The sequence below is a fragment of the Globicephala melas genome, chromosome 4, assembly GCF_963455315.2.
Source record: "Globicephala melas chromosome 4, mGloMel1.2, whole genome shotgun sequence".
NCBI classification, from domain to species: domain Eukaryota; kingdom Metazoa; phylum Chordata; class Mammalia; order Artiodactyla; family Delphinidae; genus Globicephala; species Globicephala melas.
Genome location: NC_083317.1, coordinates 89228707 through 89517064, shown reverse-complemented (window position 1 = coordinate 89517064; position 288358 = coordinate 89228707). Strand labels below are relative to the sequence as shown.

The window sequence follows — 288358 nt, the reverse complement described above, 5'->3', positions numbered from 1 at the left end:
CACATTACCTAGTTATGAAATAGAATTATGACAATGAAAATGATGGCATTGCTCATTAGCCACCAAAATGTTAATGTCTGGACATACGTGAGAAAAAATAACACCGAGGCAGCTTTGAATGTTAATGTCTGGACATACGTGAGAAAAAATAACACCGAGGCAGCTTTGAGGCTTTTACCTTGAAATTGGATTGAGGTGCTCTACTGAAACGTTACACAGTGCCTGGGCTGCTTGCTGCTCTGTGTGATGGTGCCGCTTAGAGAGAGACAAGGGGATGCTTCACACACCTCCCCCCACCCCCCTGCCACAGGCACTTAGTGTCCAGCTCCGTCACCTACAAAACAGCACCACCCCCGGATACTCAACTCAGCATATGTTTGGAGGCCTTATGATAGTTTCTGGGGCCCAGGCATATACTGATCAGGGTCACCCTACAGTCTGACTATGATATACAGGACACAGACACAAACTCCATCACTAGGCAGCATTGTTCAAATGGAAATGACACTCTCGCCGCTCTGCTCTAATCCCCAAACACACTCCCCAGGAAGCCATGGACCAAGACTGCTGAACTCCTTCACCAGCCACTGTTCCCTCCCCTACAGTTGTGAAAAATGCCTTTTGATCAGTGACCTGCATTTAAAAACTGACATCTGGCGGTTAGGGTGGTAATTAGACATCATTTAAAAGTTATTTCTGCCATGTTAACTGGGTTACTCTGTGATCAAATTATGGGATAATTTAGAGGAATTCAGGCACTTTGATTGTATAATCTGTAATGTGTGTAACTAATAACTACCCCCTAAAAGCTCTGTGTGAGAAATTGTAAGGATTCACATTAGACAAAAAGTCAAGCCCTGAACAGTGCTTTCTCCTCCATGTCTTTTATTAACTACACATAAAAGGGAAAGCTTTCCAAGGAGATGAAATCAAGACTCGATGGCAGAATGTACAGACGCTGTTACACAGCTTACATCCCTGATGGCCATAGACTGGTGTCACTTGGGTCTGTCCTTGCCCTGTGTGCCTGAAGTGGCATCTCTCTGGGATTGAACATCTTTGGGGGGCACTCTGGCTGCTGGCTCCTTACAGACAGTTTCACTCATTATTTCTGAGTTATAAATGGGGCTCATCCCCAGCCATGGGGATGGCAACAGTGCAGGCTGGTCTATCTCGCAATGAGCTAATGCCAGCAGGTTAGCATAGGCTGTTTCTACTTATGCCTCAACAACAACAACAACGTTATATTGGTTGTGGTAAAGGGTCAGTTCTCTGTATTCTTGAATCCTATCCTGCAATTTATAGCCACACCAGGTCCCCCCAAAAATATGCACATACACACAGACATTATTATTAACTAAGATTTCTGCTCTGAACTCTCTGTTCTCCTACCTTGTGACCTAGGCTGGACATTCTGTGAGCCAAAAAGACATCTTGAGCTGTACCACAGGCAAGCAAGACAACTGTTCAGTGGCTCCCTTGTCTCGGCCCGCTCTGCGACTGTCGGGCCTTCAAAGAACTTGCTGGTGCCTGAACCAGAGCCCCGAGTAGAAAGACAGCAGAGCTTGTAAAAGAAGAGATGCACTAATTCAAAGAGAAAGGCCTGCCTGGTCCATTTGTACATCAAAGTCAAGGTGACCTTGTTCAGTATTTATACACAGGCTGGTTGGGCACCTGCATCAATTTATCATCCTTTTGCTACACCCACTTATGCACCACTTGATGGGACGGCGACATAATAACAGCTTGTATTTGTTGAGTTCAGCACTCTGCTAAGTGCTTTACATGCACTGTTTTATTTAATCATCAAAACAACTGCGGAAATGCAAATGCCAAACCTCCAATTTACAGGTAAGTACACTTATGAATGAAGATCTTCAGTAATCTACACCAAACCCTACAGCTGGGAAGTAGTGGAGCCCAGCAGGAATTGCCAGGCCTTTCTGCCCCCCAAGAACCCACACTTGCCGTGTGCTTCCCTAAATAGTCCATTTCTCCTTGCCAAAGTCAGTTCCCCCTCAGAGGTAAAATCAGAGAAAGATAAGAGGGAAGCCAAGACATCTTTGAAGCAAAGATGGTTACTATTCAATTGTAAATTGTTTCCTGTGCAGTGCTCTGCTCTGAAATAGCCCCCAGGATTCATTTTTCAAGAGCTGCCGTAACAAGTCGCCACAGACTGGGTGGCTTAAACAGCAGGATTTTCTCACAGTTCTGGAGGCTCAAAGTCTGAGATCGCTGTGTCGACAGGGTTGGTTTCTTCTGAGTACTCTCTCCTTGGCTGACAGACCATCTCTTGGTCTATGGTCATCTTCTCCCTGTGTCTTCATGCATGTGGTCTTTTCTTCTGTATATGCCTGTGTCTAATCTTCTCATAAGGTCAAAAGTCATGTTGGTTTAGGACCACCCCTTTTGACCTCCTTTAAATTTAATTATCTCTTTAAAAACCTTATCTTCAAATACAGTCACCTTCTGAGGTACTGGAGGTTAGGATTTCAACATATGAATTTGGGGGTGCACAATTCAGCCCGTGACACGCATGCACCCCACCCATACGCTCTACCTCTAGATTTTCAGTAAAAGTCTCTTAGACACACTGTCTTAGATAAGAGACATGTGGTGGAAAATTGAAGGCAAAACTGTCTTCCATATATGGAATTGATGAGAAAACAGAAGGGAAAAAACAGACCAGGAGGTCAGATGGAGGGCAGCAAATAATTTAGCATAAGCAGGAAGAAACCACAGGAAGACATGCTAGGAACAGTTTAGTTCCCCAGCCCCCCCTTACAGAGATAATAGGATTCCCAACTATACGTGAGATGGGCCTTGAGTATATTTTGTTTCGTTTGCTTGTGAGTAGCAAAGGAATGATAACTCTTTTTTTTAATAAATTTATTTATTTTTGGCTATGTGGGGTCTTCATTTCTGTGCGAGTGCTTTCTCTAGTTGCAACGAGCAGGAGCCACTCTTCATCGCAGTACGCGGGCCTCTCACTGTTGCAGCCTCTCTTGTTGCGGATCACAGGCTCCAGATGCGCAGGCTCAGTAGTTGTGGCTCATGGGCCCAGTTGCTACGCGGCATGTGGGACCTTCCCAGACCAGGGCTCAAACCCGTGTCCCCTGCACTGGCAGGCAGATTCTCAACCACTGCGCCACCAGGGAAGCCCAGGAATGATAACTCCTGAAGGCTGATATCTTTTTTTTTTTTTTTTTTTGCGGTATGACGGCCTCTCGCTGTTCTGGCCTCTCCCATTGCGGATCACAGGCTCCGGCCACGCAGGCTCAGCGGCCATGGCTCACGGGCCCAGCCGCTCCGCGGCATGCGGGATCCTCCCTGACCGGGGCACGAACCCGCGTCCCCTGCATCGGCAGGCGGACTCTCAACCACTGCACCACCAGGGAAGCCCCCAAAGGCTGATATCTTTGAATGACACAGTGATGAATGGTATGGCATTTTTTCAGTGAATTACCATCATATCCCTGCCTAACTAAATCACAGGTCACTCAAACCCTTGTGGTAGAAACGTAATCCAAATATTTATCTCGATTATATTATCGCTTGGTTATCTCTTGATTCCCAACCCAGTTTACCATCCTTCACTTTAAAACAAACTAGAAGGGATGTCACTTGCTAAAGACAAAAAGAATAGCGGGCACCTTCTTAGATCCAAGGCAGCACAATAATTCAGAATCAAAAGTGCAGCTGGTGAATCCAGGTGACTCACAAAAGCTCTTCGGCACAATCCTGGGTAATGGAATTTCAATACAGGAATAACATTATTAAATCTAATTTGTGACAATACATTCAATAAAATGTCATTGGGGAGGAGCTTCAAGATGGCAGAAGAGTAAGCTGCGGAGATCACCTTCCTCCCCACAAATACATCAGAAATACATCTACACGTGGAACAACTCCTACAGAACACCTACCGAACACTGGCAGAAGACCTCAGACCTCCTAAAAGGCAAGAAAGTCCCCACGTACCTGGGTAGGGCAAAAGAAAAAAGAATAAACAGAGACAAAAGGATAGGGACGGGACCTGCACCAGTGGGAGGGAGCTGTGAAGGAGGAAAGGTTTCTACACACTAGAAGCCCCTTTGCGGGTGGAGACTGCGGATGGCGGAGGGGGGAAGCTTCGGAGCCGCGAAGGAGAGCGCAGCCACAGGGGTGCGGAGGGCAAAGCGGAGAGATTCCCGCACAGAGGATTGGTGCCGACCAGCTCTCACCAGCCCAAGAGGCTTGTCTGCTCACCCGCCAGGATGGGCAGGTGCTGTGAGCTAAGGCTCGGGCTTCGGAGGTCGGATCCCAGGGAGAGGACTGGGGTTGGCTGCATGAACACAGACTGAAGGGGTTAGTGCACCACAGCTAGCTGGGAGGGAGTCTAGGAAAAAGGCTGCAGCTGCCGAAGAGGCAAGAGACTTCTTCTTGCCCCTGTGTTTCCTGGTGCGCGAGGAGTGGAGATTAAGAGCGCTGCTTAAAGGAGCTCCAGAGACGGGCGCAAGACATGGCTATCAGCGTGGACCCCAGAGACGGGCATGAGACGCTAAGGCTGCTGCTGCCGCCACCAAGAAGCCTGTGTGCGAGCACAGGTCACTATCCACACCCCCCTTCCGGGGAGCCTGTGCAGCCCGCCACTGCCAGGGTCCCGGGATCCAGAGACAATTTCCCCGGGAGAACGCACGGCGCACCTCAGGCTGGTGCAATGTCCCACCGGCCTCTGCCGACGCAGGCTCGCCCCGCACGCAGTGCCCCTCCCTCCCCCCAGCCTGAGTGAGCCGGAGTCCCCGAAGCAGCTGCTCCTTTAACCCCGTCCTGTCTGAGTGAAGAACAGACGCCCTCAGGCGACCTACACTCAGAGGCGGGGCCAAATCCAAAGTTGAGCCCCTGGGAGCTGTGAGAACAAAGAAGAGAAAGGGAAATCTCTCCCAGCAGCCTCAGGAGCAGTGGATTAAATCTCCACAACAACTTGATGTACCCTGCATCTGTGGAATACGTGAATAGACAACGAATCATCCTAAATTGAGGAGGTGGACTTTGGGAGCAACGATAAATATATATATATATATTTTTCCCCCCTTTTTCTCTTTTTCTGAGTGTGTATGTGTATGCTTCTGTGTGTGATTTAGTCTGTATATCTTTGCTTTTACCATTTGTGCTAGGGTTCTGTCTGTCCATTTTTTTGTTTTTGTTTTATTACTTTTCAAAAAATTTTTCTTCATAATTATTTTTTCTTTTTAATTTTAATACCATTATTTTATTTTTCCTTATTTTATTTTATCTGCTTCTTTCTTTCTTTCTTTCTTTTCTTCCTTTTATTCTGAGCTGTGTCGATGGCAGGCTTTTGGTGCTCCAGCCAGGCATCAGGGCTGTGCCTCCGAGGTGGGAGAGCCAAGCTCAGGACACTGGTCCACAAGGGACCTCCCAGCTCTACATAATATCAAACTGCAAAAATCTCCCAGAGATCTCTGTCTCAAAGCCAAGACCCAGCTCCACTCAACGACCAGCAAGCTACAGTGCAGGACACCCTATGCCAAACAACTAGCAAGACAGGAATACAACTCCATCCATTAGCAGAGAGGCTGCCTAAAATCATAATAAGGCCACAGACACCCCAAAACACACCATCAGACATGGACCTGCCCACCAGAAAGACAAGATCCAGCCTCATCCACCAGAACACAGGCACTAGTCCCATCCACCAGGAAGCCTACACAACCCTCTGAACCAACCTTAGCCACTGGGAACACACACCAAAAACAACGGAAACTATGAACCTGCAGCCTTCGAAAAGGAGACCCCAAACACAGTAAGATAAGCAAAATGAGAAGACAGAGACACACAGCAGATGAAGGAGCAATGCAAAAATCCACCAGACCTAACAAATGAAGAGGAAATAGGCAGGCTACCTGAAAAAGAATTCAGAATAATGATAGTAAAGATGATCCAAAATCTTGGAAATAGAATAGACAAAATGCAAGAAACATTTAACAAGGACCTAGAAGAACTAAAGAGCAAACAAACAGTGATGAACAACACAATAAAGGAAATTAAAAGTACTCTAGATGGGATCAATAGCAGAATAACTGAGGCAGAAGAATGGATAAGTGACCTGCAAGATAAAATAGTGGAAATAACTACTGCAGAGCAGAATAAAGAAAAAAGAATGAAAAGAATTGAGGACAGTCTCAGAGACCTCTGGGACAACATTAAACGCACCAACATTGGAATTAGAGGGGTCGCAGAAGAAGAGAAAAGGAAAGGGACTGAGAAAATATTAGAAGAGATTATAGTTGAAAACTTCCCTAATATGGGAAAGGAAACAGTTAATCAACTCCAGAAAGCACAGAGAGTCCCATATAGGATAAATCCTGTATGGAGAAACATGCCAAGACACATATTAATCAAACTATCAAAAATTAAATACAGAGAAAAAAATATTAAAAGCAGCAAGGGAAAAATAACAAGTAACACACGAGGGAGTCCCCATAAAGTTAACAGATGATCTTTCAGTAGAAACTCTGCAAGACAGAAGGGAGTGGCAGGACATATTTAAAGTGATGAAGGAGAAAAACCTACAACCAAGATTACTCTACCCAGCAAGGATCTCCTTCGTATTTGACAGAGAAATTAAAACCTTTACAGACAATCAAAAGTTAAGAGAATTCAGCACCACCAAACCAGCTTTACAACAAATGCTAAAGGAACTTCTCTAGGCAGGAAACACAAGAGAAGGAAAAAACCTACAATAACAAACACAAAACAATTAAGAAAATGATAATAGGAACATACATATCAATAATTACCTTAAATGAAACAGATTAAATGCTCCAACCAAAAGACATAGAATAGCTGAATGGATACAAAAACAAGACCTGTATATATGCTGTCTACAGGAGACCCACTTCAGACCTAGAGACACATACAGACTGAAAGTGAGGGAATGGAAAAAGATATTCCATGCAAATGGAAATCAAAAGACAGCAGGAATAGCAATTCTCATATCAGACAAAATAGACTTTAAAACAAAGACCATTACAAGAGACAAAGAAGGACACTACATAATGATCAAGGGGTCAATCCAAGAAGAAGATATAACAATTGCAAATATTTATGCACCCAACAGAGGAGCACCTCAATTCATAAGGCAAATACTATCAGCCATGAAAGGGGAAATCAACAGTAACACATTCATAGTAGGGGACTTTAACACCCCACTTTCACCAATGGACAGATCATCCAAAATGAAAATAAATAAGGAAGCACAAGCTTAACATGATACATTAAACAAGATAGACTTAATTGATATTTATAGGACATTCCATCCAAAAACAACAGAATACACTTTCTTCTCAAGTGCCCATGGAACATTCTCCAGGATAGATCATACCTTGGGTCACAAATCAAGCCTTTGTAAATTTAAGAAAATTGAAATCATATCAACTATCTTTTCTGACCACAATGCTATGAGACTAGATATCAATTACAGGAAACAATCTGTAAAAAGTACAAACACATGGAGGCTAAACAATACAGTACTTAAAAAGCAAGAGATCACTGAAGAAATCAAAGAGGAAATGAAAAAATACCTAGAAACAAATGACGATGAAAACACCACGAGGCAAAACCTATGGGATGCAGCAAAAGCAGTTCTAAGAGGGAATATATAGCAATACAACCCTACCTTAAGAAATAAGAAACATCTCAAATAAACAACCTAACCTTACACCTAAAGCAATTAGAGAACGAAGAACAAAACAACCCCAAAGTTAGCAGAAGGAAAGAAATCATAAAGATCAGATCAGAAATAAAAGAAAAAGAAATAAAGGAAACAATAGCAAGCATAAATAAAACTAAAAGCTGGTTCTTTGAGAAGATAAACAAAATGGATAAACCATTAGCCTGACTCATCAAGAAAAAAAGGGAGAAGACTCAAACCAACAGAATTAGAAGTGAAAAAGGAGAAGTAACAACTGACCCTGCAGAAATACAAAGGATCATGAGAGATTACTACAAGCAACTACATGCCAATAAAACAGACAACCTGGAAGAAATGGACAAATTCTTAGAAATGCACAACCTTCCGAGACTGAAACAGGAAAAAATAGAAAATATGAACAGACCAATTACAAGCACTGAAATTGAAACTATGAGTAAAAATCTTCCAACAGGAGGCTTCCCTGGGGATGCAGTGGTTGGGAGTCCGCCTGCCGATACAGAGGAGGTAGGTTCGTGCCCCGGTTCGGGAGGATCCCACATGCCATGGAGTGGCTAGGCCCGCTGTGCTCTGCAGTGGGAGAGGCCACAGCAGTGAGAGGCCGGCGTTCCGCGCAAAAAAAAAAAAAATCTTCCAACAAACAAAAGCCCAAGACCAGATGGCTTCACAGGCGAATTCTATCAAATATTTAGAGAAGAGCTAACACCTATCCTTCTCAAACTCTTCCAAAATATAGCAGAGGGAGGAAGATTCCCAAACTCATTCTATGAGGCCACCATCACCCTGATACCAAAACCAGACACAGATGTCACAAAGAAAGAAAACTATAGGCCAATATCACTGATAAACATAGATGCAAAAATCCTCAAAAAAATACTAGCAAACAGAATCCAACAGCACATTAAAAGGATCATACACCATGATCAAGTGGGGTTTATCCCCAGAATGCAAGCATTCTTCAATATACACAATTCAGTCAATGTGATACACCATATTAACAAACTGAAGGAGAAAAACCATATGATCATCTCAATAGATGCAGAGGAAACTTTCAACAAAATTCAACACCCGTTTATGATATAATCCCTCCAGAAAGTAGGCATACAGGGAACTTACTTCAACATAATAAACACCATATATGACAAACCCACAGACAACTTCGTCCTCAATGGTAAAAAACTGAAACCATTTCCACTAAGATCAGGAACAAGGCAAGGTTGCCCACTCTCTCCACTATTATTCAACAATAGTTTTGGAAGTTTTAGCCACAGCAATCAGAGAAGAAAAAGAAATAAAAGGAATCCAAATTGGAAAAGAAGAAGTAAAGCTGTCACTGTTTGCAAATGACATGATACTATACATAGAGAATCCTAAAGATGGTACAAGAAAACTACTAGAGCTAATCAATGAATTTGGTAAAGTAGCAGGATACAATATTAATGAACAGAAATCTCTTGCATTCCTATACATTAATGATGAAAAATCTGAAAGCGAAATTAAGAAAACACTCCCATTTACCATTGCAACAAAAAGAATAAAATATCTAGGAATAAACCTACCTAAAGAGACAAAAGACCTGTATGCAGAAAATTATAAGACACTGATGAAAGAAATTAAAGATGATACAAATAGATGGAGAGATATACCATGTTCTTGGATTGGAAGAATCAACATTGTGAAAGTGACTCTACTACCCAAAGCAATCTACAGATTCAATGCAATCCCTATCAAGCTACCAAGGGCATTCTTCACTGAATTAGAACAAAAAATTTCACAATTTGTATGGAAACACAAAAGACCCTGAATAGCCAAAGCAATCTTGAGAACGAAAAACGGAGCTGGAGGAATCAGGCTCCCTGACTTCAGACTATAGTACAAAGCTACAGTAATCAAGACAGTATGGTACTGGCACCAAAACAGAAATATAGATCAATAGAACAGGATAGAAAGCCCAGAGATAAACCCACGCACATATGGTCACCTTATCTTTGATAAAGGAGGCAAGAATATACAGTGGAGAACAGACAGCCTCTTCAATAAGTGGTGCTGGGAAAACTGGACAGCTACATGTAAAAGAATGAAATTAGAACACTCCCTAACACCATACACAAAAATAAACTCAAAACGGATTAAAGACCTAAATGTAAGGCCAGACACCATCAAACTCTTAGAGGAAAAGACAGGCAAAACACTCTATGACATAAAACAAAGCAAGATTCTTTTTGACCCACCTCCTAGAGAAATGGAAATAAAAACAAAAATAAACAAATGGGACCTAATGATACTTCAAAGCTTTTGCACAGCAAAGGAAACAAGACGAAAAGACAACCCTCTGAATGGGAGAAAATATTTGCAAACAAAGCAACTGACAAAGGATTAATCTCCAAAATATATAAGCAGCTCATGCAGCTCAATATCAAAAAACCAAAAACCCAATCCAAAAATGGGCAGAAGAACTAAATAGACATTTCTCCAAAGAAGATATACAGATTGCCAACAAACACATGATAGAATGCTCAACATCATTAATCATTAGAGAAATGCAAATCAAAACTACAATGAAATACCATCTCTCACCGGTCAGAATGGCCATCATCAAAAAATCTACAAACAATGAATTCTGGAGAGGGTGTGGAGAAAAGGGAACCCTCTTGCACTGTTGGTGGGAATGTAAATTGATACAGCCACTGTGGAGAATAGTATGAAGGTTCCTTACAAAAGTAAAAGTAGAAGTACCATACGACCCAGCAATCCCACTACTGGGCATATACCCTGAGAAAACCATAATTCAAAAAGAGTCATGTACCACAATGTTCAGTGCAGCTCTATTTACAATAGCCAGGACATGGAAGCAATCTACGTGTCCATCATTGGATGAATGGATAAAGAAGATGTGGCACATATATACAGTGGAATATTACTCAGCCATAAAAAGAAACGAAATTGAGTTATTTGTAGTGAGGTGGATGGACCTAGAGTCTGTCATACAGAGTGAAGTAAGTCAGAAAGAGAAAAAAAAATCATACGCTAACATATATATATGGAATATAAAAAAAAATGGTCATGCAGAACCTAGGGGCAAGGTGGGAATAAAGATGCAGACCTACTAGAGAATGGACTTGAGGATACAGGGATAGGGAAGGGTAAGCTGGGACGAAGTAAGAGAGTGGCATGGACATATATACACTATCAAGTGTAAAATAGATAGCTAGTGGGAAGCAGCCACATAGCACTGGGAGATCAGCTCGGTGCTTTGTGACCACCCAGAGAGGTGGGATAGGGAGGGTGGGAGGGAGGGAGATGCAAGAGGGAAGAGATATAGGGACATATGTATATGTATAACTGATTCACTTTGTTATAAAGCAGAAACTGACACACCATTGTAAAGCAATTATACTCCAATAAAGATGTTAAAGAAGAAAAAAAAGAAATCATTAGGTTCTCCCACCCCTCATATACTGTTGGTGTGAATGTAAACTGGTGCAGACATTATGGAAAACAGTATGGAAGCACCTCAAAAAGCTAAAAATAGCACAGCCATATGATCCAGCAATTCCAATCCTGGGTATTTACCCAAATAAAACAAAAACACTAATGCAAAAAGATATACATGCACTCCAAAGTTCACTGCAGCATTATTTACTATAGCCAAGATATGGAAGCAACTTGTGCCCATCAATAGATGAACAGATAAAGATGATGTGGTATATATATATACACACACACACACACACACACAGTGGAGTATTACTCAGCCATAAAAAAAATCTTGCCATTTGTGACAACGTGGATGGACATAGAGGGTATTATGCTAGGTGAACTCAGTCAGGCAGAGAAAGACAAATACCATGTAATCTCACTCACATGTGAAACCTAAAAAACAGAACAAAAACAGACTCATAGATATAGAAAACAAACAGATGGTTGCCAGAGGGGAGAGGGGGAGAGGGTTGAGTGAAATAGCTGAAGGGGACTAAGAGGTACAAAAGAAAATAAATAAGCCACGGAGATGCAATACACAGCCTAAGAAATATGGTCAATAATATTGTAGTCGTTTTGTATGGAGACAGATGGTTATTAGACTTATGGTGATCAGTTTATAATGTACGCAAAGGTTAAACCACTATCTGTACACCTAAAACTGACATAATATTGTACATCAATTGTACAGCTATATTTCAATTTTTAAAAACTCATTGGGTTCTCTGAACCTTAAGTAAGGCTATGAAGTAAGTTATACTACTAAATGGATCTCCTTCATGCTTACAAAATTATCGTAAGCCATTGTGAAAGGACATTTCTGCTGACAGTGCAGAGGCAGAAACGGGCCCTCTGGTTCTATTCTGGGTGGAACGGCATGCTTGTGGGCTGACAGGACCCCTGTGCCAGCATGGTGTCATATGCCAGCTGGTCAGTACAGCTGGGGAGCACACACATACTGATTCTGGGAGCAGAAGTCTCAGCTGGTCACTGGCAAGGCAGCCGTGCCAAAGACATATTTGGCCATTTGATTACACTAAAATTTGTGTGTGTGTGTGTGTGTGTGAATCTATGTACGTTTGATGATACAAACCAATATAGTCTATCGGCAATTGTTTTTCAGACTGATAGTAAGCAAGAAAAGGCTCAAATAAATGAAGTTTCTCATCCCTTTGAAATAATGTGGAGCAAATAAGAAAAATTTAAAAAACAGCCAGAAAAAGAAGGTAAATGAGGTATTTTACAGTATGTTAAGGTGTGAGGACTGGTCCTGCAGTTTTACTAAAATACACACACATATACTAGCTGTCTATACTTCTTGTTCACTCTCAAAAGTTATAGTCTGGCCACTATGACAAGAATTATGCAGACACAAAAATAGGAAACTAAAATAATGGAATAGAAGTAGTGCCTGAAAACCCAAAGGAAACAAAATAGTCATATCCTAGGGGAATATGCATGACTCTTTAAGAAAATATTGGAAAATTTTAAAATAGCAGTTTTTAAAAACCCAGATGCATAATAGCAAAATAGGAAGTCATGTGGCTTCCATAAACAAAATTCCAAAGATGGTAATTCTGACACTGATACCATCTATATTAAGTAAGGTTCTTCTAGTAGCAAGAAATAAATACTGACTCTGGCTAGATTCAGAGTCATGGAAGGAGAGAGAGAGAGAAAGAATTTATTAGAAGGACACCAGTAGGATTTTGTGGCACTCCAGGGGCTTCATCGGCAATTTCTTATTTCTTATTATGTAACATTGATCACATAATAGAATCACATGGGTAAATGTGAAAAACAAGCAATGTACTGGCTTTACTAGGACAAATTCCATTAAAATCTCTGGGGGTGGGGCCCTTGAATAAGTATATTTCAAAAGTTCCCCAGCTGATCTTAATGTATAGCCAGGGTTGAGAACCTCTGGAATGTTGAATTAATATCACATTGATGACTCCCAGGTCCACTGCTTTTAGGTCAAATTCTACAATTCCCAGGACAGGGACTTCCATGGTAGTCCAGTGGTTGATACTCCGCACTCCCAATGCAGGGGGCCCATGTTCGATCCCTGGTCAGGGAACTAAATCCCGCAAGCAGCAACGAAGATCCCATGTGCTGCAACTAAGACCCGGTGCAGCCAAATAAATAAATATTAATAAATAAATAAATAAAATAAAATCCCCAGGACAGAGAATTTAAGTGGCTCAGTTTATATTCACTGAAAAAAACATTAGCCATTGCAGAGAAAGCAAGGTCATATTGGACCAGACACGGCAGGTGGCAGCTGGGAGTCCCTGCCTATGGATCAGAGCAGGCTGGAGTTCTGAGAGCTAGGCAGCCACCCAAAAACACGTCCATTACACCACCCGTGAGTGCAATGGGAAGTCTCATGCTTAACTCCTTTCCTCGCTAAGCACACGCGCAGATAAAACAGCACCACAGAATCCAGATTCCAGTGGGGCAGCCCAGGATGACACCAACGTTGAGTGCAGAGATGTGTCATGCACCCTGGCCATGAATGAACCCTCCTGTATTTATTCATTCAAACACCAATGTCACCTGGTAAACATTCTGCATTAGTAAATAAGCATGGTTTGTAGAAACTGGAACAAAGCCGAGTCTCCATTTCCTTCTGCTCTCCTTATAAGTGTATGTGAAATAGTAGCTTAAACAACGAAAGAAAAGCTTCTCTAACTTAGAAAGTATTTCCCAGACAAGACTGTTTACGCCAAACTTAATAGGCTCTCTTTACCTAATAGGTAGTGCAAAGATGACTCTAGTCTGCATTTAGCCCTAACACAAACTTGGAGTTAAAGAAGCTCAAATGAGGGCTTCCCTGGTGGCGCAGTGGTTGAGCGTCCGCCTGCCGATGCAGGGGACGCGGGTTCGTGCCCTGCTCCGGGAAGATCCCACATGCCACGGAGCAGCTGGGCCCGTGAGCCATGGCCACTGAGCCTGCGCGTCCGGAGCCTGTGCTCCGCGACGGGAGAGGCCACAACAGTGAGAGGCCCGTGTACCTCAAAAAAAAAAAAAAAAAAAAAGTTCAAATGAACTTTTAATAAACAACCATCTCAGCTATGACACAGATATTCAAGGGAAAGCACACACAGCACACATGGAATAACTTATAAGTCAAAAACAGTATATACACTTCCAAACTCAAGCATATGAGAAGTATCTACGAAGCACTCATACCAGGGGAAGTTCAAAATCAGGGTGAGACAGCTGCTGCTTTCAAGATAACCACTGCTTTGAATGGGTGACCAAACCTACACTCAAGAAATCATCAAGCATCTCAAGAGAGCATGTGATTGAGAGAGAGAATGAGTGATACACAGTAAGGGCTACATGAGTCAACGTAAGAGCCCACAGTGAGTTGGCATGAGCCCAGCCCTACCCCCAGAGCTTCCAAGGAATGGCTGGTCCATCTAGTTAACATCACTCTTGAATTCAAAACACACGAGAGTCTAGGTGTCATGAAAGGAAAACTATATATTCACAGTATGACTGGGGAGAGGAGATAAAATAGTGGTGAGGTAAAGTGCCAGATAAAGTACATAATGGTTGTCGTCCAAAAACACGGAGCTGGGATTCCCTGGTGGCGCAGTGGTTAAGAATCCGCCTGTCAATACAGGGCATCCGGGTTCGATCCCTGGTCTGGGAAGATCCCACATACCGCGGAGAAACTAAGCCTGTGCGCCACAACTACTGAGCCTGCGCTCTAGAGCCCACGAGCCACAACTACTGAAGCCCACGTGTCTAGAGCCCGTGCTCCGCAACAAGACAAGCCACTGCAATGAGAAGCCAGCGCACCGCAAAGAAGAGTAGCCCCCGCTCGGCGCAACTAGAGAAGGCCTGCGCACAGCAACGAAGACCCAATGCAGGCAAAAATAAAATAAATTCATTTTTTAAAAAGAATTTTATTTAAAAAAAAACAAAAAAACCGCGGAGCTGTTTTGGTTTGTGTCCCTCCCTAAGCAGAACGTGAGACAAGGAATTCAAGTACAGGTATTTTATTCGGGGACAGGGAAGAGAAGGCAGGCACTAAAGGATGTGTCCTCAAGCAAATTACGCCTACAAGCAGTCGCAGCATCACATCACACAGCAGGAAAACCTGGGAGCCTGTGAGGGACACACCCCTCAGAAGCACACCACCCAGGCGGGGGAGCAAAGGAATTTACCATTGGTTGAGAGAAGCAGAAGGGCATCAACATTGGCAGTTCAGACCTGCCAGGCACATGGGCAGACTTACTCTAGCAGCCAGAAAAGCCCTCAGTGAGGGAGATGTGTGCCGGCGTTGAATGCAGCTGACCTACAATACAATGACATGGTAAGGTCTGAAAGGATAGGGTGGGTACTGGCAGCATCTGTAAGGTAAGGAAGTGGCAGGTGAGGCACAGGGGAAACAGCACTAGATGTGACCCAAGGATGTCTATGTTTGAGGCAAGATCAGTAACACCTATTCCTGGAGATGCTGCGAGAAGCAGATGCAAATAGACACACACTTTACAGAACAAAGCATAATACGCACACCAACCACAGTTATTAACTGACGGCTTTCAGAACTGAAGTACTGTACCTAGTACTGGAAAAGGACAGAGTCTTTCCAGTCTCAGGCTTGGGTTCAAGTCCCAGCTCTGTCACTTACTGACCACAGGGCCTTGGTTCAGTAACTTAACCTCTGCTTCCCTATCAAATGGGACTAATGAATAATAACCGACCCACAGTGCTGGTGTGGAGATTAAAAGCACTCATGCACATAAACCATCTAAGACAATGTCTAGCAAATGGCCAGAATCCAAACTACTACCATCATTATCATCATTATTACATAGAAATCTGTTAGCTTGGGCTGCCATAACTATCATAAATGGGGTGGCCTCACAACAGAAATCCATATTCTCACAGTTCTGGAGCCTGGAAAGTCCAAGACCAAGGTGCCAGCCAATTCAATTTCTGGGGAGAGCTGTCTTCCTTTCTTGCCGATGGCTGCCTTCTCACTGGATCCTCACATGGCAGGGAAAAGGAGAAAGAAAGATTTCTCTTCCTCTTGTTACAAGGCCACAAATCCTATCCTGAGTCCTCACCATCATGACCTATTTTAACCCTAATGACCTCCTAAAGGCCCCACCTCCAAATACGATCACACTGGCGATTAGGACCTCAACATACGAATTTCGAAGGACCCAAACATTCAGTTTGTAACAAAATGTTTGAATGGCATAAATAAAATGAGCAGTAATACAGCAAATTCTATAACCATTCATGTCCACTGACCCATGTTAAAAGACAGTGCACATAACAATAAATGGATAGACAAATGGAGGACTGTAAGGCTATGACTGGAGATTGTAGAGTGGTTAAACTTTTTTTTTTTTATGTTATTCTGTTTCTAGGTCACCCAAACGCAAATGTTCAACATTTTCTACTTGTCCATGGCATTGTCTGGATTCCTTGCTGGCGGGACTCTAAATTACTCTAGTGAACAAACGCAACCAGGAGAGTACAGTGTCTGAAACTAAAACCAATTCTTATTATGGAAATCCTTTTTTTTAATGTCTGCTTCCCTGCCTTAGTAAATAGAACATAGAGAACGTAATTGAATATTTGATGATTGAAAATCTTGCAGTGTCTGTGGGTTCTCACACTGAACATCAGTTCTCATCATAGCAAACAGATTAGACAGAATCTTTAATGGCCTTGAGATACGCCCATAAGGATTTTTTGTCTATGCCCTTTAAAAAATAATAAATATTTGATATCAGTTTGGTATGATTTTTGTTTGTGAATTTTCTCCATCTGATTGAGTCTAAGGGAACTTCGTTTACTGTTCTCTGAGTGAGATAAATGCGCCCTCTCTTTCCACACAGAAGGGAGAGGCTCCTTCATCCCCTCCCTGACCACTTGAGAACTAGATACATTCCTCTATATGATCTAGACCTAGGGAGAAGGTTAGTGTGCCCAGCCTATAGGCACTCGTCAAGGGAACTCTTCTCCTACCCGTGTTCTGAGTCCTTCAGCAGAGTTTTTCTTAAGGAGCCGAGCCAGCCCATACTGGCTCACCCCACTGTGGTCTGCTCTGGCCTCTCTTCCTATTCCTGGTTCTGCCTTTTCACGGGCCTTTCTAAAGTGATGGGATCTCCAATGATGCAGCTCCTCATGGCCCATCCTCTAAGATTTCCTACCAGCTATGTTGAATCCTGGAAGTCATATTCCTCAAATCGACCTCATAATGAAAGTCAGAGGGGAAGAGTCATGGAGAGGCAAAGATTTGGGGAACACGGAACAGATGTTGCTGGTTCAGAAGATGATTCATACGCAAATGAAAGCCAGTTCCCGGATTCATTGACTGTGGAGGACTCAGAGTCCCAGAGTTAAGGGAGGTCATTGGCCTTCATCCAAGTCTTCTCCTCTCTCCACTGTTTTGGCTCAGTGGATGGATATGTGAAGCCATACAATGTTTTCCAAAATCGAAACCCAAGCATGTTGCAGTAAAAGTACGGTCTATCTGGACTCAACTATTTTTGTTTTTTCCTCAGTTTATGGCTTTGGTGCCAATTTTATTTGTCGTTATTTGTGGGTATTTTAAGAGGCAATTTGAAGGAGCCTTATCAGGCATTGCTTATCAGCTACCATAGCAACACAGAAATAACAGAATAAGCATACTGACATCCCAGTTCCAGTGAAAGTTGTACAAAGAGGTCACCTAACCATCAACCAAAGATACTGAGAATGCAGTAAAAAAGTACCAGCTTCTGTGAATTAAAACTCATACACTTGGCTCACGAAAAGGCCTGAAAACTACCAATTGTCTAATCCAACAGCCATTTGGGTCTTCCTCCTCAGACAGCCCAATTTTTAGTTGGGTACATTACAACCCAAAATAAAAGATTCATTATTCAGCCTTCCCTGCTGCTAAGAGTGACCATGTGACTAAACTCTGACCACTAAAACCTAGAAATATTGTACGGGATTCCAGGAAGTCTCCTCGAAAAGAAGTACACTCTTCTTCTTCTATGCCTCCCTCCTGCTGCTGGGAATACAGATGTGATGACTGGAACTCCAGCAGCATCTTGAGACATGAGGATGATAGTTCTGTGCTAGAGATAACAGAGCAGAGAGCTGGAAGGAGCCCAGGTCACTAATAACTTTCTTGAGTCCCCCTTCCAGTCTTATATTTCCGAGTAACAAAAACACCAAAAATTTAGTGACATAAAACAGCAGCAATTATTTACTATCATTTTCTCTCATGGTTCTAAGGGTTGACTAGGCTCAGTGAGGCAGTTCTTGCTCAGGGTTGCTCGTGTGGGGCTGAAGTCATCATGTAGACTTCTTCACTCACATATGAAGGTTCATGTTTACTCTTGCCCGGGTTTCCTACCCATGGCTTCCCAACGTGTCCTGGGCTTCCTCACAGCACGGCAGCAGAAGCAAGCAGTCATCGTACAGACCTTTATGACCTGGCCTCAGAAAATACACGGTGTTGCTTCTGCTGCACTCACTCTACTGGCTGAGGCAAACCCGAGTTCTGCCCAGGTTCAAGGAGAGGGGTCTCAGATTCACCTCTGGGGGATGAGGACAGAGAACAGCAAGATCATAATTTAAGAACAGCAGCAGATATCGTTACAGCCATCTTCAAAAAATAAAATCTGGGGCTTCCCTGGTGGCGCAGTGGTTGAGAGTCCGCCTGCCGATGTAGGGGACGTTGGTTCGAGCCCCGGTCCGGGAGGATCCCACATGCCGCGGAGCGGCTGGGCCCGTGAGCCATGGCCGCTGAGCCTGTGCGTCCGGAGCCTGTGCTCCGCAACGGGAGAGGCCACAGCAGTGAGAGGCCCGCGTACCACAAAAAAAAATAAAATAAAATCTGCCATAGTGCCATACTAGCCCTGAATTACCTACTTTCTGATTTATATTATGTGACAAACAAACATATCTTGTTTAAGCCAAAGGTATTATGGATTTTTCTATTATGTGCAGTCCAACCCAATCCTAACTGATCCAGCTCCCTAGGCCATCACTCATAGCTGATCTGCATTTGCTTCCCACATACCTCTAACCAGCTTGTTTCATCGGGACTCTCCTTCCAAAGAAGATTAATGACCACAGCATAGAAAGGGAAAAAATGTGGCTAGAATCAAACCAGGTATACCATGGCAACAGAAATTGAGGTAAGAAACTGAAAAGTCATAAAAAGTCCACCCTATTACTTTCAAGAGGCACAGCTATCTGTGGCCATTCAGTAAAAAGACAAGCAGCATCATATGAACCAAAAACCCTAGAGATTTTTTACCAAATTCAGAACTCAAGAATTAACGAGGTCCCTAAAATATTAATAAAGGATAGAGGCTTACTCATGACAGTCCCATTAAATATAATTTTTTGTACTTATAATTGCTGAAGACAATCTCCGGGAAAAGTTTTTCTTTTAGGTTTTTGAGACACGATTTCATATTCTTATACTTTTTCCTTAAGAGAATCCCAGAGAGATCACTTAATTCCCAATTCTATTTTTGAATTAAAGGAACAACTAAAGAAAACACAAACGTTTTTTTTTTAATAAATGTATTTATTTATTTTTGGCTGCATTGGGTCGTCATTGCTGCATGTGGGTTTTTCTCTAGTTGCGGTGAGTGGGGGCTACTCTTCATTGTGGTGCGCGGGCTTCTCATTGCGGTGGCTTCTCTTGTTGCGGAGCACGGGCTCTAGGCGCACAGGCTTCAGTAGTTGTGGCTCGCGGGCTCTAGAGCGCAGGCTCAGTAGTCGCGGCGCACGGGCTTAGTTGCTCCGCGGCATGTCGGATCTTCCCAGACCAGGGCTCGAACCCATATCCCTTGCATTGGCAGGCAGATTCTTAACCACTGCGCCACCAGGGAAGTCCCCGAAAATATTTTTAATTCTCTCAGAAATGTTGAAATTAAGCTCAATACATTCATTAATTTTGTACCTGGAGGAGTTACTGCACAGCTGCCTCACCACGTCCTAAGGAACACACCAACATCCCGTCTCTGTGAAGAGCCCTAAAACTCAGAGAAACCATGTAACAGGAGCTGTCATTACGGACATCAACAGCCTCCGGCATCACCCCTAGCCTTCACCTTCTCATTTACGAACTACAGTTATTGTCGTCTTCCAGAGTTAGTTATTTTGTTTTGTGTCCTAATATTTTTCTTACTTCTCCTAGTCCTAAAATGCCTTGGCATTAACCAACACTAAATTCAAGAACAAAGTATACTTCAGCTAACATCTTCCTCCTTCTCCCGTCAACCAGAAAGGGAAAAAAAAAAAAAAAAAATTTAAGATATAAATCATCTTCCTCCCTAGCAATGTTAAAAAGAAAAAAGAAATAAGACCCAAATCCTTAAGCACCTTTAAGTCCTTCCCTTCTTGATTCTATTTGGCCTCCTGAAATTAAATCCCTATAAACACATCAGTCTCTTATTTCCACTCGCCTTCGGAATTTTCTATGTTTTATTACATTCAGAAACAGAGTGACATTTGCCAAGAAAATGGCTCCTTTTTCATTATTACCCCCCACACATACTAGTTCACACCCAAGCCACAAGGAACTGGTCCTACAGCCCACAGTGCTCTATCCAGCCCTGACTGCTCTGTTCGCATTGCCAGACACACGCATCCTCTGCTTCCAACTGTCTATTTTCTGCCCACTTCACGTGTCTCCTTCTCTATGAAGTCTTTTCTCATCCTCTAAGTTAGAATTAAGCTCTCTCCCCACATTTAACAAATAAAGCATTCACTGGGCACTGTTTTAGGGGCAAGATATACAACAGTGGAAAAAAATACAACATACTTGGAGAGAGAAACATTTCTCAAATCATCAATGGATAAATGTAAAATTGATTGTGTCATATGCCATAAATGAGTGGCACATGATGCTAGGACAGAGGGAATTTGACCAGCCATGTGTTAAGTCAGAAACTGTAAAGGGTCTGAAATGTTATCCAACCCGCAAGTTAACAAGATAGCCTGCCAGTTTTATGTACATATAATGACAGAAGACCCAAGATAAGACTCCTGGGTAAGAAACAGTGATATTAATTGTTGGTTACTCATAACAAAACAGCATCCAGGGCAGTATCTTGTATCATTTCCCCAGTCTCCACAGAGCAACAGGATTTGACCAGGCGTTACCTGCTCCTGTAGTAAGGTACACCACAGGAAAGGAGCCTCGAATTCTAGGACACTGGCTCTTAGAAGGCTGTCTATCCAACCCATCCATGCCTCGGGAGAGAAAGTGAGATTAATGTAAATTAAATCTCCTCCAGAGGAGAAGGGGACAAATCATTACTCTGGAATGTAAGCAAATGTCTCCAGGGAGGGGAAGGAGAGAGCTTATTCCCAGGGTGTCTCCAGGCAGTATGTCTCCAAATCTCTCTCTAGGGAAACACTATCTCCAGCTTCCTAGGCTGTTTGCTATTCCAACATGTCCTTTGCTCAGAAGGCTTGGACAAATGAGGCATGAAAGAAATTCATGTCTCCCCACATTGCAAAGATCTGAGTTCTCCCTGAAGATATGAAGTTTGTACTGAGACCTGAGAAATGGGTAAGCGTTAGTGGATTGGAGCAGGGAGAGAAGCCGCATCCAGGCAGATCAAGTTGCACGTGCAAGGCCCAGCACAGGGAAAAAGTACAGTGTTTTCAAGGAAGTGGCTGCACGGCTGTAGCACACAGAGCTAAGTGAATCTGGACAGGTAGACAGGGACCAGGCCATGCCGGGCCTTGTCAGTCCATATTAAAGATTTGGTCCCTTAGACCAAGAGCAGCAGGAAGCCAAAAATGTGTCTTAAACCAAGAAATGCTATGATGAGATCTTCATTCCAACAAAGCCACTCGCTCTGTGCTAGAGGATGGACCAGAATGGGGTTAAGACCTTGCGTTCCAGCTTCCCACAGAACCTGAGATTAGGGTAAACTCTTGGAGCTTGTCTCTTCCACATCTAACACCTTCTTTTGCATCCCTCACATAACGCAACCCAGGCCCTTGAAATTTGTCATGTGTCATTTATTCCCAATAATGTGCAGAGCACCAATCTGAATCACAAGTGATTTTCACTGTTGAATCAGTAATAAGAGAAGCCCCTGCCCTCCTGTAGCTTCTATTTCAATGTACTATAAATTTGTTCATTTCAGTTAACATCTTTTAAGCCTTTCACTTCTCTGCTTAGGATACCTCCATGTGTCCACCATAGGAAAGATCTAGATAAAGATGGCTTAGATCTGTGAAAAATTCAGTTGCTCTGGAAGATATCACCTAAGTTGAATCAGGGTGGCTTTGAATGAGGGCTGTAAGCTGGCTTCGGTGGCCTTGTATATAAGGAAAAAATTATCTGAGACGCAGTGCTTACACTGGAGCTGGGGTGAAAATAAAGCATCTGAAATCTTGACCGACTTGATGAGAGAAGGCCAAAAATTAAGACAGAGCTGGAAGTATATGATGGGATAAGAAGGGCAGAGGATGTGATGACCGCAAGTAACAACTTCTGAAGAAGTAGCTGATTGGTTTTATATATGAGATACCGTTAGAGTGTTACCTTTTGCATTTTCCCCTTCACCACAAATTTAATAACTTTATTTTCGCTGCGGCTCCATCAATTTTAGTTTGGTTGTGCTATGATTCACTTCCCCAGAGCATTTGCATAATAGGTATCCTGCAGGTTTCATTTCTGTTAAATCACTGCTTTGTGGGGGGAGAAGGGGGGTGGATTCCAGGCGTGCTCCAGACTTTGAGTTAAGTTTTGAGACTAAAAGGAGATTGCATTTCCTGATTGCTAAGTTACCTCTGCTGTTCACTAAGAAATTATTTTCCCTATAACACTTCCATTTGTATACTCGATAAAGTTAGTATCTGTGAAATCAGTTGATTCTCACTGTACTAAATTATACCGAAATAGACAGAAGATTGACTTCCTGGTACTGAGGAGAGAAAATTCTCAATGTCTTTTGACTTATTATCTCTGGCAGTTGGAAAGAATTACAACAAAACACGAAATTACTTTCCAGGGTATGTTTAGAGAGCAAAGAAAATTAATGGAGGGACGGATTCTTAGGGTATTTTTCCTTTTGACAAAGATTTCTATTTCCTGTCAAACATTTCCTCTGAAATGAACTGGAGGAACACGATGTAAATTAATTTATCTATGCCTTAAGAAATACCTGAGGTTTAATTGCCTCTGCAATATTTACGTTTACATAAATAATTCAATGGCAAATTAATCCAGCTTTTATAATTATCTCCCACAGATGCACGTGGCTCAGTCCCAAGGACTTAATTGCAGCTTGATGAAGGTACTTAGGTCACTACAACCAATAAACCATATAGAAAATTCTAAAGACATAAAGGAAAGAAAGCCATAGCTTTCAAGCCTAAGCTCTTAGGAAGAAATATAGTATTTGCAGTTGATCCTAAACACTGTGGGCTTCAGGAAACAGCACTATTAATGATGAACTTTCTAAAAATACACTGTTTCAACCTCATCCAAGAGCTATAGCACACCAGATCCTTCAGTCCACAGTTGAGTGGCACCTTTCCTGTGAACTCTGTATCTCCCATATAACCTGGTGGGAACAGTTGTCTCCCCCTTATTGTTTCATACACCATCTTCAGTCATTCGTTCTACACTGAGCTCCTCTTCTCCTCTCACTTTGCTCACTCCCCTTTCATTCTGTCCAGAGCCAAGGCTGTCATCCCAGACCAGCTTTCAGGTAGAGGAGGGCCAGGTGAGCTCAGTTCCAGCATTTTACTGGACCCTTCTCCAGCCAGAGGATGACGTTCTCTTCTTCCAAGAATTCATATTTGAAAATTCAGAATTCAAAAAATCATACATCCTGTCACTTGCTAGTTGGAATAGTAACTAAAATTTGGCATTGAATTTTATGGCTTATTAAGTAATTCAGTTATCTAATCTGGTTTATTCTACTCCAAACCGAACTGAAGGAATTAGTATAATTCAGCTGTATAGATAAGGAGACTGAGGCTCGAAGAGGTTAAGAAGTTTTCTCCACGTGAACAGGACAATTTGTAGAGTCAGGTTTGAATACAAGTCTCATCCCAGCGCGAGTGCCCTGCGGACTTGGGTTCACTACTCCATACTAGACCCAGAACAGTGCCTGCACATAGTAGGCTCTCACTAAATATTTGTGCAATGAAAGGATTGTAGCGTCATGCTCTTTGCTCTGCATCACATTGCCTTCCTAGGAAATATATGATTCCTCCGTCCTCCATTCTCCTTCCCACATCCAGCCTAGACATCAGATTTAGGTGATTATTACCTGGACGTCAATGCCACACTCACACCTCGCTTTGTTTCAAAGCCTCCCCGCATGAATCTGCCCATATTTCATAATCGCATAATGGAGCATTTGGTCATGCACCATCTTATACTGGCTTCTATTGTATGTTGGTCTTGTCTTCAGTTCCTTTCCCTCTTCCTTATTTCAACCAAGCCAGGTATGTCTGTCAATCTCCAGGTGGGATCCATTTACACTGAAGCTTAAATAACTCAACAGCAAAATTTTGGCAAGGTAGCAAAAGCTGAATCATTTTAACACTTGCTACTACAAGCAGAAAAAGTAGATAGGAAAAGAGGGGAAGGAGACACAAAGCCACAGAGAAGGATTCTTCTAAGTAACAGTCAATCCTTTCCCTGCTAGAAGCTAGAAGCCTGTGAGACCCCCCCTAGCCACAGTAGGAGGGAGAATTCATTTTACTGCATTTTGCACAGTGACTTTGTAGTAAGGAGAGCTGCACCTCCTAGAACTTGTGCAGAAATAAGTCATGCCGCCTGGCTGATGGCTTCCACAATATCCTAGAGAGGAGGAATTCATGAGGAACACCAGCACCAGCCAGCAGCTACACCTGTAAATGAGTTTTAAATCCTGTACGTATGTATACAGACATGGGTGTGATGTTTAAGTAAACACTTTGGTTTTTTTGATCATATATATTCACTCACTTTTGGTTTTTATTTTCACTATAAAATCTTTTTCAAGTACATTTAACAAGGTAGAAGCCCATGCTGGCTGTCGTCACCATAGGGGTGCCCAGGCTGAGGAGGCAGAAGAGTAGGCTGCCTGATAAAGCCAGTTCTTTATAGACTTGAAATCAGTCCGGCCCTGAATGAGAACATGTAAGAACTTCTTGACTCAAGTGCCTTCCTTTTCCTGTTTCTTAGCTGCACACTTTTCCGTATCCTGATCTGGATAGAAGTTTTAGCTGGGCCCCTACCCTTACCTGCCCTCACTATAGGCTCGTTCCTAATACCTTCTGCCGATGATATTTTGGAGTAACTCTGCCTATGTAGACTGACAGTCTCTCTCTACTTCACCATATCTTGTGTCTGCACCTCCGTGTGTTCCCTTGGTCTAGCTGAAACTCGAGTTATGTCCAACATTTCTCCTTTCTCTCCTACAGATAAAAGAGCAAATATTCAATAACATATGTATTGAATTAAAGCTCATGCAAGTCTGAACATTTTAAAAAGCATAAATACTTTCAGATGTTGAAATACAACAGTATGTAGTTTCTGAACCTGTGATCTGTAAATGGATTCCATGGGGCCTCCCTTCAAATTGTATGAAAATTTCCACAGTGGATACAAATGTTCATTTTTCTGGGATGAGCATAATTAACTGTTATCAGTTTCTCAATGGGATCTACTACTAAAAAAAATAGAGTTCTACTACCAAAAACTCTAAAGATTGCCCCCCAAAAGCAAAGAGATCAGATCTTTTAAAATAAAATAGGTCATGTTTCTCCAAAGTCACAGTCCTTTTTGTTATGCAAGGTCCCTGTCTGGGATAAGGGGAGGGCAAACAGGCGTCACCGTAGACCTCAAGCTCTTCTACATCAATATTTACAGGGTTTGTGTTGGAGAACCCACTTTAACAGTCACACTTTGATGGCCATGGGCATAGCAAGATACAACTACAGTGAAGAAATGGAGTCCATCTAGAAAAACTATCTAGCAAAATTAGTTCCTGTCTAAAAAGCAAGACTGAAGAGTCTCTTTTACAGAAATATTTGAGGGCTTCAATTATCCTGAGGGCCTCTCTGAGCCCTTTGATATCCAAATTATTCCCTTTCAAAGGGCCTCTGAGGCCACTATTGCAGCTGATTTTCCATTCTTCAGTTGTTAACTGGTCTAACTCTGCCAGATACTCATTTCTCAATGTAAGTCCCCCAACATCACTTACTTGAAATCCCCCATCTTCTGTAAAATTTGCAGTTTCACATTTCAGTTTGCTTTGTTTTTGCACTGGAACACTGAGCGTTGATACCCTGGGTGGCTGGATGCAAGGATTAAGCAGGAAATCTCTAACAGCAGACATCTTATAACTGGTCAGTTAAATTAGTGAATATTTTTATGCTGCTATATTCTAACAACTTTGTAACTGCTGTGAGTCAAAAAAAATATATATTCAGATAATCAGAAACCCCTAAACATCAAAATGTTAGCAGCAGTGATCCCTAAGCAGTGGTATTATGGGTAATAAAAATAACTCACACTGAATGCTCACTGTGCATTGCATGCAAAGCACTCTGCAAGCATGACCTCATCTAGTATTCACAGAAACCCCCTGAGAGAGACCATTATTTCTCTCTTTTCAAATGAAGCACCTGAGGTTTAGAAAGGTCAACACACTTACCCAAGGTCACACTGGTAAGTGGCAGGGCTGGGATTTAACTCGGCTAACTGACTTCAGAGCTCAGGCTCTTAACCTTGCACTTTTTTGTATTTGCTTCTTTCATATATATAAAAAAAATTATTACATAAAGGGGGAAAGGGGGTTATTTTTTAAAACCACTGCGTACAACTATCACCTTGTACACCTTTTCAAAGTCATACTCCCTAATCTGTTTATGGTCCATTTGATAAATATCACCTATCAAAGCTTATTTCTCTGGGGTTTTATTAGAACAGGCACTTAAATTTCTTTTAAAAAGTGAACTTTTTTTTTTTTTTTTTTTTTTTACGGTACGTGGGCCTCTCACCGCCGCGGCCTCTCCCGTTGCGGAGCACAGGCTCCGGACGCGCAGGCTCAGCAGCCATGGCTCACGGGCCCAGCCGCTCCGCGGCATGTGGGATCTACCCAGACCGGGGCACGAACCCGTGTCCCCCGCATCGGCAGGCGGACTCTCAACCACTGCGCCACCAGGGAAGCCGAAAAGTGAACGTTTTAGTCACAGGTTTTTAACCACTAGCCAGTATCTCCGGCTAGAAGCCTGTGGCATTTGTTGTTTTCAAAGTCCCTCTTTTGGCAAGAATATGAATTCACCTCTCTCTCCTAAGTGCCTCCACATTGAGGGCCACAAAAAAAGAGCTGAACGAAAGAGGAAGGACCAGAAACTGCATTCTATCCCACAGGGGACAGGAGAGATTTAGAATTTGTATTTACTCATTTGTTCAGTGGATTTTAAGTATTATCTGTATAGGCTTCCATTCACTTTATGTTATTAATATTAATACTTTATTCATAATATTTATGTAGTAATGTGACTGTATTAAAGTTCTCCAGAGAAACAGAACCAGTAGGATATATATAGATATGTATAAGAGGAAACTTATTATAAGAATTGGCTCAGGGCTTCTTCCCTGGTGGCACAGTGGTTGAGTGTCCGCCTGCCAATGTTGGGGACACGGGTTCGTGCCCCGGTCCAGGAAGATCCCACATGCCGTGGAGCGGCTGGGCCCGTGAGCCATGGCCGCTGAGCCTGCGCGTCCAGAGCCTGTGCTCCGCAGCGGGAGAGCGGGAGAGGCCACAACAGTGAGAGGCCCGCGTACCGCAAAAAAAAAAAAAGAATTGGCTCATACAGTCATGGAAGCCAAGAATCCCACAATCTGTACAATCTGTGGTCTACAAGCTGCAGAACTAGAAAGGCTGATGTTGCCATTCAGTCCAAGTCAGTAGGCCTGAGAAGCAAGGGGAGTCAATGGTGTAACTCCCAGTCCAGGGGAGGAGTAGAGGGTAAATAAACCCCAGAGTCTGAAGGCCCAAGAACCAAGAGCACCAATGTCCAAGGGCAGGAGAAGATGGATGACCCAACTCACAATGAAAGAGAATTCACCCTTCACCGTTCAGACCCTCAACAGATTGCCATCACCAGTGTGGGTGGGCATTAACCAATCTTCTTTACTCAGTCTACTGAATCAAACCCATCTCTTCCAGAAGCATCCTCATAGACACACCCAGAAATAATGTTTATTCCAGCTATCTGGGCATCTTTTAGCCAAGCTGACATATAAAATTTAAAATTAAGCACCACAGTGACCTTGGAGAACTCTGAACAGCCCAGAGCTTAGGGAAACCACTTACGTCAGACTGTTCAAAAATGCCAATAAGGAGCCTTGAGTAGCAAAACTATAGGACCAGAAAGATGTTAAGAGTAGGAATGGAGGTGAGGCACACTTCAAACAGACTTTGGGAATGATAAGAAGGTGATGGAAAGAATACAGTCTTAGGAGGCAGCTGGAAGAGGGCAGTACTCCCAGACCTCCCACCCTGTGTTCCCCCCTCCCCATAACAGTGTTGGCAGCAGCTCTGTGGCAGCATAGGTGGTAGCCAGTACAAAGGGAGCTCATCCCAGCTCTGGCGCCATCAACGCTGGAGCAACTTGACATATCAGACACTACATGTTATAAAACTAATAGCAGAACCCCCAGTTCTAATAGCCTCACATAACTCCCCGTAATAGCATCAGGGCTTATTGGAGACTGGTTAGATTTTTCAGTTTTCTTTCAAAGAAGTCAACATATTGTAGACTAATATCTGGACTGAGTAAAAATTATTGTAGACTAATATCTGGGCTGAGTAAAAACATCCATAGTAAAAACGATGGATGAAACTATCTGGACTCCAAAGGATAAAAGAAAGAATTTCTTGATAGTGAGATATGGCCTTATTAGTACCCAAGGCTGGTGAAGCAATAGTATGCTGTATTTACAGAGCTTATATGTACACTTTTATATGATTTTTCCATTTTACCTTAACTGATTTTTATTGAGCACATATTTGAGGGATTTTATATTTATATAATTAAGCCCATCAGCTTGTTTATACTACTTTTATATTGCTCTCACATTAATATAGTTCACAGTCCCAGAGCATGCCCTGTGTGCCAAATACTAAGTTGAAGACTTAAATTAGAAGTCTAATTTGTCTAATGTAGTAGACATTAGACTTAAATTCAACCCAATAGCTCTAAACTTATTGCGCTTTATAACCAGAATAATCCTTTCTCATGTCTTATAATTTTGTATTCTTTCTGTAATTTCATTTTTTTTTTTTTTACAGTGTGTGAAATGAGGCATGGGTCTAAGTATATTTATCTCCATACCAATAATTAGTATGTCTAAGAGCAGGAGTCCACAAACAATGGCTTGTGGGCCAAATCTGGCCTGCTGTCTATTTTTGTAAACAAAGTTTTATTGAAACAGAGTTACACTCATTTGTTTACATATTTTCTACAGCTGCTTTCACACCACAAAGGCAGAGGTGAGAATTTGCAAAGCCGAAAATATTTACTATCTAGCCCTTTACCTAAAAATACTGATCACACAGTCTCCCAAAGCAAAAGAAATCAAAGCAAAAATAAACAAATGGGACCTAATCAAACTTGAAAGCACAGCAGAAGAAACCATCAACAAAAAGACAACTTACAGACTGGAAGAAGATATTTGCAAATGATGTGACTGACAAGCGGTTAATATCCAAAATATACAAACAGCTCATACAACTCAATATCAAGAAAACAAACAACCCAATGAAAAAACGGGCAGAAGACCTAAACAGACGTTTTTCCAAAGAAGACATACAGATGGCCAACAGGCACATGAAAAAAAGCTCAACATTGCTAATTATTAGAGAAATACAAATCAAAGCCACAAGGAGGTATCACCTTACACCTGTCAGAATGGCTATCATCAAAAAGTCTACAAATATTAAATGTTGGAGAGGGTGTGGGGAAAAGGGAATTCTCCTACACTGCTGTTGAAAATATAAATTGGTGCAGCCACTATGGAAAACAGTATGGAGTTTCCCTAAAAAAACAGAATTATCACATGAGCTAGCAATTCTACTCCTGGGTATGTGTCTGGGAAAAAAAATAACTCAAAATGATACATGCGCCCCAATGTTCATAGCAGCACTATTTACAACAGCCAAGATGAGGAAGCAACACAAGTACCCATCAACAGATGACTGGCTTAAGACATGGTACATATATACAATGGAATATTACACAGCCATAAAAAAGAATGAAATATTGCCATTTACAGCAACATGAATGGACCTAGGGAATATTATGCTTAGTGAAGTAAGTCAGACAAAGACAAATATTTTATGATATCCCTTATATGTGGAATCTAAAAAATAATACCAGTGAATCTACATGCAAAACAGAAACAGACTCACAGACACAGAGAACAAACTTATGGTCACCAGAGGGGAGAAGAAGTAGGGGAGGGACAAATTAGGACCATGGGATTAACAGATACAAACTACTATACATACAACAGACAAGCAACAAAGATTTACTGTATAGCATAAGGAATTATAACCAATATCTTTTAATAACCTATAATGGAATATAATCTGGGAAAAAAAAAACTCTCAATCACTATGCTCCATACCTGAAACACCACAGTTCAATTAAAAAAAAAATCTGAAGGGGAAAAAAAGTAGTGATCACATAATTATTTCTCTTTTCATTGTTTATATCTCATCTCATTTGTTATTGCTTTTTAATTCTTTTCTGAGTCACCATATGAAAAGTACCAGACAATGTAAAAAAAAAGTTTTTAATATTTTTAAAATTTAACTCAAACTTTTCCTTTACTGACGTTTACTGTTTTAGATTATATTAATTAAATGTCAAAAGTTGCTCAAGTGAAGAGATATAGATGAACAAACTAATTGTAGTTGTTTACCGTTACTATAGCAATAGTTAACAAGCAACAATACCTCATTGCCATACAATAATAGGCACTTATTTAGATCATGCCTCTGCTGAGGGTCTAAGCTACTGGTCTAAGCCGGGCCAACTCGTACCACTCTTCCACATGGTACTAGCTGATAAGAGAGTACCACTCTCCTATCAAACCTCTTCCTGGGACCAGGAGGCTACCCTAGGTAGGATTTTCTCATGATGGCAGAAACCTACAAGGTTTCTCAAAACCTAGACTCAGGACTGGCACAGTGACACTCTCACCACATCCCATTGGCCAAAACAATTCACAAGGTCAACCCAGATTCAAGGGGCAGGAAACTATACTGCAAAGTCACATAGCAAAAGGCAAGGCTGCAGGGACAGATGAAGAACTGTGGTCCATGAGACAATCTATCACACGTGGGTACACATGTGAACTTTAAAGTACATTTGCATTTCTACATGATATAATTTTTTTTTTAAATATGGAACGCTTCACGGATTTGCATGTCATCCTTGCGCAGGGGCAATGCTAATCTTCTCTGTATTGTTCCAATTTTAGTATATGTGCCGCTGAAGCGAGCACATCTACATGATATAATTTTAATATTTAATCCTGATGAAGGTTCTAGGAATTAGGTATTATCATTGTTGCCGTTTAAGAATGATGAAGCTGAGTCAGGGCTTCCTCCTTGCCCAATGTCATACAGTCTGGAAGTGGCAGAAGAAGGACTGAATCCAAGCCTATTTCCAAAGGCTTTTCCTCTGGGCAGTATTTGCATTATTAAATTTGTCTAGTGAGGCGGCAATGGCTACGGCCTGGTAAAATTCAATCCTTCTTGTCCATAGTATAGGACTGTAGCTACTCAGGTGCTATAGACTGAATATTGGTGTCCCCCCAAAACTCATATGTTGAAACCTAATCCCCAAAGTAATGGTATTTGGAGGTGGAGCCTTTGGGAGGTGATTAGGTGATGGGGACAGAGTTCTCATGAATGGCATTACTGCCCTTATAAAAGAGACCCCAGACAGCTCTCTCACCCCTTCTACCATGTGAGGATACAGTGAGAAAACAGCTATCTTTGAAGCCAGAAGCGAGCCCTCACCAGATATGGGATCTGCTGGCCCCTTAATCTTGAACTTCTCAGACTCCACAATTGTGAGAAACAAATGTTTGTTGTATAAGCCACCCAGTCTCTGGCATTTTTGTTACAGCAGCCCGAATGGAGTAAGACACCAGGCCCCAGTGTGTGGGAGTCCAAACCGACCAAAGTGAGCAGAAGTGATGTGTACCACGTCCAGGTCAAGACTTGCTCACTTGCTTTTCCCCTTTGGCCAGGTGGGTGAAGACAAGGCTGTCCAATGAGCTTTCTGAAATAATGGATGTATTCCACGTCTGCACTATCTCATATGGTATCCCCTAGCCCCAAGTGAACATTTGATGTATGGTTAGTACAACTGAGGACTTGAATCTTTAATTTAACTGGCTCTAATGCCTCTAAGTAAAGTAATTCTAATTAAGTTTGTTATGGAATTCAGTAAATTGAGGATTGAGATTGAAAACAGATGGAAAGGAGTTAGAAAATGTAAATGTTCCCTAACTTGGTAGAACTGTCTGGCAGAGGTCAAATAGTGGCCAATACTTTGGGAAGAAAAATAAGGTATCTAAAAGAAACAAACTCTTGATATAGTTACAGTTTGATATTTCCAGTTTCCTTCTGATTGGGTAACAAATTAAGCTCCCTTTTACTACAAAATTAATTCACCTCTCTCACTGGTAAATAATTTATCATTTTGAGGCAACCTGACATACTATACGCAGGCATAAAGCCACTTTTTCTAAAATCCACTGGTTCCCTGGAGCAGCTGTATCTCTTATTGATATTTATTGTAACCCAATACTCCTAATGGTTGTGAAATTCGGCTTGTCTGAGCACTTTCAAAACAAATGACACCAGCGTAGCTCCCAAACACCACTAGCCATCCATCACTTGCAAGACAGTCACCGTGACCAGCACCCTGCTTTAGGGATGGGTTTATGCTACAGTTCTAGAAAACAAGCTTTTACCTTTCCAGTGATGTGGTGAAAAAACCTGGAGCATACACCCTCAATTGGCTATTAACATTTTTTTTGAATTTTATTTTTTATACAGCAGGTTCTTATCAGCTATCTATTTTATACACATCAGTGTATACATGCCAATCCCAATCGCCCAATTCATCACACACACACCCCCCACCGCTTTCCCCACTTGGTGTCCATACATTTGTTCTCTACATCTGTGTCTCTATTTCTGTCCTGCAAACTGGTTCATCTGTACCATTTCTCTAGGTTCCACATATATGCATTAATATACGATATTTGTTTTTTTCTTTCTGACTTACTTCACTCTGTATCACAGTCTCTAGATCCATCCACATCTCTGCAAATGACCCAATTTCGTTCCTTTTTATGGCTGAGTAATAGGCCATTGTATATATGTACCACATCTTCTTTATCCATTCATCTGTCAATGGGCATTTAGGTTGCTTCCATGAGCTGGCTATTGTAAATAGTGCTGCAATGAACATTGGGGTGCATATGTCCTTTTGAAATATGGTTTTCTCAGGGTATATGCCCAGTAGTGGGATTGCTGGATCATATGGTAATTCTATTTTTAGTTTTCTAAGGAACCTCCATACTGTTCTCCATAATGGCTGTATCAATTTACATTTCCACCAACAGTGCAAGAAGGTTCCCTTTTCTCCACATCCTCTACAGCATTTGTTTGTAGATTTTCTGATGATGCCCATTCTAACTGGTGTGAGGTGATACCTCATTGTAGTTTTTTTTTTCTTCTGTACACAGGCCTCTCACTGTTGTGGCCTCTCCCGTTGCGGAGCACAGGCTCCAGACACGCAGGCTCAGCGACCATGGCTCACGGGCCCAGCCGCTCCGTGGCATGTGGGATCTTCCCGGACGGGGGCACGTACCCGTGTCCCCTGCATCGGCAGGCAGACTCTCAACCACTGCGCCACCAGGGAAGCCCCTCATTGTAGTTTTGATTTGCATTTCTCTAATAATTAGTGATGTTGAACAGCTTTTCATGTGCTTCTTGGCCATCTGTATGCCTTCTTTGGAGAAATGGCTATTTAGGTTTTCTGCCCATTTTTTTGGATTAGGTTGTTTTTTTTTTTAATATTGAGCTGCATGAGCTGTTTATATATTTTGGAGATTAATCCTTTGTCTGTTGATTCATTTGCAAATATTTTCTCCCATTCTGAGGGTTGTCTTTTCATCTTGTTTGTAGTTTCCTTTGCTTTGCAAAAGCTTTTAAGTTCCATTACGTCCTGTTTATTTTTGTTTTTATTTCCATTACTCTAGGAGGTGGATCCAAAAAAATCTTGCTGTGATTTATGTCAAAGAGTGCTCTATATTTTGCTCTAAGATTTTATATAGGGTCCAGTCTTACATTTAAGTCTCTAATCCACTTTGAGTTTATTTTTGTGTATGGTGTTAGGGAGTGTTCTAATTTCACTCTTTTACATGTAGTTGTCCAGTTTTCCCAGCACCACTTATTGAAGAGGCTGTCTTTTCTCCATTGTATACCCTTGCCTCCTTTGTCATAGATTAGTTGACCATAGGTGCGTGCGTTTCTCTCTGGGCTTTCTATCCTGTTCCATTGATCTATATTTCTGTTTTTGTGCCAGTACCATATTGTCTTGATTACTGCAGCTTTGTAGTATAGTCTGAAGTCAGGGAGTCTGATTCTCCCAGCTCCATTTTTTTCTCTCAAGATTGCTTTGGCTATTTGGGGTCTTATGTGTCTCCATACAAATTTTAAGACTTTTTGTTCTAGTTCTGTAAAAAATGCCACTGGTAATTTGATAGGGATTGCACTGAATCTGTAGATTGCTTTGGGTAGTATATTCTCACAATATTGATTCTTCCAATCCAAGAACATGGTATATCTCTCCATCTGTTTGTGTCATCTTTGATTTCTTTCATCAGTGTCTTATAGTTTTCTGAGTACAGGTCTTTTACCTCCTAGGTAGGTTTATTTCTAGGCATTTTATTTTTTTTGTTGCAATGGTGAATGGAATTGTTTTCTTAATTTCTCTTTCTGATCTTTTGTTTTAGTGTATAGGAATGGCTGTTAACATTTTAATCGTGAAAGCTGGTGAGGATTTGAACCCACTGCTCACTTGCATACTTGCACATGTAGAAATCAATTACAATTGAAAAGAATATTTAGACATTAGCACCTGAGAAGTGTGATTGCTTTTTAGCTTCTGCTTATTTTCCATACCACCAGAAAAGGTCACGGTGATGAATGTGAATGGCAGTGAGCCCTCACTACTAGGGGGATGCCAATTTTGGGGTGGTGGGAAGGCTGATAAAAGGCAAGTCCATGGGCTTCCCTGGTGGCGCAGTGGTTGAGAGTCCGCCTGCTGATGCAGGGGACACAGGTTCGTGCCCCGGTCCGGGAAGATCCCACATGCCGCGGAGCGGCTGGGCCCGTGAGCCATGGCCGCTGAGCCTGCGCATCCGGAGCCTGTGCTCCGCAACGGGAGAGGCCACAATGGTGAGAGGCCCACGTACCACAAAAAAAAAAAAAAAAAAAAAAAGGAGGCAAGTCCGTGACTCCGAGGATAATCCATGCTGCTGTATCCACTCTCAGGTTTCTCAGCGCCTCCTTTAGAGGACCTCTTTCCTCCCTGTGGCGCCTGTGACTAGGAGTCAGAGCCAGCTCACACTGTGGCTCCTCCTCTTATTAGCTGAGTGGCCATGAGCAGTCCCCTCTCTGAACCTCATTTTCCTTCTCCATGTGAGGATTAAAGGGACTAGCGCAGATCAAGTGTGTAGCACATAGTAACTGCACATTGTGTAGTATTCCACCCATGGAGCTGTTATTTCTGGAGACTTCTCCATCCTCCCCCTCCCCAACACCACCCCTTATGCATACAGATTTCAGCGCCACATGGCAATTTACTCATTCTTAAAACCTCAAAACTCGTTCAACCAAAAACAGCCTCATAACATAACTGAGAGACATCTTAGGAAGCAGATGAAAAGGAAGCTACACTAACAATGTACACAGGTCACTCTGGTTACGGATCAGAGAGATGGGAGATTCGTATGTTCTCCAAACAGGTCTTAGCCAAATAGCTCTCTGTCACCCTGGGCGGAGATTGCTACTTTCCTTTCTTATGCTAATGCTTTCAGTAATAAACTGCATACCCTTTTATCTTGTAAAACAAAATCATCATGACCTCAGAAGGGATGAGGAATCCTGGGCCCTCCACCTTCTTCCTATTTGTTACCTTGGATGTATGTGATCTGCACTTTTGTCTTATGCTTGAGATATAGATATTGGACATGACTGAGGCCTGCCTTACCTGAAGCTTTCTCCAGGGGGCCCAAATCCAAGGCCTTGATTCTGATCAGAACTTTCAAATATTGAACACCTGGTGCTTATCAAGGATCTACCAAGACATTGGGTGAGATCACAGAGGACAAATGTGCCCTTCCGCAGCCTCACTTCTCAATTTCCCTGCAAGTCACTCTCCTCCTCCTTGCTTACTTCTGGTTCAAAGTTATGAGGAAGATGTCAAACAGTGAGAGGAGTATTTAAGATGTTACCATGCAGGGCTTCCCTGGTGGCGCAGTGGTTGGGAGTCTGCCTGCTGATGCAGGGGACGCGGGTTCGTGCCCCGGTCTAGGAAGATCCCACATGCCGTGGAGCGGCTGGGCCCGTGAGCCATGGCTGCTGGGCCTGCGCGTCCAGAGCCTGTGCTCCACGGCGGGAGAGGCCGCAGCAGTGAGAGGCCCGCGTACCGCAAAAATAAATAAATAAATAAAAAAGATGTTACCATGCAGATGGGCTCACAGTATACAAGCATTTATAAAATACTTCTATGAACTGGGTCTCAACGGATTACGTTTGTCCGTGACAAATTTTTCCAGCAAGTTTTCTAAGATTCTTCAATTGTTCTGTCATCACTGCTTTCAGCCAGGGATCCTAAGGACAAGAGTCTCTGAGAGGATGGAACACAAAAATGCCAACGCATGTGCGGCAAACACAGCTGCCCAGCAGGTATCTGTGCTCCTTTCCCTAAGTGTAGAGCTGCTAATGGAAGCAGCTGCCCAGCCAGGGAACATTTTTCCTCTCCTCCACACACACCCCCACCCCAATCTTTGCATCTAGATGTAGCATGTGACATTTTCCTACGAAGGGGATGTGAACAGAAAGGATGTGTCACTTCCTGGCTAAGATAGTTAAAAGACAGTGTGCCTTCTCCACATTCCTCTGGATGTCGAAGCTCAGGGTGACCTTGGAAGGCACATGTCAAATACGGTGGAGCCACCAAATGGAATAATTCTCAGTCCCTGAATCACTTCTCAGAGGAGAGGAGACTGCCTTCCTGGGTGTTCCCCACACTGAACTATTTAGTGAGTGAGAAATAAACTGAATCTACTGCAGAAGCTGATGTTATCATAACTATATACCATGAGTTTTAAAAAGGAAAATAAACAATACGATCCTATAACTGGCATCTGGCCACTGTTGTAGCGTACATAGGTAAAAGAAACAATTTAATTGCATTAAAAGGTACTTAACTCGCACGTGTTTGGCAAGAATGTAAATTGGTACAATTACTGTGAAACACTGGCAAAATCTACAGAAGCTGAATCTTTAAATATTCTATGACCCCAACTACATATAATCCCATCAGAAATATGTGCATATGCTCATCAGAAACATGTACTAGAATGTGGCCTATACATGCAATGAAATATTGTCTTACAAAAGGAAGGAAATTCTGACACATGCTACAACATGCGTGAACCGTGAGGACATTATGCTAAATGAAATAAGCCCGTCCCAAAAGACTCATAAAAACAGAAAGTAGGAATGGTGGTTGCCAAGGGCATGAGGAATAGGGGGGTGTTGTTTAGTGGAGATAGTTTTGGTTTTGCAAGATGAAGAGTTCTCGAGATTGGTTTCACGACCATGTAAATGTACTTAACGCCACTGAATTGTTACTTCAACATGGTTACAATAGTAATTTTTACGTTATATGTATTTTACCATAATTAAGCATAAAAACAAAAACATGTATCAGAATGTTCAGAGTAGCACAAATTATAATAGCTGGAAACTGGAAACTAACCAAATGTCCTCCAACAGTAAAATGAATAAATTGTGGGCTGTTCACCCACTGCAATATTACACAGCAATGAGAAATGCATGACCTGTGACATGAAACAATATGAATAAGTCTTACAAACATAATGTTAAGCAGAAGAAGCCAGACGAAAAAGATATATACTATATATGAGTCTATTTATATAAAGTACAAAAACAGGCAAAACACTTCAATTATGTTAGAAGTCAGGATAAGAGGGTGGGTAATGACTAAAAAGAAGCCAAGTGGAGCCAGGGGGGCTGTTTTTGTATTATTATTACCTTTTAAAAAATTTTTTAATGATCTTAGTCAATTGCTATAATACGTTTCTAAAATTTTCTATGTCCTCTCAAAAAAAGAAATTACAAACTCAAGGGGAAAAGATGTCCAAGAGTGCATCCTTCTTGCCTGAGGGCAGCAGAACCTCTGAAGCAGCTGAGGCAAATGAATTTAAATTTGTATGTGAATGAGCAACACAAATCAAGACACCTCAGAGTTCCTTATTGTTCCACAAATGGTCCATTGTATACAAATTACCTACTTCATCATCAAATTACCATTCATCTAGGAGCACCAACAAGAAATGTGTTTAACAAGTAAAATTCTATGGTAATTTCACACTCAACAATGCCTTGTGTTCATAATTTCAATATTAGATCTGATTGAATATGATTAAATATGGTCTGTGCGTTCCAAAACGGGTTGCAGGATGGGTCTAAATGAACTCATTAGTAGCTGATGCTGTAGAGAGCTTTCTAAATGCTAACGTTTAGCTGCCTTTGGCTCATTAATTAATTTAAAGATTGCATAATTATCAAAGCTTTCAATTCAAGTACATCTACCACTTTTTATTATTGGATGATGCTTATTTGCCTGTGAGCATAAAAAATTATGTCACCCAAAGATATGGAACACAATACCAAATGATCATACAGGTTATATATTTATTTGCAAAGGAAAAAAGCAAAGTCAGAGGGGGATGTTCACTTGATCCCATGAGGAGTTGGGACCACTACAAATCCTTGTCTCCAAAACAGGAGCGATGAAAACAAAAGCAGGGATGTTGGGAGACCATGAGTAAACCCAGTGCATGGAAAAGAAGGGGAGCCTGGTGTAATTGAAAGAGACAGCCCCATCCTAAAAAAAGCCCAAGGTGACAGGAATTCTCCAAATTCCAATGCTTTTAGAATCTGATCAGTAGAGTCTACTTTTGAAGTTTTTAAGATCACAAAGGGTTGTTATAAAATTAGAACTTAGAAGCACAATGAGACACTTTTAGATAACTTAATGATTTTCTTTCACACGCAGGGCAAGGATTAAGGGCTAGTCACCAACAAAAGGGTGATTGCGTCTAGTATCACCACACATCCAAGGAGAGTCATCCAACGGAGACTAGTTAAGGTCACCCTCTCACACACTTAAGAGCAAAGGCAAGAAAGAGCCAGAGGCACTCTAGGGAAAGAAGTGAACTGGGGAGGCGTTCTGGTAGATCCCACACAGGAAGCCCACCTACTGCCCCATGATTTCCATCATCAGGAAACCTCCTTGCAAAGAAGGGTAGTAGAGTGAGTACAAAATTTTAAATACGTCTTTTTAGACTGTAACCTACTGACTTCTCTGTTAGTGATTCAGTTTACAGATATCATCATACCATGAATTATGCACCTTCCACGGGAAGACGTTTATGAGAGGATTTTAAGCAGAGGGAGCCAGTATAAGCAGGACTTTGAGTGATGTCTTCTCACTAACGTCTGATACATTTTGGAGGGTTTGGGACCTACAGGGGATCTCACACTGCTTTGTTCCATTGTGCTTGCAAATTACTTAGAGGAATCCCTAGGGACTAAATTAAGATCTCTGAAAGGAAAAAGTCAAGGTTGTAAAGCTGCAGAAATGGCAATGCATGAGAACCACGGCAAGGAGAACTACAGAAGGCTTTTCCTCAACATTCTGTTTTGTCCTAACATTCCCCCGAAATGGGCTTTCAGAATCACGTCTGAGAACAATCACCTACTGCTCTGGTCTTCATGTTTGTGTCCCCCCAAAATTCACACCGGAAACCTAACTTCAAGGTGACGCCTCTTGCCTTCATGACTGGGACTAGTGCCCTCATACAAAAGGACAACACAGCTCCCTGGGCCCTTCTGCCATGGGAGGACACAACCAGCCTCTGCAACCTGGAAGAGGTTCGACCTTGTTGGCTGGCACCCTTCATCTCAGATTTGCAGCTTCCAGAACTATGAGGAATAAATTTCTGTTGTTTATAAGCTACTCGTTCTGTTGTATTCTGTTACAGCAGCCTGAACAGACTGACACTTATTTCCTCTCATCTGTGGCAATGGCCACTCCGGTAACACTGTGAGGAAAGTCCCAGGTCTTAAGCAATCTAGACCTCTACGTTTATTATTATTTATTTATTTATTTATTTTTGGCTGTGTTGGGTCTTCGTTGCTGTGCGCGGGCTTTCTCTAGTTGCAGTGAGCGGGGGCCACTCCTCGCTGCAGTGCACAGGCTTCTCACTGCAGTGGCCTCTCCTGTTGTGGAGCACGGACTCTAGGCACGCGAACCTCAGCAGTTGTGACGTGCGGGCTCAGTAGTTGTGGCTCACGAGCTCTAGAGCACAGGCTCAGTAGTTGTGGCGCACGGGCTTAGTTGCTGCACAGCATGTGGAATCTTCCCAGACCAGGGATTGAATCCATGTCCCCTGCATTGGCAGGTAGATTCCCAACCACTGAGCCACCAGGGAAGTCCCTAGACCTCTAACTTTAGAAACCAACCATGTATAATCTAGAATAGTTTTCCTGTGTTCATTCAGTAGACAGTTACACAGGAAGCTGTGGAGGAACATTTGCCACCCCAAAATGTCTCTGTGGCGTGGCGATCAATTTAGGCTGATTTTTTAAAATTATTCTTTCTTTATTGAAATATAGTTGACTTACAAAGCTGTGTTAATTTACGCAGTACAGCAAAATGATTCAATCACACATATGTATTTTATAGTCTACTGTATAGCACAGGGAACTATATTCAATATTCTGTGATAAGCCATGATAGAAAAGAATAGGCTCATTATTTTTCAGAAACTGAAGACTCAGTTTTTCTCGTTACCTCTCCCTTAACTGCCTAAAAGAATTCACATAATGGGCTTGTTCCCACAATACAGCTACCACCTGAGGTATCTGCAGAGAATATGGACCAGGTGTGTCAGGGGAGACTCAACAAGACCTAGAGATCAGAGTCCTCTGTGTCCCATCCTCTCTGCATGGCCCAGCAAACATTTGTTTTACCAAAAATATGCTTTTCCATTTTCATGTGAATTGTTTTCCTCCCCTTTGAAGTCCCAAACCATTACCCCTAACATCCTCTTTTGTTAACTTTAGCTGAAGATATTATTGAAGGTGAGGGTTTTGACCATTTTGGCGAGTTACTCAGTTTTCCTGGGTGTCTCTCACGTATACATGTTATTAAACTTTTGTTCGATTTTCTCTGTTCATCTGTCTCATGTCAATTTAATTCTTAGACCAGCCATAAGAACCTAGATGGGCAGAGGAAAATGTTTTCCTCCCCAACATGCTCATCCATACTGTCACAGCTAGGTTGCCCCAACCTCCATATTACAGCCTATAAGAAGGGGGAGAAAGCCAAAATCCAGAGAAACAGGATTGTCTTTAAGTGGCAAATTATATCCCAACTACACAGACCACTTCAGCTCACTTTCCATTTGCCAAAAACTATTCGCATGTCCGCACCCAGCTGGAAAGAGAACATGGCATGCCCTTTTCCTCCCTCACACAGAACACATTACCCCTACCCTAAAAGAGACAGCTCCCATCCTGCCATGGCACACAGCTTAAAGTCCAAGATACGTGGGCAGCATGCAGTCTCTTCTACCACATCTGGATGTGTCTCCTAGCCAAGAAGTTACGAGCTCATTCCCTCCCCCATGTCCCACCTACCCATCCCTGTACCCACAACAAACTCAGTAAACAACTGTAGGTAAGACAAGACATGCACAATAGACATTTCTTCTCAGAAAAGAGAAGCAGCAAAACACACAGCAGCCACTGGTCCTTAGCAATGATGGCGTCGCGCTGGGCAGTAATTATAAAGGGACCTGCCCTGGCAGTGGAGTATTTTCATGGTTAGATCTTGGTTTTTGTTTCTGGGGGCATTCCCTTGTCCATTGTCCCGAGCCTGTGGCTTTGCCTCGGTGGTTCTTCCTTGCCCACGGTTCCTCATGGCCACACCAGAGTTTGGAGACATTTCTTTCATGAGCCCTGCTTCCAGGATGCTCAGTTCTTTTTACACTGCTTCCTACCAGTGCAGTGAGCCTGAGGATTACATTAGGATTGAACATTCACAAGCCAGTGGTTCATTTGGCAACAAAGTTTGCTTCAATCCGTGGTAGATTTCTGGTCTATTTGATTCTGTTCTGATTTAACACGGCAGTACCCACCCAGAATTTTTACTGGGCATTGTTTCTTAAGCCCGCCTTATTTTCTGGCATCTGAGTTTAGCCATCACTCTTTCCTCCCTTAAAAGGCTACTCCCTTGAGGCCATTTGACATAGTAGACTTAATCTGACCTTTGTTGCTAGGACTACCTTTGTTCAGTTGAGAATCTTTTAATAGGAGAACTTGGAAGAGCACCCTTCCTAACAGTTTTCTGCCTTTGTCGGATTAATAACAGCTGATTTTTCCGACCCCATGGGGTTCTATTATCTTCCCACTCTTCTTGCCAATTAGCCATTTCTTGCCTGGGCTCATTTCTTGCTAATAACCACCTGTGGAAAGCAGCAAAGGGCAGGCAACGTACAAATAACCTGATTACTTCCAACTGCTTTCTCTAGGACTAACGATTATACAGACATGAGGTTTTTCTAAAAACTGAAGACAATCTTACCAAATGTTGCCTTGACAGTACAAAGTTCATCGTCTTCCCAGTATCTGAAATTCCTGTTTTTTCACTGCCCACTGTCTGACATCTAGGGCAACACCACATGTTTAAGGTTTTTATAATGATAAGCACCAATATCTGTATTAATTAGAGTAAGAATGACACTGCAAAAACGAGACTCCAAAAGCAAGTGACTGACTTACATTTCTCTCTCATGAAACAGCCTGGGAGGTCTATGCTAGAGCTCTTCTGCAGGAGCTCCCATTCCTTCCGTCTTGTTGTTCTGCATTACCCCAGGGCACTGCCCTTCATGGCTGAAGCCGAGTGGACACTACATCAATATACCAGCCTACAGAGAGGGGACGAAGTCCAAGGATAGCAGCTTCTTTTTTAGAAAGAGTACTTAGAAGATATAAATATCAATCCTACTTAAGGCCCACTGGCACAAATTTCACCATATGGCCACTAAATGACCATTGTATGAGTGACGGGAGAGGAAGAGAAAATACCAGGAGGTATCATCCGGCTACCGGTACCAGGGGAAAGAGTTTGGAAATCTGACTAAACCTAGTAGGAAACCTGAACAACCCAACCGATTGTATTGGTCCAAAAAGCCACCTTTACTGACTTAGGATAAAAAAATCTGTTCTCGAAGTGTGCCAACTTTAAGACCTCGTATACCAGACAAGCAGAAAGTTTGGTCATTCCCAAGCTCCCTTCTCCCATGTCCAAAAATCCCCACAATTCTTCATGCACATCCCAACTTATTCTGATGAAGCCGAAAATCAAACATACCTTCCTGCGACCAGAAGACTTCCCCAGCATTTTCCCCAGGTCCTGGCTTTGTTAGAAGTACTAACAAACGAGGTTCAGTGGCCGGATCCACAGAGGCCAAACACCAAGACGCCAAGGTTCTCAGCCCTGCGCAGAGCTCTGACTGCCTGGAGCGCAGGGCTCTGGGCGCTTGTGGGATAAAGCCCAGGTGTAGGGAGCATGGGGAAACGTAATTGGAGAGAGGAAAAAGGTGAGGTCATCACCATCCTGTGCAGATGCAATTAAGCTCCAGGCCCCTCCTTGGGACACGTGCTCAGAAAACAGCAGTTAGCACGAACCGAGGGTGGAGTTTGGGCCCTCTGACGTCAAAAGGTCACCCAGCGGCCACTCGCACATGCTCAGTTGGATGGTCGGTGGTCTTAACAAGTCTTAACCAGCTGGAGCTCAAACTGGACACAGCTGACTCCAAGTTCCTAGAAAACAACTTAGGCAAACATCTTATTATTTAGGCTACATAAGGCTTGGAGGACATGCACGTTTTTGTGAAAACAGTGGAAGCCAGCTTGATCAGTGAGGGCAGGTTAAAGGTGAAATGGGGGGGCTTCCCTGGTGGCGCAGTGGTTGAGAGTCCGCCTGCCGATGCAGGGGACACGGGTTCGTGCCCCGGTCTGGGAGGATCCCACATGCCGCGGAGCGGCTGGGGCCGTGAGCCATGGCCGCAGAGCCTGCGCGTCCGGAGCCTGTGCTCCGCGACGGGAGAGGCCACAACAGTGAGAGGCCCGCGTACCGCAAAAAAAAAAAAAAAAAAAAAAAAAAGGTGAAATGGATCTAACTGATGACTAACCTCACTCTCAGAAGCTGACAAGCATCTGCCCTGTCCACAGTGTTAGTGCCGCTGAAAAGCAAAGGCTCTCTCTGGCTGTTGTCCTCCGCTCGCCTCCAGATGGCCAGCAGCAGCTCAGTCCCCTCCTAAAACCATTTAGGCTTCTTCAGGCCTGGGAGGTTGGGTCCAGCTCCCTCCCAGTCCCAGGGAGTAAGAAGTCGTCCCTCACCACTGTCTACCTCTCACTGTCGTAGGATTTACCTCTTCCTACAATAACCAATAGTGACAACATCCATTCAGTTGTCACCACAGGGTGCAGTCTGGACCCCAGAGCCACAACATGATAAAGACAAAACCACAGCCTGACATTTGGTACATTTCTCAAACTCTGAGATATTTTATCGTGTACATGGTCATTTTGTCAAAAGCATTTTCCTAAGTAAGCTCAGCGCCAGCCTGAGGGGAGGGGGAAAGCATTAAGTAAAGGCAAGTTCATTGACTTATGAGGTGGATGCTGCATCCCGTGAGATCAGCTGCTCAACATTTCAGTCAAATGATGCTACTGTACAACATGCTTCTTTAGCTGTCTGTTGAGCCCTCAGTAGATAATGCGAGGCTGTTCAAGTAGTTGCTGGATGTTATTCACCTATTATATGATATCTGTTGAATGTCTATTGTAAGCAGCATAATAGAACACCTTCGACTTCCATTTCTAGGCCAGATGAGAAGACACAGAATCCACACAGGGAAAGATTCCTGCCATTTAGTGAAATGAAAATATGAGATAAAGCTAAGTGCAATCAGATTTCTAATGAGTCCTTCAACACTGTGGTGGGGAAGCTTCAGAAAAGTGACATTTGATCAGGTTCTAGAAGGATAGGGGTTTGGGGAAGCAGAAATGAGAGAAAACAGCCTCAAATGTAGAGAAATTAACTTGTGAAGAATATCAGGAGGAGTAAAACAGAACAAGACACCATGTTGCACCCGGGGATGGACACGATTTTGGTTTGCAGCGGAGAAGTTACATATCGGTGAGCAGTGGGAAATGAGGCTATGAAAGCAGATGGGGCCAGGCTCTGGAATGATCGCACCTCTATCAAGTTTGAACACTACCCCGATGGTGATGGGACAGGAAAGGCAGAGCGAGGCAGAGACCAGTTAGAAAACCAAACATAAGACACTTTAAATAATACGAGTAGATGTACAGTTGTCCTACTCAAACTTAGAGGTACTTCCTTACATTGTAGGGGAGAAAAACTGTTCTTTTTCCTTCTAACCTTTTGAGGAGGGTTCTGGGCTGAGCAGTCTAACCAAAGACAGATTAACAAGAGAAAAGCACATAGATGTGTTTAATGTAAGTTTTAGGTGACACGAGAATCTTCATAAGGAAATGAAGACCTGAAGAAGCAGCTACACCTGTGTTGTTCTGTGGTTTAATGAAGAGTGGAAAGCTGTGGGAAAACGTGTTGGGACAAAAGGCAATGACCTAAGGATGATAAACTGGGGGAAATAGCAAGGCCTGTTCATTCAGGTTCCTCTGGGCATCCCTCATCTTGGAGATAGAATGCTTTTTTCCTGCAGGTACAGTGAGTGTGCCTGTCCAGTGAGAGTCTTCTGACCTGTTTCAGGGGAGACAAGGGAGGTCAGAGAGTCCTTCCAGCACCTCCCATTTCTCAAATTCCTTCAGCTTGAAACTTCAAATGCCAAGGTGCCAAAATTTGGTGAAGCACATTTGGAACCATGTCAATACCATCAGGATTTTTTTTTTTTTTTTTAGTATCTTTATTGGAGTCTAATTGCTTTACAATGGTGTCTTAGTTTCTGCTGTATAACAAAGTGAATCAGTTATACATATACATATGTTCCCATATCTCTTCCCTCTTGCGTCTCCCTCCCTCCCACCCTCCCTATCCCACCCCTCCAGGCGGTCACAAAGCACAGAGCTGATCTCCCTGTGCTATGTGGCTGCTTCCCACTAGCTATCTATTTTACATTTGGTAGTGTATATATGTCCATGCCACTCTCTCACTTCATCCCAGCTTACGCTTCCCCCTTCCCATATCCTCAAGTCCATTCTCTACCTCTGTGTCTTTATTCCTGTCCTGCCTCTAGGTTCTTCAGAACCATTTTTTTTTCTTAGATTCCATATATACGTGTTAGCATATGGTATTTGTTTTTCTCTTTCTGACTTACTTCACTCTGTATGACAGACTCTAGGTCCATCCACCTCACTACAAACAACTCAGTTTCGTTTCTTCTTATGGCTGAGTAATGTTCCATTGTATACATGTGCCACATCTTCTTTATCCATTTATCTGTCAGTGGACACTTAGGTTGCTTCCATGTCCTGGCTATTGTAAATAGACCTGCAATGAACATTGTGGTACATGACTCTTTGAATTATGGTTTTCTCAGGGTATATGCCCAGGAGTGGGATTGTTAGGTCATATGGCAATTCTATTTTTAGTTTTTTAAGGAAACTCCATACTGTTCTCCATAATGGCTGTATCAATTTACATTCCCACCAACAGTGCAAAAGGGTTCCCTTTTCTCCACATGCTTTCCAGCATTTATTGTTTGTAGATATTTTGATGATGGCCACTCTGACTGGTGTGAGGTGATACCTCATTGTAGTTTTGATTTGCATCTCTCTAATAATCAGTGATGTTGAGCAACCTTTTGTGTGTTTGTTAACTCTGTATATCTTCTTTAGAGAAATGTCTGTTTAGACCTTCTGACGATTTTTGGATTGGGTTGTTTGTTTTTTTAATATTGAGCTGCATGAGCTGCTTGTATATGTTGGAGATTAATCCTTTGTCAGTTGTTTCATTTGCAAATATTTTCTCCCATTCTGAGAGTTGTCTTTTCAGCTTGTTTATGGTTTCCATTGCTGTTCAAAAACTTTTAAGTTTTATTAGGCCTCATTTGTTTATTTTTGTTTTTATTTCCATTTCTCTAGGAGGTGGGTCAAAAAGGATCTTGCTATGATTTATGTCATAGAGTGTTCTGCCTATCTTTTCCTCTAAGAGTTTTATAGTGTGTGACTTAACATTTAGTTCTTTAATCCATTTTGAGTTTATTTTTGTGTATGGTGTTAGGGAGTGTTCTAATTTCATTCTTTTACATGTAGCTGTCCAGTATATCCAGCACCACTTATTAAAGAGGTTGTCTTCTCTCCAGTGTATATTCTTGCCTCCTTTATCAAAGATAAGGTGACCATATGTGCGTGAGCTTATCTCTGGGCTTTCTATCCTGTTCCATTGGTCTATATTTCTGTTTTTGTGCCAGTACCATATTGTCTTGATTACTATAGCTTTGTAGTATATTCTAAAGTCAGGGAGCCTGATTCCTCCAGCTCTATTTTTCTTTCTCAAGATTGCTTTGAGTATTCGGGGTCTTTTGTATTTCCATACAAATTGTGCAATTTTTTGTTCTAGTTATGTGAAAAATGTCATTGGTAGTTTGATAGGGATTGCATTGGATCTGTAGATTGCTTTGGGTAGTATAGTCACTTTCACATAGTTGATTCTTCCAATCCAAGAACATGGTATATCTCTCCATCTATTTATATCATCTTTAATTTCTTTCATCAGTGTCTTATAGTGTGCTGCATACAGGTCTTTTGTCTCCTTAGGTAGGTTTATTCCTTGGTATTTTAGTTTTTTGTTACAATGGTAAAAGGGAGTGTTTCCTTAAATTCTTATTCAGATTCTTCATTGTTAGTGTATAGGAATGCAAGAGATTTCTATGCATTAATTTTGTATTCTGCTACTTTACCAAATTCGTTGATTAGCTCTAGTAGTTTTCTGGGAGCATCTTTGGGATTCTCTATGTATGGTATCATGTCATCTGCAAACAGTGACAGTTGTACTCCTTTTCCGATTTGGATTCATTTTATTTCTTTTTCTTCTCTGATTGCTGTGCCTAAAACTTCCAGAACTATGTTGAATAATAGTGGTGAGAGTGGGCAACCTTGTCTTGTTCCTGATCTTAGAGGAAATGGTTTCAGTTTCTCACCATTGAAAATGATGTTGGCTGTGGGTTTGTTATATATGAGCTTCATTATGTTGAAGTAAGTTCCCTCTATGCCTACTTTCTAGAGGGTTTTTATTATAAATTGGTGTTGAATTTTGTCAAAAGCCTTTTCTGTATCGATTGAGATGATCATATGGTTTTTATCCTTCAGTTTTTTAATATGGTTTATCACATTGATTGATTTGCATATATTGAAGAATCCTTGCATTCCTGGAATAAACCGCATTTGATCATGGTGTTTGATCCTTTTAATGTGCTTTGGATTCTGTTTGCTAGTATTTTTGTGAGGATTTTGCATCTATGTTCATCAGGGATATTGGCCTGTAGTTTTCTCTTTTTGTGCCATCTTTATCTGGTTTTGGTATCAGGGTGATGGTGGCCTCATAGAATGAGTTTGGGAGTGTCCTCCCTCTGCTATATTTTGGAAGAGTTTGAGAAGGATAGGTGTTAGTTCTTTTCTAAATGTTTGATAGAATTCGCCTGTGAAGCCATCTAGTTGTGGGCTTTTATTTGTTGGAAGATTTTAAATCACAGTTTCAATTTCAGTGCTTGTGATTGGTGTATTTATATTTTCTCTTTTTTCTGGGTTCAGTCTTGGAAGGTTGTGCTTTTCTAAGACTTTGTCCATTTCTTCCAGGTTGTCCATTTTATTGGCATAGAGTTGCTTGTAGTAATCTCTCATGATCCTTTGTATTTCTGCAGTGTCAGTTGTTACTTCTCCTTTTTCACTTCTAATTCTGTTGGTTTGAGTCTTCTCCCTTTTTCTCTTGTTGAGTCTGGCTAATGGTTTATCAATTTTGTTCACCTTCTCAAAGAACCAGCTTTTAGTTTTATTGATCTTTGCTATAGTTTCCTTCATTTCTTTTTCATTTATTTCTGATCTGATCTTTATGATTTCTTTCCTTCTGCTAACTTTCGGGGTTTTTTTGTTCTTCTTTCTCTAATCGCTTTAGGTGTAAGGTTAGGTTGTTTATTTGAGATGTTTCTTGTTTCTTAAGGTAGGACTGTATTGCTATAAACTTCCCTCTTAGAACTGCTTTTGCGGCATCCCATAGGTTTTATGTTGTCATGTTTTCATTGTCGTTTATTTCTATGTATTTTTAAATTTCTTCTTTGATTTCTTCAATGATCTCTTGGTTATTTAGTAGTGTATTGTTTAGTCTCCATGTGTTTCTATTTTCTACAGATTTTTTCCTGTAATTGATATCTAGTCTCATTGCGTTGTGGTTGGAAAAGATACTTGATATGATTTCAATTTTCTTATATTTACCAAGGCTTGATTTGTGACCCAAGATATGATCTATCCTGGAGAATGTTCCATAAGCACTTGAGAAGAAAGTGTATTCTGCTGTTTTTGGATGGAGTGTCCTATAAATATCAATTAAGTCCATCTAGTTTAATGTATTATTTAAAGGTTGTGTTTCCTTATTTATGTTCATTTTGGATGATCTGTCCATTGGTGAAACTGGGGTGTTAGAGTCCCCTGCTATATTGTGTTACTGTTGATTTCCCCTTTTATGGCTGTTAGCATTTGTCTTATGTATTGAGGTGCTCCTATTTTGGATGCATAAATATTTGCAATTGTTATATCTTCTTCTTGGATTGATCCCTTGATCATTATGTAGTGTCCTTCTTTGTCTCTTGTAATAGTCTTTGTTTTAAAGTCTATTTTCTCTGATATGAGAATTGTTACTCCAGCTTTCTTTTGATTTCCATTTGCATTGAATATCTTTTTCCATTCCCTCACTTTCAGTCTGTATGTGTCCCTAGGTCAGAAGCGGGTCTCTTGTAGACAGCATATATATGGGTCCTGTTTTTGTGTCCATTCAGCCAGTCTATGTCTTTTGGTTGGAGCATTTAAGTCATTTACATTTAAGGTATTATCAGTAGGTAGGTTCCTACTGCCATTTTCTTAATTGTTTTGGGTTTGTTTTTGCAGGTCTTTTCCTTCTCTTGTGTTTCCTGCCTAGAGAAGTTCCTTTAGCATTCATTGTAAAGCTGGTTTGGTGGTTCTGAATTCTCTTAGCTTTTGCTTGTCTGTAAAGCTTTTAATTTCTCCGTCAAATCTGAATGAGATCCTTGCTGGGTAGAGTAATCTTGGTTGTAGGTTTTTCCCTTTCATAAGTTTAAATATGTCCTGTCACTCCCTTCTGGCCTGCAGAGTTTCTGCTGAAAGATCAGCTGTTAACCTTATGGGGGATTCCCTTGTATGTTATTTGTTGCTTTTCCCTTGCTGCTTTTAATATTTTTTCTTTGTATTTAATTTTTGATAGTTTGATTAATGTGTCTTGGTGTGTTTCTCCTTGGATTTATCCTGTATGGGACTCTCTGACCTTCCTGGACTTGATTGACTATTTTCTTTCCCATATTAGGGAAGTTTTCAACTGTAATCTCTTCAAATATTTTCTCAGTCCTTTTTTATCCTTCTTCATCTTCCGGGATCTGTATAATTAGAATGTTGGTGTATTTAATGTTGTCCCAGAGGTCTCTGAGACTGTCTTCAAGTCTTTTCATTCTTTTTTCTTTATTCTGCTCTGTGGTAGTTATTTCCACTATTTTATCTTCCAGGCCACTTATCCGTTCTTCTGCCTCAGTTATTCTGCTATTGATTCCTTCTAGCAAATTTTTAATTTCACTTATTGTGTTGTTCATCATTGTTTGTTTGCTCTTTAGTTCTGCTAGGTCCGTGTTAAACGTTCCTTGTATTTTCTCCATTCTATTCTCAAGATTTTGGATCATCTTTACTATCATTATTCTGAATTCTTTTTCAGGTAAACTACCTATTTTCTCTTCATTTTTTGGACTGGTGGATTTTTGCCTTGCTCCTTCATCTGTTGTGTATTTCTCTGTCTTCTCATTTTTTTTAACTTACTGTGTTTGGGGTCTCCTTTTTGCAGGCTGCAGGTTTGTAGTTCCCATTGTTTTTGGTGTCTGCCCCCAGTGGGTAACGTTGGTTCAGTGGGTTGTGTTGGCTTCCTGGTGGAGGGGACGGGTGCCTGTGTTCTGATGTTTGAGGCTGGATCTTGTCTTTCTGGTGGGAAGGACCACATCCAGTGGTGTGTTTTGAGGTGTCTGTGAACTTACTCTAATTTTGGGCAGCCTCTCTGCTAATGGGTGGGGTTGTGTTCCTGCCCTGCTAGTTGTTTGGCATAGGGTTTCCAGCACTGTAGCTTGCTGGTTGTTGCATGGAGCTGGGTCTTAGCGTTGAGATGGAGATCTCTGGGAGAGTTTTCACCGTTTGGTATTATGTGGAGCCTGGAGGTTTCTGGTGGACCAATGTCCTGAACTCGGCTCTCCCACCTCAGAGGCTCAGGCCTGACACCCAATCGGAGCACCAAGACCCTGTCAGCCACATGGCTTAGAAGAAAAGGGAGAGAAACAAAGAAAGAAAGAAAATTTAAAAAATAAATTAAAGTTAATAAGTAAAATAAAATTATTAAAATTAAAAAATATTATTAAAAACATTTTAAAGTAATAAAACAAAGAAAGAAAGAAGAGGGCAACCAAATCAAAAAACAAATCCACCAAGGATAACAAGCACTAAAATCTATACTAAAAAAAAAACACAAAAAACAAAAAAACGGACAGACAGAACCCTGGAGAAATGGTAAAAGCAAAGCTATACAGACAAAAATCACACAAAGAAGCATACACATACACACTCAGAAAAAGAGAAAAAGGAAAAAATATATATCTATATATGAAAAAAAAAGGAAGAGAGCAACCAAACCAATAAACAAATTTACCAATGATAATAAGCTCTGAATACTAAACTAGGATAAACATAAAGCCAGAAACAAATTAGGTGCAGAAAGCAAACCCCAAGTCTACAGTTGCCCCCAAAGTCCACTGCCTCAATTTTGGGATGATTCATTATCTATTCAGTTGTTCCCTGGATGCAGGGTACATCAAGTTGATTGTGGAGATTTAATCCATTGCTCCTGAGGCTGCTGGGAGAGATTTCCCTTTCTCTTCTTTGTTCGCACAGCTCCCAGGGTTCAGCTTTGGATTTGGACCCGGCTCTGCATGTAGGTTGCCTGAGGGCATCTGTTCCTGCTCAGACAGGATGGGGTTAAAGGAGCAGCTGATTAGGGGGCTCCCGCTCACTCAGGCTGGGGGGGAGGGAGGGGTACGGAGTGCGGGCGAGCCTGCGGCGGCAGAGGGTGGCATGACATTGCACCAGCCTGAGGCATGCCGTGTGTTCTCCTGGGAAAGTTCTCCCTGATCATGGGACCCTGGCAGTGGCGGGCTGCACAGGCTCCCGGGAGGGGAGGTGTGGATACTATCTTGCACACAGGCTTGCACACAGGCTTCTTGGTGGCTGCACCAGCAGCCTTAGCGTTTCATGCCTGTCTCTGGTGTTCACGCTGACAGCCACGGCTCGTGCCCTTCTCTGAAGCTCGTTTAGGCGGTGCTCTGAATCTCCTCTCCTCACGCACCACAAAACAATGGTGTCTTGACTCTTAGGCAGTTCCAGACTTTTTCCTGGACTCCCTCCAGGTTAGCTGTGGCTCACTAGCCCCCTTCAGGCTGTGTTCACGCAGCCAGCCCCAGTCCTCTCCATGGGATCTGACCTCCGAAGCCCGAGCCTCAGATCCCAGCCCCCACCCGCCCCGGCGGGTGAGCAGACAAGCCTCTCGGGCTGGTGAGTGCCGGTCGGCCCTGATCCTCTGTGCGGGAATCTCTCCGCTTTGACCACCACACCCCTGTTGCTGTGCTCTCCTCCGGGGCTCCGAAGCTTTCCCCCTCCACCACCCGCAGTCTCCGTCCACGAAGGGGCTTCTAGTGTGTGGAAACCTTTCCTCCTTCACAGCTCCCTCCCACTGGTGCGGGTCCCGTCCCTATCCTTTTGTCTCTTTTTCTTTTTTCTTTTGCCCTACCCAGGTACGTGGGGAGTTTCTTGCCTTTTGGGAGGTCTGAGGTCTTCTGCCAGCGTTCAGTAGGTGTTCTGTAGGAGTTGTTCCACGTGTAGATGTATTTCTGGTGTATTTGTGGGAAGGTGATCTCCACATCTTACTCCTCTGCCATCTTGAAGGTTGTTCAGGATTTTATAGTATAAAATTATTTCCCAAATGTCAGTTCTTCTGTAAACATAGGCAAATTTCCAACAGTAGGGTTTTTGTTTTTATGCTGCAACTTTCTGGGGAAACTCTGGGATTTGATCCTTTACAATTAATATGAGACACACAGACACCGTCTAGAAAACTAACATGCCCATTTTTAAATATTGGAAGTTAGGAAAAAGACTGTAAAAAAAAAAAGAGTGTTATATATATATATATATATATATTACACTCTTTTTTTTTCCAATAAATATTGGAAGTTTAAGTAATACAATGTCAGCAAATTAAAATTTCTCAGTTAAACATAAGTACCTGTCAGGTGCCAAGCACAATGTTGGGCTCTGGGGCAGTAAAAACAAGACTAATGGGGCCCCTACACTGAGAGAGCTTCCATCCAGCAGGCAAACGACCCTGACAGAAGAAATCATTAGCAGGGCCATTAGTGCCATGACACACCAAGTACTGTGTGCTGCCAAACGTATACAAGGGCATCCAACCCCAACCGACAGGTCAGAGAAGTTGTCTGAAGGAAGCTGGATGTGTTTACATCACCATTAAAACAAATCACCACAAACTGGGTGGCGGAAAACACAAAAATGTATTCTCTCACAGTTCCAGAGGCCAGAAGTCCGAAATCAGTCTCACTGGGCTGAAATCAAGGTGTCAGCATCACTGCATTCCCTCTAGAGCCTCTAAAGGAAAACCCCTTCCCTGCTTCTTCCAGCTTGTGGTGGCTGCCAGCAGTCCTTGGCCTGTGGTCACATCACTCCATCCTCCCCCTCCATAGTCACACTGCCTTCCCCTCTTCTGTATCCAATCTCCTTCTGCCTGCCACTTATAAGGATACATGTACTGGCATTTTGTACTCACCTGGAGGATCCAGGATCGTCTTCCCATCTCAACATCCTTAATCATATCTGCAAAGTTCTGTGTTCTTGTCATATAAGGTAATGTCCACAGGTACCAAGGGTTAGGACATGGATGCCTTTTGGGGAGTCACTTTTTGGCCTACCACATAAGGTGCTTTTCTGGTAGGGCTTCAAATATAATTAAAATTTAGCCTCTCTCTCTCTCTCTCTTTCCCTCTCTCATAGTAGTCCTAGAGGCTTGGTTTGAGTTAAGACACCTATATTTACAGAACACTTAACTGAGGTTAGGTGCATAGTATGTGAAAACTTGTAAATCCACTGCTTTAAACTAAATGTTTGTGTCTCCCCAAAATGCATATGTTGAAACCTAATCCCCAATGAGATGGTATGTGGCGGTGGGACCTTTGGGAGGTGATTAGGTCATGAAGGTAGAATCCTCATGAATGGGATTAGTGCCCTTATAAAGGAGACCCCAGACAATGTACAATTGTCTTGCAGCTTCCACCATGGGTGGACACAGCAAGAAGATGGCCATCTGTGAACCAGGAAGCAGGCCCTCACAAGACACTGGGTCTGCCAGCATCCTGACTTTGGATATCTCAGCCTCCAAAACTGTGAGAAATAAATGTTGTTTAAGTCACCCTGTCTATGGTATTTTTGTTATAGCAGCTGGAACAGACTAAGATAGCCACCTAGCCAGTATAAAAAGGAAACCCTTGGGCTTAAATTATTGGTTCAATCCTCTGCTTAGGCAGGACCACAAAGCAAACACAACAAGGAGTGACAATCACGATCACAGTGGTTCCAGCCCCTTAAGCTGCTCCACCACAGTCACTGGGCTCTCACTCTTTTACCACCCAGGGGACTTGATAATTTAATATTCACCTCCACACAAGCATGCCCTGAAAACTCTAGCTTCTAGCCCAGCTTTCACAATTATGAGGCCTGATGCTACCTCTTCCCATGTCCTCAACATTTTTCTCAGGCTTTGTAAATTTGAATCTTGTCTAATGAGTTTACATACTTCTTTTTACTGCACAATCTGAATTCAGATCCATCTTTCTGGCTTTTGATAGAAAACATGTTTGTCATCAATGTATCTTGTTTCCACTAAATACAAGATTCACTGTGGCAATTATCCAAAGCCATAATCAGCTGAAGTGGCAGCGAAGTGTTTAAGTTAAAATAGGAAAGTTGTAGAGTTTCATTAATATGCACATAAACACGATACAAATGCCTCCCCAGGAAGTACCATGCCTCAGACAGCTGCCAGAGCGAGACCGCATATATGAACAGACAAATGCGCTACGTTAAGTGATAATAACATTTTTTTTAAAAAAAAAAGGAACTTTGTATGCTGTAATATTGAACTTGATAATTAAAAACAACAAAACATATAATTTCAGAAGAAATCAAAACTTTTAAATTCATGTATTTATTGCTGTTTATTTTCTCCTTTCTGGAAAACAGTAAAATAATGATACTAAAAAAAGAATGTGTGGAAAAAAATATCCTTTTCCCCTAATACAAATTGAAATTATTCCATATCTTGATTTGTAACGGGGACATTTTTTATTTTTTTACAGAAAAGGTAAATCAACATATGCATAGTCTTTAGGAAGAGAGTTTTGGCTTGGTTTCCTTCTCTCCATTATTTTTAATACCCCAATTTGGACATATGCTTTGTCCAAATAGATTAGTCTGGTGTGGGGATATTTAAAGGATCTGGGAGAAGGTAACAAGGGACATGAACAGCCCCCAAATAAATGCTGGAGTAAAAGTAGTGAAATAATTCTGATAGTGTGTGATAAATTCTAGGCTTTGGGTAAGTATAGGGTATGTTTTAATTGTACATTGACTTAGCCTATGTCTCTGTGCTCAGCAGTGAACAGCATACAGCTGTGGCTGGGTAATGTTTGGGGATATTAAGGGCTTTTTCTCCCCTCTGTTTTTTTCTCTGCATTCAACCTTCAGATAGGTAGTCAGGTGTGTACTCATTGCCTCAGAGGAGGATCCTTTGTTTTCCAAAAGACTTAAACCTGTCAGAGAATTTCCAGAGTTTGCTAAGGATAAAAAGTAAAACAGAATGTCCAAGCTTAAATCGCTGGTGCTGGAGAAAGAGTGAGGGAGGAGGATAGGACGTCCCTCCAGATCTGCAGGAGCCCATCCTGGGCTGGAAGTGAAGAGATAGAGGGAAGTTCCTTGGTGACGGGAGCAGACACCCTTGCCCTGTTCCTCGGTGATGCAGGCGGAGTCAGCAGTGTGGAATGTCAAGGCGAGGAAGACCACGTCAGCCTTGCAAGGCTCCCATGTCCCTGGGGAGCATGTGAGGAGCAGGGAGAAGCTGGACCCGAAGGGACCAGAGAGGCAGGCACAGTGAGCAACTCAAGAACAGCCTGTGAGTACCAAGTGCCAAGGACTGCATGGCCCTCCTCATGCTTTGGATCCTGGAACTGTAGCTCAACCCTGGGCGGGGGACAGATTCTGGAGGCAAGTTCTGAAAAGATCTGAGGTTAAATTTTTCCTCTAGTTTGGTGGATACGGAGCGTGAAGCCAGACATGAAGTTATTAGAAAATAAAGTCTTAGTGTACTTTAGTTGGGGGACAATATTCATACTTACTACACAATGAGACCTAAACAATGATTAGATTGATCAATTATTTAATTACTACAGTGAAAGCACATGGGAGAGACAACCAGAGAGGAGTGTGGCTTTCCTAGAAATTGATGTCAAGAGGTAGTCTGAAAGCTACTGAAGGCAGAAGTGGGGGTGAAGATGACATCCAAAGGAGAAAGAACAACAAAGGACCGAAGAACAAGCCTTGAGATAAAAAGACGGAACTCCTTTCACTGTGGCTGAAGCATAACCTATATGGGAAAGGGGGTGACCCTGGAGTTGTGAACTCTGGCCAGATCCCCTTAAGGCAATGAAAAGCCATTGGAAAGAATATGGATATTATCCTGAGGCCAGCGATGAGCTCTGCGCCTGTGCTAAACCTCTGCTGGCCCAGATTTCAGGGACATTTCAGAACATGGGCCCCACCTTCACCTTGGCTGGGACGTGAGGGTGACCTATAGCCTGGCTCTGACCTCATGGCCCCCAGCTTGGCCTGAGCTCGCAGCCCCGGGCCCACCCTCCCCTCCCCTCCCCATCCCACCCCACTCCTGCCCCTGCACCCCAGCCCAGCCCCAGCTGAGGGCGCCTTCCACTTGCTCTGGTCTCTAACCTCACTACTCTTGGGAAGACACAGCACCCCGATAAAAGGGAAGCCCAGGAACTCCACACAGGTTACAGCACTCACTGCCCGCAGGCTGGGGAGAGGGACCCTTTCAAATCGCCGTCATACACACCCAGGGGGACCACTTCACTTTAGGAAGGCTTGATCCTGCCCTCCTTTCCCAAAAACAGCCAGTGGGGTTTCAGCCAGTCTGCCATGGAAGACCAAGGAGGCCCAGTAGGAACTTTAACTGCATCTCTGCAGTTTTGAAGAAACAGCTGATTCAGTTTTCCATCCTCTTCTAAAGGAGGCATCTCTTTTATGGAAAGAAGGAAACAAACATTTATCTGCTCCTGTGGGCATTAAGCACTTCATATATACGTCATGCCGTTGAATCCTTACAGCAGCCCTAAAAGGTCACTATTATTATCCCAACATTATATGTGGGAGAAAAGGGAGCATTCAACAAATGAAGGAACTTGCTGAAGTTACACAGCTGGGAAGAGGTTATCTGCGCTGCAAAACCAGAGGTAACGTAAAAGCAAAATGCAGATCCTCGCACTGAAGGACATTGTCTCGGTAGAGCGGAACTCAGAAGAGCCCTGGTCTTAGATTCAGGGCCTCTATGACGGTTCTTCTTCAGAGAAAGGTGCAGCTGCTCCTCTCTGTGGGAGAGGCCATTCCTTCCTGTGTAAGGCTTTCTGGCACGCTATAGGATGTCAGCACTAACACACATAGTGTCACCCAGTCACTGTGACAACACCCTATCTTTTCCCCAGCGTCTCCAGGGGACGGTACAACAGCTCCTCCTCTTGAAACTCACTCCAGTAAAAACGAAAAGGAGACAGAGGAAAAGATTCTGAGTTGATTGCTGCTCAAGTATCAGAATCAGTATGTTTTTAAATAGATCTTCCTTATAATCATTCAACTGGCGCTAACCTCCATCTTTGTGGATACTGAACTGTCACTGTAAATTCATCATTGTTGTGCAGGCTTTTTGGGGTGACCCCAGGAAAAGGAAATGCTAACAGTGTCCCAACAATGGGGAGCTATAGGGTACAGGGGGAAGGACCTCAGACAGCTGTCCCCGTGTCACTACGACTACCACCACCACATTAACTCATCATAAGGCCAAATGTTAAGATGCCTCCTAACATGTGTCAGTCCATTAAGGTCATGGTCACTTGGCCCAACACCTGAGCACCCTTATAAGCAGCTTGTTGTTAATGGAAAAATTTCATTTGGACATGAGTCAGTTCTTTCCTAAGTGGTTCTGTACATAACCAGATAGGTGATGCAGATTATTTCCACTATATAGATTAAAAGAAAAAAAAAGCAACAACACAGAATTTTAAAGACCACACGATTTGCCTGAGGTTATTCAAATCATTACTTTCAGAACCAGATTTCTACTATACCACCACAGTCTCAGGGAATAATTAATTGGAGGAAATATTAACCAGGACCAAATATTACCATGTGGCTCTTTCTCACTGACTCAACTTATGAAGCAACAAAACATTACTACATATACCACAGGTCTAGCCCCTGCTCTCTAGAATTCATGTTCTGTCTTGTATCATTACCTCGATGTTTATTAACAGCTGTTATATATTTACTTTCCCCTGTTAAACTTTGGATAGGCCACTCACCCTCTCCTGGCCTCAGTCTTTCCATCTATTAAAAAAAACAAAAAACAAAAACAAAAAAACCCAGCAGTTACATTTAAAGGTTATCTCTATATTCCTTCCGAATTCTGAAATTCCTGTGTCAAGATAGAGTGTAACCTGTCATCTTAATCTTCTTAACAAAACACTTCTAATTTTTTTCTTTTTTCGGAACGTGGGCCTCTCACTGTTGTGGCCTCTCTCGTTGCAGAGCACAGGCTCCAGACACGCAGGCCCAGCGGCCATGGCTCACGGGCCCAGCCACTCCGCGGCATGTGGGATCCACCCGGACCCGGGCACGAACCCGCGTCCCCTGCATCGGCAGGCGGACTCTCAACCACTGCGCCACCAGGGAAGCCCCAACACTTCTAATTTTTTAACACTAACTCTTCTTAGGTCTTTAAACTCAATCTTGACGTTCCATGTAAGTTCAAATATTTATGCAAAATGTATTTTTAATTTCATCCTTAATGTATTGTAATTATTTTGTAATTTACGGTTCTCAATGTCTTAGTAAATGCACAGAGAAGCTACTACTGGAGACTGGTTTGAAGTCCCAGAAGTGATTAGGTTAACCTGTCTTGATGATAACCATGCTTCATTTTTTTCCCATTATCGAAGTTTTTAAGAAGTTGGCTAAATGACTTTGAATAAGTGAAAGCTAGGGGTAATAAAGGGAGACTGACAATAACAAAGTTTGATAGGAACACAAAATTCTACTGAATTTGCATAACAGTAACCCCTAGAAAGTATAACCTAGTGAATACATCGACTGATCCAAATTAATTAAACATTAGTTTCAGAAACAAAACCACTAGTTACGCGCATACATTTTTTAAAAAAGGTAAGCACTGCTATAATCCCAGAACCTTTGTCTTCCCCTGAGAAATAACAATATTTAACATCTGCAGAGTGTGCCAAAACTTTGTATGATTTTTGGTTAATCCTCAGAGCAACCCTGTTAAATCCGCACTGTGGTTCTCATGTTGCAAATGAGGGAGCGGTTTCTGAGAGGTTAGGTGAAATGCACAAGGCTCCACTCACTCACACCCAGACTCTCCTTCCTCTCTGCTCCATTCAAAGACCACAGCCCTGTAAACTGGTGGAGAGTTGGCCGAGCCGAGGCCCTCAGTTGGTGCAAGTGTGAACAGCTGATTGATCAGACAGGAAATCTCCACCGCGTGAAAATAGCAAACATTAGATCTTACTAATGACTAATCATGAGTTGCCACGTTTATTTCCTTTATTTATTCTTTCCTTCATGCAACTAAAAAGAGTTTTGAGTACCAACCACGTGCCACGTCCTCTCCTGTGAGTGATACAAACTTAGTCCAAATGACTGATTCTTTCAATTATTCGGGCTGTCATTCATTCAAAACATGTGGTAGGTTCTGGAAATATAAAATGAAAAAGAATGGTCCTTGGTAGGGAGGAGCTTGTGGTTTTTATAATGGCTGCTTCCACAGTCGTCAGACTACTGTATGTAATGGGCCAGCATTCAAATGTTTCACTAAGAAGCACCTGTCTCCAGGGAGCACCTTCTTCATGAACTTACTTCCTTAGTACAGAGTGATGATGATGCAAGGATGCTCAAATCATTCCATTCAGATTTACTGAGATGCTTTCTATTTTCCCTCAGTTAAATCTGAGTATTCAAAAAGTAATCTTCATGCTAAAGAACTCTTAATTTCATTTGGGAACACAGTATTGAAAGTGAAGCAACATCGTTTCAGGCTACTTGTCTAAAATGCTGTCATAACCTGTCAAGAAGCAATTGTAAAGAATTTAAGGGAAAGTAAGGAATTTGTAAAAATGTTATCAAATTTCAAGAGACTTTAGAGCAGAAATTTTTAAGCTAGGTGAGATTAAAACCTTCCTGGATCTTTCTGACTACAACTGTTTACCTAAAATGTGTCAAAACCAACTGATTGCCACAGTATAATTTACATTTGGACTTTTATGATATTCTGCAGTTGAAGATTTTTAAGTAAGCTTCGTCTTAGGATTGCTAAGAGAGATACACATTAAAAAAAAAGACAACTCATTTTTACTCTTTATCAACACAGCTGAATGCGGAAACCGTTTACTTTGTGAACACAGGCAGAATAAATGACTTTCAGAAATTAACTACAAAGCACCAGGCAGGAATGCCATTCAACAAAATTATAAGAAAGTAGATTTTTTAAAAACAAAACTTAATTTCTGACTCTGAGCCACCCTCCAGTCTACCCCACTCCACAGGGTCAAAGAAAAAAGTACCCTAGTACTTTATGAAGTTCTCACCACCCTCCTCTGGGTGGTACTACAGTTCCAGGCCCCTCGGATATGCCGAAGCATGGGGAGAGATGTGATTTTCAGATACTCCTTTGTTGGGGCAAAAGATGAGCACTTTTCCTTAAGTTTATAGTCTCTTTAGACCTAGAGATTCTCTGCTCCTTCTAGGCTCTTCTTGGACAGAAGATGGAAATCTGCTTGGCCACACAGAGCCCATATGCCTAGACATAGCTTAGTGCCGTTCCTCTCAGGATAACGTGGACCACACAGTAGTGTTGTCTGGAAGCAGGAAATGGTCCTCTCTGCTCTTGGAACACACAGACCTTTCATTCTTTTCCTCTCTCTCTCCCTCCCCCCCCCCCCCACCCCATACTCTTACTATGACTCCAAATCCACTAAGTTCTCCTAAGAGAACTCAGAAAGACTTGGAGAAAATTTGTTTTCTGCACTGCCGTATACTTTCCCTGAGGCAATGAACACAGAGCTGGCTGCCTGCTGGTATCAAAGAAGGAGGTGGACATAGCTTAGTACATCTAAATATTATCCAAAAATAACAATAGCTGCTTAGCAGTAGTAAGAGTGATTTCTAACCCTCTATTCAACATTTCATCGTTAAAATATTTTTTTTAAAAGAGATACAGTGGGGTGTGGTAGGCAGAGTAATGACACCCAAAACATGTCCACATCCCAATCCCCAGAACCAGTGATGACAGTCTGCCACATGGCAAAGAGGAATTAAGGTTGCAGTCAGAACCAAAGCTGTTTATCAGCTGACTTTAGAATAGGGAGATTACCCTGGATTTTTCAAGTAGACCCGATGTAAATAAAGGGTCCTTTAAAAGTGGTAGATGAAACTTCTGGTTTCCAGTCCCATGTGTAAGGAGTTTGGAAGTTACTGCTCTGTCCTAACAAGTAAAAAGCTGAACAGACTGAAAGAACAGCTCTTCTTGGGCCCATAAGAGAGAAGAGGAGACAGGTAAAATGTTTCCCTCCAAGACGGAGAGACAGATAGGATGAATAAGATCATCACAGCTTACGGAAGCAGACACAAAGGAACAGAAACAGCCAGGGGACCCAGTGCCATGGTAGGAAAACCTGAACTGTAACTGATGAATTGCTGGAGACTCAGTGAGGATAAGTTTGAGGTTTAAAAACTCCAGGGGGACCCAGTCATAGGGGACCCCCCCGCACTTCTGTGTTTCATCTGAAGGAGCTCAACTAGGTTCTCACAGTAAAAATCTGAGAAAAACTCCCTTGTGCTGCTCTGCTGGCAGTGGGAGGGGAAAAGGAACCATTTTGAAATACGCCAGAGCACTCTGTGCAGGCCTGCCCTCAGGAGAAACTAGTTAACCGGAGCAAACCTTCTGCGGGGGGGAAATACCCAACTCAGGTCAGCTTTAGCCAACCTGTCCCACCTAAGTGAGGAGGGAAAAACTGAAAAACGCTTGTGAAGTTCACAGTCCAGAGAGACATGCTCATTAGAAGTCTGAGACCTAATCACAGGGTTATAGAACACTTCCTCTCCTCCCACACTTCACCCACGTTACTAAACGCCTGTTTACAGCAGTTCCTTTCACCCAGCACATCATGTCTGGCTATGAAGAAAAAAATTCAAGGCATACTGAAAGGCAAAAAACACAATCTGAAGAGACAGAGCAAGCATCACATTCAGACATGGAGGGATTTTGGAACTGTCAGACTTGAGAATTTAAAGTAACTATGATTAAAATGGTAAGGAGTCTAATAGATAAAGTAGACAGTATGCAAGAACAGATAGGTAATGTAAGGAGAGATGACAGAGATTCTCAAAAAGAAACAAAAAGACACGCTGGAGATCTAAAACACTGTAACAGAAATAAAGAATGTCTTTGATAGACTTAGTAGACTGGACATGCCCGAGGAAAGAGTCTCCGAGCTTGAAGGTATCTCAGTAAAAGTAAAAACCTACAAAACTGAAAAGCAAAGAGAATAAAGACTGAAAAAAAACAGAATATCCAAGGACTGTAGGACAACCACAGAAAGTGTAACATACATGTAATGGGAGCATCCGAAGAAGAAAGGTAGAAAGAAATAGAAGAAATATTTGAACCAATAATGACTGAGAGCTCCTCAAACTAATATCAGACACCAAACCACAGATTCACGAAATTCAGAAAACATGAAGCATAATAAATACAAATAAAACAAAACAAAACCAAAATCAAAACTGAAAAAATCCTACATCTAGGTATATAATTTTCAAACAAGAGAAAATCAAAGATAAAGAAAAAATCCTGGGAGAAGCCAGAGGAAAATCACACTTACCTACATAGGAAGAAAGGCAAGAATTAAATGCAACTTCTCAGAAACCATGCAAACAAGAAGAAAGTGGAATGAAATAGTTAGTGCTGAGAGAAAAAAAAAGACCCTAGAATTCTGTACCCTGCAAAATAATCTTTCAAAAGTGAAGTAGAAATAAAGACTTTGTCAGACAGACAAAATTTGAGGGATTTTGTTGCCAATAGACTTGACTTGCAAGAAATGTTTAAAAAAGTTATTTGGAGACAAGGAAAATGATATAGGTCAGAAATTCAGATTTACATAAAGAAAGGAAGAGTCTCAGAAAAGTGAAGGTCAAATAAAAACTTTTATTTTTCTTATTTTTAATTGGTGTAACAGATGTTAATTCAAAATAATAGCAAGAGTGCATTCAACTATATACACTTACATATATCATACATGCACATGCGCACACACACACACGTGTGCGCACACATACACACACACACAGAGTTGACCCTTAACATGGTTTTGAACTGCACAGGTCCACTTATACATGGATTTTTTTTTTCACTAAATAGATAATATGGTACTACATGATCTGAAGTTGGTTGAATCTGCAGACGCAGAACCTCAGTAACGGAGGGCCAACTATAAAGTTATACGTGGATTTTTAACTGTACAGAGGTCAGCACCCCTATCCCCTTTGTTGTTCAAGGGTCAACAGTGTGTGTATGTATGTCTAATGTATATATGCTTATATATAAGTAAAATGAATTACAGGAATGATACAAGGGACGGGAGGGAGGAATTAGGATTATTTTGTTCATGCCTGTAAACTGAGTAGTATACTGTTATTTGAGGGTGGACTTGAATTTGTTGTACATGTATATTGCAAACTCCAGGGCAACCACTAAAAAAAAATTTTTTTAAGAAAAACAGTACAGTTATCTCCCAGTATCTGCGAGAGATTTGTTCCAGGACCCGCTGAAGATACCAAAAATCCAAGGATGCTCAAGTTTCTCTTATAAAATGGTATTGTATTTGCATATAACCTATGCATATCCTCCTATATACTTTAAATTATTTCTAAATTACTTATCATACCAAATACCATGGAAATGCTACGTAAATGTTTGCCAGCACACAGCAAATTCAAATTTTGCTTTTTGGAACTTTCTGGAATCTCTTTTTGAATAATTTTGACCCGAAGTTGGTTGAATCCTTGAATGTGAAAACCCTGGATGAGGATGGGTGACTGTATAACTGATATGCTAATTAAAACCACAAAAGGCAAAATAGGAGTGGAAGACAAGAGTAGGAACAAAGACCAAGGGCAACAACCAGAAAACAGTAATGAATATGGTAGATAATCATCCAACTATATCAATAATCACTTTGAATGTTAATGGTCTAAATGCACCAATTAAAAGACAGATTTTATATAAGCAACAAAAGCAAAAATAAACAAGTGGTACTACATCAAACTAAAAAGTTCTGCACAGCAAATGAAACAATCAGCAAAATGAAAGGCAACCTATGGAATGGGAGAACATATTTGTAAACCATAATATCCAGTAAGGGATTAAATCCCAAATATGTAAGGAATTCATACATCAATAGCAAAAAAGCAAAGAAAGTAATTTAAAAATGGGCAAAGGACTTGAATAGACATTTCTCCAAAGATGTACAAATGGCTAATGGGTATATGAAAAGATGCGCAGCATCACTAACCATCAAGGAAGTGCATATCAAAATCATGAGCTATCACTTCACACCTGTTAGGATGGCTATTATCAAAAAGTCAAAAAAATTGAAAATAGAAGTACCATATGATCCAGCAATTCCACTTCTGGATATATATCCAAGGGAAATAAAACCACTACCTCAAAAAGATATTTGCACTCCCATGTTCATTGCTGCATTATTCACAGTAGCCAAGATATGGAAACGAGTGTCTGTTAATAGACAACTGAATCAAGAATATGTGATATATATTATATTTATGTGATCTCACTTATATATGGAATTAAAAAATAATGAAGTCAAACTCATAGTAACAGACAGTAGAATGATATTTACCAGGGGCTGGGGGATGGGGGGAAGGGGAAAAGTTGGTCAAAGGTACAAACTTTCAGTTATAAAATGAATAAGTTCTGGAGATTTAATGTACACGGTGATTATAGTTAATAATAATGTATTATATTTGAAATTTGCTAAGAGTAGATTTAAAGTGTTCTCACTACATATTCGGAAAAAGGTAACTGTCAAGTTATGGATATATTAATTAGCTTGATCGTGGTAAATATTTCACAATGTACACACATATCAAAACATCACATATACCTTAAATATACACAATTTTTATTTGTCAGCAATACTTCCATAAAACTGGGGGAAAATGAGAGATTGTCAGAGTGGATCAAAAAACAAGACCCAACTATATGTTGTCTACAAGAAAACCATTTTAATTATAAAGACATATAGATTAAAAGTAAGTGGATGGAGAAAAATATACCGTGCTCGCACTAATCAAAAGATAGCAGGAGTGGGCTGCCCTGGTGGCGCAGTTGTTGGGAGTCCGCCTGCCGATGCAGGGGACACAGGTTCATGCCCCGGTCCGGGAGGATCCCACATGCCGTTAAGCGGCTGGGCCCGTGAGCCATGGCTGCTGAGCCTGCGCGTCCAGAACCTGTGTTCCACAACGGGAGAGGCCACAGCAGTGAGAGGCCCGCGTACCGCAAAAAAAAAAAAAAAAAAAAAAGATAGCAGAGGTAACTATATTAACTTCAGACAAAGCAGACTTCAAAGCAAGGAAAGTTACCAGGGATAAAGAAGGGCATTACATAATAATAAAGGGGTCAATCCTTCAAGAATACATAACAACCCTTAACATGCATATGTCTAACAAGAGAGAATCAAACTATGTGAAGCAAAAACTGATAGAACTACAAGGAGAAACAGATGAATCTATTACCGTAGTTGGGCAAGTCCACACCTCCTCTTTCAGAAACAGACTCAACAACACCATCAATCAACTGGATGTATAAACAACATCTGTAGAAAACTTCATCCAACAGCAGAATACACATTCTTCTCAAGCTCACATGGTACAGCCACTTTGGAAGACAGTTTGGTGGTGTATTACTAAACTAAATGTACCGTTACCATATGATTCAGTAATCACACTCTTTGGTATTTACCTAAAGGATTTGAAAACATATGTCTATACAAAAATCTGCATATGAGTGTTTATAGCAGCCTTATTAATAATTGCCAAATTTGAAAGCAACCAAGATGGCTTTCAGCAGATGAATGGTTAATCTGTGGTACAGGGGCTTCCCTGGTAGCACAGTGGTTAAGAACCCTCGTGCCAATGCAGGGGACACGGGTTTGAGCCCTGCTCCAGGAAGAGCCCACATGCTGCGGAGCAACTAAGTCCGTGTGTCACAACTACTGAGCCTACGCTCTAGAGCCCACGAGCCACAACTACTGAGTCCACGTGCTGCAACTACTGAAGTCCGCACGCCTAGAGCCCATGCTCCGCACGCCTAGAGCCCATGCTCCGCAACAAGAGAAGCCACCGCAACGAGAAACCTGTGCACTGCAATAAAGAGTAGCCCCTGCTCACCGCAACTAGAGAAAGCCCGCACACCGCAACAAAGACCCAACGCAGCCAAACATAAAAATAAATTAATTAATTTTAAAAAATCTGTGGTATATCAATACAATGCAATTTTAGCACTAAAAAGAAATGAGCTATAAAGCCATGAAAAGATATGGAGGAAACTTAAATACATATTACTAAGTAAAAGAAGACTATGTGAAAAGGCTACTACATACCATATGATTCCAACTATATGACATTCTTAGATACACCACCAAATAATAACTGCTTAAAAAGTGATACAGTAGACACCATCAAAATTAAGAATATGTGCTTTTAGAAAGACACTGTTAAAAGAAAAAATGAGTATCTGATAAAAGACTCATAACCAGGATATAAAAAACTATCAAAGCTCAAAAAAAAAAAAAGGAAACAAGCATCCCAATTAAAAAATGGGCCAGCTTTGAACAGACACTGCCATAGAAGATATATGGCTGGCAAATAAGCACATGAAAAGATAGTCACTAGGTAAATGCAAGTTAAAACCACACTGAGATACCATTGCACAATTATTAGAATGGCTTTTCAAAACAGCTTAATGGTTACAAATGCTGACATGGATGTGGAGCAACAAGAACTCATTCAATTGTGGTGGGAATAAAAAAATGGTACAGCCACTTGGCAAAAACAGTTGACTGTTTCTTCCCACTTCTATGCATTTACCCAAGTGATTTGAAAACTTCTGTGTACACTAAAATCTGTATGTAAGTGTTTATAGCATCTTTAGCCATAATCACCAAAAACTGAAAACCACCAAAATGTCCAATGGGTGAATGAATTAAAAAACTGTGGTACATCCATACAATGGAACATTAGTCAGCAGTTGAAAGGAATAAACTATTGATTGATCTAACAAAATGGATGAATCACATATGCATTTAAAAATTTGAAAGAGGGCAGCCTTAAAAGGCTACGTGTATTACTGCATTTACATCACATTCTGAAAAAGCCCAAAACTACAGGTATGGAAAACAGATCAGTGATTGCTTGAAGGCTGAGGGAGGGGAGGGCAGTTGACTACAAAGTAGCTGTCCAGGGAAGTTTCAGGGTAATGGAACTGTTTCTCTGTGGTACTTTGGTGGTTGGTATATAAATGACTATGCATTTAACAAAACCCATATTTTATACCGTAAAAAGTGAATTTTACTGCATGCAAATTAAGAAATAGTTCAAGTAGGATGTCAGTATGAAATCCAGGCTGAAAAATAAATTCAATTATATTACAAAAGCATAACTTCAATGAAGGGGTGGGAAAAAAAGGAGATTACCTAACTTTGGATAACACTGCTTTGACTAGACACTGTAAATGTAAAGAATTGTACAAAACAACATTGTATTATGGCTCATAAAATTTTTTTTACACAGGGGCACAGTTTAGTAATTCTGAAACTATATGTAGACTAGGGTTAAATCAATATGCAAATAAATTATAGATAATGAGAGGCAGGTTACAAGAGTGAAGTGACACGTAGACAAGGGGGAAAACTAGAAGGAACCCAAGTGGTACTAGAAGAAAGTCAGATGTCAGTATAAACTCACATTTATTTTAATACATGTAAAGCTAGAGAAATAAATCAAGATATATAAGTATACATGGGTTAACATACATCGATGTATTTGTGTACTAGCTCTGAGGGGGACTTAGAAGCAGCGACAGTAACAATGAAAACACCTACAGCCTAAATACCACTCTCCAGTAAAAGAAAACTGAGCTCTTTGAAGAAATGGCTTTTTCTATGGTGGGGGCAGGGAAAATACTAGATGAATCTGGGCAAACTTGAAGTGTCAAAAAGTAATAATGTGCTTATAAAAAAAAAAAAGTGCTGGGGCATGTTGAAAGAGCACAGAAGCCAACCTGAAAGACCTCTCAATGGCCAAATAAGGACTGATGTGATCATCAAAATAGATAGTGACAGCATTGGATTCTAACCTGAAGAATAAAATAAATATCTGCAAGTCAATACCAGTTGAGCAGTAAAGGATTAACCTTGCCTAAAGAGATTTGGCCTTTGCCTCTAGCTCCTGGGAGGTAATTTATAAGCTCTTCAGCGTCCTGCCTGATAAGAGTGTCTTTGTTTACCTGGAGGCATTGGGCCATGCCAGATAATCTATGCTAACAATGTGATTTATGGTTAGGGTGGGGGAGGAGGGGCTTGGGCCAGACAGTTATCAGCTCAGCCTTCAAAGGGGCTGGAAACTAAGGTCAACCACATGGGTGGTCAACTACGTGTTTGTGACCCAGCTCCCAGTAAGATCTGGACCACTGAAATCCAGCAGGACCCTGTGGGACTCCTGGGCATGGAAGCCTTTCTGTTCCCCGTCTTTGGTTTATAGGTAACAGGCTTCAGCCTCCATGACCTTCCCTGAGTTCTAAAAGGCAGGTTCAAAGGGTTGTTAATCGGGGAAGGGAGGGGATGCGGAGGCAAGGAAGGAGCAGTCAAGCCAGGCTTGGGGCAGGATCCTGGTTCTGCCTCAAGGGATACACATGATAATATCTTTGAGCTCTTCTGCAGCAGGAAACCCCCCAACAAATGGAAGATGTCAGCATTCTTCATTGCAGAGAAGCTGATCACCAGGAGACCACCCGAGGCCAGATTAAAGGGGTGCTGGCCCTGCACGCACCCTGATCCTTATCAGCAACCCCGCCCTTGAACCATGGCTATAAAACTCCTCACCAAATCCTCCCGGGTTGGGACACAGTTTTTGAGGGCACAAGCCTGCTGTGTCCCGCTTTGTCCAGCAAAGCAATAAAACTATTCTCTTCTACCTCACCCCAAACTCTTGTCTCCAAGATTCAATTCGGCACCAGTGCACAGAGGCTGAGTTTTCGGCATTAACACCAGGGCTTGGACAAGTTTTCCTGGTTGGCGATACTCCATGCATGTTGCCACACATCTTTGGGAGAAGATAACCTGAGAATGGTTGGGGTCAGGACAGGGATGGCTGAGAGGGATTCCCAAGGGGCAAAAGCAAACTTTGAAGGGGACAGATAGGTCCATTTTTTAAGTGTGATTATGTCACAGGTATATACATAGGTAGAAACACGTAAACCTGTACAATTTAAATATGTACTTTGGGACTTCCCTGGTGGCGCAGTGGATAAGAATCCGCCTGCCAACGCAGGGGACACGGATTCAATCCCTGGTCCGGAAAGGTCCCACATGCCGCGAAGCAGCTAAGCCCATGAGCCACAGCTACTGAAGCCCACGTGCCTAGAGCCCATGTTCCGCAACAAGAGAAGCCACCACAAGGAGAAGCCCATGCACAGCCATGAAGAGTAGCCCCTGCTCGTTGCAACTAAAGAAAGCCCGCACACAGCAACGAAGACCCAACGCAGCCAAAAATAAAATTAAACTTTTAAAAATAAACAAATAAATATGTACTTTATGTCAATTAGCGCTTGATAAAGCTGTTTTGAAAAAGGACATGGAAAGACGTTTTAATATACTAAATGAAATAAAATCAAGCCACAGAAAAACAAGTACAGCATAATCCCCTTTATGTTAAAATAAACCATTGGTTTATGTTTATAAACACGTAGGAAAGTGTCTAGAATATTATGTAGCTAACAGAGGCTACTATAGGAGAGAATGCCCAGGTGGGTCAGAGGTAGGGGTAAAAGAGTGAGTATGCTACAATAACAAACAACTCCAAAATCTCAGTAACCTGAAATAACAAGGAATCTTTCTTACTCATGTTATGCGTCCCATGGAGGTCAGCAGGATGCCCTATTCTTCACTGAAATGGCAGAAAGGCCTATATTTAGCAGTACCTAAGCATCCTGCTTAAAGCTAGATAAAATTTACACTTGTGATTTTTCTCCTTATTTACACATATACCTCAACACTTTTTCTTAAAGATTTTCTAAAATGAGCACACATTACTACCATAAGGAAAAAAACAATTACGTAGGTCAAAAGGTCTATGTCTGAAAAATGAAGGTGACCAAACACACAGAAGTAGAGTGCTATTTTGACCTTGATTCATGTTTCAAAATTGAAGTCTAAGTGAGATAATTGAAATCAAGGCAAAAGAAAGCGAAATGTGAAATGCTACTCCTTTAGAACCTTGGTTCTTAATATTGATGCCATTTCCGATGTTTTTCTATAAATAATAGATCACAAAACGGATGTTTGGCACAGAGTTGCATTTAAAAGTGCATTCTCCAATTTTTGACAATGCCCACCACCCCCGCCCCCGCCAAAAAAAAATTTAGTGGAGACTAAGGGCAAGACAGAAAAAAACACAGGTGAAGTAACACAAGGGAACTGATTACACAGACACACAGCCATCATCATCATCACGCAACTAGGTTGCATACAAAAAACAATTACGTATTTTAAAATGTACCATCATAACAAAATGCAACTGTAAATAACAGCTTGTTCAATAACTACTTCCACATTCATGTCCATAATAGTAGTGCTTTTGTAAATCTAATTACCACTAATTATTTTCAACAAATGATCCTGTCAAACAAATGTTTTCTCTGGCATGTTTATAACGGTAAAAATAGCAACAATAATAATCATGCCATGTATGTAAAAGCCTAATTTATGCCAGCCACTGTGCTAAACAAGTTACAAGACTGCTAATCCTTAAAACTACCTTGAAAGCAAGATATCTTACATAGATATTTCTCAGACATAAGAAATTGATGCTCAGATATAAAGAAACTTGTTCCAGCTCACATCCATAGGAAAAAGGTAATGCTTTTTTTCACTACAGTATGTGACTTTCTCATTTTCACAATTTACTCTCCAAGAGTGCCTTCCATCCCTTATCTCTCGAATTAATCAAACAGCTATTTCCCCCAGGCACTATCCTAGGTTCTGAGAATCCAGAGAGAAATACAATAGATAGGCTTTGCCCTTCGGGAACTCAGTTTAGTAGAGGCAGTCTAGGAAGCCATTCTATCACCAGAGCTGTGGACAGGGCACTGAGAGTGGCAGGGGCACCTACCCCAGAGCAGAAGTAGAGGCAGAAGGAAGGCAGTAGGCAACGGCCAGTCTTCCGAGAAGCACTTGGCTTGACTGAACCTGATAATTAGGAATTAGGCAAAGGAGAAGGCATTCCAGGTACAGAAATTACATGACTATATAGGGGAGAAGAAACCTTACAGGAGGTGCATCTATTTCAGTATGGCTAGATAAGAATGTGACTGAATCCAAGAGACACAGCTGCCTCAGCCGCCTAACTTCACGTTGCTAAACCGACCCTGCTCCCCTGCCCCGCCCCACACTTAGCCTCTATTCCACAGTCCCCTTCCCAGGCATTGCCGCGTATTCTCATTGACAGCTCTGAGCAACCATAATCTTCTAACCCATCTGACAAGCTCCTTCACGGCAGCAGAACTTCCACTATCTCCCAGGAAGCATGAACGCCAGGCATACGTAAGCCAGGTATCACCCTTGCCTTTAACCTGGGTCATGACGGTTCCTTCCAGACACATGGAAACCTTTCCAGTCTCCAGAAACCTGAGGTTTCTCACAAGTGCTACTCACTCTGTCCCAGGCATATCCTGACTACAGGACCCCATGTCCTGGAAGTTCTTGGAGTGCTAACCCTCTGGCAAGGTGTGAACTGTTGAAAGCTCCTTGACCCTGCTAGTCTCAATCACCACCTAAGACATCCTCTTCCCCAGGCCTGTTGAGCACCATGGAGAAAAAGCACACAAGGGCGTGCAGACTGGTGTCACTGGATAGTCATGATTGCTAACTTCAGCTGGGTCTGCCGCAAGGCTCAGCAAAATATCATGAAAAGAAAAAACAGATTCAACATTTTAATAAGGTTTTTGGAAGTGAAGAAAAACGTGACTGTGGGCTTACTGTGTTTACTAGGTTTTGCTGGGTTCCAGAACAGATTCAGAAGGGAACAATACCTAGGCATATCCTGAGAAGTTATAGAATTTCAAGGACAAGGAATCCTCAAGAATCCAGGGGGAAAAAATTACCTGAGACAAAAGCCACGGTGGTCTCGCACTTCAGCACAGCAGCGGTGATTGCCAGAAGACAGGCGAGTAGCACAGTGTGGTTCTCTAGGTTTCCTGTGCATTAGAAACTTCTGGAAACACAGATGGAGGATCCTCACTCTGCATGCAATCTGATTTAGCAGGTCCTGGGTGAAATACCACTTATTCTCACGTTGGGATTTCTTGACTTCCACTTTAATGCTGATCAACTGAGATTTACGAAAATGTGATGCAAGAATAATATACTCTATCAAGTATTCATTTTTGTGTAGGACAGTACAGCAAGAGCCTCAAATGCACAAGGATTCAAGGAAGACAGAACTCACTAGGACTAAACGAAGATGAAATCCAACTAAATCCAACAACTAAAAACTGGGTCCAAATAAACTCAGGAACAAAGAAGCCACGGTCTCAAAGGGAGTACTGAACTTACCGAGATATAAAACTGAATATAAACAGATGTGTATACAGAAGACAATACAAATCACATACATCTCAACATAAAGGTATAGGAGCTTCTGCTCCTTGCATCATCCTAGCACCCTCCATCAGCACCACCACCAGAGGACAATAATGGTTATACTTTTCCTCATGCCTAACTATGAGCTGGGCATGGTGCTCAAAACTACATGCATCATCTCGTTTAATCCTTACAACCCAAGACAGGTGACTGTCATTTTCCAGTTTACAGGTAAGGACATAGGCAGAGAGAGGGTGTTCTTGCCCATGGTCTCCCAGTTGATTGGTCAGAGCCTGAGATGTTGGGATATTATTAAGTTTAGCAGGATTACTGTGTTTATTGAGAACCCTTTAATACAATACCCTAAAATTTTACCACTCCATGTCATATCAGTAAGCTGTGTTTTAGAGTCCCTTTGAGGACCTCTACCCCTATCATGAACAGCAACTGTTACAGTGTCCCAACATACGCTGCTAGTCTCAAGGACTTCAGGATAGGCATGGGGAGGGGGAAAGTGGTACAAGGTCCTCTAGTTTGACTTCGGACCCTACAGTAATTCTCAGACCTTCATGTGCATGCAATTTACTTGGGTGTGTGTGGTGGGGGGAACCCTGTTACACTGCAGCTTCAGATTCATTAGGTCCTGGGGTGGGGCTTGGGACGACTTCTAACAAGTTTCCAGGTGAGGCCTATGGGCTACAGTTTTGAGTAGCAAAACCCTAAACCACAAACCTCAAAGCAGCCTCCCTCTAGAGCTGCATGGGTTGATACAAGTATAGCCTGTAGCTATTAAAAAAGAGGTACTTTGACTCATATACTGTTTGTGTGTAACTGCCTTTGGAAACCTGGTAGGGGTGAGGTTTGAGACACAGATTGGCACACATTTCCAACATTTATGAGTTCCTGACTGTAACAGCAGTAACAGCAAAAATACGCCTATCACCTTTAACGAGTGAAAATCATAAGAGAGCTCTTGAGGTGAGAAGAGATGAAGTGCTTAATTTCTCTGGCTTTCCAGGTAAGGAATCGATGGACACTGTTTTAAGTAATAAATGGAGGTAAATACATACTATTTAAAATTTTACTAGCAGCATTAGAAGACTGACATAAAACAAGTAATTACACGTGCAACGTGGGTCACAGAGAGGCCCGTACTGGGACATACATAGCCGGATGAGCTCACCTAGTCTAAGGGGCCAACAACCCAAACTGTTAGAAACCCCTTGCCATTTAGAAACAGTACCTCAAATTAAGCTGAACCTTTTAAAATTTCCAGTGTTTAGTAGTTTTTGACTTAGAGAAACAGCTTCAACCTAATTCCCTATTACAGCATTCAATTACAATACTTCACAAAGGCAGAGCCTATCTTTTCCTGCTCACCATTGTACTACTACTGTAGTGGGAAAGGCACTTCCTGGGACATACTAGATTTTCAACAAATAAATATGTGCTGAAAAAGTAACAAAAGAAGACCCAAGACTCGAGAAGGTAAAATGTATAACGACAGAACTTAATTTTTAAGTCCTATAATAAAGACATGTCTGCCATTCTAGCACGTGGACTAGGGACTTGGCTCCCAGCATTATCAGTATATGTCACTAAATATTCTGGGAGTTCTGTAACTTTATAACCTATGTATCTTGCTCCGTGGCAGAAATACTCTTCCATGTTTAAACAAAATCTTACTCATATCTTGAACATTTAATGACTAGTAACATAGGCTTAAAACATTAGTGGTTTTCTGCTAACTCCTGTCACATGATTGTCCTTTATTGGTCTAAATTATTTTGTCTCTTGTTCCTGTATGTACATTGAGTAAACATCCAGAGCATTTTCCCCAAGAAATCTCCCTTCCACAGATTCCCAGGTGACTCTTTTCAAAATAACATATTCAGTTAATGCCAGCAAATGGGTGGGTAGCAAGTCGTATAGATTCTTTGAAAATGCCTATTAACCAGGAGTGTACATCAGAATCAACTGTTGAGTTTGCCCAACTGATTCGTTTACTGCATCACTGTTTATAATAGGAAACAGTGAAAAAGTAAATATACATTATAGGGGGCTAATTAAATTACGGTATACAATACAACCATTAAAAATCAAAATAAAGGTAGCATATAGCATGCTTTATACAAGCAGGCATGATTCCCTAAGGGCTTTATATACCTTAACAATTTTAATCCTCATAAGCAATCTATGAGGTAGGTACTATTGCTAGCCCCATTTTACACATGGGAAAGCCAGGACAGTAACTCCTTAGGCCAAACAACTTAAGAGTGGAGCTGGGATTCAACGCAGACAGTCAGGTAGAATTCATGCCCTAAATCTCTATGGTAGACTCCACATCTACAGCAGAGGGGCATATATACACTGATGGCACAAAAGGCCTTGACCGGTTCAGTGAAAAAGCTAGTTTCTCAAATCCGTGAATATTACAACCCTGTTTTGTTCTTTACGCATGTATTAAAAATGTCTGGAAGGACACACAGCAAAGTGGTAACCGTGTAACCACAGAAGAACTGGTTGGATATTTGCAAATGGAAATTTTTCAATTTCTTTATGAGCGGGTACTTATGAATATCATCTATGGCACACAAACATTATGAAAAGGCACACATACCTAGCGCCATCACATTAGCGAGTAGGTTAAGGTAGGGCCAGGCATATTACTTTAAAAAGGGTTTTAAGGGACTCTAAGTCAACACTGTTTTTAAAAAAGTAAAATTTACTTACCTCTAATTTAGTCTCGATTATAGTAAGACTTCATTTATTTCAACACACTTGTCCAACTTCAAACTTGTTTATTTCAACCATTTCACAGGAGACATTTAAAAACATACCACACAGCTATAGTTTTATGTCATATTAAACTCAACTTGAGTTATCTGATGACTCTGGGCCTTCAGTATGATACTACCCACGCCAGATGTGTAGGTCGCCATTCCTTGTCCTGAGGTATTCTGTTCCTCAGGTACCCGAGTTGGAAAAGTAGTGTATATAACTTAAGGTCAAGTAGTGTATATAACTTAAGCCAGTAAAAGTTTATGTGGAGAAGGACCTGACAATATGCAGAGTTTTCAAAATCCCCGAAATTTGAATGTGTGAGATTCTGGAAGCTGATGTTTTCAAATGTCTGATCTCAGACTGAGTTCAGTGTGACTGGATTTTTAATGTAAGAGGAGTTGACTACTTGAGGTATCCATGCAGTGTTTAAATCCCTCCACAGCAGTCCAGGAGCCCTCCGACCTACGATTCTGGTATTTCTGGTAGTGCAGTAACTCTTAAAGCAGCCCATTCTGACACTCGATTGTATAACTTATTAAGATGGCTTGTTTTTTACTAGAATTGTGGTATATTTTTCTGTGCAGATTACACCCCACTGGTCCTAGTTCTTGAAGTGTGAATTGTTTGCACAATTGATCATACAAACCCAACAACCAAGAAACGTTAATAATTGTCTTCTTACTTTACTAAACACTTTGTGTTTAATATATTTTAAATTATAAAGAAATTACAAGGAACTCCTAAAAAAATTTAATACAAAAATATTACAAGTTAGGACAAGTAAGCATTGAGATATATGACATTTGAAGAGAAGAAACATGCAGAAAAAGTAGCATAGGGTTAACATTTCATTGTTGACAGAGCTTTGGTACAGCAGAGAAAAGCACCGTAAAACTACTGTCCATAGTGTCTTTTCCTCCACTGCATTTGCAAGCGTATATACTAGGGAAACAGTAAACTTTAATTTGACCTGCTATGTATTATAATAGGTAAGAAATCTGATCTACTGTAAAGTGTAAGAACTAGGAAATTTCAAATAACCCCTTCTGCACTTGTTTTACCTCAAACTTAGATTATAATCCTTAGCTGTCCAACACTTTCGGAAAAAGTGTAAAATGCAGAACGGTATTAACAATCTATGCCATGCAATAAAAGTTAACCCTTTGAAAATGAAAGGCTGCCAGAAAGTTCTAGTAACTGCAGTAGCTTATCATTTAATAAAACGTGACAAGGCTATATGCCCATAAGTAGTTTATACTTAAGGTAATGGAAGGGAAATGTAGAAGACCTGTAGAATACAAGTTTTTAAAAAAACAAAAAATTAAAAAATATGCTCAATGATTCTTTAAAAAAGTCTCTAGGTAACTCTACAGGAGTTGGGATTAATTAAAACTGGAAGGTGCCTAGTATCTTTCCTCACAGCTTATAAGGTTTGTTAGCAACATAAGCCAGTAGCTAAGGAAAAAAACTATTAAATTATAATAGGTTTCTATGAAGAAAAAAGGGCATTAAGGATGTTGAGCACACCCTGTCCTAAAAATCTTCAACAACATGTACACATTGTTTTGTGCTCAAATGGACTCTAGCAAATGAATCTGTCTCTGTTTATGTGAAACAATGTCTTCTAAGTACAACATTGATTTTTTTAAAATAATTCAAAAGTTAATTGTTATTCCTTAGCTGATTAAATGCTCTATTAGTCTTTAATAAAAATAGTAAGTAATCCCTTCATTTAAAAAATCTTATCTCCTACGAGAAGTAATAAAATAGTAAAATTTGTAATTTTATCTATGGGCTTACCTTAAAGTGTCTATCTTGTAAAACAATACATTTATGAAATACAGTGGTTTGGGTTCTGATGGCAGTTGTTACAACTGGTAATACCAGTATGGGAGAATAGACATGCTATATGTTATGAAGGCTAAGTCAGAGCAAAAAAGTTTATTCTACAAAAGAACACTGGAGGAGTAATTGCAATAAAATGTAAACAAGGAATTGTAAACAAGAAATAGCATCCCTCTCCCTTTACTTGACTAGTAAATAGTCTATACAAACTACATAGATATCAAAGGTTTTATATATGTACACAGCCAACATAATATCAAAATATATTTTATTCTGGACCTCTTTCAGATCTGATTCAAATTACAGTTGTCAAAGCAATACAATGCAAAGGGAAACTGCAACAACAACAACAACAAAAAATGTGCCTAGAAAGGAGAAAAGGGTCATTGGGGACAAATCATTGTGATGTGGAACCAAAATACATCATAAGTGTAATTAACATGGTCCAGGACAGCATAGAACATCTATATCAGTCTTCCTTACACAATAATCATGAAAACTGAACAATAAAGTTCTTTAACATGTACAAAAAACTGTCATGGGCTGGTTTACACTTGTACAACAGTTTTAAAGTTAACTGGATAACTAAAGAAATGATGCAGACATTTTAATCCAGTGCTATAAGTAGGCTCACAGAATTAGACCCAAAGGATTTGTAAAAATCAAAATTAGAACATTATAGCTACAATGTCAAAGTCAGGAAAGAAGAAAATTACTTCTGTATTTAGGGATTACAGAGCTACAGAATGCAGTCTGTCTGTTTTTGTTTTTAATGAGATGGAAAAGTACATTAGACTAGATACAACATGCAGAATGTTTTCTTCAACTTATCCAGAAACTCCAAAGAAAACATCATGAAACAGCTTACTAGAAAAAAAAATATGCCCTAGTTATTCACCCTGCTTCAACACTGTCAACGTAAAGGCGGAAATAAAGAATGCTATTAATACTTCAGAACTACTGATATAAGACATCAAATTTCTAAATCAGTGTATTAAAAAAGTGAACACTTTCTCTTTTTTTTTTTTTTTGCTCTCTCTTCTACATTTAGTTAGAATCACGTTTTTAAAAAAAAAAACTGATATTGAACGTGACACGTCAGAGCTATTACAGGAAGGAGTAATTCATAACTTCCCTAACTCCCCTTCCGTCCCTGCTGATTCAGAAGAAAACAAACAAACAAACAAACAAAAAACCAACCAGGGTCTCTTGTAGATTTGCTGCTATTCCCCAAAATGTTGGCATTTGCTGCCATGCCACAATGTTGGTCCACTGAAATAGGATTTCTGTGGAAACTGTCAACAGTAATTCACCAAATGCAAGTACCGTCCTTAGCATGTGAGAATAAATGCGGGTTCTATAGAAATGTACAATGTGCTTAAGAAAATGAAAACTGTTTGAAAAGAGTAAATAGCACTGCATTTGAGATTTATTTTTTCTACTTATCTAGTAAAACTTAACATTTTTGCTGACATAAGAATGGTCACTTGTGAGTCCTTTAAACAGCAAAAATGCATACTCCTCTTCAGGCCTCTACTCAATAATAGTTTACATTACTCTTAACAAAATCATTCTACATAAACAGATAGCTCCTTAAAAATAGTACTCTCTCATTAAATCTAATTTGACAGAAATAAGTTTAAGGAAAAAAGGAGTGCTTTATAAGTTAAGTGAAAAAGTACAAATCTTTGGCCTTTCTCTTGACATTTTTATATGTCAAAAAGCAAAAAACCTTCATGTAATTCAATCTAATGATTACTTTTTGCACCATAATTTGTTTTTTACACCACAAAAGGAGGCACTTTCAGTATCTGTAAAAGGTGTTTAATCCTAAAACATACTTACCTAGAGAATAACTAATTAAAACAGAATTCAATACACTCTAAGACCTATTAGGAAATTAAAAGTTAACCACTTCTAAAAGTCACTTGAAAGTCAATGATGGTACCTGATCAATGACAGGAAATTGGGAATGGAACAAATATTAAGAACTTAGGGGATTTCCTACATGGAGAAGAAAAAAGATATTCCTTTACGATGTTTAAGAGTGACAGCTGCTCTTTCCTTATTCTATTTTAATCAATGAGTATTCTATTCATTCAAGTTTTCCTTTCTATTTTTCCTTATAAGTTTCTTACAGTAGCCTATACAACAATGATATATAATGAATACCACAGAAAATCTACTGGAATCAGTAGATCTTCAGATAAGTTCTTAGAGAGAAAAAAAAAAAAAGGAAGGAAAAATAAGCAAGAACCTCAAAAATAGAACTTTACAGGCTGTGAAACTTGGTCTCTTATAATCATGTTACTGCTCAAATTAGAGGCAATCTTATTTATGTCTACTGGAGCAGCATCGTGGCACATCAGCAGGCAATGATGATGGTGAGAACAGCAGCAAAAAGAAATAACTGTATGCTCACAAAGAACCCAAGCCTACAAAATGGATACCTTTCTGATAGTTTATACTTAAAAGACCCAAGACTTCAGGATAATAAAGCTCTGTATTTATAATCTTTTATATGTCCTATTGTGGCTATTATGCTTAAGTAAAATAGCTAAAGATAAAAAAACAACAACAAAAAAACCCCCCAAAAAACAGAGAAGATGACAACACCATAAACATGTAGCTGTCTATTTTGGCAGCTATACTGCAGAACTTCATGACTATCTTTTAATCAGCTGGGGAAAAAAAGTCAATAACTGTATGCAAATGAATAAACTGTCCATATCAAAATACAAAAAGTACTATCAATAATCACCTCTGACTTTCAGATTTAAATTCAGTGCAATTGACAAATGCATCGCTAAAGGAAAATGCAGCTTAAACATACTCAAAACATTTGTGTCTATTCCTGGGAGCACATTTAAAAATTATTGCACAGATTTTTAAAATTTTATTTACTTTTTTAAAACAACAACAGAGGTCAACCACAGATGTGGACCTCCAGCAATAAAAGCAGGATTTCAAGTGCCAGATACTCAGCGTATTAGGTTTCCTACGTAAGTCACAGGGTAATAGTTCTAAATATCTATAATGTGATCGAAAACCCTAAAAACAGCTGGCACAAAACCATCATGAATGACTGCCTCTCTGGATGTAAATTTTAAAAAATATTATTACAGTATCATAGTCCCCACTAACAACAACTGGGGTACACATAAAACAATGTATTGTGAAATTAAGTGTATTTATTCTCTTTACCAATAGCAAATGCTATCCTACCTTAGTAAAACCAAGACTTGCTTCAATCAATGCTGTTTTGTAAAAATAGCAAAACAACAAATGCTGAAAATCAAAGCTGCATTACTTGGGTTAAATCAGTTTCTACTTAAACTTAAAACATAGGTTAAAATTTTAGCAGTAAAAGCTTCAAAATAATTAGTGACAGTGTTATAAATTTGCCAAGCTTGATAATAAATGATATTCCTTAATTAAAATCTTTGAGACATAAATTTGACAACTATTCTCTTCAAAATCGACACTTCTGGATTATTACATTAATCATGACAAACCCTGTTAATCACACATATAAACATAGCCCCATGCTATCATTTGTAGATTCTGTATAGTTTAACTTTTAGTTGCATGAGCACAGGAGGTTTTTGATCTGATACCTATACCTTTAAGAAAATACGTGATATTATAAACAGAGTAAAAGACATGATATAGTAGTGATTACTGAAAAAACGAAACATAGCAGCTTAAATCTATCTATTATTTGAAAAAATGTAGTCACAAGTACCACAAATGCAGAATTAGAGCAGCAGGGAAGTTAGTGCAATTATACCTTTTTAAAAAATTTTGAACCACCGCTATGTGAAAACACCTTGAAGCAAGTCTTTTGTTTTAAAGATTGTTTTTAAACTAAGGTAGCAAACATTTTGCCATGTAATGGCAGTGTTATATGTTGTTATCTTGCTTTGTAAAAAGAAAAATAACATGAGAGATTTTTAATACTGGAGTTTGGTTACATTACATATTTAAGCTTCTACACAGAATGATGGACACTTTGAGAAGCTAATCCTTATCCAGAAACATTTTAATCTCTTAAAAAACAAAGCAAAAGAAACAAATAAACAAACAACAAAAAAACCTCAAACCTACTTTGCTCCTTTTCACAATAGTGCACATTTTAACCATAATTTAGTTATGGCTACAAGACATCAGAAGATTTTTTTTTTATGCATCTTCTCTATGGTATTAAAAAATTTTTTGTGCCCTTCTAGTCTTTAATTGGCAGAAATATGTCCCAAAAAAGAAACTATTGCATTTAAGCCACATCACCAAAAAACAAAACAAAAAAAACAAAGAGAAAAAAAAAAAAAACCTCACAACAAAAACACAAAGCAAAAGCAAAAACAAAAAACAGAGCATAATACCCTTTTACTGATGTGTCTTACAGATTGACATGACCAAAGTCATATAGTTCCATTTAATTTCCAATTCCCCCTTCTACAACATGCACCAATCGAATATATGCTCTGGGAGCCATAAATGTACCAAACATCTATCTCTTCAAAAGAATGCATTAAAATATTTTTAAGAATTTTTTGTTTAAAAGGTGAAAAAAATATAAACAAGAAACTGATTCACTCCCTTACTTCATGCATCCATAAACTAAACCAAAAACAAAGTTTAAAAGCAAGAACAAACTACTGCTGCAAGTTTTTGTAAGTCCATTTTCTCTGTACATACAAACTGCTAAACTACTGAAGGGAAAAAAGAATATAATCCATGGTGTCTGCTGATTCAAAGGGGAGAAACAAGGCTGTCATTAGTATCCAAAAACTCGTACATGTATGGGCTGCTTTTATAACGCTTATTTTTTTCTCTCTTCTGTTTTTCATATCCAAAACTTCTAAATGCTATTTTAGGGGCACAGCAGATTAGATTCCAGCACTTGGTGAACAGAATTCACAAGCTGTGACAAAATTCTGTCATCTTCAGGGTGCAATTTTGTTTATATACACTGTATGTATATATTTCTCTTAGATTTGGCTGTAGTGGACTGGCCATGGTTCAAGTGGGACTATAGCAGTACTTGGGTCGGGGACAGTCATTTTGGCTATATACACATTCATAGTCGGTCCATGGCTTCCAACTAGTAGCGCTATTTCCGAAGGTCTAATACACAAACCTGTAAGAAATTAAAATAATCAACCAGTGTGTAAAGAATTTCATTGTACATTTTTATACAGTTTGGAATCTATTTCTTAGTTCCAAGTTTACGAAACTGGTAAAACAAAAGTAATCATAGCAATGGGCACCAACAGAAATCAGATAAATTGGCTGAAAGCAGATGGAGTTAACAACCATGGGTTAATACTACAGAGGAAGAACCATGGCTAACATGCTGAAGATTTACTCTCTTAATTAAAAAGTAGAAAAAATATACTCAAAATAGACCATTTTCTATCTCTTGGATCTTAATGAAAGATACTACAGATTACATTAAGCCATTGCTTCAGTAAACAGCTAATAGCTATCCCCTTTCCATCTTCCCTTGGCTTTCAGAGCTTTAGAAGTCATCACTAGTATTTCTGTGAATACATGGCCAACCTCATCCTGAAAGTCTCTTGGTATCACACATTCCTCAATGCAGACCCAACTGCCTCTACTTCCCCTTCCCTGGGCCACCAACACTCTTCTACAAGGAAGAGAAGGCAAAAATAGGCATTAAAAATTCAAGTCTCTCTCACAGTGCTACACTTAATTTCAGTGATGAAGTTTTACACTAAAAATAACTGTCCATTTCTTGATTATGAAGGCACTCTTCTGGCAAAGATAGCCTAAATTCTGTTTACATTATCTGAATGAAATGAACATAAAAAGTATAGAGCCTTCAGTAAAAAAGGTCAATACCCATATCATAAAATTTATTTTTTAAAAAGAACACTTTTGTAGTCACTACCACAACAAGCCACATTTATTCACTATGCTTTCTCTCTTTCTTACACACACACACACACACACACACACACACACACACACACACACACACACACACACACACACACACACACACACACACACACACACACACACCCTTTGGAAACACGTCATTATATACTTACTGAACCATCTGATGCACTGGCTCCAACCTTGTCTCCTGCTGCATTCCAACAAACTTCAAAAATTCCACCTGTTCCCCTATAGCTGTGAACTAGAGCACCTGTCTAAAATAATGAGAAGTGGAATCTTAAAAATAATATATTATTATATATGTTCAAATACTGAGGTAAAAATATTATATGGCTTTATTTCTAGCAATCCAATGTAGGATTTAGCTTCAACTTCAAAATAAACAAGTTCTGAAATACCAGAAACGTAAAATGATGATCCTTTTACAAACAGACAGCACTAGCCTGCTCTCAACCGATCACACACACACACACACACACACACACGCGCGCGCGCGCGGCTTCTCCAGTATTGATAACCATTCTTAGCTAAGAAGTGCTTTGACCCTAGAAGTGCCCCTAAGCTAGGAGAATTATAAAAGAAGCTAAAAGAGCATATGTACATTATTATTGAAAGATTTTTTAAGTTAAAAGAAAACAAAGTACAACCAGGAACACTACCAATTTCATCATCAATTTAGCCAACTCATAAATATAACTCAATTATTTTATTCCTTCGGCAATGGAAACCAAAATCATTCAGCTGCCATTCAATAACTGAAACTTAGTACAAAAATGTATTCTCCTAGGAAACCAGTTATTAAACAGGGCAAAGGTCAGAGGTTCTGCTGTGAGAAATGAAAAATAATGAAAAATATGCTTCCGGTGTTCTGTCCTGACAAACCAGAAGAGTATCTCACAGCTTCATGGTGAACTAAAAAACTCAAACTGGAAGTAGCAGAACTACCTAAACACAACATGGAACCAAGACATAACCTTCTGAGACAGCCAGCCCTAAGCTAATCACTAAGCTAGAAGATCACAATGGGAAGTCTAACTGTTCTTTTCCTCCTACCTAAAATTTCTCACAATTTAAGAGATTAATGAAAAAGCACGAGTACAGGAGGCCTTAAGTATCTACAGTTAATTAGAAGAGAATGGAGTGGCGCCAACGAGATCTAAGATAGGCTGTTGTATAGAGAGTAAAATCTACAGGATTGTCAATTTTGGGGTTAAAAACCGACACTGTCTTTCAATAGTACTTACCAATTTCTAAGCTTGAATCAGGCTATAATTGAACCGAGACAGCATGGTCAACAAGCCAGAGCTATCACATTAACAAAAGCCAAAGGATCCTCAGCATCTACTCAAACCTGTGTTCTGACCAGACTGTAACAATTTAACTGTCAAATGCTTAGATAACATATCATCCAAGTAATGAAAGAAATAGATGTACATATTGAAAAAAAGACAATTACTTTCTCCTGCACTGAAAGCTCACAAGATGCATTTTGCTATTTTCAAACTTAAAAGAAAAAAAGTAAAATGACATTTTGATACACAATAGTGATACAACAAAACAGTATGGTTACTCAAATGCCCTTAGAAGTCTAGCAGTGTCTTCCCTTAGAACTCTACAGTTCTATACCCAAATTTTATTTTAAATTAATTTACTCAAAATGGAGTGAATGAGTGATGGAAAATGTATACAACCGGCAGATTATCTATAAAGCCTCTGCTATTCAAGCAAAACAGAAAGATTGGGAATTCCCTGATGGCCCAGTGGTTAGGACTCTGTGCTTCCACTGCAGGGGGCATGGGTTCAATCCCTGGTCGGGGAACTAAGATCCTGCAAGCCGGTTAGTAATTAGAAGCAATGAGAGGGCTCAGCAGGTTTGATGGAGTCAACATCAACATGCCAAAATTCATAATGTTCCAAACATGAGCAACCACAAGTAAAAGGAATATTATTTTTTAAAACATGCTAAACACAGTAACAATAAAATCCATAAGGCATCTCAGAATACATTTTGTAAAAAAGATCTTTATGAAGAAATTATAAAACTTTACTGAAGGAAAAAGAAAAAGACTTAATGAGGGGGAATAACAAAGTTACAGTCACTAAAATTAAACTAACAATGCAGGTACATACAAATGTATCAATCAATGGAATACAAGAGAATCTATGAACAAAACATACAAGAACGTAGTATATGAAAGAAGTGACATTCTGAAACAGTGAAGGGACAGTAAATAGTGCCAAGAAAACTGGTGATCCATAAAGAAAGACAGAATTAGAACTATACCTCACACCATATATAAAAACCAATTCTAAGGGAGTATAATATAAATGAAAAAATAAAACAGTGGGAGTATAAAATGAAAGAATCATAATGCTTTTATTTACAAAAAAACCTCAAGAAGAATGAAAGAGAAACTGATAAAAAAAGTTATCTGTAGAGGATCAAGAAAAAAATGGGAGCAAAACTTCTCAGTGTATACCTTTTTATAGTGGGGGGAGGGTGTTGGAGACCATTTGAATGTATAACTTAATCAAAAATAATATGGGAAAATGATGATTTATGCAAAATAGGCTGACCAACTATGGTGATCAGCAACACAAAGAGAAATAACCCACAATAACTTATTGTGCATATAATACAAGCAGTAAAGATCTGATTTTTGAACAAGGGGTGGGGCAGGGAGAGTCACATGACTGATATTAAAGAAAAAGTATTTGGCATGTAAAAACTAAAACACTGAAAAGATTAAAATAATGAAAACAACAAAACTGTTTTCTCCATTTTTAAGAAAGGATCTCTGTAGCATTGTCCCTAAAAAGGTGGTACATAGTTTTAAGTTCGTTTCTGGTAAATTATGTGCTCAATCATAAAACCTTGTCCTTTAACACATTTTTTAAACTGCTCATATATACCTTCTCTGAAGACAATTCTTTTAGAACATAAAGAAATGGTATCATTTATCTAAATAAATGCATCTTAAACTCTCACATTTCATGTCTGCAAAACTGTTGGAAAAAATAAAACAGAGACTCTAAATTTTGGTCCATATTATGAAAATCTCACTTCAGCTGGTTTCGATCTTTACTTAGCTGTAAATTCCCCCAAAAAAGTGCTCATATAAAAACGAACTGAATTAATGACACAAAAGGAATGACAACCAAAACTAAAAAAAAAAAATTCTGTTCAGACAAATGCTTCTTATATTCTTATATAAGAATACTTGACTATTTAAATAACTTGGACATACCTGTGTGTTCCAGATGTGCACACATTTGTCAAAAGAACCACTCGCCAGATACCTGCCATCAGGACTGAAAGCTACACTGTACACAGGCTCTTGGTGTTTTGTCAGAGTATGGATGCAAATTCCTCGGTCTACATCCCATAATCTAACAGTAGAATCAAAGGATGCACTGACAAGGGAGAAAAAAAAAAGATTTTATAAGTAATGAAATACTCTCAGCCCCACCCCCAATCTACAATATTCAGCCATTCCTAATAGCTAGCCATGAATTCCTCATGAGAAGCAGACGGTGCTGTTAGGAAGAAAGTGTTCTGGAAACAAAGCTAATCGGAGACATGACAGCTTCATTAAGGGCATCTCCAAGTCTGTAAACTGGAAAACATAAATGAGCTAATTCACTGTATTCCTTTTCTCTTTAAATAACTCCTTTATATTGACCCACGGTTTTGAAATGCTACATTAAATATGTTTTTAACTTATTTTTTTTAAATGCTGAAAAAACTTTATTGCATTATGCCTCAATTACTTGGGTTTTAATCAATATTTGATATTATCAGTAAATTATTTGCTATCTACAGATACAAATATCCATTATGACCTGAAATAATAATAAAACTCTGTGTCTAAAGGTTCCCATTAAAAAAAAATATTCCTTATAGGATACATTCCCATTTCATGGAATTTTTCCTAATTTTCTGTCATATTTATAAGAGGTTTTCTTTGTAAAAGACTCATAAAGGAAAAGCAAAACAGAAATGTTACCTTGCTAACATGAGGTTGGCATTTGGATTATTTGTCCCTGGCCCTGTTGGACTCCACTTGATAGTATAAATTTCTTTATTATGTGCTTGTAAATCATGGACACAGTTGTCTTGTTTCATACTCCATATCTAAGCAAAAAGGAAAAAGGTATGTAATTATTTTTCCATACAAAGGGTACTTTTATAATGTTATCTTGCCAGTCCAAAATATAGTGGTATACCAGAACAATAATTATAGAGATCAAGAAAATACATACAAATAAATTAAAATGTAGAATATATTTAATATTTATCTTTTAAAAATGACAAATTAGCTTCAAGTCCTTTCTAAATATTCACTATTGTGAGGCTTCAGGATTCAATTAACTGTAGTTCTAAGATTACTTTTGATAGCTTCAGATGGTACAAACTCCAACATTCAGTAAGTTCCTCAGTTAATGATCCTACAATGTTTAAGGCATTAGTTTTTATGCTGTCCTTTAAAATAAAAGATCTACATTACAAATTCCTCTTAGAATTTAGAATCAGGAACTATTTTGCAATCAGGAAGAGAAAATAGATAAGCAACATACAGATAAATATATGATTCATGTTCACACCAAAGCACAGGCAATGAAAGCAAAAAAAAAAAAAAAAAAAAAGGCAGCAAGCAGTACTACATACAATTTAAAAGTTTCTGCACAGCAAAGGAAACAATAAAGTAAAAAGGCAAACCATGGAATGAGAGAAAATACTGCAAACCATATATCCAATAAGGAGTTAATTTCCAAAATATGTAAAGAAACCCTACAACTCAACAGCAAAAACCCCAATAACCCAATTTAGAAATGGACAAAGGACTTAAATAGACATTTCTCCAGAGAAGATACACAAATGGCCAATAGGTGGTGTATGAAGAGATGTCCAATGTCACTGATCATCAGTGAAATGAAAATCAAAACTATGAGATACCACTTCACAACTGTTAGGATGGCTATTAAAATTTTTAAAAATGTTGTCAAGGTTGTGGAGAAATTGGAAACCTTGTAAACTATTGATAAATGATTGCAAAATGGTGTAGCCACTATGAATAATAGTATGGAGGTGCTCCCCCAAATTTTAACAACTACCACTATATATGATCAGCAATTCCACTTCTGGGTATTTATCAAAAAAAAAAAAATCGAAATCAGGATCTTGAGGAGGCATCTGTATGCCCTTGTTCACTGCAGCATTATTCATAAAAGCCAAGATATGGAAACATCCTAAGTGCCCATCAATGGATGAATGGATGAAGAAAATGCATATATATACAATGGAGTATTATTCAGCCTTAACATATGGGGAAATCCTGCAATATGTGACAACATGGATAAATTGTAAGGACGAATGTTGTATGATTCCATTTACATGATGTATCTAAGAGTCCAACTCATAAAAGCAAAGAAAAGAATGGTGGGGATAAACAGCAAGGTCCTATAGTATAGCACAGGAAACTGTATTCAGTATCCTATAGTAAACCATAAAGGACAGAAACTAACATACCATTCATTGTAAAGCAATTATACTCCAATAAAGATGTTACAAAAATAAAAAATAAATTATTGGTGTAAAAAGGAAAAAAAAACATTAATGGAAAAAAAAAAAAAAAGAATGGTGGTTGCCAGAGGTGGTGGGGTCACAGGGAGGGGCTGCTAATAAGCATAAAATCTCAGCTCTAGAGATCTGCCTCACTGCATTGTGCTTAGGACAATAACACTTGTTTTGTGCACTTAAAAATCTGTTAAGAGTAGATCTCATGTCAAGTATTCTTCCCATATAACATTCAGAAATTGTAAATGATTCACATACAAGAAACCGTGAAAAGTAACAAAGCAGTAAAGTTAAAATGGTGAGTAGAGAATACGCCTTTCTAGAGTTGAAAACATGCCTGTGTATACAGGTTAAAAAATAATTCATATTATTTTTGAGCAAAAATTAAGAGAAACCTACACCAACAGTATTTCTAACAAAATCATTCAGTAAAGACATGGGGGGAAACCTTGCCAAATACAAACACACATACACCAAACCCAAGTACCGACAAAGAAACAAAAATTAGCTGTGCTTCACACTTCTGCAATGAAACTAATGAGATAATGAAGCAATAACATCATGTTTTTGTATCCTAGGTATACATAACTCCATGTAAATAAATCCAAAAGGTATGTTTCCAAAACATATTGATACTTCATGTGAGCTTTCGACAGCACTGATAACACTGACCACTCCTATCCATCACCTCCCTTGAAGTACTCTTCTCTTTACACACTGTTTCCAGAGGTCATTCCAATTTCCTGTTGGAGTCTCATTCCTCTTGAGCTGCTAAATGCTAGAGTTTCTTAAGACTTTAAGCTTTCCTCTTCTTTTACTCTGTACATTTCTACCTACACAATTTTGTCCATGCCCATGCCTTTGAATGACCACCCACCTATTGAGAATTCCCAAATTTTTTATGTCAGGCTTAGAATTGTTCTCTGAGCATCAGACCCACCTGGCACCTCCACTTGCATGACTCAAAGGCACTGTCCAAGCTGGAGATAATCTTCTCACTCATCTGCTGTTCCTTGTTCTCAAAATATGGCTTCACTAGACATTATCCATCCTTCTAGCTTCTGCTTTAAAATTCTATGACCTTTTATTATTCTTAGAACTAAAAAAAGCTCTCTAATACTTTCTAATTTAAACTTCTCTCTCTAGCTGCAACTCAGTCCCTGACAGTAGGCTCTCTATAGCCACCGGCCTTCTTTCATTTCCTCGTATGTGCCATACTCTGTTCCAGAAGTTTTTCATTTTATAAGCATAATGCATGTGCACGCAAAGTAATCTCACAAACAAGAGCGTGAAGAAAAGCATTTTTACCAGCAACGTTTACAAAGGAGTCCAGGCTTGAAAAAACTATCTAACTAGAAACACAGCAGGTATTTAAGGAAAAAAACCACCAGGTTACCAAGGTTACATTTAGTCTGTTCATGGGAAGAGGAAAAGCAGTTTTCCTTCATGATTATCCTATCTATAAGAGTCATCACGTCTGCAGTCACTGGCACTGTAAAGTCAAAGATAAATTCTTTTCATACAGTTAACATGGTGAAGCACAGGGTGCAAGCTTCGTTAATTTTGAAGATTAGTATTATGTTGTTCTGCGTCTCAAACTGCCCTTCTTCTTTAATTTTGGTATGTCATATGCGTAGGTGCTAGGTGTTAGTTTTTGCTTTTAGTTATGCAACAAGAAAAACATAAATTCATATTGAGATGTGAATACTGACATGTCAGCTATACTCACTCACCAACTAAGCTATGTATCTACTATATATCAGTTTCCCAGAAAGGGTGATATATACTCACACCACAGCAAAATCCAATTAACACAATTCTCAGAATTTCAGTCAAATCCATGAATCCTACAAAGATCTTTGCTACCTATGAATCAGATCCTTACATGTGCAAATAACCTTTAATTGTACCAATATATGACTCCCTAATAGTGAAGACAATTTATAATAGCACAAACCTCAGTATCATAATTCCCAACTATAAGAGAGACATTCTAAACAATCTTAAAACAGCCAGAGCAGCCACAGTGTGTAACTCCTCAACCCCATTTCTCCCCACTATCTGAATTACCTTTAAAGTCATGTCATCAGAACAGGATGCCAGGAGATTGCCAGTTGGGTCCCATTTGATAGCATTTACTTCATTCTAAAAATAACAGTGAACATTCACATTTTCATTTCATAGACTTGGTTGTTTTTTGGGTATTAAACATGCATACTTCAAAACCACTCTGAAACATTACTTATTCATCATAATCACTTTAAAGGAGGGAAAAAAAAGGTTTCTCACCGTGTGTCCCTGGAATGTTTTAATAGGTCTGTCTTGTCCTAACTTACAGACATGAATGCACATATCTGTACTACAAGAAGCAAAGGTGTTGTTGCTCTGCCAGTCAACATCCAATGCTGGCGCTGAAAAGAAAAACAGGCAAGGTTTGCATTCATTCCACATGTACTGAAACCTAGGAGCTTTAGTTTTAAACCATGGTTAGACATTAAGTATGCTATTAATAGGAACTTAAAATATTTTACTTTATACTTTTTATGGTATTAATAGAATTTTTAAAATTATGGTACTTAAATATTACAAATATTAATACATTTCAGTTTGGTTGTCTCCATGTGAGACACAGCCTAATAGAAAGTATACTGGTCTGGTCACCAGGAGATGAGGGTTCCTGAGAGCTTGCCCTGTAAATTACTAGCACTGGATTCTTGGCTCCTCATTTGCAAAATGATAAAATTAAATGTGATGCTACACTTCCTCTTGTTTCTGAAATTCTGTGAGTGTTCAATGGATAAGAAGCCTTGTTTTGCTACTCCCTAACTAGTGGGCCCTAAGCAAGTCACCTCTCATGCTATCTTTCTCTTCTGAAAAAAATGGGGGGACTTCCCTGGTGGCACAGTGGTTAAGAATCTGCCTGCCAATGCAGGGGACACTGGTTCGATCCCGTCCGGGGAGATCCCACATGCCACGGAGCAACTAAGCCCGTGTGCCACAAGTACTGAGCCTGAGCTCTAGAGCCTGTGAGCCACAACTACTGAGCCCGTGCGCCTAGAGCCTGTGCTCCGCAAGAGAAGCCACCGCAATGAGAAGCCCGCGCACCACATCAAAGAGTAGCCACCGCTCGCCACAACTAGAAAAAAAAAAGCCCGTGGGCAGCAACGAAGACCCAACACAGCCATAAATAATAAATAAATAAATTTATAAAAATTAAAAAAATAAAAAATAATTTAAAAATGGGGATAAAACCTTTAAGCTTAGTACCCAAGAATATTGTGAAAATCAAGTTAGATTTTGTGTATGGAAAATACTATGTAAATTACAAGTTAGACAAACGTTACACTGAATAAGTATCATTTCCACTGTCTACTCAACTGATAAATGGAACATTGCATGATTTGCAAATACATTTTTCTTCTAAGTGATTCTTGTCAAATACCTCTTAAAATCTACATCATTGAATTTAAAACCTCAGAGGCCCAAAAGCTGGCTGGCATTTAATACTTATTTTAGATCTGATATGATTAAAGATTCTTTCCTTTCATTTTCCCCTGGTGCAAAGTGCAAAGCCTCTCTATAATTAGCAACGCAGATTAAGGTAATGTAGCAAGTAACTGGGTTAAGCAATAGAAGCATATCAAAAACACTGGATTTAGAGTAGGCAGTAGGTAGCTGGGGGGGAAGGTGAGATTCAAAAACCAAGCACCCTTGGCTCAAGATGAGGAAAACCCTGAGGTGCAACAAACACTCCAGAGCCCTGCCTGGATCAGGTTGAGCCTGGACCTTCTTCACCAGCAACTGCTCCCTTTCTCGGCTCCTTCCCGTGAGCCATGGCCGCTGAGCCTGCGCGTCCGGAGCCTGTGCTCCGCAACGGGAGAGGCCACAACAGTGAGAGGCCCGCATACCGCAAAAACCAACAACAAAAAATAAGTTTTAAAAAAAAGTATAATAAAATGCTATGAAGAAAGCCAAGTATCTGTCATGTTCCACCAGGGTGTTAATTTGGTAGAGTCATCTGCAAAATGTTAAATAGAAGGCTGAGAAAATTTGAAACAGCATTCAAACAAATATACCAATAGGTTCAGAACAAAACAAAAACAAACTGTATAACCAGGTAAAGATAAGTGGAGGAAGCTGGGGAGTGGTGCCATATGAGTTATGTGATTAATACTTCTGTGATATGCCTGGCTCATAAGATACAATAACAGACTGGTATAATCTAAAAACCCGTACCTCATTACTTTATATTTATTCCTAAAATTTAAAAATGAGGTATCACCTCACACCATTCAGAATGGGCATCATCAAAAAATCTACAAACAACAAATGCTGGAGAGGGTGCGGAGAAGAGAGCCTTCTTGCACTGTTGGTGGGAATGTAAACTGATACTGCCACTATGGAAAACAGTATGGAGGTTCCTTAAAAAACTAAAAATAGAACTACCATATGACCCAGCAATCCCTCTACTGGGCAGATACCCAGAGAAAACTATAATTCAAAAAGACACATGCGGGGGCTTCCCTGGTGGCGCAGTGGTTGAGAGTCCGCCTGCCGATGCAGGGGACACGGGTTCATGCCCCGGCCCAGGAAGATCCCACATGCCGTGGAGAGGCTGGGCCCGTGAGCCATGGCCGCTGAGCCTGCGCGTCCGGAGCCCGTGCTCCGCAACGAGAGAGGCCACAACAGTGAGAGGCCTGCGTACCGCCAAAAATAAATAAATAAATAAATAAATAAATAAATAAATAAATAAAAATGAGTCTAGGTAATACAAGTTCTTTAGGATAAAAACACATCTTTAACATAAAATGTATTTTTATGTAGGTAATATGTGAGAGGTGTGTTTACTATTACTAGTCTCATTTTACACATGATGAAAGAGGCTAAGAAAAGTTAATTTGCCTAGGGTTACAAAATCTTTTAAATTCCTGGAGCTGGAATTCCCTGGCGGTTCAGTGGTTAGGACTCCGTGCTCCCATTGCAAGGGGCACGGTTCGATCCCTGACTGGGGAACAAGGATCCCACAAGCCATGCAGTGCAGTCAAAAAAAAAAAAAAAAAAAAAAAATTCCTGGAGCTAAGATTCAATTTTTGTGTCCTCCAATTCTGATTTATTTTTTGGTTAACCCATGCATCCTTCACAATTTAGAAAGGTAACAAACCTATGAGGGAAGGGAAAAAAGGCATTTAATATTCATTTATTTTTATTTTAAAAAAAGCTTCATTGAGATATAATTCATATACCATAAATTTCATCCATTTAAAGTGTGCAATTCAATGGTTTTTAGTATATTACATTAATAATTTTAAAATATTGTGGTCATACATAACATAAAACTTGTCACTTAATTAACTGTACAATTCAGTTGTATCAATTACATTCACAATGTTGTACAGTCATCACCACTATTTCAAAAGTTCTTTGTCATCGGGCTTCCCTGGTGGCGCAGTGGTTGGGAGTCCGCCTGCCGATGCAGGGGACACGGGTTCATGCCCCGGTCCGGAAGGATCCCACATGCCGCGGAGCGGCTGGGCCCGTCAGCCATGGCCGCTGAGCCTGCGCGTCCGGAGCCTGTGCTCCGCAACGGGAGAGGCCACAACAGTGAGAGGCCCACACACCGCAAAAAAAAAAAAAAAAAGTTCTTCATCACCCCGAACAGAAACTCTGTAACCATTAAGTAGTAACTCTCCATTTCCCCCTCCTCCCAGCCTCTGTAACCTTGAATCTTTACATTTGTCTCTATGAATTTGCCTATTCTAGACATTTCATACTCTTGAAATATCTAGAATCATACTCTAGAATGATTCTAGATTCTACTCATGCAGAATCATACTCTTTGTCCTTTTATGTCTGGTTTATTTCGCTTAGCATAACATGTACAAATTCTCTGGTGTTGTAGCATGTATCAGAACTTCATTCCTTTTTATGGCTGAATAATAATCTATTGTATATAGAGACCCAATCTGTTTTTCCACTCATCCGCTAATGGACAGTGGGTTGTTCCTACCCTTTGGCTACTGTGAAAAATGCTGCTATGAACATTGATGGACATGAATTCGTTCAAGTCCCTGCGTTCAATTCAATTACCTAGGAGTAGAATTGCTGGGTCATATGGTAACTCTATTTAACTTTCTGAGGAACTGTCATACTGTTTTCCACAACGACTGTACTATTTTACATACCTACTAGCAAAGTACAAGGATTCTAATTTCTCCGGATCATCGTGAACACTGTTACGTTTTATAGCCATCCTAATGAATATGAAGTGGTTAACTCATCTATAATCATGATTTATGCTTTATGTAAGAGTGTATATGGACAAAAATACAGTACAGGAATTAAAATATGGTAATTTAAAAAGCATGGTAGACTTTCATTCCTGATCAAGATGGAGTAACAGGGACCAAATTTACCTCCTGCCCAAAACAACCAAAAAAATTACAGAATATATGAAATAATAGTTCAGAACTCTGGGCACCAGGCAATAAAGGACCGTGGTTCCTGAGAGAAGGGAAATCCACCAACAGTGTGCCTCTATAACTGCTCAAACATATGATCTGGAAAAATGTCCAGATCTTGGCACAGGGAAGAGGAATCTCCCTAGGAAGAGATTAATGAAATTCCTGAGCAGAAGAGATAAAGCTCAAAATGTGGAAAACTGAAGGCAGCTAGAATTCCCAAAACTAGAAGGGACAGAACTATGCAGACGGAGAAAGAATTCTGAAGACCTGAAGTGGGCCCTATTCACACAGTTAGCTGAGTACTAATCAGCACAAGTATCTGAAGATACTAGCTGAGACCTGGGAAAGAACCACTCAAAAGAATTAGAAGAAACAATGCCTGATACTCAAGATTGGGAACACTGTCTAAATCCACCAGACTAGAAAACCGTTTGATTCATGGAACACTGGTCAGAGTACACCTAGGTTCTTGCCTCATTACCAGGAAATAAATAGCCGTATGCCGAGCACTGTTTCACTGCCATTTAACAAATCTTACAAGCATGACCCAAAAGGATCAAACCATTTCCAAGTAATTTAACTATGTCCCAGAATAAATTCACAAATACTTGTAAGAATACAGAAATATCCAGCAACTAACGACATAAAATTCAAAATGCCTCACTTCCAATCAAAAGTAACAAGGCATGCAAAGATGCAGGAAAATATGACCAAAATGAAGAGAAAAATCAAATCATAAAAACTGACCTAGACATTAAAGCACTTGCAACTATATATGGTTTGTTCAAATAATTAAGTAGCAACATGGAAGATGTAAAAAAGACCTAAATCAAACTTCTAGAGATTAAAACTGAAACATGTGAGATAAAAAACGTACTGGATGGAATAAATTCTAGATTAGATGCTGCAGAAGAAAAGATGTGTGAGCTTGAAAACAGCAGAGATTATGAAAAAAAAAAAAGACTGGATAAAAAATGAACGGCGCATCAGTGTATTACGGAACATCAAGCAGACTAATAAACATAATCAGAATTTCAAATTAAAAATAAATGTGGGGAGGAGGTAGAATATTTTTTAAAGAATAATGGTCAAAAAAATTTCTAATTTGAAGAAAACTATGAACGAAGAAATCCAAGAAGTTCCAAGGACAAAAAACATAAAGAAAACTAAACCAAGGCACAACATATGCAAATTGCACAAAATCAGTTATAAGGAGAAAAATCTTAAAAGCAGCCAGAGAAAACAAGACAAGAATAATAAGGATAAAAATGGTAGCAAGTTCAAATTGAAACAGTGTAAATAAGAGGACAGAGCAACCTTTTCTTTAAAGTACTGAAAGAAAAAAACCCTGTCAACCCCAGAATTCTATACCCAACAAAAATATCTTTCAGTAATGAAGACTTCTTAATACCTACAAAAGAATTCATCAACATAAGATTTACACTATAAGGAATGTTAAAGCAGTTCAAGCAGGAAATAAATGATACCAGATGAAACTATGTATCTGTGCAAAGGAATGAAGAGTTGGAAATGGTAACTATGGGTAAAAAATTTTATTATTTAACCCCTTTAAAATATCACTTGAAGATAGATGGTGGTAAGTTAAAGATGTGTACTATAAATCCCAAGGCAACCATTATCATAAAAGATTTACAATTAATAACCCACCAAAGGAGGAAAAATGTAATCACACAAATATTCAATTAATCCAAATGGAAGCGGAAAAATAGCAAAAGAAGATGAGATAAATAGAAATATGATTAATTTAAATGCAATCGTTATCAATAATCACATTAAATGTAAACAGCCTAAATATTGCCATTAAAAGGCAGACGCTGATACTGAATGAACAAGCAATATATGATGCCTACATAAAATATACACCAAATATAACAAAATTAATAGATTAAAAGTAAAAGCATGGAGAAATATATACCATGCCAACACTAACCAAAAGAAAACTGGAAGGGTTACATTAATATGAGACAAAGTAGATTTCAGAGCACAAAAAATAAAATGGAAAAAAAAAAGAGGGCTGCTAACAAAACGATAAAAGGGTCAATTCAACATAAGGTTGCAACATTCCTAAACGTTCATCCTCCAAATAACATTGTTTCAAAACACATAAAGCAAAAATTGACAGAGCTTCAAAGAAAACAGAAATTACTGTATTTTCCAATTATTGTTGATGATTTCTATACCCTTCTCTCAGTAACAGATGGTCTAAGTACACAGAATAATCACTAAAGGCCATAAAAGATTTGAACATTATCAAACAACTTGACCTAAATGACATTTATGAGAACAATGGAACTAAATTAGAAAGCAATATTACAAAGATCTTTAAAATTTTTCCAAATACTCAGAAATTAACACACTTCTAAATAACCCATGGGTCAAAGAAGGAATCAAAATTACTCCAGAAAGTATTTTGAACTGAATGAAACACATTTGAAAAATTGTGAGATGTCACTAAGTAGTAGTTAGAAGTAATTTATAGCACTGAATATCCCCATTAGAAAAGCAGAAAGGTCTCAAATCAGTGACCCCAACTTCTACATTAAGCAAAAAGAAAAAGAGCATGTTAGATTGATACTGAAAGCACGATACATAAAAGAACAAATTAATAAATTAAGGACTTCATCAACATTAATAACATCTGATCTTTGAGGCACACTGCCAAAACAATGCAGAGACAATCCACAGACTATGAGACAATATTTGTAAATACTTGATCAGACTTGTATCCAGAATATATAAAGAGTTCACAAGACTCAATAAGAAAACAACAAAGTTAAATTAAAAATCCAAAGATTTGAACAGATACTTCACCAAAGGAGACATACAGATGGTAAATTAAACCATGACAAGATGCTCAACATCATTAGTCATTAGGAAATGAAAATGAAAACCACAGTGAGATACGACTACACGCTCATTAGGGTGGCTACAATGAAAAAGACTGACCACATACCAAGTGCTGGCAAGGAAATGGAGGGACTGGAATACCCTCTGCTGTTGAGAATGTAAACCAGTTTGGAAAACATAAACTTTGGAAAACAGTTGGGCATTAACAAGTTAAACACAGACCTACCATATATCTAGCCATAACTTTCCTAGGTCTTTACACAAAGAAATGAAAACACAAGTTCATAAAAAGATAAGCACAGGAATGTTGATAGCAGTTTTATTTGTAATAGCTAAAACCTGGAAACAACTCAAATTTGCTTCAACAGGTAATTGGATAAACAAACTGGTATATCAACATAACAAAATACTACTCATAAATCAAAAGAAATGCAAAATAATTATGCAGAGTGAAAGAAACCAGACACAAAAAGAATACATACTGTGCGATTCTATTTATATAATGTAGACTAGTTTCTGGTGACAGAAAGACTATCAGTGGCTACCTGGGGAAGGGGAAGGGAATGATTTCAAGGGGGTAGGAGGAAACTTCTGAAACTAACAGATGTACTGTCTTGAGTGTGGTGATGGTTTCAGTGGTGTGTGTGTGTGTGTGTGTGTGTGTGTATACATGTCAAAATATATTACACTGTGCAATGTAAATATGTATAGATGATTTTACACCAATTATACCTCAATAAAGCCGTTTAAAAAACCAAAAAAGCATGACAGGAAAGAATACCATGGGTAAAAAGGTTATTTGTTTGTAAAATGACTTCAACACCATCTACCTCATTGGGCTGTAGCCAAGACTAAACGGGATCGTGTATATAAAGAGCATCATCTCCAACACAAAGGTGGTACACATTATATAGCAGCTAGCAACAGTGCCACACACACACACTGATTTCAATTTTCCATCACTCCTAGGATGTAGGAGAAACTTTAGGCAGAACAGCCAGAGGGCTAAGAGAATTCCGTCTGGGTGAGGACTAGAAGCAAAGGCAAAACGGGATTAAAACAGGTAAACAAAAACTGACATGTAAATGCTTATTAATGTGGTAAGTGTTAATCAAGCTGAAATGTTTAACATAATACTTGCAAAATTATGTTACTCAGATACTACTGAAAAATCATTTTTGTACCTTATTTGGCTTGCTTAATCACACTAAATAGAGAAATACAAAAAAGCAAAACGCCAGAAGCTGTATATTTCAATTTTAATGGTAACACTGTGTCATTGGCTGTTTGTAAAAAGTATGTTACCAAAGATTTGAAAATAACCAGAGTTACTTAAGTCAGGCTCCGATGCAAAACTCTACCCAACCACAACAAAATCTTGCAAAATGCAATTAAATCAGGCAGTACTAAAACTACTGTTCTAATAGTTATTAGGCATCTTGGTCCAGTTCAACATCAGTTCCTGTCCTCAGGAACCTCCCTGAAAGTAGGCACAAAAGTTCTAGGCTGCACAAGAGTGTAGGTACTCAAATCCCGGTGTCTCTACACATCAGGATGTATGCCCTGTTGCATGGCCGTATATCATGGAGAAAGAAGCACACTATTCTGGGGCTCATATTTATCTGGTTTAAGTATCAATTTCTTAAAAGAGAAAAACATCTAAAGCACCAAAGTTCCAACACTACCAGGAAAGCCTAATAATTTTTATTTTAGGTAAGCAGGTGGACTGATTTAGATACATAAATCCAAAATGAAAAAAGACAATATCTAAACTTGTAGGAGTTTATGCAGTATTTTCATATATATGTCTTATGCTCTTAACAAATGGTATTGTTTTTATCCCTCATTTTCAGATAGAGAAAGTAAGGCTCAGAAAGGTTCAATGACTTGCTCAATCTTAAAGCTTGTCAAGTGGGGTGGAATCGACATTCACACCTTGACCTCCTGACTCAAAAATCTATGTTCTTACCATTAAATATTACCAACTCTAATTGCACCAGGCTGCAAATGCTTTTTTTATGGTACATTTCACAGAAAACGTTTGAAGATCCTCTGACAATGAACTATCTGAAAGTCAAAGAACATCAACTCCTCAACGGACTAGTAACAAGACTGATACTGGATATTTCAAGATTTTAGATGAATTATATGCTATTATAAGTTTAATTAGAAAAATAGAAGAAAGTTCTAATTCTCATGTAAATTGTGAAGATTTACCTGAATGAAAAGGAAACTGTTGTTTGGCTTCACCAGTATGTGCATCCCAAATAATTGTAGTCTGAGATAGAAAAGAAAAATATACTGCTAAGAAGCTAGAAAGAGTTTATCATAGATGCATAAATTAGATGCCTAATTATATTAAAGCAACATGAAACGTCACAGTGCATTTAGTTTAATTTTTTAACATTTACCTTTAGCACAACGAGGCTATATTCCACTTCGGGGGAAGGGGAGGAGAGGGATGACTATTAAGCTGTTTAATTTTTCCCTGGTGACTTTTTATCAGTCAACTTACTTCAAATAACAATTACTGTTGTCTAGAAAGTACCAGACATTATATTAGATTGCTTAAGAAACTCCACTGCAATAGTGTATTTAATGTAAGATTTTTATAGCTGCTAAGCTATAAGGAGGCAAATTTTTGGTTAATAAAGTTAATCAGTTAATTCCCAATATTAAGATTTTTAACACTCACATTTACCTATAAAGGCAGCTTGAATTCTGACAATAAGTAAAACAATGTCTTTTACGTTACATCAAAGTATGACATATAAATGTGAATAGATATATTTACAATTCCTTTAATACCCTCCCATCACTAATTTCATAACTTTGGGGTCATAAAATATTGCAGACTGGCAATAACTATTAATAGGGTGCTTCCCTCCCATTCCTGGCCTCCTTCATTTTTCTTCCTTTTTTTTTTCTACTTCCCTTTTTGACAATATACAGTTAACTTTGAGTGTGTACTTTCCTGTATTAGAATAATCTTAAATCTGTATTCATTTTGGGAGGTGTGGTAAAGGCAGTAACTTAAGAAAATGAAGGAGAAAGAAGGCCATGATTTCAACCTATCCATATTTACCAGTCTTGTTAGGTGAAAAGAGCTGGAAAGATCCGGCATTTCTTACATTTTCAATTAAACATTAGGAGTTCAGCTAACAGACTGGCTCTACGATTTCCCATGAAATCTCTCCAGAGCTATACTCACTGATGAGATTAACTAGAAACTGTAGAAGGGAGGCAAAAAGTATAGGATGTATGACATTCATTATGGCTCAAATTCCCAAAAAATGAGGAGTGGTCACACAGATAAAGAATAAAAGGCATCTGAATGAGCAGACTCAGGAATGAGTTGACAGAAAATCTAAGAAAGCATTACTATTCCTATCATGAATTTATATATGAATTTACCAAATATGAATGTTTTCTTGTTTATGTGATTAGTAGAGAAAAACATTACTTTCAATTATACTCTTTAACAAATTAACCTTTACAGAAGTTAAATATTCTTTTTACCTTGTCTACTCCAGCACTTAGGATGAAATTTCCTTTCTTATTCCATTTTAATGCAAATATAGGGCCTTTATGCTGCCCCAAGGTGCTAGCAAGGTTACCTAATATTCAAAAGGAAAAACATTAAAATTACTTTAAGCTTTATAACTTAGATCAACAATAACAACAAATGAAAGATAAAAAAAAAAAGCTTCATTTACCATCTTTAGTCCATATTCTGGCAAACCCATCGTAGGAACCAGTTGCTAGAAGTGTACCTTCACTCTGTCAGAGAAACACATTTCTTTCAATTATATAATCCAGAAAGGGTGTTTAATTTTTATTAAAATATATTATGTTTAAATCCTAAGTACAGCAGATCTGTGACATTCTCTGCTTCAAAATCTTCAGCTTTGTCTATTTGGAAGTGCCATAAAAGGCCTACAAAACACCCTTCATTGCTGTGAAGCCAGTATTTTGGCAGCATTCAGTCAGTGTGCAAGTCTCATACCCAAATCTCAAGAATGGCAGGAACTGCTCTGGAGCAGAATCAACATCACTCTTATGTATGCTAAGGTCTACTGCATTCTCATAAATGCACCATGACTAAAGATGGGGGTGGGGAGGTGGATTGGGAAGGACATCAAAATCATAATCTTATGATGATTTTATAAAAGTAAAAAGCAAAATCTTCCACAATATTTCATTACGATTAGAAGTTTTTATATGATCCTCCCTCTAAATCGTTTACTGTCTAAACTGTGTGTGTGTGTGTGTGTGTGTTCCAAACAATATTGTTGTTTCAGATGGTCAGATTCTTAAGTATCACTAAATGTTTCTTTCCTTTGTTAATTCTTTCCCAATATGAAATCCTTACCAATAAAAATAGCAACACAAGAAAAACAGCCAGAAGAGTGTAGGCTGACTTTACAGTTAATGAAGTGAGTACCAACTGTCAGGAACTACTCTACTATGAGAAGAAATCCATACCATTTTCTCTAACCTTATATTCCTCTACTGTGCCTTGAATAATGGTACAACAGAAGGACTTGATAAGACCTAACTTATTCTATGGAAATGCAAGTTACAGAGTACGTTACACAGACTACTGCTGGGATGATTAAACACTACCGGAGAGACAGAATGAAATCCTGCCTTACTCAGTACTTTTTGATGCTTTTTGGCAGGGCACTGAAAACAAGATCACCTTTTCCAGACCTCTCAAGCCATCTAGCTGTACAAGTAAGTGACAAACAAATGCTGGTTCTAGGGGTTGTAGACTCAGTTTTGCTAGGATTTGGATATCCCCTCTAGTTCTATCTCAGGAAGAGGGAGCAATGTCGAAGCCAACAGCAAAAGCTTATTTCCAGACTCTGCACAATGGAAAGTTTCCTTTAAACTAATGGTCCCCAAATGTTTTACATCACGGACCGCTAAGGTAGGAAAAGAATACTTTGAAGATCAGATACCTCACAGGCTTTTGCTTTAATCATGGAAATGAGCCATTAATCAATAGTAACATTTTCCCCTTTTAGCAGAAGATTTAGGTTCATAGTGAATAATAAATCTTTGAAAAGTTCACACTTTTAAAAACTTTAACTTGCAGTTCAGAACCACCAAGCTCAACAAACCATTTGTTAACCATCCTTTTCAGTGTAAAAGTATAAATTTCATTAAATTAACACGGTCTCTGAGCCAAACAGCTTAAGAAGGCTGTAACGCCTTTGACCTACGATACAGTAAGGTCCCATATTAAGAAGATAATTCTTAGTTCTGACCCTACAATCAAATAATACTGAAATGTGCTAAACCTCTTTTCATTTTTAGAATTCTCAACCTTATAGGAGGGGAAGGATAAATACATTGCTGGAAATTTAGAACTAAGAACACTAAAAAACCTTACCTATGAAATCTGGAAAAACTTCATAGAAACTGAGAACTTTAGCTAGTGTAATCATTTTTAAAGACAGATCTCATTTCCTGGAATGAGATTTGGAAGATTCTTTGGAAAGCCCCACAAAAAGTTGTTAAACAGAGGCCAGAGAAGGGTGTCCACTTGCTAAGGAAAGCACAGCTGACCCCTAAAATTCTTGGTAACACTGATATAGTCTAAGAGTCTTCTTAGAATTGGCGGCGGGGGCGGGGGGGGGGGGTAGGTGGTGCAGTGGGGGGTTGTTAAAAAATGGATGCAAAGTTATAAGGAAGAAAAAAGGCAACATGGAATAAAGGAAAAGGTATAGAAACTTTAAAAATGCTAATTTCCACAAAGTAATCAAGGGAATGGAAACAAACAAAGCTGTTAATCATGTATTTGAAACTGAAAGGGTGTAGCTTTATCAATAATGAAATCAAACTTCCTGGTAAGTCAGAGTAGCCAAAGATGTTGAATCAGAGAATTATAAGATTCCTACAGCTAGGATAAAGCTTGTAATCTAGACAAATGGTTCCTAAAAGGCAGCTGGTGATGAAGTTTTCATCAGTTCACAGCAAAATGAGAAAACAAAAATGTTTTTATTATATAGATTTCTCTTATACCCCCAACAAAGGACTCAGTAGTTAAGAACTCAGTATATGTGCCTGTTATTGGTTTTCACCTATTACTTCATTTACATAGGACCATTACACTTCTACTTTACGTGTGATGAAAATGCAGTACAGAGTGACCGACCACCAGTTATACAAAGGTTCTACAGCTAAATAAACTGAGGAGCTGGAAGATGAACCTTGGTCTGAGTGCTCAAGGCCAGTCTTTGTTTTTAACACATTTGGGGGTGGGGACTTCTAGTCTGTTGTTCTTATTGGTGAAATCCAAAAATATCTGAACAAACTGACATACCCTGTGATTAGTCTGAGGCTCAGAGAGGTTAAGTATATTAGTAACTACATCCATCATGGACAGTACAGTGATACTCACATTCCAATCTAGAGACGTCACATCCTTGTTGCTTGGGACATCTTGCCCTCCTTCTCGTATACAATGTCTAAGTACTAACTGTGTGGAGCCACTAGTGCTATTTTCACTAAGATTCCATATTCTTGCTGTTGAGTCTCCAGACCTATAAAGTATGCAACATATTTTAAATCCTCAACATGTTTTAAATCCTCATGATATTCTCAAGTATTCCAGAATCAAGGCAACAGATTTACATTCTATATTAATAAGGCAAATAAAAACTAGATTATCAGGGATGGATTTCCATTTCCAGTGTTTTTCTCAGTCTCCATTTTGGGGGGTGGGTGGCAAACACTCCTGAGGTAGTAACTTTTAAGATTAAAACTTGTAAGATTACTTTATGAAGAAATAAAGGTTTACAGAGGCAAAATGACCACAAATAAGCAACAAAAAAACCTGAAAATGTACGTAATGTATTTATAAAATATGCAATATTTCAGTCAGATACTTTTAGAAATCCATTTTAGTTTCACTTTGAGAAACGTACCCTGATGCCAACAGATCACTAACGGGGTTCCAGGCACAGATGAAAACTTCAGACTCATGGCCCCGTAACACAACTGCTTTATTAGGAGGGATTTCAACATCCCCATCCACTTCCATCATATCAGTATGATTATCTGCATCATGAGAAATAAATGGAAAATTCCAGTTAGGTAATATTACAACATCCTGGAGAAAAAAAAGAATTCTTAACTAGCAAATACCTCCTTCATAATACAGTGTAACTTTTTTTCTTCCACTATGTCAGGTAATGGTGAAAATGACTACACAGTATTTATCACTTGAAAAACAAATTCCTATCTTTAGTTAAGTATGAACATACTTTTTTCAAAAAGAGATGTGCATCTAAGTTTGTGTTCAGAGATGGGGTTCGCAGGGAGCAGGAATAGAGGAAGACTGTGAAAGGAGGTTAGACCCAAACATAGCTAAAATGAGAAAATGTTTTGAATTAAGTATAATCCATGCCAACACTGCTCTGAGTTTCTGCCAGTAGGGGCTGCTGGTATCATTCATATAACATCACGGTTGCCTTTATATCTCCATGTCAAAGCTTCATTGTTTTTGTTAATGACTAGTGTTACAGATTATATTTAGAAATGAAATGCAGATATGAAATTCACTTAACAATAGTAAAGTTGTTTCTAAATATTTAAAAAAGAAAATAAAATCCATGAAAGTAAATCTAGCTTTATGGAGCTTTAGGCATTTAAAAATCTGAATTGTGTGATACAAGTTAGGGGAACAAGTTGCAAAAATGAAATAGATAATGTTATTTCAGCTAAAATGAGGCACCCCCATAAAGCAAGCATCTTTTCTGCAAAGGAACTTAAAAAAATTCTTCTCTCAGCTCACTTGCTATAGTATGTGCTCCATTCTCCTCCCCATTTGCCGTGTTTTCTCCATTTTTTGCAGATCCTTGTTGGTTTGTTGCAGCTGCGGCAGCTGCAGCAGCTGCTGCTTGTTGCTGTGCAAGTTTATCTCTGTAAGCTTGTTGTCTTGTTTGTACTACATCAGGCATTACGGCATCTATCAGTGACAGAGACTCTATTGGTCGACCATCAAACAAGGTACCATCCTGGATTTGAAAAATTGTGAGAAGAAAAATCAAAGGTAACACATTTAGAGTAATTTGTATTCATAGAAGTCAACAGCAGAAATGGAAATCTTCATTCCAAGAAAAAATACTTTCAGATAATTTTCTGAATGCATGTAAGAAGGAAAGGAATCAGGAGGGAAGAAGGAACCTACAAGATGCACCACAAACAGCTGCTTAAATCCTCCTCACAGAGTTCATATTGTTAAATGCTGCACAGACTAAAGCTGAAATTTTCAAAGGAATAAAAAAAGTAGGTCTGTATGATAAAAAAGGCTTATTAATTGTATTCCAAAGTTCTGTTAGTCAAAAGCAATACGGAATAGTTCATACAATGATGAGAGATTTGGTGCCACATTTTAGTAAATATTCAATACTTCTTTACAACTAAAAACTTTTAAAATAGTTTTGTTGAACTCAAAAGTTTCTTGTGATTTGATTAAAATATTAAAACAGAAATATACATCAGATATTATGTTATACAAGCATCTCATTTTACTAATGTTGAAATATGAGCACCACAAGGTTAAAGACTTGCAGTTCCACAGCTAGTCAATGGCAGCTGGAATCTGTTAACTGGTGCTATTGAAAGCACAATCAAAAGACCAACACTCCCACCATCGCCTGGTAACTTGTTATAAATGTAGATTTAAACCTACAGAATCAAAATCTCTGAAGGGCTCGGGAATCCCTGTTTTAACAAGCTCTCTGGGGGAGTCTTAGGCACACTAACATTTGAGAAGTACCGCCATAACTCACAGGCTAATGCTCTTTAATTTTATCAAGTTGCTATAATTTTCCAAACCTCCTCTCACTGATATTCGGAAGTTCAAAATGAGTTCTTCAGCAAGCACAAGAAGAGACACAGATACAGAGCAAGTCAGAAATAGAAACAGTGCATATTAGATAGGAATATGCACATGTGAAGCCTGGCTCACTTAAGCTAGTGAACATGCACTATTGATAATCTACAGCAGTGTGATGGGGTGCTCCAAGTTACAAAACACAGCACATCTTTCTGAACTGCCAATTGTAATGGAGTACTTGAGGAGTAGGAGAAAGTATTTAAACTTATAAGTAACTTAAAAATATTAAAACCAATACAGCTACATTGTGGAGTACTATATTAAACCTACAAAAAAAATTTTCAGAAAAAATGAGACTTCATCTCTGGCCACTGGTACAAACTGTTTATCATCCTCTGCAGTAAAGGATACCGTTGGGAGAGAAAGTGCTAAAAGACAATGAGGACACTTTTAATTTAGTATTAGTGGATTTTTCAGTTATAGACATGAGGAAACGAAAAAATAATCAATTTAACAGACTATATAATTATAGTAATAAATAGTGACGTAGAAACCATGGATGCTTCAGTTTTTAAAATACCTGCAAAAGGAAAGGGGGATATGTTAATCTCTGAAATGAAAATAAGGCAAAAAAGCTCCATTTGTCATAAATCCTGACCACATGTGAAGATTTTCAGCTACACCAGGGTTTGCAAACTCTTTCTGTATAAGACTAGAGAGTAAATATCCTGGGCTTTGCAGACCATAAGGTCTCTGTCACAGCCGCTCAATGCTGCCACTGTGGCACAAAAGCAGCCAGGTCCTATGAAAATGAAGGAGCATGGCTGCGTCCCAGGCAAACTTTACAGAAACGAGCAAGACAGGATTTGGCTCATGGGTCATAGCTGGCTGACACATGAGTTAAACTGCCTATACCATACAGACCTAGGTAACAGTAGCAAGAGTTGTCTTTAATTATAAACTTCCTTCCAAAATCAGTTATAACCAAATAACCTGAGAATTTCTAAATTCTCAATCAATTATGCTCTCAGTATGCCACAGCACAATTTTCTTATTTTAAAGAAAATGATTTCTTACTGTATACTTATAAAAACCATGTAAAGAGAAGTAAGATAATGGCTCTTACAGTTGGGAGCCAACATGCCTTGGCTGTATGACCTGACCACCACATTAGGAATAATGCCCTTCAATCTTGTTTACCTGGTAAAGCTGAAGTCAGATAATGAATGAGTAAGCAAGATACCAGATACTGAAGGAAACATTTAGGAGTAAGAATCAGTATTTGAGCTAAGTCTTCCTTACCTCATTAATACTAACTTCTGCCTCTACATACTGGAGACCTTTCTGGATGATAGAAATCAATGCAGCAGGCGGGACGAGGGCACCATTTATGTTAGACTGACTGATATGGCTTTCTATACCAAAGGTGAACGCTGAATGAGAAAATCCTGAAAGCAAAAGAAAAGGTATAACAATTTATTCTCCAAGTGGCAACATGTTATGTGACACAAATGAAAGACCTCTACAGTCTTTCAAAATCACATTCCACCCATCTGAAATCCCAGACTGTTAGCTAAGGTTAAATATGTTTTTAAACAAAATAAGTATCAAAATCCAAACAAGTTAACCTTTATGTATTTTCCTTTTCACCTTAATTACATAATGGTGGCACATAATTTTCCTCAACAAATATAGTATCAAACTTTAAAACTGGAAAAAGGCCTTTGTAGACCATGTGACTCAACTGCTTCACTCAAGATAATTCAGCCCAAGGTATACTGACATTTAATATTTCTGTAGTATATTTAAATTTCTACATATAAATCATCACACACCTTATAAATTCAATACTTTGCAGGTTATTTTTAAAAACTACCTAGGAAATTAAAAGCAAACTAATATAAGGAATGAAAACTGAAATTTAATAAAGAATAATTTGTATGCTTAAATTTCATTGTATGTATGATTGTTAAAAAAAGATGTTACTAATTCTTTGCTACTTAGTAATAACCCATCTAAATGAAAGCTTTAGAAAATGAAGAGTTGGCAAGTGAAAATCCAATTTGATTGTCCAACAATTCTTTAATTTTAATTTGAAATACATAAACCAAAACATTCACATAACAAAAATCTCTTTACGCTGGCCTTGATTTTTTTTTTAACTAAAGTCAAGTCCTAATTCAAAAGTAAAATTCTAGTAAACTGATAGGCCCAAGGGTGGTTATTTTCTTTACCAACATTATCATCCTCTGCAGAGCTTATCATTAAATAGTAACTGTCATTAATGTATTTTAAATAATTCAATTCTACATCTGTACAGAATGTTAAGAAAGTTTCATACTAAATAAAGTAAACGAACATGGGCTTATCTGGTCTTGGTTAAACTAATTTAATCCATATAATGTGTTATCTAGCCTGTCTAGCCTAGCTGTTTAGTGCTTAATTAGTCCACGTCTTTTTCCATTTTGTGCTCCCACTCTCAGGCTCCTTGTGGCACTTACGAACAGTCTATAATAAAATACTGTGGGCTCACAAATAGCATGTGGCTAGGAGAAACTTTAAGTGGTTAATAGAGAGCCAAAGTACACCAAGGTTGATTTTCCTTAGGGGTGCTCCTTCCTTACCTCTTTGGGACACCTAACCATTCCTGTAAATACCCATAGTGAGAAGTAAAAAGATGTTACCTTTAAGACTTGAATTTTGACTTCTTGATTTCGCCCACAGACAAGATCATTATTAAACGCATGTACAGTCTGCAACTTAACCTGAGCTCACAAGGAAGGCTAAGAAACATACAAATAAAAAATGCACCATTTTGCATTGTCCCTGTCAGGAAACCCACAACTACTTGAGCGTGAGTAGACTCCAGATCACCAGGATAGGAAGCTGAGAAAAAAGACTGGGAAGGATGGGGAGAAAGGGTGAGAGATACAGCAGTGAAATCCATGAGCAGTGAGGTTGGAGACTCCTGTTCTCAATTTCATATCCCTCCCCAAATAAATTCTGCAGTAGATCATAAATAGAAAAATAAATCTAAACAGCCTAGTGGCTTAGGGATTTAAAAAGACTTCAAGATAGATGATATCACTTACAGAGGGCCTATACCATGCACACACATATACTTTTATTACTTTATTATCTGAATTAGCAGGTGTGAAAACAGTTACATAGACAATAAGGATTCATTCAGGGACCATGGCCGTCACCACGGCGTTCTCCCAGTCCTACTGAACAGTTAGAATATGGTCAAGGATAAAGTTAAGGCAGAGCGAGCTCCTGTTTATTGACAGAAAATAAAAGACTGCATCATTGTTCTTGTTTCATCTCAGGGTATTAGAAAGTGGCATCAGTAGTGCGTGAAACATTAAGACACTTTATTAGCAAGTTATTTTGATCTTCATAAGCCTTCTAAATTGTAGCAGAGTCTATGATTTCTGTACTCCAACTCCTAAGTACAATTTAAATAATCATGAATTACACTTAACGCTGTTTAATTAGATGGTAGAGTCCAAACTTATGTCAAAGAATATCCTAAGAGTTGCAGGTAGAACGATGTCAATTTTTGGCTGGAATGTTGCCTATATCCCCAATTTTTTTTGTGAGGTCAGGTGCTCACTGCCATCTCAAGTTATTACGTATGTGCTTAGAATGTTCTCAAATAGCAAGAAAACAACCCTAAAGCGGCCATTAGCACAGTTTTGGCACTTATTGCTAATGTTTACCCTAAAGAAGGTCCATACTTAAATGCTCTGCTGTAAATACATGCTGAACTCAGCTATAACTTTTTATTTCTAGTTACAGCATTACACGACAGTAGTTCAAAACTACTCTTCCGGGCTTCCCTGGTGGCGCAGTGGTTGAGAGTCCGCCTGCCGATGCAGGGGACATGGGTTCGTACCCTGGTCCGGGAAGATCCCACATGCCGCGGAGCGGCTGGGCCCTTGAGCCATGGCCGCTGAGCCTGCGCTCCGCAGCGGGAGAGGCCACAGCAGTGAGAGGCCCACGTACGGCAAAAAAACAAAACAAAACAAAAAAAAAACAAACTACTCTTCTTCTTCCCCTCCCTAAAACTTCTTTTTCCTTAGAAATGTCTCACCTTACTTTGCTATACCTGAAGGTCATCCTAACTTCCACCTCAGCCCCTGGCATTCCACCATTTTGCCAAATCCTATCAATCCTCCCTCTCTGGTCCCTGTCATCAGCTTTCCTTTTGTGCCAGAATGTGGAATTTAGTCCCCCATGATCCTCTGCCTGGACTACTGCTGTCATAAGTTCCTTTCCTCTGTTCCCCAGTCCAGTACGCTTGCTACACCATAGCCAGACTACTACTTGTAAAACAAAAACTGATCATGCTGGGCTTCCCTGGTGGAGCAGTGGTTAAGAATCCACCTGCCAATGAAGGAGACACGGGTTCGATCCCTGGTCCGGGAAGATCCCACATGCCGCGGAGCAACTAAGCCCGTGCGCCACAACTACTGAGCCTGCGCTCTAGAGCCTGTGAGTCACAACTACTGAAGCCCGCGTGCCTAGAGCCCGTGCTCTGCAACAAGAGAAGCCACCGCAATGAGAAGCCCACGCACCGCAAAGAAGAGTAGCCCCTGCTCGCCGCAACTAGAGAAAGCCCACGTGCAACAACGAAGACCCAACACAGCCAAAAATAAATAAATAAATTTTAAAAAACAAAGTATGTTTAAAAACAAACCAAAAAAACTGATCATACCACTCCTTTCCTGAGTACTTTCAATGATCCTTTTGGCCTTCATAATCAAGGCCAAACTCCTAAGTGTGGCACACAGTTACTTTTGTAATCTTGACCCTACCCATCTCTCCAGGCTCATCTCCCCAATTCCACCCTCCCACTCTTCCCAATGCACATTAAATTCAAGTGACTGCCAACTACAAGGTAACACCTAGAATATATTGTGCTATCTCATGCCTTTGGGCCTTATGCGTTCCTGTGCTCTTTTCACCTATGTGAATAGAGGTGAAGTCCTTCCTTCTGCTGCTCCAGGGCTGATCATTCTCTTCTATGCTAATCCTATAACTTGTATATGTATAGCATCTATACGGGTTGTGTGTATGTATATGACTAACAGACTGGCTGCCTGAGGATGGGGTTTATGTCTAGTAATCTTTCAGTTCTGGGAAACTAGATGTCACCTAATTATACCAGTGCTCAAAAAACATTTGTTAAGTCAGAATGCAATTCTACTGTAATTTATCTTAGCACATCAGGAAATCTATGCATCTAGGAAAAACATACAACTTAAATCTCCCTTGAGAAACTAAAACCTGAACCAGGGTTATGCCAAAATATATTTATTTGCACTTATCTGTAAATATATATGCAGGTAATACTTTTTCAGGGACAACTTTTGATCTACATGGTAAAAGGCAAAAAGGATCAACTTAAATCTGTGAAATGCTGAAGTCTAGCCTGCTTGCCTAATACAGCATCCCTTGTTTCCAGGGGTAGAAGCAAATGATATAAATAATACTCTGTATAAAGATATTGTAATCAAATATTCTACACATTCACTAGCGTGATTAAGATTTGGAAGGTAGAAAAGGAATTCCAGAGAGGAGTAAGGCTGAAAACCACAGAGTTCAGTATACAGTAATTCAGTTACATTCAGTGATAAAGACCAGCAGTGGTAGGGGGTCTATGTGGAGTTACCCTTGAGACCATGCACTGTTCCCATGTAAGAAATGAGGTCACAAGACAACCATTTTCTACATATTGCTTGTTTCAGGAGTGCTTTCCCTTGGCATGACAGGGATTATATTCTCAAAGGGAAGTCAAGTCCTCTAGAGCCTGTCTCCTTCGCAAATTGAGAATACAGGACCATGAAACGGGGCCTTGAACACGGTTATGGTGTAGGGTGTCTGAACAAGGGGGTGTCGGGGGGGGGGGGCGGGGAAATGCAAAGCTTAACTACTATCACAGCACAGTGCCCTGGTCTGGAAGCAAAATCTGATTTATCCAAGGTCCTTTTTAAGCTTCTGGTCAGAAAAGCCCAGAAAGTTATATCCCTGCTTCCATCACCATAACACTCCCTTGCCCCCAAATCTGTTTCCAATTCTGTCCTACAGACCCAGAGCTTTGTTTACTATAAAAAATTCCCTACTTAAATGCTTAAAGGTTTTAGAAAAGGTAAAAAGAAGTAGAGGAAAAAATGCTATAGGGGACCTTGTATGTTGAAGAGTTAGACCTAGCACTTAAAAAAAAGGGAAGAAGAAGAAGAAAAAATTACAATACCAAAACTCAAATACAACTGTTAAAAGTTTTTATTTCCAGGCTTCCCTGGTGGCGCAGTGGTTGGGAGTCCGCCTGCCGATTCAGGGGATGCGGGTTCGTGCCCCGGTCCGGGAAGATCCCACATGCCGCGGAGCGGCTGGGCCCGTGACCCATGGCGGCTAAGCCTGCGCGTCCGGAGCCTGTGCTCCACAATGGGAGAGGCCACAATAGTGAGAGGCCCGCGTACCGCAAAAAAAAAAAAAAAAAAGTTTTATTTCCTTCTTTCCAGCACAATACACTGGCTATACAGTTTTGTGCCCTTAAAGTATATATATAACTATGAACATTTGATATGAATTATATTTTCTGAAATAATTTTATTATCATAATATTCAGCCAATAAATGTACTTAGCTAGTAAATTATTCATCCTATGGCTGGTCATTTGGAGTTTCCCAATATTCACTATTTAAAAAGACTCTTACCTCAAATATCTATGTGTATAGGCTTTTGCTATATATATATATATATATATATATATATATATATTTTTTTTTTTTTCTCCTTAGGATGGAGTCCCTCAAAAGTAGAAGGGGACATCAACATTTTAAAGGAAGTTCATGATTGCCAAATTGCTTTTCCAAAAAATTGTACAAATTTATAATGCCATCAGCAATTTATATGTTTCCTTATACCCTTGCTACGCTGGCTATTCCTAAAAAAAACAAAAAGATTACTATCAAGATTGAACAAGTTCTCTGTTTGGCAACTATTAAAGGACCTTTGTCTTTTAACAAGTATGTCAGTAGGAATGTGTAATAGGAATTTCCTTTATCAGCAAAAAAATAGTCAGCTTACAAAAAAGAGGAGAAAAACTGATTTGGAAGTATAAAAGTAGAGTAATTACCAGCATTTATGACAACTGCTTGCTGTTTGTTGCTAAGGAGTCATGTGTAAAACAACTCCGTGTGTCAAATCAATGTTACTGCATATTTTATTTTATTATAAAGCAAAACTATATACCTACTTACACTCTTGTAACTGACCATCTACTCATAAAAACTGAAAGAAAGACTCACGGTGGATATACCAGATGCTGAGCTCCCCTCACTCCCATGCTTCACGGCTAGAGGCACATTACTGATAGCCAGTTTAACCTAACTCCATCCCGCTGCTGTAAAAATCTGTTTATAAATGGCACCAGCAGGGCATATGTAGGAAGGAATGTTTATCTAGCCCAGTTCTGAGTCAAGAGAAACCACACTGTCATTTTATTGCTGATATTTTACTGCCCGTTGTCCGGGTTAATACAAAGTCACTAAATGAAAAAGACAAATGAATGGGCTCTTTGGTGTTGTAAGTCAGAACCTTAATGTTATATATAAACATTCAGATTAGTTTGTGCCCACTATGATCATGTTTAGATTTCCAAATTAAGTGTGTGTTTGATGTGTGATCTTAAAAGCAAATATAACATTTTAAGTAAGCATCATGTCAGAAGAAGTGGTGTGGTACATGGCCTATTTCCTAGGAGACACAATAGCCCTTTGAAACGATTAGGAAACAGTGGAGAGAAGTGGGGTGCAGTAGAGACAAGACGATCTTTCATGAAGCAAATGCTTTAAGCCTACATACATCATCACCTTCTTATAAATGGAGACTACATGGCAAGATGAATCTTAGTTCTAAAAACATGAGGATTTTTAAAAATAACAGTACTCAGAATCACAATCTAGAAAATTACTCAGTAACAAGCACATGTTGTTTTTGCATTTTCCAGTTAGTTTTCAATCATAAGATGCAACCGTTTCATAGCATTCAACATTCAAGTTCACCATAAATATGTTACTGAGTTCCTAAACATGTAACAGATGACAGTTAAATCTAGAATCCAGAATTCTCCCCTAAACCAAATACATAATTTAAGCAAAATAAAATTTCATCTTAAACAAAGCAACAAGAAAGACGGGTGCCACAAAGTTCACAAATAATTGCCAGGAACAATTTCTTTAGGAAAAAAAAAAAAACTGTGAATAACTACAGGAGAGTCAAGTGATACAAAGGGGGAGCAGATGGGGGGAAGGAAAATTTAACAGATGCAAACCAGCTTAGCTTTTCTAAAATTAACACTGCATCAGGTTCTGTTATATACAACTAACTATAGTATGTACCACTTAGTACTTATTCTGCATATGGTTGCTAGATAGGAGTTGTTAGGGCAATCAAATTATTAATGGCCTTGGGTGAATGCTAATTAAAGGGAGCATACTGAATCAAATCCATCATTACTTACAGTACTACATGTCTAATACACTCAATTTCCAAGTCACCTCAAAAGAAAAAAAGAATAACAAATTTTATTCCCCAGGAAATGTGTTAAATATGAAAAGTCTAGTTCATAATAGTGCAAAATGATGATGACCGAAGTAATATGTTTAGGGTGAACTTTCTAGAGATAAAAATAAGAAAGACAAAAGTTCCAACACAGTAAAACCATCCCACAATAAATAAACTTTCCTCTTAATTAATTTTAATGAATAGAGAAGGATGGTTTATTTCAAACAGAAGTTTATAAAACATTTGAGGCTATCACACTATAGTCCCTTTCCAACAAGTAACAAATTTTATGAATGAGAAAATGGGGAGCTCTGAGAAGTTATGTATCTGGGGGCGGGGGGGTACTTTTAACAGGTAATATTTTCTAGTGCTGATAATATTCGTAATAGAAGATTTAGCACACAGTATAAAGTATTTAAGATCAAAACAATTTAAGTGATTTTATTTCCTCTGGAGATGGATACCACAGTCCAGTCAACATTAAACACTGCAGAGAATATGAGAAGCTCTTACTGAAAACATTATTTCTAAATCACACATTTATCAAAAAAGAACAAGACTTTCATAAGGTGTTTTTAGACTTTCTGAGAACTTTTCAGATAATGAGACAAGCAGGAAGGAAATTTTACTTTCCTTTGTGGCAGGTCTTTACAAACCAGCCCTTTGAATGTCTTGGCACAGATATTTTCTTTGCTGTAAATACTTCTTTTCTTCTTATCTCCTAATCCGATTCAGTACTCTTTTAGAGGGAAGGTAGCAATATTAAGATTCTTTCTTCTGCATTGTTTTAAATCTTTCAAGTGAAATAACTATGGCCTGAAAGTAATTGACATTTTTTCTTAGCTATTTAACAACTAATTCTCCATAAGAGTATGAAATTCTTGTAAGTTACGGTGATAAATAAATACTGAATCCCCAAAACAACCCAGAGAAGGAATTACTGGACTAGGTGATTCCAAAAACTACAATCCACTACAAAAGTGGCCATTTTAATGTATAATTAGAGATCAGAATCACAAGTGGCAAGTGTTAAGATGGGTTAGATTCCGAGCTCTATCTGAAACCTGTCCTGAGTTGACGGATGTTTCTTAAACTCTTTCCTATCTCTTATCTCTGGAATTAATTTCAAATGAATGTCTCACGGTATCCTTTATGTCATAAACATGCCTCATCATTCTTGCTAATCCTTGCCTACAAATAAAAATACACCACTTTAGGGGCAGCTCCCTCTTTAGGAGATATTCTCACAGTCCAAACCTCAGTATGTACATTTCAGGCTTTCTACTTTAGCTCAAATACTTACTAAATATAATTTTTCTTTCAAGATATTGTGGACATGCAACACTTTCTTGTCAAGTTCTAACTGTCCTACAACTAACACAGACCAGTGGCTTTCAAACTTATTAGTGCCTAAGAACCACCTGGAACATGTCAACCCACCAGCAGAGCAAAGTCAAAATGTCATCAGTGTTACCAGGTCCCCTTCCCTCTCCCTGGAACACACCCTCTATCTCGGACCTTCTTACTGCGTCCATCCTTTCTGTGGCGGGGCCAGAAAAGGAAACTGGAAGTACCACTATGCTGACTTCTCATTCCGTTCCCCAGCAGTCTTCAAAACACAAGCTCGTCTGAAAAGTACCTCCTTCCTTTTCAAATGAACACCAGATTCACCACATTACGCAATATAAGATAATGTGTAATTTAATAAGGCAAAATGGGAAATTTACTCAATTATTCCTATCAGAACCTATAGGAAGGCTGCGTACTGCCCACGTTTACAGCAATTATGTTTTTAAAAATCATAAATCGGACATTATTTGGCATGAAAGAATACACTTATGAGCTATTCACACCTAAAATTAGTCTGCAATAGCTGAGTTAAGGAATTTGGGACCTATCAATTTGAGTGGGCTTTTTTCCTCAGTAGTTTATCATTTTGGTTGTTGCAGTTTCAGTCTTTCTGAAGCAGAGATATGAGGGGGTAGAGGGGTGTCATTTCTCCCTCTGTGTGGAGAAAACAAAAAAATTAAAGATTTTAAAGAAACAACTGCCAGAGCAAATCTGATGGAAACCACTGCCTAACACAGAGTTCTGAGTGTTGAGAATAACAAACATGTGCTTTTCCAATGTGTGTACTATACATTCAAGCTTATAAAGCAAAGTTATGTTGTGACCTTTCCTGAACAAATTACATTTGAATGAGAAAACTCTGTATTAATAGTTCATGCAGGAGAAAACAGTTTCAACATAATCAAAGATTTCAAGATCTAGAATTAGATTTAGGGAAAAATGGCACAATCTTCGATTTTGAGTTTTTAAAGTGAGTCTGTAAATAATTAGCAACCATGTACTATTATCAAGTTGTTTTATATTTTAATTTTCTGGAAGACAATTTTATTTTACAATGTAAACCCATAATAAAGTCACTTCTGTATTTAAAAAAAAATGTCATCAGTGTAGCCTGATTTTTCCCCTATAAAACATAATGTAAACAGGAAGTTACCAATTTTATAAAGGGACTGGTGTTCACATTTTTAGAGATGTGGCTTCACATCATACTTCATCACCAGTACGACTGTAAAGTATAAAGTTTTCTAAAGAATACACAAAGCACAACTAGGAACACAGTTAACATTTACACAGACTTAATACGATAAATATCAGTCTACCATACAAAGTTTTTTGTGAAAAAATATTATTCTTGCTTTATGTTTACTGCAATATAAAATACCTTAAAACATGAAATTTAAAAGCATTTCCTCTGAGAACATAAGCAACTTTAAGACTTTTCATAATATTTAATCACTGGACACTCTTTCAGAAATTAATCCAGAGTATTATTTTACTGTCCCTTTCACTTGCTGTATTTTCTTATAGCGACATAAAACATCAACCTGTGGGTTTCTGTTTGGAAATAAGATTTGAGCGTTCATTCATCTCTCTAACTTCACGTTCCCCTACTTCACCTCAGCGTAGGCTGAACCACAGGATGCTGCTGAGCATTACAACTGCTTCTCATCTCCAGAAACAGTAGTTTCATATGGTTGAACCTAAATAGCTGCCTTTGCAACATATCTACAAGCCATTACAATATACTTCCCATGTACTAATGTTTCACACTGTTTTTTGCTTTAGTGTCTAAGGTCTCAAAGCTCTAGCTTAACTGGTGGTCAGATTCAAAGGCAGAAAAACCAGAGTTCATTTTGACTCAACAAATTCTTTCCAAATGGTCCAAAGTACTATATAACAATATCCAAACATGAGCATACATGTTACATATGTAACAGTCATTAAATCACTACCTTTTCCACTTTAATAATCATTATATCTTATGCAAAATATTCTATGGATGTCCTCCTTGGATATGCCTTCAATACCAGTATACCAATTGAAAACAAAACAAAGCAAAACAAGATCTATTAATTTCAAAGCTTCATAACAAGTTATTCTGCATTCTTGGTTACTTTACTTTCTTCTCCCTTTTTCCCTCCCTACCATTGTTTGACATAATTTTCTCAGCTGTTCCAAGCCAGAGAGGAGAAGTGATGGTGCTTGGGAATAGAAAATCCCATGCCCAAGAGAAAAGCTCAGAACTGGAGTGCAGCTGGGAATATCTCAACAAGCAGAATCTAAGATCTAAGGCCTTGTTTACATTCTCTGCCTAAGAAAGAACAACTAACTAAGCCCTATAAGAAAAATAACTAGAGTTTCAAACCAAAATTGAAGGCTCAACATGCTACTCTATTCCTTCCATCCCCTCTCAAAAGTGACTACCAAAATTATCTTTTTATACCAAACCGTACCTTACTAAACATCTCAATAACTTTAAACTATAATTTCTAAAATTCAACCTCTCCAGCATTTTTTCAACCACCAAATGATTCAATCTCATGTTAACAACCTAACTTACCACTGCAGTCCATCTTTTCCACCATCCTATGTCCCATCCAACCCAAGTTTTTCCCTCTTCTACTTTTACATTTTTTTCCCCTAATCCATCCCACATCTTCCCTCATAGTTTTCCTTCTGTTTTATGACAACACCTCTTTATCTAGAAAACTGGGAGATCACTGACTTAATACTGATTACAAATGACTTTCAATGATTTATATTTACTAATCACCCCCCAATGAAATACATTAGTAAAATTCAGGTCAAAGACACATTTAATCAATTGGGATGACACTTATGAAAGCATTACGAAAAAATATGGCTAATTTACCTTTTGAAATGCTAACTGCAATCAGGACCAGTAACATTAAGCTGAGGATTCTGAATATACATTATCAAATTGATGGTATCTGAGAATTTGTATGTTCCTACCAACCGTGTGCAATAATCTCATTTCATTACAAATTACAAAAATGGTGTTTGAACAGTGAAAGCCAAACCACTTGTTACAAATATTTGCCTGAGATGATTCCAACATATTTGAAAGAGTCAGAGAGTTAAACCATGCAGTAACACATAGCTTTAAAATGGCAGTCCAGACATTAAGGAAACATACAAAGTTCAACAGTTTGGACTGGTACAAATTTCAAATGCATAAAAAGTTATTTTGAGAATATTAAAATAATTTGAGGCCTATTTACTTTATGAAAGTACTCACCTGACTCTTGCAAGTATCTATATACCAAGAAGTTGACCTCATCACTGCTTATACTCATCTTTATTCCCACTTAAACCATGAGGTCACAACACAGGATATAACCCTAAAAATAAAACAAAGTTAATTAAGTATTTTCTCAATAAAATATTTTAAACAAAATGTAAACAATGTTGTAAAAACCATATGATTTTATTAAATAATGTAAAATGAAGGTTAGATATTGCCTATTAATAAACCCTAACAAATATAGTTACTTCCAATAATTAGTAATAGATTATACAACCAAAACACGGCTGGGTCTCTTTTTCTGCAACATATTGGCAAAAATGATTCAAAATTTACAAAAGGGCCTTTGGCATCATATTTTAATGATTATATCAAATAGCATAAAAAGTCATTCCTTTTTTCTCCTTAACTGTAAAAAAAACAGTATATTTTAAGAATCAGAATATTACTTAGGAAAAGACTGATTTTAGACTACTGGAAGAGGGATGAGCCATCCATGCTGGTTTTGTCTACATAATTCAGTAGAATGTGAAGTCTCTAACTTCTCAACATCTAATCTGCAATGTTCAAGTTCCAAAAAGCTCTAGGAATGCATACGGCAGAGAGGTTAGAGTACAGTTCTGAAAACTCAAATGATATTCTCAGAAGGAGGGAAAGAAGGAAACTGAGACATAACTTAAATATGTCCTAATTATATTTATCCGTTCTCATGTCACAGAAGGGATTTAAAGAAAAGGTCAGCAAACTTTTCCTGTACAGAGCCCAACAGTAAATACGTTAGGCTTTGGCAGTCATATAGTCACTGTTACAACTACTCAATCTGCAGTTGTAGTGCAAAACCAGAAACCATGTTCCAATAAAACTTCATTTAGCAACACTAAAATCTGAATTTCATGTGACACTGTTGTGTCATAAAATATTTTTCTTTTGATTTCTTTTTCAGCACTTATTTAAAAACCTTTTTTAGTTTGTGGTCCTTATAAAAGGTTAGTGGGCCAGATTTGGCCCACAGACTATAGCTTCTTGGTCCCTTGTTTAAAAAAAGGATATATTGACATCTATTCAGTATAAAAGGGTAACTAATCATTGGCCTATGCTGATTGTTCTGCCGCATCATGAATCTCTTACGATGCAGGGTTAAGAGTATATTTAAAAATCACAAATTAATAAGCACTTGAGCAGGCTACTATGTGACAGGAACTGCTACTGCTGTAAATTATGGAAAACGTGGTGACTAAACACTCATCGAGCTTATCTCAGAAAAAAAGAAAGACAAACAAGGAGGTAATAACAATTCCCCCTTGGAAATACACAGAGGAAGCCCTAACCAATCTTAGTAGTCTGGAAATACATCTCCAGTACTAGAGTACAGTTCTGAAAACTCAAATGATATTCTCAGAAGGAGGGAAAGAAGGAAACTGAAACATAACTTAAGTATGTCCTAATTATATTTATCCGTTCTCATGTCACAGAAGGGATTTAAAGAAAAGGTCAGCAAACTTTTCCTGTTCAGAGCCCAACAGCAGACCTGAAAGATAGATGGGAGGAGAATGAGAACATGAATATTTGGGGAGGAAGGCAAGGAACAGAAGCAATCCAGTGAGCAGCAACAGTCGGTGGAAGGGCTGGGGGAAGAAAAGAAAGAAAACATGAAGCAAGGCTTGAGAGGGGCCTTGAAACCATCACTTAAGAGAAAATTAATGCCCTAAAAGGTTTTAAGCAGGGAGGAGGAATGACCACATTTACATTTTAAAAAGATCATCCAGAATTCTAATACGAAGAACAGACTAGAAGGAAAGGTAGCCAAGTTAGGAGGGTGCTGGAGTAACCTAAAAACCTGGACTGTGGCATTAGAGCTGAAGAGAAATACTAGGATTCCAAAGATATTTAGGAGGCAGACTCAAGGGTGATTGACTGGACACAGAGTTCAGGAAAAGGGAAGAATCTTTTAGGACATCTGGATGAGTAGTACTTCATTTACTGAGATGAGAAACCATGGAGGAAAAGTAATGACCACCTTCATGTGAAGAAAAATGCACCTCACCCCCGCCCCGATTTAACTCAAATACTATAGTTAATCACCTGAATGTGATACACATATGCATGACACTTAACAGAGTGATAAAGGTAAATACTCCTATAATTGTGGCTCAAGACTCCTTGTCTAGATGTCCCTGTGGCACAGCAGATGATCTGTGCTCTGGAGGACATCTTGCTCAATTCTATCCTGACCCACAGTAATGTGTAATAATGTGCTCGGCACACGTAGTAGGTACTCAATAGTCAATTTTGAAAGCCTGTTGACTGAATGATTTAAAAAATAAAACCACACCACCCATTTTATCATTGTAAGAAATTAAATCACAACTTGACCAATCATAGGTATCTGTTTGTCAGGGGAACAATGAGTCACTGCTTGATGAAGAGGATTTCCCAAAATGAGATTGGTTAAGTGGAATTCTAGTAAAAGACTGGTAAAGAAAACAGAGTAAGTATTCTTTTTCTCTAATATATCATTCAGTCCAATATTCAAATAACAAATAATGGCACTGAAGTACCTACGTAAAAATTTTCAACAAGGCCTGGTTCCAGTAAGCAAAGGTCACCAAAATGTCCCAACTTAAAGCAGTGATCATGGGTGCTTCTGCATCACCTAATATATTCCAGGGCAAAGAAAAACACAAGTCAAAATGATATAGATTATTATCTATAAAAATTCCCATAATAAATACATATTATTGGTGGTATATTTTTTAAAGTCAACAAGAAACACTAAACAAGAAGAACAGGAAAGTTCTTATCTGTTCAAATTGCTATGAATGGGTTTATTACATTGATCATGGTACCAGATTAGTTTCTGTAACCAAAAGTTACAGAACCAAATTTTTTTTTAAAGGGAAAAGGGTAAATTGTTCAAATTTCAAAAGGGTTATTCTAGCTCTAGTCCTACTTCAGCTAGCTCTTATATTCCTGGAGAGAAAGAACATTATTGTTTTCCCTTATACCAAGTATATCCCTAGGATGGACAAAAGCACTGTGCTAAGAGCTAGGAATAGATAGACGAAATAAAGTGTCCCAAGCCTTGCAGAATTGACAGTTTTTCAGTGAAGAGAAACATACAAACAAATGTGTCCTTGAAAAGAGAAAAAAAAAAAAACCCAGCAAAGTCAATGCAATCCTGCATTAAAAGTTTCAGTCACAGTAGCAATAAAATTACATAGACTCTGTAAAGACCTGAGTTTATCCACTTTCAAAGACACTCATTCTAGAATATGCTTTCCTATGAAACTGGTCTGTTTAAATTCTAACATCAAAAGGTCACCTGAAAAGAACAGGAAATTAGACAACATTTCAGAAACTAACACAACCCTGTAAAGCAGTTATACTCCACTGAACAAACAAACAAACATTAAGACATTCCCTGCTTGAAAACTTCAGTATTCACTTTCAAAACACCTTAAAAAACCTGTATGCCAGAGAGCAAAATTAAAGAAAATGCCACCACTTTCATTAATGGACTCACCATAGCTTTGCAGAACTGGTCCATTTTGATTTGTTTATACATCTATAATATGATGTAGTCTTCATCTGCCCCAGGTGAAGACCAGATACTCATACCAGCTATCACCGATTTTTAGGGTGCACATAAAAACCTTACCACTGTACTTCCTCCATCGTGGTATCTTTCAGAACAACTACCCTTAAACAAGGTCACAAAACAACAGTGAGACACTCATCCAATCTTTACCCTATACCAAAGAGGTCCAGCCCTCAATGTCACGCCTGGTAGAGGTTACTATGTGTAAAATAAGTCCTGCCCTCAAGGAGCTGATGGACTCTTAAACAAGATATCCAAAATAAACCAAAACGTCCTAAAATCACAAAGCATTTTATTTGTATATTCTGCTGGATCATACCTATTCATCCTTAAATAGTAAATGACTGAGTTCTAAAAAAAAAAAAAAAATTAAATACCTTTGTACTTTCCTAAGTCTCAGAAACAGCTTGTAAAATCATAAAAGCTTTTATTCAAAACTTCCATCAGTTACAGGCAATCAATTACTTAATTCAAGACCCACTGCTATATTAAAGTAGCCAGAAGTAAAACCAAAAATTACAATCTTAACCAATATTTAGCCAAGTGTTTATATTTAAAAGCACACTTAATATTTTAAATGTTTAGTATGAAATATTTTACTTCAAGACTTTATAGACAACAATCTAGCAAATATTACAAAAACAGGACTGCTGATGCAATTCAGCTACGATTCCTTCAACTGAATATGTACGGCATTTTCAGCACCACAAAACTGAGTTCAGCATTCACAAACTGGATAATAACTGCTCCAAGTATTAACCATCTCCTCGTTTGTTCTTCTACACATCTAGCACATTTCTGCCTTTGGCCTCAAATAGGACAGATACTATATTCTTTTCTGATACCATTTCTGGAGCATACCAGAGCCCAACTATTATCCTAAATCACATTATTTTAAATTTACAAGATTGAAAAAACAGTAAAACTTATGGACAGAGAGAAAAAAAAAACAATAAAGATATTCTTAAATCTCCTGCTTACAACACACTATTTAGAGGTCTGACAACCTTTGCATTATCCAAAATCAAATGAACGATCAAAATTTCTTTATCTTACAAAAATAATTTAGTCCAAAATGTACAGTGGTGGCATAGTATCCCATAACAGACACATTAGTTTCACTTTTGCTTTGTTCAACATTTAGATGATTCTAAATTTTCACTATTCTAAGACTCCTATAAGACTATTTATGCTTAAAGTTGTTTTTTCTTCCATTTCTTTTTGGTAGGTGTACATTTATGAATAGTCCTCTAGATCAGGAAAAGTCCCTACAAGTAAATTACTGGACAAAGGGAATAGCTAAATAGCTATTGTGATTCTTAATGAATACCAACAAATTAGATCCACTCAAAAGACAACCAATTCAGGACCCCTCAAGCTGAAACATTAGGAAAATGTTCAACTTAACCAATAATAAACAACAACAGCAACAACAAAAACATGTTGGCCATAACATTAGCAAACAGTTAAAAATAATACTCAATATTATCAAGATTGGTGACAAAAGAGAAACTGTATCTTTAAATACAGTATCTACAACTACTGGCCATAGCTGTCTAATAGTTGAAAAAAAGAGCAACAATATTAAAAGCTGCTAAAAGAACTCTGATGTTAAAATAACAGTTGTTTTAATATTGACAAATAATTATCAAACAATGTAACCCTGGACATGTTGGGATACCCTTCCAAATAAACATTAATGACCCACAGGGGCCCAAGGTGATTGATATGTTGGGAGTCCATCTAGCAGAAAGAATGACTCAGGCTTCTCTGGAACTCAGCAGCTGAGACATGGGGTGACCATAATTCGCAAGATGAAGAAAACTGTGGCTTGCCTCTTGTAGCATTCACTGACACTATCTGCGAAAGACAGTACTACTTTACTACTACTGCCTTCCATTTGGAGACCTATTCCATTCTCAGCCCTGTGGTTTAAATGGGATGGACCTCCTGGTCCAAAGGAAGGCATTTATTTGCTTAAGCCAACCAGCAAATCATATCTTTGGTTTAGGGCTGACATTCCTCCTCCACAGACTCACACCATACCCCACGTGTCCCAACTCAATCACTCCCAGTAAGTGAAACATTAGAAGACGTGTGCTGGTTTCTATGAAAGTCAACCTCCTCCTTTCACAGGAGTGGGCAGGCAACAAGGGCACTCTGTGAAGCCCGGGATGAATGTGCATCACTGAGGTTAGAACAGAGCTATCAGAGAGAAAGAGAAGGAGGGCAGAGCAGAGACAAGAGAAACTGTGTCCTTGATGACATTGAATATCTATTGTGCAACTGGATCAAATACTATCTGAAGTTAATTTACCACAGTATTTTGAAGAAGTCAAAAATGAATTTTACTGTATAATCCAGTGAAGATTTGTCAGTTGCAACCTAAAGAGAGCAGACAACCCAAGAAATGTTTTAAAACAAGAAAGTGACTAAAGTCAGTGACAGACTATATTTGGAGAGATAAGGAGTGGAGAGGGGGGGTGGGAATCCAAAAATTCCCAGTTGCTCCCAGACTAGAAAGTGAAAAGACTTACTATAGAAATGGACTGCCTAGAGAGCACAGGCCTCTGGGGAGTCACACTTTATATGTGTTAAACTAGAGGTAAAACAGGACATCCCAGCAGAAATGCTCCAGAGTATAATATTACAATTTACTGCTCATGGAAAGCGGTACCTCTGGTTCTGTTCCCTTCACACAGGAAGGTCAAACTTCCAGTTACTTGTATTACTTTGGGGTGACAAACCAACCCAAACAAATGCTGACTAGACACATTTGTGAGGATGGGGCAATGACAAGTGAAAAGTAAACACTACAATGGTGATGAATTAACAAAGCCTATGGGGGGAAAACGCACTAAAGCACTACTTTTCTGACAGATTTATTTTATTCACTCGTTTAAAACTGGATGAGCACTTCCAATGTGTAAGGCACTATGACAGGTGCTAGAGACATGGCTACCCAATGCCAGGACCAGATCTTGCTGGGAAGATAGAGAACAATTAACTCCAACTTAGATAAGAAAAAATACAGAAAATTATGAAAGCATACACCCTGAGGCTGGGGGTGCAGACAGGTGAAGGATGTAAAATGTGGGTGGCTTACAGGTTTCTGTAATAGGCACAGTGTTGGAAGAACTAATTTTCCTTTTAATTCAAAATGTCTGCAGCACACCAAGTTGCCTTTGCTCCCATCTGTGTGTACACTGCTTCTCATTAATTTGATAAGGAAAATGCAACAGGAGACTATTTGCATTTATTGAGTAGCTGCTACGTGCTATGTATGGGGCTAGGTCACATACACATTATATAATTTCCTCTTCAGTGTTATATTCCTCATTTTAACGCAATAGCACCGACACATGAGAATTACACGTCTATATACAGATCTGGGCATTCAGAAATGTTACTCAAATACTATACTGACTCTCCTCAGAGAAGAAAAAAAAAGTATGGAATGTATAATGTAAAAGAATGTAATAACTATAAAAAGAATCAAAATTCTTAGCACTAGGAGGTCCTAGGAAGTTGCTAATTCCAAGCCATGACATATGTTGCCAAGGATATATGTACGGCACAGGTTATCACTACACAGCTTACATGGACCTTGATATGACTGGCAGTCCTAAATGGTCAGCCACCACTACAGTCACAAACAAACTGCTTATAATACCCTGCTAAATAACAGCTTCTAAACTCACAAAGAATCATGTATCAAAATTTGTTGTATATAAATTCTCAATCTGCCTGTGAAGTAAAGTAACAGTTCATCCACTGCCGTGCTATCTCCATGGGTCATCATAGGAAATTGTCAAATTGTCTTGTTAAAACCATGACACACTGCAAAAATACCAAACTAGGACAACTAACAACAACAACAAAACAAAGTGTATGGAAGGGAAATGAAATAGAGTGAGGAAAGAAATTAAATCAATTTATGCATTAGCTAAGTTACTGGTGGTTATTACCATCTCACGGCTGAACTGTACCCCTCTAGAATTCATACGTTGAAGGCCAACCTCCAGTATCTTAGAATATGACTTTATTTGGAGATGGGGTCTTTTAAGAGGTGATTATGTTAAAATGAAGCCATTAGGGTAAACCTTTAATAATGTGAATATAACTCAACGTGACTGTTGTCCTTTTAAGAGGAGGAAGAGACACGAGGAATGCATGTGCACCGAGGAAAGGCCCTGTGAGGAGGCAAGGAGAAGGCGGCCGCCTGCAAGTCAAGGAGAGGCTTCAGGAGACACCAAACCTGCCGGCACCTTGATCTTGGATGCCCAGCTTCCAGAACTGCGAGGAAATAAAATTCTGTTGTTTTATAAGCCACCCAGTCTGGGGTACTGTGTTATGGTAGCCCTAGTAAACTGATACATACCTATCATCACAAATTCTGTAAAACTCTGATCATTCACTGGAGAACTTTAAAATTACCAATGTTAAGTTCACGATTGCTAGGCTCTGCCTTTCTGAAAATTTGCCTCTGTCTTTAGGAACCTATCCTGTCCTGTAATTGTCAAAGATGACATTAACAGGATGCATTAACACTTCATAATCCTCTTCCCCACAGTACCCGCTTGTCTCCTCCACCCACTCCCCATGCAACACTCTCATGAACAGCACAAAAAAACTGCATTATGCTTAATTCCCCACTACATTAAAAACAGTAATTAAAATCCTACTAATGTTAGGTAATAACACTTTTGTGTACATAAAATATGGTACAACGAAGTAAGGTGTATTCTGAGACTTAGTTCTGAAGTCTTTAGCAATATAGCTTAAAATGTGTATAAGGTACATTCTGAACTTTTGCAATGTTAAATTAAGATTTCACAAAATTGTATTACACTAAATGAAATCATGTTTACAAAACTTACTTTTGTAAATCATAAAATGCAACAAATCAGGATTTAGAAACACATAATCTCAAGAAAAAAACATTAAGCTCTAACTGAAATATGTATTTCAGCGTATTTTAATACTAACCAAATTTAAAACAAAATATAAAACCCAGTACAATAAAACCAAATCATTTGACTGATTTCTTAAAGCATTAATGACAACAGCAGACATACATTTCATAGAGCATTAGCCCTGGACTACAACCATGGTTTATTTGTCAGACATTTTAAGGATGTCTTTTCATGGATGCCTGTAACATTAAGTCCAAAGAGAAGCACAGTAGTGCATTTCCTTAAAACAAACAAAAATTCTACCACTCTTGACATTAGGATAAATGCTGAATTTAAACTATTATTTTTAAAGACCCAATCTTATGAGATAATTTTTACTCATACTATTAAAAAGGAGAAAATATCCTTTTAAAATAATTAGTTCTGTATCTCATTTTTTATGTAAGTTTTTTAAGGGTATCTTTAATAATGAGAATATAATGTCCTAGTGAAAAAGTCTATAGTACCCACCCCCACCCAAGAGAAACAAATACAATTTAAAAAAAAATAGGTGGACAAGATAGTTTGTGAAGGGAAACTAGCAAGCACTAGCACTGACTTTTACCTTCCAATTTGGGCACATGAGCATCTTTCAGATAATTTTACTAAGAGTGTACCTGGCAATATGTATATTTTACATAAATGTTGATTTCTTATTTTTTTTTAACACGGGCATACCTCGTTTTATTGTCCTGAAGTGTTTTGGTTTTTTTTTTTTTTTTTTTTTTACAAACTGAAGGTCTGTGGCAACCCTGCATTGTCAAAATGATGGTATTTATTAGCAATAAAGTATTTTTTAAATTAAGGTATGTATCTGTTAAGACATAATGCTATTATCACACACTTAATGGACTAAGGTATTGTATAAAGGTAAATTTTATATGCACCGGGAAACCAAAAAATTCACGTGACTCGTTTTATTATAGTGGTCTGACCGAACCTGCAGTATCTCTGAAGTATGGCTGTAGTTGTAGGCAATTTTTGTGCTGTTAGAATTTTTTCTTTTGGTTGTTGTTGCTTTGTTTGTTTTGTTATCAGATTAATGGTCAACAAAGTTGGTGAATCTTAAGAATTTAAAGCATAACTGAGAAGGGATAAACTTCTAAATTGCTTTTCCTTTCCTTTTCCATTGGAATCCAGAGCTCTCGTGTAAATTAAAGATAACATGAGAGACAAATAAGATCTCGGGTATCCTGTATGATTTTAGACAAATCTTCTGGGCCTGTTTCCTCATCTAGAAAATGAGGAAAGTGAAGCAGACAGTAGTCTCTTTCACTTTTAAACTTCAATGATTTGAGTCAGTACAAGTACACAGAGTATTACATGTAAATCTTGCCGGCTAAGAGAGTACCAGATCACACAGTGATTTTTAATAAAGCATTTTGTAATAGGCTTACAAGTGCATGAGAGGATTTTTAAAACTGTCAGACCTCAGATGGACATCTCCAGGAATTAGGAAAAGGGAAAATAAATGAGTCCACCTCATTAAGAAATATTTAAGAACTTATTATGCATAATGCTTATTAGGACCAGCTATCCTTTATAAATACTGACTTATATAAAAGCATAGGCAAAAGGTATATCAAACCAATTTTTCATTAGCAACTGAGACTTCTAATGTCAATCATTTGATTCAACTGTGATCTATTTCAGGGGTTTACAAAGTCTGGCCTGTCTGTAAATTCCAACCCATCACCCATTTTTGTTTAGCCCACAATACCTTGTGGTTTTCACAAAACAATGAACTGTTTTTACAGAACATGTGTCGTTGACTTGATGATAGGGAACACTAACTTTGAATCCCAATTAAGCAATTTTAAGAGTCTCAGCAAAGCTCTCTAGACTGAGAAGAGTAAACTAGCATGCATTATGGGATGAGTCAACTTTAAAGTTCAACTGACACTCGCTACAGCTCTCTTTCTTTTTATACCCAAAAAGCCTCTGATGAGCTGCTTCACAGTCCACAAGTGTGGATTTCAACTTCCCAAACATATAAAAAAGTGGTCGTTCACACAGATGTCTTCTAAAATCCCTTTAAAATATAAAACTATATGATTCAAGGATGGATTCAATAAACATGTGTTAAATGATTGAATAAATTATAGTCAAGGTATGCTGACAGCGGAATAAAGAAGGACAAGAAATTAAAACACTAAGGAAACAGAAGATAGGCCATAGTTCTGGTCTTTTTCAACTATTAAGCAGTAATTAGTCATTCCCAGTCAGTTTGGGAAGGAAAAGTCTGGAAATGAAAAGTCAGGTAAGAAAATAAAAATCAAGACCCTAGTCCCCTCCCAGTAGCAAGAAAAGCTCTGAGTTTGTGGGAATGGGAACCAATATAAGAATGGTAACAGGATTTTCTCAGTTTAAAAACTTACTATTCTGGCTTTGGAACAGAAATGTTACAAGGACCTGTAAGACTGGAATGCAGCTAAAACTTTAAGACGACAGTCACCTGAATGAATGGATACTTGGCTTAAAACTGAGATATCGCAGGCAAAATAAACAGAATAAGGTACCAGGTGTAACAAACTCAAAGAGATGTAAACAAATACTACCTATAACAGTATTTATGAAACAATTTATTGAATAAGGAATAGATATTCTTTGGTTCCTCAAAAGAAAAAAAGACTAAGTAGATAAAAACTAAGACTACTAAGCCCTAAGTGAATCAAAACAAGTGTCCACGGACTGGTTATACCGATACGTGGTAAATTCTTTGGGAGAGCAATAGTAAAAATGTGCAGAAGATTGTTCTGGTAGCAGAGATGTATGATTAATATAGATCAGGTGTCCAAGTATGGGAAAAAGATGTAAAGAGATCACATTCATCCCAATGGGCAATACATGCTTGTTCAAATCAAGAGAAGATGATGTAAAACCAAGTTTAAAACTCAGCAGACTGATACACACACACACCCCCCACAACACACACACAACCCAGCTATGAGTAAATCTTGAAGACAAAAGGCAAAAGAAAATGGAGTAGAAATTGCTGATATATATGAATTGAGGTAGGCTTCCAAAGTTTTATTGAAAAAGGTGGAGTGAGAAGGGATTCCACCATGAAAACCTCATAGGTCAATCTCGCAGGGTAAGAGAAAATAGTAGAACTATCCTGTAAGATTTTCTGTTTAAAAAACAGACAGACAAAAAACACAACAGAGAAACAAATCAAGTACATCACTCCATAACCACACGGGGAGAAGGGTCTCCCGTGTCCATCCTTTGTAAGTACTCTACCTAGTCAGGTTATATAGACTTTATAACTGCAAAGACAGACTTTTAATAGTATCTCATTAAAAGATGCTTCTTTCTGTTTCATGGTACATGTACTTCAACGGCTAACACTATTCAAAGTGCTCAAAACTAAAACCCAGATTCATTATCTTTGTCATGCCCATGACAAAGTTTGATTATTTTATTTAGTACAGAAATGAGGTCTGTAGACCCCTGGGGTCCCAAGACTTTTTAAGGGGTCCTAAAGATCAAAATTATTTTTACAGTAATATAAAATATTGTTATAAAATATGCTTTTTTCATTGAATTTATGTTTACACTGATATTACAAATCAATAGTTGGTAAAACTGCTCACACCTTAGTAGGAATCAAGGCACTAACACCTTACAGTATTAGTAGTCATTATACTATTCACCACCAGGCACTTAAAAAAAAAACTCACAAAAATTCTTCACTGAGAGGTTCCTTGATGAAGGAGGAAAAACACTTTATTAAAATCTTAACCCTGAAATTACACCTTTTCAATATCCTCTGTAACAAAAAGTACACATACAGTATTTCTGTTGCACACTAAAATGACGGTTGTCTCAAAGAAAAGCACTGTGAAAATGTGTGAATTGCAAGCTGAACTAGCTACTTTTTTCATGGAACACCATTTTTACTTCAAACAACTCACAAAGTATGGTTTTTCAGATTGAGAATTTGGCAGACATTTTCTTGCAAATAAACAAAGTGAATCTGTCACTTTTAAGAAAACAACTAACAATATTTGTTGGCAAGAATAAAACTTAAGCTTTTAAGAGATAATTAGGATTTGGAAAATTTATCAGCCACCATGAGCTTGAGAGCTTCCTGATACTACTCCAAAATTTCTGTGATGAGATCAGTGGGGATGTTAATGACTCTGGTTTTTTCTATTGTGTAATGAACATTTGGAAGATTTGTATAACTCAGTGAACAAATATTTTCCCAATGACTAGCATAAGGTTATGCATGAGGAAAACAATCTATTCAAAGTTCAAGAGAGACTAATGGATTTTAATATAACAGAATACAAAATGTTCATTGATACACTTTCAGAACTTGCACTGCACCTAACCCTTAAGAAACTATCCACTTGTTGAGATTTGGTGTAGTAGCAAAGAACATCCAAATTTATTTGAAAAATGAATTTTTATTTTGATTTAAAAAAATTACATCTATCTATCCTCGAAAGGCCATTAAATTTCCACTGTAACAATGTATCTCAACATGTGAATGCAGAAGCAGATGTGAGAACCCAGATGTCTTCTATTAAACCAGAGATTAAACAGGGACTTCCAAAAATTTAAAACAACGCCACTCTTCTCATGGAAAATTTTTGTCTTGAAAATCATTTTCCGTAAAACATATTATGTGTGTTAACATGTTATAGATAGGTTTGTTACTGTTATGTTAAAATGCATTAGAACTATAAAACTTCACAGTGTTAATTTCTGATGCAGCATATATTGATAGCTATAACCCATTTAAAGAAAATTTTTCTAGAGTCATTAATAAATTAAGAATGTAATGAGGTACTATGTCTAAAATGTTTTAGACCTGCTAGTATAAAAACTGATTCCCTCTTGGCAATATTGGTGCTAATGTTTTCTGGAAAAATTCAAGAGTTTCCCTGGGGAAATAGACCTCTTATGCCACAGTATTGTTCATACTATAATATGACCTAAATCATGAGTGGTATGATTTCTGTTATGTTCATATTGGAATTACATTAGGTATCCTGTAAATTTATACCTAATAAACAAAAAAGGTACTTAAAAGCCATAAACATCTTCATGTAAAAGTTCTAGTTTTGATAAAACATATGGAATCTATTAACTAAAATACGGAGGAGTGAAAATTATACATTTTCTGAGACTACACCTATAAGTGAACTTCTTTCCAGATACACCCGCTTGTGTGTAAATTTCAATAATTTGACTGAAATTCAGTTTCTCTGTCCTTCATTCAACAAACATTTACTGAGTGCTAATATAAGCCTGGCACTGTTCTAGGCCCTGAATGCTGCAATACAGAAATCCATTAATACAAAGAATGATATTGTACAGAATAGTCTTCACAGCCAAATTCCAGGCTGCATCCCATATTTTTATCAAATTCCTTCACAAAAAGCAGTGAAACGGTGTGGAGGCTGTGGTAAAGGAGCACTACCCCCGTGACAGTTTCTCCTCCAATGGTGTGGATTCCCACTATCCTGCATGTCTGCCCAGCCTCACATCTGTGTTAAGTGGCAGGTTCCAAAGGGCTTCAATCCCTTCCCCAACAACTGAAACATGAAGCTGGTCTCTGTCTTGCAGCCTTTGTTTCCTAAAGAGAATACATTCAACACTGCAAACAATGGCAGCCTTCTTCACCATATACATGGAAACAAATAATGCAGGGCCTTGGCACTACAGAATCAATTAAATCATATACTCCATCTGTTAGCTACATGAGAAATAAAAGGAGACAGCTAGCTGAGCAACAAATCTGCAATTATTTATAGTCAGATTTCCAGGCTATACATGGTACAAATTCCATACCTGCCTCTCTGCACTGTGAGGACACAAAAGAAAGACGCAGAGGAGATGTGGGGAGTGGAGATCCTGGAAACAGAGGCACATCTGTGTTTAATAACGGCAAGTAACTAATCCACACTCATTTTGCTACTCCTAACCATATCAATAACCGCCGCGGATATATTAGAAGAAATTCAAGCCTAAGCTAATCGGGTTTCCCTTCTTTTTGATATTGTATATAAGCTATTACCACCCTTTTGCCAGGTAGAGAAACCTAGGCCCAGGCAGAATTGCTGGGTAAACACAGCTGTCCCCAGGATCTCCCATCATCCTTTCCCCAGACTAGTCTCCTTTCCGAGCACTCTAATACTTAGCACTCCAGTACTTAGCACTACTCTACCAATGAAACTCTCTGCCTTGACAACTCCCTCCAGCTTCCCCCTGAGCCCCACCTCTGACCCCCTACAATCTAAAACCAGCTGAGCCCCTGCCCTCCTCAATCGGTAGTTGTACTCTAGGTTTTCTACACTAGGTCCCCAACCAACACAGCCAACAAATACATTTCATCCCTTAAAGTTAGGTAGATGACAACCTTAACAATCTGATGTAACAAAATGTCAATGAATAATAATGGCTTGATGTCCTGCTTTCCAAGGAACTTATAACAAATGCATAAATTACATTACCTTAACTCAGTGTTTCTCAAATTTGAGTAATACCAAGTACCTTCTATAAGAAAACAAAGTAACACACTAGTCCCAAGAGTTGGTTTGTATATTTTATTGTTACTAACATATAAATATAAATAAAAACACTAGGCATGGTCCTCATCTGAAAGCACTTCCAACTATAAAATGAAAAAAAAAAACTACCTATCAATACCAAGGTACTGGGCTTCGCTGGTGGCGCAGTGGTTAAGAATCCACCTGCCAATACAGGGGACACACATTCAAGCCCTGGGGTTCGGGAAGATCCCACATGTCGCAGAGCAACTAAGCCCGTGCACCACAACTACTGAGCGCCTGCGCTCTAGAGCCCGTGAGCCACAACTACTGAAGCCCGCGCACCTAGAGCCCATGCTCTGCAACTAGAGAAGCCACTGCAATGAGAAGCCTGCGCACTGCAACAAAAGAGTAGTCCCTGCTCGCCACAACTAGAGAAAGCCCGCGCACAGCAACAAAGACCCAACTCAGCCAAAATTAAAAAAGAAAATTAAAAAAAATAAAATACCAAGGTACTTTATGTACAATGTCTACTACAGGATTAAAATAAACACAAATGGTCTTACTTTGTTACAAAGTGGCCACCCAGATGATCTAAAGTGTGTTATGTATATTATTTTATTTTTAGACTACCACATGGACAAAAAAGTTTTTAATTTCTCACGGAGAAATTACTAACCCAGAATATATCTATAGATGTTGGATGTTACTCACTTTGTGATCTAACAACGTGAAAAAAATGATATAAAGTGGGAGACCTGAAGACAAAAAGAAATATTCGAGGAGGTGGATGTTTTCAGGTCCTTCAATTTATCATTCCTAATATAATCCTGTAGGAAATGGTCAATAATGATTTGAATAATTATACTACTTGTATAATTCATGAAATACTAGTCTATTTCAACACAAATTTAAGTTATTTTTTCATTTACTTGCAACTTATGTAACACTAATATAATTCAACCTTCAAAAGCAGATATACATATATGACTTAGAAAAATTTTAAATGTATTTGATGTTTTAATACAAATAGACATCTTAGAACAACTTTATAAATAATTCATCATATATGAAGATGAATATAATCACATGCCTAACCAGCTGGCAAGAACAGAATAGAATACAACATTAAAAAAAAAATCATGACAGGCCAAGGCACAATCAAATTTGGTGGGGGGAGGGGGAAGTGCATTACTTAGAGGCTAATCAAAACTGCATGCGCAGAGGGACCTGGGAGAATATATGACTAAGCTAGAAGGTTTAGCCCCATGGTTCTTCAAAATTTGCTGCACATTAAATCATCTGGGGAACTTTTAAAAAGCCTGCTGTCCATGTAGCATCCCATACTTATTAAACCACAATCTCTGGAGGTGGGAGCCAGATAGCAATATTTTTAAAAGATTTCCAGGTGAATACAGGGCAGAGCAAAGTTTGGGAAGTCCTGTTTACTCAACTGAAAGCACTCTGATATCTTCCCTTGCCTCTTCCAGTTTTGGGTAGTAGCCCCAGCCATTCCTTGACCTGTGGCAACCCAATCCCTGTCTCCATCTTCGCATGGCCATCTTCCCACTGTGTCTGTGTCTTCACATACCACATGCCCTTCTCCTAGGTGCGTGTTCAAGTTTCCCTCTTTTTATAAGAACATCAGTCACAGTGGAAAAAGGACCCACCCTAATGACCTCATCTTAATTACATCTGCAAAAATCTTATTTCCAGATAAGGTCACATTCACAAGTACCAGGGGTTACAACTTCAACATATCTTTGAGGGGACATAATTCAACTCATACACTTAAGTTTCAAAACTCCCCTAACAAATCAACTATAAAATTTAGTGGTATGCAGTTAAACAAAGAACTCCAGCTTAGAGAGAACTAACTCAACTATGTTGCACCTTTTCAGAGCTTGAAAGGACAACAGATTTGAAGGTACTTTAAACAGAGCATCCTTCCTCTTTCATCTCCTCAGCAGCAAACTACTCCATTACTAAACTATAAAGGTTAAAAGAATAAACTACTCTCAAGCTAGTTTCTTCTAGCCTTGACTGCCAAACTTCTATTTTAAGGCACACCTTTAGCAAAGTCCAAAATTCTTTAGCCTGACAATAAAGTCCCTTCTGATATAGTAACCTAAAGGTATAGCTTATATTTCTTCCAATACCCTTACAATCAAGCCAAACTGGACAGCATTGTCAAACTACATCACTGTACTAGTTTCCTAGTGCTGCCATAACAAAGTACCACAGATAAGGTGGCGTACAGCAGAAATTTATTGCCTTACAGTTTTGGAAGTCAGAAGTCCAAACATCAAGGTGTTGGCAGGGCTCCTTCTGAAGGTGCTGAGGAAGGGTCTCTCCTAGCTTCCTTGGCTCCTTGGATGTATTACTCTAGCCACCTTGCCATATCTCCCTGTGGCTCTTCACACTGTTTTTCCTGTGTGTCTGTGTCCAAATTTCCTATTTTTATAAGGACAACAGTCATATTGGATTAGAGCCTACTCTAATAACCTCATTTTAACATAATTATCTCTGTAAAGACCCTATTTCCAAATAAGGTTATAGTCTGAGGTACTGGGGGTTTGCACTTCAACTAATGAATTTCAGAAGACACAATTCAACCTATAACAGTCATTAAGCAGAGAAAGCCCAGGATTAGTAAACAAAGATGCCATCATTTTACCCCTCCAAAAGTGTAGATGGCAGCTGTAAACGAAGGCTAACAAAAAAGCCTTTTCCCCTGACCTTCAGTTATCTCTCTAGCTTGGCTATCAGATAAAATCCCTTTAAAACAAAATTCAGACCAACACTAATTATGTTAACTATGATGGCATCAACATGCATGGAATAATTTAAGTAACTTTATGTCGTCAAATGTATTACTGTTCAGAATTTAATCACTCTTCTCTTTTCCTGCAAGAGTTATTCATCCCCACAGTAACCCTTGGACCCTGGCTATGTGACATAATTTGGCCAACGGAAACTGAGTAGATGAGCTGTCCAATCACAGCTTTAAGAGGTATTAAAAGTATCTGCCAGGGACTTCCCTGGCAGTTCAGTGGTTAAGACTCTGCCTTCCAATGCAGGAGGTGCAGGTTCGATCCCTGGCTGGGGAGCTAAGATCCCACATGCCTCATGGCCAAAACACCAAAACAGAAACAATATTGCAACAAATTCAATAAAGACTTTAAAAGTGGTCCACATCAAAAAAAATCTTAAAAAAAAAAAAAAAGTCTCTGCCAGTGCTCTTACTCTTTTCTTCTGCCACATGAATGAGCATGTTCTACATGGCGCCTGCTCTGAAAGCCTGGATCCCCAAATGAGAAGACACAGAACAGAGGCACAGCCAACCCACATTATCTACATGCAAAATATTTGGAAAATAAATCTTTATTTTTGTAAACCAGTGAAATTATTTATAATCATAAAGAAAACTAACATACTTTAAAGTAGTATTTTGACTGCATATATCCCTAGAGGATATAACCCAGGGACAAAAAAGAATCACAAAGAAAGTTTAAACTTCTTTCTGTAGTCTTATTATAGTAATTCTTTAGCATTACTAATTTGAATATTTTTATAAATATATATAAAACAAATAAGAAATTATGTTAAATCCATTACAAATCAAAATTTTCAGAAAGGAAAAAAATATATACGAATAGAGAAGCAGTAAAAATCTTTTCATTTTCTCTTCATGGTATAGTACTGTCTGTACTCCTCAAGCTGGCTACACCTGAAAGATATATAGCAATATGCTAGGAAGGATGAGAAGGCAGAGGATGAATGTGTCACATTATCTCAAGGAACAATTTTTCTTGATAATAAATAAGTTTGGTCGTTTTACTTTTATAAAAATCATTTATCTGATGGAACTGCATACAAAAAATTAAAATTATTTTCATGTTTATAATACAGATGTATTTTCAATAAAATTCACACAAATCAAGCTTTAAAACCCTATAGTAATCTTAAATTTGAATTGAAATATAAGCAGGAATTTGTGATTTATTTCTCTTACTAAATACGCATTTCCTTGTTCCAAAAAGGCCTAGCAGCAATTAATGACAACCTAGTAGTTAAAAGCACTCCATGCTTTCATTGTAGTCTCTAAATAAACACTTCTCATAAAAATAGGAATGCTTTGGAGGAAAGACCAATTTCAGGGCTGAAGCAGAAAACCTGGAACATCTTGCCATGCAAGAAAGCAAGGAAACAACCGAAGGCCACGTGTGTCACGTCAAAAGGAGACAGGAATCGCAGTGGATTAAAACACCTCAAAAATAGTTCTTAATCCATGAGATTATAAAAATTAAAAATAAACTTCACAGCACTGGTCACCTTGAGAGGGCACCACCAACTCATCAGTCTAAAAACTGACAACTAAAACAACTCAAGCACATACCCTGCTTTTGCTGTGCAAGTTCTAGTTCAGTATCCCAATACTTGACAAGGAAGAGTCCTTCTTCACAGAATTCCAGCTAATCAATGCAAAAACAATGATATAATTAAAACAACAATTTTCTATCCCTAAGAAAATAAAGAATCTAGGCAACAATCATTAATGGACACTAAGACCACCAGGGGAATATCTGATGTGGAACTTTATAATGGATAGATCAGACTAACAACAACTAAATCCACCAATCAACATCAACACCACCGAAAGTGATACAACCAGATGGTGTATGCCCCATGGTGTGAGGCAGAAGGAAGAAAAGACTTCGTGATCAAAGAATTAAAAGTGAATTTAATCATACCTCAACTAGCACTTTACAGAAGTTACAGGAGGACAGTAGAATGTATTAGTAATACCACAATGATGTGATCATCCAAATCCAGAATGTGGGGAATTTGACAGGACAAATTTTTTTCTACCAACAGGTGGAAGAGACTGAAATTTAGCAACCAAAAGCAGTGTGCAGACCTTGTTTGGATTCTGTTTAAAAGTAACCATCTGAAAATGTCATTTGGAAGGCAAAAGAAAAATTTTAATTCTCTTTATCTCTTCCAGTTTCTCGTAAGCCTTTCATCTTTTCTAGACCACTGTAACATATGAAGCCTAGCCTTTTCTCCACAGTAATGAATGGGAAGGATAAGGAAATCTATAAGGATGAGGGTAGTGAGTGCAGAGACAATACAATGACTTATTTCATACTCAACATGTATCCTAGTTTTCTGATCCTGATTTGAATATGAAATCCCGGGCTTGACTCTTTCTCTGGATAGTAAACAACTCCAGATAAGATGACTTGGTATAAATTCATCTAGACATATTCCAAGGGTTTTCACCAGACGATCAAATTGCTGATCAATTTTCTGCTTCCCAAGTACAGGTATTAGAATAGCCTTTTTCCTTCAATATGATGCAAAGGCATGCTAGGTGCTCAAGAGTTAAAAAAAAAACAAAAACTGCACACACACACAAAACAACTGAGCGAGTGAAAGTGCTTTTCTTCTCATTGCTCTCAACCTCATCTCTTTTTTGGAGAAGGAAACACATTTAGGGAAAAGAGAATACTGTCTACACCCAGAGACAACTTCAGAATCAGTTTACTTCAAAAACACCAAGGAATTAGTAGTAAGTTTTCTTACTAGTATAGTAAAACCCCTTGATTACAATCAGATATTTAATCTTTTTTTTTTAGTTTAAATGCATTTTATTTTTAGACAAACTACATGACGTATTTTTTCTCGAAAGCAATGCCTCAGCTCCAAATAAATCACCGTCAAAACTAACGCAGAGCTCAAGATGACATCAGTCCCATTTCTCTAAGTCCTGGTGTCGTGTGGATGAAAAGGAGCAGCCAGCCAGTTATGATGACAGGTGACAGATCCAAAGTAACTGCCAAATTTGTTACCATTTTTCCATTTCTAGATCATCCTTAAAGAAAATCATATGTGGGGTCACACATCCTCACAATAGTCCAGCAGAGCTACCATGCCATCTAGATTCACGTTTTCACCAATAAAGAACTGACAGTTTTTGAAATTAGCAAGGATGTGTTTGATTTGTTCTGCAGCCCCTGTCATAAAAGGTTTTTTACTCTTTCTGGTCCCTGTCCTCCAAGTTTCCCTTTGGCTGACTTCATGTAATCTTTGATGTACTCCTTGTAGGCTTCTTTTTTGAAGCTGGTTTTCTGCAAGTGATGGTTCATGACAATATCGACACCAGTGATTACTGTGTTCAGTACCTTCACCCTTGGGTCCTTCAGCAGAGGCATTTCCACCAATAAGTGAGTCATCAATGTCACCCTCTGTCCTACTGACCATCATCTCCCTCCACCTCCAGACACAGCCTGTCAGCAACCTCCCGGATCTTGTAGATGTCGGAGAACATCTCATCACGGCTCATGAGGTCCCGGTAGATAATCATAATGGGGACTGGGGGAGATGACGGCGGCGCTAGCTTAGTAGGAGCCTGGAGCTCAGAGTGAGCACGGTGTGCTTCAGGGGCAGAGGAAAAGTTAATCTTTGTTTTTAATCTCAATTATGTAACTAAAAACTGCTTTTTGGAGCAGAATTTTCTTATACAATTCTCTGAACAAAAGGAAAAAGAAACATTCTTTCAAAAAAATATGACGTTCTGTTTAGGCCACTGATCTCAAAAACACTCAACCTCAATTAAAATACCTATATAGTTATAAAAAGAGTAATTGTTATGATAAAAATGTTACATATAAAATATGTTATAATGAAAATGAATATATAAGTTAGAAACAATGAGCATTTGAACTGTCATATAAATTTTTAAGAATTGTTCCCACAAATCATACCTATTTTCACTCTCCTGAAAGGTTTCTCAGCATTTTATAAGTACTCTACTGACCTAAAAGCCCAAAACATAAATTATAATAAATATAACACAAATCAGGAAAAAAGTACTATTTTCTTTGGGCCTGCTGGTATAAAATAACTGTTAACTGATACAACCTATAATATATAAAATATTAAGAATCATAGGCTTTAGAGCTGAAGGGAACAAGAGATTTTTTTCTCCTCCTGGTTTAGGTTGCCCCTATTAATTAAAACCTCAAAACATTTACATGTAAATATACACTCATTTTCTCCTTAAAAAACTGGTTTAAAAAAACCTAAAATGGATGGCTACAGTACTAGATATGAGCAGTATGCAAAACTGAACCCATGAAAATAGTGATTGCAAAACAGACATGAGCGCAGAGCATCTGCTATTATCAAAACTTATATAGAGATTTGGGTTTGGAGAGGAAGAGTGAGAAGATGAAACAAAGAAGAATCTCCATCACTTTTCTCAGTTTCTGGTTACTCGATCAGTTATCACAGGGTTATCTAATATAGGAAAGGTTTTCAACCTATTCACAGCCAGTAGGTAAGAGTCTAGAATTATTTTCTTTTCAATTGTTCTGTATTTAAGAAGCATATTGTGCTGAAACTCAAGACTGCCAGAACTGAAAGAATGCTCCTCCTTTCCATTATGTAATGGAAATGGGTTCACCTCTTTTTTCTGTCCCTCCTTATATTAGTGGTAAAGGAAACTTTCAGGGCAATACTTACAACAATAAAAAAGCAGTTAGAGGTAATAGCAGCAAATGAAAACATTCATTACAAAATTAATTTTTTATTTACATAGACCACTACGCTAAAGAAACCATACTGGATCATACAATGTGTGGGATAGGTTAGATACTTCAAACACTGTGGTGACGCAATTAAATACTCTAGGAATGATAGCTTATTTATGTCTATTAAAAAATGCAAGCTAAAAAAAATGCAAGCTATGGGAAAGGACACACTTAATCCTTAATATTCACTAATTATGCCTGAAATATAGCCCGATTCATAAGAGGCACCCAATTATTATTTGTTGAAAATAAATAATGTTTTTTTTTCCCACTAGTCAGTAGTATTTAAAAAGACCAAAGGATAATCTTCAGTGATGACTACAACTCAATGTTCCTTCTCATCCACCCCTATATTGATCTCTATTACCCTCTCAACTTCAATAACTTGTATCTCCATTTTTTTTTTTTTTTTTTTTTTTTTTTTGGAGAAAGGGGTGGAAGAAAGAAAAAGGCCACATTCCAGTTTCTAGCCCACTAGTGACTCTTGCTTAGTGTGGTATATCAAAATCACCTGTGGCAGCTTCTTCAAAGTAATGTCATAAACTTTGTGACAGCTCGGAAAACTCTTAATTCAGGGTCAGCAAGTCAGAAGTACAGCCCAGGCATGTCGATCTTAACAAGTTCCTCGGGTCATACAAACCATGCCGACATCACACTACACACTTCAAAAACTTCTTTATCTTTAAATCCTGTAACTGTAAACAAAACAAAACACACACATCCTCTTTTTCACTGTAAACTCCTTGTATCTTTGATCTACTCAGTTTCTTTTTTTATACTTATTTTTCTGAATTTTTAAAATTCTTATTAGTTATCTATTTTACACATATCAGTGTGTACATGTCAATCGCAATCTCCCAATTCATCCCACCACCACCCCCCTGCCACTTTCCCCCTTGGTGTCCATACGTTTCTTCTCTACATCTGTGTCTCTATTTCTGTCCTGAAAACCAGTTCATTCGTACCATTTTTCCAGGTTCCACATATATGCATTAATATACAATATTTGTTTCTCTCTTTCTGACGTACTTCACTCTGTACGACAGTCTCTAGATCCATCCACATCTCTACAATTTCATTCCTTTTTATGGCTGAGTAATATTCCATTGTATATATGTACCACATCTTTACCCATTCAAATGTCAACGGACATTTAGGTTGCTTCCATGACCTGGCTATTGTAGACAGTGCTGCAATGAACATTGGGGTGCATGTGTCTTTTTGAATTATGGTTTTCTCTGGATATATGCCGAGTAGTGGGATTGCTGGATCATACGGTAATTCTATTTTTACTTTTTTAAGGAACCTCCATACTGTTCTTCATAGTGGCTCTGTATCAATTTGCATTCCCACAAACAGTGCAAGAGGGTTCCCTATTCTCTACACCCTCTCCAGCATTTGTTGTTTGTAGATTTTATGATGATACCCATTCTAACTGGTGTGAGGTGATACCTCATTGTAGTTCTGATTTGCATTTCTGTAATAATTAGTGATGCTGAGCAGCTTTTCATGTGCTTCTTGGCCATCTGTATGCCTTCTTTGGAGAAATGTCTATTAAGGTCTTCTGCCCATTTTTGGATTGGGTTGTTTGTTATTTAATGTTCAGCTGCGTGAGCTATTTATATATTTTGCAGATTAATACTCTGTCCATTAATTCATTTACAAATATTTTCTCCCATTCTGAGGGTTGCCTTTTTGTCTTGTTTGTAGTTTCCTTTGCTTTGCAAAAGTTTTTAAGTTTCATTAGGTCCCAATTGTTTATTTTGTTTTAAGTTCCATTACTCAAGGAGGTGGATCAAAAAAGATCTTACTGTGATTTATGTCAAAGAGTGTTCTTCCTATGTTTCCTCTAAGAGTTTTATAGTGTCCGGTCTTACATTTAGGTCTTTAATCCATTTTGAGTTTATTTTTGTGTATGGTGTTAGGGAGTGTTCTCATTTCATCCTTTTACATGTAGCTGTCCAGTTTTCCCAGCACCACTTACTGAAGAGACTGTCTTTTCTCCATTGTAGAGCCTTGCCTCCTTTGTCATAGATTAGTAGACCACAGGTGCGTGGGTTTATCTCAGGGCTTTCTATCCTGTTCCATTGATCTATATTTCTGTTTTTGTGCCAGTACCATATTGTCTTGATTACGATAGCTTTGTAGTATAGTCTGAAGTCAGGGAGTCTGATTCCTCCAGCTCTGTTTTTTTCCCTCAAGACTGCTTTGGCTATTCCGGGTCTTTTGTGGCTCCATACAAATTTTAAGATTTTTTTGTTCCAGTTCTATAAAAAATGCCACTGGTAATTTGATAGGGATTGCACTGAATCTGTAGATTGCTTTGGGTAGTATAGTCATTTTCACAATATTGATTCTTCCAATCCAAGAACATGGTATACCTCTCCATCTGTTTGTGTCATCTTTGATTTCTTTCATCAGTGTCTTATAGTTTTCTGAGTACAGATCTTTTACCTTCTTAGGTAGGTTTATTTCTAGGTATTTTATTCTTTTTGTTGCAGTGGTGAATGGGATTGTTTCCTTAAATTCTCTTTCTGATCTTTTGCTGTTAGTGTATAGGAATGCAAGAGATTTCTGTGCATTAATTTTGTATCCTGCAACTTTACCAAATTCACTGATTAGCTCTAGTAGTTTTCAGATAACATCTTTAGGATTCTCTATGTATAATATCACGTCATCTGCAAACAGTGACAGTTTTACTTCTTCTTTTCCAATTTGTATTCCTTTTCTTTTTCTTCTCTGATTGCCGTAGCTAGGACTTCCAAAACTATATTGAATAATAGTGGCAAGAGTGGACATCCTTGTCTTGCTCCTGATCTTAGAGGAAATGCTTTCAGTTTTTCACCACTGAGAATGACATTTGTTGTGGGTTTGTTGTATACGACCTTTATTATGTTGAGGTAGGTCCCCTCTATGCCCACTTCTGGAGAGTTTTTATCATAAATGGGTGATGAATTTTGTCAAAAGCTTTTCCTGCATCTATTGAGATGAACATATGGTTTTTATTCTTCTATTTGTTAATATGGTGTATCACATTGATTGATTTGCATACATCGAAGAATCCTTGCATCCCTGGGATAAACCCCACTTAATCATGGTGTATGATCCTTTTTTTTTTTTTTTTTGGTATGATCCTTTTAATGTGTTGTTGGATTCTGTTTGCTAGTATTCTGTTGAGGATTTTTGCATCTATATTCATCAGTGATAGTGGTCTGTAATTTTTTCTTGTAGTATGTGTGTCTCATTTTGGTATCAGGGTGATGGTGGCTTCATAGAATGAGTTTGGGAGTGTTCCTTCCTCTGCAATTTTTTGGAAGAGTTTGAGAAGGATGCATGTTAGCTCTTCTCTAAATGTTTGACAGAATTCACCTGTGAAGCCATCTGGTCCTGGACTTCTGTTTGCTGGAAGATTTTTAATCACCGTTTCAATTTCATTACTTGTAATTGGTCTGTTCATATTTTCTATTTCTTCCTGGTTCAGTCTTGGAAGGTTATACCTTTCTAAGAATTTGTGCATTTCTTCCACGTTGTCCATTTTATTGGCATAGAGTTGCTTGTAGTAATCTCTCAGGATGCTTTGTATTTCTGCTATGTCCTTTGTAACTTCTCCTTTTCCATTTCTAATTTTATTGATTTGAGTCCTCTCCCTCTTTTTCTTGATGAGTCTGGCTAATGGTTCATCAACTTTGTTTATCTTCTCAAAGAACCAGATTTTATTTTCATTGATCTTTGCTATTGTTTTCTTGTTTCTATTCCATTTATTTCTGCTCTGATTTTTAAGATTTCTTTCCTTCTACTAACTTTGGGTTTTGTTTGTTCTTCTTTCTCTAGTTCCTTTAGGTGTAGGGTTAGATTGTTTGAGATTTTTCTTGTTTCTTGAGATGGCTTGTGTTGCTATAAACTTCCCTCTTAGAACTGTTTTTGCTGCATCCCATAGGTTTTGGATCATCGTGTTTTCATTGTCATTTGTCTCTAGGTATTTTTTGATTTCCTCTTTGATTTCTTCAGTGATCTCTTGGTTATTTAGTAACATGTTGTTTAGCCTCCATGTGTTTGTGATGTTTTTTTTCCCCTGTAATTGATTTCTAACCTCATGGCGTTTTGGTCAGAAAAGATGCTTCATTTGCTTTTAATTTTCCTAAATTTACCAAGGCTTGATTTGTGACCCAAGATGTGAACAATCCTGGATAATGTTCCATGTGCATTTGAGAAGAAAGTGTAATCCGCTGTTTTCGTATGGAATATCCTATAAGTATCAATTAAATCTATCTGGTCTGTTGTGTCATTTAAAGCTTGTGTTTCCTTATTAATTTTCTGTCTGGATGATCTGTCCATTGGTGTAAGTGAGGTGTTTAAGTCCCTCACTATTACTGTGTTACTGTTGATTTCCTCTTTTATAGCTGTTAGCAGTTGCCTTATGCATTGAGGTGCTACTAAGTCAGGTGCACATATAATTGTTGTATCTTCTTCTCAGATTGATCCCTTGATCATTATGTAGTGTCCTTCCTTGTCTCTCGTAACATTCTTTATTTCAAAGTCTATCTTACCTGAAACGAGTATTGCTACTCCAGCTTTCTTTTGATTTCCATTTGCATGGAATATCTTTTTTCATCCCCTTTCAGTCTGTATGTGTTCCTAGGTCTGAAATGGGTCTCTTGTAGACAGCATATATCCATTTTGTATCCATTCTATGAGCCTGTGTCTTTTGGTTGGAGCATTTAATCCATTCACGTTTAAGGCAATGATCGATATGTATGTTCCTATTACCATTTTCCTAATTGTTTTGGGTTTATTTTTGTAGATCCTTTTTTTCTCTTGTGTTTCCCACTTAGAGAAGTTCCTTTAGCATTTGTTGTAGAGCTGGTTTGGTGGTGCTGAATTCTCTTATCTTTTGCTTGTCTGTAAAGCTTTTGATTTCTCTGTCGAATCTGAATGAGATCCTTGCTGGGTAGAGTAATCTTGGTGTTAGGTTCTTCCCTTTCATCACTTTAAATACATCCCTTCTGGCTTGTAGAGTTTCTGCTGAGAAATCAGCTGTTAACCTTATGGAAGTCCCCTTGTCCATTATCTGTCATTTTTCCCTTGTTGCTTTCAATAATTTGTCTTTAATTTTTGTCAATTTGATTATTATGTGTTTCTCCTTGGGTTTATCCTGCCTGGGACGCTCTGTGCTTCCTGGACGTGGGTGGCTATTTGCTTTCCCATTTTAGGGAAGTTTTCAACTCTAATTTCTTCAAATATTCTCTCGGGTCCTTTCTCTCTCTCTTCTCCTTCTGGGACCCCTATAATGTGAATGTTGTTGCATTTAATGTTGTCCCAGAGGTCTCTTAGGCTGTCTTCATTTCTTTTCATTCTTTTTTCTTTACTCTGTTCCACGACAGTGAATTCCACCACTGTGTCTTCCAGGTCACTTATCCATTCTTCTGCGTCAGTTATTCTGCTATTGATTCCTTCTAGTGTAGTTTTCATTTCAATTATTGTATTGTTCATCTCTGTTTGTTTGTTCTTTAATTCTTCTAGGTGTTTGTTCCTTAATTCTTCTAGGTCTTTGTTAAACATTTCTTGCATCTTCTCGATCTTTGCCTCCATTCTTTTTCCGAGGTCGTGGATCATCTTCATTATCATTATTCTGAATTCTTTCCTGGAAGGTTGCCTATGTCCACTTCATTTAGTTGTTTTTCTGGGGTTTTGCCTTGTTCTTTCAACTGGTACAAAGTCCTCTGCCTTTTCATTTTTTCTATCTTTCTGTGAATGTGGTTTTCCTTCCACAGGCCGAAGAACTGTAGTTCTTCTTGCTTCTGCTGTCTGTCCTCTCTACTCAGTTTCTAATTGAACAGATTTTCAAGATAACGTCATGTTACTCATGCTTCTCAGTGTCCTCCAATCCCACATCATCCTCCTTAACTGTATCTGCATTCCCTCCATTTTCATGCAAAGCTACTGATCAGACATTTCAAGAACTGTGACATTTAACTCACGTAGTCTTACCAATTCCAACTCAAGCACTGTAACTTATGTAAATCCCGAACCATGTTGTGTCTAAAACCATTCTGCAACCTCTGAGCTATTTGACAATCATTTTATTAGGTTTTTAACTTCCTTATCAGATTTGCCATCATGGATTTTCAAAAATTTTAACTTCTCTTAGGGGCCCTATCTCACTAAAAGCCCCTCAATCTCAGATGGCTTTAATTCTTTGGTAAAAGTTATTAGAACTTCCTTGATTATTTGCTCAATTCAAAAATCTTTATTTTTATTCATCCTATTATCTTGTGCTGCCTCTCTGAGGAAGTAGTAGAAAAAGATACAAAAGAGAAAAAATAGTCTCTAACATTGAATCTGTAATTTGTTGGGTCTCCTACATATACTATTTAACTAGTAAAATCACTAGCCCTTTGTAAAGGAATTTAATACAGTGGCTAACAAAAACAATAGCTTTTTTCTGCTCCAGTAGTAAGCACCTATACAGATGAGAAAATAAATATTCCACTTACAAGAGCAAAAAACTATTAAATATTTACAAAAGAAACTAACAAGAAAGGCACAGATTTATGTGACCAAACATAATAGTCAATTGAAAAATACAAAGATCTGAACAAAGGAAGAGGCTGCATTATTGTGCAGACTTGAGCTGTCACAAGTAATTATCCATCTGAGAGGAAATAAAAGTGGGCCCACGTTTTACTCTAGACAAAACTTAATTCCAAAATATTTAAAGCACAAAAATGTGTATGTTTGTGTATATATGTGTATGTGTGTACATATACACAGATACTTCACATATATCAACACATCTTAAAGAAACATCGAAGCTACATGTCCAATCTAGAGAGCAGGAAAAAAATCTTTTTAACCAAGACTGGAAACTCAAATACTATACAAGAAAAGACAGCTATATCTGAGTACATAAAGATCCACTAGATATCAAGAAAATACATATCAAAGTAACATGGAGTAAAATTATACTCATTAAAATTGGTAAAAATTTAAAAGATCTAGAATGTTTATTTCTGGCAGGAATGTGGGGATAGGTCACATAGTGCAAGAGGAAATGTGAAAAAAAACCCTTTGGAAAACAATCTGGCAACTTTTTAGTAAAAGTAAAAACACTAGACTGGAACATAAGAATTTCCCTTTTTTTGTTTGTTTGTTACAATGGTCACACAGCTGCAATGTCACGTAGTTCAACTAATACATATACTCCACAACACAGAGAAATAAAAGCACAAGTTCTTAAGGATGTTTAAGAACACTTTTTTAGTGGCAAAGGTTGGCGGGGGGAGGAAATACAGTGAATGCCCATTAAAGGAGAGTATCAAAACAAGATCATAGTACATTCATAATATTCATGGATTATAAAGTCATCAAAAAACAATAAACTGATGGAGGAGGGAGCAAAAGAAAAAAGTACACAACAAGAAGTATAAGCATATCCACACATTTAAGTAAAAGAATACATGTACACATATAATGAAGAAAAACATGTTACTGTTAAAATTTTATGGACTCTAAATAACTTCACTAATCAACTCGAAATTCAACAGGTCTTCATACTCTTTCATTACTTCACACTCCTTGCCATTTCCAGCATTTGAGAAGACTGAAATAAAAAATCTTTAAACTTCCAGCATTTGACTTTCTGATTCTGTCCTCTTCTATCTCTTTTACTGATTTTTCTTCCTGCCCTACATGTGTACAGCTGACTTCTTTTTTAGTCCTCTGATCTTCACTCTACTACCCCAACTAAGGATCTCATCCACTCTGAAGAATTACAAAACCACCAACTCTCCCATCGCGTGCCACTCTCTAACACGTCCCCTCATCTTTCCCATTCCAAACATTCCAGTTCCAGCTGACTGATGTGCAAATATCTACATCCTTTCAGATATCATCACTCGGCATTATTAGCGGCAATTTATGCCCTATACTCCCAAACGTGTTTCTCCTCTTGCCTGTAACTATCACTAATTCCATCATTCACCAACACTTTAAATTTTAGTATTATATTGGATTCAATTTCCTACCTCAGCTTTTACCTGCAATCCTTTGGATTCCATCTTCTCTTACCTATACAACGCCACTTTCAACCATGCCTTCCTTTCTGCAGTACCTACCACCTGTATTACTACAATAACTTCAATGTCTCCTAGGTTTTTTCATACTGTCTTCTAAAATCTATGCATAAAACATAACCCTGATTATGTCATATGTATTCATCGGTATCTATTAGCTTCCACATTTACTCTAAATTGTTTCTCGAAGCATTTACGTTCTCCTTCTCCATATGGTCTCAAAGTATCCATCTACCTGTACAGCACCTTCCTTGAATGTACTCTACCTTCAGGTGAATATATTTGTATCATTCTAACATCCCCCCAATTCCCACATTTCTGCTTTTTAAGCTCTTTGTTCCAACTACAAGTGGTGAAATTTTTCTATTCTTCAAATGTCATCTCCTTATGAAGCCTATTCAAACGCCAACCTTGAAAAAGATGCTTCCTCCTTTCCACCTGTACCCCAAAGCATAGTTTTTTGCTTTTTTGTTTCTTTAAAAAAAAAAAAAAAAAAAAAAAACCCTTTTCAAAACTGGTCAGTAGTTAAAAAACAACTGTTAGGTTAGAAATCAGAATGTTGCTATTTTCTTTCAAATGCTACTGTTTTTGACATTAAGACATTTAACCTCCCTGAGCCCCAGTTTCTCATTCTGAAAAATAGAAATAAAATCTAATCTACGAACCTCACAGGTAGGTAGGAGTGCATGGAAAGCCAATTTATAATTTACATGTTAACATTGTTATTATATCACCTTTTATTGTGCATATTTGATTTTTTAGTCACTACCAAATTAAAGCATTTAAAAGGCAGCCTGGGGCTTCCCTGGTGGCGCAGTGGTTGGGAGTCCGCCTGCCGATGCAGGGGACACGGGTTCGAGCCCCAGTCCAGGAAGATCCCACATGCCGCGCAGCGGCTAGGCCCGTGAGCCATGGCCACTGAGCCTGCGCGTCCGGAGCCTGTGCTCTGCAATGGGAGAGGCCACAACAGTGAGAGGCCCGCGTACCGTAAAAAAAAAAAAAAGAAAAAAAAAGGCAGCCTGTACTTTATATTCTAGCACTCAACACATAATAGCTATAAAATATATATATATATATACACACACATCTTCATAAGTCATAAAATATAGCTCTCATGCATAAGAAATATAATCAAAGCACAATTCATGTAAAACATCCTACAATCGTTCTCCCCACAGATATATTTTCAGAAAAACTACTGTCACCTAATATTTCGGGACCTCTGATTTAGTTCACCTGAAACACAAAACACAATTAGTTAACTGGCAGGTGGGTAGGGACCCTTTAAAATGGCTGATAAATAGCTAAACAGTCAAAGAATTGCAGTAACACATATATATAATACATATGTAAGTGATTAAGGTGTGACTATGATGGCAGTATTCTACCAATCCAACAAACTTATCCAGCATTCATAGTTGAGCATTAGTGCTTTAGTTTACCCTAAAATTCTAGAGGTTAACGTTATGGTTATTTCAGTGACATGAAACAAGAGATTTTTAAAAATATATACGAGAAGCATGTTAATTTTGTCTAAGCTGAAAGATTTTGTCTTTTCCTAATTCCATAAAAAGCAAAATTAATGATGGACAGTGTTTATAAAAAACTTTTATAAAAATGGAAGAGTGGAGATGATACTTTGGTCCTAAAGAAACTTATAAATCTTGAACTTAATTACAAGAACTTAGAAGTCCTTGAGTTACCTTTGAAAACCATACAAACCTGTAATACCTTGTCAAACCAAAAAGCAAGACAGCTACCTAAAACTAAGGTCTTATCTAAAGGACATAGGAACCAACCTGAAGAGGCTCTCTCTAGCCAAAAATGGGACAATATGCGCATCAATACAGAAAATAATCCAATAATCTAAAACACAATTGTGTTTAAAGCCATGAGTTCACAGGACAAGGCATTTTACTGCAACCATGCCACACTGTTGGCTAATATTTCTTGGCATTTTGTTATTTCACCAAAAAATTGCTTTCATATTTGGTACCACATCTGCTCTTAGATCTCATATACACACTCTTGTACTTACCTACTTATATTTCACTTCTTAAATCTAAACCTAAGATACCATAAATTGTTCCTGTTATGAATTTTAATCTACTGTTGCTATAGTGCCTGGTAAGGCTACCGTGGTTACTGATAAGAAACCTTGTTACTAAGAGTTTAGCTCTTAAAAATAATGGTCAAGGGCTTCCCTGGTGGCGCAGTGGTTGAGAGTCCACCTGCCGATGCGGGGAACGCGGGTTCGTGCCCCGGTCCGGGAAGATCCCACATGCCGCGGAGCGGCTGGTCCCGTGAGCCATGGCCGCTGAGCCTGCGCATCCGGAGCCTGTGCTCCGCAACAGGAGAGGCCACAACAGTGAGAGGCCCACGTACCGCAAAAAAATTAAAAAAAAAAAAAAAATGGTCAAATGCCAAGAAGTAGCAGCAAAATAAAGTCATGAGTAATTGGGCTATATATTATGGATTAAAATAGGTATGGGTAAAAAAGGAAAATGAAAGTTAAGAATGATGAAGAGCAGCTGATGAGTAGCTATTACTTTGTGTGTTCATTTGGGGGGGAAAAAAAAAAAGCTCACCCTGTACGTGATGTTGCCGAGTTCCATAAACAAACATCAGGCAGCATGATGTAATAGAAAGAGTCCTGGACTGAGTCAGGAGACCTCTGTTCTAGTCCAAGCCCTCAGTTTCCTCATCTGTAAAATGAGGGTGCTGAATTAGATAATCTGAAAGGGCTCCTCTAGCTTTAACACTGAGGGATTCTACAGATGAATTTAGGAAGAAGCAATAAAATGCAGGATTTTTGTTAACAGTAAAGTTAACATTGCAAACAGCAGATGGAACAGGGATGAAAACAATTTTCACAAATATTGAACTGCAAAAAGCAATTACTTCATAACTTTTAACTACCAGAAAGGTTTTTACAATATACCAGCCTTAGTAAGTAACATTATCATCTAAACTAGATTAGCAGTGAGTGACCAAATTATGACCTCAAAAAACCTATTCAGCAGCCAGACTGCCCAAGTAAATCTTGGAAACAGTACAGGAACACCTTTGGGCTAGTAATTACTTTAGGTGATAAAATGCCTCATAACTTTCCACAATTAAGTAACTGAACAAAGAGTAAAATGACACAAAAAATGATTAGAGTAAATTAAACAATTACTTTTAGTTGCAATAAAACAATAATTATGCTATGATATCCTTCTTTGTTAATGAGAGTATTTTCCCTAAGCATAATAATTTCTTCCCTGGTTAGCTCTCAAAATAGAACCTGGCTTCTTCTGACAAGGTAATTTGAAATAACTGACATTTTTTTCCACTTGTGACACAAAGAAATATAAAAAGAGAAGAGTATCTTTTGTTTAAGTTTTCTATACTGAAAGAAATCAAGCTTCTATAAGTAACAAATAATAGAAAGGCTCTGGTGCCTCAAAAACTTGTGGTTTCCTAACTGCAATTTCCTAAATATAGGTAATTAACTGATTGGTCCTAGCTAATCATCCAGGGTCTAATAAATTCAGTTTTAAGTTCATAGATCTGCTGATGTTATACTTTATTTTTTTATTTATGTGAATGCTATGATTTTCACCTGGCAGACTTTTAAAACTCTAGGTATATGAGAACCAATAAACATATCTCTACAAAAACATATCTCTACTATCAAGAATCTATCAAGGGCTTCCCTGGTGGCGCAGTGGTTGAGAGTTCCCCTGCCAATGCAGGGGACACGGGTTCGTGCCCCGGGAAGATCCCACATGCTGCGGAGCGGCTGGGCCCGTGAGCCATGGCCGCTGAGCCTGCACGTCCGGAGCCTGTGCTCTGCAACGGGAGAGGCCACAACAGTGAGAGGCCCGCGTACCGCAAAAAAAAAAAAAAAAAAACTATCAAAAATCTCTTTTAAAGGATGTAATCTATATCTTTTAAAGGATTTAAAGATAAAATGAAACAGTCAATGAAAAAAACTTGTTTTTACAGCTTACTTTATGCAAATTACATAGTGATTATAAAATAAATTGGCATACACACAATTCCATTAATTATTCACTTGAACATTTCACCCTGGCAATATAATACCTAATATGTTATTCAGAATCACTAATAAAATTTCTCTCTGGCTGGCAGAAACAAAGACAAAAATAAAGCTGTCTTGATGGTAATGAAATTTGTTCTTGGCTAGTCTTAAAATAGTTGTGATATCCATGTATCTCTGAGACAAAAAAATCTGGGAAACAAAATTTTCCCTCACATGAAATATATTTTCGACTTTAATCTGGGTATTTTGATTTACAGCCCTAATGAGTTGATTAAAATAACCTTACACTTAGCTGCACACAGTAGAAATCAGTATGATATGTGAAGCATACTTTAGGGTGCTATTTTGAGCCTAAGCTGTTTTCAGCAATTACTCCAACTACCTCACTACCCCCTCCCCCTATGACTTTTTCAGAGACACTTAAATATTATGCTTATTTACTTATAAAAATACAATTACTAATGATTACTATAAGCAGTATTGTTTTTAGCCAAAATCAAACAGATGTAAACCAGCTCCTCAAAAATTCAGGACTGGTTGACTGTACTGGGTAAAGTATTATTCTCCTTTGGAAAGGCGTTGGTACCAAGATTAGCAGTTAAAGGAGAATTTGATGTTTAAATAACTAGTTGGTATGTGGCAAGAAGCCCACTGGATTGTTCCTCACTAAATTTCAATTTGTAGAACATAAGCACATTTGTTATTCTTCCTACCACTTACATAAGTCAGCATACAGTACAATTTTCCCAAAGACCAAAACGCCTCATTTAGAGATCAATAATACAAAATTCTAGAAACAGTTATAAATGGCTAGATGCTGCACACAAAACAGCAGCACAGTTGCTCTTTGTTTGTTTGGGTTTTTTTGCAGCACATTTGCTTTGAGAAAGTTTTAATAGAAATGGTCGTTCTTTTTATTATTGCAATATAATTGGAAAAATAAAAACACAAAAGACCAAAAATAAGTCCAAACCTGACTAATTTCTGCTCACTAGAAATTATCAAGCCATTTAAACATCAATTAATTACATATAACTTTTTATTTTCTAAAATGTATTTAATAACTGCCTAGTTTTGTTCAAAGTTCTCGTATCAGGCTTGGGGAAGAAAAAAACTGCCAATAAAAAGAAATTGAGATAATCAAATTAATGGCTAAAAAAATCTCACATTTCATAATTACAATTTACAGTTTAATATTTCAGTTTTCTCTCATCTTTATCCACTTATAATTTATTCTGATATATACATCTAAAAAATTCAGTCTATCATAATAGATTTCTGAAGAGTAAATTAGGATAAAAAATGAAATAGTATTGGGTTTCCCTGGTGGCGCAGCGGTTGAGAGTCCGCCTGCCGATGCAGGGGACACGGGTTCGTGCCCCGGTCCGGGAAGATCCCACATGCCGTGGAGCGGCTGGGCCCGTGAGCCATGGCCGCTGAGCCTGCGCGTCCGGAGCCTGTGCTCCGCAACGGGAGAGACCACAACAGAGAGAGGCCCGCGTACCGCAAAAAAAACCAAAAACAAAAACAAAACAGTATTTTAGAATGGTTATCCTTAATACTGGATATTATGTCAATTTTTTTTAATAACACTATACTTATCTCTCAAGACTTTATAAAATTACAAAATTCTGGAACAATGATCATTTGCTTTTTAATAGAACAGCTTATTAACATACAATTACCATATTCCTAAAATACAGATTATTTTTTAAAATAAATTCTCATCATTCAATCTAACAATTTTAGCATAAAAATCATGTAGCATTCCTCTTCTGAAGGATGAATACAACACAGTAAAAAATGTCCTAAACCATACTTTATAAACCACAATTGGCCAATTAAAAGAATGGAAAGGGAATCTAATAATTTCCTCTAATAGCATTTTCAAAACTTGTTCAAAATAAGCGACCCCAGGGATTCCATCTCCCACTAATTACATTTAACTCTGATCACACTCTAATTATGTATCCATTCCCTCAGAATTTATGTATTATAAATGATCTTAGTGAGACTTTGCTATATCACTCTGAAGTAATCAAATTATTGTGTGGATGTCTGCGTTCCCACTTTAGTTGTTTATTTCTACTTCTATATCTTTCTACATCCTAAACAGTTCAGAGCTTAGTGCATAGGCAGAAAATTGTCAATGATAAACTCTTTAACCTATTTTTGAAATTCAGAGAAATATCAATTTTTATGAAAGCCACTAAAAACAACGTACTAACAGCAGGAAACTAGTTTAGAGATATACTGCCTAGTAGTATCTTTTATTCAATATAATGTTTCATTTTGCAAATTTCACACATTCAGAAAAACTGAAAGCACTGTACAAAGAATATTCACATAGCTATCACCAAGACTTTAAAATTAACACTTCCTTCTACTTGTTTTACCACAATTATTAATTAATCTTAATTTTTTAAGCATTCCAAAAAAAGTTACAGATATCAGTAAACTTCCCCCATATATAACTTCATTATTGCCTATCATTAACTATAATAAAGTATTTAGTATGGTTTTTCTCTTAAAGTAAAAATTTCATGCAAACAAAATACAATGGATACTTACAAGGTATACCATTCAATGAGTTTTGACAAATGCGTAAACTCAAGTAACTCTAATCCCTAACAGGACATAGGATACTACCATCACCCTAGAAAGTTCCCACATATCTTTTCCTACATAATCCCTGTCCCCAGCACCCATTCATCCATTTCTAAACCCTGCCAATGACTTTTCCCCCCAACATTGACTAGCTTTGCACCCTCCACCCCAATACACAATAGATATTTGCCTGTTTTTAGTACATCTTATAAACGGAACCATACATTATGTCCTGTTTTATGTAAGGCTCCATTCATTCAGCATAATGTTTCAGAGATTAGTCAAAATTGCTTCAGGTACCAACAGTTTGCTCCTTTCTACTGATCAATAGTACTCTGTGATACAAATACAGCACAGCTTGTGTATCTATTCTCTTGTTGATAGATACCTGGACTGTTTCCAGTTTAGGGGTCAGTCCCCGTATTTGACAGTTTATACACAGAATTCAGTACTCGACCTCTGTGGTTCTTTCCTTCCTTAGGCTTCCCCCTCTTCCTCCTGTTGGGCTCCACTGCTCTGCAGCCGCTGTGGTAGTTCTGAACTGTGTGGCTCCTCAAGCCAGTAAGACTGCAAACCAGCCAACGGGAGCCTGCCCGCTGACAAAACACCATCGCAATGGGAAGCTCACCCAAGGCCACTCCCTTCTTTTAAGATACCACTCCAGACCAGTTTCTTCTCGTTTCTGTTTGCTCTACAGTGTCCTCTCACTTTTTTTTTTTTTTCATATGTTGTCCAGAGATTGCAGTCACTATTTGTGGGAGGATTTGTCCTATAGGAGTCACTACCCCATTTTTTGGAATTATAACCCCCTACTATGCTTAAGAACACACTTATTCAAGACTGTAATTGACATACCTCCTTTCTCATGTTTTTTCCCCTCGAGACCCTGATTGAGCCAGTCCCCCTGATTCAAAAGAGACAAACTAAACCAGGAAAAAGAGGCCTCTGGGAGCTGGATCCTGTAATTCTGTATACGCATCAACCCAGGTCCCAAGTTCATCCCAGGATGTGGATACAGAACACACTCAAAAAGGCAAAGGCTTTGAGAACTGAAGATATGAGCCACCGCCAGCATCCCACACTAACACCGAGGGATGCACGTGAGGACAGCGGAGCAAAGGCTTTGAACGCTGAACTCACAGTGGAACCACTGTCCATGACACAAACAGAACTTCCAGTGAACGTGTCTGTTTTCAAACAGACAAAAAAACATCATCATCATCATCATCATCTCCTGAGAGGATACAATAAAAAACTACTCAACATACAAAGAATCAAGAAAATCTAATTCCCAAAGAAAAAGAAAATAACAGATGCCAATATTGAGATGATCTAGATGTGAGAAATATCAAACAAAGATGTTAAGGCAGCTGTTTTATCCATCCTCCACGGGCTAAAGGGAGGCACTTGAAATGATGGTAAAGACAGAACTTCTCAGAAGCAGAAAGTATAAAAAGAACCAAACAGAAACTGTATAACTGAAAAATCTAGGGGAAAAGTGATTTGACAAGAAAATAAGTGTAGACAAAGGAGAGCAAATATTGATCTTCCTGAATAAGAGATTAACACAAACAGATGAGAATAAAAATCTAATTTTAATAAAAGAAAAATTTCCTCACAGTTTGTACCTTTAACTCTTAACTATAGTGGGAAAAAAACCTTAGAGATCTCTAGCCAAGATGCCTTAATCTTTATTATTCTGTCTCCTCTTGAGGTCCTGTGAAAGCACTCATGATTCACCTTTGAAGAATATTCAAATTCTATACAGTTTGTATTAACACAGAATTTAAAAGAAAGCTGGACTACAAATTAGGGGGTCTGGTTCAAGTCCTGGTGCTCTACTGTAACAAAGTACGTGATCTGGCATCACTTCTCTAAGCCTTGGGTTCTCATTTTATAAATAATGACAACCTACTTAGCTTTGTAATGTAGTCCCATGATCTATTTTAGGAACTCTGAGGGTCAGTCCAGTTTCCCCAGATCTTAAGTTCTTTATCGCTCTAATTACTTGTTTCTGGCAGACAAGGAGAATCTTTAGGTCTGGTAGCTATGACCAGCAAGGTATAGAACAACACTGTCAATAGACATACAATGCAAGCCACAATGCAGACCACATATTTAATTTTAAGTTTCTAGTAGCCACATGTAAAACTTAAAAAGAAATAGGTGGCAACTGATTCTAATAATGTATTTTTATTTAATCCAATATATCCAAATATTATAATTTCTTGAAATCCGTATAAGATTGAGATTTCACTTTTTTAAAAAACTGTCTTCAAAATCCAGCATGCATTTTATATTTACAGTACATCTGAGTTATAACCAGTCGTTATTTCAAGTGCTCAACAGCTACACCTAGAGTGGCCACAACACTACCCACTGCAGGTGCAGCTGTGGGGTGGGAGGGGAGGGGAAAGTGAGGCAAAGGCAAACAAGGCCCAAGGTGTCTTGATGACTTATCTGCCTTATATATACACACACAAAAACTGTATGCCACTGATGGTTAGGAGATCTGCCATGGTACAGGCAGGAGGACAAATCAGAGAAAGCCTGGTTTTGAAATAAAGTTCCATCTCTACCATGGGTAGAACTGCAGTAAAAGAAAAAAAAATGGCTTATGTATATTTCAAAATAAATGAATTAACAAGTACTGAATATTTACTTTTATGAAAGACAATGTTTATTCTATCCTATCCACAACTGAGGGCAAAGTATGTAAGAAATACATTAAAAGACTTTATAAAACAAATACATTTCTCAATTAAATGAATTAAAAGACTGGTGAAAGGGGCCCCCCTGGTGGCGCAGTGGTTGAGAGTCCGCCTGCAGATGCAGGGGACGCGGGTTCGTGCCCCGGTCCGGGAAGATCCCACATGCCGCGGAGGGCTGGGCCCGTGAGCCATGGCCGCTGAGCCTGCGCGTCCAGAGCCTGTGCTCCGCAACAGGAGAGGCCACAACAGTGAGAGGCCCACGTACCACAAAGAAAAAAAAGACTGGTGAAGGATACACAAAATGTTTTAAAAGTACACAATATTCAATTCAGATGCTTTGCTGTGACTTATTTAGCTTCTGAAATTTCAGCCAAAATATTGAATCCCTCCTCTGAATGAAAATAACAAAAAGCTTAAGTAAATCTGCAAATACTGAAACCCCTGTTTTTTTTTATGGATATAATTTTTTTAAAATGGACTCTACAACAGTTTCATTCCTTAATTGTTCCTCAGGTAAAACAAAGGGCAATAACCAATCTCTGTAAGAACCCAGAGTCCCACCCCAGTTCCATCATGTCACAGTTCCTATCATTTCCATATGAGAACAGAAATACATATGCATTCTCAGAAGAGAGGACAGAACTGTGGAAACAGACTTGATTCAGACTTCAGACTCTACAATTTATTATCTAGGTGATTATAAACAAGAATGATGGTCTCCTCATCTATAAAACAGAAATATTAACAGCCTCACAGAGTTACAGAGACATTTAAATAAGATATCTACTCTCTCTCTCAGAACACTCACTCATCTTTCCATTTTTTGTCTGATTTTAATTTACTTTTTCATATATCAAAAAACTTTAAACTAATGAAAATGTCTCTTGGTGTCTCCTACACATTTAATATGTTTCTATGTACTCTGTTCTAAACTCATAAACCCTTATGCTCTAAATCATTTTTTTAAAATATCAGATTACAATGAACTCAAAATGATTCCATTAAACTCTGACTGGAAATGAATGTCAAATCAAGATGGTCCTTTATACATATATATATATATATATATATATATATAAGAACGTTAGCATTTTTAAAAAAAAAAGATCCTCCTTACAGGAGGAAATAGTAATCATAGTGTAGGAGAAAAAAATAGGCATTATGAAGGAACTCTGTTAAAAAGAACCAAGAGAAAAATCAAAAGATATGACGGAAATTAACTGGCTTACAGAAAAGGACAGAACATGAAGAAGCAAACAAACAGTTAAATTTGGAAACTCCTGTCTTTTACACACCAAACTTCAGTATGTTAGTTTTTCTTTGGAGCAAAAACTTAAAACTCAAATTTTTTTAAAAAGCAATACTATCCCCTGGGAAGATGGATGGATTGATGAAAGAAAGCAAGGAGAAGACGACCCCAAATGGCTTCAATACACCTATGAAATATGGCCTGTAGTTTCAAATTTGGCTACACTGCTAATATGAGACAAGGCAGCTCAATCTTAAATGTGTCAGACCCTATTAAGACTGAATTTAACAAAGTGAGGTCAGTGTGAGAAGTTGCAAAAACTTAAAAAAATAAAGCCAGAAAATAATCAATGACAGGACACCTCTTGTTTTAACATTGTTCCATTAAATATTCATCCCTCTATGTAGGTGGAAGTCCTTGCTCACTTTATTTTGGGTTCCCTGAGACAAAAAGAGAGGTACATTTTATTTCTGGTTGCATGGTGCCTATATTAAGAACTTGTAGAACAGACACCAAGTTATCTGAAGCATGAAGATCAATTTTTAAATAGCAACATCAACTCACCATAACAAGTTCTACTATCACATTTAATTTAAGGATTAAATCCATGAAAGAATCCACACCTTCTTTGCCTTCCAAATGAAACCACAGTCACTCAGGTTCCATTTTAGACAGTTGTATCAGCCTCACATCACACAACAAACATCCAATGGTAAAGATGAAGGCATTCAGTTAACTACAACTCCAATGTGCATGTGCTCTGCTCTGCTCTTTTCAGCTTATCATTTGTTTTGTTTTTAATAGAAAATAAACCATACATTTTCAAAGGTATACTTGCTCAGACATAAGCAAAGGCATAGACCCCTCTGAAAGAAATTCAGCCTGTAGCTATTTTCAGCTCCATCCATTAAAAGGAAAAAAAAAAAAAAGAAATCCCCAAAACTAAGAGAGCTTCAATGTAACCCTCTTACTATTGACTTGAAAATTAGTTCTCCAGAGGCATAAATTCTCAACCAAAATAAAATAAAGACTTCACACAGTCTTGTCTATATGGCAGTGCCATTCATGCTTCACATTTAGTAATACCACTTCAAAAGTACAGGACAGTGAAAGGCAGATGATAAATAATGACAATGAACTTCTCTACAGTGAACAAAACAAATTATTTTACAGATGACACGCTTGAGAAGTGGAGAGTAAAAGGGAACAGATCACTAGCTCCTCAATACGCACCACACTGCTTCCTGGGAGTTACCTCTTGGTAGGGTTACAACTCTGGGGGCTTATCCTCAGTCTGGCAAGCCATAATTTACTTTTATCTGTTCTCTTGGGATAATCAAGTTCTAGGAGAACAGATGTTAACAAAATACACTAGAGCAATTTATGAATGAGAAGAATGATTTACTAATTTACACTGAGAAATATAGTTGCCAGTAGACTAGAATATTCATCGATGCAACAGAGGCTGGCAGTGTCCAGCCCATAACCCCTGATCACTCAGTTTTCCTTAGGAACTAGGCAGCTTCTTACTGCAAACACCTGAAGGTCATCTCTGGCCACAGTTAGGTCAGAGGGGAAGTTCTAAGGAGCTGATGCCCTGCCCTTCCCAAAGCATAACTCAACCAATAAGGAATAGAGTTGGTGGACAAAGTACCCCAACTTTCTTGACCCATGAGTGGAAGAGCTGAGAGGCATGTTCTACATACTGGCTCCCAGAGGTCCCCACAAGATGTGAGTCCCAACAGTCTAACATATTAACTTACTCAAAGGCATCTTGTACTGGCCTCCTTATCTTCCTTTTCTCATTTCCCCACAGGAACTTCCTGGGTTCAGCTTTCAAATAAAATGGTTATAATCGAGGGTCTGATTCCACGGAAATCAAACCTCAAACAACTGGTCAGCGAGGTTCTATTCTTAGCAGGAAAATCTTGTTGTTAAACCAAATTAAGTTTTAGAAGCTGTGGGATAACTGTAGAATTAGAACAAGAGAAAAGAGGAGGCCTAAAGGGATTGGTCAACAAAGTTGATAGACATTTCTTGAAAATGAGAATCTACCTTTGGAACAGTTCAAAGAAAAAAAACATACAAATTGTTCTAAAACACATAAGATGCAAATTAGAGCTACATTGAGACACCATTTCTCAACTATCAGATTAAATATGTATATATCCAAAAAGTTCTGACTATACACTGTTTACAAGTGGGAAAACAGACACCCTCATACATTACTGGAAAAAATATAAGATGGCATAAAACCTACAGAAAAGAATTTGGCAAACTGCCTCAAAATTACATGAACATTTATGCTCATACCTAAAACTGCCATTCGTGAAACAGCTAAGCTACATCTATGTAATGGACTACTCCACAGCTATTAAAAAGAATGAGGACTAACTCTATACACTACTATAAGGTGATCTCCAAAATGTTCAGTGTATATATATACACATAGGTTTGCTTATTTTTAAAAGTAGCAACCTAGTTAAACTTGGTTACCTATAAGGGGAAGAAGAAACTAAGTACATACTTCACTTTGAAGTAATATCAATGTTTTCTATAAAATTATAAGATTAAATCAATATTTTAAAATCCTAAAAATTAAAAATACAATGAAACAAATGGACCTGATTCTGTACTAAGTTGGTAGAAAAATCATACAAGTGGATTTACTTTGAGTACTTCAAAATACTGTGAATGTAAACCCCCAGTGGGTCATGGGCCAAAGAAAAAGCAGTTTTCAGTAATCATATTGGTGGTACTGGTTTAAATATATAAAAATATATTTATAAAGATACAAATTATATTATGTACAATAATTTCATATTTATTTTATATATTTACATATTTACATCTTACATATTCTATATTTTATACCTTTAAATAATATATTGTTTTATACATTTATATGTTAAATATATATAACATTATACATAATATAAATATACAAAAGAAACAAGTTTATATAAATACCATTAGAAAAAGATTTTTCAGCATGAGAAAGGACGGAAATATTGAAATCAAAGGATTTAAGTTTGAAAAATTAAAATCCAACATTTTTATCAGATATATCACAGACATACCAGACATCCAGAAACAACGAATACCCTTAGCACTAGACTGCGGCTCTACATACTGCTTTCACTAAAAGGAACTGGACTTTCTGGAGACACAGCTGATTTGGGGACTAAGGAAGAACATGTGCAAGATGAGCTCAGGAACATCTTGTTATGTCAAAAAGCAAGGACGCTAGCAGAGACTACTAGAGTTGTGTCAAAAACATTCAGAAGTCAATTTAAAAAGGCTCCTTTGGCCAAGACAATCTGAGTATCCTAAGAATAAGAATAAAAACTACAATGCAATAACATATCAAATGCAATAACAAACAAATATTATATGCCTCTTCATGGAATTACTTAGTACCACCTAAAAAATATTCTGCCATCCTACCCCCACCCCAAAATAATGCAAAAAAAAAAAAAAAAAAAACCTGAATTAGATTAATCTTTTAAATTAAAAAATTCAAGGGAAAGAGAGGCATTTTACTACAGGGATGCAATTAACAAAATACAGAACGAGGAAACCCTGCAAGACAAATAAAAAGGAAAATATAATAAAGAGGTAAAGCATAAGCTGTACGTAGCAACCAAATGTAATGTATGGACTTTGTTGTCAATCTGTAAAAGCTCAAACTAAAAGGATATATGGTGATATTAAGAAATTACTGTCATCACCTCACACCCATTATTAGAGTGCTCACTACCCCAAAATGAAACAAACCAACCCTCACAACAGCCAAAAACTCTCACAGAAAATAACAGGTACTGGCAAGAATGTAGAGAAATCAGAACCCTGTGCATTAGTGTTGGGAATGTAAAATGGTGCAGCCACTTTGGAAAAGCGTATGGAGCTTCCTCAAAAAATTAAAACTAGAATTATCATATGACCCAGCAATCTCACTTCTAGATATTTATCCAAAAGAATTGAAAGCAGGATCTTAAAGAGATATTTGCACTTTCATGTTCACTGCAGCATTTGTCACCACAGCCAAAGTTGGAAGTAACCCAAATGTTCATTGATAGAGGAATAAAGAAAATGATATATATGTACAAAAATTCCACCTTTTAAAAAGCAGAAAATCCTGTCATAAGATACAACACAGACAAACCTAGAGAACATTACTCTAAGTTAAATAAGCCAGTCACAAAAGACAAATACAGTATAATTCCACTTATATAAGATACTTAAAGACGTCAAACTCATGAAAACAAAATGTAAAGTGATTGTTGACAGCGGCTAAGGAGAGGAAGAAATAGGAGATTTTGTTCAAAGAGTAAAGAGTTTTGCAAGATAAAAAGTTTTTAGAGATGTGTTGTACAACAATGTGAATATAGTTAACACTACACTTAAGTGTACTAACTGTACACTTAAAAATGGTTAACATGGTAAATTTTACATTATGTGTTTTTTACTATAATTTTTTAAAGTATATTTAAATGCCTTTTCAAATAAAAAAATTACTGTCAATTTTTAAAGTGGGATAATGGTACTGTAGTATATACTTTTAAAAAGCCCACATCGGGCTTCCCTGGTGGCGCAGTGGTTGAGAGTCCGCCTGCTGATGCGGGGGACGCGGGTTCGTGCCCCGGTCTGGGAAGGTCCCACATGCCGCGGAGCGGCTGGGCCTATGAGCCATGGCCGCTGAGCCTGTGCGTCCGGAGCCTGTGCGTCCGGAGCCTGTGCTCCGCGACGGGAGAGGCCACAACAGTGAGAGGCCCGCGTACCGCCAAAAAAAAAAAAAAAAAAAAAAAAAAGCCCACATCTTCCATCGATACCTACTGAAATATTTATTAATGTAATCATGTGACATATGTACTGGCTCCAAAATAAATGGGGGTGGGGGTGGGGAAGAAAGAGGCATAACAACATGGGAGCAAAGCGGTTACAGGAAGCAAAGCTGGTGATGCTGCAGCTGGGTGAGAGTTCATCATGCCATTCTCTCTAGTGTACATCTAAAATTTTTCACACTGAATAATAATATATACCTACTGGTCACTGGGTTCTAGTAATGCAATAAGATAATTACAGAAAGTAGCATGAAACATTTATACTGAAAAGTAGCTGTAAATCATGGTGACTTAAGGTGCTATGAGAGTTAAAATAACTTGCACTTAGGCAAATGAAGAGTGAGGCAAAAAAAAGAATATTCATGGTTCTTATATGAAAAACAAAGTTGAAGTGGGTGTGGGGGGGTGGCAGAGGTGACTTTTCACAAAGCATTCCTTTATGGCATTTCCAGAGAAAAACACGTGAGATAGTACACAGCACAGATTTAACCCCGAACACTACTACATTGCTCAGGCTCATGGGAAAACCACCATTTTGAACCCAGTATCTATAAACTTACTAGCACAAATTACAAATGTGTAGAAATGGCTTTGATGTCCACAGCTAGACTATAAGCAAATTTGTGTAATCTTGACCTTCTTCATCTTTCACTCTAACACGTATACAGAATTAACACTAACATAAACATTTGTGATGGCAAATGTGTGTGAGATAATCTGATTTAAAATACAGTCTACAAGCTGCTCCTGAAACAAAACAAAACGACATGCAGGCTATGTGAGTGGCATATTACAAAGTCACCTGAGGACAGGCACTTAGAAGAGAGAGCCAGTGGCATGGCACGTGGCTCTCAGACACCCAACAGGCCTGTGCAACTCACTTCTCAGGGGAAACGTACCACAAATAGCTAAGACTCCAACAACCAAGAAAAATGCACAGGTTTCAAACGTGAACTTCAAAAAAGCCAGATACTCAAAATGCCTAAGATGAGCTGCTTACGTGAGGAAGTGTAGTGCTCCAGAAGAAACAAAAGATTTAATGATGGTTAATGGTCACCCAGGTACCACAAAGAACCCAGCAAGTATTTTCATATATTAATGAAGAACCGTGTCATCCTTCGTGCTAGGTAAAGCCAGAACAAAAATCCTTATTTTCCCCAACATTCCCCATTAACTACTGGGGGGAAGGAGGAAGGGAGAAGAAAAGGAGGCTGGAGAGGGGGAGAGGTCGTTTTCTTTTCAGCAGGAAGAATTCAGAAGATAGTTTAGGCAGAGGAAATCTTATTGAAATACTGACAAGTTCATCTTTAAAATGAATCATTTCCTAGGAATATTTTCACAGATAACTTTCCCATCTCACTCACTCATCCTGGTTCTAGTTAATTTTTACTACTTTTTATTTTAGACTGATGTATCTATAATTTCCCACCAAATTCTATAAACCTTAGCTTCTATAGCTCCCTGATTTAATATTTAAAATAAAAATTTAAGTAAAAATAATTAAAATTTTTGATAATGCACTATAGAAAACACTGTTGTTAAGCAATTAATTCTTTAAAAAAACAAAAAAAATAAAAGCTCATTCTCCTGCTATTTATTGATGCCCCAAATACAGGGCCATACCATTTATATAAGGAATTACTTTTTGTAAGGTAAAAAACCATTCTGAATTCTAATGAACAGTGATGAGATCACTTAGCCTATAGCTAGAATAAACATTAGAAATTTAGTCCAATTCTATCACCAAATTTTACAAAAGTACTTGCCAAAAGTCATCCAAGACATATGCAGCAGAGAGCAACTCCCAATTCCCACAGAGTCCAGTGGTCTTGCTGCTCTATAACATAGTGGACATTTTCATTCCACAGAGAAAGGATTCTAAATGACCTTGTTAAATAAATAAGAATGGTTCTCCTGAAAATTATCCACTAACTAAAGACAGGTAGTATTTTAGCCATTTAACTGCCCATTAACTATAAATATTAGGAGAAATCCAATATGATTATTTTAGTAAGATGATGGACAAAAACACAAGAGCCATTACTGCCACTCTAAGTTAAGTTTAATGAGAAAATTTTATTCACAAAATATAGTCCACATGTTAAAATATAAGATCTTAACTGTACAGTAACACTTTTCATTCTGATAGCCATAGCCAAGATAATAGAAATCTTCAAATTAGAGGTTTTGCCTTTTTAAAAAAAACACCAAATAATCAAACATTATTTTAAGTACCTTAAAAATTACGTTTTTTTAAAACATTTCTTCAGTTTGAGAACACATGTATTTTGTCAAACTGTGAAAAACTTTCAAAATTCTTAACAGATTCTTAAAAATAAGAGAATAATAAAAACAGAAATTAAAACAAGCTCTGACAAAAAGAGTAGTTGGAATTCTTACCATTGGCAGTGCATTGATGTGGGGATGTACAACTGAATGTCTGGTACTGCCAATCACAAATTGCTGTTGCTGATGCTAAGAAAAAGGAAAGTAAAATATTCAGTGTGTCTTAAAACAAATCCAGTTTAAAAGATTTCCCATACCAAATTTTACATGTATGAAATACTATTTATGTCTTTAAGGTCCCAACCAGTGAGTATCTTTCTCCTCCTAAGCAACTGCTGTCATAAACAGCAGCAAGTTTTGAGCGTGTAGTACGTGAGGCACTGAATCTTTACAACATTCCTAAAAGGTTGACACAATGAACAGAATGAGACTCAAAAGAGATGAATTTGCATAAAGGAGGCACTCACCCCCATTCAACTCAACTCATACAAATACTACTGCAATAGGGCCCAGTATAGCAGGTTCATAATCTATCATCAGGAGCTGTAAAGAATGGTATAAACTTATATGCTATATATTGTTTAATACAATAAAGAGAAATACCTAATTGGTTTTGAAACAATTTCAATCAAAACTTATTAAACCTTATCTCTTCAGAATTTATATTCTACGGAGTTTACCCAGTCTTCTCAATTGCTGAGTCACAGCACATTATTTTCCAAGAATCTTTTTTGCAAATATACAAGTGGTTTTTCACAACGCTGTCAGAGTGGCGACTCGGAACACTGACCAGGGCAACTCCCACCGTGTGCAAGCGTAGAGTGCATTTTTCTGCAGGAGTACAAGCTGATGCCAAACAAAGAAATGCAAGAGCTTTTCTTCGTACACCAAAAAGGTGAATTAAGTCAGTAACACTAAAAAGATAACTAAGCAAATACACTGAATAAATACAGAAAGAATTTAATCCCTTGAAATTTGCTCCTCTCTGATTTTATCTTTAATTGACTAGAACCCTCATTTGTGCTCATTACCAACTCCAAGGCCACACTAAATAACTTCAGTGCTGCTATGTAACTTTCAGACAGTTGAGCTGTAGGAATTAAATAATAGGAATTAAAATAATTCCTATTTTAATTCCTAGGAATTAAAATAATACTTATTAAACACACCACACACTTATAACTGGAATTATAGACAGCTATATCAACATACGATATTCCACCAGCCTTTTGGGGTTCAAGACAGGTAAGTGAGCACCAAGGCTTTCTGGCACAAAACATTTATGAGCTAGTTGGTATTTTCTAGCACCTACTGAGGAAATGTCCTATAGACATCATGATTGAGCTCAAATAAAAACTAGATTACTGTCAGGCTCTGTCTAACTCAGGGTCATTTATTATGAACATCCATTATTTTACTATAAACTCTTCATGAATTTTTGAGCTCTAAGCTATGTAGTTTGGCATACATTCATTCTAATTATTTATAAATAATTAACATATGCTACTGAATTTTATACATTTTAAAACACACAAAACCGAAGTAAAAAATAAAGATAAATTATTTGCATATTTACGGTGATACAATCTTGTTTATAACATTCTAGGTCCTAAACTTTTAAATGTCTTCTTAATCATGATGATTTTATATCATCATTAACTACTATCTCAAGCCACAATTTAGTCTCAGAGTAAGTCTCATCAGTACTAATAGTGAACGTATGCCTGTCTGTCAAATATCTTTCTTGAGAATCTCCAATTTTTTCAGCCATCTTCTAAAATAATTATATCATGGCAGATGAAAAGCTTATTCTAATAGTTTAAGTAACAGCTCTACCATTTTCTTGTTTCCTATTCTTATTCATGTTTCTTATATTCAGTTTCTTTGCAGGAATGTTTATATTATTAGTCTGTTTTGTGGGGTTTGGTTAAAACTGGATAATATAATCCACAAATCTGTATCATCAAACACAAGCAAACATACATTAATAAGCTCAAATGCATGGCAAATTCCCAGAAACAGAATGAATGAATGGGAGTGCCACTGTTGCCCTACGGAACCCCCAACTCTTTTGAATACCGTTATGTACCACATGTTATACATGACTCTCTGACATCACAGCCAAATGAGAGTACAAATTAACTGTAATATTAAATACTAATTATATTTAATTTTTAAAATCTCAAATGAACTGCGCACTGTACCTCAATGGATATTTGTTTTCACTACTATTGTTGTGTGTACACACACAACATACACAAACTTACACACATGTACCTTAGGGAAATATTAAATCAGATCATTCCAGTTGCTAGTCTTTCTTTTACCTCCTCTCCCTGGTTCTCTCCTCTTACTTTTTTGTGGTGAGTTCTTCTCTCATCACTCTCACAGAGGTCTCTAATCTCAGTTTTCTCTAAACGTATTTTCTCTTCCCTTCTTTTCCTCATTCATTCATTCACTCATTCAGCGTTTCCTATTAAGACTACAGCTCCTTATGGGAAAAGGCCACAAAGGTGATTTAATAAATATTGAAGGGGTTAAATATCTGATTCTAGGATCTGAAGGGTGAATAAATCTGTGGAAAATGGTGTATCAACAGGTCTGCCCATTTGCACATACAATAAAATCTGAAAAACTGAGAATTTTTTTTCCCCCCAGCCACACCATGTGGCTTGCAGATCTTAGTTCCCCAACCAAGGATAGAAGCCATGCCCCCTGCAGTGGAAACGCGGAGTCCTAACCACTGGACCGCCAGGGAATTCCCAGGAAACTTTAAAAAACGTATGCAGGGCTGTATTTTGGTTTCTGTATTAATGTTTTCCTAGTCGACCCATTTACCTATGCCCTGGCCATTGTGCAGTACATTTCTAAAGCATACATCACAATTCTTCAGCTTTATAAAATGAGTATCTGAATTTTAAAAAATAAAATTATATATTCTACAAAGGAATTATAAAAATCTAAGGTGATTTAAGATAATCCAATAGAATATATATTAAAGCTATTTGTACTAAAGTGATTCAAACTGTCCAAAAACCAAAACCATGTGTATCCTTAACAACTGCCTTTATAATCTCACTTGCTCAACCACCTGTACTCTCACTGCAGCATATCACCCTCTCTGTTCTCTGCACTCTTAGGTTGCCATGACACTGCTCATTCCTCTGCCAGAAATGTCCTTCTACTGTGGCTCTGCCCACAAATCCAGTCCACCTCCTCTTTCAAGGTTCAGCCCAAATCAGCTTCCTCCCTTGATTACTTACCCACCGAGAGAGAAAGACCAGTCTCTCTTAACCACAGCTCTGAAATGCCTTATTCTCTCACCATGCTTCCCCTATCAGACCTCCCCAAGCCAGGGGCTAATCTGCTCATCTTGCTGTCCCACCACAGAAGAACAGTGCCCTGAGCATACACAGTTCTTGAGATAACATTTATTGATAAAATGATACAGTATCTAAATGTGTGGGAATAGGTACACACATATTCGAGAATAAAACACAGTAGATACTGAATTACAACACAAATAAATCACAATGATAAGGAGGAACTCAACAGTGAATCTTGTTTTGTTTTTTTAAAATACTTAGGAGAGCCTGGCTATACAAATAATTTTAATATCACTTCCAGAAAGTGGCCAATAAAGGTTGATCTTTTGCCATTAAAAAAAAAAAACTCTATGATTAGTCACATTATAAAATGTGTACAGCGAACAACTACTTGGTGTACTACATAAACTAAACCTATGTGCTTTACTTCTTGTGATGAAATAAATGTTTGTAGGCTTTGGTTCTGTCTCCAAACAAAACGCTTTGCTTTTAGAATCTCAGAACATTTTATCTAAACTAAATGAAGTATTAATCTTTCAGTAAAGAAACTGACACTGCTATCTCAGCAGACATCATCCTAAATCTACCACCTATACATAATTAGGATTTTTTTAAGATGCAAAAATCCTATAAAACAGCACAACAGTATATTTTGACTGATCTTCAAACATACTACCCTGCAGTCTCCAAAGGCAAATTTACTTGATTTACAGATCTCTTTTAAAAGCTAATGGATTGGACTGGAAGAATCAATATTGTGAAAATGACTATACTATCCAAAGCAATCTACAGATTCAATGCAATCCCTATCAAAGTACCAATGGCATTTTTTTACAGACTTAGAACAAAAAATCTTAAAATTTGTATGGAGACACAAAAGACCCCAAATAGCCAAAACAATCCTAAGGGGAAAAAAGCAGAGCTGGAGGAATCAGATGCCCTGACTTCAGACTACACTACAAAGCTACAGTAATCAAGACAATATGGTACTCACACAAAAACAGAAATATAGATCAATGGAAAAGACAGAAAGCCCAGAGATAATCCCATGCACCTATGGTCAACTAATCTATGACAAAGGAGGCAATGATATACAATGGAGAAAAGACAGTCTCTTCAATAAGTGGTGCTGGGAAAACTGGACAGCTACATGTAAAAGAATGAAATTAGAACACTCCCTCACACGATGCACAAAAATAAACTCAAAATGGATTAAAGATCGAAACGTAAGACCTGACACTATAAAACTCTTAGAGGAAAACACAGGAAGAACACTCTTTGACGTAAATCACAGCAAGATCTTTCTTGACCCACCTCCTAGAGTAATGGAAATAAAAACAAAAATAAACAAATGGGACCTAATGAAACTTCAAAACTTTTGCACAGCAAAGGAAACTATAAACAAGATGAAAAGACAACCCTCAGAATGGGAGAAAATGTTTGCAAACAAATCAATGGACAAAGAATTAATCTCCAAAATATATAAACAGCTCATGCAGCTCAATATTAAAAAAACAAACAACCCAATCAAAAAATGGGCAGAAGGGGGCTTCCCTGGTGGCGCAGTGGTTGAGAGTCTGCCTGCCGATGCAGGAGATGCGGGTTCGTGCCCCGGTCCGGGAGGATCCCACATGCCGCAGAGCGGCTGGGCCCGTGGGCCGTGGCTGCTGGGCCTGCGCGTCCAGAGCCTGTGTTCTGCAACAGGAGAGGCCGCAGTACCGAGAGGCCCGCGTACCGCCAAAAAAAAAAAAAAAAAAAAAGGGCAGAAGACCTAAACAGACGTTTCTCCAAAGAAGACATACAGATAGCCAAGAGGCACATGAAAAGATACTCAACATCACAAATTATTAGAGGAATGCAAATCAAAACTACAATGAGGTAGCACCTCACACCAGTTAGAATGGGTGTCATCAGAAAATCTACAAACAGCAAATGCTGGAGAGGGTGTGGAAGAAAGGGAACTCTCTTGCACTGTTGGTGGGAATGTAAATTGATACAGCCACTATGGAGAACAGTACGGAGGTTCCTTAAAAAATTAAAAATAGCACCCTCGGACCCATCAATCCTACTACTGGGCATATACCCAGAGAAAACCATAATTCAAAAAGACACATGCACCCCAATGTTCAACGCAGCACTATTCACAATAGCCAGGTCATGGAAGCAACCTAAATGTCCATCGACAGACGAATGGATAAAGAAGATGTGATACATATATACAGTGGAATATTACTCAGCCATAAAAAGGAACTAAATTGGGTCATCTGTAGAGACGTGGATGGACCTAGAGACTGTCATACAGAGTGAATTAAGTCACAAAGAGAAAAACAAATATTGTATATTAACACATGTATGTGGAATCTAGAAAAATGGTATAGACAAACCAGTTTGCAAGGCAGAAATAGACACACAGATGTAGAGAACAAACGTATGGACACCAAGGGGGGAAAGCGGGTGGTGGCTGGTGTTGGTGGGATGAATTGGGAGATTGGGATTGACGGGTATACATTAATATGTATAAAATAGATACCTAATAAGAACCTGCTGTATAAAAAAATAAAATAAAATGCCAGAGGAAAAAAAAAGCTAATGGATTATGAGCCCCTTCCCTAGACAAAAGTACAAACAAAAAAATATTTGCTTAAAATTTATAGTAGACATATAATCTAATCTAGAACCTAGTGGTCAGTAACAAAGTCAAGAGTGTGTACCTGGTATCCCTAAGGAACAGAAGTTACAAATGAATTTTTTAAATTTGGAGAATTGGGGGAAATCATCTCAAGAATTAAGAGAAAAACATAACAATGCTATCATAATTAACCTGCTTAGAAAGGTTTTTGTTAAGTGAACTTCTGGGCAAAAGAAAAGTCACTGATAAAGTTCAAATTAAATTGCTTAGCACAAGATTCAAAGCACAATAAATAAATGGTGATTACCTCCAACTGGAACTCTTTTATAAGGAATATATTTGTAAATCAAAGTTTCAAATGAATCTTCTCAATTCCACTGATCCATTTCACACAGAATGACTTTGTTAGTTGCCTTCTACAACATGGCAATCTCAAGTAACATACTACACATTCATCAAAGCTCTAAAGCATTATATCCCGCACTCTCCTCACCCTATTCTCATTTCCCACGGAATCATATACACAGATAATATTCTGGGCAGCCAAAAGATGAGGTGAGTGAAAAGGGGGAAGGAGCTAGGACAGAGGGTTATCTTAAGAAAACTGACCCTGAGATCAGGCTCAGAGGCAGAACAGTCAGGTCAAACACAACTCTGCCATCACTGACTCTGATTTTCACTTCGCTTTGTTATTTAAGTGGTTTAGAGAAAACGAATTTAAAAGTTGTATATTATGATCCCAAATTTTCTAAAACTAAAAAATACACAAGACCACAAACCCACACAAAGAAAAATTTAAACATGCACTGGTGTCTAGTCATCCAATTATTACTTCAGTTGAGTTAGTTTCACTGGTAGTATCACATGTGGTTGAATTTTATATTAACTTTATACCAAAAAAACACTATTGTGCAGAAAAAGACAAAAAAACTATCAAGGACCCCAAAATTTGCCTGTCAGGAAGTAAGCAATGCAATTAAAAACAATAAACTCTCTCATACAAAGCCACAGAGATTTTTAAATTAAAGGTTGGTTTGGGCAGTTTCAAGTGTTATTAAAAGTAAAATTTATTTTTAGGTACTAACATCCACCCATCAAAGGCTTCCAGTTCACTAACTTTCAATGGTAGAGAACTTGCATATGAGAAAAGGCTCAGACTCAAACTTAAGTTGTGATGCTAGAAAGGTGATATAAAAATGTATGAAATGGAATATTACTCAGCCATAAAAAGGAATGAAATTGGATCATTTGTAGAGATGTGAATGGACCCAGAGTCTGTCATACAGAGTGAAGTCAGAAAGAGAAAAACAAATATCGTATATTAACACATACATGTGGAATCTAGAAAAATGGTATAGATGAACCTATTAGCAGGGCAAGAATAGACACGCAGATGTAGAGAACAGACATGTTGACACAGTGGGGGAAGGGGAAGGTGGGACAAATTGGGAGATTAGGATTGACATATATACACTACCATGTGTAAAACAGATAGCTAGTGGGAACGTGCTGTACAGCACAGGGAGCTCAGCTAGGTACTCTGTGATGACCTAGATAGGTGAGGATGGTGGGGCGGGGGGGAGGTTCAAGAGGGAGGGGGTATACGTATACATATAGTTGATTCACTTTGTTGTACAGCAGAAACTAACACAACATTGTAAAGCAACTATACTCCAATTAAAAAAAATTTTTAGATGAATAAATATATTATCATTTACTTTTTTAAAAGGTGAGAACATCAACATTGTGTAACTGTAACTAATTTCTTCCCCCTCCCCCAAAAAAACTGTTACTAAATTAATGGTGCAACTTATAACTTAAGATGCCTTAGAAATATGACAGATCTGACATTGTTTTCTTCTTAAGGCAAAGCTGATAGGAACTAAATCTTTTTTTTTTTTTTTAAGTAGTTTGGGAGGAAGAAACAAGTAAAAGGTAAAAGGAGGCAATAGAAATAGCATAAGGATCTAAGAAATAAGGGGACTGAAAAAAAAACCTAAACTTTCCGTATTCCAAATTTGCCTAAGACCACACAGGTAGGTACCCTGGCACTTAACAAGTTAGAAGAAAAAATTGACATAATTCCAAATCTTATTAGATTATTTACTCTTCCCAAGGGTTGAATAATTGATTCAAGATACCAAAAAATTTGAATAGTTAATTAGGCTAAGACAACACAAAAATTCTGCTGAACAATCTATTCCCAGAAGAAACGAGAACAGCTTTGTCAGGGATGTTGGGTCTTTGATTAATTCTGTCCTACAGAAATACCTTTCCAGATTCTAACCTGTGACATAGTGGGTCCTTCACTTGTATTTAGTTGGTCTAAGGTAGAATCTGCACATCCGTTGAATTTAAAAGCTCCCACAGATGATTCCAGTGGGGTTGAGAACCACTGGACTACGTGGCAGGAAAGGGCAGGATGGGGAGTTTTAATAGTCAGAGTCTAATTATTAATCTATGGGGCTGTGGGTGGGAGGGGGAAAGCACAGAGGGATCACTTCTTTCAATAACACTAGCATTGCAGAGTGAGTCCTCTCATTCTCAGAACTAGAGTGGGAAACATACTACATTGAGTAAAAGTTTTATTAATTTGATTTTAAGATTAACAAAAGAAACAAAAGATAAATGATAAACTCAATCCTTCTCCCCAAAAATGAATTAGGAAAGGAAGGACAATAATAATGAGGACATCTCAAACAGAAAGAGAGCCAGACAGACCACAAAACAGGAATTATCCTTTAACAAGGCACAAAAGGAACATTGCTGATACCTACATTTAGATAAAGAGACACAGAAAGACCAAATGAGACTCAGCTTTGTGTCACAAAATGCTAAGTAGTAGATAGACATTACAGAAAGATATTTTTTCTGCTCACTCTAATGAAAAACTGTTCTACAAATCAATGGAAATTTTTAAGCAAAACCTGAATTATCACTCAGCAAGGAAGTTATTACAGTGCGATATGATACAGGGTTGTATGTGTGCCCTGTCCAATTCCTTCCAACTCATTCAAGTATGCTATCAGGGCCACCAATAACCTCTGCAGCACCTTTGTGCAAATTAGACACCAGCAGGACAAATTAGAAAAAAAGAGAAGGCATATTACAGTACAGAGAGTTTAGAGCCTGAACTGTGGAATCACACAGCTCTGAAATTATAGCTAGATGATCTAAGCCAAGGTACTCAACCTCTCAGTGCCTCAGTTTCCTCATCTGTAAAATAAACTGTTATGAGAATAGAAAAACTTAATATTTATAAAATGCTAAACAGTGCCTGGCACAGAATTCAAATCATTTAAAAATAATACATATAAGTAAAGAGGCCTTTCCTCTGAGAAGACACAGTCCCAATAACAGGGAAATGGCTTGGCTGACAGTGTGGCCTGAATGTCAGCACCCACTTGTCCCCTTGGCTGCGAACTTCCGTGCAGTACACCAATTGCCCATTCATATTCTGCTATGCTGTGTGCTATATGACTGTAGAGTCCAGCTTTGTCTTCTGTGAGCTGATATAAGAGCATTACTATATGCACACACAAAAAAGAGTAATGATAGATAAAAGTCTTAAATTACAACAGATTTGCAGTGTGCATGAACATGACAGTTATCTTAATCAGTGTGACCACACGGAGTGACAAAGAACACACACTGAAGCAGAGCCTCTTCAAAACGAAGTCTTCAACTTTCAGTTTTTAATAGAAAGGAATATGCTTCTTAACTTCTTTAAAAAATTAAGAACATGCCAGCAGATAATTACTGAAATGAAACTGTCATTCTGAAGTACTCTAGACACAAAAAGAAAAAATATATTTACATTAAATTAGATGTTAGGTTCAGAATTTTAAAATATTACGTTTCTATATCTACTCAGATTCAGAAGAGTCACTCTTCTGTGTCTTAAGAGTATTTCCTTACATATAGCTTAAGGTATAATCTAGACAGTACCAACAAATGTTTTGCCTTCAGTAAGTTAAAACAAATTGCTCATTTAACTACCATGTTTCTATCAGAATGGCAGTCAGAAATACACCCCTTTAAGAAATCAGGGCTGTCTTTTAACATAATTCATTCTGAGTATATTATAAAATAAATTACATATTCATAATTCTAAAATATGCCTAATTCCCATCTGATGTTGGTCTGCCAAACTGCTTTCAATTTCACCAAATTTAAAATGAAACAGTTAAACCAGCAAATACACTGTGTTGTCTGCCTGATCCACTCAGGACACACAAACACAGGAATAGGGACACACATATACACTTTTCACACTCACTCTCTCCAAGGGGGTCATGAAAAGACAGAAGACCACCTTTCTTAGGTAATTCAATTTATTTACTTCAATACAAAACACTACTCCTCTCTCTGCCCACCACCCAAATTACAATAAAGCACCAACGGAGACTATATGAATACTACAAAGGTTCCACCTGACTTTCCACTCACTGTCATGCAATGGTACAGAGGTTGACACTATGGCCAGAAAGTAAATATTTTTGGTTTTGCAGACCACACAAGTCTCTCATAACCACTCAACTCTGCTATTATAGTGCAAAGCAGTCACAGGCAATATAGAAATGAATGGGTATTTCTGTTTACACAAAAACTATTCAAAACACACATACAAAAAAAAGGGCTACAGGCAACACTTTTTGCCCCTGAAGTAATGCCCAAGACCATCCAAAATTCTACTGATCGAGGACAGAGCATAACACTTTTACGTTAAACAAAATTAAAAAAAAAAATTTTTTTAATCAAATAAAGTAAACAGACCAAGCAAAAATAAATTACTCAAGCATTCTCCACTAAAACTATGTAACCATTCTATGGGAAGGTCATTTTCCAATGCATTCAAACATATTATCTTATATGGCACTATACATAATAATGAAGTTCAATCAGAAAGGAAGAGTATTAAAACTCTAGTGATTTCTCTGCCATCTTCAGACTTAAAGGGCAGTGGAGGCAGAATGGAAAGAACGAAAGATTTCTACTCTTGCTGCTTAAAAACACAAGTCCTTCACGTCACACCCTTACAACCATGAGCAAGTCCTCAGCGTCCTCATCTGCAGAATGAGGCTATTCTACAAGACTACACTCTGCTGAGACTGTGTGAGCACTAGAGAGCTTCACAGCAAGTATGAACATATAGTTTGGGTTACTGTAAGAAAAAAACAACAACTATGATTTAAAAACAAGAGAGCACCAATCCTATTAAATCTCTGAAGATGTTTTCACACAAATAATACTAATAAATATCAGCTATTTATAACTGCTTGTAGAGTAAAAAAAAAAAAGGGTTAAGAATAGTACTGAAAGATTAAAAATTTAGGTTCTAAATAAAAAAACTTTATGACTTTTATGACTTACCATGAGATAAAAATAGCAATGGGAAATATTTAAAAAAAAACAACAACAACAAAGAAAGAGAACAATGAAGGCACAGAAATATCAAAGTGGTCCTGGAAATGAACTCTCTTGGCCAGAGCAAATGGAAGCAAGAAAAAATGTTGGCCATAAGTTTTGCCAATACTAGCTAATGTTCACCAGTTAGTGAGTAAGAAGAATTATTTTGCATATTTTTAATTAAGAGAAAATGATCTTGTATTTTACTTTTTTGACACGGTTAGTGATAACTGGACACCAAAAATCACTTCTATAATGTGAACTAAACTGTTACTGCAAAAGATGTTTTCACATTTTCTAACACTCCTAAATCATAATATAATTCACAGATAAATCTGGGAAAGAAACAAGTAAACTGTGCATTTATAATTATTTTTTAAAAATAATTAGTTCATAAAATTATCTATAGACAGAACTATATTTAAAACAAAATGTCAATTTTCTTATCTTCTCCCACTTCTCTAATACCAAAGCAACTAAAAATTCCGTCAACAGCAAAGGATCCACATGCTATAAATGAACTCTCTCCATTAGAGATGCATCAGTTACTCAAGAAAAGGCAAACTGAGGAGAAAGCCAGATTCTCCTTCAGAAGACCAGGATGCAATGTAATTTAAAACCCATGGTTATCTCTAAACCAAGTTAAACAGTAGGTTTTGGGTTTTTTTGTTGTTTTTTTTTAAGCTTACTCTAAGATGTATCGTGCAATAGACAACAGGACTGTGGAGAGAATGGAAAAGAGAGGGGGAGGGGAGAAAGAAGGGGAAGAAAAGTTTTATTAACATCTCTACCATATATTGTTGACATTAATATTAACATCTATACTAGATATCCAAAATATTAACAATGGAACAAAATTACTATAATACATCAGTAAATAAAGATCCTTGCCCTCACAAAGTTCAAATTCCAGCAGAATTTAAAATTGTTATGTAAAAGGTGATAAATGCTATGGAAAATGAAAAAGGGAATTCCCTGGTGGTCCAGAGGTTATGAATCTACGCTCCCACTGCAGGGGGCACAGGTTCCATCCCTGGTAGGGGAACTAAGATCCCACATGCCATGGCGCAGCAAAAAACAAATTTAAAAATATATAAAATAAATAATAAACAAAAAGCAAACAACAAAAAAACACAAAACACATTTTTTAAAAAATGAAAAAGTCCAAATAGGGTGGAGAGAATTAGGAGTTTTCTGGGGGAAGGAGGAGCTGGTGCCCACACTGCAGTAGCAGTAGGATGGTCAGAACTGGTTTGTATTTCAATCGAGAGGTGGCGAGATCCTCAGGAAGCTACTGTACGTTCTATGTTTTGTATTCAGGCAACCATGTATGAAGATGTGCCTTATCTTGATGCTGTCAGCTTAGTGCTGGAAACAGAACCTCCATATTCACAAAATAGGTCATTTATATTTCAATTACTCTAATTTTTTCTCTGAAATGTCTGTTCTTACCTACATCTACTATGTATTATGAAGCTATAATTCCTAGGATAGATATTAGGCATTATAAGTGACAGGTTTATTTAAATATTTAGCATTATAATATTACGGAGGCCATCATAAAAGTTATCAAATGCAAAAGATACGCTAAATAAGAGAACCTTCGTAACTGCTGCCCAGAGTCTGTTCAGGCAAATTATCTTTCACACAGGCATTCTTACAAAGTTAACATCAAAGAGCTTCAAACTTATTCAAGGCACAGGATACTGAAAACAGAAAAATGTCACTGAAACGGAATGCCTGGTCACTTAAGTCCTACTACAGTTCAGAAAGAAGACTCAATTTTTTAATATCCACCAAATGCTATACTGTGCCTAGTACTTTATACACTTACCTACCCATCATCACCTTAAAATACTTAACTAGGGAAAAAGAACTAAACACAACTGTGGATGTAAACCAAGGTGTCCTCAAATGCTTAAGGGTCTCTGGTTTTGTTCACCCTCCTCCCACTGTGTTCCATATTCTTTAGTAGAACAACAATAACTTCAACTGTAAAATCCTGGAAAAAATAAGAGTATCTCTATAACTTGTACCCACTACCATACCTAAAATGTAATTCTAGATTCCAGCGACAGGGATGGTAGTGCTGGTGAGATTTGTGGAGTGGCAACAAGATCTTACCTCTTCCTCGTAAGAAGGGAAATAAGCCAGAAATTGTTTATAAAGAATATTTTGAGGAAAATCAAAGAGGATGAAAATCTGTTGTCATTGTTCACGGCCTCTTGATCTCAAGTCAAGGCTAACCAATCAGATGAAAAGAACTACCCTGAGGAGCTGGCCACAGCTGTAACCTGTTCACTCAGCAGGCTGTAGGACAGGAAAGCCTATCAGGGTATCAGACAGCAGAACATGCAATCCAGGAGCTGCTGTCTTTGCACTTCTCCCTCCTACCACCACCACGTGACTGCTCAGGTAAAAGGGTGCACGAATTCATAGAGGGGTGTGGAAGCCACCCTGGCTTGGAAACCTTAAGCTCCACAGAGGAACCAATACCATCTTTTAAGAGTCTCATGGGTATAGCTTCCAGGGGACCCAACCCATCAAGGGACATGCTCAGTTAGAAGAATGTACCACGTCCTCCTACCAGGTATTCACTCCCACTCCAGATGCAACTCACAAGTCAGGGACCATTTTGCCATGCTCCACATTGGCTGGTAATATTGCTGACATTCCACCTTTATGTGTCACATGAAACACAGCTAAAAATTAAACCAAGGTCATTTATCCACAGAAAGACGAAGGTTCGGTGAATCCTTTCCTCACAACACACCTGGGTCCTTATCCCTACTCTGCCTCTAGGATGTCAGTGGTCTTGGGCCTGTAACTTAAAGCTTCTATGGGACTAATTCAGCTCCTATATAAGCAATGACTGGGTTGAACTGTGAAATCCTTTGATGTCTTTTAAAAAGTAAGAACTAGGCTCACAAAAAAAAACAGGCTCTCTGATTTCTCAAAAATAAAGGCAACACAGACATAAAACCAAACTGACTAAAAAATATCTTATAGGGAATTCCCTGGAGAACAAGTAGTTAGGACTCGGTGCTTTCACTACCACAGGCCAGGACAGGAAACTAAGATCCCATAAGCTTCATGGTGCAGCCAAAAAAAAATGAAAATGAAAATGAAAAGTATCTTATAAATAGCATAGAGCATTTATTTTTGATGATATGAAGGTTAAAGAAAGTAAAGCAGTCTAGTTTATTAAGAAATTGAGGCCCAGAGGTTCAATATTTCTTACCAGAAGTAACAAAATGAATACTGAACTCTGCACTGCTTATGCACTCAGTATCATTTAAATCTCATAACCAACTTGTACAGTAGGTATCACTATCTCTGTTTCAGAAACAAGCTAACTGGGGCTCAAAGAAGTTATTAGACCAAGATCGACACTAATAAGCGGAAGAATAAGGGACATCAGATGAGGGGTTAAACTCTTATCACTCTCCTCCTCTAGGTGTCCCGAGTCCACTTTCAAAACCTTTGTTTCCAAAAAGAGTTTTCTTACTCCAACCCGACAAATAATTTGTAATGAAAGTATCACTTTACTTAGGAGGAAAAGATCTATATCCAAATTCTTATTGCTGCAGATAGGATGGAGTCAAGTACAGTATGGACCTCAGGTACCCCCACCATGGGACAGTGTAAGTCCACCCACCAATAAATACAACTTTTTTGCCACCCACATCTACCCAGCTTCCAAATACTTTTGACCTAGAATATTTCATACAACTAACTAGTTCTTGAAATGCTATGTGTATTCAGAAGTTAAAAAACGGGTTGGGGAGGGCAGCCATCAAGGCAAGGGAAGAGGCTAGGGAGGCGTTTGCTTTCCTGAAAATAAACAACAGATGCAGCACTTCCTTCTGCTTTATTATTTAACAGAATGCCTCCTGAAGCAGCAGCCATTTTTCAATGGAGGCAATGAGCCTGATGAAATTCCTTCCACTAAGGACAATGGGATAAAAAAAATAGCAACTTCTTGCCTCTCTATTTTTTTAAAATTTGTTTAAAATAGTACTTTCAGTTACCTGAAGCCAACTGGACATCACTCTCTCCCTAGATGTCCCCAAAGCGTTTCAAACTTACTATATATAAACTTAATTCACCTCCCACCCCAAACTTGTTCCTCTTCTTATATTCTCTCCCTCTGTGTATGGCTCCATCCTCCAGTCACTCAAGCTAGAAATATGGCTCCTCCTCCTCCTTCATCTCCTACAGCTTAACCAATCAGCAAACACCATTACTTTCTATCTCTAGGGTGTTACTTCACAAATATGTTTTCAGTTCCTCAAACCTCCCACACCCTCATGACCCTGGATATGCTGTAACCTCTAGCTAAATTTTAGATCACCTACATCCCACCTAAGCTCTACCACCACTGTGGACACTTATTTTATATGCCTGTCTCCTTTCAATATACAATATGTTATCTTGAAAAATGCTTAGAACAAAGCATGGCAAATATGGTAAAATGTACCCCTCTCACAAAAGGGGGTTGGTGATTAAAATGAAGACCTTATCTGCACAGGTACCATAATCTATGACAATAACATCACTGTATTGTTTTTCACTCCCTCACAAAATCAATTTCAGGAAGAACGAAGACAAATGTTAGTCTAATGAACACCATATGTGAAATTCAGAATCCTGGAAATATAATTTTTGTTCAAAGGCTAAAAAATAAGAACTATGACCAATTATTTAACAACCACACTTAGCTCTAAAATACTGTATTACCCAAACACATGATCATAACTATCACATCTTAGCAAACCATTTTAAAACCATTTCAATGCAGTGCCACTCTGTTACAAATGCAGATGCAAATTTTAAAATATAATGGCTAGTCTTAAAAGGCATTTCCTAGTTTTGTTCTTTTTAGGGTTCACGGTTTGATTTTGAGTCCGTTGATCACTTTAGGCCAGATTAGAGGAACTGGGAAGGCAAAGGACAACTGCATAAAAAGAATTACCAACAGCTTAAAGTGAATGAATCGCTGACAAAGGTCTAAGGTTTGCTATTTTTCCCTTCGTTGTTCTACAGACAAAAACTGCACAGAATAGGCAGGGACTCCTTTCATCATCAGTTTCTAACCCCAAGATCCTGGAAAGAAAGACAAGGAAGGTAGACAAATTTGCTCTACTGGCATTCTAACATTGGAGGAAATAAAATCTGAAAGAATATGGATGTTCTTTACGTGTTTACTATAATGAAGCTGTCTAGGCATTTTCAAAACTTCTAGGTTTATCCGTGGCCACTATGAAATTATATCCCTATCTCATACCTATCATTTTTACTTCTTGCTTTCCCCTCTCAGAGTGATTTGAATATTTTATGTCCTTGCTCTCTTCTAACCACACCAAATACCCTACTCCTTCCCAGATGTATTTAATAACCCCATGCCAAGCCATTTCTTTACAATACACGATTATAAAAAACAAATGTCTAGTTCTTTACTATTATTCAACTACATTAGTGCATTCATTCAATAAATATTCACACTGTCTTCTATTTCCCAGCTTCACCCATTCTTCACCAAATTCTTGGATTTAAGGCAAAAGAAACTACCCACAGAACTAGAATAGAACTACAAAAATACTGTGACTCTACCACTTACTAAGTACGATACATTAGGCTGGTTATTCAACCTCTCTAAATCTGTCTTCTCATCTGTAAAACTACATAGGGGTGTTGTTATGAGAACTAAAAAAGAGAATGCGTATCAGGCATGTAACAGCACCTGAGATATAAAAAGCACTTAATTAATGACAGTACTGTTATTTTACTAGATTTTGTGTGTGATGAAACACACTGAGTTGTCCTTTAATGGAAGATATTTGCTGGAATAAACTATCAGTCAATACACTCAATCTAAATATGCAGAAAACTTCGTGCTTTCATGAATGCTATGCACAGGTTATTTTATAAAAACAAAAATGGAACTCTTTTTTTTTTTTTTTTTAAACAGACTGCTATTGGCATTCTGAAAATGGTGTATCACTTCTGGATTAAATATTGGATATAAAATGAGAGGAAAAAAAAGAGGATTATCAAACAAGGAAGCAGGGCTGGTCAAGATTTTGGCCCCTAAGAAATAATACCCATTTTTAATTAACATCACTATCAATTATCTACAGTGGGTATTGGATTAATCAAATGTCCACATTTTAAAGAAGTATCAGTCTAACATTTTTATTCCTGCTCCCTGGCTTCCAAACAGTAGCTAAGAAGCAATGAGGCTACTACCTAAAACAGCAACACTTAATTCCAGGGAATTGCAACTTTCAGAAAGTGATAGCAAATAATGGGTAAGTTTAATAAGGCTTCCATTAAGCCTTCTCCATAATTAAACAGTATTTTAAAATAGTACCTTTGGGCTTCCCTGGTGGCGCAGTGGTTGGGAGTCCGCCTGCCGATGCAGGGGACACGGGGTCGTGCCCCGGTCCGGGAAGATCCCACATGCCGCGGAGCGTCTGGGCCCGTGAGCCATGGCCGCTGAGCCTGCGCGTCCGGAGCCTGTGCTCCGCAACGGGAGAGGCCGCGACAGTGAGAGGCCCACGTACCGCACACACACAAAAAAATAGTACCTTTATTTTGGTTTTGAATGTCATACAGATTACTGAATATCTGTGTGAAGTCTAAAATTATTTTCTTTCTAGATATAACATCAATAGTAATTTACAAACATGAATAGGAAATAACTTGTAGTTTTCCATTCCAGGAAGTTCCCTACAGGCAGTGTAAGCTCTCAGTTTTTCTGATGTCTGCTACCCTGGCCAATTTAATGCGCTCTATAAATTCCATTAATATGCATCTTCTCTAGTATAGTAATAATGATTTTAACAGTATGATTCACTCTAACTTCGAATGCCACTAGTAAGAGACTAATTTTCTGAATTGAAAGAAGTCAGCAAATCCCACCTGGAGCTTTAATAAATTCTGCTTGATTTCTGTGTCAATGATTGGGAGAAATATAGAGCAAAACTGGCTATTTCGTTCAAAGGACAGAAAGCAGTACTGAAGAGCAGAATGGGTTCGCTAGTATAAGATGAATGTCAACCAAGAACCACTGAACATTATGACCCCATCAATTTGCTTTTTTAGACCATGCAAGGTAGGAAACAAAGTCTACTTTACTATATAGCAGAAATAAACAAAACATTGTAATCAACTATACTTCAATAAAATAAATTTTAAAATAATAAGTCATCTAGGACCAATGGCCTTTTATACATCTCTTAAAGGTATATAAATTTTGACTTTTTTTTTTCATTTCCTCACTTCCTTTATCCATTGTTCTTGGTCAGAAATTCAGGACATGATGAATACTCAGGCCATGAATACCGTTCAGCCACATTCTAAGAAACTTTTTCCATTCCAAGCCAATATAAAACATCTATTCTTTCAAAATCACTTATCTCTTCAAACTCTCAATGTCCTTCAACATTTATTCAGAGCCTATTTAAGCACCATGGACTTTACATTGTAAAGGGTTAAAGAACAGGCTAGTTATAACCATACTACACATGCAAAAGTCAACTTCTAGAACTGCTTCAAACTCCCAAGTCCCCAAGGAATTCTGTGCATAAAGAATGACTTGGCAGACACTGCATCTCCCTGAAGTCCAATTACATCCAGATATGTATTCCTAGACTGACGTTAAGTATACAAGGAGAACACAGAGAAACACCAGACTTTCGTTCAAAGTATATCTAGAATGACCTTACAGCTCATTTGATCCATTTGATACTGTGAAATAATAGAAAAAAAATACATACATATATCTGCTCTCAGTTCCTGGCACAGAACTCCTAAAATCCTTGTAATTTCCTAATGATAAGAGCACTGGGAATATCTTTCGTTCTAATATTTGATGTTAGATCTTGATTTCTGACAGAGGTCCTAAATTCCTGGGAATTTGCTGGGTGATAGGAATGTCTTTTGTTCTAATGAGGAGAAAGTGAGCTCCCAGATAACTTCAGGATGGGGCTGGTCACGAAAAAGGCCAAGCCATGATTAGAAGCTTGGAACTTTCCACTCCACCCTGTCATCCTCCAGCAAGGGGAGAGAGACTGGTGACTGAGTTAAGGACTGACCATGCCTGCATGATGAAGCCTCCATAAAATCCTCAAAAGGATGGGATTCAGAGAGCTACTGGACTGCTGAATGCATGAAGGTACTAGGAAGGTGGTGCACCTGTAGAGGGCATGGAAGCTCTTCACCTCTTCCCCCATACCTTGCCCTATGCATCTCTTCCATCTGGATGTTCATCTGTATCCTCTGTCAAATCCTTTTATAATACACCGGTAAACGTCAATGAGTGGTTTCCTAAGTTCTATGAGCCATTCTAGCAAATTATCAAACCCAGGAAGGGGGTCATGGGAACTCCAATTTATAGCCAGTTCATCAGAAGCAACAACCTAGGACTTGTGTCTGGCGTCTGAAATGGGGGCAGTCTGTGGGACTGACCCCTTAACTTGTGAGATGATGCTAAGTCCAGGTACACAGTGTCAGAACTGAAATGAATTGTAGGACACTCAGCTGGTTTTGCAGAGAACTGGTGTGGAAAAAACTACCACACGTTTGGTCATCAGCAGTGTCAGAAGTATTGTGTGTGTGAGGAAAGAAAACCTCAGTAATGTTTTTCCTCGACAGTTCCCAATATTTCTCCTGCCTGATAAATCTCTTATTATTGTACATTCTCATGTTCTCTTTATGTCAATCTACAACAACTTTCTCTCCCCAAGGCATTATTCAAAGAACACATTTCACTACGACGTTATCAAGGACATTTCATTTAAAAGTTGAAGACAATAAATTGCATATAAAGCTCACAGATCAAGAAAGACAAAAATAAATGTATAGGGGTTTCCCTGGTGGCGCAGTGGTTGAGAGGCCGCCTGCCGACGCAGGGGACGCGGGTTCCTGCCCCGGTCCAGGAAGATTCCACATGCTGCGGAGCGGCTGGTCCCGTGAGCCATGGCCGCTGAGCCTGCGCGTCCGGAGCCTGTGCTCCGCAACGGGAGAGGCCACAACAGCGAGAGGACCGCGTACCGCAAAAAATATGAATGAATGAATAATGGCAACCACCAAAAGAACCAAAACAAAAGTTCTTAACATCGTTGTCTCCTGAGGATAGCGCTAGTAAAGAAGTCCTCTCCCCCTTTTATTTTTTATTTTATTACATGCATTCATTACTTCCACGGTATTTTTTTTTTTAAAAAGCACTGAAATTTCTGATTTTCTAGGTCATCCAAAGACAGGAAATAAAACTTCCTTTATGCAAATAACAAACATTAACTACTCTTGCCTTTTGCACACCCCGATCACTGGTAATTTGGTAATTTAACGAGATTTAATATAATTTTTAGGTAGAAAATCTTTAGTATGGAGTTTTACCAAATATGTTTTAAATTTTAGATGATCATTAGTATAATATAAACTTTTAAATTGCTGGCTTTATTCTATTAAAGGATGTTAAGTGTCCTTTCCAATTAAGACTAAAAACCTGGTCAACATATTTTTATCCAAAGGCATAACGGGATTCCTAGACGAAATTAAAATGTGACCTGTCATATTCCCCTTTCACTGACCAAAGCAAAGCCCATAAACAAAGGGGGAACAAGAAAGGGAGTAAGTAGAAAGACTTTAGGGAAACTTTAAAAGAATCCTTTTGTGAATTCTCATTTTTTGGGCTTAATGCATAATTATTATTAGGATTAATTACACATTATGCGGTGAAATACCATATTTCTTCATTCATTTGATTACTATGTATTGAGTGCCTACTATATGCCAGGCATCATTTCAAATGATAAGTACAGAGCAGTAAAGAAAACTCCCTGCAGTTTATATTCTAGCAGAAGAGAACATACACACAAAATGAGTACACTATAATATACGGGGACTGGGATCCACACGTCCACACTGCTGTATTTAAAACAGATAACCAACAAGGACCTACTGTATAACACAGGGAGCGCTGCTCAATGTTATGTGGCAGCCTGGATGGGAGGGGAGTTTGCGGGAGAATGGATACATGTATACGTATGGACGAAAACTTTTGCTGTGCACCTGAAACTATCACAACATTGTTAATCGGCTATACTTCCAAAACCATTCATTGTTCCTGCAAGATCAACAGAAGCTCCAAAATCAACTGATATGCAGAAACACTCCAAAAACTCCTTAAGCCTATATTTCAGTGTCACGCATTTTCTTCAAGGTCATTTTATTTGCAGTGCTGTCGTTGCCCTTTCCTTCCACTAAATCTTGGTATCTCTAACACCTAATTTCTGGAAGAAGAGAGTTGAGGTATCCTCCTCTCCAACAAAAAGCCCTTAGGCTCCCTCATCAAACTATCCACAAACCATCATTCCAAAATGCTGCATAAAGTGAATCTAGTTATATTGCAATACGTGTCTCACCAAACTTTATTCAAATAACTGAGAGGGCCATTTTCCTACTCCACAACTCTAAATGCTATACCTAATCATAAAGATCCCACTTACAGAGCCTAGAATTGAACCTTAGTTTCTCATTACTGTCCAACATGCATCCCTTCTTAACCTGTGATAGAGTAGGTTTAATTTCAATGGTGCCTTCTTTAATTTAGTATGCTTATTCTAATGGCTTTCCCTTTCCTTCTCATTTTATCCAGAGCCTAACCATTTTTTGAGACTAAGCTCAATTCCTTCCTGCTAAAAATCTTTCTTTAATACTCCAACCTACCAGTGATGTTTCTCCTCTCTGCAGAACTCTGGCAATTTACAAGTCATGTTATAGGGCTGGAAAATACAGTCCAGAGAGCTTAAGCAATTTACCCCAATTCAAACAACTAGCCAATGACGAAGGCTGGAATATAATCCAGATCTTCATACTCAAAATTCAAGGTTTGGACTCACCTGGTGGCGCAGGGGTTAAGAATCTGCCTGCCAATGCAGGGGACACGGGTTCAAGCCCTGGTCCGGGAAGATCCCACATGCCGCGGAGCAACTAAACCCGTGCGCCACGACTACTGAGCCTGCACTGTAGAGACGGCGAGTCACAACTACTGAGCCCACATGCTCCAACTACTGAAACCCATGTGCCTAGAGCCTGTGCTCCGCAAAAAGAGAAGCCACCGCAATGAGAAGCCTGCGCACCACAACAGAGTAGCCCCCGCTCAACGCAACCAGAGAAAACCCACACGTGGCAACGAAGACCCAACGAAGCCAAAAATAAATAAATTTTTTTTAAAAATCAAGGTTTATCTGTTCTTGGAATCTGATCACTCTAATCTTATTTCCCACACTAATCTGACGATATTGCTTTACCCTTAAAAATTTCCAATGGATTCTCCACGATATTTTATCCAAAGTCAACCCATCCTTCAGGTCACAGTTCAAGTGCAATCTTCTCTATTCAAGTTTCTTTTTGACAGCTCTTTTTGACAACTCATATTAATTTCCCTCTTTTCCAAACCTACTACATTTAAATCAGTATCACACAATGTAGCACCTTTTTACTTTGCATGTGTTATCTCATTTACTCCCCAAAACAACTTGAAAAGGCAGAAATATATTTGCCACATTTTACAAATGGCCCTAAGATGTTAAGTAATTTGCTTATGTTCAAACAATTATTCATAATAGTTACTCCACAAACAGCTGCTATTAAGAACTATATGCTCTTCAAATATAGTATACTTCTTTTTTTCTTCCTTCTCACCACACACACAGACACACACACACACACACAACGGATAAGCAATTTTCTTTGTAACTAGAACTCAGGCTCATTCTTGATTCTTGGTCCAGAATTTTTGCAATTATAATCTATAGCTTTTTCTTGTTATAGGATTCCATCCTTTTCTTTAAAACCACAGTTAACATAATCTGATCCTGTTCCTGAGGAAGCAAACTCAAACTGAGGAACATTCTTCAAAACTGTCATGTCAATGTAGTAAGACACAAAGAAAGCCTGCGGCCAGATTAAAGATTAGTCAATGTGTGCTCTTGGATTGGATCCTACATCAGGGCAAAACAATGGTTAGCAAGATCATTGGGACAATTAGCAAAATTTGAATATGAAATACATTAAATAATAGTATTGTATGAATACTGCATCAATATCCCTAAATTAGATCACCGCATTGAGATTACTTATAACAAGAGAATGTCCTTGTTCTTAAGAGATACACACAAGGGTTTCCCTGCTGGCGCAGTGGTTAAGAATCCGACTGCCAATGCAGGGGACACGGGTTTCAGCCCTGGTCCAGGAGGATCCCACATGCCGTGGAGCAACTAGGCCCATGAGCCATAACTAGTGAGCCTGTGTGCCACAACTACTGGGCCCGCGTGCCACAACTACTGAAGCCCGTGTGCCTAGAGCACGTGCTCTACAACAAAAGAAACCACTGCAATGAGAAGGCTGCACACTACAACCAAGAGTAGCTCCCAGTCCCCGCAACTAGAGAAAGCGGGTGCAGCAACGAAGACCCAACGCAGCCATAAATAAATAAATTAATTAATTAATTTGTTTATTTTTTAAAAAAAGAGATACACACAAGTATTGAAAGGTAAAAAATCATGATATTTAGGACTTACTCTCAAATGGCTCAGCTAAAATAAGAATAATGAGATAAATAAAAATGATAAAAGAGATGATGAATAATAATATAAAGCAAATGTGCAAAAATGTCCAAAACTGGTAAATCTATTTGTAAGGTATGCGACAGTTCAAATTTACAGAAATGTTGAAAAAAGATATTATTGAGAGAGGAATGGGTAGGCATATTCAAACATTTTCTGTGAAGGACCAAATAACACATAGTTTAGGCTTTGGAGGCCATAGTCTGTCGCAACTACTCAATGCTGCCATTGTAACACAAAGACAGCCTACAAACAATAATAAAAACAAATGGACTTGGTTATGTTCCAACAAAACTTTATTTACAAAAAGCAGGGCTTCGTTTGCTGATCCCTGATACAGATGCAAAAGATTGGCCATTATTCTCTTGTGTATTTTGACATTTTTCATAATAAAAGTTTAAAAACAAAACCCTTCACTGAGAAATCTTCCCATATGTCAATCTCTTCCTTCCCTTCTACAGCCTACCTCCTCCAGAAAAAAGTCACAGTCTGATGCATTTTCTCTTTAAATTCTAAACTCCTTGATAAAAAGGGTCTTATCTGGTGATTCACATACATTTCATGGCCTAACAGGATGATGTAGCACCTTTCATCACTGGCTCTGAACTCAAGTCTCTCTTTGGCACATGGAAGAGGAAACCACAACCTCACTGAACCTGTTTCTGTGAGGTGTAAGGAAGGCAAGCCTGGTTTTGCTACAGAGGCCTTCATATGGGACTACTTTTAGATTTTGCAAGATTTTTCTTAGCTAAAGAAGTAAAATCAATGGAAGTTGCAACTAATTAAGAAGCACAGATTACTAGAAACCTAGAATAAGATAGGGTTTGAAGTAATTACAAGAACCACCCTCATCCCCTATCCCACAGATGAAGAAATGAGGCTAATTCCAGCATCCTAATTAATCAATGTGAAGTCAAAACCACGAAGCGTGTTGAAAAACTACAGTAGTGTTAATAAGCGAACTTTTATTCTATTAAGAGAAGATATACGTAAATTACAATATATCTATACAATGTTGACATATTCACCAAAATTCTGCTTCTGAGCACTACTGTCAAATTTACTTATTCCGCAATATTGTGTCTATTAAGTAAAGTAGACTCTATTAGGTGTTACAGGGTATACAACAATTCAAAAATTTCCTCCTCTAAAATAAGACATGTGAAGACATAACTGCTATACAAGACATGTGGTGAACACTGTAAGCTTGTGTCAAAGCACCTACAACTGCAGATAAGAGTATCACTCCAAGTTGGGGTAAAAGAAGAGGTGAGAAGAACATCAAAAAGTTCAGCATATCCCTTGAAAACTTCTAAGTACTAATCCAAATCCCTTAATATTATCATGAGATCAGCCTCTAACACTGGTGTCAAATTTGGCTCTATACATTCTAATTTGAACTCTTGTGCACTTGAAGAAGACATGACCTCTGACCTGAAATGTTAGAACCTAAAATACTGCAAGTCCACCAACAGTGAAGCCGCATTGTTGGAAATTCAATTTTGCTGGGCTAGCTTTCATATCGCTATTACAGTCAAGTTTGAGGAAAAGCAGAGCTTTTGGATCAATGGCTCCTGTCTAACAGAGCTAAATAGGCTGTTGCAAAGAGCAACAGGCTCTTTAAATAAGTGCTGGTAGCTTGAATCAAAGCACACATCACATACATGCAGAAAAAACTGGTGGTCAGGTATCAGTCTTTTCAAGCTCTTTTGCAAATACCAAATAATTAGCATACACAATGTCTTCATCTTCCAATTCCAACAGCGTTTCTCAAATTGCAATACAATACTTCTACTTGAATGCAGGGTACTCTTTAATACAATGAATCCCTCTCTAATAAATTTAGCTAATAGAGCTAAGCAAAAGGCAACCACAGGAAAACATCACGTTGTGTAATACTTCCTCCACATTCTACCCTGTATTGCACACATATGTTTTATATCTATTAACTGAGAAAAAGTGAAGGCTTTTACTAACTTCTGGTGGGGTCACAGAGAGAGACCTGTGAACAGTAGGAACCTTTAGGTGGTCCATTCAAAAGCAGGCAAAGGAAATGAAAATCTTGACAGTATACTTTAACAGGTTTTTTTTTTTAATGTGTAAGTAGTTCAGGAGAAAACTCATATACATTAAAAACAGTATTCTTACTTTCTTAAGCATAAAAGAATACACAATTAACAAAAATTTTTAATTTAAGTCTTAAATAGTCATATAAAATCTTTACTTTGCATTGAGGCATGCATGTACCAACATCACAGAAAGAAAGCTTTTATTTTAAGCCAATTGTTACCAACCAAGATCCACACTGTGCTCAAAATGAGATTTTGGCATAGTCTTTCAAATAAGGAAAAGCCTATAAAATGAGCAAACAAGATAAATGTTTAAAACATGGAACAGGCTAAGCTCAAAAGTTTTCCCCTATTTTAAAAACCCTTCCAAAAATCTCACTTCAAAGAAATAAAGACACCTAATTTTTTCAAGTTCCTAATTCTATTTTGAGTAACACAGTTTGAGAGTTTTATCACTAAAAGGTCCTTAAATCATTCTGCCTAAAAGCCAGGTATTTAAATTCATTTGCGTCAATCAGCTTATATAACAATCAGGTTTCTTCCACACCTTAAAACATAGGATTCAAACACACCTATCACAAAAGTACAATAGGTACTAGTACATGTTCTCCTTTTAACTATACTCTCTTCTAATGGATCATTTACAAAATAATAGCATAAATTCGTGAATCAGGAAAGGTAGCTTTTAGACTTTCCCCAAAGGATAACAATGAAATTCCATTTACACTATCACAATCTACAGTTTCCTGAAATCCGTGCAAACTTTCTTCAATCAACAGTTGACAAATCACAACCATTCACAGATGTGATGTTAGACTAATGCTTTAATTTTTAGTTCTCACCAATTTTTCCCTCTTGCTACAGTGCCTCATCCCCACTGTTCACTGCGTTTTCCAACAGGATTAGAGAAGCCAAAAATGAAAAGAATTAGCTCAAGAAGGAGACCAATTTTCAGGATAATGCACAATATCAGCCGATCAAAAACTGGAGTACAGTGCTTCTGTCATTTCATCCTTCAAAACATTAACCTCCTATTTTAACTCACCCTCATTTTGCTATTTGACAGAAGTCTGGAAGAGGATGAACCCTGAAGAGAAAAACCCTTCACAAATATGAAAGCAAAGTAGAATTGAAAAATGGAAACCCTTCAACAACCTTTGTTCAGTGCAGAAATCCATTCTGTCAATTTAATGACAAAATGACTCAACCTCTGCTTGAGCTCCTGGGTGTCCATTTTACTAAGTTATTAGACAGATCTCATTGTTTCAAAGTTCTTTCCTCTCTAGCATTCAAATGTATCTACCTGTAACTTCTATTTAGGGCCTGTAGAGCTACATAAAACAATCTTAACTGTGCTCCAAATGAAAACCTTTAGGTACTGAATGGAAGGACTTTCTCTCAGTCTCATTGCCAAACGTTGTTAATTCCCATTTTAAAAAACTGTGACATAACAATTACAAAAGCTGCTCCCAGTTTGTGTCCTTCTAAAAATATGACTCCTAAGATGGAACGCAGCGCTTTTACTCACAGCATTTTTTCTTTAATACTTAGTAAAATTATTCTTATTTTAGACAACAGGGTGGGAATAGTAAAAATCTCTTCAACTGCTAATAAGATCTAGGAAGTATAGATAAAAATTCACAAAAATCTGCTCAATATTCTGTAATAACCTAAATGGGAAAAGAATTTGAATAAGAATAGATACATGTATATGTATAACTGAATCACTCTGCTGTACACCTGAAACTAACACAACATTGTTAATCAACTATACTCCAATATAAAATAAAAAATTTTTTTTAAATTCATAAAAATCTGTCATTGTAACAAATGGGTGCTGGGACAACTGAACATCTACATGCAAAAGAATGAAGTTGAAACCCTACTTCATACCATATAAAAGATTAGTTAAAAATGGATCAGAACCTAGGTGACTCTGGATTTAAGCAATGGTTTCTTATGGATGACACCTAAAGCACAAGCAACAAAAGGAAAAAAAAAAAAGATTAACTGCTATCAAGAAAATTTAAAACTTTTTTGCTTCAAAGGACACAATTAAGAAAAGTGAAAAGACAGCCCACAGAATGGAAGGTAACTTTTGCAAAGCAAATGATTAGGGACTTGTGTCTAGAATATGTAAAGAAATACTACAACTCAATAATAAAAAGGCAAGCAACCCAATTTAAATTAAAAACAAGCAAAGTATCTGAATAGATATTCCACCAATGAAGGTATACAAATGGCTAATGAAAATATGTTCAACATCATTAGCCATCACAGAAATGCAAATCAAAATCACAATGAGATACCACTTTACACCCACTAGGATGCGTATCAACATCAACAAAAAAACAATAATGGTTATTGAGGATGTGGAGAAACAGTAACCCTCATACACTGCTGGTGGGAATGTAAAATGCAGCCACTTTAGAAAATTCTGGCAGTTCCTCAATTATTACCATTTCATTTGAAATAATTATTAGAAAATTTCAAAAAATTATTTAGTGTAAAATTGACAGGTGTCATTAATAGATTTCATAAAAATGAAAAACTTTTATCAGGACATGTTTCTATATGTTTTACCAATGACTACAATAACTCATTTTTAAATTCTAGATGGGAATAAAGCAGCCAGTATATCTTGATGTGCCGAGATGTGCTAGCAATTTTCTTTATACTTACCACTGACAGACAATTAAAACAGCTAACTTCTTCAATTTCTAGATTTTCAAATTTTTAAGAAAAAAAATTACCCTTCAAAGTGACAGAGATTTTATAATCAAATAGTTAAGTTGGAGAGCAATGACTCTTTTTTTTAATCTATTTATTTAATTTTGGCTGCGTTGGGTCTTCGTTGCTGTGCACAGGCTTTCTCTAGTTGTCGCGAGCGGGGGCTACTCTTCCTTGCGGTGCACGGGCTTCTCATGGCGGTGGCTTCTCTTGTTGCGGAGCACAGGCTCTAAGCGTGCAGTGTGCAGGCTTCAGTAGTTGTGGGACACAGGCTCAGTAGTTATGGCTCGCGGGCTCTAGACCACAGGCTCAGTAGTTGTGGCACACAGGCTTAGTTGCTCCGCAGCATGTGGGATCTTCCCGGACCAGGGCTTGCACCCGTATCCCCTGCACTGGCAGGTGGATTCTTCCACTGAGCCACCAGGGAAGTCCGTGGAGAGCAATGACTTTTAATCAAAGTTACAGAATGGGTGATTAATCATCATTAATAGCTTCTAGAGGAAGATCGTGTACAAAAAAGTAAGTTCTATCAAATAAAGCTGATACAGATACTGCATTTTCTCCAAAGATAATAATGGACTATAAATACCTGGTTCTCTCAAAACAAGAAAATACTGTTAAAGCACAGACTGCTGGTTCCCCCTTCCTCACCCCCAACTTTCTTCTAGGTCTAGGATGGGACAAAGGATTTACATTTCTAACAAGTTATCAAAAGATGTTGATGCTGCCAGGGACCATACTTTGAGACCTACTATACTATATGATCCTGAATCATATTAACAATATTCTACTGAGAACAAAAATTGGTAATATTTATGATCTGATGAACATTTGTCAAACATCATTTACCAAACAATTGGTACATGCTTCTATTAACATGCCCATGAAGTATCTTTCAAGTCTCTGATCAGCTATTCTGCATCCATGAAGTCTTTGATTCCCCTGGCTGTAAATAACTGCTTACTCCTTTGAACCCAAGTCCTCACTTGTACCACCCATAAGATAATGACTGCCAGCCTATATTGTATTATTTGGTTTAGGTATTTGTATTCAAGACTTATGTCATCTATTAAACTAAAATTAATGGTAGCCAACAGCTAGACATTTTCATATCCCTCAGTTCTTAGCACAGGCTCTCCAAAAATACTGAATAAAAATGTGTTCAGAAAATAATCAGAATCAATATCTTTGATTTCGTCTCTGGAAAAAAAGGAAGGCATAGTAGGTCAAGTTTTTACAGAGTAAGGAATTGAAAACCAAACACTTTTCAAATGACTATACATAATGCTAAATTATAATACTTAACAATTTAGGCACAAGAGTAGGAATAAGAACACTGGACCGGAGGCTCAAAACCTAGCTCCAACAGAAACTTACAGTATAACCCTCAAGTTGGTCAATTAACCTACTCGGCTCATAAAATGCATGCACAATCCAAAATCAGGATATTTGCTTTCAAGATTAATATGCCAAAGACAGATTACAATCAGTATGTACCTGCTGTCCAAGTACAAGTATTTCTATATAATTTATATCAAAAATACATCAGTTACGGCATATACTAGATATGCTGCCACCTGACCTATATAAAGAGGCTCAACTTGTATACACAGTTCCCACCAATTTCCTTGCAAACAAGAATCGTTCTTGTGGTATCTCCAACATCAGAGAACAACACAGAAAACAGCAAAGAATTCAGCAACACTTTTATAATGTTCTGTTATCTGAATTTTCAGTATCATGAACTATAATTCTCCCACCTTTCTACATAACTCCATTATATTATCCTCCATCTATTTGCCCAACTTTAGTAGACTATGAGTTCCTTCAAGAAAAAAAGAGAACCGAATTTTATTCATACCCCAATAACTAACACAGAACCTAGTAAATGACAGGTGCTCAAGAAATACACAAAACCACTGTATCTTTCATGATCTCACATACTCTTCTTCATATAAGTACATAAGGCTGTTAGTATCTACATTTGGCAATTTAGGGAAGAAATGCAATCCAGAGCAGCTTCAACAACTCAAGTCCTAAGTGCAAGAAAAACAAACATACCATATTTGGAATCCTATTTAATCTATGATGGACTCCCAGGTCAGAACAGACAATGAAGGGATCACTTTCTGAAAAATATCAGGTCAATTTAAGGAGTTTTAGAGGGAGAGGAAGAAGCATTGTTTAAACACACACAGAAGAGGATTCCCTGGTGGCACAGTGGTTAAGAATCCGCCTGCCGATGCAGGGTACACGGGTTTGAGCCCTGGTCCGGGAAGATCCCACATGCCGCGGAGCAACTAAACCCGTGCGCCACGACTACTGAGCCTGCGCTCTAGAGCCTGTGAGCCACAACTACTGAGCCCATGCGCCACAACTACTGAAGCCCGCCTGCCTAGAGCCCATGCGCCACAACAAGAGAAGCCACTGCAATGAGAAGCCCCGCGCACCGCGATGAAGAGCAGCCCCCGCTCGCCGCAACTAAAGAAAGCCTACGCGCAGCAACGAAAACCTGATGCAGCCAAAAATAAATAAATAATTTTTAAAAAAAGAGAAGCCACCGCAATGAGAAGCCCGCTCACCGCAACGAGAAGTAGCCCCCACTCTCCGCAACTAGAGAACGGCCACGCGCAGCAACGAAGACCCAACGCAGCCAAAAATAAATAAATGCATAATTAATTTTTAAAAAAACCCACACACAGGCAGTCCTCATTTTGTACAGTGGTGTGGGACCATAAAAATGACCATGTTACATGAAACAAAGCCAAGTAAACTTAATGGGGGAAATTGTTCCATGACCTTAAAAACTGTCAAAAGAGTAAAAACTGTCAGTTATAAATGTATAAGAAGATAAAAATATAGTAAAACTAATATTCATTTTGTACACTGTAATTTAAGAAATGAGAACCACTGTGAACTAACTAAAGTGCTTTATTTGCTTATAAATAAGCTTATCCAGTAGTTTGAACAGCACTTGTCTCATCTAATGGTATAACTTACAGTACAGAGGGAGCATCTTTTATAAATCTTGGGTAATTGTCATATTCCTTTCTAAATTGTGACCAGCTTCTAACATTTTATCCCTTGCACTTTCAATGTCAAAAGAGTCCCATCAGTGTGAAGTTTTTGCCAGCATCCCTTCCTCTGGACATCACCCATTTCAGCACAACCACTTTCCTCATTTATACGTAAGTTTGCTTTCATTAAGTTCCTCTGACTGCAAATCTAGAGTCTCCTGAACAGTGCCAACATTCTATTCTTCAGTAACTCCATTTATATCTGATTCAAATATCACTTTCAGAGTTATCACTTTTCATTTCCTTATTGCACTTTCATTTTTATTAATATTAAGGTGTGGTTTAATAAAAGTTCTGTGATGTTCAAATGACAGTGAGTAGGCTTACTGAAGAAAACAAGTAAGGAATATTATGGAGGGAAAAGTTTAATGGCAACAAAAATTAATTCAGTTACATAATTTTTAAAAATCTTCACGTAGAAACCATCATATGCAAAATCAAAAGGCATGACTAACTGAAGGAAACAGTTACAACTCATATCCCAGATAAAGAATTAACTTCCTTTACATATAAAGTCATCCATAAGAAAATGATCCTCCATTCAGGATACAGGAAATAAACAGCTTACAGAAAATAAAAACTTTAAAGCCTGAAACATGAAAAGATGCTCGTAAAAATTTAAAGCTTGAAACATGAAAAGATTCTCTTCTTGTAAGAGAAATGTAATTAAGAGTTCACCAAGAACTTCTGATACAACCTGGTTAAACCTCAGATACAATGCTGAGCAAACCATAAATAAGTACACATACTGTATGATTTAAATGAAGTATGAAAATAATGAGTTAATAATATAAGTCAGGATAATGTTTACCTTTCCAGAGGCTGGGATGGAGCAATGACTGGGGTTAGTGATTACATGAGTGTGCCCAATTTGTGAAATTCAGCAAGCTATATTTTGTGTCCTTTTATTTATTTTATAAGAAGAAGCATATCTTTAAAAAAAATACAAGACAGTGCTATTCAGTTACCAGTTTGGTAAAGATAAAAAGGGCTATAACACTTCTGTAGCTTTACACGTAAACAATGCTGGTAGGAGTGTCCACTACTACAACCTCCATGAAGACAATGTGGCAGTGAAACTTAAAAATGCACATATCCGGGCTTCCCTGGTGGCGCAGTGGTTGAGAGTCCGCCTGCCGATGCAGGGGACACGGGGGTTCGTGCCCCGGTCTGGGAAGATCCCACGTGCCGCGGAGTGGCTGGGCCCGTGAGCCATGGCCACTGAGCCTGCGCATCCGGAGCCTGTGCTCCGCAACGGGAGAGGCCGCAACAGCGAGAGGCCCGCGTACCGGGGGGAAAAAAAAAATGCACATATCCTTTGACACTAAAATCCCACTGTGGAGAATTTATTCAAAATATGCTTGCATATATGCAAAATAACCTATGTACAAAGTTACTCACTGCAGAATTAGCAAAAGAAATGAAACAACCTACTGTCCATCAACAGGGTCTTGGTAATACTGAAATATTATTCAGTCAAAAAAAGAGAATGAAGAAACGCCTCAGGTACTGATAAGGTCCTGATCACCAGGATATACTGTTAGGCAAAAAAGAGGAAGGGGGAAAAAAAGGCAAAACAGTGTGTATAATACACAATATTTCAGGGGAAAGAAAGTTGAGAGAAAGCATATTATTTGTTTGTATATAACATCATCTCTGGAAAGACGTATAAGAAAATAACACTGGCTGCTCCAGGGAGGAGAACCAAGTGGTTGAGGGAAGATCTTTCCATGTATATACTTTTGTAAATTTTAAACTTTGAGCCATGTATAAAATGTTTACATGTTCAGAACGATGAAGCTAAAAAATAATTACCTGAAAGGGAAGCAAAATTAGGAACCCACAAAGAGATTATCAGAGTCTAGATTAAAACAATTATTCATCACTTCTCAGAGAAAGACTATCTAGAAATGTTTTAAAAAGAAAAGGCCACAGTATTTTGGATTTAGATGTACTGGGAAATCAAATTACTGTAGCTTATTGCGAGGTCAGTGATACAATAGCAATGGGAAACTAAGTTTCAGAGAATATGATAAAGAGAACTTAGCAAATCAGGAATGTCCAACCTCAACATATCTGACATGAATCCAAATAAGATAGATGAGACAGTTCTAAATACGTAACTATAAAAGGAAACAGAAACAGATGATAGAGCCCCCCAGAAATTATGTTTAATATGGAATCAGCAAGCTGTAAGGGGCAGAACTTTGAATTTTTTAAAATCTATATTCCCAGCATATGTTGAAAGGTTATGGTAGTAAGCATTCACTATAAGGTTCTTGCTATCTTCTACTTCCTACTACATCATACAATGAGGAGAACTCTGGTTTTCGAGCCCCAATGATCTAGGTCCAAATCTATCTCTGCCAAGTAATTACTAAGAACAGCCTTGAGCATAGTACTTAACTTCTGAGCCTTACAAAATAGGGATATTACTACCCACGTTGTAGTATTCTCATAAAGATTAGAGATAATGAATGTTTTAAAAAAAATCAAACAACAACAAACCTTGGTACAATGTCTGGTGAATAAAAGGCATTCCAAAAAAAAAGGCACCTATTTATTATTGCCTCCCCTGCCCGTAAATATGCTGTAATTCTTTTCATAGGAGACAGTTCAAATTTTTTGTATCTAACTCTCTAAGACACATAGTAACAAACAAAAAAGGGAAACTACCTTATTTGCCTAGACATGAAGACCCTTAAGGGCGTGGTTAGGGAAAGATGAAGGAATAACAGAAGGGGAAGACAATCACACTCACTTCTATACCCATTCCTTCTTATCACTCATTGCTTCCTGACCTCAACCCTGCATAAAGTGCCTGGTCCTTGCCAAAACACTAAGGTCCCAAATTTAAAAGTTTAAGGGAAAAAAAAAAAAACTAAATGGAAAAGATACTTTTGGTCATTCTGAAAATCCACTGTCAAATCTTAAACACTTGAAGGAAATCATTGACATTTTCCAACACAGATTCCTGCTCTACTGGCCTTTATATTCTAGTGGAAGAGAAAGATAAGTAAACATATAAACAAAAAGCATTCTGAGGGTTAATTCCAGCAGGCCTGGAACCGGCCTGAGTATATTCCTCAGATAAGTCTCTTACGTGGCACCCATGCCTGGTCAAAGCATAAAACATACTGATTAATAGTGCTGATTTGAAACTATGGGTCCAATGAGCTTTGGACTGTTTGTACCAGCTGGTCAGCAATGTTTATTGTTAACAGTGAGACTGATGGTTTACACCTGGTTTTGGTGAGACCTCCAGAGAGCTCTGCCATTGGGGTTACAGAGCACAGACACGCCTTTGTTGCCAGCAGGACATAAGAAGTCCCAGCTAAAACTCCACTGTGGGCTCCCTGGTTGCAGGGTATTTCATGCACACCTCAGTGATCCTGAGCTGAGAGAGAAAGCATGTCCGGTATGATCCTACAGAGGCAGGACACCTGCAGTTCACACTCAGCCTCTTCAGGTCCATTACTGTGAGGCAAGCTGTGGTTGTGATGTATAACCTTACTCCAATGCAGTTGCTGTACTACATCCTTTTTCAGCAATAAACCACAGATTAGCACCATCATTTCAGGTCCCTTGAGTCTTCTTTAGCAATCAAACCTTGACTAACTGCCACTATTAGCCGAACAGGTTAAAAAAAAAAAAGAAAGAAAGAAAGTAACAGAATATAATAACTGTGATGAAAAAAATAAAACAGAATAATCTGATAGCGAAATGCCATAAGAGGTGTCGAGATTAGAGACTATAGCCAGGAGAGGAGGAAGGGAATATAAGCTGAAACCAAGCAAGTGCTAACCAAAGGTGGGAGAATTCCAATAAAGTGTGCAGGCTCTGAGGTAAGAACAAGTTTGATTCGAGCAAAAGTATGGCTAGACAGTGGTAAGCAAAGGATAAATGGTGGAAAATTAAATCAGATCACAGAGGGCCTTATAAATGTGCATTTCAACTAACCAGACAGCTTTCTCACTGGTCTTGCTACCTCTATCTGTTTACACAGCCCTTCGCCCTCACGCCAACCTTTACAAGGCCTCCTGAGTAAACTTTCTGAAAGGTAAATATGATCATATAATTTGACAGCTTAAGATAAATGAATCTGCAATCCCAGGGATGACATTATCTTGCTTATTCTCTCTCTCCTCTCAGCTTCAAAATATATGCCCTAAGGCTGAGTCACCTACCTTCCCAAAGTTCTGTTCATTTTTTCAAACCACACAGCATGCCCAGTAAACATACTCTATACAGGATAATGATTAAGAACCGGACACATCTTCTCTCTGGAGGCTGAATAATATATATATATATATATATACACCCCTCCACAAACACACACACACAGTAACACTGTATTGGACATCTGTTGTTTTTGACTGCCAACGTCCAGTCTCCTTCTAGAACAACACTCCAATTTTGCTTTTAAAACACAATACAGCTTCTACTACACGGAGTCTTGGTTGGATTTTCATTCAGCGTGTCTTCTTCTCCCCTGGCCAAAGAATGGAAATCACTCAGGCTAGGTAAATCAGATTCTCTCCTAGATCTCTGAATGTGAAGAGAGAAAAACTACATAGAAAATAACTGCAGATCACTAATTACTGCCAAGCCAGCTCATTGATTCCTATGACCTAGATCTCTTGCTCTTCAGTTTTTCGTTGCTTCATTCAACTACCACATATCTTTCCTCTTTTTTGCTTCAATTACCTAAAATCTATTTCTGTTGCTTACAACCAAAAAAAAAAAAAAAAACAGGAGTCAAGAAACCAAGAGTGTGACAAAGGTCCAAAGTCACACCACAGCAGAAATCATAAAGAACAGTAGAGGAGAAGCTGATCTAGTGGGAGACAAAACTGAGTCATAATGGTAGAATACTGGACTTGGAGGCCCAGGGTTGCTGCTACTGTAGGGAAACATGAGAATTCAGTCCCTAAGACTATTATATTCTAGAAGATGTGCCAATAATCCATGAAGTCAGAAAATGAAAACAATCCATTATGGTCAAAACAGCACTGCAAGTCTCTGAAACGCCTGGCTTTGCAGCTTTAATACAACTGTTTTTCCTTACCTCCCTTATGTATCCTTGAAGTAAAAAACCCCATTTACCTGGAACTAATTTGAGAGACCCTGTTCCTTGGGGGAAAAGTGGGGGTGGTGGGTAGGGAGGAATGCCTGTAATTTCCCAACATTGACTTCCTCCTTTAGTTTACTATACCTCTTTTTTTTAAAAAACTTTTATTTATTTATTTATTCATTTATTTTTGGCTGCATTGGGTCCTCATTGCTGCGTGCAGGCTTTCTCTAGTTGTGGCGAGCGGGGGCTACTCTTTGTTGCAGTGCACAGGCTTCTCACTGCAGTGGCTTCTCTTATGGCAGAGCATGGGCTCTAGGCACGCGGGCTTCAGTAGTTGTGGCACGTGGGTTCAGTAGTTGTGGTTCGCGGGCTCTAGAGCGCAGGCTCAGTAGTTGTGGTGCACGGGCTTAGTTATTCCACGGTACATGGGATCCTCCCAGACCAGGGCTCGAACCCGTGTCCTCTGCATTGGCAGGCGGATTCTTAACCAGTGCGCCACCAGGGAAGCCCTAGTAACATCCTTCTCACTCTGTAGGACGGTTAGGTCTCTATATCAATAAAATGTTACCTAACTCCCTAAGAGCAAGAACGTTTGAATCTCAGTGCCTACTTAATAAGATAGATGGCATGCAATAAAAATAAAGAATAATAAACCTTCCAATTATTAACTATCTACATCATTCCTAGCACTGCTAGGCACTTTGCATTTATTTCTAATTCTCACAATCAACGTAACAAGATACTATTATTCCCCTTTACAGTTTCAAAGACGGATTCAAAGAAGGAAATTACCCAAAACCATTAAGCTAGAACCCCCTAGCTTTACCTGAATCCAAATCCCTCCATTTTCTCACTATTCCTACAGACCAGGATCTAAATCAGGGGTTTATCAAACTGCAGGTCACAACCATTAGTAGATCATGAAATAAAGTTAATGGGTCATACTCTTTTTGTTAATGAAATAGACAATATGAGTACATCACATCAAGGGTAAATAGTGTTTAATGAAACTCTAATTCCAATGTTACACACACATACAAGGCAGCAATGTAAATGTATGTCTTACTGTGGACCACGGACCAAAAAATTCTGAAAGCCATGGACATGAGCATTGTCTTTATTACAGTTGTATGCACTGACACATCTTCTCAATTTTTCATCAAAAGCCTGATGTTTAAAAACATTTGGGCAGTAAAATCCGTCACCCAATATCCTAGACACTACCAAAAAAAGGGGAGGGTGGGGGAGGGTTACACGGTGTTAAGTGAAAAGGTAGTATTTGGGACACAAGTACCATATTTTTCCCCTCCCGCAAAGTGTACGCTAAACTACACTGCACATCCATACAAGATGGCAAAGAACAAAAATGTTTTAGTTATTCTTTTACTCTCTTCCTGTAGACTTTTACTAAATCATTTTCAAAAATGTTTCCCTGCTTTGCTATGCTTCACTAGAGGTAACAACATAATTTTATCAGTTTTCTGACCATTTTCATGAGTAACTGGATATTCTCCAATTTATATTGTTTCTTTAAAAAAGATGATGACTTCACTCACATTTATAACCTTACACACACACACACACACACACACACACACAAACATTCAGAAGGTGATGGCCAGCAATGTCACTGTGGTTATGCATGTTTTCTTCTACAAGAGGCCATATGCCCAAAGAACAGCAATGAACATTATGACTTAGACTGAAAATTAAAATGTCCTTTATTACTGGGGGAAAAAGATGATTTAGTAAATCTTCTAAGGCACAAAGGTCATGCACATTAAGAGAGAGATGTGTTTAAGAACTTATCTACCTTTTAAAAATCAGTCATAAATTAGTCAATTACAGTACAAGGCAGTGGACTGAATAAACGTATCCATCTCTCTTTCCTCCATCCCAAGGTCCCATTGAAATGGCAGGAAAAAGATACAAATTAAAATGAAATGATAGCACTGTTGTAGAACAAGAAAAGACGTCACTCGATAATCACAAATTTTAAAGAATTCTGGGGGGACAGAAAGTAGAAAGAGTGGATTAAAAGAGGAAAAAAGGATGAAACCACATGTAAGACACCAAAGTCTTTCCAAGGACATGCTAGAGAATAGAGAAGTTCAAGTTATAATCAAATTAATCACGACAAAGAGGAGGAAACAATTAGGGTACTTCAGCAGGGTGCTGCATTACCTTACTCTAGACACACAATCCCCCTTCCCCCCCTTCACTTTATGAACAGAGATACAGGTGGTGGCAGCTTCTGCCTTTAAGATAAAGCCAGGGAGCTGATCTCTATAAAGCAGGAATTTCTGCCTAGATTAGGCTTCCTGTGAACGCAGCGAGACCTGAGAGAAAAGGAGAGCAGCAAGATGGTGGGAACATCAAACACAAAGAGAGAAATAAAGAGGGAGGAAGGGAAAAAGCAAGGAAAAGAAGAGGGAGAGAGGGAGCAATCTCAATACCATTTGAGTGACATCTATCCAAGTACTACCCCCTACAGTACTTAAGGACACCACAGTTATCCAGGTGAGAAGGGTGCTGCCTCACCCACTCCTCACCCACCACCCTCCCTAGGAGGTCTTGTCTGCTGGTCCATACCTAAGAATCCATCATACCAAAACTACCATTCAAGACAGAGGCCTGGCAGAGAAAGAACTACACACTGAGGCAGACACAATTCAATTGCCAATATTAACCATGATCCATCAAACACTTGGGGAAACCTAACAGCATAAAAGAGGAACAAGATGAACAGAGAGAACAAAAATGCGGGAGTCAGGGTACACACGGACAGGCATGACTAAACACCAAATTATTTACCTATACTATAAGGTTGAAGTGATTTTCCCTTAAAGGGAAGGGAAATTTACCTTATTTTCAAGGTAAATGAAAACACAGATACAGACACACACAGACAGACAGACAGACACACACACACACAAAGATGCAAACTGTAAGAAAAAAGAAAATGTGAATTAAGATGTAAGGGGCCCGGTGGGACTTCCTGGTGGTGCAGTGGTTAAGAATCTGCCTGCTAATGCAGGGAATATGGGTTCGAGCCCTGGTCCAGGAAGATCCCACGTGCCTCGGAGCAACTAAGCCCATGAGCCACAACTACTGAGCCTGCGCTCTAAAGCCCGCGAGCCACAACTCCTGAGCCCGCATGCCACAACTACTGAAGCCCGTGTGCCTAGAGCCCTCCATGCTCTGCAACAAGAGAAGCCACCACAATGAGAAGCCCGCGCATCACAATGAAGAGTAGCCCTTGCTCACTGCAACTAGAGAAAGCCCACACGCAGCAACAAAGACCCAACGCAGCCAATAAATAAATAAATTTATTTTTAAAAAAAGAGATCTAAGGGGCCCAACATCCACTTACATAAGACATCTAAAAGTGGAGGGAAATTAATCCAAAAAGGGGGACATATTAAACTTTCCAAGAGCTAAAGCAAGATTTGGTCATCAAACTGGAAAGACATACAACGCAACAAAAATAAGTGTAAAAAAAAAAAAAAAAGAAAGAAAAAGAAAAAAAGACCCATATCCAGGATCATGCTGGAAAAATTTCAGAATGCTAAGAAAGCGTCCAGAAACTAGAATCACTCTAACATTCATCTTCTCATCAAAAATACAGGATGCTATAAGATAACAGAGCAGTATCCTCCAAATTCTAAGGGAAAGATATTTTGAAACCAGATTCCTATAGACCTTTACCAACATGTGTGTTACAAATAAATGGGTTACCAGGTAACCTGCACAGCCAGAGGCCTCTGCTGCAAACAATTTCACTCACCATACAAATATTATCATTTTCTACATACATATTATGGTATGAAAAAAGTTGGAGAGCACTGCTCTCACAAGTCAGATTCTCCATCAAGAGTCAAAATAAAGACATTTTCAGACATTCAAGAACTTAAATTTAACTTATGAAAAAAATCAAAAGATACAGCACCAAAGCAAAAAAGGAATCCAATAAAACACAACATGAGATGGAAGAAACAGTGGCAGGTGAGTATGATCTAGAAATAACAAATGAATAAGAAAATAAAAGAGGATGCGCCTATCACTGACAGTGGGAGATTCTCCTTTAACAGCAAACGTTTAATAAGACAGTATTGTATCTTCCTCCTCATAAATATTACATAGTAAGAAACAGTTAAACAATTAGCAACTCTTTCGATTTCTAAAATCATAAGAAAAAAGGAGGCACAGAACTAAGTAGTTCCAAACTGCAATTTTTACTCTAAAAATATTAGGTTATCATGCATTGTCATCCCAAATATATATATTTTATATATATATATATATATATATAAAATAGTCCTTAACTGTGCACAAAAACACATTTGAAAGAATACACACCAAACTCTTCAGCTGTCTCTAGTGAATAGAATGAGGTCAAACTGAGAACTTTCACCTGTCACTTTATAATATACATCTGTTCTGTTTAGTTGGTTCACTCATTTTCATACGTATGCATGACATATCAAAGATAAACTCGTTTTAAAAAGCAGGGTCTTAAAGAGATATATGCACACCCATGTTCATAGCAGCATTATTCACAACAGCCAAAAGATGGAAGCAATCAAAGTGAGTGCTGACGAATGAATGGATAATCAAAATGTGTTCTACATACATACAATGGAATATTATTCAGCCTTAAAAAGGAAGAAAATTCTGACACATACTACAACATGGATGAACCTCGAAGACAGTATGCTAAGTGAAAGAAGCCAGTCACAAAAAGACAAATATCATATAGTGCCACTTAGGAGAGGTATCTAGTGTAATCAAACACATAGAAACAGAAAGTAGAAGGGTGGTTGCCAGAGGCTAGAGAGAAGGGGAAATAGAGAGCTGTTGTTTACTGGGTATAAAAATGAAAAGCGTGCTGGAGATTAGTTAAGTACCTTCAAGTGCAATCAAACTATTACGTTATGTGTATTTTACCACAATTAAAAAATAAATAAGGTTCATGGGCTTCCCTGGTGGCACAGTGGTTGAGAATCTGCCTGACAACGCAGGGGACACGGGTTCGAGCCCTGGTTTGGGAAGATCCCACATGCCATGGAGCAACTAGGCCCGTGAGCCACAACAACTGAGCCTGCGCGTCTGGAGCCTGTACTCTGCAACAAGAGAGGCCGCAACAGTGAGAGGCCCGCGCACCGTGATGAAGAGTGGCCCCCGCTTGCCGCAACTAGAGAAAGCCCTCGCACAGAAAGGAAGACCCAACACAGCAAAAAATAAATAAATTTTAAATAGATAAATAAATAAATCAGGTTCGAAAGCAAATGATAAAAACCCAAAATTAAAACAAATAAAAGATAAATTATAGGGCTTCCCTGGTGGCGCAGTGGTTGGGAGTCCACCTGCCAATGCAGGGGACACGGGTTCGTGCCCCGGTCCGGGAAGATCCCACATGCCGCGGAGCGGCTGGGCCCTTGAGCCATGGCCTGCGCGTCTGGAGCCTGTGCTCCGCAACGCGAGAGGCCGCAGCAGTGAGAGGCCCACATACCAGGAAAAAAAAAAAAAAGATAAATTGTAGCATCTGGGGAGATACAGTCAATCCTCATTATTCACTGATTTCATATTTGTGAGATCTGCCTACTTGCTAAAAGTTATATACAACCCCCAAATTAATACTTGTGACACTTCTGCAAGCTTCAGACATGTACAGAAGAGCAAAAAATTTGAGTTGCCTATAGTGCACGTGCCCAGCACTCTGCCTTATTGTTTCAGCTCTCATTCAGTAAACAAATGTCCTCTGTGTGGTCCATTTAGTGCCACGTTTTTATATTTTGGTGCTTTTTGTTGGTGATTTTGCTATTTAAAATATCCCCAGCATAGTGCTGAAAAGCTGTCTAGTGTTCCTAAGCACAAGGCAGCCTGATGTGCCTTATGGAGAAATCATGTGGTAGACGGGCTTCATTCATGCAGGAGTTAGAGGGCTGCTGCCCATGAGTGAATGCTAATGAATCAACAATATATATTCAATAAGGTGTCTTTTAAACAAACACACAAAACAAAGTTATTATTGATCCACTGACAAAACTGTTGTGACCAGAGGCTCACAGGAACCTAACTCTGTATTTCCCTTAGGAAGCAACAGTTCAATATTTGCTAATTCAGTGTTCACAACAACTTTATAAACTTAACTACTGTGAATAATGAGAACTGACTGTATTTATCTACAAGTTTTTTTTTTTAAGGAGCAATATTATAAGCCAAAAAATTAAGTTATGTCAATCACTTCAACTTAAACTTAACGTGATTTTTAAAAATATTTTAATGGTTAATGAAGTTTCTTATAATACATGAAGTATGGAGGGGGGGTAATTTATTTTGAATTAAAAATAAATATCAGCTCGGGACTTCCCTGGTGGTCCGTAAGACTCTGCGCTCCCAATGCAGGGAACCCGGGTTCAATCCCTGGTCGGGGAACTAGATCCCGCATGCGCATGCATGCCAAAACTAAGAGCTCGCATGCAGCAACGAAGATCCCATGTGCCGCAACTAAGGCCCGGCACAGCAAAAATAAATAAATATTTTAAAAATATATGTATCAGCCAACCTTTATTGAATGCTTACATAGCACACAGTTAATTAAGCACTTTACTACTCATGGATAACCTTGCACATGGTAAAAATTCAATAAAATATTGCCTAATATTATTTATAGCATTAAATTCCTACAATCACTCTGTGAGGTAGGTATATGAGCAAACCTTCAAGGTAATGGGAATCTGAGAATGTTATCTAATCTGGTTGGGTCTGAATGCAGTGCACACACAACTATATAAGACTGTCTCTGATAGTTCATTCAGGCTATGACAAAATTAAATTATCAACTGTGGTCGTCTGTAATGAAGAAGGCTTTGGGGACTAAGTGAAAGCAGTAGTACAAAACTATGAAGGGAATGACGCAGACATACAAGGAAAACAAAGTAGGACTATTGCTTCTAATAGCGTTGGAGAGTTCAAAAAAAAAAAGAAAGTGACATTCACAGTGTAAATTCTTGACTCAAAGCACTGACAAAAAACAAGGCAGTTACTAAGTACAACATAAAAGAATTCTTCTCCAAACTCTAGAGCAGCAATCAGCAAACGTTTTCAGTAAAGGGCCAAAGAGTCATTTTTTTAAGGTCATGGAAGGTCTCTGTCACAACTACCAAACTGCTGTTGTGAAGTGAGAGCAGCCAGAAACTATACATAAATTAATGTGGCTGTGTTCCAATAAATCCTTATATATGAAATTTTGAATTTCATATAATTTTCACTTGTCATGAAATAGTATCACTCTTTTGATTTTTTTCCCAATTACTTTAAAATGTGAAAAACATTTTTAGCTGTGGGTCATACAAAAACAAGTGTAGGCCACATTCGACCTGCAGACCATAGTCTGCCAACCCCTGCTCCTAGATCTTGCAAGACCAAAATGCATAGTCTGATTTTGTTAACTGCCTAATTATAACATCAAGCAACGTTAAAGAAACAGAAACGTAGTGGTTATCAAGCTGATTTATCTGCAAGAATCTTGCAAAGTCCCTAAGATCATGATATTAGGAAATCCCACCATAATCCTATATCATTTGTACCAGAGGTACAGAAACTAAAAGCTACAGTCCAAATTTGACCCACAATGCTTTTGTAAGTAAAGTTTTCTGGGAACATAGACACATCCATTTACTTATGTATTATCTATGGCTACTTTAGCACTACAATAGCTGTGTTAGGTAGTTTTGTCACAGGCTGTCCAGCATACAAAGCCTAAGATACTTAGTACGTGGCCCCCTACAGAAAAGGTTTGCTGATCCCTAATCTATACAAACAACTCTAGATACAGCATACAGCTAGGCTTGACCAAGGGAGCATAAGCCACAGCCACTCCAAGTTCCCAGTCCCAGAGCCTCTCAAATAAGGGTAAGGCAAAGTACCCTTCAAAACAGGCTCTGTGACTGCATCACTAGCACTGTGATTTTTCTCTTGGCTTTCCACAAACGATCAACAGCCACTTATCAGAGTAGCCATACACTTGGGAAAGAGAAATACCCCAACCTTTACGGGACTATAAAATCTAACTCTTAAACTAATCCTGAGTACCCAGATAGCACCATCGTGACATACGTGTCAGAATGAAAGATTACAGTAGCCAAATAATACATGAAGTTTTGGCCCAAGTCCATTTATCAGAGAGTGGATCAATCCTCCCATCTTAGGCTTATTTCTCCAGGTATTGAACATACAGCTGAAAAGGGTGGTCTCAGCTACCAACTTACAAAAGCCCACACTTATGCCAGGACAGGTGGAGTAGTGGGGTAGTATCATATCAGGAAAAATCACAGAGCGACCCCTGGAGCTCTCCCGCCAATCAAAAACTGCATTCCTGGGGGAATTATCCAAGAATCAAAAGCAACAAGGGTTGGAATCCCTAGCAGATATTCACTTAGTACAACTGTTTGTCTAATGCAGAACACACAAATGTCCTTAGAGAAGAACAGTATTTTAAACTTAATGACTACAAGCAAAGTTGGTAATCCAAATTTGATCTCTTTAGTGCAGTACCTGGTATAAAGCTAGAGTTCTAGCAAATGGTGTCTCTGTCTCTACAATTTGCTTTCACTTCGCTTGGACAGCAGTACATATTCACTATATTGCCTCAGGTTAAGTCAAGTTTCTACTTTCATATGACCTTAGTTATCTAATGACACCATTCGGCATCACACTGGTCCACTACACTGATAAACTGAAGCCAAAAGGACCTTGTGAGGAAGAAACAGCAATACTCTACATGCCTTAAAAAGACAGGTATGCCAGAAGGCAGAAAATAAGTCCCAAGAAAATACAGTGTCCGGCCACCACTCTGAAGTTCTAGGAGCCAGTGGAGAGTGGCAACTCTGGATATTCCCTCAAAATAAAAAGCAGGTCATTACCTTGTACCTCCTATAACAAAGAAAGAAGCAGAAAGCTTGCTGGGCCCGCTTTGGATACTGAAAACAACATATACGAATTTGTGTGTGCTGCTCTATTTACTGAATGACCTGAAATCCAGCAGTTTTAAGTTTATCCCAGAGGAAGAGAAAATGTCCTAGCCAATCCAGGTTGCAGTTCAAGTAGCTCTGTCACTTGACCATAATGACCCTCTGACTGCAATGGTGTTCCAAGGGTCAGCGTATCAATGCCATAAGGAACTATTGGCAAATGCCTCTAGGAAAATCACAGTAAAGACCCCCTAAGAGTTCTTAGGGCAAAGTCATACTTTCTTTATCAAACTAAGACGCTCTTTTGAAAATAATTCTTGTACCTTTTGTACTGGTAGAGAATGAACACATGGCCACAGGTAACTATAAAACCTGAGTTGCCCGTCGGGAACTGTCATCATCTGATCTACCAAGTCAAAGCTGATGTGACAGAAACACTCCATCATCAAGCGGTTATGACACATGCAGAACAGGATTCAGGCTGGGTTGTGAAGCACGAGCAGATAGCTCACATTTTCGGTGTGTCCATTCCTGATGCACTGCAACTTCCTCCTCACACAAGGCCTATCACGACATGGAGGATCCTCCAAGACTAGCTAGCTGAGAAAGAAAATATATGACCCTGGATTACATGACTCTGCACGACATGCTGGTATCACCCAGAAATTGATTCTGTCTATCCTACTGCTCCATCTGGAGTAACTGTTAAGGAAAGTTAGAAAGAGAAATCCTCCCACTGGGCAGTACATCTCATGATCCACACTGTCAATAAAGGGAAACAGAGTGAGGTTCATATCCATTCTTAAAAGGGGAGCAACTGGGCTTCCCTGGTGGCGCAGTGGTTGAGAGTCCGCCTGCCAAGGCAGGGGACGGGTTCGTGCCCCGGTCCAGGAAGATCCCACATGCCGCGGAGCGGCTGGGTCCGTGAGCCATGGCTGCTCAGCCTGCACGTCCGGAGCCTGTGTTCCGCAACGGGAGAGGCCACAACAGTGAGAGGCCCGCGTACCGCAAAAAAAAAAAAAAAGGGGGGGGTGCAATCATGTTGCTAGTAGTGAATTGCATTCACTACTATCACTACCAAGCTCAGGCCCTCAAAAGACACAGGTATGGACAATAATTTAAGGAAGATATACATAGATGGACCTGTTAGAATTAACGAAGTGTGAAAATATTTCTGTCCTATGCAAAGGCTCGCCAAAAGTCCTAGCTGTGGCGGAGACTTCCATAAACATGTGGAATCATGAGGCAAGATAATCCATTCCTTGGAAGTCAGTCAACAACTTTCACCAGCAACTTCAATGCCTAATCAATGGCCTCACAAAAAACAGCCACCATCACAAAAGAGGCTCAAGAAATTGTACCAACTTGCACTTCACAAAAAGGTTGACTTAGCTACCCTGCCAATGTACCACCTTTCACTAGGTTATGATATAGTAACAAACAATCCTAAAACCCTTAATAGTTCACAATAGTGGTTCTTAAATATTTGGGGCTGATAACCTCTTTATACTCTTAAAAATTGAGGCTATCTGTCATACAGAGTGAAATAAGTCAGAAAGACTAAAGCAAATATCATATAATAATGCATATATGTGGAATCTAGAAAAATGGTATAGGTAATCTTATATGCAAAGCAGAAATGGAGGCATAGACGTAGAGAATAAATGTATGGATACCAAGGGGGAAAGGGGTAGAGTGGGAGGAACTGGGAGACTGGGATTGACACATATACATTATTGATAACTATGTATAAAATAGACAACTGATGGGAACATACTGTATAGCACAGGGACTGTATGTGTATGCCTGATTCATTTTGTCGTACAGTGGAGACTAACAACATTGTAAAGCAACCATACTCCAATAAAAATTAATTTAAAAAAAAAACAACGAGGCTCTCGAACTTCTGTTTACATGAGCTTTAACAATATTTACTACATTAGAAATTAAACAATATTTAAAATGTGTATTTATTAATTTTAAAATAATAAACCAACTACATGTAAACACAAATAAAATTTTTATTTTAAAATAAGCTACATTTTCAAAAAAAACAAAACAATAAAGTTTTAAGAAGTGTTGTATTTTTAAAAATCTCTTTAAGGTCTGCCTTAACAGAAGACATCAGATTACCATATCTGCCTCTGCATCCAGTCAGCTGCAATATGTTGTTTTGGTTGAAATACATGAAAAAAAAAATACAAATTCACAGATGTGTAGTTGGAAAAGGGAGGAATATTTGATGGCTTGTTTGAATATCTATGAATATTATTCTTTGATTCTATATCAAAACTCAACAAGCAACAGTGTCTTAAAGGTTCACTGAAGAAACTAACACAACATTATAAATCAACGATATGTCAATTAAAAAATATATTTTTAAAAGGTTCACTGAAATACAGAATCTTATCAATTAACTTTTGTACTGTTGCATTAAAATCCATCAGTCTGGCAACATGAATCAATCTTTTGTCCATGTATAATTTTGCAACATCATTCATCAGTCAATCATAAATACTGGTCCACTGAGTTTGGTATAGCTCCCAAATGTTGGCATTTCATTATACAACATCAAATTAAAAAAAAAAATTGCATTCACTACTATCACTACCAAGCTCAGCAGAAAAAGCCTAAGTACTGGGAAGCTGTCAAGCACACACTGCCTGATAATTTTCTAAAATTTTAATTTACACTTGAAACCTCAGATTTTATCACTGGCAACAAATACTGCCAGTTGCTTTCCTTGAAGTAAAGGCTCACTTCAGCTGACAAAATGTCTGTCAAATGCTCATGTCAAAATAACCCTAGTGAATCACTGTTTCAAGTGAAAATTATATTCCATAAAGAGGCTAGTTCAGCTCATAACTCAAATAATCACAAGTGCTCTTCCGTGTGACAACCACCATATTTCAGCATGCAGAAGTGCTTCATCAACACTTCCTGCTTCATGTAAAAAGACCTGTAAAAAGATGCGTACTCAAGATCAAGATTTTTTAAAATTAGTAAGTTTCATTGCTTCATCAAGTACATTCTCAGGTATAATATTTTTTGTTTACTATAAATATATGGTGACAAAGAGCACCGTTTGAAGCAACTGCACTGATTTTTCCTAAGGCACCAGCAGTTTTCCCCACCATAGCTTATGAACCATAGTGCAATTGTCAACACAATGAAAAAGGAACTCAGTATTATTATTAGAATAGTTGTAACCCTTAAAGGGTCTTGGGCTCAACATATAGCACTTTGAGCACTACTGTTTTACTAGAACAAAAATATATTTCTCATTTTTGTTATGTTGACTTTGGGTTGGTTACAGGTATCTTCTTCATTCTGGAATCCTGGCAAAAGAAAAAGCCTTTATCTGGCACCTGTTTTTCTTGTGGCAGAGGAAAATGAGCAAAATAAATTCATGCAATGGCTTCCAGAGCTTCTTCTTAGACATGACCTATATCACGTCTCATCTTCCATTGACTTTGGTCAAGTCCCATGGCCAAGCTTGATGTCAATGGAAAGAAGGAAGTACTCCTCCCATAGGTAGGGACCCCGCAGAGAGAAGCCCAGTAAAGAAGGGAATCAAATTGTTTAGAATAATACAATCTACCATGAGCAGCAACTGAGTCCCTCTCACCTCCACACTAAACAGTACCATATTTCACTGTGGACAAAGAGCCACCTGGTAGCAAGCTGATAACACTCAGGATCTTTCCATCATGAAGGAACTTATCTCTGTGAAATAGACACTTGGCTTTTGTAAACAACCTTATGCTGACTACCCTGGAAACAAGTCCATTATTTATAACCTTCTTATTTTGAAGGGAGAATCCGTTTTAGGTTCTAGAAAACCAATTCACATACCAACTTAGAACACAAACCTTTCATAAATTATAGTTTTTAGGTGAGAGCTTATTATAGTTGTTTGATGTCTAAATACAAAAAGGAGGTATACATACTAATAGGGACAGTTATGTATCTACTAGTGTGGACATCCATCATATTCATCACTACTAAAAATTTCAACACACTTTAATTTGTGGGTATTTCTACAAATTTTATGACCTACTGCCTAATATATCAATGTAATTTCTAATTTGCTCATATAATCTCTAATGTAGAAAATAGAAGTTAAAATTTCCAGCCTCCTTTACAGCTAAGGACATAGCACATTATTCTGTATTACATAAATCTCCAAGAGACTTTGATTTGGAAGTAAGCAACGAGGAGAACTTCCATTTTTGCTCAAGCCCAAGGCAACAGATACATTTGACTTTTGATGGTGGTGGCAGCCATTTTCCAGTGGTTACAATATAGAGTTCCTGTCACTGAAAAAGTACCACAGCCAACAGTAGTACCATCTGCAATCAAGTTAAGTACCTGGCAGTTAGTGGTCAGCAACAGTAGCTTTCTCAAACCTAGTCCTGCACTATGGTTTTGGGAAATGTTCCCAGAGGCTTGGACTAAAGTCCATATCTCTAGCACTCCCCAATATTCTTTAATAATTCCTTATTCTGTGAGCTACCCAATATTCTTTAATAATTCCCTGTTCCGCTTACAATAGCCAGGGTGAGTTGTGTTTATTATAAAGGACTATGATTTACAATACTTGTATTATTCCTATTTTACACATAAGAAAACTGAAAGATTAGATTGTTAGGTAATCTGCTGATATCTGGTTTCTCAGATTTGAAAGCTTAGACTTTGCTCTTTTATATTATACAAATTCTACAATTAATTACTTAAATAGTACAGGACAGTGACTGAAACAAATTTATCATCATTCTTCTAAAGCAGGAGTTGGCAAGCTATGGCTAATGGGCCAAATCCAACCTGCTTTAGTACAATCCACAAGCTAAGAATAGTTTTTACATTTTTAAATGGGGGTGGGGGAAAATATTAAAAATTACATGAACTTCAAATCTCAGTGTCTATCATAAATAAAATTGTACTGGAACACAGGCCATGCCAACTCATTTACATATTGTCTATGGCTGCCTTCCTACTACAACAAGCAGCCTTGAGTAGCTACCTAAAGTATTTACTCCCTGGCTCTTTACAGAAACAGTATGCCGACCTCTGCTCCAAAATTCTTCTAAAATAACTGAGGAAATGCCAATGTAAACTAATGTTAAAGTAGATATATGTGTATTTCTATCATAGTTGATTACCTACTTTGAGAATATAAGACATGGAACACTGCACAATTTAACTCACAGTTAAAGCTGAACCACGAAGTCCAATTTTTTTTCTGTCACTTACCTGCTTCTACAGCAAGGGCAAACACATCAAATTAAAAGATAGTGTCAAAAAATGTTATTTCCAGGACAATACCAAGTCACCAAGAGCCAAATGTACCTGACTATTCATTTTCTGTAGAAACTGAGAAAGCCAGCAGTAAGGGAGATTTTTTTTTAAAAAAAATAACTGGCATTAAGGTTTTTTATGGGGGGGGAGGGGGGAGAATAGGTTTACAAGATTACAGAAAAGGAACAAATAAGTGTAGTGTCCAAAGGGTTGACGCTTTGCAGGGGATTAGAAAGTCCTCAATTCCTTAAAACTAAGCAAAATGAGCCCAAACAGGACTCCATGACTGGAACATGCAGCTGCTAAGAAATACTCAAAACAGGGTGCCTTGTGTGCATGCCAAAATCCAGAGCCCAAAAGTCACCAGATCAGTACCCATCCCTGATTCTCTTCTGCTCTTTCAGTATCTATGAACTGAGTTACCTAGCAAAAAAAAATCATTTGTCCCTTTGAAGTACTCAGATTCAAACACTTTTCCCGTCATGTAGTTTAATAACGTTTTAGAAAAAAAAAATATTTCCCATCTGTTGGTAGTATTTCTAGCTCTATCTGACTATCTCCAGGCCCCAAAATTATGTTACTGTGTGGAATAAGTCATGTATAAGCCTTTATTCATATGCCATTCGGAAGGCAACTAACAGAAATCAGTTATCTAAGGATTCTGTGACATAATCCAAATAGGCTCAGAATAAAGTAGAGGGAATTACTTCTAAATAAGGAGAAACAGTCACAAAGTTTTATACTTTACCTTCATTTAAAAATTAGGACACAAATTGGAACAACTTTTGAGAATCTATGAGATTTGACCTCACCATATAAAACAAAATACAAATCTACCACTGATAAAAGGTTTGGAACGTAAGCTGGTTGTTCAGAACTATTCTCTCCAGTGAATGAGGTTATATATAATGTATTATACTTGATTCTAAGATAGCTCAGGAAAACTAATAACCAATCCCCCCCAAAAAAGGATCACAGAATCAGATATAATGCTGACTAAAGATGTTGTTCAACTCCTTTATTTTATAGATATCGCAGCTCTGGTGAAGAGAAAGTTGGGTCACTTGCCCAGTGTCACCGTGGTACAAATAAAATCAAAACTGGTAAGAGAGCCAGATCTATGACTCAGTAAAGCCATATGTTTTCAGATTTCATCATCTCTACATATCAAGTATTTTTTTAATGTATATACATCCCAATATGGCATAACTTTATCAGTATGTATCAGAAGCAATATTTTAAAAACATTTGCATTAGATTGTATTAGTTGGTGTTGTTTCACATAGTAAAGTAGTAAATAGGCTGAGTGAGAAACCAGCTGCACTCCAGAACACCTGTGGTATACTCCCTGCCTCACCTATGGTGAAATCTCAGATTAATTTTTCACCACCCAAGAGTAAAGGGAGTTTTCCCACTATATGTAGTCCTAGATACTCTTTCGTCCTAAATACCACTAAGTACAATTTGTTCCAAGTTGATTCAAATGGATAACTGTGAGGGAATTTCAGAAATAAATTAAATACAATTATAGCAAATTAAAAATTTTGTTAGATTACTCAAATTGGCCTGGCTGCATTGCAAAACTTCTTCCAAAAATACTCCCAGCAGTCAGACTTTTAAATTGCTATACTCACTCTGGATTAGGCATCTTACTCTGGATTAGGCATCTTACTTTTCACTCCCAGACCACTATCCTTCTCTTTCAGGTTTCTCCAGAGCCAAAGGATTGACTAATTTGAGCCCCACTCTACTCCATATTTATTTCCCTCACCTACTCAGGCAAAGCTGGCCCCAAGTTCTATATATTTCTACTTTTTTTCTACGTAGATCTCTCTAGTCCTCATTCACAGAACCTCCACAGAGTGTGATATCCCACTTACTTTGCTCCCTAAAATGAACTGATACTGCTTCCATTTCCCCCTGCTCTTTTTCCGTTTTCCACACAGCTCTCCTCAAAGTCTATTTAGCTCTTGCTCTTCACAATTCCTGCTCTCACATTCCTATTCAGCTGATGCTACCCCGCTTGAAGACTGGTTTACAACCAACACATGTAACACTACTACCTGCTATGGACCCAGAGAAGGTAAACTGATCTGCCCAGTATCTCATATCTGAATAATGGCAAGGTCAAGATTTAATACAACAGAGAAATTCTTCACCAACCAAGCATACACCTTACCCAGAATTTTATCAAACATTGTTTCAAAAATAATTCAGGGGACTTCCCTGGCAGTGCAGTGGTTAAGACTTGCGCTTCCAATGCAGGAGACATGGGTTCTATCCCTGGTCGGAGAACTAAGATCCTACATGACGTGTGGTGTGGCCACAAAAAAAAAAAGAGGGCCACAGAAGAATGAAGAGAACAATGTAAAAAAATTTTTTTTTAATTTAACACTAATGCATAACACAAATAAGAACAGAAAAATAAATGGAAGTAGTAATGAAGCTATAGTACAAAAACACTTGTTAAATTCTTAAGCTTTCCCAAAGACGATATACAAATGACCAATAAGCACATGAAAAGATGCTCAACATCATTAGGTATTAGGCAATTCCAAATCAAAACCACGGTAAGATACCACCACATGCCCATTAGGGATAGCTATTACCAAATAAACAGAAAACAAATCTGTGCATCAAAGCACACAATCAACAGTTAAAAGGTAACCTAGAGAAAAAAAAATAATAAAATAGAGAAATTGTTCCTCAAAAAAAAAAAATGCAACCTAGGGAACGGAAGAAAACATCTGCAAGTTATATATCTATTAAGAGATTAATATCTATACTATATAAAAACTCCTACAGTTCAACAGTAAAAAAAAAAAAAACAAAAAACTGATTTTAAAATAAGCAAAGGATTTGAATAGACATTACTCCAAACAAGATGTACAAAAGACCAAAGCATATGAAAAGATGTTCAACATCACTGATCACTAGGGAACTGCAAATCAAAACAATGATATCATCTCATATCCATTAGTATGGATATTATTAAAAAGCCCACACCCACAGAAAATATGTGCTGGCAAGGAGATGGAAAAATTGGAACCTTTGTGCACTGTTGGAGAGTATGTAAAATGGTGCAGCTTCTATGGAAAACAGTATGGCAGTTCCTCAAAAAATTAAAATTGAATTACTATATGACCCTGCAATTCCACTTCTGGGTATATACCCAAAAAACCTGAAAGCAGGGTCTGGAAGAGACAGCTGCACATCCAGGTTCCTAACAGCATAATTCACCACAGCCAAAAGGTAGAAGCAACCCAAGTGTCCATCGATGGATGAATGGATAAACCAACTGTGGTCTATACATACAATGGAGTAAAAGTCAACCTTAGAAAGGAAGGAAATTCTGATACATACTATTAAACACATTAACCTTGAGGAACATTAAGAAAGAAGCCAGTCTCAAAAAGACAAATACCATATGATGCCATTTATAAGGTATCTAGAGTAGTCAAGTTCATAAAAACAACAAGTGGATGTGAGGGACTGGAGGAGGGGGGGGGGATTAGTGAGTTGTTCAATGAGTACAGACTTTAAGTTTCACAGGATGAAAAGAGTTCTGGAGACTGACTGCACAACCACATGAATGTACTTACCATGACCTAAAAGTATACATAAGATGGTTAAGACAGTAAATTTTTTGTTGTGCCTTGCCACAATTAAAAATACTGTTAAAAGTTTAAAAAGACAGAAACTAACAAGTGTTGGAAAGGATTTGGATGAATTAGAACACTTGTACATTGAGAATGTAAAATGGTACAGCCACTGAGGAAACAATACAGAGTTCCTCAAAATATTAAACATAGAATTACCACTTGATCCAGCAATTCTGGGTAACTACTCAAAAGGAATTGAAATCAGTGACTCAAGATATTTGTATACCAATGTTCACAGAATTGTATACAATATTCACAATAACCAACAAAAGAAAGCAACCCAAGTATTCATCAACAAATGAGTGGATAAACAAATTACGGTATATACATAAACAACAGAATATTATTCAGCCATAAAAAGAAATAAAATTCTTTTTTACTGATAGTCAAAGGTACAAGCTTCCAGTCATAAGATAAATTAAGTTCTGGGGATATAACATAGAACATGATGACTACAGTCAACAACACTATATTCCATATTTAAAAGCTGCTAAGAGGGTAAATCTTAAAAAGTTCTCATCACGAGAAAAAGTAACATTGTATGAGGAGACAAATGTTAACTAAACTTATCGTAGTAATCATTTCACAATAGATACATATACCAAATCATTATGTTAGATACCTTAAATTTATAAAATGTTCTCTGTCAATTATATTTTAATAAAACTGCGGGAGAATTTTTTTTTAAAGAAGTGAAATTCTGATATATGCTGTAACGCTTAACATTATACTAAGTGAAATAAGCCAGACACAAAAGAAGAAATATTTTGTGATTGAATTTACATGAGATACCTAGAATAGGCAAATTCTTAGAGACAGACAGTAGAATAAAGGTTACCAGGTGCTGGGAGAAGAGGGGAATGAGGAGGTATTGTTTAATGGGTACAGAGTTTCTGTCTGGGATAATGAAAAAGCTCTAGAAATGGATAATGGTGATGATTCACGACACTGTGAATGTACTTCATGCCACTGAATTCTACACTTAAGATTGGTTAAAATGGTAAATTTTATATTCAGTGCATTGTACCACGGAAAATCCAGGTTTCTACAAGCAAATGAAAAAGAAAAAAAAGAAGCTAAAACTGCTAAAAAATTCACAACTGTAATTTAAATTTTAAAAAAAAGACTGTGTATCAGTCCCTGTTACTGACACCACAACGATATTTCTGACACCACAAAGATATTTCTATCATAAGTCCTCATGAAAAGGACATTGGTATATAAGGAAGAGCATCTTCAATAATAAAACATTCTAGAGTAACAGGCCCTTAATATACATGAGTAGTGTATCTCAAGACCTTCAGAGAACTTGTGAATATAGCCACAGGCCTACAGTTCCCAAACAGGCCACTGAGGCACCCTGGAGTGCCAGAATGAATTCACAGGGGCAATATAAAAGTTTTTAAATTTGAGGAGAAAACAGTAACACCCAGCATCTATCGGAAGCCACAACTATCCTGTAAGATTTAAATTGAGTTTTTAAAAGAATTTAAGGGGGTTTTTTTCATTAAAAAAAAGAAAAGCCATAGTAATCTGTGTGACAATAGCAAGCAGTCAAACAAAGGTATAACTGAAGTTGCAGAAGTAAGGTGGGAAAGAAAAAAATCTTAAGTTTTTCTGAATTCTATTAAAGTATAAATCTAGAAATCTAAGAAGCTTAGCAGAATCCAAGCAAAATTTTAAAACTACACAATAATAAACAGAAAATTGAACATATTATAATCAAACTGCTAAAAAATCAGTGCTAAAAAGAAAAATCATAAAAGCAGCCAGAAAAAAATAACAAATTAAATACATAGGAACAAAGAACTGTAGATTGTCCATCAGAAATCAGAAATAATGCAAGAAAGAAGATAATGGATGGATTTTTTTTTTTAGGTACTCAGCTACAACAGTGATGACACATAATTCTATATCCAGTGAAAATGCTCTTCAAAAATGAAGGATAGGGGCTTCCCTGGTGGCACAGTGGTTGGGAGTCCACCTGCCAATGCAGGGGACACGGGTTCATGCCCCGGTCCGGGAGGATCCCACATGCCGCGGAGCGGCTGGACCCGTGAGCCGTGGCCGCTGAGCCTGCGCGTCTGGAGCCTGTGCTCCACAACGGGAGAGGCCGCAACAGTGAGAGGCCCGCGTAGCGCAAAAGAAAAAAAAAAAAGGATACTTTATTAGACAAACGAAAGTTAACAGAATTCCTCACCAGCAGTCCTGACTGATAAAAACATTAGAGAAAGTTCTTAAGCAGAAAGAAAACAACACAGATAAAAACTGTGATCCACTCAAAAGAATGAAGAGTGACAGAATTGGTAAACATGCATGCTAATATAAAAAAGTTTCATTTTTTAAATTCCTCTAAAAGGTAATTAACTGTTTAAAGCAAAAATAATAATATATCCTCAAGTTTATAACACCTACGGCAAGAAAATATAGAGCAAAAATAGTACAAAAACGGAGAGAAACAGACTATTGTAAGTAACATTATATGTAAAGTGATACAATTTTACTTGAACATAGTCTGTGAAAAAAAAAAGTAAACGAAGATGTAGCTAAAAGCCAACATGGAAATAAAATGGAATGCTAAAAATGACTAAATCAACAAGGCAGCAAATTTTTAAAAAGAAGCAACGTATACCAAGGTAGTATACTTAAATTCAACCACATTAATAATTACACTAAATGTAAATGATCTAAATCCAATTCAAAAACAAATTGTCAGCCCAAATATTTTTTTAAAAGACACAACTATATGCTGTTTAAAAAAACCCCACTTTATAAAAATATAGACAGACAGATCAAAAGTAAAAGAATGGAAAACACACCATGCAAAAATTAACCACAAAGAAACTGTAGTGGTTACATTAAAATCAAACATGGTACTTTCATGACAAGGACTAAGACAAACATTTCATAATGAGAAAATGGTTAACCCATCAAAAAAGACATAAAAAACTTAAATGTGTGCACCTGGCAACATAACTTGTAAATATATATATTTGTATATACATATATATGCAAACTGATAGAACGTAAAGGAGAACAGATCACATTTAGAGCTGGAGGTTAACACTCCTCTCTGCAAATGTTTTATTTTTAAACATAAAAATCATAAGAATATAGAATATCTGAACACTTCACCAACCTAACTCAAACTGATATTTATAGGAAACACCCCCTGACAAAAATAGAACACATTAAGCACAAATACAACATCACCAAGGTAGTCCACATGCAGAGTTATAAAACAGATATAAATCTAAAATATTTAAATCACACAGTTTTTCTGATCACAAAAGAGAGGCATGTACAAAGTTCTCAAATATTTGAAAACAGAACACACACCTTACAAAGGGTCAAAAAAAATCACAAGGAAAATTAGAAGTTATTTTGAATTAAATGAAAATGAAAGGAGTTTATCATAATTTGTGGGATGCAACTAAAACAGGACTTAAAGGGACATTTGTAGCTCTGAATCGCTCTGTATTACTGGATACAAAAGAACTGAGCTTAGATGTCACTTACATAAGCTTAAGAAGCTAGAAAAAGAGCAAGTTAAATTTAGTAAATGGGGAAAAAAAGAAAGTCAAAATCAATGCAATAGGAAATAGACACACAAGAGAGAAAACGCAGTGAAAACAAAAGTCTATTTTTGAATAAATCAATGAAACTTATAGCCATCTCTAACCTCATCAAGAAGGACATATTGCTAATTATGAGAAATAAAAAGGGTAATATAACCACAGATTCCACACTCATTAAGATAATAAAAATATTAAGGTAATAAATTCTACAATTAGAAGAAAAAATTATTTTGAAAAACACTAATTACCAAAACTGGAGAAGAGACAGAAAATTTACACTGCCCCATGTCTATAAAAGAAATTTGATGTGTTATTTTAAACCCTTCCCACAAAGAAAACAAGGCCCAGATGACTTTTCTGGTGAACTGTATCAAACATTTAGAGAAAATACCAAACCTACACAAACTCTTCGAAAAAAAAGAGAAGGCAAACATTTCTCAACTTATTTTCTGGAATTAGCTTTACACCAATACCAGAACCAGACAAAGAGAGTAGCAAAGAAACAAAAACTGTAGGTCAATGTCCCTTGTGAACACAGATGAAAACATCCTTAACAAAATATCAAGAAATCAAATCAACAATATAAAAAAGGGATAGTACATCATGACTCTGGATTCAAGCAAGGATATCTTAACATTTGTAAGTATTAAATAATAAAGGAGAAAACACATATGAGCATCTCAGTAGATGCAGCAAAAACCTCTGATAAAATTCAACACCCATTCACAATAAATATTCTCCGCAAACTATGAATAGAAGAAAACATCCTCAAAATGATAAAGAGTATCTATGAAAGCCTGTAGCTAACATCATACCCAACGATGAAAGACAGAATGGTTTGACATTAAAATTAGGAACAAGGCAAGAATGTCACGTATCACCAACTGTAATACTGTATGTACTGGAGACCCTAACCAGTTGAAATAAAGTAAGAAATGAAAGGCATACAAATCAGAAAGAATGAATTATCTTTATTCACAGACAGTATGATCAGGTACATAGAAAATCACAAGAAATCAACCCTCCCAAAAGGTGGTTTTTGACAAAGGATAGTCTTTTTCAACAAATGGTACTGAAAAAACTGGGTATTCACATGGTGGGGGGGAAAAAAATGAGCTTACCTCATAACATAAACAAAAATTAAATCAAAGTGATTTAATGTTTGATCACAGATCTACATGTAAAAGCTAAAAACTCTAAAACTTCTAAAAGACGTAAGATAAATTTTTTTAGGACACAAAAAGCACAAATCATAAAACAAAAAATTTATAATCTAAACAACCAAAATTTAAAACTTTTGACTCTTAAAAAAAAGAACATGAAAGGAATGAAAAAGCAAGCCATATACTGGAAAAAGTATTCTATGTAATTCTGACAAAGGACTTATATCCAGAACACATAAAAAAAACTTTAACAATTATGTTAAGACATACAGCCCAAATAAATAATGAGCAAAATATTTAAACAGTTCATAAAAGATATATGAATGTCATCAATGAAATGAAAACTAAAACACAAGGAGATACTACAAAACATCCACTAGAATGGCTAAGATTAAAAAAAAAAAAGGCTAAAACTTCCAAGGTGGAGAAACTACTGGCAGGAATATGAACTGGAACGACTACTTTAGAAAACAATTTGGCAGTTCTTTGTAAAATTAAACTACCACTTGACCTAGCAATCCCACTCCTAGGTGGAAAGAAGTGAAAACATTATGTCCAAAGACCTGTCCACAAATATTCATTCACAGTAGCTTTACTTTTAATAGTTCAAAACTGGAAACAATATAAACGTTAATCAACAGGTGAATGGATAAAAAATTGTGGTTCATCCATAGAATGGAATGGTACTAAGAAATAAAAAGGAACTAATTACTGATAGAGACAATTAGCACTATGAATCTTTGTTTTCTTTCCTGGCCACGCCACGCGGCATGCGGGATCTTAGTTCCCTGATCAGGGATCAAACCCGTGTCCCCTGCAGTGGAAGCAGATTCCTAACCACTGGACCGCCAGGGAAGTCCCAACATGATGAATCTTAAAACAGGAGAAGAAAGAAAAAACAAAAAAAGCAGGCACGAAAGAAAAGTGTATGTACCACTTTCTATTGCTGCTGTAACAAATTACCCCAAATTTAATAGCTTAAAAGAGCACAAAAGTATTACCTTATAGTTCTGTAGGTTAGAAATCTGACACAGGTCTCACTGGGCTCAAATTAAGATGTAAGAGTAGGGCCACATTCCTCCATGGAGGCTTATAGGGGGAGATTGATTTCTTTGACCTTTCCAGCTTCTAGAGGCAGCCCACATTCCTTGGTTCAAGGGCCCCCTTTCTCAATCTTCAAAGCCTACTTTGCTAAATTGTATCTCTGTGACCATTCTTCAGTAGTCATCTCTCAGACTAGTTTTTAAGGACTCAAGTAATTAGATTATACTCACCTATATAATCCAGGATAATCCCCGCTTCTCAAGGCCCTTAATTACATCTGCAAAATCCCTTTTGATATGTAAGGTAAAAAAATACATAGGTTCTGTGGATTAAAGTATGGACATCTTTTATTATGCCTACCAGGAAACAGAATGGAATTCCATTTATATAAAATTTTAAAAGAAGCAAAAGTAATCTGTAGTGTTAGAAAGCAGATCAGGGTGCAGAGTGGGACTGACTGCAGTTGGGAACAGGGAACTTTCTCTGTAATGAACATGAGCCTTGGCCTGAATTGTGGTGGTTACAGGTATACTTATTTGTCAAAATTCAGTGAACTATATAAATACTTCAAATGGATACCTTTTATTATATCTAAAGTATGCCTCAAGAATTTATTGTAAAAGTCATAAATACTATCTTTACTCGGTATTCTGTTCTAGTTGGTTCATAACCTCAATACTCCAGCCTATCTTTCTCATATACTTTAAGTTCCCACTATGGCAGTTTTCAGTAAAACGATTTATATGGCTAGGGAGTAAATAATATTTACCATTGGAGAACTATAAATACTTTTTATAACATTATTTCTAAAGAAAAACCTGTTGCAAATTCCAGTTCAAGTATAGGAATTTAGAATAAGTTACAACTGTGGCAGTGGTACATTCCTAAATTCCATATTGTATATTAAGAAATGAAAATCCTGCATGTTGCTGTGGTGTTGCTTCTAGGAGATAGTTCAGAAGCAGTAACTAAGAGGAGCTAAGAACCCAACAGACCTGGGTGTGGCTGTGACTGGGAAATCATCTGTGGCACCACTGGGCAACCACTAACAACATTAAGGTTATATAAACCCAGAAAATTAACCTCACTTCCCTGCAGTAATACTAAACAAATATTCTTCACACATACAATAAGTCAAGAAACAGGAATGTCCATCCTATAGGCCACATTTAAACTACTGAGGCCACTAAGAGGACATCTCTCCTCACCTGCAAAACTAAAGGTATAAAAAATTTTTTTAAATCATTAGCTTTCAAAAAGCCTCAGTGTATAGAGGGGTGGGATAGGGCAGGCGGGAGGGAGATACTAGAGAGGGGATATGGGTATATATATGTATACGTATAGCTAATTCACTTTGTTATAAAGCAGAAACTAACACACCATTGTAAAGCAATTATACTCCAATAAAGATGTTAAGAATAAATAAATTAGATATTCATTAAAAAAAAAGAACAAGTGTACAAGGGAAAAAGGAAAGAACACTTTGAAGTGAATCCACTTAGGGGAAGGCAAAATTTCATGCAAAAAGTAAAAAGGTGTTATTGGCACTGTATGGTGACAAATGAAACAAAATATTGTGGAAAAAACCATTTATCCAATATTTACTAAAATTTAGGTTATAACTGCAAGGATGTAATTCTTTCAGAACAAATATAAATCTTGTGTACTTTTCCATATGTACGTTGTAGTTAAATGAAAAGTTTGCTTAAAAACATTAAATCTAATGTTGACTTTTTGGAAAGTATGTTTCCGATAAAACTGTCTGATAGCCAAAAAAAAAAAAAAAGCCTCAATGTAGAGATATCCTGTTAGAATTTTAGACTTGCAGTTCTAAAATGTAAAAAGAACAGGAAGAATTCTTTTTAAATTCCTGTAGTGACAAGGGTATTTTTTACTTATGTGGCACCAGATGAATTTTCTCAATGGGAAAAAAGAAGAAATCCATTTCCATCATGGATTTAAAACATTGGGCCTGATTCCTGCTGCTGAGGAACTGCATGAACAAGCTTTCTGAAATTATATCAATTCTCTAATGTTAAAAAGATTCCTTCAAAAATGGTAAGTAAATTACCACTTACAGCCCAACTTAAAGCATCACTTTTGAAAACAAAAACCCTATACTTGAAAATAGAGCACATTTGACACTGTTATGAGAATTGCATGTGTTATTAAAAAGAAAAACTACGTAAAAGTCAATGTATATAATTTACCCAAACATAAACGACAAGTCTAATCAAAATTACTTGAAAACACGAAGACAAAAAATCCTCATCACATTTTTAATAGCATGAGTTTATATCCAGTCTCTCTTCTTTCTTAATATAAGCATTTATAATACCCCTTCCAAGCACTAAAGGTGTGTCAGCCCTTAACATTCTAGTGGGAAACAGATGGAAGGGAAAAAGTCACCCAAATAAATGTATAATTACAATCAGCAGTAAATACTAAGAGAAGTATTTCTATGACACCAAGAAAGCCCTCTCTAAGCAAATAACATTACTGCAGCCACCTGGTACATGGGGCTTGGTAAAGACTGATGATGACCATTCATGTTTTTAAGACAAGCTATGCTAGCCCCAAACCCAGGTGGCTATGCTGCTGAGTTTCAAAGACACTAGTTATATACATCTTCACAAGGACTCAACATTTTATTTCAGTAAAATTTCACATGTTTTAATTTTAACATGCTAAATTTACCATGTTTAAAGTTTTCAACTGAGTCACTTTGCTGTACAGCAGAAATTAACACAATATTGTAAATCAACTATACTTCAATTTAAATTATTTTTTTCAGAAGTGTAATCAATGGGTCCCGGTCACTGATACCACCATGTTCATGTATCTAACCTCAGAATTTTTATCTAATTTAACTTAATAACATCAAGTAGTGGTAAAGAGCATGGCTAGAGTCAGATTTCCATGTGATCCAAGAACATTACTTAATCTAAGAAAGAAAAAAGGATTGGGAAGGAACAAAAGTAGGAGTGCTTTTCTCTAGCTTAGCCAAATAATATAAATTAAAGAGCTACTAGAAGCTTTGTTTTGCTGATTTGTGGACCAGATAAGTAGAAGTATCTAGTTTGCAGAGAGAAAGAATCACATTATGTCCAGAATAGTTTCCACTGAGTCCTTCTCACTCTGTTCCCAATTCCACAACATATTCCCCCACCAAATTTCATGAGATACTTTCCAATAAATTCTCCTTTCTCATCAAGCTCTCAATTATTGGGTTTTGTAATTTTAAACTCAGTCCTAAATCATAAAACAAACCTAGTCTATAATACTCTAGAAGCTTAAAAAATTATAAATGTATAATTAAGTACTAAACAATCAAACCCAGTTAAACAACAATCATATACATAAATGTGCACAAACACATTGGGTTTTAAAATTCAATAAATGTTTAACACCATAATTTTCCATTTCTGTTACTAAGTTATGCTTTGCTACTTTTCTGATAGTTCTGCCACCTACTATCTCAGATACCCAAGCCAGTTCTTGGTCTTTCTCACTTTTCATGTGGTTATTTTAGCTGGTCTATGTACCCTTTAAGTTTTCTTTTTCCCAAAACCCTTATTAAAGAAAGATTTCTATAAGCAGTAGGTAAACAGATGATTTCCTGCATCTACCTCACATTTTTATGTACCTTATGAACCACTTCGGTTAATTCCATTTTCAATTAGTAAAATGCAAGTCAGAGACTCTGACCTCAGCACTAAACATGTATAATCCTACATAAAAGGTAATCATTGTAAAATGACCATCAGAGCACCAGACTGATTCCCCCAAGCAGCACTGGCCAAGGCTGTGAATATTCAGAAGGCAGTAAATGGTTCAGCAGCATATATAGTAGGGTGTTTGGTGGGTTTCTTGGCCTTCCATGAACTAAATTTTATATATTCACGTATATACATAAAAAATTAGTTACTGAACTAATTTTGATTGGTTCAGTAACATTCTGATTTCTTTAACTTAGGGAAATAATAATTCAAACTGATCAATCTAGAAAAAATGTATTTCTTTGATTTCATGCTGTACTCATTAAATGTAAGACATGGAGTCTAAAATAAGGATTTTCTTACAACTAGTGCTGGCCAGCTAGCATCACGTCATATCTGTCCTTGCTTGTAATTACGCAACCAGCATCAACATTTGCAGAATGAAGGTCAGCAACTTGGGAAGCTGAAACAATAGTTGACAACTCTTTTAAGCCCTACACATCAGAGTTAAGGTGAAGAGGTGCAGGAGCTGGAGAATAAGAAATGTTTACAACAGTTCCTAAAGCTAAAATAAAAAAATAAACTAGGTCTACCTAATTGCAAAGTCAGCTTAAGAGCAAAGCACCAATGGTTTTTAGTTCTTTTCTGGATTCTTTTAAGAAGTACTCCTACCACTCCCCCCCCCCAACACTCTTCGTGGCACTGAAGACAATGGAGAAACATTAGTAAGTCAAAAAGTGACTTGGAAGTCCTACTGTAAAAGTGAAAAATTAGGGGAAATACTCTAACCAATTTATTTCATGTATATTTTCCTCTCATTTAACTGGAAGAGTAGTATATAACACAAAAAAAACACTGTAAGATACAGATTCTGAGGTAAAGAAAAAAATTTTAGTTTAACAGCATTTTTCCTATTTTATGGGGATACACAAAATAACAAAATATCATACAGCCGATGACACATTAAAATCATTAAAATAGGGGCTTCCTTCGTGGCACAGTGGTCGTGAGTCCGCCTGCCGATGCAGGGGATACGGGTTTGTGCCCCAGTCCGGGAAGATCTCACATGCCACGGAGCGGCTGGGCCCGTGAGCCATGGCCGCTGAGCCTGTGCGTCCAGAGCCTGTGCTCCTCAACGGGAGAGGCCACAACAGTGAGAGGCCCACGTCCCAGAAAAAAAAAAAAAAATCATAAAAATATGGTAACTTCATAATGAAGAAAGCTTTTCAAAAGTATACCACAAAACTGAGAGGCAATTTTGAAACAATGAAAATTTTGATCAAAATAAAGTCTGCCCCCTGTGATTTCTGCCAAGCAAGCAAAAGTAAAAGACACATTACAAACCAACAAAAAAAAGTATTTGCAAACTCAACACAATGGGCTTATCACACTATATACAAAACTCCTCGGCTTCCCTGGTGGCACAGTGGTTAAGAATCCACCTGCCAATGCAGGGGACACAGGTTCGAGCCCTGGTCCAGGAAGATCCCACATGCTGCAGAGCAGCTAAGTGGGTGTGCCACAACTACTCAGCCTGCGCTCTAGAGCCCGCGAACCATAACTACTGAGCCTGAGCACCTAGAGCCCGTGCTCTGCAACAAGAGAAGCCCGCGCACTGCAACAAAGGGTAGCCCCTGCTCGCCACAACTAGAGAAAGCCTGCGCGCAGCAAAGAAGACCCAACGCAGCCAAAAATAAATAAAATAAGTAAATTAAAAAAAAAACTCCTACAAGTCACTCCAAGACCCATCACCCAGTTAAAAAACATGTGTCAACAATAAGCACATGAAAAGACACTCAACATCATTTGTCACCATGGAAATTCAGATTATAATCACAATAAGATACCACTGGAATGACTGAAACTAAAAGGACAAATATTAAGTTTTAGCAAAGATACAGGCAACCAGAACTCTCAGACATTGTTACTGGAAATGTAAATGTACAACCACTTTGAGGAGCTGTTTGACAGTATCTACTAAAGTTAAATAGACATATATCTATAACTAACTTATAGCCCACCTATTACATTTCTAATATACCAAGAAAACGTTAAGTACTTAGATCTGCCAAAATACATATATGTGAATATTCACCGCAGTTTTATTCAAAGAGCCCAAAGTTGAAAAAACCAAATATCTGTCCATCCAAAATAAAATTAATAATAGTGTTATATTCCCATACATAGCAATGAGGAAAAACCAAAAACACTGACACAACATAGTGGTGACTCATGGATTTACTAAATGAATCTATAATGGACACAGGTCAGTGTAGTACTTCCCTTTGGTGGGAGAGATAACTGACTACAGGGGGAGTACAAGGGAACCTGCTGGATGGCAGGAAATGTTCTCTATCTTGATCTTAGTAGTTACATGGGTTTATAACATGTTAAAAATTAATGGACACAACTAATTTGATGGTAAGAGAAATTAGAAAGTGACTGCCTGAGGTAGGGAGAAAGGAAAACTGAATGGAAAGGAAGCCTGAAGGAACTTTTTCCTGGGTGATGGAAATGCCCTAAATCTAGGATGAGTTGGTTATATGGTCATATAAAGCTGTCAGAACCCATCAAAACTGTACACTTAAGATCTGTTCATTTTACAGGAAATTATACCTCAACTGAAACAAAGTTTACTGAGTTTAAAATGTGTGTACTCTACCTTATGCAGTTTATACCACAATAAAAAAAATGGTGGAGGAGTCCAAAATACAACAGTTCACCAAAAAAATTACCCAGATATATAAAAAGATGCTCAACTTCACTCAAAGTAAAAAACAAATTAGAAGGATATTAAATACGATCTTTACTATCATATTAGAAAAAGCAAAACTGTTTTATTTGGTTAACACTATGTTGACAAGAGTGTGGGCAAAGAGACTCACATTGGGAGCACCAGAGTGAACTGGGGCAGCCTCTGGAGTAAGTCTGGCAGTAGCTACAGCACTTGCAGACACGCATATCCTTTGACCCAGCAGTTCCAGTTCAAGTAACGCATTACACAGATATCTTCACATACGTAAGACAGATAAAGCAAGGTTATTTACGGCAACATTGTTTGTAATAGCAGCATACTGAAGCAACCTAAATATCCATTAACTGTGGGAACAAGTTAAATAAATTAAAGTATATTAATACAATAAAACACCTTACCACCATTAAAAAAGAGGAGGGGAGGCCAGTGTCTTTGTCCTCACGGTGAGACAGAGCCAACTCCCGCCTCTGCAGGAGACCCTCCAACACTAGCAGTCGGGGTCGGAGGAAGATGGTGGAAGACTAAAACACGGAGATCACCTTCCTCCCCACAGATACACCAGAAATACATCTACACGTGGAACAACTCCTACAGAACACCTACTGAACGCTGGCAGAAGACCTCAGACCTCCCAAAAGGCAAGAAACTCCCCACGTACCTGGGTAGGGCAAAAGAAAAAAGAATAAACAGAGACAAAAGGATAGGGACGGGACCCGCACCAGTGGGAGGGAGTTGTGAAGGAGGAAACGTTTCCACACACTAGGAGCCCATTCGCGGGCGGAGACTGCAGGTGGCAGTGGGGGGAAAGCTTTGGAGCCACGGAGGAGAGCACAGCAACAGGGGTGCGGAGGGCAAAGAGGAGATATTCCCGCACAGAGGATCGGTGCTGACCGGCACTCACCAGTCCGAGAGGCTTGTCTGCTCACCCGCCGGGGCGGGCGGGGCTGGGAGCCGAGGCTCAGGCTTCGGTCCTATCGCAGGGAGAGGACTGGCGGGGTGAACACAGCCTGAAGGGGGCTAGTGCACCACGGCTAGCTGGGAGGGAGTCCAGGAAAAGTCTGTACCTGCCGAAAAGGCAAGAGACTTTTTCTTCCCTCTTTGTTTCCTGGTGCGCGAGGAGAGGGGATTAAGAGCGCTGCTTAAAGGAGCTCCAGAGACGGGTGCGAGCCACGGCTAACAGCTCGGACCCCAGAGACGGGCATGAGACACTAAGGCTGCTGCTGCCGCCACCAAGAAGCCTGTGTGCGAGCACAGGGCACTATCCACACCTCCCTTCCGGGGAGCCTGTGCAGCCCACCACTGCCAGGGTCCCGGGATCCAGGGACAACTTCTCCGGGAGAACGCACGGCGTGCCTCAGGGCTGGTGCAATATACCGCGGGCCTCTGCCGCCGCACGCTCGCCCCGCATCCGAACCCCTCCCTCCCCCCGGCCTGAGTGAGCCAGAGCCCCCGAGTCCACTGCTCCTTTAACCCCGTCTTGTCTGAGCGAAGAACAGACACCCTACAGCGACCTACATGCAGAGGCAGGGCCAAATCCAAAGCTGAGCCCCGGGAGCTGTGCGAACAAAGAAGAGAAAGGGAAATCTCTCCCAGCAGCCTCAGGAACAGCAGATTAAAGCTCCACAAACAACTTGATGTCCCCTGCACCTGTGGAATACATGAACAGACAGCTAATCATCCCAAACTGAGGAGGTGGACTTTGAGAGCAAGATTTATTATTTTTTCCACTTTTCCTCTTGCGAGTCTGTATGTGTATGCTTCTGTGTGAGATTTTGTCTGTATAGCTTTATTTTCACCATTTGTCCTAGGGTTCTATCCATCCGTTTTTTGTTTTGTTTTTTTTTTTACTTTTTAAAAAAACTTTTTTTCTTAATAATTATTTTTTATTTTAATAACTTTATTTTAGCTTACTTTATTTTTCTTTCTCCCTTCCTTCCTTCCTTTCTCTCTCTCTTTCCCTCTCTATTTCCTTCTTTCTTCTTTTTCTCCCTTTTGTTCTGAGCCATGTGGATGAAAGGCTCTTGGTGCTGCAGCCAGGAGTCAGTGCTGTGCCTCTGAGGTGGGAGAGCCAAATTCAGGACACTGGTCCACAAGAGACCTCCCAGCTCCACATAATATCAAACGGCAAAAATCTCCCAGAGATATCCATCTCAACACCAGCACCCAGCTTCACTCAATGACCAGCAAGCTACAGTGCTGGACACCCTATGCCAAACAACTAGCGAGACAGGAACACAACACAACCCATTAGCAGAGAGGCTGCCTAAAATCATAAGGCCACAGACACCCCAAAACACACCACCAGACGTGGACCTGCCCACCAGAAAGACAAGATCCAGCCTCATCCACCAGAACACAGGCACTAGTCCTGTGCACCAGGAAGCCTACACAACCCACTGAACCAACTTTAGCCACTGGCGACAGACACCAAAAACAACGGGAACTACGAACCTGCAGCCTGCAAAAAGGAGACCCGAAACACAGTAACATAAGCAAAATGAGAAGACAGAAAAACACACAGCAGATGGAGCAAAATAAAAACGCACCAGACCTAACAAATAAAGAGGAACTAGGAAGTCTACCTGAAAAAGAATTCACAACAATGATAGTAAAGATGATCCAAAATCTTGGGAATACAATAGAGAAAATGCAAGAAACATTTAACAAGGACCTAGAAGAACTAAAGATGAAACAAGCAACGATGAACAACACAATAAATGAAATTAAAAATACTCTAGATGGGATCAATAGCAGAATAACGGAGGCAGAAGAACGGATAAGTGACCTGGAAGATAAAATAGTGGAAATAACTACTGCAGAGCAGAATAAAGAGAAAAGAATGAAAAGAACTGAGGACACTCTCAGAGACCCCTGGGACAACATTAAACACACCAACATTTGAATTATAGGGGTTCCAGAAGAAGAGAAAAAGACACGGACTGAGAAAATATCTGAAGAGATTATAGTTGAAAACTTCCCTAATATGGGAAAGGAAATAGTTAATCAAGTCTAGGAAGCACAGAGAGTCCCATACAGGATAAATCCAAGGAGAAACACGCCAAGACACATATTAATCAAACTGTCAAAAATTAAATACAAAGAAAACATACTAAAAGCAGCAAGGGAAAAGCAACAAATAACACACAAGGGAATCCCCATAAGGTTAACAGCTGATCTTTCAGCAGAAACTCTGCAAGCCAGAAGGGACTGGCAGGACATATTTAAAGTGATGAAGGAGAAAAACCTACAACCAAGATTACTCTACCCAGCAAGGATCTCATTCAGATTTGATGGAGAAATTAAAACCTTTACAAACAAGCAAAAGCTGAAAGAGTTCAGTACCACCAAACCAGCTTTACAACAAATGCTAAAGGAATTTCTCTAAGCAAGAAACACAAGAGAAGGAAAAGACCTAGAATAACAAACCCAAAACAATTAAGAAAATGGGAATAGGAACATATATATCGATAATTACCTTAAACGTAAATGGATTAAATGCTCCCATCAAAAGACACCGACTGGCTGAATGGATACAAAAACAAGACCCATATACATATGCTGTCTACAAGAGACCCACTTCAGACCTAGAGACACATACAGACTGAAAGTAAGGGGATGGAAAAGATATTTCATGCAAATGGAAACCAAAAGAAAGCTGGAGTAGCAATTCTCATATCAGACAAAATAGACTTTAAAATAAAGAATATTAGAAGACACACAGAAGGACACTACATAATGAACAAAAGATCAATTCAAGAAGAAGATATAACAACTGTAAATATTTATGAACCCAACACAGGAGCACCTCAATACATAAGGCAAGTACTAACAGCCATAAAAGGGAAAATCGACAGTTAACACGTTCATAGTACGGGACTTTAACACCCCACTTTCACCAATGGACAGATCATCCAAAATGAAAATAAGGAAACACAAGCTTTAAATGATACATTAAACAAGATGGACTTAATTGATATTTATAGGACATTCCATCCAAAAACAACAGGATACACATTTTTCTCAAGTGCTCATGGAACATTCTCCAGAATAGGTCATATCTTGGGTCACAAATCAAGCCTTGGTAAATTTAAGAAAATTGAAACTGTATCAAGTATCTTTTCCGACCACAACGCTATGAGACTAGATATCAATTACAGGAAAAGATCTGTAAAAAATACAAACACATGGAGGATAAACAATACACTACTTAATAACGAAGTGATCACTCAAGAAATCAAAGAGGAAATCAAACAATACCTAGAAACAAATGACAATGGAGACACGACGACCCAAAACATATGGGATGCAGCAAAAGCAGTTCTAAGAGGGAAGTTTATAGCAATACAATCACACCTTAAGAAACAGGAAACATCTCGAATAAACAACCTAATCTTGCACGTAAAGCAATTAGAGAAAGAAGAACAAAAAATCCCCAAAGTTAGCAGAAGGAAAGAAATCATAAAGATCAGATCAGAAATAAATGAAAAACAAATGAAGGAAACGATAGCAAAGATCAGTAAAACTAAAAGCTGTTTCTTTGAGAAGATAAACAAAATTGATAAACTATTAGCCATACTCATCAAGAAAAAAAGGGAGAAGACTCAAATCAACAGAATTAGAAATGAAAAAGGAGAAGTAACAACTGACACTGCAGAAATACAGAAGATCATGAGAGATTACTACAAGCAACTCTATGCCAATAAAATAGACAACCTGGAAGAAATGCACAAATTCTTAGAAATTCACAACCTGCCAAGACTGAATCAGGAAGAAATAGAAAATATGAACAGACCAATCACAAGCACTGAAATTGAAACTGTGATTAAAAATCTTCCAACAAACAAAAGCCCAGGACCAGATGGCTTCAGAGGCGAATTCTATCAAACATTTAGAGAAGAGCTAACACCCATCCTTCTCAAACTCTTCCAAAATATAGCAGAGGGAGGAACACTCCCAAACTCATTCTACGAGGCCATCATCACCCTGATACCAAAACCAGACAAGGATGTCACAAAGAAAGAAAACTACAGGCCAATATCACTGATGAACATAGATGCAAAAATCCTCAACAAAATACTAGCAAACAGAAACCAACAGCACATTAAAAGGATCATACACCATGATCAAGTGGGGTTTATTCCAGGAATGCAAGGATTCTTCAATATATGCAAATCAATCAACGTTGATACACCATATTAACAAATTGAAGGAGAAAAACCATATGATCATCTCAATAGATGCAGAGAAGGCTTTGACAAAATTCAACACCCATTTATGGTAAAAACCCTGCAGAAAGTAGGCATACAGGGAACTTTCCTCAACATAATAAAGGCCATATATGACAAACCCACAGCCAACATCATCCTCAATGGTGAAAAACTGAAACCATTTCCACTAAGATCAGGAAAAAGACAAGGTTGCCCACTCTCACCCCTCTTAATCAACACAGTTTTGGAAGTTTTAGCCACAGCAATCAGAGAAGAAAAGGGAATAAAAGGAATCCAAATCGGAAAAGAAATAAAGCTGTCACTGTTTGCAGATGACATGATACTATACATAGAGAATCCTAAAGATGCTACCAGAAAACTACTAGAGCTAATCAATGAATTTGAGAAAGCAGGATACAAAATTAATGCACAGAAATCTCTGGCATTTCTATACACTAAGGATGAAAAATCTGAAAGTGAAATCAAGAAAACACTCCCATTTACCACTGCAACAAAAAGAATAAAATATCTAGGAATAAACCTACCTAAGGAGACAAAAGACCTGTATGCAGAACACTATAAGACACTGATGAAAGAAATTAAAGACAATACAAATAGATGGAGAGATATACCCTGTTCTTGGAATGGAAGAATCAACACTGTGAAAATGACTCTACTACCCAAAGCAATCTACAGATTCAATGCAATCCCTATGAAAGCACCAAGGGCATTTTTCACAGAACTAGAACAAAAAATTTCACAATTTGTATGGAAACACAAAAGACCCCAAATAGCCAAAGCAATCTTGAGAACGAAAAATGGAGCTGGAGGAATCAGGCTCCCTGACTTCAGGCTACAGTACAAAGCTACAGTAATCAAGACACTATGGTACTGGCACAAAAACAGAAATATAGATCAATGGAACAGGATAGAAAGCCCAGAGGTAAACCCACGCACATATGGTCACCTTATCTTTGATAAAGGAGGCAGGAATGTACAGTGGAGAAAGGACAGCCTCTTCAATAAGTGGTGCTGGGAAAACTGGACAGGTACATGTAAAAGTATGAGATTAGATCACTCCTTAACACCATACACAAAAATAAACTCAAAATGGATTACAGACCTAAATGTAAGGCCAGAAACTATCAAACTCTTAGAGAAAACATAGGCAGAACTCTATGACATAAATCACAGCAAGATCCTTTCTGACCCACCTCCTAGAGAAATGGAAATAAAAACAAAAATAAACAAATGGGACCTAATAAACAAATGGGACCTAATGAAACTTCAAAGCTTTTGCACAGAAAAGGAAACCATAAACAAGAGCAAAAGACAACCCTCAGAATGGGAGAAAATATTTGCAAATGAAGCAACTGACAAAGGATTAATTTACAAGCAGCTCATGCAGCTCAGTAACAAAAAAACAAACAACACAACCCAAAAATGGGCAGAAGACCTAAACAGACATTTCTCCAAAGGAGATATACAGATTGCCAACAAACACATGAAAGAATGCTCAACATCATTAATCATTAGAGAAATGCAAATCAAAACTACAATGAGATATCATCTCACACCAGTCAGAACGGCCATCATCAAAAAATCTAGAAATAATAAATGCTGGAGAGGGTGTGGAGAAAAGGGAACACTCTTGCACTGCTGATGGGAATGTGAATTGGTACAGCCACTATGGAGAACAGTATGGAGGTTCCTTAAAAAACTACAAATAGAACTACCATAGGACCCAGCAATCCCACTACTGGGCATATACCCTGAGAAAACCATAATTCAAAAAGAGTCATGTACCAAAATGTTCATTGCAGCTCTATTTACAATAGCCCGGAGATGGAAACAACCTAAGTGTCCATCATCGGACGAATGGATAAAGAAGATGTGGCACATATATACAATGGAATATTACTCAGCCATAAAAAGAAACGAAATTGAGTTATTTGTAGTGAGGTGGATGCACCCAGAGTCTGTCATACAGAGTGAAGTAAGTCAGAAAGAGAAAGACAAATACCGTATGCTAACACATATATATGGAATCTAAGGAAAAAAAAAATGTCATGGGGCTTCCCTGGTGGCGCAGTGGTTGAGTCCGCCTGCTGATGCAGGGGACATGGGTTCGTGCCCAGGTCCGGGAGGATCCCACATGCCGCGGAGTGGCTGGGCCCGTGAGCCTTGGCCGCTGGGCCTGCGCGTCCGGAGCCTGTGCTCCGCGGCGGGAGAGGCCACAGCAGCGAGAGGCCCGCGTGCCGCAAAAAAAAAAAAAAAAAAAAAAAAAAAAAAGTCATGAAGAACCTAGGGGGGGTAAGACGGGAATAAAGACACAGACCTACTAGAGAATGGATTTGAGGATATGGGGGGGGAAGGGTAAGCTGTGACAAAGTGAGAGCGTGGCATTGACATATATACACTACCAAACGTAAAATAGCTAGCTAGCGGGAAGCAGCCTCATAGCACAGGGAGATCAGCTCGGTGCTTTGTGACCACCTAGAGGGGTGGGATAGGGAGGGTCGGAGGGAGGGCGATGCAAGAGGGAGGAGATATGGGAACATATGTGTATGTATAACTGATTCACTTTGTTATAAAGCAGAAACTAGCACACCATTGTAAAGCAATTATACTCCAATCAAGATGTAAAAAAAAAAAAGGAGGGGAGCTCTTCAGGTGTTGATGAGAGATCTAAAATACATTAGTGAAAAAAGTAAAATACAGCAAAGTGACTAGTATCCTACCATTTGTGTTTAAAACAATACCAAAGAGAGTGTAAATTATGCGCTTATTGGCTTTTACATATATGGTATTTCTCTGGAAGGATACAGAGGAAACTGATAACACTGCTTGGTTCCAGGAGAGTAACTGGTGGCTTGGAGGACTGGAGAAGCACAAGAAAAAGAACACTTTTGAATTTTTTTTTTTCCACTTTTGAATTTTGAACAATGTGAATAAATTACCTAGTCAAATCACTTTCAAAGCAGTTATCAGCTTCACTTCCTATACACACAGAGATATACTTGTATAAACACATAAAATAAATAATGGTCACAGATTCCCCCTAAATAAGTCTGGTTTAAAGTTTTGTTTTATTTTTAATCCTTAAGAAGTATCAAGAGTCTGAACTGAACTTATTACAATTGAACAGAAAATAATCAGTACTACTTTGTCCAAGGAAATGCGAATTCTCAGCCCCATCCCAGACCTACTGAATCAGAAACTGCGGGTGGGGCTGAGAGATATTAAAACATGTTTTAACAAGTTCTCCAGGTGACCCACACTGAAGTCTTAGAACTACCAACACAGTTCCTAGTTAAGACTTTCACCTCACACCTCTACCATGGCAAGACCCTCAAGAAAGCCAACATACCCTCCAAGGTGCCAGCAGGATGATCTGATTACATTACCCTCCAACTCAAACTCCTTGAAAAGGTCCCTCAACTTTCCAAAGCTTGGCTTACCCACAAGACCTTCATGACCAGGATCCTGCCACCACTTGCTCCCATCTTCTCCAACACCACCATCCCACACAGGGATCTCTGGCCCTACCTCACGTACCATCATCCCCAGTGGTCTTGGCACTGCTCTTCCTCCTCTTGGAATAGCTTCCCTTGTCCTACTTCTCCACTCAATTCCACATTTGGCTAATATCTAGTCATTTTTCAAGACTTGTTCCACATTCCACCTGGCCCAACACTGTGTTAAGAATCCCTCCCATGTGTTCCTAAAAGAAACCTACACTATCCTGCTCCAGTTCTTAGTATTTCCTGTTCACTTGTAGCACAGTACCTGGCACATAAGAGGCACTCAATAAAATGTGTTAGGAGAAAAAAAAAAGATCTGCTTTCTCGTATCTAGACTCCTTGGGATCAACGTCCATGTCTTATTTGACCCTGGATCCCCAGTAAGAATGCTGGCACATAAACACTTTTTAAACGTTTGCCGAATGAATAAACGTGGTTCAGAAACCATAAGAAAAATCTGTTGTAGAATCACAAGCCAATACTGACACTCTGTAAGATCCGTATAAAGACATTACTTCCAGAATTAGAATAAAATTTTGTTGTGATTCCAATAAAAGGTAGCCAGGGTTTCTTGGAGAAATGGCTGATCCCAGGGCTAGGAAAGGGAAAATACAAGATGAACCTGGAGCACCTTGTATGTCAGGAAGCAAGTGATTAAAAAAACAAAGGATGGGTCATGTTGAAAGGGTGCAGGAGGCAGCCTGGACGAGTTCCCAGTGGCCAAAGCTGGAACAAGCTGAGCAACAAATTAAAGAGAAATGATATTAATTTATAACCCAAATAACAAAATAAATATCTACGGATCCAGAGGCACATACTCGATTGAAAAAATAAATGAGGGAAAAGGAACACATTTGTACAGAAAAATCCAATTAATACATGTAGAAGGTATGAGAGAATTAGAAAGTCACCATTAGAACACCACAGTAATCACTGCTGCAAACAATGTCCCGCTGATGAATGCTAAAATTATTGGGCAAAACTTTAAGGAAAAAAAAGGCTACACATCCTCGGAGTACCTCCCCAAAATATTTCTTAATAACTGTAGTAACTTCAACACATGTCCACAAATTCTTTGATACCGTCCCCTCTAGCAGGTGGAACTTAATGTCCTTCACACTTCAAATGAGGACTGAACTCAGTGACTTACTTCTAATGAATGGAGTATGGAAAGCAGAACAACAGTAATTTCATAATGAATAAACCTGCTGAAATGATAATAATGTAGTTATATTAGGTTTAATAAAACATTTGTTAAAAATTAATTTCACTTGTTTATCACTTTTTTCAACGTGGTTACTAAAAACTTTAAATTATGTGTGGTACACAGTATATGTAATTGGATAGTGCCAGTCTAAACAATTCTAGATAAAAGGTTAACGGTCTTGACCAAGGTTAACATCACCAGTAATAATGACCTTAACCAAGTGATCAAGGTTAACATCACCAGTAACAATTGATAGTATTATTGTATGTAAACACTGACATGTACCCCTGATACAAGACAGGTACATCACCTCTGTGGTATTCTTCCCTAAGTATCCATAACCTCAGCCCCATACTCTTCTGTGCACCTAAAACTATTTCAAAATAATAAGTTTTTTAAAAAACAACATTTATGTAATGTTAAACAGTATTTAATTCAGATTAACTTTCTAGTTATCAAGTTGAGAGTCTAATGACTTTTATACTAATATAAACTTTTTAAAAGCTTTGAAAATATATGAAAATGTCACTAACCTAGAATTCAATAAAAATTACACCCACTAGACTCTTCATGAACTAGTAGTACTATACCAACCTATTTTTTTGTGATTATTCTCAAATAAGTACCTAATTTAGTTATCCCTCAGTTATGATATGATGACAAGGGCAATTTCCTCCTCCTTGCATTGTCCCTATTTTGTCCATTAACTGTTTGGATATCAAATTAATCCCCCATCCCCACAAGCCCCTAGTCTTCATACCCCTGCTCCTCACAAAAAGAAGAGCAGTAACAAGCCAGAGAGAAGAAAACCTGGATGCTCCATTCTCTCCTGAATTTCCAATTGCCTTTTTTTTTCCCCAGAATTCAGAAATGTGGACCAGTTTGCAAGACTCTCAGAAATATGTGGTGTCACTCTCACCAATGACACTACCAGCTCAACTTTCTCCCTTCAGTCCACAGCTAGACCCCTTTCCCACCGAAACCATCATGTTATCCTCGTGCACTATATCCAGGGATAAAATATAATCCTGCAGTTCTGCTTAAAGTCCTTCACTAGCTTCCTGTCACAGAAGAATGTCCAAAATTCTTATCACAGCAAAGACGTCATTTCATGATATGATCCCTACTTACCTACCCTGTGCATTCTCATCACTCTCCAGCTTTCAAATCATGTGCTACACATAAACAAAACTGTTTGCCAGAAAAGATCAACATGTTTGGCATCTTTATGCCCTAACATATGTCCTCCCCTTTTGTTATACCACTCACATATCTATTTTCATTGTAAATTATTTTAATATACATAGATTCTCAGTTAGTAGTTAACATGGGCAACACTTGAAACTTATTTTAGTATTTAAAAAATTATGAACGTGAGCAGCATTTTCTCATAGTACTTAAGACATATACTTTTGGTACAACTTCTAAAATGTGTAGTACACAGAGCAAAGTAAAACCTGAACTGCTGAAAAATTATTGGCTTTGACAGTCAGCAATCACACAATTAAGGGCATTAAAGAAAAATCATTCTCAAAAATGTGTTTGGTGCTATTTCTTTTAATTTACTCTACAGTGAAATCGGATGTAACAAATGCACCTGAACTCAAAGACTACTGGATTAAACAACAGAAGTTTCTTCTTCAGACATCTAAAAAATATTTTCTTTATAGCTAACTTTTCCAAAATTGAGAGGGTGTCAGAGAAATGCAAGTATTTTCTTTAGCAAAAGCTGTTCAGGTAATGATTGACCTGAAGAGATCATTTTCCATTTAAGTTGGCTGAACACAGACCTAATTTTTAAATTATATGTGCAATCACAGGGTCAAAGAGCATTAACTCCAGAAGAGACCTCAGAGACCCGGTTCAATGTTTTAAAGATGAAGCAACTGAAGTCCAGAAAGACGACTATCTTTGGGGTCACAAAAGGCTTTTCCTACATGGCTAACCATTTTCTTATTTTAGTGAACTGCTGAAATATTGCTCAAAATAATTGTTGGGAACATGTAATTTGTTAATGTTGTTACACGCTAAAATTATTTAACTACCTGATTAGGATAAAGGTGGTTATCTTCCTCAGAGATTAAAATATCCCCTAAATACGTATAATTAACCTGTTGATAATTTTCTAACAGCTGCCCTCAAATACTGGCTTCTATTAGCTGTTAAATTAGCAGAAGTAATGTTAAAAACAAAGCCAACATAAACTGCATCAAGTTGTTTACTATGTAACTCATTTTGAGAAAACAAATTCATTTGAATACCGATATTAGCCAGAGACAGAGTTCATAAAATTACAATTGCTACCACAGGAGGGACCTCAATTTTTCGTTAAAAAAAATGGATCTGTATTTGAAAAGGCTGGAAACCACAGAGCAAAAAAACCAAAAAAGTGCCAGTTCTGGTTAAAGGAAAATTTCATCTGACAATCCATGGTGGATTAAAGACACAACCTCCCCAACTATAAATGGACACACATTTTGTGAGGGGTGAAACAGGCGGGGGAGGCAGGAGGGGAAGAGGCTGTCTGCCCAGAACTCCCGTCTTCACTCAATTCTCATTCCCCCCACTCCCACCGAGTACTTGGGACAGCCATAGTTTTTATATGGCCTATGGCCATGGTGGGCCCCTTCCCAAATCAAACTTGCCAGTGCTTCAAGAATTTTCCAAATGAAAAAGAGAAAGAGGTAGTCCTTACTCTCCAGCAGGAGAAAACAGGATAAAAACTGGCAATGCCAAGTTATATTTTCCTCCTGGTAAAGAAAGCAAATCTACTGTAAGAAAATGAAACGAATCTACAAACAAACCAAAAAAAGCAAGGTTGTTAGCAAAGATTTCTGGTAGCTTTCAAATGGGTCTGGTTCTAGCTGTCCCCTAAAGCCCAGCTGGCTAAATGTTTTTCCTTATAATTGAGTTATTCAATCCATTTTGGATTCCATATACTAATAAATCTCCCGTTTTTGGCTTAAGCTAGTCTGAACTGGGTATCTATCGTACAACTAAAAGAACTCTGAATCATCTACCAACCTTGGGAAGCTGACCATGATTACTCAAGACAGAAAATCACAGGTAAATGTAACTAAAGGTAAATTACAAAATCTCCTGAACCTGCACAAATCTTAAACGGTGGTATCTAGCCCTCATCATTTTTCTTGAATGAAATATGTATGTTAAAGTGAAGTACTAACCTACTAAAATCTAACATTTATTATTAACACATGCACATACTCAAATTGGTTCATCAATTATCCATCTATATTTTTTTTTCCTGATTCAAACACCACCTGTAAGTATGTTCCTCCAAGAAAAGTGGACAGCACTCACATATGTCCCTGGGCTTCCAAACGTAGATACCAAGGTATCAATAGTAAAGCCTCTTCCAACACTCCTCTAAATGCTGACCTTTTAATGAATTATTTCCAGTATTCTACTAAGGACAAACTAATTTAAGCCTATCAGCTGGTCATGAAAACATCCCCGAGAAAACAATTCACTCAAATATTTACTGAACACCTACCAGGTCCTGTTTTAGGTCCCGAGTGACAAGACAGAGCCCATCCCTGTTCTCAGGGAGGGTAAATTACAGAGATGACTTTAAAAAAAAATAAATCAACAATTAAGGCTATCAGAGAGAGAGATAAGTGCTATGTGACAGAAAATGGCTAGAGACTGGGCAGCTACTTCACTGTGACCCCTCTATGTGACCTCTCTGAGGTGGTGGCATTGGAACTGAAATCTGAATGACATAAAAGAATTAGCCATATGACAATCTCAGGGCAAAGCCTGAGGCAAAGAGCAAAGCAATTAAGGCGCTGAGACAGGAACAAGCTTGTTCTGTGGGTGTGGAGCTTGTATGGCTGGGCACAGTGAACAAGGGGAAGGGTGCCATGAAATAGGATACGATTTGTGAGGTGGCCAAAGGGCAGAGTGGTGGTGGGACCCTCACAGGCTAAGGAAAAACATTTGTATTTTATACTGAGTGTGATAGAAAACCCACAGAGAAAAGGGAAGGAAACTAACACTTATTACATATGCCTACAAAATAGTATGTACAAATGTTTCTGCCATGCATTCTGTAATACCATATATGCATTCCTGTAAATTATACCATGTGTATTTATCACAATATTTATCAAAGATCATTAGTATGCTGTTATGCACAATCTCAAAAAACAAAAACTCTTCCTGTTACTACCAGTTCTCACTTATAGGAAGTCACTTCTACATTTATTTGTCAGACCAAATGAACCAACCAACCAATGTTATCTACTAGCAAAACATACATGAAGAAAATGCAAGAAAGGCAAATGAGACTAGATAAAAGGCAGCCAGCTATTCACAAGAGTATATGATCCCAAAAAAGGAACAAACCAAGTAGAGAAGAAATTAGAAAACATACCTAATACAACAAGCAAAGAGTGTAGGGATATGAAAGATTAGTTATCTACTTAAACAAAAGTACTCTCAGGCAGACAAGTAAGCAAAGGGTAAAAAAACGCAAAAGCTTATTCTAAGATAAATTCTCTGTTCATTTCATTTAATAGTACCTTGCCAGTTTCAACAACGTTCAGAGGAAAGTGAAAATGTTAATCTTTTAAATGTACTATCCTTAGTAATTTTTTAAATCTGCTGATGAATTTTAAACTTTTATGTATTGACTACAAATAGTTCTTGAAACACCACTGTAGTTCAAAGTTTAAAACTGAAAATCTCGGGCTTCCCTGGTGGCGCAGTGGTTGGGAGTCCGCCTACCGATGCAGGGGACACAGGTTCGTGCCCCGGTCCAGGAGGATCCCACATGCCAGGGAGCGCCTGGGCCCGTGAGCCATGGCCACTGAGCCTGCATGTCCGGAGCCTGTGCTCCACCAACGGGAGAGGCCACAACAGTGAGAGGCCCGCGTACCAAAAAAAAAAAAAAAAAAACTGAAAATCTTATCTTCCCTGATTTCCAGAAAGCAACTCAACTATCTCCTTCTGACAAAAGGATCATCTTTTATACCTCAATAAAGCTGGGGGTGGAGGAGGAAGGGGGTGCCACTTTGGAAGGCTCCAAATGATAACAGAATCACAGCTACTAAGACCACTTATCTCCAACCTCCACTCCAAACACCCAATATCTCAGATTATCCTGGATATTTTCAACAGTAGCTAGAAGTAGAGGATGTTGCCTCAGCTCTGACCCTCCTCTATCTTCCACCTCTGTCTCATCATGATTTAATATCATTAAATGAAAATGTAACGCCACTGCCAGCCTACACTCAATAGCAGAAACCCAGAAAGTATAGGATATCCCTATGCTAACATGTGGGTAGCTACAGATCAGGAGAAGAGGAGGTCAGAATTAAGACCCAATCTGGGCCACAGAATCACTTGTACAGCAACGGTTGGTTTAAAGAGACAAAGGGCAAGGAGTGCGCATCTCCTCTAAGCCCTAAGGGAAGGCCACGGTCAAAGGAGAGAGCACCAGTAGATGCACAGACTGAACACACATGCTAAGATCAAGAACCAGGAGCCAACCAAGAAAGGCAATATCAGTATCAGGTAATTAGGGAAAAAAAAAAGACCAAGGGGGAATACACTAGAAGAAGTGCATGAGTATCAGGAACACACGGACAAGTCCACACAACACCCCAAAATCAAGTTTAATTGCTAACGTCAGGACAAGGTCTTTGTTTCTTTTAACCCAGGTTTTGAACATATTCATTGTCTCTACAGACACCAAAAACAGGATGCTAGGTTATCAAGCAGACCCTCACAAGTCTTACAGTAAGATGATGAATCCAAGGGTCAATGAATTTGTGAAAATGGAGGGATCCCTTTTCTACTTTTGTATATTTGAATCACCTCAAAGAAGTAAGGGTCTATACTAGGAAACCTGTACCTCATTCAGAGAGCCTCAAGGATTCAACTTAATATGAATGCAAAGTCTACAGCGTGCCAGGAATTGGACCAGATGCTGAGGATAAAGATGGGTGAAATGCAACTGTCCTCAAGGAAGGCCCTGCCTATTGAGACAGAGTCAACAAATAACAATCAAGTAGAGGTCTGTGCTGGAAACAGATGACTAGTGGACATAGGCCAGGATGTTAATTTAAAGATGTCATAGAAAGATGCTTAATATTCAATCAAATCGTGTAACTTCAGGCAGCCAATATGTTATGTATGTTAGTTCTTAAGTAGTACAAAACAACTATCCAAATTTCTTTCCTAATGAGATATAAGAAACTTAGTATGATGGTTATTCCTTTGTTAATAATTACTGCTCTTTATGAGAGACAACCAAGGTTCTTAATCCAGAGCTGTTTGCAGATTACCCCTCCAAAAAAGTCATTTATATTCAAATTTATTAGCAACCAAATTCCTTATCCTTTGTACATATACTTTACAAAATTTGGGGCATAAGAACTTCAGAATCCTAACAGAGCCTCAGAATACTACCTAAAGACATTAGCACCAATAAATGTAACTTACCTATGCGCTATCATTCAGAATAATACTTTGTTTTTAATTTTGAGTACTAATTCTAAATCCATAAAGACCACACTCCTCTGAACCAGTCTTTTCTAAATCCAGTGAATAATGAAATCATTATTACCTCTAAAATAACAGAATCAGTTTACAAGTTTATAGAAGCATGTTTATAAATAAGAGTATAGAAAATGAGTGTGTGCTACATATTAAAATAAGCATAATTTCCTGAAAACTTACTTCAGTATTTTTACACATATACATACCCTATGTTATGTCATATGTATTTCTTAGTGAAAGTCCAATTCAAAATTTTCAGAATGTGTATTTGAAATGATCATCCAAGCAGTGTCCACTGAGAGCCAGAACAGTGCTGGATCTCCCAGAAACTGCAGAAAAGGAAGAACGATTCCATTCCAAAAAGCAAAAAGACTTTTTTTTTTTAAAGGTAATAACTTTTTTTTTCTTGAAACATCTTATCAAGATGTGACCAAATTCAACACAAAACATCACTGTAAAACAACATATGTATCAGAGACACAGCAAAGCTCCACAGCACACATCCTCATTTTAGAGTGAGCAACAAAAGCTCAGTCGTCAAATGCAGTTGCAGCCCTCTGAATTGGGAATGTTAACCATCCCATTCTCTGCAGTTGCCACAGAAAGCCATGATAGTTTGCAGGAGCAGTGTCACTTTTCTGCCTCTCTCCTCAGCTGTTGCTGCTGCAGCTAACAAAAGCACCAAGTACTAGCATTTATTGAGTACTTCCTATGTGCTGGCCCTATGACAACTGCCTTACATGCATTCACATTTCAATCCTCACAACTGCTCTACAGAGAAAAATTCCCATTTGTCAGAGTGGAAACCAACTGGAGTGGTTACACAATTTCCCAAAGCCATACAACTGATAAGGTGACAGGATTCACATTAGGTATGCCTGGCTCCAGAGGCTGAGCTCTTTGCCACAGTAACACCCTACAGGAAGACTTTACTGCCAAAGGTCAGACACAGACCCTACTTAGCCCTCTAATCACTGGAGAGGCACTGCCCTCAGGAAAGGCTAGCGTCAGATCTGTGCAGCAGAATTAGATGCACAGAAACAGGCGCTCTCTCTCCCGGAGGTTGTTCTAGCTTAAGCTGAAAACTTAAGTTACAAGTGCACAATTACAAGTGACACCAATTGCAACCCAAAATGGAATCAAAATCTAATATATCTGTCTCCTTGAAGTCAGTAACACATACATCCAAATTCACAAGTCATGTTAGGATGCATGCAATATCAGAATCTACATTTCCACGAATCCCATTACACCAAAGACTACCATAATTATTAAAATTAACTACTAAACTACGAGAACCCCCATTTTCACCCAATTTCCAAACCCTTGGCAAAACAACACTTTTGAAATCAGGCAACACCTATTTACTTCTGAACAACCAACATCACTTTTTAAAGTTTGCATTGAGTTCATTTCTAATTATCAACCTTGGATAGAACTCGAAAATCATCAGTTCACTATCACTAAATAATTCCACTGGTCTGATGACCCACTCATGACACAGAAACAACACGTTTTAATCATATTCAGTGGCTCTAATTCTGCCAACGAATCTGAGAAATAAAAATAAGTGTTTGCAAAAATATACACAGTGCCAGCTCTTTAAGAACTGGCTGGAAAGCATGGGAGAAATTTACATAGTTTTCTCTCTTCTTTTGACTATCCAAAGCGAAAGAACTAGAAAGATTAAGAATTCTTAATGATTGTTCTTTCACAATCATTACTTTTTTTGAAATGGTAATACTAACATAGTAAGATTCAAACAGTTCAAAAGATTATATGTGAAAATAAATTTTTCCCACATCTGGCCACAGGATCTCCCCACCTCAACCCCACCCCCCAAACCACTGTTACTAGTCTCCTGTGTATCTTCCTGGAGTCACCTTGAGCATATAAACATACATACACAAACACACACACACTCCATCCCGTGTGTCCTCCTTTCCATTCCTCCCCCTCTTTTTGCGCTAAAATGGCAGAAGACTATATAAGATCTTCTGCCTCCATTTTTTTCATTTAAATGTACCTTTGAGAAGATCCTATAAATGCTAACAAGAAAGTCATAAACATCAAATCTAAACAAAACCTGTAAAGAAACAATTCACACAAAACATCTTTCACCAGATGTTAAAACTGGTGACCTCTGCTGGCAGGACATATGGAAGTCCAAGGGCTAAGAAGTAATCCCCTTGAGGGTCTATGAGATTTTGCACAAGAATAAAAAACTATTTCCCTGATACAGAAACAGACTTCACTCCTAACCCCAGTCTAGGATCTCACAAATGTATATTGCTTACTAAGGAAAACACAGAAAGGTGATTTAGGGAAAATCCATCACTTTAGTGGGTGAAAAAATTTTAAGTACATAGGGTATTACATTTTAAAATAAAAAGATGCCCCCAAAAAATCGCTATAACTACAAACAGCATCTAAAAATTCACACATGTATGATAAATTTTATCCCATAAAAGAACAATTATATGGAAAAAGAAAAAAATATTAAGGAAATTCATTCATTATCTATTCCCATTACCTTACTTCAGAAACCCAAAGCAGATGACCCAATTGCCTTACACTGTCAGTTAATGACATCTGATAGCCACAAAATAGAAATAGAACAAAATTAGTATGCAGTCTACCCAATTAGCCCTTTTAAATTAAGGGGAAAGCATAAAACACTTCTTCCTAACCCATAAGCTGTGTTCTATTAACAGTTGAAGGTAACCACCAAAATATGCTATTAACTAAAACTTTTCTGACGAGGTGTTTGCTTACGCTAATGTCAAGTAGTTCCTGACTATTATTCTATAAGGTGTCGATTTTCAGGCCTTAAATACGCTAAGAAAATTTAGAACTCTCTCTCTCAAAAAAAAAAAAACAAAAAAAACAAATCACAAAATTAAATGACAAAAATCTCAGAATTTTAATACAGGAACTGACTGTATAAGTACTGGTAGAATGAAAGAGCAAACTTTAGGTAGCATTTCATCTGATCCTCTTACACATTTCTAGAAGCTAAATGACTTACCCATGTAACTATGGCTTTGCAAATCATGGCAAAAATTCATTTTCTTAATACTGAATTCACATTAAAATGCTAGCCACCATTCAAGTAGATAAGCAGTAAGAACAAACATCCACTTAACAACCAAGTCGTTGCCCACTCACCTATGGTCAACTAATCTATGACAAAAGAAGCAAGGATATACAATGGAGAAAAGACAGTCTCTTCAATAAGTGGTGCTGGGAGAACTGGACAGCTACATGCAAAAGGATGAAATGAGAACACTCCCTAACACCATACACAAAAATAAACTCAAAATGGATTACAGACCTAAATATAAGACCGGACTCTTTAAAACTCTTAGAGAAAAACACAGGAAGAACACTCTTGGACGTAAATCACAGCAAGATCTCTTTTGATCCACCTCCTAGAGTAATGGAAATAAAAATAAACACATGGGACCTAATGAAACTTAAAAGTTTCTGCACAGCAAAGGAAACTACAAACAAGACAAAAAGACAATCCTCAGAATGGGAGAAAATATTTGCAAACGAATCAACGGACAAAGGATTAATCTCCAAAATATATAAACAGCTCATGCAGCTCAATATTAAAAAACCAAACAACCCAGTCCAAAACTGGGCAGAAGACCTAAATAGACATTTCTCCAAAAAAGACACACAGATGGCCAAGAGGGCATGAAACGCTGCTCAACCTCACTAATTACAAACTACAATGAGGTATCACCTCACACCAGTTAGAATGGGCATCATCAGAAAATCTACAAACACCAAATGCTGGAGAGGGTATGGAGAAAAGGGAATCCTCTTGCACTGTTGGTGGGAATGTAAACTGATACTGCCACTATGGAAAACAGTACAGAGGTTCCTTAAAAAACTAAAAATAGAACTACCATATGACCCAGCAATCCCACTACTGAGCATATATCCAGAGAAAACCACAATTCAAAAAGACACATGCACCCCAATGTTCATTGCAGCACTATTTACAATAGCCAGGTCACGGAAGCAACCTAAATGCCCATCGACAAACAAATGGATAAAGATGTGGTACATATGTACAATGGATTATTACTCAGCCATAAAAAGGAACGAAATTGGGTCATTTGTAGAGACGTGGATGCATCTAGAGACTGTCATACAGAGTGAAGTAAGTCAGAAAAACAAATATCGTATATTAATGCATATATGTAGAGCCTAGAAAAATGGTACAGATGAACCGGTTTGCAGGGCAGAAATTGAGACACAGATGCAGAGAACAAATGTATGGACACCAAGGGGGGAAAGTGGCGGGGGGTGGTGGTGGTGGTGTGATGAATTGGGAGATTGGGATTGACGTGTACACACTGATGTATATAAAATGGATAACTAATAAGAACCCGCTATATAAAAAAATAAAATTTAAAAAAAAAACAATCAAGTCGCTGATCACCTAGTTATGATGCCTATCATTCAGTATGATAAAAAAGACACAATGCGGGAGGGAGGGAGGGAGGGAAGAGAGGAAAGCACTGGTACCATCTTTGATCTCAGACAAATAAAGATACCAAGATGTAGGTTGATATCTAGTTCTTAGAAAGTAAAAATTCTTCACTCTGTTTAAGTAGTTAAAAATTTAAAACATCTCCTTTGTTTAAAAAAAATGTTTGAGAGTCCAGAGTACAATTTCACATAAAGAAGAATATAAAAAAGACACTTAATGACCATCTCTGATCCTTGGCCCCCATGTTTTCTTCTGTATTTTAAATTCTACCTCCTGAAAGAAACTTCCGATAAAAGGAAAACAGGTGGCAAACTTCCAGGTTTAAACATTTAATACTTATATTCTTCCTCATTCATTCCTCAAACTGTTCATTTCGCATAAATATCTTAATCTGGACACTCTGCATACTGAAATTTAATTTTTGATCTTTCAGCATGACCCTTATAGTTTGATTGTATTATTTCTGAGTTATGAATCTAAGCTCTCAAAAAGCAGGGTAACATCCAACTCATTGTTTGACACTGAAACCCTCATATTTTAAAACTCTAAATATTAAAAATTTCAAAAGGACATAATACCGAAATAGCTGCCTTTAGAATAAATTACCCAGGTTGTTTGGCACATCTTTACCACAGAAAACTATTAAAGAGGGACTTCCCTGGTGGTCCAGTGGTTAAGACTCCCCACTTCCACTGCAGGTGGCACAGGTTCGATCCCTGCTCAGGGAACTAAGATCCCCCGTGCCACGTGCCCCCCCTCAAAAAAACAAACTATTGAAGAGAGATGGTTACAACATTCTTCTGGTAGACTAAACCCACTGACACTACATGATAGATACATGTTAATACATTCATAGTAACGGCTCAAATGGGACTCCAATGTGGTCAGAATGCTGTCACACATACTGAGAGCTAAAAACATTATCTTATTTAGACATACTACTAAGAAAATAACAAGCAAAAAAAGCCTGAGGATTAAAAAAATAAAACCCGAAATCTTAAGTTTCATAACAACTAACACAAATATACCCAGATAAAGCCAATTTAGTGAGACATGATTCCCAACTAGACTAGGTTTTTCACCAGGACTGTGGCTACTATTCCAGGATTAAGAGGATAAAACTATCCATTTCCATTTCACTCTAAATGTTGACTAGATTTTTTTTTCCCCTTCCTTGTCAACACTGCCAACATGAAAATTCAAATTAATGTGACTACAGTACAACTGAACTTTGAAGGTCTAACTCAAAAAGGAGCTTTTGCCACATCAACAAGAATGAAACAGGACTGTCACTGTTCTTATTTTAACACGGGCCCTTGTAGAAGCAATCCATTTTATTACGAAGATAGTATAATACAAAACTCAAGAGTTTTGCTACATACTATAAGGAAAGTGGCCCTTTCCTTCAAGAAATGTAACATTTGGTTGAGGCAATGTGACACATACTCACAAAACAATAAATAATTATGGAGTTTGTGATACTCATTAAATGTGATGAAATCTCAAAGAAATATCCTGAATCAGGATGGCCCGAAAAAACTTCATGAAAGTGGGACTGAAACTAGGCTATTAAAAGGATAAAGGGAAGGAACAGCATGCACAAAGGCAGAGGAGTAATGAGTATGCCAAAACTGCAGTATTTGATAGACAGGCAAGAATCCCAGTTGGAGAAGAGTAGGAAATACGGCTGAATAGGTTAGAATGGAGCCTTAAAAGCCAGACTTGAAGCATATGAACTACATCCAGTTGGCAAAAGGAAGCCATTATGGGTTCTTCTGCAGGCGAACTGACATCATGAAACCAATATTTAAATAAATTACACTGTTGGTGATTAGAGAAGATAGAATGGAGAAGAAGATATCGAGCAAGCTACTTGAAAAGTAATGCAATAACCCAGAAACCTAAAACCATTCATTCATTCTCTCCTTCACTCACTGAGAAAACAGACTGCTAGTTAAGAACACTGGCCTAGGGACTTCCCTGGCGGTCCAGTGGTTAACAACCCGCCTTCCAATGCAGGGGACGTGGGTTCGATCCCTGATCGGGGAACTAAGATCCCACACGCTAAGGGACAACTAAGCCCTCACGCGTGCGTGCGCGCGCTCTAGAGCCTGCGCGTGCCACAACTAGAGAGAAGCCTGTGCGCCGCAACAGAAGAGCCCGCATGCCGCAACTAAGACCCAATGCAGTCAAATAAAAAAAAATTTAAATAAATAAGAACACTGGCCTAGAAGTCAGACACACTGGACCTAAACCCCTCTGTGCACACCTTACTACCTGAGCCTTGGTCTCCACGCTGTTAGTAATAAGGATACCAGTCGCTTAGATTGTCACAAGTACCTATCAAAGCATCTTCGTGATCCTGACACATAGAACTCTAGTAGTCGTTAACATTACTGGTGAATTAAGAACGATAAAAAATGGGAAGGGAAAATAAGACAAGATTCAAAGATATTTCAGAGGAACACACCTCCAAGCAGAACTGTCTTGACAGCAGCTGAAAATGTAGAACAAGAACACAGAACACTTCCCTGGTGGCACAGTGGTTGAGAGTCCGCCTGCCGATGCAGGGGACACGGGTTCATGCCCCGGTCCAGGAAGATCCCACATGCCGCGGAGCGGCTGGGCCCGTGAGCCATGGCCGCTGAGCCTGCGCGTCCAGAGCCTGTGCTCCACAACGGGAGAGGCCACAACAGCGAGAGGCCCGCGTACCGCAAAAAAAAAAAAAAAAAAAAGAACACAGATGAAAGGTTGAGGCTGGAGAAAACAATAACCTACTTAAAAAATAACCACTCCAATTTTAAAAAGCAGATCCTAGGTACTGCCAGATCCAGCCTCGAACAATAAAATCACTTTTTATTTAAAAAGAGTTAGAAAGGGCTTCCCTGGTGGCGCAGTGGTTGAGAGTCAGCCTGCCGATGCAGGGGACACGGGTCCGTGCCCCGGTCCAGGAAGATCCCACATGCTGCGGAGTGACTAGGCACGTGAGCCATGGCCGCTGAGCCTGCGCGTCTGGAGCCTGTGCTCCGCAGCGGGAGAGGCCACAACAGTGAGAGGCCCGCGTACCACCAAAAAAAAAAAAAAAAAGAGTTAAAAAATGTTTTCAAATGCTGCGAGCAGATTTAAAAATTTCAAGCCCAAGTGACAGAAGAACGGCAACAAAGACACACAAAAGACCCACCACTACCTACACCAACTATGGAACTTGGTATTGTTTCCCTTAGCGTTAAAATCCAACCTAGGGCTTTCCTGGTGGCGCAGTGGTTAAGAATCTGCCTGCCAATGCTGGGGACACGGGTTCGAGCCCTGGTCCGGGAAGATCCCACATGCCACAGAGCAACTAAGCCCGTGAGCCACAACTACTGAGCCAGCGTGCCACAACTACTGAAGCCCGCGTGCCTAGAGCCCATGCTCCGCAATAAGACAAGCCACTACGACGAGAAGCCCACGCAGCGCAACGAAGAGTTAGCCCCCCTCTCCACAACTAGAGAAAGCCCACGCGCAACAACGAAGACCCAATGCAGCCAAAAATAAATAAATTAAATTTTTAAAATAAAATGAAATAAAACCCAACCTAATTCTTCAAGTAAGCCTTAAATCACAACTTCAGGAGTAAATAAATTATGCCAAGCTTATTTCGACTATTTTGCCCAAAAATTCAGGAAATAAAACTGCCAAATACTTTCTATGACATTATGCCCCTACTTAAAAAACAAGCAAATAAAATGTAATACAAAGAAACAAACTTCAAATCCAAACCCATTATCATCCTCAACAACTTACATTTTCATGATGCTTGTTTGTCAGCTACTGTTCTCAGCAACTTACACATACGACTTTTTTCATTATAGTTTGATTTACAACCTTGTGCTAATAATTTCTGCTGTACAGCAAGTGACTTAGTTATACACATATATACATTCTTTTTTAATATATGTATCTTTTTCCATTATGGTTTACCCCCAGGGGATTATCTATAGTTCCCTGTGCTATACATTAGGACCTTGCTGTTTACCCATTCTAAATGTAATAGTTTGCATCTACCAACTCCAAAGTCCCAGTCCATCCCTCTCCCTCTCCCACACCACCTTGGCAACCACAAGTCTATTCTCTATGCCTGTCAGTCTCTTTCTGTTTTGTAGATAGGTTCACTTGTACTGCATTTCAGATTCCACACATAAGTGATATCATATGGTACTTGTCTTTTTCTTTCTGACTTACTTCACTTAGTATGATAATCTCCAGCTGCATCACACATACAACTCTCTTAATCCTCTCAACTCTTTGAAGTTGACCGTCCCATTACACAGAGGAGAAAACTGAGACATAGCGGAGTTACTCCCCCAAGGTGACATAATTAGTAAGGGATGGTGCCTGAATTTGAAGCTGGGCAGTTCATCTTGAGAACCCCTGATAGAATCAGTATGCTGCACAAACAGACTTTTATGATTTTTCTTACACAAGTTTTCAGAAATACGTGAGATACTCTTATTTGCTTTTCCTTCTTAATTAATTGTAGGTATGGAACCACATTTCCTATTTCTGCTGGCAGTGTGTGGAGAGGCTACGTCACCGCTGTGAATCTAAAGGTAGGAAATACAGCAGTTGACAAGAAGATGGCATCTTATTAAACAGTTCTAGAGAGTTAAGCCAATGGTATTTGAGCCCTATGAATTTCATTTATCCATGCAATCACTTGACCCAGTTAGTAGAGATCCCAGTTCGCAAGTACAGAATTATAAACTTGATTGGGAACACTAGTTTTTGCAAGGGTATCTAAAGACTGATGAAACAGCTGAAACTCTGGCACAGCTACAGTCATCTAGAAAGAACATGGACTACAGCTCAGACAGACCGAGGTTTAAATCCTAGTGCATCATTTGATCCTTTTGTGGCCTTGAACAAGTGAATTAACTTATCTTGACCTTGCTGTTTTATCATCCACAAAAAGAGCGCAACACTACCCACCTCAGTATTAGCCTGGGATATAAATGACATAGAAAGCACCTCACACCTTTCCTGTAGTATAGCCCAAGCTGAGTCCCTTTCCTTGGACTCTTGCAAACAGGGCAGTTAACTGTACTCTTAGGGAGTCCAATCCCAGAGGAGATGAACAGCAAACCTCTCCAGCATAAGCTCTCTCACACAGGCTTTTTTTTTAATTCAAGTATCTACTGGTGATAGAGCAGGAGATCCCACCATGGGGTCTCCAAACCAAACTATACTCTTACCAATTCTTTACTACTCAGCCCTGGGGTCCTAGCCCTTCTGTACTATGGGGATGTATAATGTCTCAATGTTAGCTGCTTTCTCTTTTTGCACGTCAATGACTTATACTATAAACACCATTTGAAATGAGTCAAATTCCATGTACTAGAAAAATACAAAGTCCCGAACAGTGCCAATATTTCTGCCACTCTCTCTCCCCGACTTACTACTATTCACATTCTTCTCAATTCTTTTTATACAAATAACACAGAAAATGAACAAACCCAACAAATTATTTCTTCATCAAAATGTGTCAAATCAGAAATTCTTTGTAGTAATAACTGCTGTAGTATATTGGAGAAGAACTCCTTTATTAGCTACTCATTTGACAAGGTCGTACTTATATTTCATTGTTATATATGAACAGATGTATTCGTTCAACAGGTTGTCATTTAAAAGGTCCATTAGTCACATCTCTTTTTATCAGTAACCCCTATGTTTATAGTAAGCTCCTGCCCTTTCTGCATATTAGCTTGAAACTCTCCCAGTACAAAGGAAGCAGTTACTTCTCGTTCTCTTGATAGGCATGTATCATGGTAATCATGATAAATCTTATGGTGTGAACACAGGTAACAAAGATTCCTAAACACGCCTAAAAACGTATTAAAATACTTGCCTCTTTGAAGCAACCAGTGAAAAACTACAACCTTCACAAAGGGCCATTCCATTTACCATGGGTATGTCCCATATTAATAACCAAAGCTGGTACACGTTGAAATAAAAACATCTTATAAACTGATGGTGAGCTCTGCAACAATTTTTATGCCATTAACAAGTACCTTAATTAAGTTCCTTAACAGTAAGAAAAACTTTCTCCACGTACATATTGTTTTCATCCCCCATACAGTTTAGTATTTTGCCCTCTAGGTCTGATTCTAACAACTCAAGTGACAAAAAGTAGTAGTTACTTATGGACTTAATGGTTGTGATTACATATATCACATGGTGCATAACAGGACTGGGAGAAAAAATTCATATTCCAAAGAAGCAGGAAAACCTCGATTTAAGAGCAAAAAGTATAAACACGAATCACTCGCCTAACCACTTTCAGGCATATTTTCTTTCTGCTGTTCCTCCTCCACAGGTAAACGCTAACTATTTCTAGAACGCGCTCAAGGATAATTTCCGAGGCTTGCTTGCCATGAATTCCCATGATACAACTCAGCACACACACTGTTTTCATGGAGACAAAGGTGCCCTATTTCCCTAGACTACAAACTTATTAAAATGGTGAGAACATACAGTTCCAGGAAGTCAAGATTACTAAAATACACCAATGCAGCATGGGTCTTATTTAACAAAAAATGAAAATAAACCACACTGGTAAAACCAAAAAGTCACTCACTCTATCTTCAACGTGTAACCAGGATATTTATTACAATTTTTTTTAAGGTAAGTAGATGAAAACACCACCAGGGCCTTCTATTATCCAACCTGATAAAGGAGTCTTTAGGGAAAAAAAGGGGGGGAAAGAGAAACGATTACTTAATTATATGGGGGAGGAAGAATCAAACCATTCAGACTAAAAATAACCCACATTTCACCCACCAAATTTTATTAACTAGCTTGTTGAGATCAGCATAAGGGTCTTGTTTAGAAAACAAGAAAGCCAAAAGTCAACTTCCCTCTGTCAACTATAATCACATAAGTACTAAAACTCTTCACCTTGGTGCCCACAGAGTCCACGGTTTTAAGTAAACTCCAGACACTGAGGAAAAAACCTAGTTTTTAACTAGGTTCCAACACTTTTGTCATTTGTAATCACCCAATTATTTCCGAGAATATTATTAGATAACCTAACAATGGGAGCGTCTTTTAAGAGCCATTACAACCCAAATTTTACATGAAACACACCATTTTCACAACCTAAATTTATTTTCGGTTGCCACTGCAAAGTGCTCCCTGTTCCAGCAAATTAGGAACTTCCAAAAATACTGAACACGCTAACACACGCATGTCTTCCCTCGAGCTGCCATTTCAGATTAATATTTCACTTATAAAAGTCTGCTTCTGTTCAAAAAATGACATCGGTTGCAAAGAGGAAGTTACCGATAAACCACTCTCACAACGTGGCCTTTACACTGTCAGAAAATAATGTGACTCTGAGCCACCCAAAACTTACCAGGAAGCTGGCAATAACTTTGCCAATTCTACACTTCTGAACCCAACTTCAAAGAGGCTCTATCAAATACCTTCTCAAGACGATAAAAAGCACTAAGTTACAAATAAACACGTCCCGGAGCGCGGCCGCGCGCCCCTCCCCCGCCCGCGCCCCCGCCCCCGCCCGGGACGCGCGGCCCCAACAGCCGCCCGCAGCCCCCAGCACGCCGGCCAGGGTCGCCGCGCCGGGCCCGGGGCCGCGCCGCGGGAGGGGAGCGGATTTCCATTGCTGCCTGAGGTTTAACAAAATAACGTGCACCGAAGAGATCCCTCTCCCCTGCTAAAAATAGGCTATAAAGGAGTCGGCCTCATGATGGCTCCTTGATTCAATTTGCTGCAAATTCTTTCCTGAAAGCCTCCCGCACATACATACACACACACACACACACACACACACAAAATGGGGGTGTAAATGCACGAAGGGTGGAAGGGGGGAGAAGGCCGAGGTGCACATTTTCGGGGACAACATAATAAGGGTGAGGATCCCCCGGGACCAGGAAAGGGTAGGGGGTGGGCAGGCACGTGAGCATTTCAAAGAAGCCTGAGAGCAAAAAGGGGGGATGGGGCACCCTAAATGCCTTCCCTCCCCTCCCCTCCCCCGCCAAACCCCCAGCTCCCCGAAGGGCCAAGTTGAAAAATGCATGTTCCACTTGCGCCCATCCCCCCCGGCGGCCCGGCGCCCCCCGGCCGCCTCCGCCCGCGCCCCCCGCCCGGGCCCGCGGCCGCCCCCACCCCGGGGTCCGGCCCCCGGCGCTTACCTGGAAACCGTGGCCTCCGACGCCGCTCCCCCCTCCCGGGAATGGAGACACAAGGAAATTCCCCTCCTCGCCGCCGCCGCCACCTCCAACCACCCCCAAAATAACCCCTCCGGGGGGTGAGAGGCAATTATAACCCCGGCGAGCGGAGGGCGCGGGGGATGGGCGCCGGGCGGGCGGGGGCGGGGAGCGCGGCGCGGGTCCCCAGGTGGCGAGCGGAGGTGCTCCCGCCGCGGGGGGAGGGGCGGGGGCGCACGCGGCCGGCGGCGGGGGGAGGCGGCGCGCGGGGGAAGGGCGCGAGCGGGGAGAGGAATTGAGGCAGAAGGTAAAAGCTGTTACTAAGGGAAAGAGCCAAACGGTTCGGAGCAGCCAACGGCTCAGACACTCAACACTGGGGAGAGAGGAATGGGGACCAGCCAGGCACAAATGAGCTCGCGAGGCCCGCGGCGGCGGCGGCGGCGGCGGCCGCGCAGCAAAACAAACCCAAGCGGCCTGCGCCGGGCGGGCGGGCGGGTGCGCGGGGGAGGGGCCGGCGGGGGAGGGGCGCCGCGGACGCGGGGAGGAGGCGGCGGCGGCGGCGCGACGGGGGGGTGGGGTAGGTACTGCCGGCCTGGATCCTCTCCCTCGCGCCCGCCGCGGCGGCGCTGGGGGCTGGGTGGGCGCGGCGCAGGCTTTTAAAAAGAAAGACAGACCCGCAGGCGCTCCGAGGTGTCGCCCGGCCCCCGGCCGCCCCGCCCCCACCGCCGTGCGCGGCCGGGTGCGGGGCATCCTGGGTGTTGGCTGCGCGGCCCCGGGCCCGGTGGGGGCGGGAAGGCTTGTGCCGCCTCGGGTGGGGAAACGCCGGTTAGCTTTTCTGGGTAGGCCGGCGGGGCTCCCGCGTGTCCGGGGACGGCCTGGCCCCGCGGGCACCCGGGCTGCGCGGCGCGGCCTGTGGGCCACACGCACGCGGTGAGCATGTGAGGGGAGCGCGGCGCAGGCATCATATGGACGTTTGTTTGTGAAAAGATTTGCACGCACCTTTGTGTGCGTAAATACATATGTTTCTCAGAAGCGTACCTGGAAAGGTGCTTTATCTGTAATAAGCGATATTCAAAATGTAATCCAGAACACGGGATCTGTGGAGAAAACACACTAACACAAGAAAAGGGTTTTGATACTAAACACAAAGCTGTAATTGAAGTGTTTATGCCCAAATGTACTGTGAATTAAACATATGGTGGTATTTATCGTCTGGTGGGTCTGTTTGAAAGGTTTGGTCGATCAGTTCGCGTTTCACAAAAATAAAATAATGTAACTAAATGTTTACTAAACATATATACCTCAACGGCAGCAAAGACAGTAGAAGTATATCCACTTTGTATACTTCTTGCATGTGTGTAGCACATCAAGGCGGTTTATAGAGTACAACTTAGATGAGTGATAATGTGACAATATGATGAGTGCAGCGGGTTGTTTTTAAAAAGGGAGGTACCTCACAGTTTTTGAAACAAATGTGTTCATCCAAGGTCCTCAAAAAGCAGGTCTTGGAGCCTACTCAGACCTTTGTATAAGCCTAGGGTAAAGAAAGCAGCTTACCCTTTTAATTTTAAGATTTGGCCTCAGAGAAACCTTTTTGTTGTTATTTTCAGTTATTACTGTCTTCAAAGTAAAATAACAATTTTTGCAGCCATTTTAGGTAAGGGGTTCTGCTTTCTTACTTTCGTACTTTCATAACATTATTTGGAAATTGGTGTAGTCATTATTTTGAAGCAATAGCCTTTTCCTCTCAATATCAGAGACCTAAATTTTCACACCAAAAAAAAAGTTCATTAGAAGTAACTTTTACACGTCTGGACTCCGGGTGGCCTAATAAGCTCAGTGATGAGACAGGTGCTTTTTTTGGCCAAGGTCAGAGGCTCTTGCCCCTGATGAGCTCTTGGAGGGGGGTGGGGAGGAGCAGCTGAAGGCCTTTCCAGACCTTTGGGGGAGGGGCGGGGCAGGAGGGGCAGGAAAACCATCAGAGGAAAGGGAGTGAGATTGGAAACTCCCTCTGAACCACCAGAAAGAGAGTTCAAAGCATCTCGGTGGTTTGTCCTTAGAGCTATTTTCATACATGAAAGAGGGAATGTTAGATTAAACAATGTCACCTGATGGGAATTCAGATAACTGCAGGTTTCCAAAACACTTGTGTTGAGTGTACAGGGAAACAGCACAAAGAGAGCTAGTTTTGCATTTCAGTGATTCTAAAGCTTAGGCTTATTTACTGGAGAACTAGTACCTTTGCAAAGATGCTTTCCAGAAGCACTGAGAATATATCTTTCTTCTTTTATTTTTCAATATTTTTAGTGACATACCTATGTATGTCACTAAGCATAATCCTCTCTTCAATTAGTAAGCTATCTCAGTACAGCTAGGGTTCGTTATCTGAGCCACCCAATGAAACACATCTACTGGCCTAGCTTGTTTATGAAGTTTCATTGTGCCACCACTGTGCGTGGGTCCCGTCCAGGCAGCAGCTACTATAAAATCAAACCACTCATCCAGTGAATGACGACTTCCCAACTACACCGTTTCTTAATAGGGTCATCTCCAAACCTGGGACCCCAGACTTATCTTCCTTCAAAATGACCTCATTCCCTCCCTCAGTTTCATGGGGTCCCGGGCTTCTAGCCTGAAATTCTTATACCCTACACCAAGCTCCCTCCTTTCCTAACAGAAATTCCTAAATCGTTATTATCACAATGATAATAATAATCGATGCATTTGTTTACAAGGTATTTCTGTGCATAATTGACTTAGTTTGAATATCATAATAAAAGTCACCTAAGGGGACCTGTGCCATAAGCTTGTTCCAGTAAAGTGAACTTCCTCCGCTATGTTCACTGAAGACAGACTTGAAGCACCCTTCGGACAAAAACAGTACCAAATGTGGAAAAGCCTTGATTCTCTCAGCGAAGGGGTTTTAAAGGAGGCCATATTTTGATCACTTGGATTTCTGTATTCCAGAACCTATCTGATATGACATTGTGGCTTCAACATGAAATACTCAGATAAAAGAGCCACCATACAAAGGTCACATGTATTGTTACTCCACCCACTAGTCATTCCAACACATCCAGCATACCAGATCAGAGGCCTCCCCAAAATGCAAGCAATAATTAGGCACAAGAGTGAGGTAACAACCAATTTCCAGTACTTTGTCCTAATCTAAAAGCCGTCCTTATGTTTTGAATATAAATGTTAATATGTTTCTAGAAAGGAGAAATTACTGTTACTAAGAAATTTTAAAGCAAAGAGGCACATTATGAAGAAAGTTCTCTTGAACTTTCTAGCTAACTTCTCAAGGAAGAGAAACTTCTTACCAGTAACTGTTACCAGAAGTTACATGTGTATTATAAAATGACTAAACAAATCTTGACTTGTTTTATTTCAGTAATATTACAGGTTATGTGGTATGGCAAGATAGCCTATACCTTTGCAAATTTTATCACTCAGGAAATAGAACACTTTAAAATTAAGGTGGTTTAATCCCAGACCTCAGGATCTCATTACTATATTTTTAAAGTCACCGTGATGTTTTAAGTTGTATATATTAGCTGATCTATGTAATTAAAATATTCAAAACAAACTTAATAGCATGAAAATGGTATTTGATACCAAAAATATTATCTTGGCACTGTAACCTTTTTCGTATTGTTACTCACCCATGAAATCAGTGGCTTTATGTCTGCAGCATTTACCCCCAAGCTTCTTGCTAGCACCCTGTGACATGTTTCTGTTTCATTTTGACTCCGTTTGTGCAATTCTTTGTCTGTGGTTCTTCCAGCTATCAGCTTTTGCCACCCACACTGATACACATCTCAGCCACACATCTCAAGATCTCAGCACACAAGCTCCTTTTCTCCATCTGTGCTTAGCATGCGATGTGTGACCTTTCCTCATCAGCGTGAACCTTGTCACAGTTTTCCATGACTCTGTGACCCGATTTCATTACAACAATGAACTTTACTTGGGAGTCTTCATTTAAATTACAAAAGCAACACACAACCATCTTGCAAGTATTTATGCCTCTCAGATAATGGAAATAGCAGGTTGTATCCTGCCTTTGTGATTAGTCAGAATAGAAAACCAGCCACACACAGAGCGTACTGCTGTACCAATCACTTACTTATACTGACCAGCCATGGTCTTCCTCAGGCAGTGCTCAAGGCCTCACATTATGTTGATGGTTTTGCTGTTCATTCATTCAACAAACTTTTCCTGAATGCTTAGCATACCAGGCACTGTTCAAGAAGCTTTTTACAGTAAACCAAACACAGTCCCTACTCGCACGGAATTTATGGTCTAGTCCAGTCAGGTGGGGGTTAGGAGGACAGACAGACTTTCAAAAAATATTCTGCATTAGGCTATCGTTTGACTTCTGTAACAAAGGCAATATAAAAAAATGGCTTAAACAAAATAAAAGCTTATTCTCTAACATGGCCATTCAAATGTAAGCATTCCAGAACGGATAAGGTATCAAGGACCCAGATTGTTCTACTAGCTCAACACGTTATCTCCTACCTAGTGGTCTAAGGTGGCTTTTCTAGCTCCCGCAATCACATTCAAATTCCAGCCACTGGGCCAGAAAGAAGGAGAGATAGAGGACTTGTGTCTTCTCTTTCAGGACTCGTCCTGGCAGGTGTTCTTATCACTTCTACTCGTACTTAACTGGCCAGAACTTGGGCATATGACCATACCTAGCTGCTAGTAAGTCAGGTAAATAACAGGTAGCAAGCTTAAGTAAAATAAGGTGGGGAGAGGGTTGGGAGCATACGTTAGTTTAGATGGGGCTTTTAGAAGAGGCTGCTCAGTTAAGGTGACCTGTGAGCAGGAAACAAAATGAAGTTGGGGGATGAGTGGCAAATAGAAGAAGGCAGAGGGAATGTCAAATACATAAGAACAGAGGCCAAAGCAAGCGTGCTGTATTCGAGGAATAAAAATGATGCCAGTTGACAGGCACAAAGTCAGCCAAGGCGTGGCAGGAGAGGGAGCCAGGGACCACGTGCGAAGGCCTTTTTCTTTTCATGAGACGGAAAGCCATTTAAAGGTTTCGAGTGGAGAAGTGACTTGATGCGACTTCTGTTTTACTATGCAGAGTGTTAAGTGCAATCGTGCAACAGTGGAAAGGGGACAACCAGTTAGGGGCTAGTGCAAAAATCCCAATGAGAGGTTGGCAGCATGGAGGATGGTGGCAAGAGCTGGTTAAAAGAAGCTAAACTCTGTGTACAAGGATCAGGAAATATATTTGTGGCATGCGAGAGAAACACAAGACTCAAAGATGATTCTGAGATTTTAGACCAAGCAAGTAGAAGAATGGACTGTCCATTTATCAAGATGGGAGAGTCTGGGAGAGGAGAAAGTTTATGAGGGAAAAATCAAGAGTTATGTTTTAGAGTTTGATGTGACAATCAGACATCCCCGTGAAGATGTCAAATACGGAGCCAGATATGCATATCTGGTGTTCAGAGGAGGTATCAGAGCTGAAAATATAACGTTGGGACTCATCAGTTAAGTAAGGATATTTGAAATCACAGTTGTGGATGCAAGTGGCTAGAGAGTGAGTGTAGGTAAAGAAGAGTTCTCTATTATCTTCAGCTGTCTCCTGCCCCAAATGTCTCCCCTGCTCTTGATGGGCTCAGAAGCCTAAACATATTTTATCACGGGTGGATATAAGGTGACATTCTGTCTGTGCAAGGACATTGATGGAAAGAAACCATAGGTCATATTAATGGCTACCAGTTATTGAAGCTTATTGCTTGTTACCAAGCACTTTTATCTTTGCTGTCCCTAATTTTCTCGAAAACCTGTAAAGGTAAATAATACTGTTATCTCAGTTTGATTCATGAGGAAACTAAAGTAACAAGACCAAATAGCTTATCTATGTTCACGTGGCAAATGGCAAAACAAGAATTTGCACTCAAGGCTGTCTGAGAGCCTTGTCTGCCTTTCCACTGAGTGCAACTAAGCAGGTCAAGTCAAGAAAGTGCAAGTGTTTGTTGCTGCAAAGTCCTTCCATGAACAGAGGAGAGAAATGCAAAGTGGAAAAAAGGAGAAACTGCTTCAGGGGAGGAACCACATCTTAATCTCATTTATACGACCCACATCTGCTAGATCAGAATCTCAAAAAATGCTTATTGAATGCAGTGGTTATGATAAACCAGCTGCATTCAGTCACTTGCACTCTGAGCTATTAGTGCATCTACACAAGGAAGAAATGATTACACGAGGAAGACCTTTGCCCCACTCACTCCCTACCTCTCAGCACCTCCAGTGCTCCCACGTGGCAGTTTGGGTGTCGCGTGTTCTCGAAGACAGGTTTTGTGGGCAAAGAAGGCAACATGTTGTAATTCAGTTTTATTTATTACAAATTTGAAAACCTAGTTTTCCTTTAAGCTTTCAAGCTCCATATCTAAGTCTCTCTTTTAAGTGAATGCTTACAATCTGGTTAAATTCCTTTGAAGTATTAAACTTCATTTATACATTTAATGTACTCGATCTTCTTTTTAAAATACTTCATTGGACTGCCCTGGTGGCGCAGTGGTTAAGAATCCACCTGCCAATGCAGGGGACATGGATTCGATCCCTGGTCCGGGAAGATCCTACATGCCGCGGAGCAACTAAGCCCGTGCACCACAATTATGGAGCCTGCGCTCTAGAGCCCGCGAGCCACAACAAGAGAAGCCACCACAATGAGAAGCCCGCGCACTGCAACAAAGAGTAGCCCCCGTTCGCGGTACCTAGAGAAAGCCGGCGCGCGGCAACAAAGACCCAATGCAGACAAAAAATATAAATAAATAAAATAAAATAAATGATAAAATACTTCATTGCTCAACAAACAAAAGAATCACAAGTAATGCTCATAAATATGATAAACGAATTATAAAATATGATGAATCTTAAGTTCTTTTGAATATAACAAAAACACAGATTTAATAAAATTCTTGTATCTTTTCACTGGAAATCACAAATCGAAATCAATTACAGAGCTCACATAGATGGTTTAAATTGGCATCACAAGGACAACCCGTCAGGCATTCTAAAACGTCAAATTGTCTTAAACATTACAAATGTTTAAAACATCAAATACAAATATGCACAAGTTATTTCTAAGCATAGAATAAAAAATTTAGTAGACTTAAAAGGTTTAAGTACATAAGCTTTAAGTAAGTATTGATATACTTATCTATTTAACTTTATGCTTTACTGAGGCTAAAAGAAACATGCTTTAAATAAAAAATTCTACTGGCCCAGGTGAGTTAGGGTAAGTGGCTAATTGTCCTGAGAGGTCTGGCTGGAGATGCAGACATCGGAGTAGCATTTCTCACAGCTGATAAGACATATTGAACCCTCCTTAATGCCGCCAATGGGAACCCCAAATTCTTGCCTTCAGGTGGGTAGTGGTCTTGCCACCGTTCCTGCTCACAGATTCTGGCTGAACCTACTTCTTCCAAGTGATTGGCATTTGTACCCCTACTGCTAGATTGCTGACACACATAGCGGAATTCAACCAATTTATAAACTATTTCATTTTATTCTGAATTGTTTGTATTTTATTCTTCTCTGATGGGACTACAATTCTTACAGAAATTAACTGTGCACATTCTCATGTCTGTGGCTGGCTCTGCAGTTCTGAACACACACACACGCCCTTATTATGGCCACTGGAAAGTGAGCAGACTTCACTTTATAAGAATACGCCAAATGCCCTTATGTTAAGATTTCTTAAATTGTGTGCCACTCATCATGGGCACATAGCCTGCACTTTGGGGAGTAAAAGGTTCAACATTAAAGAAGGCTGGGAAATCTCACGTTAAATCCACCTTCTAGAGATTTGCAATATTCGTTAGCATGTTAAAGACTGAGAAACCTTGCAGTATGAACATCTTATAAACCCTTTGAACCCCCTTTTCAAAGACATACCTTTCAAAATCTTGCAAAGCTAGCATTCTGTGGAACGCATTTGGTAGATTGTGTTCAAATTTGGTTAAATGTCTTTATTTTAGTTCTTGATCTTCTATTTTTCTACTTTTTGGAGATCAAAGCTTAGATATACAACTAAATGGGCTTCCTAATACTTGCCTTCCCCTAAAGTTATCCCACCCAGCCACAGACAGAACTGAATAGTCACAGCCCTTCCCCACAGGGGAAACTGCTCTCCCAGGGGCAAAGGGCAAGAGAAATTATGTGTCCCGTGGCAAGTCCCCTCCAATAAGAGAGGGGAAGTCACTGAGCACCTGTGCTCACTTCCTTCCGACACTCTTGAAAGTCACTGTCCTTTGCAGAGACTCAGAGAACTCCTCATGGGGCACAGGACCTCCCTCCCTTTCTACAGCTTTTGATGTGATCTTCCTTGAGCAACACAAAGGAAAGACTGTGTATGCCAGTACCCAGGTTAGCATTGAATCAAATAAAATGAACTTGATTTTAGACACATTTAGTGATAGGTATAACAACCACGGGGCTAGTGTAGAGGTCAGAGGAACTGGGTTCTAGATGCAGCTCTCTCCGAGTTGTGTGTCATCTTAGACAAAGCAACAAGCAGCTCAGAAACTCAGCCTCCTCATGAATAAAGTAGGGAGCACATTAACAAGATTGCTCCGAAGTGGCCAGTTCTACACGGCCACACCACATCATCCTGCTACCTGGCAGGCTCACAGCCCATCTCCATCACTCAGTCAGCGTCTGTGGGTGACTACCACGTGCCAGCTATTTCACAGGGCTGTCCCATGTCTCTAATGAAATAATGTTTGTGAAAGTAGATCACAACCTCCTCTCAAAAGCAAGGTATTTTTAGTCATTATTCTGCATAATAAAAGGTAGAAAGAATAAGAGCTATGGGAAGCCTCTTAAACACATTTCACCTGTTTGGAAGTCTTGCCTACCCCCCTGAGGTGGCCTGACTAACTTTGAGAGCAGAAGTCACTTTGAGCTACAGCCAGAGGAAGTAGAGACCTGGGCCAAGACCAGCTCATGACACAGCTAACCTCAGAACATCAAATAGTAGTAAGAGCGAGCATATTATTGAGTACTTACCATGTGTTAGGCCTTTTGTTCAAAACCATTTGATGCAGATTAACATTAATCCTCGCCACAGCCAGATGAATGAGGAACTATTATTATCCCCTGTCCACAGATGAGGAAACCAAATCACAGGCTGGTTAAGTGACTTGCCTGAGGTTCCCTAGCTATAAATGTCAGAGCTGGATTTTCATCTAGGCAGGTGAGTTCATACCCTTAACCACTACTCCACACAGCAAGCAGATCTGAGCCTGGCAGGGGTGGGCGTGGGGACAGAACTGCTGCAGCCAGAGAGCATTCTGGGTCACAAGCCAGCCCGGAGGTCCTGGGAGGCCTCTCTTAGGACCACAGGTGTCAGAATCCGAGGAAGTCTCAAGGAGCAGACCTCTTCACTACTCTAGCGAGGGATGCATGAGACCCTCGGTCTCCAGAAGCTCCTGGCTGGCAGAAACCCTTGCCCCCAGGCGTTGAGAACTGGGGCAACCACAGCCTGAGGAAGGGTAGCTCCAGACCATAGCACGAGGTGGAAGCCAGGGGAAGGGGGCAGGAGGAAAGGAGGAGTAGAAGCAGACTGCAGTCCTCCCTCCAGCTGGAGAAAGGCAGCCAGGTCAATGGGTTTGCCTTTGGGCAGAAGGATTAGCTCTCTTGAATAAGTACACCTGGAGCTGAGAGCTGGGCCAGGCTTCCTTCTAATGAGGAGTCAGAAAGGAGCTACAGAGGAGTGAGGGCAGAGAAAGGGACATGGCGGGCTCGGAAGCTGGGGGGCAAACTTTTACTGTAAAGGGCTAGATAGTACCTACTTTAGGCTTTGCGGGCCATGTTCTTCTTTGTTTTGTTTGTTTGTTTGTTTTTACCTCCAACCTTTTAAAAAGTATAAACCATTCCTAGCTCCAGGCTGCTGCTGGATTTGGTCTGCGGGTTATAGTTTGCCAACTCCCGATCTAGAGAAATCATTGGTAAACCTCACCATTTTACCTGAGTCTGACCCTGCCCTCCTCTCCAAAACTGGCCACTTACCTCAAACTAGGGCCCTCCAAGGAATTGGAGGATCACTGTGATGAGGAAAAGGGCGTAATGTTCTGACCCTGGTGATGCGTCTTGAAATCTGAGCGAGGTATGTTCCACTGGGGTGCTACAGGACTAACTCTTTTTGGCAACCCCAAAGTTTGCTCTGGGGATTATCATGCCCTGCACAGCTGCACACATGAGCAACTCTGCAAGACTTATGTTTCATGCCACATTCCATTCGGGAACTGATGCCCAAGACAATATTGCAGAGCAATGATACTCAGTATTACTCTATTTCAGAGAAAGTGGAGCAGCAAACTTTTCTCTCAGTACCCAAAAATGGAATGTCCCAATGTCTTTGAGAAGAGCCTGACCTCAGCAGGAAGAAACTGTACCTTTAAGTAAACTTGACTTTCAGTCATAATGTCTCCTTTGAAGAGCCCAGATATGCAATAAGGAAGCTCAGCTATAAAAAAAAGCAGCTTTACAAATTTTGCTATTAGAGGGGCAGCTCATTGTCCTACCATCTGCCCCAAATTATCTGTCTCATAGCTAGACACAAAACAGTTCTTCTCTTCCCACCTTGAACTTGAACTGCTATTTACTAGAGCTATTCTTAACACAAAGGCATAGTTTTAAGGCAGGGAGGTGGGAAAAGGGGAGGGAACTTATAACGCTTTTTTTTTTTAACCTAAAAATTTACAGGAGATCATGGCATCCAAATAATTATTAGAACGTTCCAATACACTTCACATGAATTTAAAGTGTCAGAGAGACCATGTATAATGGAATACAGGGAAAGGTTATTGATATGGGGCAAAGGACAGAAAAGTTTTCAGTAGGAACATGAAGTTTGGGAAGAAAAAAATGAGAGAGGGAAGGGGTCAAGAGAAACATCCAGTTGAGAAGCTTTGGTCCACCATGGCTTACAGGTCTGAAAGTGGCCACTGGCTGGGGCAGAAAGGTCTTAGAAACAATTTCCCCTAGTTCACAAATCCTGCCTGGGACCTGCTTAAAGGGAACACTAGGAAGCACTTACTGAATTCATTACATTTCCCCTTGCCTGGGTGGCCCATTGCAATCTCCCTGACAACGGTTCCTGTGTTGACCAAGGCAGGCCGACTAGACTGCCTAATTAACCAAGAAACAGTAATAAGAGAACTGCCCCACAGTAAATTTTAGGAAAATGTTCTGTGGAGGTTTAAAATTACAAATAATTATCTACTTGGAGTAGTCTAGGTAAATTAATACTTGGAAGGTTTGAAATACATTTTATCTTAGAGATCCCTTTATATCCTATGAATTCTATGTATCTCTATATATTTGGTACTTAGACCAAGGAGCAGTGGCTCTCATCTGCAATAAACTCCTAGTCTTTGCTTCCTTTCCGGCTTTCCTCCAAAACGTTTGCATGAAGCAGCTTAAAACCTCTAATGCCCAAACTTCTCTGAAGCCCCACCTGCATGTGCCCCTCTGCCCCGGGCTGTGTTGTGGTCACGCTGAGTTTTTCCAGTTCAGTGCATGGACTGTGCTCCCTCCCACCACAAAGCCTTTGCCATTGCAGTAACAGCTGCCTGGGCCACCTGCTCTCCCCGTGCTAACCTCCACACCCTCCCTCTTCCTAGTTAACCCCACACTTTCACTCCTACCCCCTGGTCTCAATTCAAGCATCACTTCCTTGGGAAGACTTTCCTGACCCCTGACAAGATCAAATGTCCCCATTATTCATATGATCTCTTTCTAACAGGACTCTGCTCCTTCACAGTGCTTATCACAGTGGCCATTTCATGTGCATTTGTCTAATTATTTGGTTTACAGTCTGTCTCGTCCACTGGACCATGAACTTTTTTTTAATTAATTTTTATTGGAGTATAGTTGCTTCACAACGTTATGTTAGTTTCTTGCTGTACAGCAAAGTGAATCAGTCACATGTGTACATATATCCATGCTTTTTTCGATTTCCTTCACATTTAGGTCACCACAGAGCACTGAGTAGAGTTCCCTGTGCTATACAGTAGGTTCTCATTAGTTATCTATTTTATACATAGTAGTGTATATATGTCAGTCCCAATCTCCCAATTCATCCCACTCCCTCCTTCCCCCCTTGGTAACCATAAATTTGTTCTCTATATCTGTGCCTCTATTTCTGCTTTGCAAATAAGTTCATCTCTACCATTTTTCTAGATTTCACATATAGGCAATATTATACGATATTTGTTTTTCTCTTTCTTACTTCACTCTGTATGACAGTCCCTAGGTCCATCCACGTCTCTGCAAATGTCACTATTTCGTTTTTTATGGCTGAATAATATTTCATTGTATATATCTACCACATCTTCTTTATCCATTCCTCTGTCAATGGACATTTAGGTTGCTTCCATGTCCTGGCTATTGTAAATAGTGCTGCAGTGAACATCAGGCTGCATGCATCTTTTTGAATTATGGTTTTCTCTGGATATATGCCTAGGAGTGGGGTTGCTGTGTCATATAAGGAAACTCTGTACTGTTCTCCATAGTGGCTGTACCAATTTACATTCCCACCAACAGTGTAGGAGGGTTCCCTACACCATGAACTTCTTAATGGCAAAGATTATGCTTGTTTTATTTATTAATGTACAAGGCACAGAGGAAGCACTCAAGGTGAGCTGTTATTATTATATACGTCTGGAACAGTAGATCAGCTTTTCATTTGGAGTCTTTTAGAACGCTGTGTACAAGTTTACCACTTACAGAATTGACTAGGAACAAAAGAAAACCAAACCAAACCTATGCGTAAGCATGATGCCAAACTATTCCATCTGATAAATTAGTATGAACATGAGAAACAATGCTTTTAGATGTATACTGTTCTGAAGGGTTGGTTTATTCATGGGTGTATTGTGTGTGTGGGGGGGGTATTTTTATAGCGTAACCAAGAGAAATTATGGAGTTTTCAAATAAAAGAAATTCTAAAGACCTTTTGAGCTGTAGGCAGCAAATGTAGGGCCCCCCCCTCAGACTCCCCACCCCCATCCTTCCCCCAGTCAGCCTACAGGGGCACACATTCTACCATTAAGGGTAGCAGGATGAGAACTTTGAGAAGTGCTTAAATAAGAGGATTACAAAATGCACCCAAAATATAGAAAAAGGATTCCTTTCTCTCTAATCTTTTAAAAATATGAGATCAGGATAGTAGTAATAAGTAAGACCCATACCCACACCCTCACAATTTCTTAAGCCTCGATCAGTTTGTGGTAAAACATTGTTTTCTAAAGCATATAATCTCATATATCTGTATCTATAGATATATAGGTATAAATGTATCCCTGATTTATAGAGGAAATATTTGAGCTAATATAGTGTTATAGAAATCCCGGTATTGTCTCAGATCAGGTTTGCATTTGGTAAATATGTTAAATGCTCCAGCTTGATTTAATGTAAAACAGGTACATAATAACACATAAGCAAGAGTGTACAAAAGGCCCACTATAACCAAAATGTTTACTAAACAGTATTTCATTATTTTTCACAGATATTTGCCAAAGAAATTGGAAAGTGCCAAGAAAAGTAGGAATGGTATTTAGGGCTCTGGCCAGTTTTGGACTTGAATTCAAGTTTTTGATCTGAAAGCTCCTCAAAATGTGTGCTTTAAAGATGATGCTGATATCTAGAACAGATGTTCCAATCAACACACACCACACACACACACACACACACAAGGGAGGGAAGAAAAGAAGTGTTTAGGGAGCAGATCAAGGATTCTTATATGTGAAGATTATTTCCTTTAACCATGGTCCTGTTATTCAGCATTCATAAAATAAATCATTTACAATTTGAGCAAAGTAACATCAGGTTCCTGCAGGGCTGTAGAAAATGACTTGTGGGAGCTAACAAGAAACAGGGCCTGGAACAAGTGAATGGAGCTTTTGTTCTGTTCCAAGGGGTTGACAGTCCTTAGAAGGCTTACAAGCCACTAGTTATGACTTACCCTTCCACCCACACTTCCTCTCCAAGCTCTTAATACCACTTAGGGCTTCTTGTGTTATCCTAGGGTTTTAATTCCACTGCTTCCTACTGTTCTCCAACCAGCTGCCTTCTCTGTTTGTGGGGAACCTGAGAAGGACTGTCTAAGGCATGGTGGACCAGGGCGCTTTTCACCCAAATTGACTTAGATTCTTCTCCTAAGTGACTGATTACTTGGTTGTCATTGAGGTACGAGTTCCCTCCACAGGCCTTGTGTGCCCCAACCTTGCCCAGTCTCAGCTACCGCAAAACAAGCTTCTAGCTAGATGCAGGCCTTGTTCTCTCTTCCAGACAATCAAGGCACAACAGAATTTGAAAACTGTCTTGGTTTTTCCCGGTCCAAATACTTTCTCAGATCTAACCAGTGACACCTACTTCATCCAGTTGCATTTCATTCCAGGCCCCTGGCAGGGAGGAGGCCAGGCCACCAACATGCCTTCCTTCAGCCTAGGTCCTCCGTTCACAGCACTCCTGAGCCCTTCCACTAGCCCAGGGCACAGGGCGGATGGAAGCCCTGCCATGTATCCCAACCATTAGGCTGAAACTTACTTCTCAACTCCATCTTGCCAACCCATTTTCCTGGAGGCTCAGTTCTGTTTCATCCCTTCCAGTGCCAGATATCTCAGCAGGCCTACTTTCTCTGACCTGCACTTCCTCACTTAGATCCTTATTCCGCCTCCAACTCTGCCCTCCCACTTCCTGTCCTAGGCTTTCACTGAATTTGAGTTCCTTTGGGCATCTGCTTTGATTTTCAGCCCTGATTTGGATCACTTGCTTTAGTCTGCTTTGGCCTGAGAGGTTGCTAGGGTCCTTCTAATCCTTCTTTTATTCACCTCCTGTCACTCCAGGTTTGCACCTCCACAAACCCTTTCATTTGCACATGTGTGTGTGCACACACACACACTGCAAAGGAAGCATTCATCTCATTTGTAGCATGGCTAGGGTATGCACATTCCTTTCCTGTTAACAGGAACTAACACTGATGACCACGGAATATTAATGGGGAATACTAATGGCAATTTTATCATCATAGTCAGCTCCAGGGAGGGATGTAAACAGCTGGGTAGCCAGTGGCAGACTTGCCTTCCTCCATCATAGAGCTCTCCCCAGCTCCACAGCTTCCTGACTTCTACCCATCCCAAATCCTTAACACTGGGCAGTTCTGCTAGCAAGTGTGAACAATGCCACTTCCTCTGAGCCGCAAAGAAACCTAATCTCTGCCCTTTTTCTTCCTCATATGACTACCTTCCCCACCAGCACCCACCCATTCCCCCAGGATAGTTCCTAGTCATTCAAGTGACGGGCTCCAAGGCCTTAGAAGAAGTTCAGCATTTACTCTGCAACATTCCCAGATGCCACCTTCTTGGGAAGAATCTTCCAGCAGACACTAAGCTTTATTAGACACTGAAATGAGTTATGGAAGAAGGTTTAGATTCTCACTCCCTGTAGGTCTTTCAAAGCAGGATGGATTCTTGTCTGTCTGGGATGATTATGTGGGATCCTCCTAGGAGGCCAGGGGATAGAGTGGCTCATCGTCAACAAATAACACTTATTATACTCTTAGGCATTCATGATACTGTGCTAGAATCCATATATATTAAAAGATCATGTAAAAGACACAGCCCCTGCTCTCAGAGAAGTTTTTAACTAAGGAAATAAAAGGTTTGCATGGCATACAAATAATATAATGAATGTCATCAATGCTTTAAAATTTCAAAACATGTAGGTTTCTCATTTTCTTTCTTTCTCTTCTCATACTCCTTAGTTTTGGGTTGAGACTAGGCAGAGCAAGATTTGCAGTGAGCAAATTTTTCTAACTCATATTTTCCAAAAGCTGTAAATGATATAAAATATGAGTGGATATCAGAAGAATTAAGTGGGGGCAGAAAGGGCAAAGTGGCTTCAGTTCTATCATGCAGAAAGCAAGAGGTGGCCGGGTTTGGTCTCAAAGGATTCTCAATTTCTAACACCCTGGGATTCTAGGTCAAGGAGTACTTAGGGTCAAGGGGGAAGAAAACAACTATAAGGAGGTGGGAAGAGAGCAAGTTATTGAGTATTTTTTCCATTAGAGCCATAAAGTAGTATTGACCAGGGGTCTATCGTTTTCAGCATACAAATAAGGTGATATTCTTTGAGAGCCAGGCCAGTCATATAAACACCTTCTGGCAAAGAAGTGCATGTTTTGTGCAGGAATAGGTCCATCCCACTCCCTCTAGCAAAGCACCAAGTATGTGGCCCTATACTCTGCAGCCTCAGATCCGTGCTGTCCAGATGCACAGAGCTCAGGAGGGCCAGTTGATACAATCATCCCTATGCCCGCATGAGAAAGTCACTTTCTGGGTTACTTCCTTTGTCCTTCTTACTCATGAGACCAGGGCCATCGAGGGCCTCAGCCAGCAAACCCAGGTCTTTGTATCTCTTCTGGGTTGACCAATTAGAACTAGATACACCTTCCTCCACTGGGACCTCCCACTGGCCAGGGCCCAGGGTGTGGCCAGAGGGAGCAGGTTGGAGGCTAAGCCCCAATTTTGCCACTTTATTCCAGGCCTTACCTAACAATGAGGGGATTTTGACAATTCTATACATGTATGTCTCTGTACAAAGCAAATAACTGATTAAATGTGCTTTGTGATTTTCTCGAATTTCTCTACATATAGAGAGATGTGAATGGACCAAATTGCATCATCATTTACTTCTAAACATAGTCCTTTTTGGCTACTAAAAGAAAAACGTGGACAACTTTCCCCCAACTTTCAGGAAAGCTGGTGTTGTGTACACTAAAAGTGTTATAATGTAATCTCCATGTTCAGTTTATTGGATATTTTCCCCTTCCAGGAATATACAGGAAATGGGGGTGTGGTTGGTTGTGTGGCTCTTTCACTTCAGTGAAGTTCTCTGGCTGAACCTTCCTCTTGTTGCTGTCCTCTTAAGCAGAGTCAGTGAACCTCTGCAGACGTAATTCCTAGACTTCTCACCTCTAGTGGCCTCATTAGCTTTCTTATTTTTTTTTATTAAAACATGTAAGTTGAATTTCCATAGCTAAATAATAGGAGTGTAAATTTAATTTTTCAATAATTCAGTCAAGAATTAACTGCTAAAGTGAAGAAAGTGAGTGTTTAGCTTGTTTTACTCACATTTTTTTTAAAAAAAGATACATGTATATGCCAAACTTGATCAATATACAACTGGTCAAGTCTTCCGTTTTATTTAGTCAACGATGATTTATTATATAATTCATTAAATGTTTCGAGTAAAACTCTTATGTTATAATTTTATCCACATCTTAACATTTTAGGTTTCTGAACACATTGCACAATATGTTATTTTCAACATTAAAGAGTCGATTTATTTTTTTAAATATATAACTTCTCTTAGAATGCTAAATCTTTTTTACATATTCTGTCATTAAGCTGTTTTTTTGTTTTTTTTGCGGTACGCGGGCCTCTCACTGTTGTGGCCTCTCCCGTTGCGGAGCACAGGCTCCGGACGGACAGGCCCAGGGGCCATGGCTCACGGGCCCAGCCGCTCCGCGGCATGTGGGATCCTCCCAGACCGGGGCACAAACCCGTGTCCCCCGCATCGGCAGTCCGCATCGGCGGACTCTCAACCACTGTGCCACCAGGGAAGCCCCTAAGCAGTTGTTTTTTAAGTGCTGATTTACCTACGCTCCTGAGAGTTCAGGAGAAAGATTTTCAATATAGAAGGATTGATAATGGTAAGTCTTCGCTCAAGGAATGAATTCTCCCACAAGGAGTTTAGCAGATATTCCAGTTTCAAAGATGGAACTAATTTTACTCCTTTGCAGTCAATTGCTAAAAGCGTCTACTTTTAGGGGCCAAATCCATGCCAATGAACTCTTGGTGTTCTTGAAGATACATGGGAGAAAGTAGAAGGGAACAGAGTGTCCTTTTGCTCCTTTTGCTTTACGAGGCCCCTGGGACCAAGCTGATCCAATAAATGCAAGAGGAGGGGGGCCGGGCTCATTTCCTCATGAGCTGTGAGGCTTTGAGCAATTTATTCAACCATTCTAAACATTTAGTCTCTTTGTTAACTGAGGATAATATCTATCTTGCAAAACATTTGTAAATATTTTACATATTATATATAAATTTTTAATCATATTGTTTTTCACAGTAGATGTTCAATAAATGGTAGCTGTGCATTTGAGTGCTTGTCTCCTTTTCCTCCCTCCACGGACAATTAATTCCTTGAGAGTAAGAATTTTATAGCTACTGGTACAGATTGTCCCATGTTGCTGGTGATCATTAAATATTTGTTGACTTGAAAATTTCATTTTTGAAAGACTTTCAAAATAATCTTTCCTTTAGAGTTTTAGGCATTGAATCTGACTCATCTTTCCCTTCAACTTCCTAAAATCTAATTTCCTGGTGTCTAAGAGCACTTTTGACATTGTTGGGTATCATACCATCTAAGGTGACCTGTGTGCTTTCTCCTCAGACTCCACATCCATTCCACAAACAGTTCTCTGTCTGTCTTTTTTTTTTTAATTTGGTTAGAATTAAATACAAAGTAGCAGTTCTTCTGGTTGTTTCCTTTACCCTTTACCAGATGAAATTATCAGAAAAACAAGTTACCAATTTATCAGATGCATTGCTTTTAGCACAATGAGACAGATGCCCTGTTAGCTGCATCCCCCTTTACTACTCACTATACATTGCTTGTGCCAATTTTGCATTTTGTTGGGGGAATGTGAAGTTACAACATATCCTTTTAAGGCAAATTAGTTTTGCCTAATCCTGGGCAAATATCCTATTATTTAGGATAGCCCAGGCATGACTATCAACTTTCTCTGTTCTATTCCCTTCTAGAACTCTCCCTCAGACTCAGATTCTAGGGTTCAATCCTTGTACTCTTGTCCTCATCTATCCCCTAATGAGAAGGTGAGCCCACCCTTTCATGCACGTGTGTTTCTAAAGATGACGGGGTCTTTTCTTGCCTCAGGCCTGGGCTTACCCCACTTCTCCTTTGATTTAGTTAGGAATGTTTTCAGTTGCAAGGAATAGAAAACCAGCTTTTAAAATGGCTTTTAGATGGGCTTCCCTGGTGGCGCAGTGGTTGAGAGTCCGCCTGCCGATGCAGGGGACACGGGTTCGTGCCCCGGTCCGGGAGGATCCCACATGTCGTGGAGCGGCTGGGCCCGTGAGCCATGGCCTCTGAGCCTGCGCGTCCGGAGCCTGTGCTCCGCAACGGGAAAGGCCACAACAGTGAGAGGCCCGCGTACCGGAAAATAAATAAATAAATAAATAAAAATGGCTTTTAGAAATAGAAATTCTCTCCGCCTCCTCCTTCCTTACCACAACAAGCAATCTGGACCCACAATGTTAGGGTCATTGTCTCTCTTGTCCTTCCTGCTCGTTCCCTTCAATCCCAAAATGGCTGCTATGACTACAGACGCATCATACCTGGATTTGACCAGGAAGAAAGTGTGGGGTGGTACCTCATGTCTGCCTGTTATACCAAGAAAACAAAAGCATTTTCAGAAGCCCCCAGAAAACCTCAACTTATATCTAATTGGCCAATATGAGTCACATGGACCTGCCTAGTAGCAAGGGTACATGGGAAAGTGCATTGCTCTTCCGGACTTTATAGTGAAAATGGCAGGGCAGTTGAGAACGAGTCTTGGTCGGCCAATCAACAGTATCTACCACAGCTTTCCAGTATAAACTGGCAGAGAGTTGGCATACCAGCTTTGCCAGCATTATCCTACACCTAGGCCATTGTTAGTTATGGTTCTTCTCAACGCTAATGACAATCAAAAAGTATTGTAGATAGTAAAATCTGATACCCACTGCCACAGGCTTTGCCAAGCTGTGTTTTCCAAACTTACCAAATCAAATGAATCACTTAGAATACATATTAAACAGAAACATAGTGATTTCTCTGGTGGTGCAGTGATCAGGAATCCACCTGCCGATGCAGGGGACATGGGTTCGAGCCCTGGTACAGGAAGATCCCACATGCCGTGGAGCAACTAAGCCCATGTGCCACAACTACTGAAGCCTGAGCGCCTAGAGCCTGTGCTCCGCAACAAGAGAAGTCACTGCAGTGAGAAGCCCACGCACCACAACGAAGAGGAGCCCACGCTCGCCGCAACTAGAGAAAGCCCGCGCGCAACGAAGACCCAGTGCAGCCATAAATAAATAAATAAATAAAAATAAACAGAAATGTACATTCCTTGTGATTTCCCTAGAAGAGTCTAATTCATTTGATCTAGGGATAGAGTTAGGAATTTATAATTTGGAAAAACATGCAGTGGACTTTTCTTATCAGACAAACTTGAAGATTATTGGTCCAGAGGATATCTCTGATTAGCCTTGCTCTGGTTATAAATATTCAGCTTCTTAGGACATTATCATGAACAGAGTTATATTAACACATATTTTTCCTTCAGATGCTGCTCCACCTATTCTTTTTCTTTTTTTCTGTTTTAAGATTTATTTATTTATTATTTATTTATTTATTTTATTTATGTTTGGTTGCGTCGGATCTTAGTTGCAGCATGCAGGATCTTTCCTTGTGATGCTTGGGCTTCTAGCTGTGGCATGAGCGTTTTCTCTCTCTAGTTGTGGCGCATGGGTTCCAGAGTGCGTGGGCTCTGTAGTTTGCAGCAAGCGGGCTCTAGTTGAGGCTCGAGAGCTCAGTAGTCGTGGCACGCTGGCTTAGTTGCCCCACGGCATGTGGGATCTTAGTTCCCTCACCAGGGATTGAACCCGCATCACTTGCATTGTAAGGCGGATACTCTACCACTGGACCACCAGGCAAGTCCCTACCTATTATTTTTCCATGTCCTCATATTTTTTCTCTTACATATTTCTCTTACAGTGTTCCTCTTAAAATGTTCTACGCCAGAAAAATTCCTTCTACCCTTTTTCTTCTGCTGTCCCATGGCTTCACTACAAAGACCTCTTCATTTCTTGTAAATCTATTCCAGTCCAGCCTGGACCCCACGCCTTCCTTTTATTGCCTAACCTCCAATTTCCGACACAGGTCAGTATGTCTTTTTCTTCCAAGTTTTACTTCATTATTTCAGATGCATCAATTAGTCTCTTATAAAACAGTATCATCTTTCTACAGAAGTCATGCGATCACACTGAACATTTAAAAGAAAAATTCTCAAGCTCCTATGTTTACGAACAACCACATCTCTTCCTAGAACATGTTTTTCAAAAGTGAGGAGTGTTGTGTGCATGAATAGTACCCAAAGACTTGAGCAGATGATAAGAAGCATTGAATAAGATGAGGCTGTTGTGGGCTGAAATGGTTAGGCAAGGCACAGAGTAGAAAGAAAATTTACTTTGAATCTTGAAAAGTAGTCTCGGTTTAGAAAGGCAGCAGCAAAAAAAAAAAAAAAAAGAATTCTATAATGGTGGGCATTGCACTACTTCTCTTCTTTGCACTTAGGTTCTAACATACTCTATACTTTACTTCTTGTTTGCCTCTCCCTACTAGGATGTATGCTCCATAATGCAGGAATTTTTATTGTTGTTGTTATTTTAACTTTTAAATCCTCAGCAGGGCCGACACAGAGTAGCTACTCGATGAATAGTTGCTGACTGAAGCGTGTGTGCGTGACTGAATGAAGGAATGGTCAGATCAGGTCGGCCTGATAGAAGCAGTGTTCCAGTGGAGTTGGAGTAGAAAGTGCAGTTCATGAGTTGTAAGAATGATGAATTTGAGGCAAGTTCTCCCTTAGGTGACGGGAGAGGGAGGGAACACGATGGAACTCCTCGGCTCATCTTGC

At 38.7% G+C, this 288358-nt stretch overlaps 1 protein-coding gene, 1 non-coding gene and 1 pseudogene across 6 annotated transcripts; all 3 read right to left on the bottom strand.

Annotated features, from left to right (window-relative positions):
- Window positions 1-31611: 31611 nt before the first annotated feature.
- LOC115857611 (U6 spliceosomal RNA) lies at window positions 31612-31718 on the bottom strand. Its single transcript, XR_004041309.1, has one exon. It is a non-coding gene; the product is annotated as a U6 spliceosomal RNA (small nuclear RNA).
- A 47441-nt stretch (window positions 31719-79159) lies between these two features.
- Window positions 79160-266964, bottom strand: TBL1XR1 (TBL1X/Y related 1). Of its 5 annotated transcripts, none has more exons than XM_030863264.3 (17): window positions 266551-266964; window positions 170366-170440; window positions 155095-155211; window positions 121775-121877; window positions 109894-110039; window positions 107545-107767; window positions 106676-106808; window positions 106150-106291; window positions 103457-103520; window positions 103260-103357; window positions 101958-102018; window positions 92701-92822; window positions 92482-92556; window positions 88841-88968; window positions 88082-88247; window positions 84986-85087; window positions 79160-84048 (listed from the first exon to the last, which is right to left on the bottom strand). In XM_030863264.3, the coding sequence occupies exons 4-17, from the start codon at window positions 121830-121832 to the stop codon at window positions 84022-84024; spliced, it is 1545 nt and encodes a 514-aa protein (XP_030719124.1). In that variant the 5' UTR covers window positions 121833-121877; window positions 155095-155211; window positions 170366-170440; window positions 266551-266964; the 3' UTR covers window positions 79160-84021. The 5 variants fall into 5 exon arrangements, with proteins under 5 accessions (XP_030719124.1, XP_060154384.1, XP_030719110.1 ...); XM_060298401.1 differs by lacking the exons at window positions 155095-155211; window positions 266551-266964 and adding exons at window positions 124343-124433; window positions 265755-265885; XM_030863250.3 differs by lacking the exon at window positions 155095-155211 and having other exon boundaries at window positions 266551-266963.
- Window positions 141725-151758, bottom strand: LOC132597257 (translationally-controlled tumor protein pseudogene; annotated as a pseudogene).
- Window positions 266965-288358: the final 21394 nt, after the last annotated feature.

Coding starts and splice junctions, on each gene's coding strand:
- TBL1XR1 (XM_030863264.3), bottom strand. CDS start 121,832: ATGAGTATAAGCAGTGATGAGGTCAACTTCTTGGTATATAGATACTTG. Junction 103,358..103,456: donor CAGAATATGGACTAAAGATG/GTAAATGAAGCT, acceptor TTTGAATATTAG/GTAACCTTGCTAGCACCTTG. Junction 92,557..92,700: donor AAACATTCCAGGGACACACG/GTGAGAAACCTT, acceptor TGTTATTTTTAG/AATGAAGTAAATGCTATCAA.